General features: G+C 36.9%; 2 protein-coding genes across 3 annotated transcripts; both read right to left on the bottom strand.

Moving 5' to 3' along the window:
* Positions 1–21,791: 21,791 nt before the first annotated feature.
* Itga1 (integrin subunit alpha 1) lies at positions 21,792–166,035 on the bottom strand. Of its 2 annotated transcripts, none has more exons than XM_042690569.1 (29): positions 165,513–166,035; positions 106,897–107,017; positions 92,843–92,955; positions 89,941–90,029; positions 89,712–89,823; positions 88,410–88,537; positions 75,960–76,108; positions 71,539–71,689; positions 65,734–65,899; positions 61,483–61,556; positions 60,373–60,517; positions 56,962–57,104; positions 56,247–56,390; positions 54,428–54,685; positions 51,800–51,930; positions 50,102–50,268; positions 48,354–48,490; positions 46,514–46,624; positions 44,678–44,887; positions 41,988–42,068; positions 38,627–38,703; positions 36,617–36,706; positions 33,566–33,668; positions 31,119–31,232; positions 29,090–29,194; positions 28,836–28,940; positions 27,610–27,702; positions 24,591–24,707; positions 21,792–21,927 (listed from the first exon to the last, which is right to left on the bottom strand). In XM_042690569.1, the coding sequence occupies exons 1-29, from the start codon at positions 165,571–165,573 to the stop codon at positions 21,883–21,885; spliced, it is 3,540 nt and encodes a 1,179-aa protein (XP_042546503.1). In that variant the 5' UTR covers positions 165,574–166,035; the 3' UTR covers positions 21,792–21,882. The 2 variants fall into 2 exon arrangements, with proteins under 2 accessions (XP_042546503.1, XP_042546504.1); XM_042690570.1 differs by having other exon boundaries at positions 54,428–54,689; positions 56,251–56,390.
* Pelo (pelota mRNA surveillance and ribosome rescue factor) lies at positions 149,806–151,636 on the bottom strand. The gene is made up of 2 exons (XM_042690571.1): positions 150,700–151,636; positions 149,806–150,420 (listed from the first exon to the last, which is right to left on the bottom strand). The coding sequence occupies exons 1-2, from the start codon at positions 151,423–151,425 to the stop codon at positions 149,989–149,991; spliced, it is 1,158 nt and encodes a 385-aa protein (XP_042546505.1). The 5' UTR covers positions 151,426–151,636; the 3' UTR covers positions 149,806–149,988.
* Positions 166,036–233,254: the final 67,219 nt, after the last annotated feature.

The following is a 233,254-nucleotide window of genomic DNA, read 5'->3' as shown; positions in this document are numbered from 1 at the left end:
AGTCAGCCAGGTTTCAGGGAGATGACTCTCTGTCTGTTTCCTTCTGACTCACTGAAATGTGTGCTTGGAACATACATTTGTTTGGGAGGCAGAATGGTTCCCTTAATGTACTTTGTCTCTGAGGGTTGGACAAGAAAGGACACCCTTCTTTGTTTTTGTCCTCGGAACTAGACACTTTAACATTACATTGTTACGAGGTACAGAATAGATCAGGAGCTGTACTTTCCCAGGGAAGGCCTTTTTTATTTTATTTTATTTTTCTTAAGGAAAACAAAGAGCAAACTTTTCCCTTACAATAAGTTATAGCAGGAAAAGTTCCTGACTGAGAACCCTTGCCTAATTTTCCTTGGGGCAATCCTCCTTAGGTATCATAGGCAGAAAATAAGGAAATTAACCTTGCTTAATGTCAGGCTCTTCACCTCCGGCCTCAAACAGCTAAAGAACTTTGGGTTATGTGATTATTTCGTTCTAATATACCCTATAAGAAATTAAGACAGATCATTGCTCACATGTATATGTGTGTATTGATTACTTTTAAACAATCATAAACCCACTGCATATTAACCTAGAACACATTTCATGAAAAAGAATATTTCCCCCAAATAAAAGAATCGATGAAGAGTGCATTTATTATACATTATTTGTCATTTTCTTCCTAATAGCTGACTTAAAATAGTCACTGAGTCTCATCTGTTTTGGCATTCAATTGTGATACATAGTTTGGGTCAAGTAATAGTGATTAATGTGGTATCATGTGTGATCTGGAAAGATATCAGTGATCTTTCTTCTTGGTGGCATTAAAATTCAGTTACCAGTAGCCATCATTGTTCTGGCCCCATCCAAGTGAATAGTAACACAGTTGTTTTTTTTTTTAAATTAAAAAAGGTGAAGAATATGTCAATATTATTACCGAAATAATTTTTACATTAGTAAAGGGTTTGACCATACTCTGAAATCACTCATGGATAGAGCAAGGCCTTTCTGTTTAAGTCTCTTAGGTTTAGGCAGAAGTTCTACTCAGCCAATTGATGATGTTCTTCCAGCATTTTCTTCTAATCTTTTCTACCTTTATGTCAAGCTTTTTGCTTCTTTTATTCCCTATTTTACAGTTACTAAATAAGCAACTGCTTTCTTCCCTCACACCAGCACCAGGCCTCTCTCTATATACCAAGACTCTTTGTCCTCTACCATTTCTTCTTTTCAAATTCTTTCACACATAATCTCTATGTAAATTCTATAATCTTTCTGTTCTTCTTTTTCTCTCATATCTAATCTGTCTTCTCTATCTGTTATCAAGGTTTTTTTTCCCCTTTAATGCTGGGAATATGAGATGTTTATAGGATACATTCAAGCATCTTAGCATTTAGGTCTTAGTCTACCTCTACAGAGGTATTTTTCTCTCTAAAACATTGCTTACTATTGTTTTGTTTTTACTGAAACTAGCTTTCTTTCTCTCTTCTTTTTAAATCTTTCAGATACTATTTCAAGGCTCTAATCAGATTTTATATATGCAGCCTTTCCTATCCTCTTCATTCAGAATAATTTATTCCTTCCTCTCTCCTGGCTGGTGGCTCACCTATTATGTTTTTCTAAAATACAAATAATTTTCTTGTGAATGTAGTAGGTATGATGTGTTTGTTTGAGCGATTCAGTTAAATCCCATTATCTTGATTGTTTCTATTACAAATCTAGTCTATTCCCAGTAAATGTTAAAAGTCTTCTAAATAGTTACTATATTAAAATTAAATTCCTAAGAGTTTCATATTTTCTCTTTATAACTGCAAAGGATTGTAAATGTGAAACTCTGTGTCTTGGGAAATTTGAAAGGAAATGACTCCTGAACCCTCAATGTTACCAAGGGAATCTAAGACGCCAGTGAGTGAAGCTGAGTATACTGAAACTGAGTCACTCACCCTCCCTCAGACGCTCATTGAATTGCTTAATATCCAAAAATAAAATAAATCTTCCAACTTAAAAGTAAGCAACATAAAATGAATTGATGCTTTCCACTTCCCTCTTCCCTGAACCCATCAAAACACATATTTGATTCATACTTTCATTCTGGTCTAGCTCTATTTGGGTTCATGTTCTCTCTGTCTCTTTCTGTCTCTCTCTTTGGCTGACAATACAAGCGATTGGGTTCATCCAGCTCTGCCCATTGGACTTCCTATTTGGGTTCATGTTCTCTCTCTCTCTCTCTCTCTCTCTCTCTCTCTCTGGCTGACAATACAAGCTATTGAGTTCATCCAGCTCTGCCCATTGGACTTCCTTAAAGTCCCTCATGTGTCCTTATCCAGAAGTTGTTGAGTCATATAACCCATTTTCCTCATTACTCAGACAGACACCTGGGTGAGACTGAATTAATCAGATGCTTTTCTGGCAAGGATTTTTTTTTTGATTGTGAAAATACCATACAGAGGGGTTACAACTACATGGATAAGATAATAAGTACATTTCTTATCAAGTCTTGTTGCCTCCTCCTTTGTTTCCCCTTCCCATCCCTTCTGATCCCCCTCCCCAAGTTGTAAAGTTCATTTTCGACATAACGGCTGGTACATCTCATTGTTGCAATGGGTCCACCTGTATCCCTATCTAAACAATTTGTTTTTTTCCTTCCCCTCCACAAATTATACCAACATTAAATACAGTGAAAGCAGGGGTTATGCACGGGGGAGGGATGTACAAAGCAACAAAGAAATTATCTTATAAATATGTTAGAAACAATCGCATAAAAGAAAAAAAACATTTGAGTTCTTATCTTGGGGTTTATTTCCCTAACATCAACTTATCTGACCTTTTCTGCTTGTCTCAGATATATACTAGTTATTGCAAATAAGGGAAACCAGGGGACCCATGTTTCTTTGGGCCTGGCTTACTTCACTTAATATAATTTTTTCCAAGTCTTTCCATTTCCTAACAAATGGGGGCAATGTCATTCTTTCTGATGGAGGCATTGAATTCCATTGTGTATATATACCACATTTTCTTGATCCATTCATCTACTGAGAAGCATCTGGGTTGGTTCCATATCTTAGATATGGTAAATAATGCTGCAATAAACAGTTGTGCTGGTAGCTTTAATATGGTCTTGTTTGTGATCATTAGGGTAAATACCCAAAAGTGGGATTACTGGGTCATAGGGGAGCTTTATCTGGAGTCTTTTAAGGAACCTCCATACTGCTTTCCAAAGTGGTTGAACAAGTTTATACTCCCACCAACAATGCAGTAAGGTTCCCTTCTGTCCACATCCCCTCCAGCATCTGTTGTTACTAGAGTTCTTGATTATAGCCATTCTAACTGGGGTGAGGTGGTATCTCATGTTGTTTTGATTTGCATTTGTTTTATGGCTAGGGAGGTTGAGCATTTCTTCATGTGCCTATTGTCCATCCTTCTTTCCTCTTCAGAGAAGTTTATCTGTAATTCTTTAGCTCACTTATTTATTGGGCAGTTGTTTCTTTGAGGATTTGTTGTTGGGGGATTTAATGTTTTGAGTTCCAGGTATATTTTAAATATGAGACCCTTGTCCATTGTATGGCTAGTGAAGATCTTCTCCCAATCCGTGGGCTATCTATTAATCTTGCTAGCTATGTCCTTTACCATGCAGAAGCTCTGCAATTTCATGCAATTCCATTTGTCCAACCTTTCTTTGATTTGTTGTGTTTCTGGGTCTCTATTAAGAAAATTTCGGCCTGTGCCAGGAGACTTAGGGTTTCTTCTATTCCATCCTGTAATGTTTTCAGAGTGTCTGCTTTGACTCCGCGGTCTTTGATCCATTTGGAGTTGATTCTGGTGCAGTGTGATATATAAGGATCTAGCTTCAGTTTTCTACAAGTAGTTAACCAATTTTGCCAGCACCATTTACTGAAGAGGTTCTTCCATTCTATTTTTAAAGCTCCCTTATCAAAGATTAGGTGGGTATAGGTCTGTGGGTTCATTTCTGGGTTTTCAGTTCTATCCATTGGTCCTGAGGTCTGCTCTTGTGCCAGTACCAAGCTGTTTTGATTACTATGGCTTTGTAGTAGAGTTTGAAATTTGGTATTGATATTCCTCCAGCATTGTTCTTTCTGTTAAGGATCATTTTTTGCTATTTGGGGTCTTTTATTATTCCATATAAATTTTGGATTGCCTCTTCTATATCTTTGAAGAATGAGGTTGGAATATTGATAGGTATTGCATTGAATTTGTAGATAAACTTGGGAAATATTGCCATTTTCATGATGTTGATCCTTCCAATCCTGGAGCATGGGAGGTTTTTCCATTTTCTAAGTTCTGTTTTGATTTCCTGTGTCAGGTTTTTAACGCTTTCATCATAGAGGTCCTTCACTTCTTTGGTTAAGTTAATTCCTAGGTATTTTATTTTTTGTGGGGCTATTATGAATGGAGTTGGTTTCCTGATTTCAGCCATGATTTTCTCATTGTTGGCATACAGAAAAGCCATTGATTTTTGAGGGTTAATTTTATACCTTGCTACTTTGCCAAAGTTTTGAATCAGCTTGAGTAATATGGGAGTGGAGTCCGTGGGAGTCTTTAAATACAAGATCATTCTGGCAAGGATTTTTATTCAGGTTTCAGAGAATCGAGAATCTTTGCTGAATACAAGTACTAGGAATTTATGTTTGCTTGTGACAAACACTTTCTTTAAAGAGTATAGAAAAGCCAATCCACAAATGACACAAATGGCATTCTCTGTAATACAATAGAACTATATACTTAATGACATAACGACAAATGAAAAGGCCCTTCCAGTGATGAATAAAAATGACATTTTTGAATCAATGGATAAACAAATCAGATTTTCAGACTTTCTAGAAAATAAAGTGAGAATAAAATGTATCAGAATTTATGTGTAATGGAATGTAGGCTCTGATTTCCTGGCTCCCTTAGACACATATCATGGCTAAGAAAAAATTGAGAAATTGAGCTTGACAATATATTTTTTTTCCTTTCTAGAAAATGTTTCATCTAATTTTCCTTTATTTAACACGTGCTTTTCCTTTCAGATCATCTGAAATTAATTTCCTCATTGAACAACCCCTCTTGTTTTCCAGATCTTGTAGAGATAAGCTTTCTTATGTCATCTATTTTCTAGTCATTTGAAGACCTACTTGCCCTTAAGGCATGTGACTGTAAAATGTCCCTGTATCTTCTTTCTCTTAAGCTCATCTGAACATGTTTCTAGTTCTTGTACTAGTGTATTCCTTTTCTTATGAAAAACTCATAAAAGCACTAAATATGTCTCACCTGTTCATTCTTTGTCTACCATCCCTAAAACAGAGCATGGCAATTAGCTGATGCCCAATATATATTTCTTTTACTCATGAATAAATGTATTTCCTTAATGAATAATATCTCCACTTGAGTCTGAAAAAAAGAAGTTTATCTCTTAGAGCATAAAAAAGAACAATGAAGGGGAAACATTGTTCATACATACTAAGCCTTTTTTTTGTTTTTTTAATTAGGAAAATACTGTACAGAGGGGTTACAATTACATGGGCAAGATAATGAGTACATTTCTTATCAAGCATTGTAGCCTCCTCCTTTGTTTTCCCTTCCCACCCATCCTCCCCCCCTCCCCCGCCCCGTTCCCACCCAGTCCTCCCCTCCTCCCCCCCACCAAAGTTGTAAAGTTTGTTTTCGACATAACAACTTGTACATATCATTGTTGCAATGGTGCATTGTTGTTGTTGTTTTAATATATCCTGTGATGGTTCAAGGCTGCTTAAAGCTGTCTCTGGTACTTTTCAAGAAGAGAAACAAAATCAGTCTTATTTTAACTAGCCTAAACCAATGTGTTGTTAATTGAAAGGCTATGGAGAAATTTCAGAGAACCCCAAGGCATCAGTTATTGCCTGGCCTAAGTACCTAAGGTGAATATATAAATACAAAACCATGATTCATTTGGTGCAACTTTTAAGGATTATAAAAATTCTTAAAGTTTCTGTTCTGTGCACCTGCTCCCTTCTCTTTGTAAAATACTTTCCTCTTTCCTCATCGTTCCCATTGCCTCTAACTTCAGTTTGCAAGAGCTCTGAGTTTTCCATGGCCTATCTCTTCTCTGAATGCAAGAAGATCTGCCTTTTACTCATAAGGTTTCCTCTTCAGTTTGGCACACCCATAAAACCACTCAATATGACTGTTTTTCTTTAAGTCCTCTGCCAACAACATACTATCTTCAGGTAGTGTTAATGTTTCTCTGAAACCAAGACCCCCTCCTTTCTTATCCATTTTGCTTTTAGTGCATCTCAGGGGTGACATTAACATCTATTTCTTTTGAAGTAGTTTTGGTTCTACCATTTAGACTAGAGTCTGTCCTTTCAGATGGAAACATATTTCAAATGTTTAGCATCAAAAAAACATACCACAGAGCCAATATTACCATTAGCATTTATTTGACAGGCAGACCAGTGAGATTTGCCTATAAATAAACAGAATATGCTCAGTGAAACTAGTAGAAGAGTCTGAACTTCAGTTTTTCCCAGAATCTCAGTCTAAATTGCTATCGAAGTCTTTTCTGCTTCTATAATCTGCTATATTATACGGAAACGTACTAGCTTCACTTCCTAGCTCACAAATGTTGGCTGATTTTGTGATCTTCTCTCAGCTGTATCTAGGGTTTGTGTGTAATCCTTTTCTGGACTTCCATCTCTGTTTCTTGTAGATTTTCAGGAGATCTTTTTACTTGGATCTTTGTTAGGATTAAATCATGAATCTTGCAGTAACTATTCTGGTAACTTGCTCATGCACTTACATGTTTGTTTGGCATCTAGCATATACAAATTATTGGGATAAATAAGTGCTTCAGTGAGAATTAATATCTGTTATCTTCAACGGCTATTTTGGTTTCCTTAAAATTTCATTGCTGGATATCGGGTTTAGAGTCTTACTCTAGCTGGTCACACGCGCTAAGCAGAAAATACGTCATTCAGTCTCTCTGCCATATAGTGCAATGGAAGGGCACGTAAGTACATTTCTTTTTATTCATACTGAACTTTTATAAAAGTAGTTATATGAAAGTTGGTTTGTGCCATCTAAACACTTTATATCTGTAAGTAAAATGTAGAGTTATTAAGGCCTACATTAAAAAGAACTAATAATGTTAAAGTCCTTAAAACCACTGGTTTTTTACATGGTATGCTATGTAATACAGTTGATTTCTTTGTATTGTTGTGGCCTATGACATAAGGCCTTTTGTACCTTTTATTAATTGCCAGTCTTGGGGCTTGATCTCATGACCTGGGTGCTGTCACTGAGCCTCTCTATGATCAAGGCTAGTGCTCCACCGCTCCAGCCACAGTGCCACTTCTGGCTTTGTGTGTGTGTGTGTGTGTGTGTGTGTGTGTGTGTGTGTGTGTGTGTGTGTATAGTTTATTGGAGATAAGAGTCTCACAGACTTTTCCTGACCAGGCTGGATTTGAACCATGATCTTCAGATCTCAGTCTCCTGAGGGGTTAAGATTCTAGGCATGAGCCTCCAATGCTGGGCTTATATATGCTTTTTGAGTATAAGATTTTACTTAGCTATTTTGTTCAATGGCTATATATTATAACACATATTTTGTTTGTACAAGTTGGTAAATTTTATGTTTATGCTTTGAGTAAACTTTTAAAAAATATTAACATGCATAATGGTTTTAATATTAATTGCATGTGGTGTTAATATTAATTGCGTGTGTATGTGCAACCCTGTGTATTTGTTTGTGTAGTTGGAAGTGTTGCTTAAAGGAAGCTAACTAGAGGATTCAAACTGTGTCTAGTGAACTGTTTTAAGACATCACACATCTATTTGAATCATAAATATCCAGAGAAGAAAATTTTACCAGGATAAAGCTAAGGTATGAAATTGTGATTCAAAGAATAAGAAAAATTTGAGGGCCAAAATTTGTTTGAGTAAAGCATTGTGTCAGTCCTAAATCCCAGGTGAGAAAGAATCATAGTTAAAAGATAACAGCATAAACCTGGCAAAAATGGCAGGACCATACTAGTGATAGAGTAAATTGCAGCACTATGTTTTAGACTTACAGAAAGTGGAGAGATGGGCATTGTTATCATTTGAGAAGGCACAGTGCTATCAGAGGTCACCAGTCATGTTCAAGTGAGCATAGTAAGAGCCAGGGAAGACAGTTCTAAACTGGGAACCATGCCATACAATCTGTGTTGAAAGATAGAATTTTCACAGCAAAAGAAGCTAAGGAAATGGTGAGGTGAGGACAGCATCACATCTATTGATACATGTGATACATACTTTCGAGTGACCCTAGGGGATAAGAAGAGAAGCCTGGAAAGTGAAGAGTTTCTGCAAATGTCTAGCTACAGCTTGAGCCAAATGCCTCTGACTGAGAATTCAAAGGCTGCATAATTCTGTTGATATCATTGCATGCCAGTTGCTACATCTTTTTTTCTCACAGTATGTTTTCATGCCCACTTTCCAAATTAGGGCTTTCCTGTTATGGTTTTCTCATTAGTTGTTATCATTTGTAGCCAAACCAACCAAACTTTCTATTATATATAAAATCTCTGGCTACAAGATGAACACAGTGATGAAGGTAAGATTGGTAATGAGCACCACTGCCAGTCAGAAAAGTTAAACCAACTACTTCCCCTGGTCACTTTCTACATGCTGATATACCTGTTAATTTTAACTCAAATGCTAACTTTTACAGTTTCTACATGGTTAAAAATATAGAAACATTTCTATCAACTGTGATAAAATCCTATTTTCGAATTTAAATATTTGCTAATGCTCATTGCAATAGAACTTATAAAAGATAGCTACACAATTCAAATAAGTTACTGGTGTATGAAGGAAAAAAAAACATTCCTTTTCTTGCCTGAAATTCTTACCAAGTTAAAAACAAATACATGTATATCCAAGAGACTAGTCTGGATAGGGAACTGTGAATGAGACAGTGATAAAATGATTTGACTTCCAAGAATGCTGTATTTATAGAATTTTAAACTTATTTTACTCTGGATTATCATACCAACTTTTAATTACCATTATGTGAGTAAGGAAGCTAATGTTTAGAGAACCAAATTCAGGCAACATGTCTGAGAAAGAACAAACCTTAAATGGCAGGGCTGTACTGCAGATTCAATTCTCCCTATCTACATCTTCTTCCCAAATTATGCTTCAGAGACTAAATCCGTGATTACCCCCTTGCAAACTACCTTTCAGAGTAAAGAATACCATAAGGGAAGTTGGCCATTTATGTAGCCTAGGACTTGAATGCACTTCTGCTTGGGCTGCTTAGGGCATGCAAATAAGTTCAATTCTAGGCCTGAATCTTTCCCAAGAACCGTATCATCTTAGAGGAAATAGAACATGATAAAGTCCATCCATGATTGCACACAAGTATCAAAGACAAGAAAAGATAACTCACAAAATGTACAAATGAATATAATAAATATAACCATAGCATGCATGTGTACGATGAAATATTACTTAGTACCCAAAAGAATGAACAATTGAAATTTATGGCAACATGGATGGATTGTAAATACAATCTGATAGTACTAACAAAGCAATACTCTGTCAGGCACAAGAAGCTATTAATTTTATGAATTCACTGACATGACAACCATTGAAAAGGCAAAAATAAAGGGACAGAGATTCTATCAACTGCAGGTGCTGGAGATGAGAGGAAGTTGACTAAAGGGACATGAGAAAAATTTTAGGGGTGATAGAAATGGATTGTAATTGTAGTGCTGATGTCATGACTATGAACATTTATGCAAAACCCACAAAACTGTGATCTTGAAAAAGATACACTTGGCTGTGTGTAAATTAGACCTTAATAATCATAACTTCAGCATTTGAAAATTCTAAATAGAATGGAACACGTTCTGGGTCAGGCAATGCCATCTGGAAAATGAGCTGTGGTGGAAGTGGAGCCCTGGAGGCAATTTAAAGAAACAAACAGCCAATATTAATGCCTCGATGTCTCGGATGGGAGAGAGACTCATTCTTCATATTTAATCATTTATTTAAAAGGCATCTTCATCCAAGCATATTTTCCTGGCTTCAAAAGAAATTGATGAGAGAGAATGGATATCTCTTTTTACAAAAGCTGAGGAGGTAATATTCAAACATAAAACAAATACCTTATTAGAGATCTAGGTAGCTCCTGGGTGTCTGAAGCAGTTCCACTTCCTCTATTATTTTTCCATTCAAGGATGTCTCCCCAACAATGCCATTGAATAAAATCCAACCACTCTTCACTGGGAAGTCTGATGTTCTTCTTCATTTTTCCCTTTGACCAACCTCTCCATTCTGTGCAAGGAGGCATAATACCTTCTTTTCACCAAAGAGCTCTTTTTACATTCTACATACCATGTATTTATGGAACCTGTTATCATCTATTATAGCCCAGAAAGCTAAGTGAGGTAAAAACAGACTCTTCACAAATCCTGCCTTCAGAAAGCAGACTGTCAGATGAAGACTAAGAAATACTCATTCCACAAGGATGCCAGCCTGGACTTTCACTGTGCAGGTCTAAAAGATTGGTTGGAGAATGTGTTGATGTCAGTTTGCACTTGGAATTGAGGAGCTCATGAGTGAGCTCTATTATTTTACTAGAGAAGACAGCAATGATCCAGAATCTGAAACAATGGACTACTTTGGTTAGAGAAAAGCATCTGGACTGACTCCTGTTGGAAGACTCAAATGAAAAAAAAGGATGTTTGAGGAGCTGGGAAGGTGGTTCAGTGGTAGAGTGCTTGCCTTGCATGGATGAGGCCTTGGGTTCAATTCCTCACCACATAAGCAGAAAAAGCCAGAAGTGGCTGTGGCTCAAGTGGTAGAGCACTAACCTTGAGCTCAAGAGCTGAGGGACAGCACTCAGGCCTAGAGTTCAGGTCCCCAAACTGACAAAAAAAAATAAAAAATAATAAGGATGTTTGTTGGTGGTGGTTTTGTTTCATTTGCAAGGAATGAGAGTATCGGGCTGATGGAGGGGACCACAGGGCAGAAGGAAGGTTCCTTCACCTCCATTTCAGAAGAAGAATTCATGGCATCTTTATATTAAGGAGTAAGAGCAAAAATAGAGTGAAAATGGCAGATCTCATTTGATAATCAAGAAGGCTGTTCATGAGCATGGAAGGTCTTAGCACATTTTCAGAAAGAATTGGAGGGTGGTTATTTTTAAGGGCCAAGAAGACTGCAGGTTTGTAGACAGAATGTTAAAAGTATCCAAAGGTGCAATTTGTTAGGAAATGAAAAGACTTGCAAAAAATTATATTAAGTAAAATAAGCCAGTCCCAAAGAAACATAGGTTCCATGGTTTCCCTTATTTGCAACAACTAGTATATGTCTGAGACAAGCAGAAAAGGTCAGATAAGATGGTGTTAGACAAAATGAACCCTAAGATAAGGACATGTGGTTTTTTCTTTCTTGCTATTGTTTCTAACATATTTATAAGGTGATTGTTTTGTTGCTTTGTATGTCCCTCCCACACGGTATAACCCCTGTTTTCACTGTATTTGATGTTGGTATAATTTGTGGAGGAGAAGGGAAAAAACAAATTGTTTAACTAGGGATACAGGTGGACCCATTGCAACAATGAGATGTACAAGATGCTGTGTCGAAAAATGAACTTTACAACTCTGTCGGGGGCAGGGTGGAGGAGTGTACTCATGGAGATGAGAGGGCAGGGATGGTAGTGGAAAAACAGAGGAGGAGGCAACAATGCTTGATAAGAAATGTACTCGTTACCTTGCTCACGTAACTGTAACCCCTCTGTACGGTATTTTCACAATATAAAACCTTATTTTAAAAAAGTATCCAAAGGTATTTGTAACTGTTAACAAGTCAGTTTTACCTTAAAATGGTCTGAAATACTATTCATAGTAAGTGTGTATGTATAAAAAATACCAGGTAAGGTGATGAGGATGGAGACTGACAACCATTATCCTTAGAATTCAGGGGAGGGAGCGAAGACAGTGCAATGGACTTCCTTGACGGGGACACTGAGCTTAGGATTTGACATCTCTAAGAGAACATATTCTCCCAAAAATTGTCAGTACATCATTTTCAGATGTAACTTGGTGTGTTAGTCAGTTTTCTGCCACTGTGACAAAATAGCTGAGATAATGACTTTAAAGAGAGGTCAAGTTTCAAAAATCCCAGTCCATTAGCACTTGTTCCTCCTGTTGGCAGCATTGTACACCATGGAAAGATCATGTAGGCAGAAAGCAGTCAGCTAGAGAAAGCATGGCTGTAGAGAGGACAGCGGGGTATGGCCCCAGTATCCCTTTGATCATCCAATTGGGAGCATCCCCAATGGCCTGACTTCTATCTAGTCTCTATTTCTTAAAGGTTCTATCATCTCCCAATGATGCTACCGACTGGGGACCAAAACTTTAACATATTAACCTGTGGGGAATATTTTGGACCCAAACTATAGCATATGACTTGCATATACTACATAACGAATGTGCATTGAATTAGATTTAACTAATGACTAATATACTAAATATTTAAATCAGTGTTTAACTTTTAGGGTTTCCAATGTGTTTAGAAAGTTACTAGGTAGATTCATGATGTAGATTGTGTTCAGTCATCTTAGAAAAGTACAAGCTCCTTTAAACGTTTACAGAGTTCTGGAGTTGCACAAGCTTCCAGAGATTATTTATGGCTTGAAGTTCTGCCCATATAAGTTTGAGGAGAGCTAAAAATCATGTTGATTATATTTGAAATCCTGTTTGAGGGGATGTGAGCAGATCAACTTTAACTGATTCTCACTCAACTTCTTTCTCACTATAATGTCTGGAATTTAAATTAAATATTCTATTTCTCTTCTATTTGAAAATGATTGTGTAATACAGGTATAATCAAATCATTGCAAATAGAAGTCTACTGGAAAGAAGGATTTCTGGGTAATCTTTTTATGATGCTGATTTTTAAAAGAAAAGTTCAAACTAAACTTCTATATGCTTTCTTCTATATGCTTTCTTCAATTTGGCAAATAGGTAGAAGTCCAAGGGACAAAGAAGTGGCTGTGACCAAAACCAGGAAAAAAATCTAAGAGACCAAAGAGTTCCTGAGAACTGACCACAGTAACTCTGATCAACTCTAGTAGTCCAGCCTATTATTAATTTCACATCAAAAAATTAAATCCACTCTGATTTAACTTGTCAATAGTTAATAATTTTAATTAAATACTTTTACTATAGGCTCTCTCTCTTATTCCAGTAATATCTGGTTTACACATTTTTCTGGGTAAGTATTAAATATTTCAGGAGTGATTCCTTTATTATCACTTTATTTTTGTTTGATGAGCTAATGAATTAATTAATTTGTGTAGAGGATTTGCACCTGCCAAATATACATTCACCACTGAACTACATGTACCTCAGCCCTTAAATTGTCAACTTAACATTTTTATTTGACTGGGTAATTTTAATTTTTTTTCTGGAGAATGTGAGGCTTTTGAGATTATTTCTGTGCTTCATACTTGTACATAAATGGAGGAAGAGCTGGGATTCCAAGTTCATTTTCATTTTAACTCAAATCTCTGTTTTCTAGAAAAAGGAATAACAGATTTACTTTAGTAAAATAAAATTAAAAATATGAGAGTAAAACAAGGGAGAAAACAAAATAGAAGAGAATTAACATGAAAAACTAAAGAGCTCTGGCATTTTATCAAAGGCAGTTAGGGTTCCTAACATGGTGACTACCAGATTTATTGATTCTTCATATTATAGTCAATTCTGATACTGTGTTGAGGCCTTTCCATTCTTGCCTGTGGAATCCCATTTTGAGCTCTGTTATTTAAGTAAATGTACTCCATGCACACTGAAAGGTATTACTAAAAAAGAAGGTAATAACAAACAAAATGGAAATTAAAGGCCAAGTCTTTAGATTTTCAGTGCTGCTTTTGTCAATTTAAGTACATAAAATTTAAGTACTAGCCACATTTTTATTGTCATTGGAATAGGAAATGGATCATTACAACTAGACTCTGTGCAAATGCCAGGTCTTTATGCACATAATTGTTAAGATTTGAATTTTAGATAGTTGGCTCCACAGATTCAGCCCAAATCCTCAGTTTCATTTCTGGTGCCAATAAATCCTTGAAAATTATTCACTCAATTCCATTCTTTGTCTTTGTGTCAACAATGGCAGTGTCTTTCTCTTTCTCCATATATTTGTTCTATATCTGTATATATATAGATATGCATATTAGATATGAACCTTATTTTACCCTTATAAATCACACAATTGTATTTCTTTAAGGCCTAGATTGAATAAAAAAAGAAAATAATTATTTTTAGTTTCTTGGTATTTTTGTGCCTCACACTGTACAGTAATACTTTTGGAATATGAAGAAGTTCTGATTTTTGTCCATATTACTTGACTTGAAACTCCCTTCCCACAGAGGCCAGAGAACATATCTCTTCCCTAGGGCAGCTCATAGAAACTCTCTCTTTCCCTACCTTTCTGTATTGAAGCTGGCCATCAGGAAATTTTCCAAACCATTTTATCTGATTACAGGTTATAAAACCTTCCTCACTTTTCAGGAACCCTTCCTCATACTTGGGAGGAAAGGAAGGAATGCTACATTTCTGAACATACAAGTCTTGTTAGGTTGCTCCACCTACTCTATTGGCCATCATACTACGCAATGAAGTTTCCACAGACACTCTGAAGGACAAAGTTCAAGAGTTTGAGGTTAATTGAACATGTGGAGGTTCCTGGCATTTCCCCCATATTTTGTCCTGTGAATCTCTTCATTAGTATGCCTTGTAATTTCACTTATAATAAGCCAATAAATGTTACTCTTGAGTTCTCTGAGCCATTATAGCAGATTATTAGAACCAAAAAGGGGCTATGGGGTTATGATATCAGAACAGATACCCAGATACCCAGAATTAGGAGTCCACTCCTGCAGAACTGCTTGTTTGATTTTCTGTGACCTCTCAAAGTCACAGAAGTGATTGTTGTTATGAGTGCAGAGTAGGAGAAACTGAGTTTTGAGTTGGCTTTTCCTTCTACATCTTCAGAAGTTCAACTATTATTATAGAGTAGATAATTTATTATTAAAACATCTCATTAGGGGAAGATATGTAGTGATATAGATTGTGGTTTTTGTCTCAAGTTTGCAAGAGACTAATCACACTGCTGTTTCTGTACAGGAAGCGCCACAGACAGACTTAATTTGCTTTTTATTTTTTTTCCTTTTACAGCACTAAAGTGAAATCTGCTAAGTAGGTAAAGTTGGGACTCTGGAAGAAGTCATGTTAATTTTGGACAAAATTTATATACTGAAAAGCGCAGTAATCACATTTTTTCTGAGTCATATTTTTTATTTAACGTGTAAAACAGGATGCTCTTGACGTAAACTACACAGCTGATGCCTAAGATAAGGTAGAATTATACAAAAATATCAAACCTCTGATCTCAATTCAGTGTACAGGATATGTCAACATAGGATATAAGTGCTCTTTTACCCTTTTAGCTATTTCTAATTATATAAGCTCAAGTGGTGATTAGCTCATAGCTAATTTTATTTGAAATGAGTTTAAGGATAGGGATGTAGCTCAGTGGAGAGTGTTTGACTAGCATGGATAAGGCCCAGGTATTGATTCCCAGCATAACACACACACACACACACACACACACACACACACACACGCACGCACGCACGCACCACAAGCTGAAATTAGGCATGTAATAAATTATTACTCCCAGCAAAGATGTATACCATCATACACTTACTTCTAACAAATTTGTCCTAGTCTTATGGAAATACACATGCTCTTGGTAAGCTATTCATTTTAATGGTTCAGTGCAAGATAAGTAAAAATAATGGGTAATGCAATATAGTTTATGATAAATCATAAGGAAAAATGTATTGGAAATGAGTACTACAGATGCTTCTGGACAGTTGCTATTAAATGTAATGAATACAATGGATACAAATGGCTTTGCCATCCATTAACCATTTTGCAACCTCACAGTAATAACACACAGGGCACCATTTCTACAGGCTGATGCTGGCAAATCAGGAAGTGGAGCCTCTGTTACATCATGAATAAAAGCATCAAGTGTCCCAGACATACCACATTATCAGTATATTCTTTATGAAATGGTTCTAGAAAGAAGCAGCTCTGAGCCTCTTCCTCAACTGACAATTTTACTTGAGTCTAAAGTATACTAAGTTTTAGGAAATTAGCCCTGGTTAATGTGCAGATAAGAATATACTTTAGCTCTCACTTAATAATTTATATCTGCAAGTACATATTCTAGTATTGTGGGTAGGGACCATGGGGTCTCAGAGGCTTAGGGTAGTCTGAAGAATAAGGCTATAGAAAAGTTAAATAGTTTCATGTTCTCCTTCATCCCTATTTCTTGTCTGATGCATAAGATAGGATTATACAAAAATATCAAACCTTGATCTCAATTCATTGTACAGGATATGTCAACATAGGATATAAGTGCTCTTTTACCCTTTCAGAGACTCCTAATTATATAAGCTCAAAATGTTACCTTGGCATAGGATCTCTCTGTGTTGGTTCCCTTGTGTTTGTCATCTCCATGGAGGAAAGAGGAAACTGAGTTTACTCTTTTTGTACCCCAACCTGTCTCTACCTCTTTAAAAGTAAAGGTGAGGGACAGGTAATGTCAAGAGGAACCAGCTCAACAGCCCAATCAGGGATCATTTGGATGGTAACCAGAGGATTTTTTAAAAATGTTTTTGTCCCCAGCTTAGCTGTATAGACTACACTATAGTACATCATTAGGTATCAAGTCTCAGATTGTGGGAGAGGTGCCTCTAAAATGTTGTACTTTTTCTCACAAGAATGTTATGTGAAATATGCAACAAGCCAAACGTAATCATAGTAATGAGTTGAGTATCACTTGGTCCCTAGTTAATTGACACGATTTGCACAAGGTGACAGATAAAAGACTTCTTCGTCTTAGCTCACCAACAAAGGTAATATCCCAGCATCAAAGATGCTACATAAGGGCACAAGGCATAGAAGGAATGTCCTGCCACATTAACCCCAGACCAGAACAAAACATGCCCATAGTGGTTGAGAGAAAAGCAACCTGCTGACAGAAGGGGGTGAATCCTGCCAATAGGCTCTGGCTTCTCTGTCCCATCTTCCTAGCACCACAGTGCTCCAACTTTGCAAGAAGAAGATGCAAGAACGTCTTGTGTTAAGGACTAGAGAAAGGTCTTGCTATATATCAAACAAAAACCAAATGAGCTGATCTTAAAATAGTGTCCAAGAGATGCGACTGACCCTTGCACACTTTTTGGTGGAGTGAACTTTAGCAAGGAGTGCTGCTTCTGTGTGTCTGATGGAAGAAGCTAGCTTCAGGCCTGAGAACAGTTAACCAGGCTTCTTACCATAGCAGAAAGGGCCACTCCCATCACTCAGCAACTAAACTTCTGGAGTGCCAGATGTTTGGGGGACAACCGAGCTGGGGTTCATGAGCCTATACACTACTTTATTTCTCCTTAATTTTGATGGTTAAAAGCCGTTATTCTGAATTTCTAAAATCAAGATTAAGTCATGAGGCAAAAAGACACCGATTTGTTCACTAGATTACGAAGGGTCAGTTTCTCAATGTTTTTATTTTCTACACATCGGTGTATTGCAACCGTGCCCCCATTTGGGAAATAGTGTCATGTCATATGCTTCCCCTCCCCCAAATGCTGCCATGCTGGGAACCAAACCCCAGGGTTTCACACATGCCAGACAGCACTCAGTCACTGAGCTAGACACCTGGCCGCACATGTTAGCCTTCTGTAACACGCGTTGGCCTTCCTTCCACTGCAGAGCTGACATGATAAACATCCAGTGGTGCTTTAGAGATTTCTCTGTAGGAGGAATTTAGAGACAAGAGCCTGGTTAAAAGGCAGAGAGTTCTCACCTTGAAGCTGTTTGCATTTAAATGTTTGGGGTTGGGAATTAACTTGTACGTTTAAGTTAAAATTATTAGCATCAGTTTGGGGATAAAGCCCTGCTTTCAGCTTTTAGACTATTTCTCTGGGTGAGGAAGTAATTCTGCTCTGACGTGATCCTGCATGGCTGTAAATCTCTCTGTGCAGCTATATCTCTGAAATCCATTTCACGTTGTCTCTGCTACACTATGCCATGTCAACCCTTGGGGGAACAACAGGGAAACGAGGTTGGAAACTCTGTTTCAATGTCATTTCACTGAAGCTGCTATTTACAGCAAATAGACTTGTTCTATTAACAGACTTTTCCTTCAGTAGTCTCTCTAAAACAACTGCCCTTTGGGGAAAGGACTGGAGGGGCATGAGAGGTTTTGAAAACAAATAAGGAGTGCAAAAGGAACCATTTTCTTTTTAACACTTTACTTGCCAAAAGCCATTTTGAGACAGGTTCTGAGCCTGGATCTTCTCTCATTTAGTTCCTGTGCAGACAAGAAGGCAATGCACGCGGAGATGTAACATTCAGTGAAGACGTTGCCTGTGGAAAGCACACTTCACAGAAGCCAATGAACTGCCATGCACAGGGCATAGGCTTGGGACCTAGGGAAAATTGTGGGCATGGCTTCTCCGAACCACTACCACAATGCAGCAATGCTCTATTACAAGCCAAGCAGTTTTTCTCTGAGTGCAAGTATTTCTGTTTTCTAATTGATAGAAGGAAGAGAGAAAAACGGCAATTGCTTATGTAAATACACCCGTGCAGCTATAGATAATATGATGATGGTCCAACCGTGGAACTTGGCTAAAGTATCTCTCCTCCACGCCTCTTTTCAAGCACACCTTACACAGAATGTATTTGAGGTCCAAATTGCTCAGAGAAAAGTAGCTTAACAATTTGGACCACTGAAGTTTAAATTGGTTCTTAAAAGTTAAAAATATTTATAAAGGAAGACCTTTTGCTCTAGTGCCTGAAAGGCAATGGATTCCTCCAGAAAAAGCAACAGGTTTTTTTGTGCCTATTGAATGGCTCTGATTTTCACTGTGAGCCAATCTTCATATCTCTTTTTCTCCCCTCAGGAATTAGTTTTAAGAATTTAAGTCTCTTCCTTCCTTTGTAAACTTCTATCATTTCACTAATGTTAAAGGAAGGTTAGACTTTTACAAATGATAAAGAATAGGCAATTTAATAGCATTATACTTTGCTGAGATTGATACAATTCATAGGTGTGTTTAGGTATGTATGTATAAGCACAACACATTTGTGTATCAGCCATGTGATCTACTTTAATGGTGTGCTAAAATGAACTCATGGTTCATGAGAGCAGACACACATTTCCAGGAATTTGGTAAGATCTTTAGGGTCATGTTCATAGTCTGAAAATAGTTAAGAAGTAACTTGGAAAATAATAAGGATGGGTATGGTTTTATTTCTCCTGGAGAAAAAACTGTTAAGTAATTTACCAATATATTCTCAAAAGTTTGGTCATGAAAAGGATGGCATATACAGTTTTGGCTAGATTCCATTAAAAAAATAGTGAAGTTAAAAAGCAAGTTTTTGGAAATTTACCTTAGCTTTTAAGTTCAAAAAAGTCTGAAACATCACCTACTTGTCTTATTAATTGTTTGAAAATACAATTATAGGCCCTAGAATATTAAAACATTCACATGAAGTTGATTGGGAACATTAAAAGATTATAATCTCTGCATTTATGTTTTTAGACAGTCATTAAAATATTAGCTAAACCTAAATTTAATGAAAATGAATATTATATGAAAAGCAGAGAAACTCAACTTTTGTTGTTGGTGTAGCTTTTGTGTTTTCACAACTCTGTCAGTTAGTGTGATTTGGATATATGGTCTTTAATACATATGTACATGTATGTAAGTGCATAAGTCACATAACAGTATAAGTCGTAACAGTAGGGAAATGAGATCACTGGTTCATTAAATAGTCTACTAATAACTAAGATGACTTATGCTAAAATTGTGATAGACAAATGGCGGGATAGCTATTTGATCTAGCTAAATAGCTCTTCCTCTATTTTCTTAAAAGACCAGAATTCCTTATTGTTTTCTCTTTGGCTAAACAATGTATTTAGGTTAAATATATACACACTCATACTTCAGTGCATGCTTTCCCTAGAAGTCACAGATTCCAAGAATGAACCTAAATTTATGTTTCTGATTTGCTTCTTAGATGATGCTGAGAGAGAAGCAGTTCTGCTAAGCAGGTAAGCGCTGGCAGTGGACACTTGGGAACTGAAAAAGAGAAACCCTGAGTTTTATTTGGCAAAGAAATAGCCAGTGGGAAGAATGGTTTCTGAACTCAGAACAAATATGGAGGATAGAGGAAATATCTTCTTTCTTCCAGCTACTGATATCCTTGGCATCCCTCTGGTTTATCCCTTTAGTTTTCAGGGTCTTAGTTGTAAAGGTGGAGAGCCAAGAGGTAGGCGGAATCTGAGTCTTCAGGTAATTCTTCAGAAACTAGGCTGCTTTTTTTTTGTTATTGTTGTTTTGTTTTTTTTTTTTTTTTTTGCATTAAGCCTCTGATATCCAGTTTCTCTGTTGCTTTGCTGTCTGGTGTTGTGATGGTAAGTCAAATGGAGTAGCAGGTATTGCAGAAGTACCGGCAAATTGTACAGCAGTATTTCACACATGCAGCTACTATACATTCAATTTTTGTTATTTTTTTAAAATCAGGAGCGACTTGGAAGCTTATGCCACAGCAGAGTCAGAGAAACTATACTAAAAAAATACATAAAGGTGTGATATCTTTTGGTTGCTTTGAGCTTTTTCAAGCCAGAAATTCTTCAAAATACATTTTCTGGGGTTCTACTTAAATATTAATATGCCACAATCAAAAGCAATGAGCTATTGGTAGAATGCAATACAGATATGGCATACTGCCTTTTTATAAAAGAAATAAGAAATGTGTTTGGAAAGTTAAATGCCTTTAAAAAATTAAAAACAAATGTATTCTCACAGCTTGGGGAAGGGGCATTGAATGAACTCTGTACCAATGAGCTGATGACGATCCTGCTTTATAACTGGCACCCTGGAGGTGCCCACTCGCATTCATGGGCTCCTCCGCAAAGACTTCAGTACTTCAGGAGGCCTTTATTTCTGCTGCCATGTATCCTCCATCCAGAATCCTCCGTGGCACGATCCATGCATAATATGCTTTTCATGACAGCTCACTGTGATACTCCACAAAACTACTTATCGTGCTTTAAATTCTATATAGACTTTTGCATTTTAGAGCTATGTTTTAAAAATTAAGCACATTCTGTAAAAGATTAATCTATTTCATTCAGTGCACTTGTTTTTAAACAACTCTATCTGGTATATTCATTCTACTATTTTCCAGTCACATGGGAACTAAAGAACACAATACAAAGATGCTGAATGAATTTGTTGTGATTTAGTTCTGTTTTCAGCCAATATTGTATATGGATTCTATTAAGGGACCTTTATTAGTTTTACATTTATGCTTGGAGAAGTGCTTTTTTTCAGGCAATCATTTTTCTGGGCCATACAAGTGTGAACTATCATGCTAAAGGTGAATATCTGTCCACAATCAGGGAAACAAAGAATAATTTGAAAAATAAATGCTTCTGTGATGATAAAGTTATTTGTGTATTTTCTTAAATACTTTGGGTGATCGTGATTTAACAAATAAACATATTCATATTGATTCTTCTTAAAAACACTGTTATTTACTACTCAACAAAAATGAGTAGTCTTTTAAGATAAGTTTTCATCACTTAAAAAATATACATATTTTTTGGTACTGTTTTTGGATCCAGCTTGATCTGTTATTTCCTAGGTGATGAATCTTTGTTGGATTGCATAGTTATGTGACTCTGTCTTTGGTGTTTTTTTCTTTTTGTAGATTTCTTGTCACATGTTTGAGGCTAACCTGAGGAACATGGATCATTGAGTAATTGTTTTTCATTTTCTCTTGAAAAACATTTTCATTTCTCCATTTTCTTCTTTAGTGGTCTTTTGAAGAAACCAATCTGTGGAAAAAATACAAAACACAACACAGTTATTTTAACTGAAGTAATCATTAGTCTCTATGTAGAATCTAATTTAATAATATATTTGCAAATATGGGCATACAACTAATTCAGATCATGGAGAAAATATTTTCATTGGTCTATTCATATTTAATGTCAATAAATGATATTTATTCAGATTGCTTTTTTACTTTTGGCTTTTCATTTACTAAATCATGTCTTCTAGCAAAAAAATCCTACAAATATTTAACTTACTTACAGAGTTCTGGGAAATGTTTTGGGAGGCATGCAAACTGAAGCTGCTGGTACTTTGTTATTTATTTATTTACTTATTTATTTCCTCATGGATGTGGCAGAAAAATTTTCACCAAGTTACTGATAGTCAGATGTAGAAGCTGTTAGAGTTGGTGAATGTGGCAAGTGCACATTGGATAGGAAATGTCAGGGAGATTTCTGACATCTCTGTAGGCTCCCTTTTGGAGCTTACAGCCTAGTGGGGCAAAATACTAACAGACACAAGATGATGTACTATGTAAAGTCTTGTAGGTTATGGCAGGTACTTTGGCTTTTACTGTAAATCAGTGGAAAATCACTATAAAGTTTCAAACAAGAAAAAAAATACAAGGACAGCGCAAAGTTTGTTAAGTAACTTTCTTTGGGGCTTAAAAAGTTTACTGGATGGAAACATGTGCTTATCTTTGTAGGTATGCATTTCCAGAGTAGAGACCACAAAACAGGTGGATGCAAATTCCTCTTTTATTTGTTTGTCTAAAACAACGGTATGAGGCCAGAGAGAATCTATGAAAATGTCCACTCTGCCTTTTCTCTTTTCTTGACAATGATTTCCTAAAAGTATTCCAGCAAAAGGAATGCTCCCACCAAAAACCAGACCAAAAGAAATCATCAGCTTGGTCTATTGGAGAGGCGCTCATAAAGGAAGAAAGTACTTCCTGTCAGATGAATAGGCCTTGAGTGCCACGGTGTGGCAAAGCCAGGCATTACAGAACACCGGTGTCTGACTTCAGAGGAACTGAGTATTGAATGTTTGAGGGTTCTGTTTTGGGGACTTTGCTAGAGAAAGACCAGGGAGACTACCAACTGAATTAAATGTCAACTGAAATGAATGTCATTTGTCTCTATCTTCAGCATAGGCTTGCTGGCATTTTCCTCTAGTAGTCACACCCCAAAGATAACGTTAGTCATTGTAGAAGAATAACAAAAGACTGAAGAAACCACGTGTAATCTGTTGGGAGAGAAAGCTGCCATTTTATTTTTTTTAAGTGATTGGTTGGTCATGTATTAGAAAAACACATGTGTAGCTATAATCTCTATTTCAACATTGTTCAACCATTTAACAAGGAGTAAAACACAGGAATGTATTATGCTAGAATATGTGATGATTTTATATTTAATTCGAAGAAGCATTAAGTTCAACTTTTCTTTTTTTTTTTTTTTTTTTTTTTTCTTTTTGGGTCCGGTTGTGGGGCCTGAACTCTGGGCCTGGGCACTGTCCCTCAGCTCTTCAGCTCAAGGCTAGCGCTCTACCACTTGAGCCACAGCGCCACTTCCGGCTTTTTTCATTTTGCTTATGTGGTGCTGAGGAATCAAACCCAGGGCCTCAGGCATGCAAGGCAAGCACTCTACCACTGAGCCATCTTCCCAGCCCTAAGTTCAACTTTTCTACGGGATTTTATTCTTCACTAAATGGATTGCCAAAGCTACTATCCCAGATTGTTTGAAAAAATGTTGGTGTTAGTGTTGTTGGTGTTAGTGTTGGTGTTGGTGTTGGTGGTGTTGGTGGTCCTGGAGCTTGAACTCTGGACCTGGGCACTGACCCTGAGCTCTTCAGCTCAAGGCAAGGGCTCTCCCACTTGAGCCACAGTCTCGCTTCTGGTTTTCTGGTGGTTAATTGGAGATAAGAGACTCAGGACTTTCCTGCCTGGGCTGGCTTTGAACCTCGGTCCTAAGATCTCAGTTTCCCAAGTAGGTAGGATTACAGGCATGAGCCACTGGCACCTGGCTGTTTGAAAAGTTTTATACAGCTGTTTGTAAAGTTTTAAACTTCTCAGCTTAAACAAAATACCTATGTAAATGTCCAGACTAACTGGACAGAAAACAGAATCACTTAATTTCATGAAAGGATTTGAAACAGGAGTCTTAGAAACTTTAAGAGCATTCTTACATCAATGAATCAGTAAATCAACCATCACGTATACAAGTATTGCATAAAATGTGGTATGCTTGCTTATATATTAGAAGTATTTAGTATTTAAGATACAGAGTCCTGTGATTTAGTTAAGCTTGATGCTTTTATGTTCTTAAAGTTATATAAGAGTTCAAATTTTATTTTTTATAAAAGGGGGTTTCCATTATTCTCTGCTTAAAAAGTAATATAGATGTTAAAAATTATTAAACATTCATTGATAATCTTAACCTCCAGAGAGATCCCCCATTGATTTATTGCATATGTCTATCTCAAAATAGGTTCTATATTTTTCTTTTTAAAAGTAAAATGAAGTTGTACACTCTGTATGAAATATTATTTTAAAATTTTATCTTGGTTATTTCAAAGTTCGTTTTATTATGACATACATCTCACAACCTAGGTAAGTTCCTCAGCTTGCTGGTGACAAGAATAGAGGTAAAGGGACTTTGGGGCTTACCTTCCAGAGAAGAAGTATCAGCAAGAGCAGCAGCAACAGCCCGGCAAATGCACTCAAGAGAATAACCCACAGTGGCACTCTGCCTGGGAGTCCATCTTTGGATATTTGAATAGCAAGCTGAAAATTATTCAACAAGACCATTAACATGATAAACACTCATTCAAACTAGAACTCTGAGTTCTTGCAGGCTATATTTTTCTACTAACAACATATTTAACCTCACTATTGCTTACAGAGGAAACATTGGGTTTGCATTTGAATATGCCCTTCAATATCTTCTAAATCTCCTCAAATGTATTCCTATCACTGAAAATTACTTAATATTTTATTTTCCAGGATCTCATACATAGAATTGTCCATCCAGTATAGTGGCTTGTGCCTATAATCCAACCTACGTGGAAGGCAGAAATAAGAGGATTGCAGTTCTAGCCAGCCACATCAGAAGTTAATGAGAATGTATTTTAAAGAACAAGCCAGGCCGAGCACCCGTGGCTCATGCCTGTAATCCTAGCTACTCAGGAGGCTGAGATCTGAGGATCACCATTCAAAGCCAGCCTGGGCAGGAAAGTCTGTGAAACTCTTTTTTTTTTTTGGGGGGTCCAGTCATGGGGCCTGAACTCTGGGCTTGAGCGCTGTCCCTCAGCTCTTCAGCTCAAGGCTAGCGCTCTACCACTTGAGCCACAGTGCCACTTTTATGGCCTTTTCTGCTTATGTGGTGCTGAGGAATCGAACCCAGGGCCTCAGGCATGCAAGGCAAGCGCTCTACGACTGAGCTACCTTCCCAGCCCAAGTCTTATCTCCAATAAACACTCAGAAAACCGGAAGTGGTGTTGTAGCTCAAGTGGTAGAGCGCTCGCCTTGAGCTGAAGAGCTGAGGGACAGCGTCCAAACCCAGAGTTCAAGCCCCATACCCCACAACAACAACAACAACGACAACAAAAATTTAAAAAAACCAACAAGCCAGGTGCAGTGATGCCTGTGTGGAATCCTAGGTAACTGGGAAGCATGTACAGCAGGATTGTGATCCAAAACTTGCCCAGGAAACAATGCTAGACCCTACTTAGAAAATGACTAAAGCAAAAGGGACAAGAAGTGTGGCTCAAGTCATAATACTTGCCTGGCAAGCACAAAGCCCCAAGTTCAGACCTTTAGTTCTACCCTCTCCTTTTCGAAGAAGGGATTTTTAATGCTCTGAGGCAGGAGATTTCCTTTTAACTCAGAAAAACCACAGTACTATATTCCAAAGGTTGTCTTGTTCATTATCACAGTAGCTTCAATTTAGGCTGGAATGTCACAGATTGTTAAACTCAAAACCTCTCTATTCTAATTCAAATGGGCTATGATGCAAATGATAAGAAAATACAATCTTCATGCAATAAAATGCACACATTTCCAGCACATATATGCATAGCTATCAAAATGTGCTTTTAGGGGCTGGGAAGGTGGCTCAGTGGTAGTGCGCTTGCCTTGCATGCATGAGGCCCTGGGTTCGATTCCTCAGCACCACATAAGCAAAAAGAAAAATACCAGAAGTGGCGCTGTGGCTCTAATGGTAGAGCGCTAACCTTGAGCTGAAGAGCTGAGGGACAGCGTCCAGGCCCAGAGTTCAGGTCCCACGACCGGACAAAAAAATTAAAAAAAAAAAATGTGCTTTTAATGGTACTATACTGTCTCTTCTAATTGACTCATCACTCAGTCACTTATAATTTAGGACTTAAGTGGACTTCAGTGTGAAACAGGCAGCTGCCAGTAGCTTTTAGCTTCTTCTGACCTCTCAGTGTGGTGTCCTAACCTTATGGGAGTTTGTCTGTTCTGAGTCCTATGCCACAGGAATCTGAAGAAGGTAATAATAGTACAGATTCAGACTATTGAGGTAGACTTTAACCATGTCTGTAACATTGTCCTGAAATTAAGATGTGGATATGGAGTCTAGATAAAGGCAAGATCTACAGAGATCTTGATTAGAAAATGAGCACTTTTGGTAATTTTATCAATATAGGTTGAAATTTCCATTAGTGTGTAATAAATGTCTACAGGGGCATTTGTAATTAACATTCAGGAAAAACCACATTGTTAAAATACATTATAAAAATTATAACATTTTAAAGACAACATTTTCAGGACTCAAAAATGCTTCTCCTCTAATAAAATCCATACATATATTATTTAAAAAGATGTTTGTGAATTGTTGACTTTTCTATTGACTTTTCATTTTGCATTGATGGGCCAAGAGCTCTTTATGATAAGCATTTTGTGTATGTATCTTCTTTGTGTCTAGAACTGTGTAGTGATCAGCGATCACTGACATCGAAATGGTTGGCAACAGGTAATTGTACAATAGCATCGGAATCATAGACAGCTTCCAAATTGAATTTTGGAAGCTTTTTATCCACATGAGATCATTAAATTCTCCAGGACTAGAGGGGAAATCACACTTACATACCTTGATCTATAACTACTACTTGGGCTTTATTTCATAAAAGGACAAGAGTGGGGAAACACTCAAACTTGAATTCAGGACTCAGCCTGAATCTCTAACATTTCTTGTTGTTAGTTTCAAATTTACCAGTGACCAAATACAGGAAACATTAAAAAGTTCACACATTTTCCTGTACAGTATAAAAGGCACTGCAAAAGGAAATTATTTTTCCATATCTGTTCTTCAGACATCAGTTGCATTTTATACTATCAGTTTTTAAAGAAGGTAAAAGCATAAATGCAGCATTTTCTATCAAGCTGAAAATGAAAACAACCTGCAATAGTTACTATGACAGTTGGAAGCAATAAATTCAAACGTGGCAGGTTACTTGTAAATACTATCATTTCCTCACTTTCTTACAACGAAGAATAAGACTGAAACCATATTTGAAGCTAATGAAGTGGAAAGCAAATGGTAGCTGTCACTTGCACAAAGATGAACCAGACAGTGCAGTGAGACTACGTACAATTATAAAACATTGTGTCACAAATGCACATGGGTGAAATGCATCAGGGTTTCAAATCAGGCAGTGGGACTTACCTCTCTTTTTTGGTTGCTACTACTTAAAACCAGAGATGCATTTTGACTCCAAAGTTCTCCCCTGATTGTCAGATTTAAGCTGGAAAAATGTGCCTGAAAAGCAGATTAGAGTTATTGTTTTTAACAAATTAGGTGAATCAAAATGAGAGTTGGCTGTATCTGAGGAGTGGTTATTAAATTGGTCATTTTTCCCCCTGAGAGTCACGAACACTGTCATTGTCCACTGATATGTGGAAACCGATGCCTGGGCATTCATCATCCTTTCTTAGCATTTCTTACTAGTCCACACTGAGATCCTTGTTAAGAATAGGCTTTATAGAATAGGAAAAAAAAATTAAACAATTTCCACTCAGATTTTTTCTTTGAAAAACAAACCTCCACCTCTGCCTACTTGTAATACAGTTAGGCATAAAATAGCTAAATGCTGGTAACAAAGTTGGCACTTATCTATGTTAAGTATAAAATTGCCACTATCCAACATTTGATGACTTACAAAAAACAGCAACCATATGATTAAAAAATGGTGTCTTCATTTCTTTAGAGAAAAATAAAAATACTAAATAAAATATTTTTTTTGTCAGTCGTGGGGCTTGAACTCTGGGCCTGGATGCTGTCCCTCAGCTCTTTAGCTCAAGGCTAGGGCTCTACTACTTGAGCCATGGTACTACTCTGGCTTTTCCTGCTTATGTGATGCTGAGGAATTGAACCAAGGGCCTCATCCATGCAAGGCAAGCATCTTACCACTGAGCTACCTCCCCAGCCCTATAAATAAAATATAAATTTTAAAGTAGTTTGTTGTTAGATAGGTTTGGCTTCATCAGGAATGAGTCAATTATCTTTTAAAGTATGTTTGCATACAGTCAAACTCCAGTTCTTACGGTGTCTTACAGATCCGTAATAGATGCTAGCTCTGCCCTTTGCTAATGATGTCAAGGATTGTCATAGGGATAAAGAGAGGGATAAACAATGAATGATACAAGGTTAGTGGTGGACAGGTATTTTTCTCCTATGGTATGGTTGAGACAATAGCTCTATATCTGCAAGAGGATGTTGGAGCTAACTTATCTATTAATGCACAGAGAAGATGAAATGCAGAGCTTTGGCTTAGATCATATTCTCTGGCATAGCCAGCCTCATCTGGGCAGTGCAACACATACGAAGTAACGTGATACATGAATATTTGTTTTTTTGATTTGGTAATTGCATAGAACAACAGAACTACTTACTTTTACAAAAGTTGGTTTCCACAAGATGAGTGAAATGTTCACTTGGCTCAAGTCAGAAGGGATAAGATTGCATGTGATGGTAGCAAGCTTACACGTACTGCAGTCCTGTGTCAATGTGTAGAGGTACATATTAGTATTGCTAACATTGAATCCAACATTCTATATTAAAATACTTCAAATGGTTGTTCCTAAGTTGATGATCAACACATTCCACTTGGAAAGAACACATAAGGTAAAAATCACACTCAGTTTACCAGCAGTGTGCCTCGTTTGAGATCTTCCGACTTTGATATGATCATTTTCTTTCCAGAGTTGATTCCAAGAGGATCCTCAAGACTCTGGGGTCTGCAGTTTGCATTCTAAGAAATGAAAACATTTCTCTTATCAGCCATTGCCAAATGTCAAAGGAAAACAAATGAATTCAGTAACACGAAGAAGCTGATATTGACAAGCAGTGCCATATGTTAAAGATGCATCTTTGTGCTGTGCAGGATGGAAGAAATTGTGAGGCAGAGGCCATAGTTTTCCATCTTACACCCTCCAAAAATAATAACTGTTACCACAGCATTTTGAGTTGTGTTGGAGTGTCTTATGGAAAAGAGAGGATGCAAATAGGATTCACTGTTTTATGAGTAGAATCCTCCTTAATTTATTGTTTTCTTCAAAGATTAGCTTGTAAATTCTCATCATACCAAGAGAAAAAAAATTTGAAACTCAACTGAAAAGTTAGTTTTTTTCATCAGATGGATTCTTTGAGGGAATTATAGGGAAATTCCAGAGGTTTATTTTTCTCTTGCTCTTAGGAAAACATAAATGATTACAAAATAAGTTTTACTGTAGCTATTTAATGTTTCCAAGAATAATTTTTAAACGATTCTTGTTAGTATGATTTCAGTGTGCAAAATAATAGGTTTTATTATGACAGTTTCATGCATGCATATAATACATTAATCGTAGAGAATACTTATTGTTTAAAACTGTAGAAAAGAGACATAGTTAAATGCCAAAATTGTGCATGCATTAATTGGATACTTACTGTTTTAGCACTAGATAATAATTAACTGGCATAAAATCTTACTGAACAAATACAGGGGGTACAATATTGCTATTGTTTACAGTAATTAACCAGCATTCTATTATTTTATATGCAGCTATATGTATCTAGGAGTAACGGGAAAGTATACAGAATTACTTGACTACCTCAAACAAATTAAAAGTGTATCAAACAGCTGGGCACCAATGGGCTTATGCCTATAACCCTAACTACTCAGAAGGCTGAGATCTGGGGCTAGTAGTTTGAAACCAGGCTGGGCGGAAAGTCCATGAGACTCTTATCTCCAATTAACCAGCAAAAAGCCTAAAGTGGAATTGTGACTCAAGTGGTTGATTTCAGGTAAAAACTGGTAATTAATAATTTTAATATCTACTCTGATGGGTTGAATATTGATTTCAAAAAGATTTACCCAAGTTGGAACACCCAGAACCTGTGAAATTAATCTCATTTGGAAACAGAATCATTGCAGGGGTAATTCAATTAAAGATCATTAGATGAAAGGATCTTGGATTTCAAGGGCCCTAAATCCCATGATGAGTGTGCAAAAATGCACAGAGACAGAAGAGGTGAGCACATGGAAATTCAGAGAAGGAGGCCACCTGAAGACAGAGGCAGAGACTGAAATTAGGCTGCTGGAAGTCAGGGAGCACTGAGTTGCCAGCAGCCGCCAGAAACTAGGAAAGAAGGCATGGAACAAATTCTCCTTAGATTTCTATGGGAACCAACTGAGTTGACACCTCATTCTGGACCTTTGGCCTTCAGAACTGTGAAGAATGAAGTTCCATGAATTATTTATTTTTTGGGGGGTCCGGTTGTGGGGCATGAACTCTGGGCCTGGGAGCTGTCCCTCAGCTCTTCAGCTCAAGGCTAGCGCTCTACCACTTGAGCCACAGCACCACTTCTGGCTTTTTTCTTTGTGCTTATGTGGTGCTGAGGAATCAAACCCAGGGCCTTAGGCAAGCAAGGCAAGCGCTCTACCACTGAGCCACCTTCCCAGCCCCCAGTTCCATGAATTTTAACCACCAATGTTTGGTAATTTGTTATAGCAGTCCTAGAGAATTATTTTACCTACTAAATAACCAGTGGAAGTTATTACTGTTTTAAAATTTCCAAATGACCCTCCATGTTACTTAGATCAACCCACCACAAGGGAAGTGCAGAATAAAAGGCTGAATTGTAAAGGAGGAGGTCAACAGAAATGCCATGATTACAATGTGCTCGTGACTCACATCGGAAGAGGACCATCCAGTTGGATACAAGACAGGATAACCATCAGACGTCAAATTGGGGAATGAAACCGACAGCTGAAGCTCTGGCATTGGAAAATGTCCCCTTTTTCTAATCTACAGAGATTTTTAAAAAAAGATGAAGAAAAATCATAAACCATTATCCTTCAACAGCTTCCTGTCCACTTTATGAAAGATGTTGGCTTTTAATTCATTAAGTTGTATAAAATTTTGATTTCCCTAAATGAACACAGTTTATGACCCTGCCTAGGGAATTGGCTTAATTTAACCAGCAAGAAAATAATCTATTGTTGGCAACGTGTATTACCTATAAATCACATTGTTTTTCCATTCTCCACTCGAATATAGAATAAATGAAAAATCAGAATAAAATCAGAATAAACAGAAAATCAGAATTGAAAAGTTGTCCTGACTCCTTATTTTCTTGACATGCCCAACATCTTTTCTAACATAAGAGGGTTTGTGGGAATCAGAAAGTCCACTTACCTAATCGACATGGAACAATTTAACTTATTTTTGCTTACCTTAGTTCAGTTAGTCATAATTCCCCAAAGCCCTCAATCATTTCTAACCTTGGCTAGATGGGACCTCCTTCTACTGCTCAGGGAAATCACATAGTGTCTTTTTCCCTTCACAATTTTGTCCTCAAGCAAAGGCTGCTGTCAATGGCTGTTTGATAATTTGATCTGAAGAGTCAGGTTAGTTTACAGCTCAATCTCCTTTTGTTTTACCTACTAACAGAGCATCCTCAATATCATAGTCTTCTATCAGTGATGAATGTAAGTTTGTAGGGAACAGTGGACAGGATGAAATCCAGAGAAAACAGAACTCACTATCCACAAGTCCTTGCCTGCTTGGAAAGAGCAATTGAGTTGGGGTACTGGGTACAGCGGGCTACCCTTATGCCACACAATCATCATCTGCAGGCTCCCAATCCTTTCTAAAGCACATTTGAAAATTTGTATTAGCTGAGTTGGAAGTCTGATTTTGAGGAAATCCACTACATACCTAACTAAGCTTGCTAGACTAAAAACTGCTTTGTCTGGAGAAATTCCCTGTGATTGTTGAACATTGAATACATATCTCTTAATCTCACGATTCTGGGGACTCCTGACAAGCTGGTTCTAACGTTAAATATAAACATGTTTCTTGACTATCTTATAGTAATATGCCCTGGGCTTGCCTAGAATGGCTTTCCAGATAAACCCCACCTGTTTCCTGATAGTCAGACATTATATATTTGCTATGATCATTTTTTCCCTAGTAAAATGGGTTCCAGTCAAAACCATTGTAAACTACTAAAAAAACCAGAAAATATAATGGAGTATAATGAAAGTTTCCATATTCATTTTATAACATTGTATAAAAACAAAAATTTATGTACTGTGTATAAAATTGATTATGATATAAACCATGCAGATTCATTAAAAATATGACTGTTAATAGCTAAATAACAACCACCATATAAAAACATTTGTTGTTAACTATATGCTACAAGTCACTAATCATTTTAGTAACATTATTTTCTTGACCTTGTCAATAATCCAAAAAGATAGATTCCCTTGTCTCTGGTTTATCTATAAGGTAACAATGTCAAAGGAGAGTAAAAACCTTCTAAGATCATACGGCTAGAAAAGCACTGAATCAGGATTTCTCATTCCAAAATATACCCTCTATAATATTGCCATACATTGTCTTTGCATTCACTATATGATACTGTCTTCACAGAATATAGAAGTTAAGTAGGTTCACTTTGTTAAGTTTCTATTTCATGCTTACGTTCAGTTTTTAAACTATTGCAAACAACATTACCAGGAAGGTCACTGAAATCTGAAAGTTACTGGGTTTCACCTAAAGGAAAATTCTTCTAAGTACCGCACGCTAGCCAGGTGCAATATTGGAGCTCTGGAAAATTCTTTAATTTATATTATATCACTCCACAGAGAAGGGGGAATGAGATATTTAATGGTCGAATAAAGAAAATACTAATAAGAGAATTTTTAAATCATCTGTTTTTGAAATAGTAATAATTATATTTTTAGTGACATGGTAGTTGTAACCTAGAGCCTTGTATATGGTAGTCAAGCTCTCTACCATTTGAACTATACCCTTAGTGGTCTTAATTACTTAAAATATGTCTTTCTTAATTATATTAAAAGTAATATAAAGTCTATATCTAGCATTATTAATTACTTGGTTATATAGATTTTTTTCTAGAAAATCATCTTAATTGTTAAGTCTTTTTATAGGGAAATTAGAGACTTGGGTTTTTAAAGTTGATTCAAAGTATAATAATCCTTAAGTAAAATATTTTTAAATAGTGATATAGGGATTAAATATTGAAGTATATTTCTTAGTGTCAGTTAATGCCTTAATTTAAGAATTTACATATAACTTGTCAGAATATTAATATGAAGGAACTTCCTTACCATGTAGAAAATATTAATTTCACTTCCAATGTCTTCAGTGGAATTAATAACTTCAGGGATTGTCTCATTGGCCGAAATTGAAATATGATACTCACTTGCAGAGCTTAAGAAAATTAATTAGAAAATTAAAAGTAAAATGAAAAAAGTGTAACTTTTACTCAATCTCGTTCTTTCTTTCTACATACCAGGTATACTTAATAGAGTTCAAATCAGAGAATTATTTTAACTGCATCACGCAAAATTAAATCTTTGAGGAAGAAGAGGATAATTATAAAATTTAGTTCAATAGTAATTGATACTATTTTGATCCTAAAACACTAGGCTATATGAGTTTTTTTTCTTTTTTATCATCAAGGTGAGATACAGTGGGGTTTCAGTTACATAAGTAATGAGCACATTTTTTGTCAACCTTGTTACCCCTTCCCTCAATTTCCTCCTACTTCCCCCCCTACAAGCCCCCTAAGTTGTGCAGATCATTTCCAACATATTGTCTTGTGTATGTCGCTGTTGCATTGGTCCCCCCTTGTCCTGTGTCTCACTATTCTTTTGTTCCCTTTTCCTTCCTCAATTCAAATAAACCTATATACAATACCAGGGTACCAAAATCAACTACAGTAACAATAGAGCATATGCCATAGGGGGAAGAACATACAAAAGAAACAAAAAAAATCACATAGTGCACCACCACCAATAACAAAGACAAACTTCTTGTCTCCATGTCTTGGAGTTCATTTCCCTTAGGACCATCTTATATGGTCATATGTATGCATAGTGATTGAGCTATTCTGCTCATCTGCTAAAATTATCCTAGACATATACTAATTATTGCAAATAAGGGAAACCATGTGACCTATGTTTCTTTGGGTCTGGCTTACTTCACTTAATATGAATTTTTCCAGGTCTTTCCATTTCCTTATGAATGGAGCAGTGTCATTCTTTCTGATGAAAGCATAGAATTCCTATATATATATGTATATATACACATAAATGTGTATATGTAGATAGATATAATCACATTTTTCTTGATCCACTCATCTCCTGAGGGGCATCTGGGTTGGTTCCATATCTTAGCTATGGCGAACAATGCTGCAATAAACATAGTTGTATTGGTGGCTTTAATATTATTAACAAGTGAAAAGTTTCTGTAAATTCACTACCACTTATATTCAATGGTAAATCAAACTAAATTTTGACATTTCTGATAGGACTGAATTTTAACAAGGTGTTAAATATGTTTATTTTTAAAAATTAAAAATCCTGTATTTATTGCTAAACTTAAAAAGTTCAATCTTCTCTGTATAGGAACTTAGTATAACTTAAGCACATAAGTTAAAGGAGCACTTTGGTCAAGAAAAAAAGGATTTTAAAATTTTAGCTAGAATTTGATTTCAGGAAGTGGAAAACTAAGAAAATAAACTTTGTACTGATAGAAGTAGATATAGGAAAATATAAAACTGACAACACTTGTTAAATGCTAAGGAATAGAAGCAATATATATGTTTACAGCCTGTAATCCTCAGTTTTCAGTCTCTTATTAGTAAAGATAGGGGTCACAGAAAATAAATGATGGGTCTGGGTGCTGGTGGCTTATGTCTATATTCTTTGCTATATAGGAGGCTTGGTGCCAGCCAAGGCAAATTCTTATCTTCAAATAATCAGCCCAAGTGGTACAATACTCACCATGAGTGAAAAAGAAAATAAGTGATGATATGTAGACTAAGTGGAAATATTCAATAATTCTGTACATTTTTGTATACATTATGCATACCTATCAAAAGCTTACAGTTGTGATGAAGCAATGGCATTTATATAAAGTTTCAACATTATTTGTATTTGGGTAGGTCCATGTAAATAAGAAGTTCTTAAGACCATACTAAAGCTACCAGCACAACTATGTTTATTGCAGCATTATTTACCATAGCTAAGCTATGGAACCAACCCAGATGCCCCTTAGTAGATGAATGGATCAAGAAAATGTGGTAGATATACACAATGAAATTCTATGCCTCCATCAGAAAGAATGACATTGCCCCATTTGTTATGAAATGGAAAAATTATAATAAATGAAGTAACCCAGGCTCAAAGAAACATAGGTCCCATGGTTTCCCTTATTTGCAATAACTAGTATATGTCTGAGACAAGTGGAATAGGTCAGATAAGATGATGTTAGGCAAAATGAACCCCAAGATAAGGACTCAAGTGGTTTTTCTTTCTTGCTATTATTTCTAACTTATTTATAAGATGATTTTTTTGTTGCTTTGTATGTCCTTCCTCCATGATATAACCTCTGTTATTTACTGTATTTGATGTTGGTATAATTTGGGGAGGGGAATGGAAAAAAACAACTTGTTTAAATAGGGATACAGATTGACCCATTGCAACAATGAGATGTACAAGATGCTGTGTCAAAAAACGAACTTTACTATTTAGGAGGGGATGGGGGGTGAGGTGGGTATAGCTGAGGAGGTGGGAGGGAAGGGTTGGTAGGGGAAAAACAAAGGAGGAGGCAACAATGTTGGAAAAGAAATGTACTTATTACCTTGCTCATGTAACTGTAACCCCTTTGTACAGTATTTTCACAATAAAAACTTAATTAAAAAAGAAGCTCTTAAGAGAAAGAATGGTTTATGGATAGTGAAAGAAATAAATAGATCATGAATAAGAAATGTTTTAATCGGTGTATTCTGTATAGTCAGGCTAATAAGATCCCATGATTGGCAACCAGTGGCCAAGAAATACAGTGTGATCTCTTGGATAGCTTTGTGTTTTGTAAAGGACTCCTAGGTCTTTGATTTTGCATTCGGGTGTGAAGACTAGCTGCTAATGCAATCCAGTATCACTAGCCCCTCATATTTTGAGTCATGTAGTGTATATGTGAGAATTAACCTGGAAGATATATTCCTCAAGGATGGTGGGCATCATTCCCAGAGGTTCTGGCTCAGCTGGCCTGGGGTGGGCTGGAAAACTTGCCTCTAATCTATTCTCAGGTGATGGCCACAGACCACTCATTGGGAAGCATCTGATTAACAGAAAGGCATCGTTTCCTCCTACCTGTAAAACTGTAGTCCAACTTCATATTTTACTGGGATAGAAATATTAACTCCATTATCAGAAAGAGATTCAGCAGGCTCTTCACTGTCACTGAAAACCAGACAATGCATTCAAACAATCATTCACCTTGTCTGGTTAGAGACAATTCTAAGCATTCAAAAGAGGTTATATTCACAATTCTTGAATTTTTATTTATTTTTAATTAGGGCGAGTAAGGAAGCAAGAGATAAGCATTACTGAAAATTCCCATGTTGATTCTGATGTGTAGCTACAGTTGAAATCACACTGACCTAACCTCACATTTCTCAGAAGTCTGTGACTGAAATGGTGAGCCCCACTACATCATTCAGCTTACTGTGCTTATGTATATTTACTTGGTTCAAGTTGAGCACCAAGAATTTGTGTTTGGAACACAAACCATCACAGGCTTTTGCATAGGCTTTGTAATAAATGATGACTAAATGGCCAATCAGTGTAAAGCACTTAATATTGTATTTAGGATGTACGATAACAATAAGAAAGGGTTAGATTTTATTATTGTTGTTGTTGTCATACAGATCTCTAGCAACTAATTAAATACCTAGCATACAGTGTTACAGAATGGGCACTGAGTACTCTTGATGGCTCTGCTTCTTCCCAAGTACATACAGTAGCCTGCCTGGTGTGAACAGGGCAGGGAATGAAGCATGCTGACTGCCATGGGCATAGCTGTGACTGAACTCTAAGTATGAATGATGGGTACCATTCTCATTCAGCTATCCCACAGTGTACTGTAGTGTGTGAAATTAACCTTCATAACGTGATTTTATTCTTCAAAAACTTTCTAATATGTCCAGTCCTGCTCCATCAAGACCAATTTTCTTTATATTGATGTCCAGTATGTAGTATTATATGGTAGAATGCATACTTCTTGTTTACTTCCCATTAGTATCTTCTCTATTCCTTGTTTCAGCTAAAACTGATTACTCCAGATAGGTCAAGATACACAATCGTGTATCTTTTGAGTATCTGCTCAATCTATTTATTTTTCCTGAAAATATTCTACCAAATCCTAAAATCCAACCTTTCTGTGTAACACTATTCATGTTTTAAGGTTATTTTTGATTACATTTTCTTATTAAAGCTTTATGTGTTTCATTGACCAATAAGTACAATTTCATTCTCCACTAATTGAACCTCTGACACATGATTTATATATCTCCAATGGATTTTCCTTACTTTCTTACATATTATAATAATTTGTATGTTAGTCTAAATCTCCTACTGTAATATTCACCTGTGAGAATTTTTGTGTCTTTAATTATTTTTATATTTCTTATAGTGACTAACACAATACCTTGCCCACAATAGATATCAAATAAATACTTGCTGAGTTAGATTAAACTGAATATGCAGAAATAATTATCTATGAATTCATTTCTCCCATTTGTTCATTTATTCTCCACTGACTTAATGAGTATAATACGTAGGCACTATGCTAGTTACTGGAAATAAAACAACCAAGATAAGATTTGACCTTTCCTGATGATGGTGCAGTGGATCCTTCTACTTAGAAGAAAGTTAATCTATATCTCTATTTCCTTATGAGCCACCTGCTGTTTTTAGTCCACGTGTTCTAGGATAACTTTAAGAAGCTTTGGCTGATATGGGTAAAATCTACTAAACTACAAAAGATGTCACAAGATTTTAAGTTCATCATCAATTGATCTTGTTGGCTGCCAGTCAAAGTTGTAAGATGAGCTGATTCTGTTGAAATAAATGGACTTTGGTACATGTAAGTTTTGTGTGATTATATTATGTTCTATACTTTATATAATCAATGTTTTAATACAACTGATTATTTCTATTTAATGAGAATTTCCTTATTTTTGTCCATGACTTATAAGGACGTTTGTTTGAAGTAAAGTGGTACATGGAATTTTTCTGCCAGTAACTTCATAAGGTAACATATCTTAGTTACACGGGAGAAATTCACACAAGGCATATATGTCTTCACACACATAAACCAACCTTGTTGCACTTAAATGAATGGTCACATTTTCCATGAGATATGATGTATTAAACTGAAATAATATTTTGAAAGTTACCTATGAAATAAAAATATATATCATTAGTAACAGATAAAATGTTAAACTCTGATTCAAACATTCAGCTTATTTAAATGACTGGCACAAGTTATAAAGTTATTTCAGAAAGATTATCTTACAAAATGCATCCTCAAGTCAGGAACACAAAGAATTAGATACGACACACAATGGTGTTTTGACCGGTGAATATGGGATATGCTTTGTCTATTACTATGGTCTGAATGTTCCAAGTCCCTTCAGAACTCATGTGCTGAAACTGAATGGCTAATGTTAAGAGGATAAGAGGTTGGGCTTTTCTATAGGAGATTAAATCATGAGGGCCATGTGATAGGACTCATCAAAGAAACCCTAAAATTCTCCTTTTCCCTTCCGCCATTTAGGATGCAGCCAGAAGCAAAGTGATGCTTCCAACCACATACTGCATCTGCTATGGTCTTGATCTTGGACTTCTCAGCTCCATAGCTGTGAGAAGTAAATTCCTCACTTACACACCGTTGTGTGATCATGTCACATGATGGTATAAAATGTAAGCACTTTATCAAATAGCATTAGCAAATGTTATATGCCACAGTCCATCATCACAAAAGTACAGCTCATTTATTTTATTATATTACCACAGCTTACCAAATCATCATAGTAAACATAATTGTCACATGGTCACAAATGAAGCCTCTTTAATATAGAAAGTTTAAGTACCAACGAACATTGACATGTATTTATTATAAAATAGAGAAAAATATATTTAGATCCATTAATCTATACTTTAAAAAAAGTGCACGGACCACTGAAGAATAACAATAAGAAAATGATACCGAAGTCTTAGCTATTTAGAAAAAGTTCAAATTATAATTTTAAAAAGGGAATTTTGCTTTTGAAATTTGTATAGTTAAGATAATACTTAGAAAATTAAAAATGTCATGCAATCTCTGTGATATAGGGAGCAGCTTTTTGATAAACCAAATCTGAACATGATCCTAGACTCTTGACAAACAACAGGCAGACCATATCTAAATTATTTACTGAAAGAAGCTTGTCATCTGCAATATTCTAGATCCAGAGAATTACATTTCTTTGGTCTCAGAATTAAGTCTTACTTTGTGCAAACCAAAGAATTTTGGAATTTGGACCAGCAAAAACAGAGAGTAAAAAAATGTAAAATGAATGACAAATATCTAAAATTTTATCTTTGTAATTAAGTGCTACACAGAGAAGGTTTGATAACCATAGCTCTTGAAATCAATCTAGGCACCATTCTGAGAAGGAATGACTAGTCACAAAGAATTGCCTTTTGCATTTTCTTCTCTTTCAAAAGAAAAAATATATTTTAAGAATTGCAAACTCTTCAGTTTTTCCCCTTGCTTTGGGATAGTAATCACCATTCTAGTAAAAGCTTTACTTGATGGCTTGAACTATAATATACAAAAGGTGAAATTGTCTCGGTGGCTCAGTGGGCTCCCCTGTCCTGGTCTTTGTTTAACTCCCATGACTAGCATGGCAGTGCAAGTCTTTGAATTCTTGATGAGATTTTGCCTATAGGGAAAGATAATTAGCAGAGAAGTGGGCCTGAAGAAGTTGCTTATTTATATTCACCTGATTCTAAAATGCTTACATTGAAAATCTCCATCCACCAAAAATATTTGTTATTTATCCTATGGATAACATAAGAGATTCTTTGACTTAAACTTTTACAAGTAGCAAAAATTTACTGAAGAGAAGAAGAAAGTTAAGAAATGTAGTGAAGGACTAGCCTTTTCTCAAATGGTGTGGGAGGGCTGGATACCCATATGCAAAGCATGAGCTGTACTGTGTTTATACCATATACACACAGTTCCTCAAAATGGATCGGAACTCAAATCACAAAACTCTTTGGAGAAAACATTAAAAAAATTGTGTCCTTGGATCAGGCAAAAAAAATATTCTTAGATACAAAACCAAAAGCACAATGGCAAAAGGATTAAGTATATGAATTGACAACATCAAAGTTAAATACTTTTGCCCTTCAGAGGAAGATAATTGACAGAATTTATAGGTCATATACTTGAAAAGAGACTTTAATGTAAAATAACAGGAAACTCTAAAATATAATGATAAACAAAGAAAACCTAATTTAAAATGGGTAAAGGATGGTCACAGACAGTTAATTATTAGGGAGTAAAAAAAAAAAACCATGATTAGGGCTGGGAAGGTGGCTCAGTGGTAGAGCGCTTGCCTTGTATGCCTGAGGCCCTGGGTTCGATTCCTCAGCACCACATAAGCAAAAAAAAAAAAAAAAAAGAAAAGAAAAAAGCCGGAAGTGGTGCTGTGGCTCAAGTGGTAGAGTGCTAGCCTTGAGCTGAAGAGCTGAGGGACAGCGCCCAGGCCCAGAGTCCAGGCCCCACGACCGGACCCAAAAAAAAAAAAAAAAATTAAAAAAAAAAAAAAACATGATTAGACATCACTTCAAATATACCAGAATAGATGTAATAAAAAAGACTTCAATAATGTGGAGAAACTGGAACCCTAACCATTGCTGGTGGAAATGTAAAGTGGTTTATCCATTTGTCCACTATAAATTTTGTCTTGACTCATGCAGTACTTGGCTTCTGATTGTGTATAAGTTTGTTTGAACTGCTATACCCAAATACCTTATGTTGACTAATTTATAAACAACTGAAATTTATTGCTCCAAATTTTAGAGACTGAGAAGTCTAAGATCAAAGGACCAGTAGATTTTGCATCTGATCAAGGTTCTCCTCTACAGATCATGTCTGTTGTGTGACCTCATTTGGGAGAAAAGTCAAAGAACCTTCCTTGGTCCTCCTAACCCCAAAGGTCCCATTTCAAAGGACTATCACTTTGGGGATTAAGTTTCAACATATGGATTTTAGGGAGACACAAACATTCAGATTATAGCACATTTCAAGTTGCTTTCTTTTTGTTGTTGTTGGTCATGGGACTTGAACTCTGGGCCTGGATGCTGTCCCTGAGCTCTTCATCTCATGGTGAGTACTCTGCCACTTGGGCCACAGCACCACTTCCAGTTTTCTGGTGGTTTATTGGAGATTAGAGTCTCACGGATGTTCTTGCCAGGGCTGGCTTTGAACTGCGATCCTCAGATCTCAGCCTCCTGAGTAGCTAGGATTATAGGTGTGAGCTACCAGTATCTGGCTCAAGTTGCAATTTTTAAAAATGAAACTTTTTCATCTATGTGACCCTAAATTATCATCCAAAGGATTTACTATTAGGCCTTGAATGTGTTACATTTTGTAACTATTTGCTCCATGGATTTTATATAATCTGCTCACCATTTCTCCTGTTCTCAGAAAAGGATAGCCAACTTTACATGTGAGATTATGATTGGATTCACAACTGTCTTTTTGGATCCCCTAGAGAGAGAGAAAGTAAACAATTAGAGCAGAGAAATGAGAAACATTTGAACTTATTTTAGAATTTCCCCAGCTGTGCTTTAGGGAATGGCTTTGCCAAGATTTCTCGCTCAGTTTAGAGGAAGGAGTCATAACACTCTGGGGACCACCTGTTCCACAGCTTCTGGAAATCTGGAAACATCACTTGAGGGTGCCAAGAAGATGAAGCACACCTCACCGGCTTGCCTAAATACTTGGTTGGAAAAAATGAGACCATTAACGTCACCTACCTCCCAGGCTCACATAGGCTATATGACACAAAGCAGTGCTCGGAGAGTCTAGAGCTTAGAGGAGTTTAGTGTAGTGGGTGAGATCAGGGGCTCTCATCTATCACCACCTCACTGCTCTAGGCCTCGTTTTCTATGTCATCAATCTTAAACATGTCATTGGACATGAGATACACCATTACTCCATATACCAGTAAGAAGGAAAAACAATGTTGCCACTTAAATAAGTAGGCTATCAACTGGAAAATTCAATTGCAGGAATGTTAACATGTGGAAAAATAGTTTTTCAGGCTTTTGACACACGGTAATATCTAATTTTTAAAAGAACTAGTGAAAATTAAATAGAGGAAATCTTTAAAATAATACCTCACATGTAACGTAGCTCAAGAAAGTGTACAGTGGCTCTCAACTGTAATCCTAGCTATTTGGAGGCAAACATTCAACCAACTAAAAGTTTCATGTGGTGATATGCATGTGTTTTCTTAACTATGTGGGAAGTCTAAATAGGAGGGCTGTGGACCAGTCAAACTGGTTTATACCCAGAGACTCTATTTGAAATAACAGGCCAAAATTATAGATGCCATAGCTTAAGTGGTAGAATCCCTGCCTAGCAAATACAAGGCAATGATTTCAAACCATCACAATTTTCTGTGTAATTATTGTTGTTATTGTTTTTAAAAGTAGAGGAGGTACACTGTTGGTTTTATTGTACTGCCTCTCTTCTGAAGTCCTTAGTCAGTCAGAGAGGACATAAGCAATGATTTTGAACATAGTACTTTTTTTTTTTTACAAATACTTCAACATTACTTTGCACTTATATTTTGCATGGATATAACTACTTCACATTCATAATTAAGATTCTGAGTCTAAAATATGCTATACTATATAAAATAAAATCTATATACTATATAAAATATGTCTCAGTTTCATGTCTCAAGTGATATCCTGAAAAATGAAAAAATACCAGTGAAAATCTGAATTTATGAGTACTAGATGACAATGTCTTAATACTATGTACACATGCATTCTTTTGCTGTTCTGAGGATTAAGCGAAGGCCTCATGCAAGCTAGAACATCACTCTATCATTGACCTACACCACCCAGCCAGAACTGCTTTTAAAATACAAATCATAGCCAGGCGCTGGTGGCTCACGCCTGTAATCCTAGCTACTCAGGAGGCTGAGATCTGAGGATCGCGGTTCAAAGCCAGCCCGGGCAGGAGAGACCGTGAGACTCTTATCTCCAATAAACCACCAGAAAACCGGAAGTGGCGCTGTAGCTCAAGTGGTAGAGCGCTCGCCTTGAGCTGAAGAGCTGAGGGACAGCGCTCAGGCCCAGAGTTCAAGCCCCACGGCCGAACAAAAAAAAAAAATACAAATCATATATTAGTAGCTCATATCTCCTATATCTATTTATCTATATCTATCTATACCTGTGTATTTACAATTTTAACTTAAGGAGGTTCTTCTAGTGATAAGAATTAGATGCATACTTCAAATTTAGACATACTACTGACTCTAATATAGCAACTTTTACAGATGCATGCTCTTGCCAAATTAAACATTTTAGAGACTTACATTTTTGACAAAATATTTTTAAAAAACCCTTCTGCTATGAATCAGTAAAATATAGTCACTTAGAAATATTCTGCCAAAGTAAAAAGTTTGAACTCAGCGGGAAAAAATATCTTGATTTTTCTGCGTGTAATTTATTTTTTCCAGCACACAAGTCTCTGCTCCTGTGTTGAATGTGTTTTATTTTAGTTGTTATATTTTTATTTTCTTAACTCCAGTGTCAATGACTGAATAACTCTGTGAAGCATTCAATTTTGACATATTAGCTATCCTTTGCTATCCAGAATCTAAGTAAAGACATATATCTCCAAAGAAAGTAAAAAAGCTCTCTCTCTCTCTTCTCTCTCTCTCTCTCTCTCTCTCTTTTGTCCATTGTGGGGCTTGAACTGTGGGCCTTGGTGCTGTCCCTCAGCAACTCAGCTCAAGGCTAGTGCTTTACCTCTTGAGCCACAATGCCACTTCCAGTTTTCTAGTGGTTAATTGGAGATAAGAGTGTCATGAACTTTCCTGCCCGGGCTGGCTTTGAACTGTGATCCTCAGATCTCAACCTCCTGAGTAGGTAGGATTACTAGGATTACAGGTGTGAGCCACCAGCACCGAGCTTAAATTTTTTTTTAAGCAATAGCTTCATTGTCACTAAACTAATTTTGTACAAAATTCATTTTCTTACTCTAAATAAATTCTAAAATAAAAGCAAGTACTTCTGCAATATGACAAGTAGGTTCAATGCTTGTTAGGAGAATAAATAAATGGAAAAGTGCAGGTTTACCTCAATTCCTGAGAAAATGAGATTCGGAGAATACTGCACAATTGTTCTGGTGTTATAGGCACTGTCCCTTTTGTTCCTGACAGTGAGGCTGACATTGAACTTGTCGCTCTGGGACCTGACAACAAGCAGGTCTTTCTCTGTGGTGGTTACAGCCAGGGTGAGGTCTGTGATACATTTTTCCTTGTTTCCACAATCTTTGGCGAAGGGAATCTGAAATGATCGTGTAAAATGTATCTCAAAATGGAGTTAAGCCTTGTAGAAAATTACCTCTCAATTTGTGTAACGGAAATGGCATAGTATCAAAAAGTCAGTTAAGCAACCTTCAAGAGAATTGATTATACTGCAGTCTGAAGGACTTATGTATTATTCCTGTACTTTGTGGAGGGAAAAGGATGCACTTTCACTTGTAGATACTGATTTTTTTCTATTCCTTTTAAGAATATAGTTTTCAAGGACATTTTACATTGGCATTATCCTGTGAGAGAATACCAGTTTTTTAAAAAAAAAATCCAGGTCAAGTTCTACTTAACTCTCACTATGAGATTTTCAACTGAAAAGAATCAAATACTTGAGAATGTCATGAAGGTCCTTCAGTGAGGTGGGAAGTAGTCAAACTGCATTTGGAAACTTCACTTGTTTCTTCTTGTTAAGCCCCATTATGTAGTTCATCCTAAGCACTATTTCTTTCCTACCTCATTCACTAAATATGTCCCAAGTCCTTTCGCACTTCTCTGTGTGTTACCTGAGTTAAAGCAACAGCTTACTAGCTGTTTTCCTGTATCCAGTCTTCCTTCCCTTCCATCATTCTCCATATTCTAGCTGAAATAATCCTCCAAAAATATACATTTGGGTCCATCACTGAACCAAATGCATACCTTCAGCAGCACTGCACTGCTCTTTAATTTGTTTAGGTCATGTGGTGGCAGCAAGACCTGAAAGACTTCACTCCTGCGTCACCTCCAGTCCCACCCTACATCACTCTAACGAGTGTAGTTCAACTTCGCCAGTGCCTAGGAGGGCCTTCGTCTCCCCTCACCCTTGTTCAATTCCAATGTCACAACTACAGAGAGTTCTTCCTGAGTCCTGAGCCTGGGAAACTGACTCCTGACTCTTCCTGACTCCGGAGCTTGAAACTCTGAAATTCTCCTCCATAGCACAGGACTTACTTGGTGGTTAATACCTAATTGCTAGCTTAATTCCTAGTTCTCTGTCTGGTATGTATAAGACAATAAAGACATTTGGAAGGTTGAAAGGGAGAGTGAAAGATGGATCCAGAATACGAATTTGTCACTTCTAAGGTTTTCTCTCTTGCTGCCCCACTGTGGCATGGGGCATTAGACTCTGACTTTGAAGCAAGGCTGGGGAAATAAGTTCAGTTCCTTTTCACTCCTCTGTTCTTGGGCTGCGATGTACTCAGAGGAAGAAGACCTGATGCTTCGCTCTTTCACTCTTTGAGTTTTATGAAACAAGCTCCCACAAAGGAGGCTGGAGATGGATCTTCCCTGCTGACAACCGGTTGGTTGTTTATGGTCCAAATCCAAGGTTAGCATGAGGACACCTTTCACCCCTAGATAGCCCCACAATCTAGTGCTTATTATACAAAGGGGTGGGGTTCATTTCAATTGACCCTGAATTTAGATGAACTAAAGATTGATACCATTTACTATTCCTGTAAGCTTCTACAATAGAAGTTAAAAGGATTAAAAGAACAGAAGAGTCTAATTCCTTATACACACATACATAATTGATATAAGGATATATGCTTATGATTTTAGGCATTTTTCCCCTAATATAGTCACAGGTCAGCACTGTGAATTTAAACAAAATCTGACTTACATGTTCATGTACCGAGTTTGGTAGAGAATCATCAAGAACAGGCCCATTTTCTGGATCAGTGAGATTAAAATCCAAAGTTATCCTCACAGAATCCTGGAAGTCATGCTTGTCCTAGAAGTTGAAAGATGAAGTATACCATTGGCATTGCCTTCACCCAATATTCGGATCTTACTGTGGCTTCGTTGTGCCTCTGTGAGTCACTGGGACAGTCTCATGTGTCTAATGTGATAAGCTGGTGTGGGATGGCCTTCCTGCTTGACAGAGGACACCGCTGGAAAGCAGAGGGTTCAGGGTATGATCCATTGTCTCACCTCTACCTCCTCAGGGGGGTCTGATGGAATGACAGGACACCCTGAGCTGCTGGCATACACGGTTGTTTCTATCAAGAGCTCAAGCTAAAATTCACTTTTGAAATTTATGTCTCTCAAATTCCGCAGGGAAAATGTTTTTAAGTGAATTGTATTTCAATATAGGATAAATCCAGAACTATAATAATTTCAGAATATCAACTGATACACAAATGGTTTGAATATGATTAATAATGTCAGTATTCCAGCAATGATCAGCATTCATCATGATCAAATTTGTGAAGGTTAAATACTTTATTGTGCATTATTTTGATAGTCCTGTACGATGAGTAACTATTATGGTTCTTATTTTACAGATGATTAATTCAGCCTCTAAGAAAAAAAAAATGACCTTACTGAAGTCATTTAGAATGGAAGCTAGAATACAAACACCACCCCTGTTGCTGGACACATACGAACATTTCCATTACAATCAAAAGGAATTTTTTTAACATCAGTCACCAGACACAGTGTAGACACTGACATTGTTTCACATATGTTTGGTGCCCATTAAGTTTTAAACAAGTTCTAACTCTTAAATGCTCTCTTCTAATGAACTAAGAAGGGATAACTGGTTTTGCTTCTTCCTATTATAAATTGACCTGACTGTGATAGAGTAAACTGAGATGTTTCATGTGGAATACTGACGTGAAAATTACTGAGTAAGAATATACCAGATAGGAGCATCTCAGGGTGGTCATTTTCTGTCATTCTTCTGTCCCTAACTTTAAATTTCAAAACATAGAATATAAACACATCAAGAATCCAGAAGTCAGTCAGAGACAGGAATCTCAACATCATGTTCAAGTCTTTTAAGTTTTAGTCTTGGTTACTAAAACCAGCACCCAATTTGGATACATTTTTGGTTATAATTAATATTATACATAGTTAAAAGAAAATATTTTAAGAAATTCCTGCCTTTGGTTGGGCATACAACCTTCTCTACAAAGAAATCATTAGAGATGAATAATTTGCTTTCTAAACCTCAGTACCCACTAATTTAAAAAGTTGAAGTAGCACAAAGCCCGAGAGGGTAAAAAATAGCAGCTTTTTCTCCCTTAATCTAAAGTCAGAGTACAAGACATGTAGTTCAATGGGCCTCAGAAAGAAGATAAGAACATTTGTCCTCTGGACCATGAATCATTTATCATATTCACTGCTGCTTGAGACCCACAGAATTGCACCAATATATTTAGGTTAAAAGCATACATGAATGAAGAAATGCATAAGCAATAAGACCTCTTGTCAAGTGGTGCACTAGGTCTTTCACTGTTCTATGACAAATGAATATCTGATACATACAGGGGAAATTAAAGGTGGTTTCATGGAAATGAAAAATCGGACCTGCAATTTTCTGATAAGAGCGAAAAAAGTCTGTTTTATGGTGTGCACTTTTGAAATCCAAAAAGAAAGAACTTGATAGACTTGAAATAAGACCTTTATACCATACACTTGATTTGGAATGAGGCAGCTACAATATATGATTTACTTGCCAACATGTAGAAGGAGTGCTTAGTACATTCTGAGTCTTGGACTGTGATGTTTCTTAGGATCCTTCTGTCTTGGGTTCCGGAGAAAAAACTTCGTGATATCTGTCTTAATGAATCTAAAGTGACACGGTACTGCATATCTTCAGAGGTATACAAACAAAATATGGAACAAAAATAAAATGAAAGAAACATTAACAGAAATGTTTACTGGGGAGTGATTTTCATATGGTTTAATTTATTAAATTAGCACTGTCGGATAGACAAAGTGATATTATTTTGTATATCGCCATCACTGTAAGGAAGGTATTATTAGCAGCCACAAAAATAACTTTGAAGAACTCTGGAGAACTCATCTGTGAATTCACTAAATACTCAATGTTTAATTATAGTAACTTTCAACATGTACTCATACACAGATAGTGACGTGCACATGTGCATACACATAACTAATTTAGTGGCCATGTCTGTGGCTTCCAACATATTTCCTAGTTTAGAAATATTGGAACATTATAAAAATATTGGTTACATATTTCCTTAATTTCAAATATATTTGAATAGAGTTAAAAATAGACTTTCATAGATATTTTTCTATTTTTAAAAGAAAAAGGCAACACCATAGATTATGTTCAAGGCACTATTAACTTCAATAAAGTGAGTATACCACAATAAAAAATAGTCTTGTTTTCATATGAAGGTCACAATCCTTATTTCATTGCTTTTTTTTTAAAATAAAAATTAAATACAACTGAGATAGTGAAGCATATGAAAACCTAAATCATTAGTTGACATCTCTATGTTTCACTTATCTTCTGGTCAGAGAATTATGTCAGAGAGTATCTATATGCACATATATAATTTAAGAAAGCAAGATTTTAAGAATTAATGTTTTTTCCCTCTCTACTTATATTTAGTTGACAGAGGAAATTACTCCTCTCAGTCAAAGCTATGAAGAGCTTTGACTCCAGTGTATTTCAGTGTCATTTAAAAACACTGCCTTACATGGGCTGGGAAGGTGGCTCAGTGGTAGAGCGCTTGCCTTGCATGCATGAGGCCCTGGGTTCAATTCCCCAGCACCACATAAGCAAAAAGGAAAAAAGCCAGAAGTTGCGCTGTGGCTCAAGTGGTAGAGCGCTAGCCTTGAGCAGAAGAGCTGAGGGACAGAGCCCAGGCCCAGAGTTCAGGCCCATGACCGGACCCCAAAAAAAAAAAAAAAACTGCCTTACAATGAGAAATACTGAATATAGGATAGGAGGGGAACACACAGGCTGACACATGCACCTGACAGCTCCACACCAAGGAAGTCCAACTCTCAAAGAGGAACCTAGCCTTCTCAAGGAAAATTAACTGGAGACAGCAAAGTATTCAGATCTTACACAGTACCAGTGTTCCCCAGGAGGGGGCAGGAGATGGAAGAAGATTTTTGTGAAAATCTACTAGAAGGAAAAATGACACATTGTGATTCTATTTCAAATTGCTATCCCTGAATTACCATACGTACGTATGTATATATAATTTATAATATATATATACACAAATAGGATGTTGCATATAATTCCTGCAATAGAATTTACTAGGTTTTATAACCTGTTCCTTTATAACAGAACTGTTTTTAATCTTCAGTATTACAAGACAAACATATTTCAATCCCTGTGGCTGAGGAAAATGTAATATCCCACTAGATTTTATCATGTCAGCCAGAGCAAATATATTATCCTTATCACCAAAGTACTTGCTGTAATTATTATGCTTACCAGCTTTGTAAACAGAGTCTTCTTTAGACTTTAGTTTCACATCAAAACATATTGTAGCATTTATACACACAGTTTCCTTTCCCTCCATATGGCAGTTTTTCTTTTGAATATTCACTTTATTAGGTTCAAAGTTCATGGTCACTTTAACCACAGCCACATCTCGAGACCTAGTACCACATAAAAATAGGGATTGCTCACACCTTTTTGCACTGGATGCATGCCATCAGCTTGTGAGGACTATGTTATCTTCTGGAAATGATTTTCCTTTATTTACCATTTTTGGCACAGAGAGAGACTGTATCTTATGTTCTGAAAACACTCAGGTTATTTTCGAAACTTCATTGGGTTAGAAGGCCAAAGATTTAGTTTTGCTTTTAATGGAAAAGAGATGGAACTGAGTTCCCAGAAGCAAGCCCAGAATCAAAACTATCTTTTACAGACCTCTGCATTTCCCCCCAATTTTGAAACACCTAGAAAAGTAGTGGAACCTAGCTAGTTTTCAACTAGAGTGTAATAGTTGTTTGTCTTTGTGAGTTCAATTCTGTCCCTGTTTCTAGAAAGAAGAAGCAGTATAATATTTGAGGGTGCATGTTTGTTATTTCATTTGCATATTATCTTAAATAATAAGTACAGTAGTCACCTTTTATCCATAATTTTGATTTTCTCAGTTTCAGTGAGATTTATGCTGTCCTTTTAACTCTATAAGAAACTGCTTATGAATATTCTGAGAACATTGTCTTTAATGGCAGTCTGCTATAGTAGCACATAAATATACCAGAACATAAGAATTCCATCACCTCTCATTCTTTACATTAAAAAACTAGTTGTTAAATACAGAGCTGTGATGTCTGTAAACATTTTATATCTTTATAGTCAATAATTATAACTTTAAATTTTTACAAAGTAAATTCCTTGTGAATAAACAGAACATTTTAAGGTTTGAAATACTTACTGACAAAGACCGTCTGCATTCTGACTAGTTTATATCTCATCATCAATGAATAAGCATGGCTAATTTGCTATCTAGTAAAACAGATTCTTCACTCATCAGATTGCCTTGATCAATGTTCACTTACATAGCCTCTCATGACCCAAGTGGATCTTTATTAGAACTGTGGTTCAATCTAGTATATGTGGCTAAGCTCTCATTATCTCCTCTTGGATCTTTTTTTATGGTCTCTGTTCATTACCTGTCATCTGTATGCTGTTTCTATCCCTGCTTAAGTACTGCAAAATTTCATCTTTAAATCCCAGAATCCTTGTTGAATTCTCCTGCCAATAGAACCTGGGTTATAAGAGAGACAATTTCTATTGCTATGAATCAAGTCAAGGAACCAAGTCAATTAACACTGAAAGCTGTGTGCAACTCAAAGTTAGAGATGTTTGCTTGTTTGTATACTTATTTTTTTTGAAAAGAAGCCTTCTCTTTCAGTACAATTTCCCCCAAACAATATTTATTTTATTATTAAGTATATAATAGATGACCAAATTAAGAGTCATTCTACTCATCCTTTCCATATAACTTCTGGGTTCTTAAGACTCTGATTTCTCCCACTTGGTGAAATGAGAAACTTGTATCTCCATGAAGAAGTGAAATAGAAATAGACATATAGTATGGCCAAAGCTCCAATCATACTGTGAGCACTGAAACTATCTGTGAAATGGCATCAAATCAATCACATATTATAAAGTACATACCAGAAGAGGGCAGCACCGCCAAGGCCTCCAATAGTCACATCAGTCAGACCATCGTCATTCAAATCCATTTCTCCATGTATAGACTGGCCAAAAAATTTTAGTGTCTTGCCATCCCCACCTGAAGGAATACGCTGTGAGAAAGGCCAACAGAGAGAGTTTTATGTCAGAATGTCTGTTCAGAATGAATATGATATGAAACTAGATTGGCTAACAACAACAAAAAAAAGATCTTTTAGGAGCAAAGAGGCTCTCCATGTAGAGACAAGAGGAAATAGTCAGATATTCCCAGAGGACATTGTTCTGTTAATAGTACAAGGACACCAGAGAAAGGGGAAATAATTGTATAATATCATCCTGTGTAACATCCGAGGGAACTATTATGAGTAACTGTCTTTGATTTCTAGTTACTTCTCAATTCCATGACATAGAGCTATTTAAACATTCTGCAAACTTTGGGACCAGATCATGTAAGCAAGCAATTGGGGAAATGGAAGAGTGGATAGGAGTTCATTTGCTAGGTGAAAGGAGTCAACATGGATTCATTGAACTTTGTGACTAGGTATAATCACTCTATCAAATACACTGCATTAAATACATTTTCCAATATGCAATCTTCTTCACTGTGGGTCAAAAGTGTCTTGAAAGTTACAGTCAAAATAGCTCTAGCTTTACTCATACCTCTTACCCACTCATATCTATACACATGTAGGGGAGACAGGGGAATATGGAGCTCTTGGGGGTTACTCTGAGCATATAACCTTGCATGGTATGTGTGATGTCTGCACCTCTTGACTCAGTGTTGGTGCCAGTTGATATTGTTTTGATAGAACCTGATGTCAAGAAGAACAGACTGACAGAAACTCCTACATCTGGAGTACTCTCATCATCTTGATTTTCTCTTAAATAACATAAAATAAAACACCAAATCAGACAGGCCAAATGGAAATAATTCTCATGTTTTAAATTTTGTGTCTCTTTGGGAATTATGGCCACTTTTTTTCAGTGGGAGACAGAGAGAGAGAGAGAGAGAGAGAGAGAGAGAGAGAGAGAGAGAGAGAGAGAGAGAGAGAGATCTGTCTTGTTAGTCTTGAAGGAATGATTCAATTTGATTCAAGTTGTACACCAGCAACATATCTGGTTCCTATGGAAACAATTAAGCATATCTTCATCTATTCCTTTAGAAAATATTTTTGCTAATAAGTAAACAAATCTAATATTTGGTTGTGGTATTCTTGTTTAAAGCTGCACCTCGATTTACCACTATTTCATTAAAACTTGCTTGTGACACATATTCCTAAGTGATTAAAAACATTCTCTATGTAAAATGCTATTGCTATTTTACTAATGTTGAAGGATTAATACAGAGGAATAAAGCAATGGAACACAAGAGAGAAGTCTCTAGATGCATTTCCTGGTTCCATCATGCCTAACCACTGATACTGCATGCCTTTCATTAAATACATAATGCTATGACTATCACTAACAGAAACAAACCATTTATCAAGTGGATGAAAGTATTGTTAGTGACATTGGCTCTTTATTTTATTCTCTATTAATGCTGCTATGGCATTATGAAAGTTAAACACAACTTTACAATATATGAATAGAGCTTGAACCAAAGAGACTACTTGGATGTAAAAAGAAAGAGCTAATGTTCTGAATTCTTTTCATGGCTAATAAGCTAAGTGTTGAGATATATTTTATTCATAAGTAGTTGTTTAATGCCTAACCATTATTATATAAAACATATAATCACAGTAGAACTCTTTTAAGCATTTTTGTTTTTTAATACTGCATGAGCCATTTCTGTGAATTAATATTTTTCTTATGTATGAGGAAATTAAATTTATAGATTAGAGTTATTAGCTGAAAAGAAATTTAAAACATGAATATCAGAACACCCTGCAGGTTAGGTTTAATTATTCATTCTCCCCCCAAGGGCTATTTGTGAGAAAATTATAGACCTTCAGAAATCTCAATTCATTTGTTGAAAATATACCAATTTAACCCATAAATACAAATTTAATAAAATTTTATTATAAGAACACAGGCATTGAATATAAACACAATAATCACATCTCCTTTATTGGTAAACTAATGTAATTAGTGTTCTCTTTAGAATAAAACCCACTACAGATGTTAAACGTCACTCCTTCAAGGAGTCTTTCTTTGTTTTGATTTTTACCATTTAAAAGATCAGATCTTGGAGGTATGACAAATCACATCAGAAAAGATATATTAGAGTACTGTATAAAATATAGAGTAATTCCCCTATAAATAACATTTAGGAGGGCTGAGAAAGTAGCTCAGTGTTAGAGTGCTTGCCTTGTATGGATGAGGCCCTGGGTTTGATTCCTCAGCACCACATAAGCAGAAAAAGCCAGAGGTGGCACTGTGGCTCAAGTGGTAGAGCGCTAGCCTTGAGCTGAAGAGCTGAGGGACAGCGCCCAGGCCCAGAGTTCAGGCCCCATGACCGATATAAAAAGGACACTTAGGAGAGGATTACATCTTGTTTCTCACTGTAGTCATAAGTAAGAAATTAAATAAATCAAGAAGTCAGATAGATAATGGCTGGCATTGGACCTGCTTGGTGCTGAAGGGCAAGAACCCATAGACTGGACATCTTACTTGTGCATACTCTTTCCTTATGGTCTTGCCACTGCCATGATAAATGTACACAGCTCCAGCGTGGTCGTCTTCTAGGGGGGCTCCTATCACCACGTCATTAAACCCATCAACATTAAGGTCTTTGACTGCAGCAATCGCTGTTCCAAAGCGAGCCCCGCATGGTTCATTTGTGTTCTCTTTTGTGCATGAATTGTGCTTCAGAGATGAACAGCAAGCCTGTTTAATTGGTTCCAGGCTCATCTGATATGCAAACCTTGTCTGGAAGAAAGATAAAAAGCATATTTAAACATTTCTATCACTGCAGCTAAGTAAGGTTCTAAAAGCACACATGAAATCAGCCCTTTTAAAAACCATTTGTAAGTTGTATGCCCATGGCTCAGGCCTATAATCCTAGCTAGTAAGGAGGCTGAGATCTGAGGATCGCAGTTCAAAGCTAACTGGGGCAGAAAAGTCCTTGTGAGACTCCCCAGTGAACTACTCAAAAACCACCATGGAGCTGTGGCTCAAAGTGGTAGAGCTAGACTAACCTTGAGCAAAAGGGCTCAGGGATAGCACCCAACCCCTGAGTTCAAGCCTCACAACTGGAAAAACAAACCAATTGTACACAAATGGAAAAATTTATAAAATTAAAAAGTGTGCTGATTTGAGAGTCAGGTTAAGAATTTCAAAGCTTATACTAGAAACTTGAGAAAGGAGGAATATTGAGAGTTTCAATAGAGTCTCTCCTTGAGTTGAGCGTGTAATTAAAATCGTCTTTTTCAAGTCAAAGAACAGATTTCAAATCCACAATTTGTGTGTGTATATTGTCCTATGTTAAGCCTTTCTCTCATTTCTTTAAAACAAAGAGAAAAAAATGGTTCAAAACACCAATTTGTTACTTGGTGTGAATTGCATACTGGAAATTCCCAAACAAAAGAGGCTGAAGCAAGAAGATCATGAGTTTGAGGACAACTTGGGTTACATAGTACCTGATTCAACCTCTCCTCATCACCATCACCACCAAAAAGGAAAACAACAACAACTACCACAACAAAAGAAAGTAAACATTTATGCGTGAGTATGCCTGCACCTCCAGCATTTAGAAGGCAGATGTAGGAGAGACCAAGTTCTAGGCCACTGGGTTCCAGAGTATATTCTAGGCTTTATCTCACAAAACAAGACAAAACAAGTCCTCAAATGAGCAACCTAGTTAAACATAGAAAGTACTAGCAAAGAATGAACAAGAACGTACTTCTTGAAGGTTGGAAGATAAAAATGGCACATGATGAAAAGCAAACAAACTGACAGTAGAAAATAAATCTAGAAAAAGAGGGCAAGAATGACACACAATTTATGATGTTAAATAATTAATAGAAGAGGCAATAAAATAATTTAAAACCTAAATTAAAAACTGGCCTTTGTATAAACTGTGAAATATTCATGTTAAATATTCCACCAGATAAACAATGTCTAAAGTCAAGAATGGAAAAGAAAACCTCAGTGGAGCCCAGTGAACTATTCTGAAACACTCTGAAGACCACAGGATCTGGGTTCCTTCTTGCTTTGAAGCTCCAAATCATTTTATCTGCTAATATCAGTTCCAGTCCAGAACTCCAGAATGACTCATGGCTAGGGTTATGCAGCAGATGACTGAGATTTAGGTTTGTCTTCTTATCATATGTATTTGGGTTAAAAAAAACACTGAAGGGTTTCTGGGTAAATGACTCTCAAGTCTTTACTCATATTTTTCAAGGCACATAAGACATTAAAATTGCCTTAATCAAAACTGAAGGAAAGGATGAGTTTTTTCTGCATTTAGGCCACACTCAGATAGCATTACCTTATTCAGGGTGTACACGTATACTTTTCCTTGTTCTTCTTTCTCTGTTCCCATGTACATTGGAGCCCCGACAAGAAGAATGTCAGTATTAGAATCTTTATCAATGTCGACTGTTGTTAAAACACTGCCAAAGTAGGAACCAATCTAATACATAAGACAGAACAAAACAGCTTAATGAATGGCAGAGATTCTCTAAGAAGGTGAAATGTACATTTTTCTTCTGTCAATCTAGAAGACGATGAAAGATTGGTTTACAAAAAAAATGGAATATAAAGACAAGTGCTAGATGAACAGGCTCTAGGATAAAGAATATTAGTCAATCTCATCTTTGAGGATTTAATAGCTTGAGAATAACAGAAGTGATCCTCTTTAGCTTTTACCCTGAAACTGTTCTTTCTTCTCCACACATCAAATCAGCAGATGTCTACATGACTTCTAAGGAACTAAAATGAGATCTAGAGGAGAATGCATCATGGAATGGTTTCGAACATATTCCAACCCAGCAACATGGGAAAAAATGGATGCAGATCTGCTATAGGTATTGAATGAATTTGTCTGGGTTTATTTAGCAGGTTAGTGAATTTTACATTTGAGTTCTTGATCACATATATTCTAGTTAAAAGAAAATACATGTTCTTGCTTTTGGAAAAGTTTAGGACAATGGACTATTATATAGAATTCACAGACAAATTTAGGACAATGTTATCAAGTTTACCTGATCTCCATTGAGTGTCTGGAGAATCTTGACATCTGCATCCTCCATCTTGTAGATGATGACCTGGCCTGTGTGATTGTACCGAGGCTGTCCAGCGATATAAAGCACATCTCCAGAGACTGTGGCAGAGTTCACGGTGTAACCTAACCAAAGAGAGATTTCATATATACATCTGGTCCCTTAAGAGCGACATGCAATATATGATGAATCATTTTACAGGGTTGAGATAATAATTTTTATATTTTATGTGGGCATCTCATTTTCAGGTATAATTAGCAAGAGGAGTCATAGAGGTACTGAGGTCAGGAATGAAGTTTGTTAATGTTTACTTACTGTGATATCTTTAAATTTTTAATTTTGAACATTTGTTTTTATCAACTATAAACTGAAGCTTTTGGAGATATAAGGTTTGGGAATCTAAGAGTTGGTCTTTAAGGAATTTAATCATGTAATTATAATGCAGGACACCCACACTTCAGCATCATATTCATAATTAAAATATATGAATTTTATAGAAATTGTGATGATATCACAGATTTATGGACTTCATATGATACATTTAAAGTTTCTAAACATTTAACACTTAGTACAATTGTTAATATCATGCACAATTCACCTGTATTCATTTTCTCTCGCTGCTGCAACACAATACAACCAAACAGTGGTTTTCGATGTCAATAAATGTCTGTAAATGAAAAGTCTGGCACAGTTCTCCCTAGGCCAAAATCATGTAAAGCCCATGGAGAATAAGCTACTCCATCTTTTATGCATCCACAGATCATGCATAGTAAACAGACTGGTCCTTTTTCGATTTTCAAAGCAAATGGCATTTTATTTCTAACTATTGTCACATAGTTATATCTCCTTTGGAAAAGCTCTCTGGGACTTTTTAAGGATGCTTGATCATACTGGGCCATGATAAATAGTCCAGGGCAATCTATCGATCTCAAGACCTTTATCACAGCTACATGGTTAATATGTCGGGGTATTAGGAAATGGAAATTGTTGGGTGTTGTTATTCTACAGTGCCAAAAGGAATAATTAGTGAACAATAGAACATAACAAGAAAACAATAGGCTATAACTATTGATTAATTTTCAGGAATAATGCTACGTACCCTATTGTCATTAATTTAATAGTTGTAACAATCCAAATTATATGCAATGTAATTATTGCATTTTGAGAAATAAGCAAATTGGAGTTTTGTCAGATATAGTAACTTGTCTTAAGCCACAGGAGCAATCAGAAAATCAACAAAAATCTCTGTAACCCACAGCCATCTTTCATTATACAGAGGGAACTGTAAACAATTAAAGACTTACAGGGGCTGGGAAGGTGGCTCAGTGGTAGAGCACTTGCCTTGAGCTGAAGAGCTGAGGGACAGCGCCCAGGCCCAGAGTTCAGGCCCCACGACCAGACCCCCTCCCCCCACCAAAAAAGAACAATGAAAGACTTATAGCATGAATAGCTTTATCACTTTTACTCTGATAGGTGAATTATGTTTCATTAAGTGGATTTACTTCCTTGTCCTTTGGATATTTGGGTTAATGGTATTTCCTTCAATATCATAGATATCATTGGCATTCTTCAATATTGTATTTGTTTTATTAGATTCTCAGGAGTAGAGTTTCTGAGTCAATGTGGTCTACAGTCTTTTTTTTGGCATGGCCAAACACAGTATCAGGTAACCTCCATATACAGTTATACCAATTTACATAGCATCATTTATATTTGAACAAAAGTGTTACATAATTCCTTTATCTGTGATAGAAAGACGGCTCAGGTTAAACTAGCTCTTGATTCCAAGGTATTTTACATAAAACAGTCTCACAGAATCTAATCTTCCCTCCTTCCCTCCCTGTCAGTTTCTTTGTAAGCACATAGCATACCAAGAGTAATTGCTTATTTCATCATTGTTTCTCACCCAAAGCAATTTGCAGGTACTGATCTGCCTTGCTCATCTTGTCATTCTTGATTAGTAACTCAATGTGGGGCACACTGTAGACACTCAGTATTTGTGGAATGCTTTCCTGATCAACCCAGAATTGGGTATTTTGGTGACAAAGTGAACACTGGCATAAAAATCAGTAGAACTAGACTGACCTCAGACCTATGACATGATTGTTCTATACTTTGCTTTCTTAGCTTAGAAATTAAATGTTTGATTGTTCCCTCTAATAGCTTTCTTAATGCTAAAACTTCATATGAATTTTACATCCTATCTTTTTTAATCACAATGTTCCAAATATTTCATAGATATGCAATGTTCACTTTGCTTTCTAAACTCCGGTTTCTTCAGGCTTCGGCAGAAGAGGGATTTGTAGCAGCAAACAAACTGTTTCCAGATATGATTTCCTAAAGAATCTGTGGCTGGCATAGCCTGGTTACCATTTTGTCTTTGGAATGTGTGATGGTTTAGACAATGGAATATTCTAGCTCTTTACAGATAACATCAGAATATAATAAACTTCTATAAGAAAGAGAACTAGACTTTTATTAATGTGGTTGAATATCTTAAGGGATTTTTAGCAGCCACAGTGTCCTTGCTGTTTACTATATTTTCAGTCATCCAAAATCAAAGTCCCTTTTCTCTTCTTAAGTCCTGCTGTCTCTATTGCTCTGTTAGGTGTCCTTGTGTAGAAAATACATGATGATACCAGTGAAAATGTGACACTTTCCCATTGAAATAGAAAGAAATTAGGAAATAGAGAGCAACAGACAGAGGATACAACCAAGAAATGCCAACATGCTATAATGTGAATACTTGAAGCTTAGGTATTTATTTTCTTTACTACTACAGCCCCAAAACCAAGAATAATGCTCAAGCCAAAGAGGAGTTAAAAATATTGTTGAGTGGTAGCTGAGAAATGATGTCCTGAAATCTTCCAGAGATGAGAGAGCCTTGTAATATGCCTCACGAACTCCTGGTATAGATACTGAATTACCTGGCATCAGACACATACAGCCTAGTTCCTGGCAAGATTTTAGAAAACATGATGGCATTATATTACTGAGTTTAAGAACAGCATTTGCCTGGTCGTGAATATAAGATAAAAATTATCTTTTTTTCAAAATTAGGACCCACAGAGAGAAACTTTAAAGATAAACATTATCTAAGAGGATATAGGAGTGTAGTCTTCAGGTAAAAGTAAGTATCAGACACAGTGACACCGGGTAAAGGTCATGAATCCAGCAAAAACATTTCTGCATTGGCTATCCCAACTGAGAAAGGATAGTCTTTAAGTTAGTGTGAGTCTTTCACTCCCTGGGACTGTTAAACTCTTTCATGAGTCCTTTAAAAAATTCTAAATCTTCACAGTGATCTTGCTATTTGGTATATACCTATCAAATTATAATCAGGAGTTTTAAAGATAATTTTTTAAAGTATCATTATATACACCCAAACCTTACCTAAATAGGAAGCAAGAGGCTCATTCTCTTTGGCAGACTCGACTTGAAAGGTTGTGTTTTGAGGGATTATGATTTGATTGGCCTTCTGCATGACAACTGTTCCATTCCAGTCATAGGCTCCTACTGCTCCCAGCATGACCCAGTCCTTACATGCAAATATACATAAAAACAATCTTTAATTAAAATAGGGTCAAGCTTACTCTGCATTAATATTACAGATACTATTCTAAAATTAACTTACATAATCCTTCCAAGAACATTATGGGCTAAATGCCATTTTATTGAAGAGGAAACATGTATACTAATTAACTTGTCCAAAGTTACATGGTATACATATATATTGAAAGGTCAATATTCCTTTATATACTGCATGATGGCTTTTTCAACCAATTATAAATGAAACAGTTTCTATTCTTTATTTTTACAATATTTTAAGGAGTTTTTTTTTCTTTTTTTATTGTGAAAATACTGTACAGAGGGGTTACAATTACATGGGCAAGATAATGAGTACATTTCTTATCAAGCATTGTTGCCTCCTCCTATGTTTCCCCTTCCTACCCCTTCCCATCTCTCCCCCTTCACACCCCCTCCCTGCGCCAAAGTTGTAAAGTTCATTTTTCGACATAACGACCTGTACATCTCATTGTTGCAATGGATCCACCGTATCCCTATTTAAACAATTTGTTTTTTCCCTTCCCCTCCACAAATTATACCAACATCAAATACAGTTTCTATTCTTGTCTTTTTTATTTCTTCTCAGTGCTAATAATTCTTCTTGTAGATGTCAAAGGATTTTAGCAAGAACCTTGTATTTTTTGACATGGAGAAGGACATAGATTCCATATCTTTAGCAAATAAATTGTTTCATGTAGCCAGATACACAACTATGGAAAACAGACCTCTGATTGTCCAATTCACAGTTATTTATAAAATACAGTGAGTGGTGTGAGATAATGTTTGCTAGTATAAAGCTTATGTAATGCCAATTTTCCTATTTGTTGGAAACATCATCATGACTTACATAACTGCTCACACCAGGAACTGAAAATTACATTTGTTACAGCAATGACTGTAAAAGACACTTCATCTTCTACCAGGTGATCCTCATACCTGTGAATAATGAGCACTGAAACCGGTCTGAGACATTTCCATTTCGAATGACGCTGCTGACTGGTCAGCTGTAGCTACAAACAGGAAAAATATCACTGTAAACAACTAACAAGGTCTTTTAGTGCACTGCTAACCTGCAGGGTAACAGATAATTGGTAGAGCTTGAGTTCTTATCAACCAGATCTTGGAACTATCTCAGAGAACTCTCAGTATAGCTCTCTAAGTCCTGAATTCCTAGGAGGTGAGTAGAGGAAAAAGAAAAGCAGTGAAAAGACTCCTTCCTGTCTCAGAGTTTTGCTCCTGCGTTCCTAGTCTTACTGAAGAAATGGAGGTATCCTTTGTCATGTCTTCTGTATTCTAGTGTGCTGTGGATCCTATGGTGCCCTGGGTGCACGTGGCTAAAGTTACCATAGTAGAAAACATTTGTCTTATCTTTATATCTAGGAATCGTGTCTAGGCTAAAACTGGCTTAAACTTTAGCAGACTGAAAAGAAAATTCATTAATACATTCAAAGAGAATTCCCACCCTATCTCAGCCACAGATTCTCTTGGAATCCCCTTGCCTGAGAAAAGATTTAAGGATGGCATGCAGCTTGTTTTTGCTGGGTATCTACTCCAGATCTGGAGGACAGTTTTTCAAGCCACACTCTAACCAATCACAATTTTTTAAGACTCTTAGACTCATTTTAAAACTCTTTACCAAGATGTAGAGACACTCCAGAACATTCTGTGGAAGTAATCACAATTGTTCTCAAAATAGTCACAGACCTGAAGCCACAAAGTCATAAGGGAGCTGAGGTTATGTTGGTTTACAAGTTTCCCAGTATGGAGGTACTGATTTATTTGGCCTTAAATTAAAATCAACACCCAACTTTAAAAACAAAAGCCAGCCTGCTCTTCTATTGAAGCATGAGAAACATCACGTTCATGAAATTAAACAAATTTAAATACATTAGCACCGGCCTTTTCATAGAACTTGATTAAATGAGGCAATCAAAACAGAAGTGAATATATAATGTCAATCTCATATATGAATTGCTCTCTATGTACTTCAACACATATTTGACATACATCATGCTCTAAGGTGTTTTTTCATTTATCTTTTAGGCCAATGGTATGAATGCAGCAGCATAAACCTGAGTGTTTGTAGCACCTGATGTTTGCCATTGTGTTCAGCTGAGGAAGATGCTATTTGACTTTTCCTGTCATAATGGCCTCATGGTAAGGCTTACCTGCCGTACACCTCTCAGTGCCATACCCTAGGCCCTGCAGGAGGGTAAGCTTGCCACTCTTACCCCTGTACAACTTTTGGTTAGGCATGTCAGCGATTTCCCAGCACAGGATAGGAACGGGACACAGAATCATTTTCTGATTTCGTGAACTAAGTTCTTGCTGTACTTGGCTCACTAGGTGGCACTGTCCTTGGCAAGCAGGACTGTCTTAATTGCAGCTATCTACCATCTTGGGATAAATGTTGACAGGAAAAGGAGTTTTCCCCAAGTAACAAGAATAGAAGCACTTTATGATCTCATTATAAAAACAATAAAGAAAAAAATCTGCTCAAAGCACTGCTTTTTGATCAGTCTTAGTAAGTGCCTCAGCAAAAGCAAGAAGAGGGCTGGGAAGGTGGCTCAGTGGTAGAGTGCTTGCCTTGCATGCCTGAGGCCCTGGGTTCAATTCCTCAGCACCACATAAGCAGAAAAAAGCTGGAAGTGGTGCTATGACTCAAGTGGTAGAGCACTAGCCTTGAGCTGAAGAGCTGAGGGACAGCGCCCAGGCTCAGGAAAAAAAAAAAGCAAGAAGAGACATCTTCCATCTGTAGAGTTCCTCAGAAAACTCAGGGCCTCAGGTTCTTGCTTAGCTTCTTGTCACTTAAGGCTGGCCCTCTGCTACTTGTAACACACTTCTAGTTCTGACTAGGTGGTTAATTAGATATGAGTGTTACTGATTTGTCTGTGCAGGTTGGCTTTGAACTGTGGTTCTCAGATCTAAGCCTCCTGTGTAGCTAAGGTTGCAGACAGGTGTGACTAGCACAGGAAGTAATTTCAATTTGAAACATAAAAACTTCTTAAAGTACTTGGGTACTCCAATGGGGTACCTCCGACCTGTGCTCTAGTTAGTTAAATTGTCACGGACACAAGAGATTTTTCTTTGTTGTTGTTGTTTTTAATGTACTGCGTGATTTTCTTTTGTTTCTTTTGTATGTTCTTCCCCCTATGGTATACCCCTGTTGTCATTGCATTTGATGGTACCCTGTGCCTTGTATAAACAATTGCTTAATTTGGGGAGGGGAAGGGGAATAACAAAATGATGAAATAAGAACACAGGATGACCCACTGTAACAATGAGACTGATAAGACATTATGTTGGAAATGAACTTTACAACTTGTGGCGAGCAGAGAGCAGAGGAAATAGGGGAAGGAAGGGATAGTAGGAGAAAGACAAAGGAGGGGGTAACAATGCTTTATAGGAAATGTACTCATTACCTTATTCATGTAACTGTAGCCCCTCTCTACAGCATCTTTACAATAAAATTAAAAGAGAGAGAGAGAAAAGAAAGAAAATAACAAACAAAATTTGCTTTTGTAAAGAAAAAAAAGAAAAAAATTCAGTCTCCTCCACTTCGTGCCCCAGGGTGATGTGGATTTAATCTCTCTAATTTTAGGCCATATTTATTTGCTTGCTTAGAAGGATATTTCAAAATAATATTTACTATACAACTAATGCACCTGAGTAAAATTGTTGAAATTATCCTTACAGATTGTTTCTTAACCTATGCTATCAAAAATTAAAAGCTCAGAATAACTTGCAAGACTTTGTATGTTTTTCTTCAGGCTAGGAAAGCCATGACCCGGCTGTTTATTGGTTTAAAACACCACAATGGGTGTTACAAGACCAAAGCCATGTGAAAATGACTGCACCCAGAACACAAGACAGATGCACTCTTCAGAATGAGCTGCAACTTCAGACTGACAAAAAGTTGAAGTGCTTTGTTTCTGAAGGCAAAGGGAGAACTGAGACCTGATCATAGCAAACTGAAGGGAAACTGGAAATGAAAGGTAACTGGAAAAAGGTAGAACACAATGGCTTTCAATCCTGTTTTGATTGATTCATATAATAAGTTATGATTTCTTTTGTGAAACTTGATTTTAGTTTTATATGCACATGTGTCTGTGCATAAGGTTGTAAGCAAAACACTTATTATCATGAGCTACTCAAAATAGGATTGAAAGCCATTGTGTGAAATAATTTTCTTTGTATATATTTTAGTATTGTTACTCTCTTTCCTATATTTTGCCTAGACTCCTCAATCTCAATCGGAATGTTCTATCTTTTTCCAGTTACCTCTCATTTCCAGTTTCTCTTTCCTTTGCTATTATCAGGTCCTGTAAAGGAGACTGATGGATTTTTTGAAATGCTTATTTATATGATGCAGAATCAATACTTTTTTCAGGGAATCCTTATAAGGAGAGTGAATTGGACTTGGAGACATAATAAAAGGGAAAGAGGTCCATGTTGGTTTCTCTTAAAGAGAATCCAAAGAAGGAATGGCCAGTATGCCTGGTAGTACAATTATAGTACATTTTTTTACTTTTGTCAAGAAATATCTAGCTACAAAACAATTTGTTACTTGACATCCCTGACCTAAGGCAGAAGAGGGAATAGCAGACTCAACATCTTTCACAGCCAGCACCACCGGGAAAAAAAAATCAAAGAAAAATCCATACTGAAGCACATGATTTAGACAAGACAGACAAATACAGACCATAATATATAGGAGTTTCATTGCCAGGAGACTCAAGGCAAAGCTCCAGAAAGATCCCCAAAATGTGCAAAGGGCAAAATCCAGAGGAAATAAATGAACAAAGAAGTTATTGTATTACAATAGTTTCAGAGCAATCCCAGTGGAACCCAGAAACAAATGGAAAGACTAAACTACAGCTGGTGGTTCCATATTCTAGAACTGTGTCACCGCAAAAGCACATGGAGACATTTTTCTCCTTGTGTATCTACTTTGACCACTGTCTTTGTTGGTAGGTTTTCTCATTGACACTGTCAGCTTTGTACAAAGAAAGCATCTAGCAGCTCTCTTTGTAAACTGCAGGCTCATTGGCAGATTTATATAAAGCCTTGCTGGCTATTGTGCGCAGTAAAAAAGTGTTTGTGATGTACTGGGAATAGATAGCAAAAATCCATTGTATTGAGTTTGAATATAAAGAAAGCTTCCAAGATGAAGAGAAATAGTCATACCTTCCAGGGCAAATATTCTTTCTCCCAAAGCTTTGACAATAGTGACAAGGGCCAATTCATCTGAGACATTGAAGAAATGCTTTTCGGTGGGTTCACTTGCAATTGATTTTATTTCTGCCACAAATTTTTCAGTGCTTAAATTCCCTCGGTTATAGTGGCCAAGAATCTAAGATACAACAGAAACAGCAAGTATATATTTTAAATGATGTGTGTGAACAAATAAAGGATAAAAATTAAGGATATCAAACATACTGTCGGCAAACCATAGTGTGCAGAGTACCTTAGCACAAAGAAATTTTATATACTTTAAGAATACACTGTTTCCTCAATATTTACATAAATAAATCCTGTAACTGGTGTAGGATATTTTAAAATCCTGTGTGTGTGTTTGTGTGAAAATGTGCTCTTTTGCATTTCCATGTCTCTATTATCAACTCTATCCTTGAAATCTGATAGCTCAAAAGTAATTGTGTGAATGCCGCTGACATTATTCCAGTGGAACATCACATCTGTTACATATGTCTGATGCCAAATGAAATCAGAAAATGAGTTATATGCATTATATAAATATATATGTCAAATACATGCAAGTGTATATACATATACTCATATTATATATATGTATATCATATGCATAAATACATTTCCATATCTGTGGCTCTTGTTATATATTTATAAATAAATTGTATATATATATGTAAATATGTGTGTAATGCATACAAATTCATCTAATGTTTGCATACATATTCTGAATTACTACTTATAATTTAACTTGGAAATCTAGAAGAAACACAATGGAGCACCATTGTTTGCAGCCAAATACTGGGTTAACAATAATTATTTGTATTTCCAAGTAGATTTTTAAACTTTATTGATGTAATTTTATTTTTTAGTGTTGGAAAGTAGGATATTTTGTTATTTTACATTATAACACTTTCCTTTTATCATCTATATACAGTGTAGAAAATTTCTATGGGTTTCTACTGTATTTTTTAAGATTAAAGAATGCCAGATATTTTTTAAAATATAATTTTATTATTATTTTTAAGGTGTGATATTGAGGGGTTACCATTTCATAAGTAATAACACATAATTTATGTTCATTTTCTAAGGCCTGTAATTGTAAGAATATGATGCAGCTGAGGTACAGAATACATCCACTAACACCCAAAGTTCCTTTTTATCCGTCATAGTTGATTCCTTCTTTTTTTGCCCCACCATGGAATCCAGCTATGTGTTCTGAGTTCCCATAGCTTTGCTTTTCCCACAAGGTCACATTTAAGGAATGGTAGGCTTCCTCCTCGGCTTCTTTCTTTTTTGAGAATGTATTTGAGAACTAGCTACACTGCTTGCCTTGATCTATTGATGATTAAGACTTGCTACATGACAATTTGTTCACTAAGAACATTTGAGTTGCAAAAATTGATTAATTAAGCTGCTGTAAATATTTGCTTCTATGTCTATGTAGGCATAGTGTTTTGTTTTGTTAAGTGAATTCTGGGTGGCATAGTAATCATAACTTCCTAAGAAGGGCCCAGGCTGGGTGCCAGCTTATGCCTGTAATTCTAGCTACTCAGGTCGCTGAGATCTGAGGATTACAATTCAAAGCTAGCTCAGGTAGGAAAGTCCATGAGATTGTTTTCCCCGTTTAACAATCAAAGAAACAAAAACAAAAATCAAGAAACCCAGAAGTGGAGCAGAGCACTAGCCTTAAGTACAAAAGCTCAGAGATAGCACCCAGTCCCTGTCAAGCCAAACAATTTCCAAGGGTAAGTATTCCATTTTTCAACATTACTCCCACCAATTTCACTACATCCCTGTCAGCACCTATTACTATCAGTTTTCCCTTGTTCACTTGTGTTGTTGTAGTATCTTATTTACTATATATTTCCCTGACTAGTGATGTTGAGAGATTTTCATGCAATTGTTTGTCATAATATTTTCTTTCTTTGCTTGGGTCTGTTCAATTATCTACTCGTTTAAATAAATACAGGTTGATTTTTTTTCTTTTGAGAGTTTTGTCCAGACTGAGGGTTATGCTTTCACTTTTTTTTTTTTTTACTATATCATCTAAAATTAGGCATTTATTTAAAAAAATCTAAAAATAATTTCCAAGTTTAAAATACAAAAAGTTTAATATGAAGATTTGACCTAACTCTACATTTGAAGTTGAAAAACTTAGTGGACATTAAGAAAAACACAAATAAGCGTTTGATAGCAATCTTTTGGATTGTGTTGATGTTATTGTTATTTCTATTAAGAGATTGCATAGTTTCACTTTTTATTTACCTAAAAATATTTTTAATTAATCTCCTAGTAGTGAAAGCATCATTTTTCTAATAAGAAGTAAGTTTAGGTTTTACTTGTGTCCAAGTGTTACTTGCAGATTATTACTTTGGTTTTCACTTTAAGTAGCTATGAAACTTTTATTATAATAACTTATCTGAAAGGTCCAAATGGAATTGAGTGAAAAGGAAAACACAAAAGACCATCCTATGTGTGATTTCATTTATATGACAACATTCAATAGAGGACAAAACTGCCACCGGAGTGGCTGCAATGGAGGCCGTGTACTGAAAACAGAGGAAAGTGTGGAGAAGTTTCTAGAGTGACAGAGCTGCTACAGTCTTGATTGGGATATGATCTTGATTGAAACGTTATATGGACATTCCATGCTATGGTATGTGGACATACGCTATTTCCAAGTTATTATTTCCTTCCCAGTTTCCAAATTGAAATACCACATCTCACTACATAGAAACATTGCCTCAATTTTTAAACAATGAAGGAAGTATATGGTCGTAACTGAAAAACCATAAATTATTAAGTTTTAAAGTTTCTAAAATATTTATACAGCATAGCCATCTTTTTATAAAGTTAAAAGCAGTAAAACATATTAAACTTAAGTTTTCAGATTTGTATATGTAGATGCCAAAAATATTACTAAAAAGAGGGCAAGGTATGATGAGTACAGACTTTGGGTAGTTTCTTAGGAATGTACATGCATTTTCTTAAGTTAGATTTAGAATGCTATGAAAAAAATAATATTTTGGTAAAGAAATGTACAGTTTTTCAATTATAGAAAGTTAGAAAAGAACATTACTATTTAAGTGCTACCTTTTATGATCTACAACAGACATGTATTTATTTGATCATAAAATAGGTAACAGTTGAGAGCCCCAACTAAGCACTATGTGCATTTAGCACATTAAATGCTAATGTGAGAATATGAGTTGTCATCCATCTAGTCAGGCAGGTTTCAAAGTGGTTTCTAAATATTGCTTTCTGGGGAAAAGTTGGTGGATTTATTCTTGATTATTTCCCCCTTTGCTTGACTAACAACTTTGCTCCCATTCTCTGGGGAGCAGCAGTGACTGGCCCAGAGGAAACACATGTCTCTCATGATTACAGGACTTTCTTTTCCTGTCTATAAGACTCCAGGACATCACCTTTTCTTAGCTTCCTCCCCTGTTACGTGGTTATAAGGAGAATACTAATGTCTGTGAAAAGTCTGTGGTACCTTGAAGAGGCACGCTATTAAGGAAGGCTGGAGCTGTTTATAAGGTAACTTGCTGGCCATCTGGGTAGCTTTGGATATTTTAAACTTCATCTCTACTCAAATATCCAGACATTGAGCAGGAAGGTATAAACTAGAAACTTCTAAATGACATTAGGAAAGAAGAAGTCAATTTCTGTGTACTTTGCTAAAAGTGCCAAATATGGGAGGTTAGTAACATCTGAACAGAGACTACTAGTGCTTTCTCCCACCTCAGCTGTGCAGTGGGGGAAGAAAATGAAGGAGAAGGTTATAGGCAGCAGCTTGGATAGGGAAGGAAAATTCAAATAGATACGGCCACAATTCCTCTTCCCTTTCCCTTTCCCTTTCCCTTTACCCCCTTCCCTTCCTTTCCCTTCCCTTCTTCCCCTCCTCCTTTCTTTTCCTTTCTCCTTTCCTTTGTTCTTTCCTTTTGTGGCAGTATTAAGGTTTGAACTCAGGGCCATGTACGTGCTAAACAGCTCTAATATTTAATTCATGCCCCAGTCCCTTTGAAATAAGGATACTGGATCTAAGTAATATCATCTTGGCATCTCAATAGAAGATGGGGACTTTGTGAGAACTATTGGGGTGACAGAGGACATTCTTTGGATTGTTAATGTGTCATGAGTGGTTGAGCTTCTGGAAAGTCATGCTTTCCCTACATAATTGGGTCCTGATGGTCCCTGGTTGTTCACCTGGGTAGTTGGTTGTGCCTATGTATAATACTCTTGTTGGGCTTGGGTGCCACAGTCAAACATGAGGCATTGTCTTTGACAGCTTTGCTCAAGCGCTGTTCTGGGTTGTGGGTCTTTGAGACAGGAATCTACCTTCAGACACAGGCTCTCCAATAAAGGCCTCCAATTTGACCTCTAAAAATGTGTCTTCTCTGTTTTCTTGTGACTGAATTCCAATACAATACCTTTGGTTGTTTTTAAATAGGTTCTCACTATTTATCTTGTCATCCTTGACTATTATCTTCCTACTTATACATTTCCTCTATAGATGGGAACTCAAACATAGGCCACCTTACCTTTTGTTTATTAGTTCATTTGTTTCTCTCTTTTTTTTTTTTTTTTGGTTGAAATTAGATCTTGTAAATTTTTGGCTCAGCCCAGCTTCAAACCACATTCCTCAGCCTAGGATTACAGGTGGGAGCCATGGGCCCAGAATCCCATCTCTCATTAAGAAAACAGTTCTCAAGATACTTTCTTGATGTGGCCAGCTCACCACATCTAGGCAGTGCACAACCCAAAATATGCATAGAAAAGACAGGAGAGTCTCCAGAGAAATATTATACAATGTTTTCCCTCTCTGAGCACACAGTAGAACTACCTTTTCTGTCAGCAGTTTTGTTACCTATGTATTCCTTTGGGATTCATACAGATTCTGAATTATATGAATCCCAGTTACCTAAATTAATCTACAGATAATGTAACATCCTAGAATAATAAATCTTCATCTTTCTTCTTTGGTTCCAATTAAGCATATTCTAGATTAACTGTTGGGTTGACATAGAAACTCAATTTTATTTAGAACTTGATGTAGCTGGAAATAGACATAAAACAAATCTAATGACTGTGTTTTAGGCCATGAATGACTAAATTCTTATATGTGATGTCAGTATTCTCAAGTATTTAGCAGTCTATGTGATAGAAAATAGACAAGTGGATAAAGTTCAACAGGAAAAGAAAAACATGTCCAAGTGATATGCTTAAGGAATAAAAACAAAAGTTATAAATACAAAGTAGAAGTATGAATTTAGATGAAATATAAGGGATTTTAAAAAACCTGTATTTACCATGATTTGCATACCTATAATTTTGAAATATTTAACATCACAGGTGAAAATAAAGAAAATGCATTTTGGTCCTTCATCTAAGGGACTGATAGCTTGTGTAAACATTATTTTCTATGAAGGAGAAAAGATTTTTTTGTTTTTAAATAACCCTTCTAAATTTCTTCCATTTCACTCAATTCAAATATGTTAAGCCCAAACATTTGAAATTCTGCTATGATTTACCTGAAAAAGACATTCAGAACAGAGGCAGGTGTCAGTGAATAGTATGTGGAAGCCATTTACATGCCATACAGTTGTCTTTTATTTGAAACACAAATGAAATCATAAGCTCTGTTCTGATGTCTCATTTTCATCTGAGTGCAGTAAGTGGCACACAGACATTATCTTCTAAGATTAGGGTCTGAATATAAATGCACCCCTGACAACAACATTTAATGCCTTCAAGTGTGAGAAGTAGCAAGATACTTACAGCTATGGAAAATCGCTGAATGTTTTCATCTTCACAGTCTTGGATGACCTTTTTCAGATCATAGGAGTCATGAGACTCTCCATCAGTCACAATAACCATCACTTTTTTAACTCCCCTTCGAGCACCTCGGGCTTCAGTGAATGCCTCCTTCCTGAAAAGAGTGCATACAAAAGATAGGCTGATCAAACTACCTCAAAACTAGGCAAAGTGAAAACCTAAACCAAAACCTAGCAATTCTAGGTGCCTGCTGGTATCCTCTGAGCTCAGCTTCAATATGCTTTGTTTCAGCCAGTAGGCTAATGATTCACGTTTGTAAATTTCAGATGCATTTCAAGGACTGTAGAGATCACCATGTTGCTAAGGACATATACAAGAGGCCACACTATTTTCTTCTTGGAAACTTCATGAAGGGAGAGTATGACTGGAATACCCATCAGCTTCATTGAAGGTCAGGTCTGTAAATATTCTCCCGACCTCTCCTTCCTCTACAACCACTCCTTCCCTGGCCTCTTCTACTTCCTGCCAAAGTTTTTGCTGGAGACCTCATTTCCCAGCATCAAGGACATTCACTGAGCGGTGCTGAAGTACTCTGTTTTAAAAGAACATAGTGTAGGAAAGTGTCCTGTGTCTGGGGAAGGGTGAGATATATGGGTTAGGGCTGCAGATGGTGCTGGTCTAAATCCGTCAGGTTTGTGGGGTAAGGAAGGACTGGTCCTGAGCTAGGTTTTAGGACATAGATTGCTGAAGGAGCCATTGGAAGAGATGGCATGAAGAGAGAGGAAAAACGCTATCACCAAATTGCAAACAAGAATTTAAGGAAAATGTCAATAGGAGAAATAGACAACGTTTATTTGTTCTACATATCCTATACAGAAAAACACAGACAGGCATATAGGCACAAACTCTTTGTGTTTGTTTAGCCAACTCATTTCCTCTCTGAGTTCTTGGAAGAGAGAAATACATTTTAATCAGGACTGCAATGATGAGTAGGCTTCTAAGTTAGGCTCTGATCTGAGGCCTTGGCCTACTTAGTCTAGTTTTAGCTCATTTTGCTAAAGCAGTGATCTCTGTTCTCTTCTGACTCTGAATGCTGCCTAATCCATAGCTTATTCTTTGTTAAATAAATTCTATTAAATTTCATTTGCCCAAAGGTTTGTTAATTAAAGACAAATATCTAGTTTCTGCCCTTTGTTCTTGACACACAGCTTCCAATCCTTTGGAATTCCCTGAGTGCCATAAACATCTTTTCATTCTAGTCAGATGACGCTTGCTGAGGTACTAGATAGGGGCTGATCACCAGAAAGATAAGCTCTACCATGAGCGTTTGGAACTTGTAGTCCCTACTCCCATTCTGCAGGAAGTGGAGAGGTCATAGAGTCTGAGTTAATAATCAGTTAGGCTTATATAATGAAGCCTCTATTAAAAAAATCCCTGAAATATAAGGTTCGGAGAATGTCCAGGTTACAGAAGGGGGGAATAGACTTATGGGACAGAATTCTCAGTTTTTAGAGTCTACGTGAACTATGGTTGGTGCCTGAATAAAATAAATTGGAGGAGACCCAAGATGATATCATAAAACTGGTCAAGATGAGCCAGGACTAACATATGTGATATCAGAAGTGGAGCATTTAGTTTTGAGAGTATAACAAGAGTTTTCTACTATTTACCTGCCTTCAACAAGAATTATGTTCAACCAATCTAGCAAGCAGCCCCCTCATCTCCATTTCCCTTTAGTAATCGTCCACTGACTCCCCATCCTTTCCTGCATTTGTAAATCTCCACATTACCTTGTTGTATTAAAAGTGGAGACAATCTCTCTTCCCCAGTGCAACACTCCCAGTTGCAACAGTTCTTCGTGAATGCTAGCTTTCCTACAATTTTCACCAAGTATATGAATACATTTCCTTTAGCATACTATACAAGTAGAATTTCTTACTTCTTTAAGTCATAAACAAAGGTGAAAATAGAAGCCATAGGCTAGGTTTTCAAAGAAGTTTGGACATGGGTATCACATGAGGTTCAATCTTTTTGCAATTCTAATTCTTTAGAGGATCACCCAAAGTTCTTATTTTTCTTAAAGATTAAGGTCATAACTGAACTAAATGAGTATCAGCTGAAGAAGATGATTAAAAGACTTTTCTTAAAAAAAATCTGGTTGCTCAGAAACCAGGGCTGACTTTATGTAATAGAAGAATAGCCAATGGCAGAACTTCCAAGTGAACCCTTTCTGTTTCAAATATATTCCTTAATGAATTGTTTTTGCTTCTAAAGCACCAGTATTCAATGTCCTTTCCTGGAATTATTATCCTCTTCTATTGCTTTTAAAAATTAAAATATTCCAGGAGGATCTTTTTCTTTGTGACCAGAGAATCCAGGCCTTAGGGGAAAATCCTGGAAGCATATTGGTAGGAATGAAGTTTGGGATTAAAAAAAAGAGAACATGAAAAAATTGAACTGAAATGAGGTGAACTAGTTGCAAATAGAGATAATGGTATGTTTTCTACCATTATTTTCTTCCTTCCTTCCTTCCTTTCTCCCTCCCTCTCTTCCTCCCTCTTTCCTTCTTCCTTCTTTCCTTCCTTCCTTTTTCCCTCCTTCCCTCCTCCCTCCTTCCTTCCTTCTTTCCTCTCTCTCTCTCTCTAGAGCTCTAGATTGGGCACTGCACTTGAGTTATGGCTTACAGCTTTATGGTAGTTATTGGATATTATTATTATTATTATTATTATTGATTGGATATTTTTGACAAAGTTAGTGTTGAACTGATCTTCAGATCCCATCCTCCTGAGTAACTAGGGTTACAGGCATGAGCCATTGACATCTGGCTGAGATAGTGGTTTCTAAGCAATGAAAACTGTTGTTTGAAATTAGTTCTACCTAAAAGGAATAAAAAATAATTTAAAATAGGCTTAGTCATGAAAATCTAATGTATGATAAAAATACTCATACTACAATATGACCACATTGTATGTGTATTCAACACTCAGTAAAGGTTGCCTTACTGTTAACCCTTTTTGGGAGCATGTAACAAAATCCATTTAGGGATATACTTCTTACAGGCAGTTTTACAGGTGCAAAGGGAGGCAGAATATTTCTTCAATTAGATTTCAAAGGCAAATGCTCATTTGTAAGTGGTATACAACTCAAAACTCTTATAGGCTTAGGGCTTTCAAAGAACATTTTGATTTATTTGGAATTGTTGTCACAATCAATTATGGAATGCATTCAGTACACTACATATATGTGTTCTCTGTACATGCAATTTGGTGATCCTACAGATACGTAAATGTAAAATTATCCCATCTGTTTTGTGTTTATTACCTCTTGATCTCTGTATCCAGAACCATATGCTTTTCAAACATTAATGAGTCTACAGCTGCCTATGAAATTTTACACATTTGAATATCCAACCTTATGATATTCATGTGAACCATTTTATCCTCTTTACAACACTGATTTTGTTAGTCAGGTCAAATAAGAGCCTGGGTAATTCAAAACCAACTGAGAGTCCAGAAGTTAAAGACACTTAATAGAATGATTCTTAACCTGAGACAAACTACTTTTTAGATTTTTGTGTGAAATGGGTTTGCCTGTAGTTTTCTATATTTAATAACATGGAAAGAAGTAGGCCAGAGATAAGAACTGGATGAGATTGGAGAAAATACAGAAAATAAGATGTTCTGCATTTTTAACAGAGAACAGTTTGTGGGTTCTCATGAAACAAAATGAAATCACAGAGCAGGTTATGCTTCTCCATGAAGAAATCACCAGAGAGGATGAAGGAAGGGTTGTAAACAGAAGGGAAATGAAAAAAAAAGTAAAGAAGGAAACAAAGCATGAAAAATGAAGAAGTTCTTTGTATTTCTTTCATGCTTCACATTGAAAAGGTTTTAAATTATCATATCTGTTTTAAATTAACATATGTTTAAATGATCATGTTTAAATTAACATAGCTTCAATGATGCTAATTCAAGTACTAAAATATATGGTCATATTAATATATATGTATACATGTATATTATATAGACATACATATTGAGTAGATATGACTAAATTTTATTTTAATCCATTACTTTAGATTGAGACTCCTAGAAGCTGAACATAAAGAATAAATGCGAAACAATAAAAAAGAACAAATGTAATAAATATAACTAATATTAGGTCTTTATACCCCTAATAACACAACAAAGTATACTATAGTTAACTTTAAAATTGTTTCACTGTAAGTTAGACCTTTGTAATCACAGGGAAACAGAAGAAGGGCGGTGAGTTTTCATTGCAGGCTAACTTGATTTTCTGAATCTAATTTTAAACAAGCCAATATGAAATATTTCCAAAGCAAACACTGAATCAAGTTCCAGTGGACAAGACTATGTGTAGTTCTTTCACATGGTCTTTTACTTTTGTTTGCTTTGTTTCTGTACCTTGCTGTGTCTATTCCCAGAGCTGTCATAGTCTGGAGGCCACCTCTCCTGCTGATCTTTTTTGCTGCAACAAGTACTTCTTCTGTAGATGAATACTTATTGAGGTTGAACTCATGGGTTACGTTTGCTCCATACTGTACAATTCCAACCTGAAATACCAAACCATGGTGAGTTAAGCATCTAACAAAATTCCTTGTTCAAGGAGGAGGCAACAATGCTTGATAAGAAATATATTCATTATCTTGCCCATGTAATTGTAACCGCTCTGTACTGTATTTTCACAATAAAAAAATCAAAAAATTAATCCTACATGTAAAAAAATTCCTTGTTCAATTTTTCTGGAGTTTAAATATGTAGATCTGGTATGATTCACATTAATCTTTTAGGTGACTTTATAAATCTATCAGTACACCAATCTTTCTACCTTAATAAGGACAATGATGACAATTTTGTGGGTATTAGAGGTCTAAAGAACAAAAATAAAATTGATATTGTTAAACTTCTTAATGATTGGATTATCTAGTCAATAATTTTTACAGATGAATTCTGGTAGCCTTAAAATATTTTATGATTGGAAATTTGGTAACCAAATGATCACATTTTGTAGATAAGGAACCTGAGTTTAAAAAGCTCAGTTCATAGAGTAAATTTGGAAAGAAGTATAAGACATGTGATATACAAGGGCTAATTCAATTACTTACTGCTTCTCAACAAAAATGTGCCCCTTACAATTCTTCCATACTTTAGTCATTTTCCCACTAACTTCTGCTAATAAAAAGAGACACTGTGATACATTGAATTATGTAATAAAACACACAAATAAATAGGTACCATTGTAAAAAGGAAATTGAATATTTGAATTCACCCTTGAAATTGTTTAGTTAACAAAGAAAGAATTAGAAAATATATGTAACTAATTCTAAGATGTGGTATATAGTATAATATGAATGAACAGGAAAATCGATTATTCTATTACTGTTTAGTTCTGCTTCTCTAAGGACATTATCTGTTTCTTACTATCATTCACTATCTGTCCTGAGACTAGGTTTTACTATATTTGTGACAGAGATGATCAGAATTCCCTTTGGTAGCAAGGTAGGATATAACCACCTAATTACAAGAAACATTTTTAAAAACAGATGAGGATATATCCATGACTTCAAATCATTTCTTTGACTTATAATTAATTGAATGTGATACACATTTTTTAATCTTTGCATAGGTTTAATTTTCTTCTCCAGGCACACTACAACTTTTGACTGGTGATCCTAGGAATCACTAATTACTGAAAGGAACTCAAGTAGGTTTCACATTGTCTTTGTGAATATAAATGTTCCCTATAAAAAAGAGTGAACCGACTTAGTTCAGTAGTCATTCTGCTTAATTCTAGGTACCGAAGTGAATAAATATGGGCATGGAAGTTAATTGTTCATCCATTCAGAATAACTTACAGAGTTTACTTTGTTTTTATTTCTCCATGTTTTCATTTGATTGGTCTGGAGTCTAAAGAATTTTAAAAATTTTCACTTCTACTTTGGTCATTATCTGTGGGAATTTCAGCACCTCCTTGGATAAGCTACTGAGTAGCCTCACCTTTCATTCCTCTATCAATCTCACCTGCAGTATCCTTCCCTCTAATTCTATGCCACCCATTCCAAAAATCTTGTCCTTGACCTTTTCATTTGAAGAGCTTCACTCAATTGCAGTTTCAATTGTTTTCCTCGCTGATTTGATCACTTTTGTTCATTTACCTATTAAATCTGATTCATGAATTTCTTGACTACACTGATACCTCAAGACCTCCAATAAATTCATTAATATTATGCTTTTGTTGGCTCTTAGCCTACATTCCACGGCCCAATCACTATAATCATTTACTTGCAAAAACTTAACTCCTTTAACCACTTTTTCACTCCATTAACTCCCTTGGCTCACTTCCAACCTTGGTTAAATGCAACTACCTCTGTGATGTGTTTTGGGACACAGTATTGCTGAACAAAAAATGCATAATTTATAGACTGCTATCCCTTTAAAATTTGGTCAGGAGTTTTCAAGCGGGGGTGCACATTTGAGTATTGCTCAAGAGTTCTACCACTTCTTATTAAAGAGTGTTCTCTGTTCCTTTTTATTTATGTCAATAAAATTCTTGCTGTTAATTCCCTAGGAGAGAGTATTTCACTTGTACACAAAGGATATAAAAAGTGAACCAAACAACAGTTTTGTGCCAAATGTGGACTAATGCTTTATATATCTATCTGATAGAACCTTCTAAAAACTACTAGATTATCTGGACAAATTATTTTTCACACTAGGAAGAATAAAAATCGCAAAAACCTTGTTAAGTCAGACTCTCTCTCTCTCTCTCTCTCTCTCTCTCTCTCTCTCTCTCTATCTCTCCTTACTATGGGTCACTCATAAGCTTATTTTTATAAATGTTAAGGTACTACGTAACTTACAGCTTTTGCTTCCTTCATTTCTTGTCTTTCATTTGCTTCTAATTATTCTACCTGAGACTTCAGATGTCTGCCCTTAGTCTTCTATATTGTTTTGCACTAAAGGTTTCAAGTCAGCTCCCAGGATCTTTTCTTCCTCCCTGTCCCTCAACCTCTCCTTAAGCATTGCCTGAGTGCAGGAAATGAAAAGCCTACCAGGAACAATTCTTTTTCTACATGCTATCCAAACTCCCACTCCCCTCAGTCACCAATGTAACCCATACTGACATTGACCTTTCTCAGAGCTTAGAAGCAAACATATCTGAGTGCTGCATTCTTCTCAACTGATCTTCATGCTTTATCTCTGCAACTGCACTTCAAGTTCTAAAGGGGCAGGCAGGGACTATGTCATGGCATATGACATTCTTTTATCCCTACTACTGTCTTGCTTTGCTCACAGTTGACCCTTATACATTCCCACTAGATGACTGTACCATTTCACACAGCGGAAAGCTGAGATAGCAGGAAAATGATGATAAGCAGAAAAAGAATCATACAAAGAAGTGTGGGAAATGAGAGAAGTGGGGAGTGGAAACTCAAATCTCAGGGAAATGACATTCAGTGTAGGTCTCTGGCTGAGGCTGGTTGCTTGTTTCCTTAGAAACCAGACAGAATGAGATTTGTCATGAATCCTTCCCAGAAATGGATATGATTTATTAAATTTTAGTATAAGAAAAGAGTTAAATAACAGCAGCACTACCACAATACACATGCACATATACATACATGTGTTATCCTGTAATAAGAATCAGGGAGAATAAGTTCAATAGACATAGTTTAAATTCCCTCTTATAATTTAAGCAAATGAAACTGATTTTAAAGGATTAATGTAGAATCAAATAAGTATGAGAATTAAAGATACAAAGTGAGCCAAGTGATGAAGACGTATTACAAGGGGACATGCGAAGAGACAATCATAAGTACATTCAGGATCTCACATTGAAACACCTCATAGAAGAAGGAACATGTAGATCTAGATTTCTCAATGAGACATCCAGAAAAAGAATAGGTGACAGTTTATGAAAATACTTTGGGAGGGAATCAAAGTCATTTTGTAACTGCAACATGTCTTGATGATAAAGAATAGAATAAAAAGCAACCAATTGCAATAGTCAGTTAAATTGGAATGTTACAAAACCCAGAGTGTTGAAGTTAGAGAGGTGGTGATAAGTAATATACATAGAAAGACTCTGGCAATTCTTCTAAATGGAAAAAGAAAACAGAAACTAGAGTAGCTCAAGGAAAAAACTAGGTTCAGTGTATATCTTCTGTAAGGGAGAATGGCAAAAGAATACCTGTCATCACCATTCTGTCATCAAAAAATGCACAGTCTACCAGGATAGTAGGCTAGACCTACAAAACAAAGAAGATATATTGGAGTGATAAGATCTGGATGTGTAGCCTGGCGCCAGGGGCTCAGGCCTGTAATCCTAGCTACTGACGAAGCTGAGATCTGAGGAACATAGTTCAAAGCCAGCCTAGGCAGGAAAGTCCCGAGAGACTCTTATTTACAATTAATCGCCAGAAAACTGGAAGTGGTGCAGTGGCTCAAGAGGTAGAACACTTGCCTTGAGCTGAAGAGCTGATGGATAATGCCCAGGCCCAGAGTTCAAGCCCCACCACCAACCAAAAACAAAAAAAGACCTGGACATGTGAAACTTATGGGGATATGAGAGGGGAAGACATTTTTCTTGGGAAGGGTTGGGGAGATAGATCATCGTAAAAAATTACAGAAAAGTGACATTTGAACTGATGTGAATATATCAGCTCACACAAAGGGATGGGTGGATAAAAGCATTCCAGCCTCAGGGAGTCCTACATAATGTGTACTGGATAGGGCGGGATGAGGGCCTAGAGCTGAAGGGCAAGAGTTAGAACAAGCACCGAAGAAGCAGGGTGCCCTGGGAATGCTGGGGGCCAGGTTGTCATATGCCTTTAAGTCTGCTGGAAAGTTTGAGTACTATTCAGCGGGAAATAGGGTACTATTTGATTCTAGAGAAGGAGTGATTAGTCAGGTGCCTATTGGGTAGAGATGGGGTAGTGTAAGGCTAGAACAAGAGAAGATTTATTTCAATGACTGTATCACATCCACAACCCCTAGCCTGATTGTCAAGGGGCTTGCTAAAGGACTCAATCAAGCTTCTTTTTGGACTTAAAAGCAATGAATCAGGCCCCATGTTTAAGTCTTCTAGAGAAATAGCTATAAAATGTGCAGTAAAAAGAAAGATAAATAATATTCCTAACATTCAATTAATTTCTCTTTTTTATTTTGCCCAGTTTAGTGCTATGCTACACTCCTGATGTGAACAATCTAGACATTGTTCCATTAGTATATTTCACTTTTATATCAAGCCTCACAATTTACTGGTTTTATTTAGGGTAATGCACTCGTATCTGACATATTTACATCATTCCCATTTATTATTAAAAACAATGTTATGCTTAGGTATTGAGGATCAATAAGACCTCCATAATGTTTATACCATCATATCTTTTATGGCAAGCTAAGAGTGTTTCAGGTTTGTTTTTATAGGTGGTTTTTAAAAAGGCAATTTTATAGCCTTTACTTTATCTTGAGTGAAAGACTGGCTGGCAAAATTCCTTGAGTATCTTTGTAAAAGTCTTCATGGGTCAATGGATATATGTATATCTATGTATATATGTATATATATACATAGATATACATATATCTATGTAAATATGTATATATATACATAGCTATACATAGAGAGAGTAACTATTTAAAATGGATTCTTCCACCATTTTTCTTGCATTTCCTTAATGTATCTAAATTACCATGTGATTTGTACAAGCATTCTTGTTATCATTTTTCTTTTCCCTCTCTCCTTTTTCACTTCTCTCATCTCTCCCTTCCTTCCTTCCTTCCTTCCTTCCTTCCTTCCTTCCTTCCTTCCTTCCTTCCTTCCTCCCTCCCTCCCTCCCTCCCTCCCTCCCTCCCTTATTACTTCCTTCCTTCCTTCCTTCCTTCCTTCCTTCCTTCCTTCCTTCCTTCCTTCCTTCCTTCCTTCCTTCCTTCCTCCTTTCCTTCCTTCCTTCCTTCCTTCTGTCCTGGCTTCTGTTCTTCCTTCTTTGTTGAGATAATAATTATTTCGAGGAATGTTTTTCATATTAATATTACCTTTCATTTCATTGATTGCAAATACTAATGATAAATCTGTGACTAAAACCAATCTTTCTGTTGTACCAAATATATAATTGCAATCAATACAGCAAACAAAATCTCAGGATGTATAATCAGCAAGCAATTGCTTTTGGTGTATATGTGTGTGTGTGTGGGTAGGGCCTACAATACCTTAAAACTTATATGAAGCTAAGTTTCTGTTATTCCTGGGTAGGAAGAATATCTTAGGACTTTTGATTATTCTTTTGAAGGTGTCTATCTCACTGTATTTTATTATAGATTATGCCACATTAAATTGTGTAAAATTTGTTCTTTAACTTTTTTTAATTAATTAATTAATTTGTTTATTTTTGTTTGTTGTGAGGTCTGAACTCTGGGCCTGGGTGCTGTCCCTCAGCTCTTCAGCTCAAGGCTAATGCTCTACCACTTGAACCACAGCGCCACTTCTGGCTTTTTCTCCTTATGTGGTGCTAAAGAATCAAACCGTGGGCCTCATGCATGCAAGGCCACTGAGCCACCTTCCCAGCACCTCTTTAATTTTTAATATTTTTTGTCCTGGGGCTTGAACTCAGGGTGTAGGTGGTATCCCTGAGCCTCTTTGTGCTCTACCACTTGAACCACAGCTCCACTTCTAGCTTTTACTGAGTGGTTCATTGGAGATAAGTGTCTCAAGAACTTTTCTGCATGAGCTAGCTTCAAACCATGATACTGAGATCTCAGCTTCCTGAGTAGCTAGGATTGCATGCATGAGACACTAGTGCCTGGCTAAATTGTATAATTTAATGTGGCATTCAATTGTGCATATTAAATTTGTAGGTCCAAAGAAATCCAAATATTTATATGGTTCTATCCAAATAAAAATAAAAGAAAGAAGACAAAACATCCAAGTTAATTAAAAGTTTCATATTCTCTCCTGCTCCTACTGAGGATTTATGGGAGGTAAAGGACCTATATTTGAGAATGTAGTGTGACAGGCATTTTCTTCATGAGTTCTCCTACTTGTTTTCCTTTGATTATTAACTGTAACTTCTGACCTGACCTATCTAGAGATAGGGGTAGAAAGATAAATGAAGGGCACAGAAATACTTAGTTTCCTAGGATGAATCAGGTCCAAATACGTGGTCCTTCAGCAAACCACTTCACTGAGATAACTCACCTGCACTTTTGTCCTTAGTGAATGAATTATATGACCTCAGTTTCTTGGAATTACAGATGTTTTCTGCTTTTCTCAACATATGTAGCCACTCACCACCAGGAGACTCTATGGATAGGATCTAACATGACCTAATGCTGGCTCTTGGTTTGAGTGACCCATGCTGATCCATGGGAAACACACAGGATAGCTACCTTTATTCTGGTTGTCAGCAGACAGACAGCGCTGCTGTCAGCCCTACAGTTGTTCCAGGCTCTAGTCAGGCCCTAGTCAACTATGTGTCCCAACTTAGAAGATACACATAAAGGTCATTTTATGATCCTATTGAAGCCATCCTCAGTAGGATTCTTCTAGAAAGAAATCTTCTCCACAGACCTTTTCAACTCGGTTCTTAACACCACTGATATGCATGAGGCATGTTAAACACTCCATTCCACTGACTCTTAGCTTTCTATCTGCAACTTCTCGAAAATCTTTCTCACAATTTAATTTTATGTTTCTTCCATTCATGAACAGGACTAGAAAGGGTGAGTGAAGAAGAGGAAAAATACTAGAAGATAATTTTTGCAATCAAGAATTGAATGCTTTAATTAAAACAGACAAGCAAACTAAAGAACCCTCCAAAAAACAAAAGAATACATTAAGCATGCTTAAATTATGTTAGCCACCTATTAGGGAAAAAAAATGACTGTCAAAACAAATAGTCTGTTTTGAGACAGAATAATTCCGTGAGGCCAATGAAAAGTAGCATGTTATTCTATGCAGATTTCTTTGAAGTGAGAGTATCATTCCAATAATGAATTAATTTCTTTTTTGAGTCTACTGAAAGAATGCTGAACTTTAAAGTGTTGAAGTACCTAGTTAAAAATCTCATTAAAAAATGTTTAACAAATGTAATCGCTTAGTTACTAGGCCTTTCCCAATTTCTTAGAAAATTATTCATAAAATGCCATGGATGTAGCTTAAGCCAAACAAAAATGAGAAAATAAAATATAAATAATAAAGACTAAAAACTATCTTAACAAACATAAAAGAACATTTTAATGCGAGTCAATAGGAAAAATATCATATTAAATTTCTACCACTAGAGAAAATTATGGCACTGCACAAATTATGACATATACCTTTAGTGATTACTGAGGGCTCAATATTACCCAGAGTACAGGGTTGGTCACGGTAAAAAGATAGCGCAGACTTGTATGATCTAGAGTATGTGACACAACAAAATTCATTAGTCTGGAGTTTCCCAAACTTTAATCTGCTTTCACATGACATGTTTTTCTTATTTTAAAACACAGATTCCATAAGAACACCTATACCCTTCACCTAAAGATGCTGATTCTAAAAGGCTGGCACGTAGTCCAAAGCATGTCTATACTGGAAAGCAGAAATTTGAGGAGCCACAAGTTGAGTAACTATATCAGTCAGAAGTGTCATTAAGTAACAGCCATGTCTTCATCAGTAACAGCCATGTCTTCCTCATTTTTACCTTTAACCAATTCGTAGCATAGAGCTGGTACATAGTGCACCTTCAGTACACACATCTGAATAATTGAATGCGTGTAGTTAAGCTTCACAATAAGTGAAACAAGGGAAATGTCCCATAAAAATTGATATTTGATTTTTTATGGCCAGAGATGTTGAACATTTCTTCATGTGCATATGATCATATAAAGTAATATTTTATGAAATTAACTTCAAATGCTGGAAAGAAGAAACTTCGTTGTTGCCTTTCCCATTTTTCTTGTTTGTTAGCTTATTTGTCTTTAGGAAGGTAAAGTGGGGCACAGAAAAAAGTGAGACATATATAGCAGTGGAAAAACTGGGAGTGAGGGAGGGAAGGGGAGACATGGTTCAAAAAGAAATGTACTTATTACCTGAGTTACATAACTGTCACATGTCTGTATATCACCTCCACCATAACAATAAAATGCAATTATTAAAAATCATAAATAAGCCAGGTGCTGGTGGCTCATGCCTGTAATCCTCGCTACACACGAGGCTGAGATCTGAGGATTGCGGTTCAAAGCCAGCCTGGGCAGGAAAGTCTGTGACACTCTTATCTCCAATTAGCCACCAGAAAACTGGGAGTGGTACTGTGGCTCAAATGGTAGAGCACTCACTTTGAGCCAAAGAGCTCAGGGACAGCTCCCAGGGCCAGACAAAACAAACAAAAACCCCATAAATGCAGCCATTTTTCTTTTCAGGTAGCAGGTTCTCTTGGGCAAAGTTAGAAAATATTACAAATGACCATGCTCACAGTGTTACACAGTGGAATGGAGTTCTTTTTTTTATTGTGAAAATACTGTACAGAGGGGTTACGATTACATGGGCAAGATAATGAGTACATTTCTTATCAAGCATTGTAGCCTCCTCCTTTGTTTCCCCTTCCCATCCTTTCCCTTCCTCCCCCCGCCCCCCCAATCCTCCCCGCCCCCCCCCACATGAAAGTTGTAAAGTTCATTTTCGACATCACGCCTTGTACATCTCATTGTTGCAATGGGTCCACCTGTATCCCTATTTAAACGATTTGTTTTTCCCCTTCCCCTCCACAAATTATACCATCAAATACAGTGAAAGCAGGGCTTATATTGTGGGGGAGGGACAAACAAAGCAAAAAAGAAATAATCTTATAAATGTGTTAGAAACAATCGCATGAAAGAAAAAAAAAGCATTTGAATACATATCTTAGGGTTCATTTCCCTAACATCAACTTATCTGACCTTTTCTGCTTGACTCAGACATATACTAGATATTGCAAATGGAATGGAGTTCTGGAACTAAGTGACACTGACTCTATGCTTCATCCTCAGGGTAAGTTCATTCTCTCTATTCACTGTGGTAACTGGGCTCTAAGGACTGGCCCCCATGCCTCTGAATAGAGTCATTGTTATCTCTAAAAAAGACACAGAACTCTGTGAAGCCCATTCTAGCATGGAATTCCGCTGATAGACAAGTAAAATAGCTCTTCTTAGAACTCTTAGTAAGACAAATTAATTCATGGCTCTGATAATGAAAAACATAAAAATTTCTACAGAATCAATCAGGCACATAAACAAGTAACTATTCTTTTCTTCCAGAAACTAAATCATTGATGCTAATCTTCATTGAAGCAGTAGTTATTATTTTTAAATTATTTTTGAGATTTTTCTTTTAGGAGTTGTGAGGCAACTTCAAACATGCCACAGCCACAAGTAGTTACATACCACTTGTACAGTAAAATAAGAAAGCAAATTGAATGATAAAACTAAACAAGTAGTTAGCCATGCAATATTAGAAAATTCAAAACAACAAGAATGTTATTAGGTTTGGAAGGAGAAGATTGGCTAAAAAGATACAATAGATGTAACAGATGTAACAAACAGGTGGAAGGAAAGAAAACACTTGTTAGCAAAACCATCTTGAGGCAGGGGTAATAAAAATGATAACATTTGAGCTCTGACAGTGATGAGATTGGAACCTGGAAAATCTGGGAAACCTGGTGTGATTGAGGTGGAGGGGAGTCTCAGGAAGGAGGACAGTCAGGTGGTAGAAGGGAACGCAAAACTACTATTAGGAAGTTGAGTGAGACCAGTCTGGAAACTTAGAAAGTAGAGCTCTTAGAAAGAAAAATCTTGGGGACTACAATTCAAGAACTTGTGTGCTGATGTGTCATCAGCAAGCAAAGTGACCTTGAACACGCCATCTACCTTCTCTTGAACCCTTCACACATTGATGTGGGAAGCTCAATGACTTTCAAGATTCCTCCTAGTTTTCGGTGAAATCTTATTGATCAAGCTGAGGATGACAGAAAAATAAGAAAAGGAGGAATGAAAAGAGACAGAGAGAGAGAGGTCTTGAGAAGTACAGAAAGAAAAGAAACAGGGTCCAGAGGGAACAGGTGCTAGAAGAAAGAGCAAATGAAAGTTCTTGGATGGATATTAGAATCAGGCTGCTTTACCTCATGTTAAGAAGAGATACAATATTCTCTCAAAATCTCTAGTGATTTACTTAAGAAGGTCAACTGTGCTTGAGAAATTGAATTTACTGAAAAATTTGCAATTTGTGATACATAAAAGCACACTTCCTTTAATGATTTTATGCTGCTTTCAAGAAATTCTGTATTGTCCAATGGGATGGATAGATAGATAGATAGATAGATAGATAGATAGATAGATAGATAGATAGATAGATGGATAGATAGATGGATAGATAGATGGATAGATAGATAGATAGATAGATAGATAGATAGATAGATAGACAGACAGACAGATAGACAGATAAATAGATAACCTTACTCTTCCACCTACTCTATGCAATTTAGGATCTTAAGAAAATGACATTTCACTTTGAACTTTGAGTTCCAAAGTGAAACCTTCAACTACCATCACTTTTTAAAATTATATATATATATATATATATATATGTATATATATATATATATATATATATGTACCTGTATACACATATGTGTGTGTGTGTGCAGAGAAAGACAGAAATAAGTGAGATTTCTACAAAGATACACCTGGATGCATAGCTGTGTGTGTGTGTGTGTGTGTGTGTGTGTGTGTGTGTGTGTGTATACTTTGTCTCAATCCTTGTGTGGGTGTGACAATAATTGGTGCCACTCCCAAAACAGTCTCAGATGGAAAGGGAAGAACATCAGACAGTACACACTATCTTACAGTCCCCCTATGCTGTCCTACCACTCCCGATCCACACAGCAGCCTTTTAGACTGATGCCATTGCTAATTCCTTCCCTCTAGGCATTGATTACTTGTTATCCATTTTTCCTGTTATCTACTCTTTTGGGTTTGTCACTGTATGATTTTAATCAATATTAAATTAATTAGAAACTTAGTGTTTAATATGGAAGAACGGTGGGAGGTGTTCCACTTTGTTAAAGACAATAAAGGGGCTGGGTTTAAAATATGTACTTATTTGTAGAATAGCAAGAATAGCTATTCAGCTTTCTTTCCCCCAGAACCTGGAGCCGTATTTTTTATTTAAGGCAAAAAGCAGGTATTAGCTGGATGCTGGTGGCTCACTCCTATAATCCTCCTATTCAGGAGGCTGAGATCTGAGGATCGTGGTTTGAAGCCAGCCTGGGCAAGCAAGTCTATGAGACTCTTATCTCCAGTTAACCAACTGAAACCAGAAGTAGAGCTGTGGCTCAAAGTGGTAGAGGGTTAGCTTTGAGCCAAAAAAGTCAGGGACAGTGCTCAGGCCCTGAGTTCAAGCTCTATGACTATACCACCACCAACAACAAAAGCAAGTATTAATACAGAGAAAAATATACTTTAATAAATATCCAGTAGTCAATTACTAATTTGTTTATCTAGAATGAGAAAAGAGATTATAGGTAATTTTAGACTTTCTCTACAAACTCTGAAACTCTTCTCTGATATCACTGAAGGTAAGTTCATTTGTTACATAATTGAGAATTAAATTATGACTTTATAGAGATATATTGAGGATAGTTTCTGAGAACACTGAGAATGGCAACTTTCACATTTCCTCTTTAGGAAATAATATGATCTTAAATAAAATCATGGCTATAGAATATAAAATTCATCCTTAGTTTACCTTTATGAGTTAGACTATTTTTCAAATATTCATATTCAATAAAAGCCTTTAAAATTTTTTGTTTAGAGCAAGAGAAATATAAACCCAGAGCTATGTACCTGTGTCTGTTTCGGACCAATGTCCATTCTTTTAAGAAGGTCATTCAAAAAAGCTGTGACACTTTCCCAGGGGTAAATGCTGTTGGAGCCATCCAGCACGATGACTATGTCCAGCTGTGTACTGCACTCTGAAATAGGAAGAGGTGATTATGCAAACTCAGAACCTTCTTTTGAGAGGAGTGAGAAACTTTTCATGGTGGGAAGAAATTCATTTTATTTATTTTTAATTTTTTATTGTGAAAATACTGAGAGGGGTTACAATTACACGGGCAAGATAATGAGTACATTTCTTATCAAGCATTGTAGCCTCCTCCTTTGTTTCCCCTTCCCGTCGCTTTCCCATCCAACCCTCCCCCCCCCCCCACTGCCTGCCAAAGTTGTAAAGTTCGTTTTTCAACATAACGACTTGTACATTTCATTGTTGCAATGGGTCCACCTGTATCTCTAGTTAAACAGTTGTTTTTGCCCTTTCCCTCCACAAACTATACCAACATCAAATACAATGAAAGCAGGGGTTATACTGTGGGGGAAGGACATACAAAGCAACAAAGAAATCATTTTATAAATATGTTAGACACATCGCAAGAAAGAAAAACACATTTGAATTCTTATCTTGGGGTTCATTTCACCTAACATCAACTTATCTGACCGTTTCTGCTTGTCTCAGACATACACTAGTTAATGCAAATAAGGGAAATCATGGGACCTATGTTTCTTTGGGCGTGGCTTACTTCATTTAATATAATTTTTTCCAAGTCTTTCCATTTCCTAACAAATGGGGCAAAGAAATTCATTTTAATTGGTAAGCTAATATGCTATAGACTGGACCTACTGCTCTTATGATTAGAAAAAAATAATGGATTTAGAAAAAGCAAAGGAGGTAAGAAATGCTCAGTGCATTCATCTAAAGTTGGTTTGGGTTTACAACAAACAGAACTATTTCTAATTTTCATTAATTTTGTATCTGGAAAAGTTCTCAATAGGAATTTGGGATGACATTTTCATTCTAAGCATACTTCAGATGAAGTTACTTTCCTCAAACAGGCTCAACTTTAAATACATAATAACATGGTTAGAAGTTCAAACCTGACTCTGTGGAGGTTATTTGCACTAATATCAATTCCAATAATAGCATTGCAGCTTTATTATATACTGGCAAAGCAAACATTTACCTAAATTGGTAATGGTGACAGATGGAAATAAAAAATGCTTGTAGCTTTTTGGTATGCTTCTGTGTATACTTATGCCTCACTCATTGCTTATGCTTTTCAAACATGCAAGAATATTGCATAAAATATGTACCTTGTACAGGGGCAAAGGAGTTCACCACTTGGAATGTGGGGCTGATGTCAGAACAGATTCCAGTTGTGTAATGCAAATGTCCACATCTATAAGCATATAAGGGCCCACACGCCTTTTAAAAAATTAAAAAAAACAAAAAGTATAAGATAAAAGAACAGATTTTTAATAACAAGATGCATAATGATGTATTCCTGTTGTTACAAAGTGTTATTATTTTCTTCTTTCTTACCAGAAACCCTCCTTTTGGGTTGGTGACTAAAGTTGATCCAAAAGTCATATTCTCTTTTACATCTGTGACATTGGGAATTGATGTATTCACTGCAAAGAAGTAAGTGTAAGTGTGAAAACATGTTCCGCCAAGTGAAAGTGCCCTCTCCCTAAAAGATTCTATTTGTTTTGTTGATATCATAGCACATTCTTCTTTTGGTTCCACTCAGTAGACTTGCAAGTGTTACTAAGGAATACAATGAACTAGTGAGGGCTGAGGGGCTGGCTTCAATCCCAGAAACAGTCTGTATCACTGTTTCAAGTAGTTGGGCTGAACTGTGAAAGAATGCAGAACTAGCAGGACACTGAGAATGTGAGACTGCTTTTCACACATCTTTGCTAATTAAAATGAATAAAATACATAGTTTTATGAGATTGTAAATGCAAAGCAACCCTACATTCTTCATTATAAACAACCAGTGATGAAATGTGATTTCTGAGATGGAAAGAGAAGATGTGTAAAACAGAAAAGTCAAACATAAAATTTTTTCAGCATGATTCTTCCAAACAATGAAGATTACAAAGAAAACTGGAGCAAGCCTAGAGAAGTGGCCAGGAAGTTTGGGTGAAGGGGATTCAATGAAAGGGGTACACTTGACATTCCACGCTAGAATGGTGGGGCCTCCAGTGATCTAACCTGACAAAATTAGCAATCTGTTTCACCTGTAAGACTGGACAGGCAAAACAACAGCTCCTAAACCCTGATTAGTAGACTGCATAAATACTTCAAGTTGGAGATAGATGTGCCTACTGGTCATAGCTAGAAGGAGCCCTACCTGAAGATCTCTGTCTTTGTATCTATAGACTTTATATTGACAACAGGCATACACCTGTATACCCAGCTACATGGGAGGTAATCAGGGGGATCAAGATTTGAGACTGGCTGGGCAAAAAGTAATTGAGACCACATCCAAACTATGCGGGAGTGTATAGGTAGCAGAATTATGGTGCTAAGCTAGCCTTAGACCCCAAACAAACAAAACCAAACAACAACAAAGCAAATCCCAAGAAACTCTACCTGAAAAATAACTAAAGCAAAAGGGAATGGAGTGTAAATGAGGTGGTAGAATGCCTGCCTAGCAAGAATATCCTGAATTCAAAACTCAGCACTGTAGTAGAAATAAAAAAATAGTAACATTAAGAAGAAGTTGGGGGCTGGGAAGGTGGCTCAGTGGTAGAGCGCTTGTCTTGCATGCCTGAGGCCCTGGGTTCGATTCCTCGGCACCACATAAGCAAAAAGAAAAAAGCCGGAAATGGCTCTGTGGCTCAAGTGGTAGAGCGCTAGCCTTGAGCTGAAGAGTTGAGGGACAGCGCCCAGGCCCAGAGTTCAGGACCCACCCCCCTCCAAAAAAAAGAAGAAGTTGGTAATGAAGCTGTGATTCAGGGTCAGTCTAACACAGTAATCTTAGCATTGGTTTATATCCAATAATTTTATGTGCTCTATACCTGGAACTGGGCTTTGCTATACACTGGCCTCAATAATCTGGATATGAGTTTTTCTTACAAAAATGTTGAGCTAGGATAAGCATGCTGGAACCATTACAGGCCACTGTAGAAACGTCTTACTATTCTTGATGTTTAAATATCTGTGCTGATTTTAGAAAACAAAAATGTAGCTTCCATTAGTGGAAGAGTAGCTCCTCTGTGAACAACTGTTTTGCTGATGATTTTTGCTGATGATTATTGTAAATTCTAGTGAGAAGAAGAAAATAGTTATGAAAAAAAAACATGAAGGCAAAGAGACAAAAAGAAGCTAGAGAGGAACCTGGAACAGGAGATTGGCACTGGTTAAGTGACTTTTTTGTTATGTAGAAGATGTAGCAAAAACTGAAGAGAGATTTTAAATTACTTTTCACTGCAAAAAGATCAGAATTCAATAATTATGTTCAGCCAAATGAAATAGTTTAAACAAAAAGTTGATACAAAATATATAGTAGGATCTAGACCTTCCATTCTTCTGTTAAAAGATATAATCCTGATTATGTTCCAGATATATAACACAAAAGAAGCAAGAAAATGTGACTCAATCTCAAGGAAAAGCAATAAGTGGAAAATGATGCTGAGATATTCCTGAAGTTGGAATTCTCAGGTAGAGGAACAAAAACAGAATAATATTCACAGAATAATGTTCACAATGAAAATCAGAAATCTTAAAAGGCAACTAGAGTCATGTGACTTGAACTCAGGGCCTGGGCACTGTCTCTGGGATTTTTTTCTCAAGGCTAGAGCTCTACCAGTTTGAGCCACAGTGGGGCACTTCCAGTTTTTGAGTGGTTAGAGGTAAGAATCTCCAGAAAAAAGAAAGAAATTGTTTTCATGATATTCAATGTTCTACAGAACACTGAATTCTATAGAACATAGAATTAATTCTTCTAATTCCTGAATAATTCTAAAGGAATTTTCTGGTCATGTTCTAACTGCAGTGATATTTCTATCACATGCATCTGTTTTAATATAAATGTATCTCCTTGTTCTTTTATGGGAATAGCTCTTATTCTTTTAACAAACTCTATCATTCTTTTTCTTGTTCTAGTTCTGTGTGAGAAGCAAGCACTAAATTAAATTTTGTGGGAGAATTGTGATGAACAAGTTTATTTGGCAAATTTCTTTCATGTTACCAAAGGATTTTGAGCTGGGGGTGCCAAAGGTGGTAAAATTAGTAAAAATAATTCTAAATCTAAAGATGTTTCTTGATAGTTACTAAAGCAAGCTAAAAGAAGAGGAAATCATGATGTAATTCTATGTGAATTCGGATTTTTACTGAAGAATGCTTTTGGATTACATCTAATAATGTCTTTTTAGTCACTTGAAAACTTTTCACTGAGAATAGTGAGATTTAATATATTGTTTTTAATTTTACTTACCTGGTAGATCCAACTTTATACAAGGTAATGATCCACCTCTCCCAACTGGACATTTATAAACATCTCCAGTTCTGGTTTGGGGCTGGCCAACTAAAGGAGAACCAATAAGCACCCTGAAAGTTAAAATAAAATCAATTCACATTTCTGAGCAAAAAGAATTGCTTTTGTCTTAATTATTTTATGACAAATTTCTAGAGAGTTGACAGTAATCCGATAGGCACAATAAAATAGTTATCTTGTTGGTAATTTAGTTTTATTCAAATAGGCAAATCTGCAAATTTGCAGATTGATTTGAACTAGTGTATACTTTTTTAGGATATACTTTCGTTGTTGTTGTTGTTGGTTGTGGAGCCTAAACTCTAGGTCTGGGCACTGTCTCTCAGCTCTTTGGCTCAAGACTAGTGCTCTACCACTTGAACCACAGCACCACTTCCAGCTTTTTCTGCTTATGTGGTACTGAGGAATCGAACCCAGAGCCTCATGCATACAAGGCAAGCACTCTACCATTGAGCCACCTTCCCAGCCAGGATATACTTTTAAGAATAAGAAAGACCTCAAAAATTTTTGCCTTCTATTTTTTTATTGTGAAAATATCGTACAGAGGGATTACAATTACATGGGCAAGGTAATGAGTACATTTCTTATCAAGCATTGTTGCCTCCTCCTCCTTTGATTCCCCTTCCCATCCCTTCCCATCTCCTACCCACCCACCCCATCCCCAGCCAAACTTGTAAAGTTCGTTTTTCGACATAACGACTTGTACATCTCATTGTTGCAATGGGTCCCCTACCCAAATTATACCAACATCAAATACAATGAAAGCAGAGGTTATACTGTGGGGGAGGGACATACAAACCACTTTTTAGCATTGTTTTAAAATTTGAACTAATATTTATTAGCTAAGTCTGCCACTGTGCTTTTTTTTTTTTACAAAAGACCCATAAGCATTAAGAGATTTTTCCAATGAGAAATTCATCATTTCAGAGAGGATTCAGGAAATATAAACATGAAATCATTATGAGTTTAATATAAACATGTACTAGTTTATAAGAACTTAGATATGTAGTAGGTTAGAAATGACTTACTGAGTTCTTAGGCAGAAGTCTGAAACCACTGTAATAGTGACTAATGGAAAAATGCAGTGATTTATGTCTGACAAGACATTTAACAGTCTCCTAGCTATCTTTAGGAATAAGATGGATGCATGTGGTTGAATGTTGAGGTATTTGGTGGATTCAAGTTGCTGGTTGATTGATGGCTAAACAGCTATATCCAAAGACTGATTTCTTGCAATCAAAGGTTGCAACCAAAGGTTGAGCATCTGATTGTCTTAAGATATGCCTTTATTAATGAATTGAATAAAGACAGATACAGCATTAGAATACTTAAAAGTATATATCTTTTTTTTGTCAGCTGTGGTTAAAAGTATATATCTTCCTAGGGAGCTTGTCATTTCAATTTAGCTGTACATTAGACAAAAAGAATCATAAAGTTAATAGAAACCTAAGTAAGCAACATTACTAAACTGTATACTGCTCTGTATTAGCACAGGATGTGGGCAACCTCATTTAATGGGAGTTCATGTGAAAAAGTCATGGTGGATTTCGTCAATAGCATGTAAACATGAGCCAATGGTGTATGTTAGTGCCAAAAATGCTAATGTGACCTTAGGCTGCCTTGCTGGAAATAGATGCCCTGGTCAAGGAAAGTGATAGTCCCTCTGTGCTCTGCACTGGTTAGGCCATGTCTGGAAGCTTCAGAGTTAGAGAGACATAGACAACAATGGAGTGTATTTAGGAGTAGGACTCAGATGGTTAAAGAGCCTGGAAGCTTTGTCAGGCAAGTGATTTTCATGGGAAAGTTAGAAATGTTTATCATGAAGTGAAATGTCTAAAAAGAATTGAGAGATTGTACATGGTACAAGTGGATCAAGTGAATTTTTATTCTTATTTTTAGCTTTACATAGTGTGCAAAGTTGCGGTGTGCATTTTAAGATATTTGAAAGTCTATTGTATTGAAAATGATGGGATTCGTTTTGTACTGTTTCTTTGGGCAAGCTCATATTCATGTAAATAAGCTCTATGACAGTTGTAAATACTGAGCTACTGAGCAAATGGTGCAAGTAGTTTCAGATACGAATTTTTTTTAAAGAGTAGTTTCAGATGTGAATAAAAAAAACACAAAAATGTTTAAATTCATTAAGGTTTAAACCCTATTTTTATCCTACTTTTACTCTTAGGAAATTGTCATTTTAAAATGACCTAAATATAGGAGGGGAAAGCTACTAGAAACATAGCTCAAGTAGTAGAATACCAGCCTAGCAAGAGTGAGGCCCTGAGTTCAAACCCCAGTAACCAAACATAAATAAATAAAAGTAGAGAAAAAAATCTAAATATAAGAAAAAACTAAAAGCAATATAGTCACCAATAAGAATTAAATAATAATTGCTGAGTCATTTTATAGATAATGTGCTGTCATTTAAAAAGTGGTTCACAAGATTGCATGATAGGATAAACATTTTTATGACTTAATTTTGATATCAGATTATTAAACTCTATATAATACTAATAATATTAGCCAGCATCTATTGAATTTATAGCATGTGTCACACATTGTTCTGCATATTTTCCATATACTAAGGAATTTACTTCTTTCTGTTAAAGGCAGCACAAAGTTTGTGAACTCAAGTTGTGAATTTATCATTAATTAGCACTCTAGTTGAAACAGCTACTGGTTTCTTAATTTCTATGTTGATAGAATGGAGAAAGCATATTAAAAGCCTTAATGATAAATTTCTTCCTGAAATGTTTGTGGATACAAATATGCTTTACCCACTTTAAACCTTATATTGTACTGCAGATATCAAATTATTATGTGATATCTTATTACTGTGTATAGCATTATATGTAGATGTAAGTTTTAGGTTTTTTGTGTCACATAAAAATAAAGTTTGACAATACTGAAATTGAACCTCACCCCAGTTAGAAAGCGCATCATCAGAAAATAAACAACAACAAATTGTGACAAGGATGTGGCCAAAAGGGAACTCTAATAGACTGTTGGTGGGAATGTAAGCTTGTTCAACCACTCTGGAAAGCAGTGTGGAATGCAATGTAAAAAATGTAATATAAACTACCCTATGACTCAGGAATCCTACTCCTGGGCATTCACCCATTGGAACACAATCCAAGATTATAGTAATGCTACCAGCACAATCATGGTCATTGCAGCTCTATTTACCATACCAAGATATGGAATCAGCTCAGATAAAACTCAATAGATGAATGGATCAAGAAAATGTTCTATGGAATTTTATGGAATTTTATTCATCTATTAGAAAGAATGATATTGTGCCATTTATAAGGAAATAGAAAGAGTTGGAAAAAATTATATTAAGTGAAGTAAGCCAGACCCCAGAGAAACAAAGGTTGCATGGTTTCCTTCATTTGTGGTAGACTGTACCTATAAATCTAGAAGTAACCACGTGGGATGGGCCCTATGCAAGTGGTTACAAATGAAAGAACTGAAATATAATCAACTCAATGAGGACTCAAATAGATAGGAAATAGATACATCCAAGAGAGAGTGTGGGAACAAAGAGAGAGTATACATGAATGAAGGGGGAAAAGGGGAATTCAGTCAAGAATTCATTGTATATACCCCCAAATTAAAACAAATAAGGGAAGGAGTGAACCAGTTGAAGGGGGGTGAGAATGTTGAAGGTGGTGATAATGATTAAAGGGCATTATATTCATAAACTTTGTTAAACAGCACATTCTTTCTACAATTACTTTAAAATGATAAATAAATAATGTCAGAAAAAGAAAAAAAAACTAGCCAGGTGCCAGTGGCTCATGCCTGTAATCCTTGTAACTCAAGAAGCTAAGATCTGAGGATCATGGTTTGAAGCCAGCCCGGGCAGAAAAGTCCCCATGAGACTCTTATCTATAATTAACCACTCAAAAACCAGAAGTGGAGCTGTAGCTCAAAGTAGTAGAGCACTAGCCTTGAGTAAAAGAGCTAATGGACAGGGCCCAGACCACTAGTTCAAGCCTCATGACTGACAAAAACAAACACACACAAAAAAACTGATAAAGGAATAAATAAATAAAGTTTGCAAACCTTTAAGGAATTTCAGAAGTATCCATTTCATTGGGTCATCATGAAAATTAAGTGGGTTAATGTATGTAAAATGCTTAGAAAATTATTTGGTGCATACTAGGCCAATCTAAATTTTAGTTATTATTGTTGTAACTTCATTTCAGATTATTAAACAATTAACATCTAAGTAACATATTGATTGAAAAAGAATGCACCAGAATGTAACTATGTTGTGATTATGACAAGTTTTTCTAATATTTCCACTTTTATATAAATGACCGGATAAACCGGCTTTATACTTAAAAACAATTTAGAGAATATAAGTGAGCCTATTCTCTTTCTACATTGATTTGTTATTCCGATATTTTGCCAAAAGTGTTTAACATACATATGAGATTTTAGGTGAGTCATTAGGATCTTTTAAATATAGAATCATATCAGCTACAAATAGTTTCACTTCTTCTATTCCTACTTGTATCCCTTTAATTTCTTTCTCTTCCCTTATTGCTTTGGCTAGGAATTCTAGCACAATATTGAATGAGAGGAGAAACTGCAGTTTCTTTGATGAGATGGAAACTCACAAACTTTTTACCAGGACTGAACTTGTATTATTTTTTTTTTTCAGAATTCTTTTTTTTTTTTTTTTTTTTTTTTTTTGGGTCCAGTCGTGGGGCCTGAACTCTGGGCCTGGGCGCTGTCCCTCAGCTCTTCAGCTCAAGGCTAGCGCTCTACCACTTGAGCCACAACGCCACTTCCGGCTTTTTTCTTTTTGCTTATGTGGTGCTGAGGAATCGAACTCAGGGCCTCAGGCATGCAAGGCAAGCGCTCTACCACTGAGCCATCTTCCCAGCCTTGAACTTGTATTATTTTTAAAAAATTGAAACAAGGTCTTAATATTTAGTCCACTCTGGCTGGTCTGAAAATTTTTATGTAGCCAAGACCATTTTTAAACCACAATACTTTTGCCTCAGTCTCAGAAGCATTGTGATTAAAGCCATGTGTCATCATACCTGGTTTCTGCTGAAGCTTTTCTAAAGGAATGTGCCATGGTCATTAATTATAAAGCTTACTTGCCTGCAATGACATGTATAAATTTCAAGAGAACAAAATCAGTTAGAGGGAGAAGGTAACAATTACTAAACAATCCAGATGAGACTATGACTTAAGTACAAAGGGAGGAAAGAAACACTGGTTCCATAAACATTTGCGTTATATGCTAAGTTTGGAATTTCCCCAAAGCATATTTGAGTCAAAGCCTTTGGTAGAGACATGCTTTTTTTGAAGTGACTATGCTGAAAATGTTAAGAGGAGAGGAAGCAAGGGCAATAAGTAAGGGGTTATATTTGTAGAAAACTGAGGTCAGTCTTGTTAGGGAACATCTTAGAAAGCAAGGAGAACATGTGTGAGCATGATTGGAGCTTGGCTGGGACCCTAACAGTAAACATTACCATGTTGAAAGAAAACAGAGTAAGAAGAAAGCTGAAAGATGACATGTGGGAAAAATAGGGGAAGGAAGAAACTTGCAAAGAAGAAGAAAATTAGATGTGAGAAGTGATCAAAGAGAGGGGCTGGAAAACAGAATCAGAAATAAGGGTGTCATAGAAGGCAGAGAAGAAAGGAGAATCAAACTGTAGGAGAAAGCCAGGAGCAGGTGGCTCATGTCTATAATCCTACTACTCAGGAGGCTGAGATCTGAGGATCGCAGCCGGCCCAGGCAAGGAAGTCCCCATGAGACTCTTAGCTCCAAATAATCACTCAAAAATGGAAGTGGTGTTGTGGCTCAAGTTGTAGAGCACTAGCCTTGAGCACAAAGAGGCTCAAGGACAGCGCCCAGGCCCTGAGTTAAAGCCCTATGACTGATAAGGGGGAAAAATGGAGGTAAAAATGGCCCCATGAATTTGCAGCTGACTTCAAGTCCTTGGCTATGCTAATAAATGTAGATTTATGTCTCCCCTCCCCAGGAGAATAGCAAGCTAATGAGTGAAGAAAGCTTAAACTTATTATCAAAGAAACCTCTATGGTTAAATGATGCTTCAAAAATTAGGAATGACAAGAAAAATGCTGTAGCTGCAGGAGAGAGATGAGTCCCATGGCAGGCAGGTAGGGTGTGTGTGGATCCAGAATAACAGGTTTGTTTTTAAAATAAAGAAGGTCTCATACTCTTTTATTTTTTTTGGGGGGGGGGGGGTCGGGTCGTGGGGCCTGAACTCTGGGCCTGGGTGCTGTCCATCAGCTCTTCAGCTCAAGGCTAGCTCTCTACCACTTGAGCCACAGCCTATTTCCCGCTATTTTTTCTGTTTATGTGGTGCTGAGGAATCGAACCCAGGGCCTCATGCATGCAAGGCAAGCGCTCTACCACTGAGCCACCTTAAAGAAGGTCTCTACAGGTGGACCCATTGCAACAATGAGATGTACAAGTCGTTCTGTCGAAAACGAACTTTACAACTTTGGGGGGGGGAGGGTTGGGGGAGGGTTGGGGGGAAGTGGAGGGAGGAAGGGATGGGAAGGGGAAACAAAGGAGGAGGCTACAATGCTTGATAAGAAATGTACTCACTATCTTGCCCATGTAATTGTAACCCCTCTGTACAGTATTTTCACAATAAAAAAAAGGAGGAAGCTACATTGCTTGATAAGAAATGTAATCATTATCTAGCCCATGTAATTATAACCCCTCTGTACAGTATCTTCACAATAAAAAAAAAAAAACTTTTTCCCTTTCTGGATACTAGAAAGAAAGAAAGAAAGAAAGAAAGAAAGAAAGAAAGAAAGAAAGAAAGAAAGAAAGAAAGAAAGAAAGAAAGAAAGAAAGAAAGAAAGAAAGAAAGAAATGTACTCATTATCTTGCCCATGTAACTGTAACCCCTCTGTACAGTATTTTCACAATAAAAAAAAAAGAAGGTCTCCATCCTCCAGACAGGGCTCCAGGTAACCCAGTCAAGAGGTCGGCAAGTGTTATTGATGATAAGGAATTCTGTACATCTTTGTAACATGACTTTGTGTCCTTCATTGCTTTGGGAAAAGAGAACTCTAGTTTACCCCTGTTGAATCTGGGATTTGGTTTAATAAACTGAACGCAGTACAAATGACATTCTGACTTCTGAGGATGGGAATTGAAAGGACTTGTGGATTCCATTTTACCTTTTTTGGACATCTGAAAACACCATGCTGTGAGGACTAGTGTAGCCTAAGAGAGGATGAGAGGCCACACAGAGATCAGAAGCTTTGCTTGTGGATTCCCACGAACTGTCTGGCATGTGAGATAAGCCATTTTGACCCATCCAGTCCGTACCAGATGACTAAAATCATTGTTTCCCAGGCAACAGGGGAAGACTACAAATCTCATAACCCTGAGGAACTGTAAATCAGTGTTATGACTTATAGCTGATATATATGTACATTTTATGCATATTGATAGATGTTATACAGCAACAAGAAGGAAACAGGAAGGAGAGATAACATTTTAGCATTGTAGATTCTCTCTCTTTGCATGTCTCTTATTTCATCTTTGAAATGGTATCATTTAGTCTGATTTAGGAGAGAGACACTATGGTTCTGGTCATGGGCTGAGTCATGTAAATTGACACATGCTATTGAGGCCAGGAGGAGGTGGGTCATATCTGGTCTATGAAGCTCAAATCTGTATTTGTTTAAATAAAAACTAAAAGACCTTGCAAATCCCTTCCAATTCTGAGATTTCATTGCCGGAATAGAATAAATATAAGTGTGTAGAGGGCCACTGACAAATTCCTGAACACCACGGTAGTAATAGAGTGACTGTGAATGATAAGGCAAAATGCAAGGGAGATTGTGGACAGCCTAGAGAATGTGAGGACACAGAAGAGTAAGGGCGAAAACCAGAGTATGACGAAGTAAAGATGAGCAGAACACAACATAAAGCTTCCATACACACTGGGGCAGGGGGGTTGGGATTGCGGTTCATCTCTAGGATGATAGAAAGCATCTAGAAAACGGAGATAATTGGAAGCTGCCCTCAGATGGCAAGTAGAACCATGGCCTACTCCGTATTCTGAGATAAACAAAGACTGAGGCATGAGAGTTAAGGAAGTGGTAGAGTGTGGTACTGGGGATTAAGACAGGAAGTCTGGGGGTTGGGACCAAGAGTAGAAATGGATTATCTGGATACAAAACAATTTTGTTTATTTTTCTAGGCTCTCTTTACTCTGACAGCAAGTATGTGGCTCTTCAAATTACATGTATCTTACTACTTTAATCCTGAGGAAGCTTCACTCTTTCCCAAGCTGCATAAAAATAACTAGATCCAAGAAAAGCATCAGCAGAGGGTTTATGGAATTTCAGAAATCTCCACTATTCCCAATCTCATTATCTTGCTCTACTTTTTCCATACCGAAGTGATCAGTCTGTCCTATGATATAACCTACCTGTTTTTAAAGCTTATCATTTATTGTGTGTTCTTTCTTCCCCAGGGAAATAAAAGCTCCATGAACAGCAGGATTTTGTTTTTTTTCATTGTTATTCACTCATAGAGACTAGATAGCAGATAGTAAATAACATTCCAAATACAAAACACAGTATTTTGTAAATACTCTTTGAATGAATAAATGAGTGTGTCAAATAGTCCATGATGCTGAATAAAGCTGATCTGAAAATTTTATACCAGCAAGAAAGTCTGAATTGTGAAGTTTTTCTTTGCTTTTTTTTTAGTGGTTGGATATTTTGCCTGCCCAGAATGTCATACATGCCTTTGGCTGATATAGAAAGCATTTCCCTAGCTTGAGGTTCTAAAGAATCCTTATTGTTGGAAGAAAAGAATTGGCTGCAAGTCAGAAGACCAGTTTCTCCATGTCCTGGTCTGTCACACGATTGTTATATAAAACCTGTGGCAATTCACTCTCTGAATCCTAGTTTCCTGTCTAGAAAATGGAGACAATGACAATAATATCCACTGAAACCTACAGTGTCAGTGTGAAACCATGAGACATACTGCTTTATGAATTAGGAGTGATCGTACCTTAAAACTTGCTTCAGGTTGGCTTTATTACATTTTATTTCTAACAGAAATATTTGGGCATTTTGCAACTATTTGTCGGTAGTTTAAGGGAATTAAAGAATAATGTGGATTATCATTATTGATCTCTAGAGAAATACCTGATGAACTCAAGAGATCATTGAAGTCTCTAAAGTGAGAGAAATATCTTTTCTCCATGAGAAGTTCAAAGTAAAATAAAATAGATTAAGCTGGGTTTTTTTGCAATTCATAATAGACATTCTTGACTTTGGGTGTGGTAACCCAGGCCTGCAATCCTAGCTACATGGGAGGCCTTAAAGAAGAAGCACAGTTCAAGGCCAACCCAAGCAAAAAGTTCGTGAGACCCTAGCTGAACAATTAATCTAGGTGTGGTAGTACATTCTTGTGGTCCCAGCAATGTGGGAGGTCATAGGTTGGGGGGGAGTATAGCGCAGGAGGTGTGGCTCAGCTGCTTGTCTAGTAAGCACAAGGCACTGAGTTCAAACCCCAGTACTATCAGCACCTCAAAGTAGTTATTATGACCATTATTTTATTTATTTGAATAGCTACTGATTTCTGATGTCCTTACTTCATATCATGCTATTTTCGCTTTACCAGATAGCTTCCTGGGAAAAAAAGGTCTTTCATATCTAATGATTTTAATAATATGCTTTTTACTTAACTTGTTCTTGACATCTAATAAAAGAGCCAACCAAAGTCACTCTCAGAGTGCCACACACCCCATCAGTCAATTTTTTCCAAAAATAAATAGAGTAGGTGTTCGGTCATCTTAGAGAATGAAACTAGAACAGTAACTACTCTCTGGTCCCTGCTGGTTCCCATTAGCTGAAGTGATTTTGGTCACAAAAGGCAGAAAGGTAAAAATGGGGTGAACCCAAATTATGAACTGAAAGCTTAATTTACAAAGAGTAATTCCAATTTAACGAGACATTAAAATCAACATTATATTAAAAATCTATAAGACACAGTTTCTTAAGTCTTAGTTCCTTAAACTTGAAGTTGTTTTATTTAAAAGACACAGGTGTTGGAAACAGGACATCAGTCAATGAGCCATGGGTCCCCTTGTGTGGCAGAACCCAGGTTGCTCCAGGGGAAAGACATGAGGAAAACATATGTGGATGTACATTAGGTGGATTACGTATGGTGGGCTCTACAACCTGAAAAGCTAGCTTGAGAGGACAAGCCCACTGAAGCCCTAAAGAAGGCTGCATGACAGCAGTTAAAATCAGACACAAAAGGAGAAGGGCCAACAAGAAGTGGAAAGTCCCCAACCACATCTTACATTTCCCCATTTGCCTGACATTCCCATGACTTTGCCATGCTGATGACTACCCTGAGTCTGGAAATCTGGAAGACTCTATGCCATGCTGAGGACATTTAAGTTTCTTCTCTTCAAAGCAAAATTATTAAACCAATTATGCTCTGAATTCTTCTGAACCACTTTGCTATTACTTGGATGCTACAGCTCATGCTAACCATAAATGAACAAAGGCTGATCTTAATCAGAAGTAGGAAGTGTGCTGCTACTAAGAAAATGTGTGGTTTCTGAGAAAAAAAAAAAGTAAATTACATTTCACAATAAACTCCTGGAAGGGAAAAGGGATAAGGATAGCTTTGGTATTCCTTGTTTGAATTCTTCCAAAAGAAGTAAAGCAATTTTTTTTTTTTAAACACAGAGACAAAACTTGTAATGGGCCAACGGTTGCTCCTTCCTTAGACATACTACAGCCATGAGGTAAGATGTGTCAGGCTGATATTTAAAAACTACCTTGGATAAACTTCTAAAACATAGCAGTAAATATGATTTATGAAGATGTTCACCCTTAAAGAAAATTAAATAACCAACTCCATGTTTCCCAAAGTACGTCAGTTATTCCGTAGTGTGTGTCTCAATGTAAGTCTGTGTTTAATCTGGTTGTATAAACAATTACAAGATATCCAAACACCTCTTTACAATTTATTTTACATCACCAGTGCCTGGGTGTCTTTAGGTTAGGCTTGTATCAAGTCATTCTCAAAAGGCTTGGAAATTTAGCTACTAAAGTCCACTTACTTTATAATTCAGTTGGTTACATCCATTAGATTGGCCTGATTTTTCACATCTTGTCCACAAAATCATTGTAGATATGCAACATCCAAATGAAACTAGATGGCTGACATCATATACATTGAATATGCTCACAAACCCTCACATACATATGAATATGTGAAATCTTGTACAAACAACTATTATCAGAATGATTATCAACACTGCCTTTAAAAAATTAGTCCTAATAAATGAAAAGATCTTAAATTGGGGTGGGAAGAGGTATTAAAAAACTTGAGACCAGGGCTGGGAAGGTGGCTCAGTGGTTAAAAGCGCTTGCTTTGCATGCCTGAGGCCCTGGGTTCGATTCCTCAGCACCACATAAGCAAAAAGAAAAAAAAAAAAAAACTTGAGACCTATTTTTAATTCTAAGTAATGGCCTTTCTCCAGGAAAGTATCTTTTTAATAATTTTAAACTATTTAATATTTAATTATTTAAATACTTTTTACTGATAATAACAAAGTATTCAACTAGATTCACTTACTTAGCCAATATTGAGTATATATACTGCTTGTTGCCAAAGGTTAGATAAACTGTTCTGTGAAGTGGCAACTCCTTTGCAAATCTATTCAAAGATAATAAAAAGATACTGTCTCACAAATGTGTATAGAATTCCAAAGGGTTTAATACATTATGGCTTCATTCAGACACACCATCAGAACCACTTTTCACTATCTTATTTTCATTTCCTAATACTTGTCTTTTCCCCACCTACCCACCCATCATCTATCCCTTCACCTCTGTAAAGATAACATGATTTGGGGAGGAAATATATCATGACATCAAAGCCTCCCTAGGAGCTGAATTCTCACTTCTCATTCCTTGGCCTTCTGTGTCTTGAGAGAAAAGCACTGGAGAAGTCTGAGGGTGGAAATCTCACATGAGACTGGGAACAAAAATTAGACAGAGACTGAAGAGATCAAATGTTTGCACTATAGTTGCTGGGAGGAAATATGAAGCTTCTGCGCTACTAAGTTCCATTCAGATAATCAAGTGCTTTACTAAGATCAGAGAGAGAGAGGACATAAGCAGGAGAAATTGTGTAGAGGTGTTATACTAAAAATATAATGATAAAAGAAAATGAAATTTCATTGTCAACATTTGATTATTTAAAAAAGACATTGAAGTAGGTGGTTTAGATCTAAAGCTTGCTATTTACTATATTTCTCATTGAAGTTTATATATATATATGTATATGTAATTGGTGGAAGTGAATGCTTAGATGTATTAATATATTAAGCTTTTTTTTTTGTTGGTCATGGGGCCTGAATTCTGGGCATGGGAGCTGTCCCTCAGCTCTTCAGCTCAAGGCGAGCGCTCTACCATTTGAGCCACAGAGCCACTTCCGGCTATTTTTGCTTATGTGGTACTGAGGAATTAAACTCAGGGCCTCATGCATGCAAGGCAAGCACTCTACCACTGAGCCACCATCCAAGCCCATGCATTAAACTTTTTGAAAAGAGCATGTGATGTGTTTCAACAATGACAAAGCAAAGCCCAGCAAGAAATCCATGCAGTATTCCCCATAAGCAGATCTCTGTGTATGGCAGGTGTAATTCCCATTGGTGTCTACTGTTTACAAGAATGACTTTCATGAAAAACTAGACTATCAATGAAGGGAAGTGGTAAAGGATAAATGGAGAGAGGTGAGATTTTTTTTTCACATAAATTCTAGTATAAACCTAGCATTCAATATTCATACTCAAAAATGTAAGCATTCAAATCCTTCCTTTTGATAGTCTTTAAGGGATTATTATCAAATAACCGTCTAAAACATAAAATATTATATAATTCATGAAATTATGCTTACTAGGCTGATAGGTCCCTGTTATCTGGTACATTTAAGTGCCTATCTCTTTCTTTGTCTCTTTCTTTAGTATTTTAACCAACGAGAAAATAGTTTTTTAGTTTTTTTTTTTTGTTTTGTTTTTGTTTGTTTGGTTTTTTTTTGCTGGTCCTGGGGCTTGAACTAAGGGCCTGGGCACTGTCCCTGAGCTGCTTTTGCTCAAGGCTAGCACTCTACCACTTGAGCCACAGCACCCTTTCTGGCTTTTCTTCTGTTTATGTGGTACTCAGAAATCAAACCCAGGACTTCATGCATGCACTTTACCATTGAGCCACCTTCCCAACCCAGAAAATGGCTTTTCTTAGTTTATGTTATTAAACTGAGGTAAGGTTTAACTAACTGCTGCTTATTTTGCTTTATGCTATCCAACTTTAGAAAGGCATATTTACTATAGGTTAAATGCAACATCAAAGGTCTATTTACTATTTTAATTTAAATTTTCAGATTCCTTAAAAAATCTGCCTAATGAATTTAACCAAATATTAGCAGGTTTATAACTGTATCACAGAAATTAAGAAAGCCATTATAAACATTAGATCAAATTTAGTAGATCAAAAAAGTCCCCCCCCCAAAAAAAATCCTTCTAATTATTGAAGAGATACTAACTCCTTCAAGGAGTGCCTTCAAGGAACTATTTTGTCTGCCTCCAAGTCCTTCCTGTCAAATTTTAGCCAAGTATTGAAGCAACCCTAAAATAATAACATTTTACAAACTCTTGCCAAAATAAAACAATTACTGAATAGTGACTATTTTGGATAAGAACCTTCATTAAGGCCAATCCAGGCTTCAATGGAATTATTAACTACTTCCTGTAAATCCCAGAAAAGCTTTTTTTCCTTTTCTTTTTTTTTTAACTTTAGGTCAATTTCTATTAGCAAATGACTAGACTGCATTTTCTAGCAAATATGATTCATCCTGTCAAAGTTTCATTCATAAAAATCAATCTGTAGCCACATAATATTTCCATTTACTTTGTAAAATATCAAACCAGCAATAAAACCCAATGGCTTACCATTTTCCTTCTTCATTTTCATATTGTTGAACTGTATATCCAAACATGTCCTCCACTGAGCCCTTGAAACTCATTGAATTCTTCACATCAACATTGAATGATTCACAGACGCCTAGAACAACTTGAAGGAGAAACAAAAGCCAGTTACACAAAGTATATTAAGATCCCACCATGCTTTGAATTATGGCATTTTGAATTAAGGCATTCTTGAGAATACAACTGAAAACTGATTTTATTAAAAATAAGGGCACTGAAACTCAAAGGATGGGCATCTTAAAACTCCTGACATTAACTGTGTTGTTGATTTCTAAAAAAAAAAAAAAAGTGCTAATAGTGACATGAAACCCCTCAGCAATTTGATGTCTGTACAATTTCCAGAAGTAAAAACCTCAAGATGGTGTGGGAAAGTCACAGAAACTCATGACTAATAGAATTACAAGTTTCCTAGCAGTTACCCTTTCAGTAAATCATGGCCATCCGAAATTATAAACAGCTTCATTTTCTTGTTTTAACTACAAAGGATGCAAGTAGTTGCTTTTAGGGCACAATGGGGAAAATCTTTTTCCTTGTTCCTTTCTTTTTTTATTGTAAAGATGCTGTACATAGGGGATATAGTTACATGAATAAGATAATGAGTACATTTCTTGTCATACATTGTTACCCCTCCTTTGCTCTTTTTAAAGAGCAAGGCAAACTGGCCTTCTCTACCTACATGGCTTCCTGTGTCTACATGAGTTATATTCTCCTTCCTTCCCTGATCACGCAGGGGTGGAAGTTTTTACTAAGACATTGAAGCCCCTTTATAATGTGGAAGATAGTGATCACCATGCAGGTTGCTTCTGAGATCAAAGTAGATGATGCATCTGGAAGTTTGCCCAGTGCTTGTCACAATCTATAGACTCAAGGAGAGCTAAAGGCTTCATTGCAGTACAGCTAGTAGAAACCCTTTTGTAAATGAGATTCTCACTTTAAGGTGTTATGATATGAGGACTCAAATCCTCAGATAGATGGTGCCAAATTCTTCATTTTGTCCTGATTTTTAAAGTGTACTGTCGAAGTTCCAAAATGCTACCTCTTAAGTATAACAATTTTTTCCTAAAGAGCATTTTTATAAAATTATAGCACATCTTATTCAGAAGTGATTAATGTCAGTCTCCTTTGTCAAAACCAGCCACACAGATTCTGAAAAATGTTATTTCCTGGTTGTGTAGAATTGAAGTAGATTTTATTATTTATATTATATTATTTCATATTATTATATATTTATGATATAATATAATATTATTTGTTATTTATTTTATTCTCTTGGCCCTTTCTGTATTTTTCCCCAAATATAGTATAATTTCAGATTATTTTCATTCATAATCTTCAAGTTTTGGTATAGTAGTCAGTATTTGGTATAAAAATAAGTCTTACTGGATACATGTTTGTAGTTTAATTTAGAGAAAATGTATTCTTCAAGGAAACAAACAAGAAAATATCAATTACATTGTGTTGATTGATTTATAAAGCTTTCCTTAATCTCCCCTGTTTAGAAATCATCTAATTACTGAAATCTTTCATTTTGTGAGAAATTTTTTTATAAAGATAACTATCAAGTACTATTTGTAGTGTAGCTATCCATAGGGTATTGTTTTCCTAGGTCAGAAAAATTTTAAAAGCAGAGACTATCTTATTCATCATTTTATCCCTTATCAAAATGTAGCCCAGTTCCTGACACTGATGGGCAGTAACACATTTACAGTCTGGAAGACCACATGCTGATGAGGGAGTGTGCCAGCTGTGGATGAGGACCAACAGACCACGTTTCCATCTTAGCTAAGGAAGACTTTTCTAGTTAGATTTTTTCAAAACAGAGAAAGATGAGGTTTGACAGCATGAAGAGAATGTGTACACAGAACTTGGAAAGATCTCTGTATGTAGCAAGACAGAAGACAAGACAAATACAGTTACAAGATTATGAAGAGATCTGCCTTGCTGGCGTGACCAAAGTAAAAGAAAGGATGGATGGATGGGTTTTTTTTAAGGACATTTCCATTATGGGTGGTAAAGAACAGCTGGGTACCATCTCCTATTTAATAGTCTTTCAGACATTCAAAGATACTTTTAAACATGCCACATTCTCTAATCTAAATAGAACATTCTCTTACTCTTTATGCATGGGTATTATTTACTAACTTTTGAATAATTTCAATGGACTCTTTTTGAGTGAGAAATGCACAAAACAGTACTTTGTACAGTAGGATTTCTCAACTTTGGCACTACTACCATTTTGGGTCAGAAGGTTCTCTGCCATGAAGGGCTATCTCTGGTTGAATGGTTAGCAATATCCTTGGCTCTCACCCACGCGTGATGCCAGTAACATTATAAGGATTTTGAAGATCGATAATATCTCCAGATAATTCCAAACTGTTCTAGAATTGGTCTCTATCTAAAAAACAGTTGTTCAATGATAAGAACCAGAACAAAACTGACAACCAAAAGGAGGCTGGGCACCAACTATGGCCTGGAGACCAGGGGCTTCTGAAAACTCAGGTCCTACTGAAACTTCCCATGTCAGCATCTCTAGCCCAGTGAGATGCTCAGAGGATCTGAGGAGCATGGGTCTGTAATATGCACAGGATCCATGCAGGATGTGGAATTTACCTCATTTAAAAGTACTCACCAGGGCTGGGAATGTGGCTTAGTGGTAGAGTGCTTGCCTAGTATGCATGAAGCCTTGGGTTTGATTCCTCAGAAAAAGCCAGAAATGGTTCTGTGCTCAGTGGTAGAGTGCTGGCCTAGAGCATAGAAAGGGACAGAGCCCAGGCCCTAAGTTTAAGCCCTAGGACCAGCACCAAAAAAAGAGAATAATAATAATAATAATAAAGTACTCACCAGACTTCAGACATAAGGGATCAAATAACTTTCTTTTGTTGAGGTCAATTTTACTGTCTGGATTGATGTTTCCAGCACATCATCTTACATCATCTTTAGTAACTGCTCTGTTAATGGCAATTCTTCATACCCCTTCCACATCAGACTAAAAACTTTTGAGTTCCTTTTTAGGCCTATTTATTTTACATATTGTATGGAATGTCTGGGGTGTGTTGCTTTATTTTAAAATTTCCTGTCCTTAGAATTCTACAGGCAATTTGCCCTAAGTAATTGTAAATCAGTTTCTTTCATGTTTTCTGAGGCACCAAGAAGCACAAAGAGATGACATTTAAGAAATAGTTCACATCTTGTTCTTTTGATTTAAAGGAATGAGTAAACTGTAAAAGCAGCTTCTCATAACTTTTGGTTCAATGTGCATTCTGTTATACTATTTCCTTGGAACTTTATGTACCAGAAGAAAAGCAAAATCATGCTTACTCTCAACCAAAGCAAAAAAGTAAAAAAAAAAAACAAAAAAAACCCAAAATTATAAAACAAAGCTAATGGGAATGGCTTAAGGAGTAACATAAAAAAAAGATTGACAAAATAACGAGGAATAAAGCCTAGACTATCATCTTCTATGTCAAAAGAAAATATTCATTTTACGTGTACCAGCAAGAGAGACACATTCTCTTATTAATAACTAAATCATATACTTTTTGTCATTCCTCATATGTTTTACCCCATTAAACTTGCTTATACCCTAGAATTAAATTCCATTATGTGATTAGAAGAGAGGAGCTTAGAAAGACCAAGAACAGGATTCCACAATACAAAGCATTAATCATCATTTCCATTGATTCAGCATTTATATATCCTGGCTCTAAAACTGGAAAGAGCTAATAAAAGGTAACACAGAAATGGTGTTAGAAGGAAGGCCCATTTAATGAATTAGAATTAGGTTATGTCATTCAATCTCCTCAGAGGCAAATCTGAGGAGGAAGATGATCTTCACTAACAATGGACTGAAAAGCATGTTGAAAAGGAGAGAAAAGTTGCTTAAGGAGAGAATTATGGTTACAGATATCAGATCAAGCTTGAGAGACTTCAGTTGAAGCATACATTTAGATGGTAAAGACTTAAAAATGCTTGTTCCATTTCAAAATAGTCACATATGCCACATATATTAGTCAAAAATAGAAAAATAAAATGAGATCTTTGATGTTGAGAGGTACCTGCTGCAAAATAAGTCATTTTGTGTGAGTGATTTCACCAGGATGAAATGTATGTATAAGACAACCAAATGAGAGAAACAGAGATGTAATATATACTCTGGAGTATTTTCTGCTTTGTGGACAAAAAAAGAACTCAATACTGTTAGTGGGAATGTAAACTTGTTTAACTGCTCTGGAAAGCAGTATGAAGGTTTCTCAAAAGGATAAGCATAGAACCACCCTATGACTCAACAATTCCACTCCTGGGCATCTATCCAACAGAAAACAAAGTTCAAGTAAAGCTACTAGTACAACCATGTTTATTGCAGCACTATTCACCATAGCCAAGACATGGAATCAGCTCATTTGATGAATGGATCAAGAAAATGTGTTAGATATACACAGTGAAATTTTATTCACCCATTAAAAAGAATGATATTGTATCATTCATAAGGAAATGGAAAGATTTGGAAAAAAAATATTGTAAGAAAAGTAAGCCAGACCTAGAGAAACAAAGGTTGCAGGGTTTCCCTCACCTGTGGTAGATAGAATGTGACTATAAATCTATAAGTAAATACATTGGGTGGTATGCAAGTGATTATAAATCAATTTACTCAAGTATAATAGACTCTATGGAAAGCTTAAATGGTATAATTTTCTAGAAAGACTATTCAAAACCCAACAAAATCAAGGAAATGGGTACATGCAAGACAGGATTATACCAAAGGGAGAGGGAGAATGAAGGGAGGAAAAGGAAAGAATGCAGTCATAAATTTACTGTATATTCCATAAAATTAAGAAAAGTGAGGGAAAGAGTGGGCCAAAGGGAGGTGAGAATGTTGAAGGGGTTGACATTGATCAAAAGGCATTATATTCATTTTGCTTTTATTTTATTAAATGGCACCTCCTTTATACAACTACTTATAGATAGTAAAAATTTTATTAAAAATGGTCAGGTAATAATAGTACTGAGTTTTTCAGTAGCCTGCAGAGATTAAGCAGAACAGCAGTTGTATCTGTGCTGTGTGTGTATGTGTGTGTGCATGCACACACAGGTCTTAATAAAAAAAAAGCTCAGAGAGGTTGGGTGTTTGTCTAAGGCCAGATTGCATTAATGACAGAAGGAGTTCTGAGGTCAAGTCATTGACTTTCTGTAATGGAAGCACTATTCAGTTGGTCAGATTAATAACAAAAGTAATAAACCACCCCAATCTAACCCCCTAAAAACCCCTAGCAGCTGTTAATTCTGATAGGGGAAGAATTACAAATTCTGAGCCTCTAGCCAGAGAGAGTCAAATAAAAAAATGGTGACAAAGGAGAAATACTAAAATGCCATTGCCTTCTTTAATAACTTCCTACAAAAAAATCAAATAATTATCATTATGTTTGATTCAACAAATGAAAGATACAAGATTAAGTGAAAGTGACAATAACTGCATTTTGTATAGTGAGTGAATGCATTTAGAATAAATGTCTTGATAGTACAAAAAGAAAGTGATCTTGGGAGATAATGTGAACCAGCCAAGTCTACAAATATAATCTGATTTTTTACCCCTGACATGTACTATACTATGGAAGTATAGTCACAATGCAATGATGTTCTGGCTCCCAAAGAGCTTGCAGCCTTGTTAGAAAATACCAGAGGAGCTGGTGGCTCATGCCTATAAGCCTAGCTACTCAGGAGATTGAGACCCTGAGGATCACAGTGCGAAGCCAGCCTGGGCAGGAAAGACCATGAGACTCTTATCTCCAACTAACCACCAGAAAAAACCAGAACTGGTGCTGTGGCAAGTGGTAGAGTGCTAGCCTTGAGCAAAAAGAAGCTCAGTGACAATGTCTGGGCTCAGATTTCAAGTCCCAGGACTGGCAAAATAAAAATACAAAATAAGGTGCCAGAGGTGTTCTTACCTTCATGAGCCTCTGTTCATCCTGTCTAAAATGAGCTCACCTATGCTATGCAGGATGCTGGTACAAATACAAATCATTCATTAAAAAATAGGAACTATTAATGAATGATTTAATGCAATCCATAGGTAAAACCCAGAGTTAATTCACCATCTTGTAGTTGAGAAGAGGATGTTTATCTTATTCTGATGAGTATGTAATCTTAGAAACTGATACAGATGTGACACAGATGTGGTTTATCAGTACAAAATTTCCTATTTCTAAACATGGCTATAATGAAGCGTATAAAAAAATTAAAGACATAAATGTTAAGCCTTCCAAGTAGAGAAGTTCGTCAGGGAAGAGGACTGCATATAACACCCACTTTTGTACTTAGATCCCTTGGATTTTGTACTTATATCCCTTGGATTTTCAGCTCACTTTGTATCTGATCCAGTAACCAGTACAGACTTCTTTCACTCCTGTGATGTTTTGCTCTGTGTGGCTTGTTGCAAGAATCGCAAATCTATTTCAAGGCCGAGGTAAGTGTGCAGTGACCCTTTTTAGTGTCCTATTCAGACTACACTACTTAACCCACAGCTGAGCCACCTGAGAATCTGAGAGCACAGCTGTGATGTGCAGCGGCAGAGCCCCTTCATTTCCCATGCTTGAGCACAGGTGTCTCCTCGCTCACTCTTTCTGGTGTTCATGCTGGCTCAAGTGTCAGCATACATATTTATATATATATATATATATATATATTACATACATATATATAGAGAGAGAGTATACATATAGTATATATATGCTATATAGTATATATAGTATGCATATATGTATAAATAGTATACATAGTGCGTATATATGTATATATACATTATATATACATATATATATATATATATATATATATATAGTTGAGGTTTGAAATCAGGATCTAATATTTGAGCCACACCTCTTCCATCCCTTATTGCCTTTAGTTATTTTTCTGTAGGATTTTGTGCTTTTGTTCAGGTTGGCCTTGGACCATGATCTTCCTACCTATGCTTCCTGTTTAGTTGAGATTACAGATATGTAACTTTATGTCCAATTTATTTGATGAGATGGGATCTCCTTTTTGATTGGACTTCCCTTGAGCTTCAGTCTTCCTAATTTTTGCCTCCTGAGTGGCTAGGATTACAGGTGTGCACCATCATGACCAGCTTAAGAAAAATAACTTAATAATAAGTCAATAATAGTTGAAAGCTCTTTTCCCTACCTTGCAATAGATAACAAAACACCTTTATTATAGCAGGGTCTATGTTATATGTGGGTCTTAAGTACTAATTAGTTTATTCTTAACAGATTAAGTAAATGGACCTCAATTTTTATATGAATGGTTACTAAAAAAGATAAATTTGGCTGAAAGTATAACTGGATTTGACCAAAAATATTATAGTACTATATAACTCAGATTTAAAATCTGATATGACTGTTTTTTATAGCTTTAAATCTTGAGAAAGAGAACTCAAAATGCTTCAGTGGTAGAGGTATAGGAAATAAAGGAAATAATGCCATAATAGAGCCAAGACCAAACAGAATAGAATAAACATAAGACACCATAACTTCAAATATAGGAAATCCATATTTGCTGCAAGAAATAATATATCTGTTTCAGTGTTTCCTACAGAGACAACTGACATTTCCCTTTACAGTGACATAAAAGAGAAATCTGGCTCAATAAATACCTCCATTCAGAGTGCTTTCATCAGAAATGATGTAATATGTCAGCATGATATTTGCCTCCTTGGGCAAGGCCAGGAAAGCCAAGTGAAATAAACATTTTCAGTTCATCCTGTGAAGCTACTTTGTAACTTCAGCTTGTTGTAGGGAATGAACAGTTTTGGCTTTACTTTGAGAGTCCTATTGTGTCTCCAGTTGTAACTGTGTTTAAGCTTCAAAGTGAGTGTGTATACATGCATGCATTTGCAGTTTGATGGGAAGGGAGCATGGAAGCAAAATTCTTGGCACATAGTAAGTGTTTCACACAAGCTTGTTCAGTGGAACAAGTTGGAATAGATAGAAAAATAAGGATTGTTGGTATAGCAGCCATCCTGGCTAGAGCTGTCCCCTTTCCTATGTGCACATGTATAATATTAAATTCCATCAGAATGTTTACTAATCATCCTTTGTTTAAAAAAATCCCCCTTGAAAATTTTTCTACCTGAGTTTTTTTTTCTTCCACAGTGATTATTTTTCCTCATAGTATCTACAGATAAAATTATAAGATGAACAGCTGTTTCCTGATAGATGTGCGTTTGGGTTCTTATACATTGTCAGAGATTGTACCAGACTTTATTATGTTAGTTAGAATCAAGGAATTAAAGTTAATTTATTAGTGCTAATAATGACAATCCAAGCATTAAACCAGTGTTTAATTAAGTGTATTATTAATAATCTTTAAAAGTCTATTAGTAAATAAAATAAGTAAAATGTATACCATTAATAAATAAAAATGGCCCTTTCCTGAAAGGTTTGTTTCAATAATTTTTATTAACTCCCACTGCACATGATTTCTGCTTTGCCAGTGCCATTCACACTGTCCTCACTCTTGTCAGACATTCTTCATCAGCCTCAGAACCCACCTCCCTCCACCCTGTCAGCGTTGTCTTCAGGGTCTGTGTTTTAGGGAATATAAAAGCTGCCGAACCTCAGGAGTCCCTGCGTCCCACTGTGGAAGCACAACTCATGTGTTTATGCACACAACACGAGCGTAGGACTCTGTTCTGCAGCTGCCTTGGCATCCTCAGTGCTGAACTCATTATTTCTGCACTGCACAGCATGAGCGCTGCATATGGAAACGCACACTATACTTCAAAACAAAGCATGGTGGCATCCTAGCCAAGTGTTTATTCAGAAATAGGAAAAATGCAGTCTCAAGATATAGAAGAACTCGAATAACCCTTGTTGCTGAAATGCCTCCAATTGATTTTTATTAATTTACATATAATCTTTTCTCAGTGATATATAGTATAGTTACTTTTATTACTATGAACCATGGGTACTTCTGAAGGTCAGAACAGGAAAGAGGTAATAAACACAAACTGCAATTATTTTTAATTCACTTAGAAGCCTTGACTGGTAATTTCAAGTTCCAGAAGCGAAGAGATTCCATTATTGATTCTCTTCCTCATGTTTTTTTGTGTGACTTGGGTGTAGGTTTTGCAAGTCATACATACATATGTCCAAGTGAGTAGGTTAATGGAAGGCACAGCTTCAAAACTGTTCCATTGTTTGTTTATGGAAATCAGGAAATGGAGTCTCCTTTCTTCAACCTTTGCTGTCACAAAACTACCTGTCATGCTTATTAATAAAAATATGGACAGAACCAGCAATGTTGATGGCTTACACGTTTCATTGAGAAAAATCCTATGTAAGTTAATAAAAACAAACCTGCCAATAAAGGGCTATTTTTATTTATTAATAGTATGCATTTTACTTTATTTATTATTAGACTTTTAAAAATTATTAATAGTACACTTATCTAAACACTGGCTTAATGCTTGGATTGTCATTATTAGCACTAATAAATTAACTTTAATTCCTTGAATCTAACTAACATAATAAAGTCTGGTACAATCTCTGACAATGTATAAGAACCCAAATGCACATCTATCAGGAAACAACTTTTAATTAGGAATTTCATATTCCAAATACTAAGAAGTATCATTATTGATTCATTTATACCCTCAACCAGGTGGCTTTTTTTTTTGTCGGTCATGGGGCTTAAACTCTGGGCTTGGGCGTTGTCCCTCAGCTCTTCAGCTCAAGGCTAGCTCTCTACCACTTGAGTCACAGAGCTACTTCCCATTTTCTGGTGGTTTATTGGAGATAAGAGTCTCACAGACTTTCCTGCCAGGGCTAGCTTTGAACCGTGATCCTAAGATCTCAGCCTCCTGAGTAGCTAGGATTACAGGCATGAGCCACTGGCACTCAGCAACCAGGCTATTTTTTGTCTGCGTGGCTCAATACTCTCCCTTAATACACACTGACACTTAGTCTAATATGACTCTGTATGATTTTTCTTCCATCCTAGCTGCTTATTATAGCAATTTTCCATTATATCATTGACTACCAAACATTTTCTTCATTCAAAATCTTTTTGGTACTTCTGCTCAACTTCAAAGTTGTCCGGAGTATCAAGAGGAAATAACATAAGCCAAATGAGTATGATTTGTTGTTCACCTGGAAACATTTGGGAAATAAATCAGAAAGTATTTAAAGGACTCTGGGGTCTGTTTATGGGAAATGAAGCAAAGTCTCAATAGCCTGGAATGTTGAAATATTTCAGAAGGCAAGGGTCATTAGAATGCTTGTTTTCTTTCTAGAGGAAAGAGATAACTTTATGATGCTTTCTTTTCTGTTTTGAGATAACTCTAAACTTTGTTTCCTTAGTGATGCTTGTTGCTAAGACCATGATCATTTTTTTCGCACTTAAAAACATTAGTTGAGCAGTAACATCCTTGGATCCGAACTCTATTCCTATCTGGTAGCATCATCTTTTACATTCTTTCCATTAGTTCACTAGAGGTCTTGAAGTGGAAGTAAATACAGATGTTACAGTCAGTATCTTCAAGAATGTCAGCCAATATTCCTTAAAAGGAAGCATTCTGATGCTCAGAATTAAGCACTAATTACTAAGCACTTGTATATATATATATATATATATATGTATATATATATATATATAAATTCAAGGTACACCCTACCTCTGACCTTGGAAAAGGAGGAGAATGAAGTCCAAAAGGAGACAAAATGTGGCTCATATTTGTATGTTTAGATTTGATAGCAAGGGAAGGAAAAGCAGCTGAAGTCTGAAAAGGCATAGTCAGGAAAAGGATGAGCCACAGGAAGGCAAAATGAAAACAGACTGGTGGAAATCTAAACAAGAGTAGATTATATACAATAGAATTCTATGCTTCCATGAGAAAGAATGGCATTGCCCTAATCGTAAGGAAATGGAAAGACGGGAAAAATTATACTAAGTGAAATAAGCCAGACACAAAGAAACATAGGCTGCGCTGCAGGGTTCCTCTCATTTGTAATAACTAGAATGTGGCTATAAATTGGTTTGCCTAGAAAGCAAACCAATGGACAGTAAAAGACAAATAATTACACCTGGACATGATTAATTAAACAGCAATGTAAACATTCACACAATGAGAACCAAGAAGGGTTTTCTTAGGAGAGGATGGCAAGAACTCAATAGCTATATGCATAAGATCATATAAAATGATGCTTATCAACACGAACTCCAAGAAATGGAAGGAAGAGGTCTTCTATTAAACTATTTGTGGTTCTTTTTTCTTTTCCTCTTTCCTTTTTTCTTTGATAAACTCCCTTCTGTCACTGTTTTTTATTTCTGTACTCTTTGTCTTATTTTTAAGTTTATCTAATTTGAGGAGGGGGAAGAGAAGCGCAGAAATTTTGGGGCAAAAGGTGAACCAATTCAGCAATGAAACCCACTAGACACTATGTTGGAAATGATCTACACAACTTTTGGGGCAGGGAAGTTGGAAGAGGAAAAACTGGGAGAGAATGAGGGAGGAGGGGGACACTCTTCAATAGGAAATGCACTCATTACCTGAATCAGGTAACTGCAACCCTTCTGTACATCACCTTTACAATGATTTCTTTTGAAAAAAGGAATAGATTTTCAGTGGAGCTGTTACTTTACAGGCACATTTGGATATGCATCACCAAGTGTCAAACATCCAGGGCAAAAATAGCCAAAGTTGAAATTGGTGCTATAATTACCTAAATTTCAGTCTTCTTAAACCAATGTACTATCTCCAAATTCTTACCATAATTCCACCAGTTCTTTCTATGGTTTCTTATGTCAAATCCTAGTTCCATGCTTGTTAGTCTGGATAGAACAGTGCTTGTTCAGAGACCAGTAGACAATCCTTACTACGGAGCTAGAATGTACATTAAGAAAGAAATTTTAAAGTCAGACACCCATAATCCTTCAGTCTGAGAGAAGTTTAAGAAATAAGAAAATAAGCCAGCACTTGCTAATACTTAACAATGTTGTGCTGGCCATTGCCATTTCTTGAACACTAAGCATTCAGGGAACCGGCAAAAGAAATATGTCATCACTCAATTTAGAATTTCTCAACTTGTTCCAAGTCAATTAAACATCTATTTCTAAGATTATAGAGAAAACATAAACATACAAAGATAAAAGGAATGAATGGCAAGGAGCTGTTACAATTATTAGAAAAGATCATTAGTACATGTAAGTTTTATGCAGATAAATGAGAATGTATAATGGACAATTTTCCTCAAAAAATTGCAGTTTTACAAAACTTTTGGATTGACTTCAATAATTTCCCACCATTCCATGTACTACTGAACATCTGCCTTCGTTTTTCATCTTTGTGTGTGTGTGTATGCGCGTGTGTGCACACACACACACACATGCACACACGCACTTTCTCTCCAGTCCTGGGGCATGAACTCAAAACTTGGGCACTGTCTCTGAACTTTTTCCCTCAAGACCAGTACACTACCACTTGATCCACAAGTCCACTTACAGCTTTTTTTTTTTTTTTTTTTTTGGGGTCTGGTCATGGGGCCTGAACTCTGGGCCTGGACGCTGTCCCTCAGCTCTTCAGCTCAAGGCTAGCACTCTACCACTTGAGCCACAGTGCCACTTCCAGCTTTTTTCTTTTTGCTTATGTGGTGCTGAGGAATCGAACCCAGGGCCTCTGGCAGGCAAGGCATTCGCTCTACCACTGAGCCACCTTCCCAGCCCCACTTACAGCTTTTTTGATTGGAGATAAGAGTCTCACAGGTTTTCCTGTCTGGGTTAGCTGTGTACAAAGATCCTCAGATCTTAACCATCTGAGTAGCTAGGATTACAGGCACAAGCCACCAATACCCAGCTATTTGCATCTTCTAAATGGACATAAATTAGCAGAATGGAACCAATAATACCTTGTGACCATGGAAACTAAATGAAGTTCCTGTATTAAAACAAACAAACACACACACACACACACACACACACACACATACTTCACTATCTATGAATTCCTTCCTATTGCCAGATGGGTATTTTTAAAAACACATATCTGGTTATAATACTGTCTTGTCCATGGATAATTCTTCAGAGTCCAATAAATGCTGTTTGCCTCTTCAAAGAGCAATGTTAGTCCTATTAAAATGAAGCTTCATTCCCTATTTCCAGTCTCATCACCACTACTGGCTAAGACTGTCAAGTTATGGACACTTTTTATTTTTTTTTGAACTGTGCTTTTTAAAAATCAACTAAATTCCTTTCCTTTAAGACTCCTTTTTTTTGTATACTTTTATTGTAAAAATACCATACAGGGCGGTTACAGTTACATGAGTAAGGTAATGAGTACATTTCCTATCGAGCATTGTTACTTCCTCCTTTATTTTTCCCCTACCATCCCTTCCCTCCCCACCTTACCTCCCCAACTCCTCCCTCCCTCCCCAAGTTGTAAAGTTCATTTTCAACATAGTGTCTTGTACATTTCATTGTTATAATGGGTCAACCTCTATCCTTATTTCAGCATTTTGTTATTTCCCTTCCTCTCCCCAAATTAGAAAAATGTATATACAAAATGCAGGGCACCAGAATCAAATACAGTGAAAACAGGGGTTATACCATGGGGGAAGAGCATACAAAAGAAACAATAAAATCACATGGTACATTATAAGTACATTAAAACAACAGCAAGAAAGATAAGACCACTTGTGTCTCTATCTTGGGGTTCAATTTGCTTAGTGTCATCTTATATGGTCATATGTACATAGCTTTTGAGCTTTTCTGCTTGTCCTAGACATATACTAGTTATTGCAAATAAGGGAAACCATGGGACCTACGTTTCTTTGGGCCTCGCTTACTTCACTTAACATAATTTTTTCCAAATCTTTCCATTTCCTAACCAATGGGACAGTGTGTATGTGTGTGTGTGTGTGTGTGTGTGTGTGTGTGTGTGTGTATCACATTTTCTTGATCCATTCATCTACTGAGGGACATCTGGGTTGGTTCCATATCTTAGCTGTGGTAAATAATGCTGTGATAAACATAGTTGTGCTGGTAGCTTTAGTATAATGGCCACTTTTTAATACCAGCAGTTCCCCTAACCATCATGAAGCTTGTCGGAAGTTTTCCTCAAATACTTTTCTTCACATTTTAGTCTGGCTAAATATCTATTTTTAAAGGCTTTTCATCCTCCCTAATGCCCTCTATTGGATAGTCATTTTTTTCTCTGTGTTCCCATAGAACTTTTACACAGCTTTCATCTCATGCAATATATAATATTGTATTCCAGACAGCTAGTTGTACAGTTGTTCTATAGCTATGCAAATTTAGGAACTAGTATTTCATCCTCAATGCCTAGCAGAATGCCTAGCATATACCAAGGTAGTTTAACTCATACCATTTCTTCCTTCTCATTGCTCTTAAATATTTATATTATTTTGAGAGGTAATACATATGGCTGGAAAACTACTTGTCAATATGTATAACCTTATGACTTAATTATTTTGCCAATGAAAAGGAAAAGAAAATGTATGGGAATTCAAGAAGCTCCTTAAGACAGATGATTTATCTGAGCAGTTTGCCGTTTTGACCTCTTCTTTCATTTATCTTGCCAACTTTGCCATTCCTTCAATTATGAACTCCTAAATAATACCTGGAGCTCACTGTAGATTGTATTATATCTCTTTCAAATTAATGTGTTTTAGCTTTCACACCCCAAGTGATGACATTTTTCAAATATAGCTGTTAGGTGGTCAAGTTAAATAAATTTACAAGGTTGATTCTAACCCTACAAAACTGATGTCCTTGTCTCTCCCTTTTCCCCTGTTCCTGCTACTCTTCTGTAGAGAAGAGATCACATGATGTCAAGAAGGTGCCATCTGGGTGGGGAAGGTGGCTCAGTGGTAGAGTACTTGCCTTGCATGCATGAGGCCCGGGTTCGATTCCTCAGCACCACATAAGCAGAAAAAGCCAGAAGTGGCACTGTGGCTCAAGTGGTAGAGTGCTCCCCTTGAACTGAAGAGCTGAAGATCAGCACCCAGGCCCAGAGTTCAAGCCCCATGACCAACAACAACAAAAAAAAAGGTGCCATCTACAAGCCAGGGGAGAAGCCTTGCCCGAAAACAGCCTCAGGACACCTTCATCTTGTATTTTTAGTTTCCAGAACAGAGAAAAACTTTGTTATTTAATTACCTAGTCTATGGTATTCTTCCATTAAAACCTAAGAAGAAATAACATGAGTAACAATTGGACAGAAGTGATAGGTTGCGTGGTGGCAGAGAAAGACACAGTAGCTTGGGCTCATGGTGATAGCAGAGTTGCCATACTGGCCTTCAACTACCCTTATTGGTACTTCTTTCCTGGTAACTTATGCTTTATTGGTTATATTGCTTAAATGCTACACAAAGTAATAGATTTGTTGGATTCAGTGAAACCTAATCTTAATGTACTCACTAGAATATAAATGTTCAATATACTTTGTTGAAGGAATGGCTGAATGTATAATATAAATATTACTTTTCTTTTTCAGTCCTGAGGTTTTGAACTCAGAGAAATTCTACTCTTTTAAAAGTCTATAATTCTATCTACTTTCCCAAATATTCTCTCTTTGTTTTCTTTTTGTCTCCAATGGGACATTTCAACTAAACTTAAAACTCTCTTTCAGGTAGCTAGAGCACAGATACAAGCCACATTTTAATTCAGACACACATTTCTCAGAACTAGTTAAACTTTATCTTTAAAAATGATACTCCTAAATAGACTCTTGAAGCAAATTCACCTCGGATCAAACTATCAATTTATGATTATATAAAGGTAAAGCCCTTAGTATGAATAAAAAATAACCAAGATGATATCTAGCATTAGTTAACGCAGAATAAGCTTTCAAGAAACTCTTTAACTCTAGTAAGAGCAGAACAGTAAAAGAAAATGGAGTAATTTAAGAGAAAAGTAAAATGCCTAGGATATGTGTTTATAGGAAACATTTTTTGAGAAACATTTTGTCACATGCTTTATATGGAGCTCATACTGCATCACATAATATTATGAGGGTGTTACAAGAGCTGTAGGTTGTAGAAAGAATGTATCTTATCAAAATATGTGGATAATTAAGTGGCATTGGGCCTGGATATACTTATTTATGAGGTAACCATTTGGATCTTAAGAGTTCTGCCATTTTACTGTCTTTTCAAAGGGGACAACTGCTATTTATTTTTTTTGCACACAGGTAACCAATTTCACAGCTTTTTCTTTTTTTTTCCCCCCTCTTGTGTCAGTCTTGGGGCCTGAACTCAGAGCCTTAGTACTGTACCTCAGCATTTTGGCTGAAGGCTAGTGCTCTACAAGTTGAGCCATAGCTGCACTTTTAACTTTTGGAAGTTGATTGGAGATAAGAGTCTCATGGAGGGGCTGGGAAGGTGGCTCAGTGGTAGAGCGAATGCCTTGCATGCCAGAGGCCCTGGGTTCGATTCCTCAGCACCACATAAGCAAAAAGAAAAAAGCCGGAAGTGGTGCTGTGGCTCAAGTGGTAGAGTGCTAGCCTTGAGCTGAAGAGCTGAGGGACAGCGTCCAGGCCCAGAGTTCAGGCCCCATGACCGGACCCAAAAAAAAAAAAAAAAAGAGTCTCATGGACTTTCCTGCCTGGGCTGGTGTCAAAACTTGATCCTCAGATATCAGCCTCCTGAGTAGCTAGGTTTACAGTCATGAGCCACTGGAAGTCATAGCTTTTTAAGGCTTAACAAAAAGAAACACCAATCTTTTGCTTCAACAATAAGAAAAACAAAAAAATCACATGTATTATTTAGATATTTCTGTAAGGATTAAAAGGGTATTCCCAATACCTAGAATACTTGTCAGCATTCCATTTTCTATCCTAACATAGTACATAGAAAACTTGTTTAGATATTATAATTCCTGCAAGCGAAATATATTTGACTATAGGTATAATAAACTACTGGCTTTAGAAGAATTTACCTAAACTGCATCATAACTTCTAACATTTGATTCTTGATCAGTCATAGAATGTTATATTTGGAAGTTATAAGACACCACACTTATTATTTAATGATATTAAATAATTACATTTCATTACAGCTAGCATCTACCTTCTTGTATTTTACTCCAACCAAGAGTGTTAGGAGGTATAGCCATGTTTTTATGTGACACCACTAGCAGGGCAAGGATGAGCATAAGATATCAAAAGAACCATCTAGTTTCCCAGTCTTTTTTTTTGTGGGGGGGGTGTCCGGTCATGGGGTCTGAACTCTGGGCCTGGGCACTGTCCCTCAGCTCTTCAGCTCAAGGTTAGGGCTCTACCGCTTGAGCCACAGTGCCACTTCTAGCTTTTTTCTTTTTGCTTATGTGGTGCTGAGGAACCGAACCCAGGGCCTCATGCATGCAAGGCAAGCACTCTACCACTGAGCCACCTTCCCAGCCCCAGTTTCCCAGTCTTCATGCCATTTTTTTATTCATTTCAGGGTACCAGTCAGAATACTCAACTCTGTAACCCCCTGGTTGGTACATTAACCTGGGATCCTGTCCTTTTAGAGAAATCTTCCCAGGAGGTTTGTGGACTGAGAGGACTGTGATTCTTGCACAGAAGCAGGCTTGTCATATGAAAGAATGAAATCAAGAAGAGAGGGAGAGACAATACTAACAAAACAGAAGGAAACTGAGGATGTCTTAGCCCAATGATAAGATTCTACACAACTGTAGAAAGCTAATATGGCCGAAGGGAGGACAGGGAAAAAGAATGGGCAGAGAGGCTAAGAAAACAGACACTACAAGTAGACTCAAAAGTTCCTTATTACTCATATTCTTCAAACTATTCAAAAGTGTAAACACACACAGGGTGTGTGTGAGAGAGAAAAACTGTCTGCTCTAGATGTAGGTAGTATTTAGTAAATGTACATATATGACTAAAGTAGAAATATATCACATTCAGTTAGTAAACATCAACAATCTCCCACAATAAAAAGAAAAAATAAAGAGCTACCAGAGATTTTACAAAATGAGATAAATACCAATCCTGCCTTCTAAAAATGTATAATTACTTTTGAGACATACTACACATCAAATAACTATACATGATTTAAAGTAAAGAAAAATATTGCCATATTACATTAGTTGTGACTCTTGCCATTGGGATGACAAGAGTATGAATCCAAACCATTCTACTATTTTTCTTTTACTTATTGCTATCTCATAGCAAATTAGGAATAGATATAGTTCAGGCGATCTCCTAGTATTATGAAAAAGTATGATCTCTTGTAGTTGAGTAGGCAGATGATTAAATAAGTAAAATGTTCCCTAGGCAACTTTACATTTCAGGCTGCAAACTGCTTTTGTGATTTAACGCCTATGTTGAGTACTACCAGAGAGTACCACATAGAGCAAGCAGAAAGAACACATGACAGAGAACTCACACTGGCTTTCATAGGCAAGTCAGATTTAATGCTGGAGTTTTCCATTATGCACTTAAGAATAATTCAGTTATATACAAGCCAAGGAACAAGACCAAGGTAATGTCACCAGAGGACACCAGATCTCTGTGATAGGATGGACTTATTAAGAGGGCAGAGCTGGAGGAGGCAACAGATGAACTATCCACCATTGACACCCTTGCCCAAAATTAGGATGGAGATGCAGTCTTGTGTTATTGATTTTACAGCCAAACCCTTTGCATTTCCCCCTCATATTTTGTGCATGTACTGAGTGCTACTCCTTTTACATGGTATGATCAAAGACAAGCAGCACAAGCCAGATAGACGCTTTATAAATACTTGGCCCTTTCCTATTTAAAAAGGATAAAAGATCTTTGTAAACATTAAAAAATGAATTCCCTTAATTTTTAACCTTATATCAACACGTAATGCCTGGATGAATTCCAATTAGTATATAAATGACTATTTTAAACAAAATATCTGTCAAGTATAGCAAGGGAAATTTTCCTAAAATATATACTCTATGGTGAAATAATTAGGATGTATTCAAACCCTTCACACACTCTCACATGTCAGAGTCCAAAGTTTGTATCTAAAACCATGTATTGTAGTGGGGAAAATCTGAGAGCGTGGCAAATGAAAACCTGTCAGCTATTTCTCAACAGCAATGTCCAAGAAGACAAGGAAGAAGAAAGATTCCAGAATAGCAGTAAGATGTAGAAAGTGGAACCTAAGCTTTGGGTCTTCTGAATAAGGCCATTAGACATATTCTTGAATTCTGTTCTTTTACTGAAACCCCTTCTCCCAGAGCTACTTTACTGCATCCTGCCAGATATTTTATATTTAGTGATTCAGATAATGTCTGACATACAGAGTCACAATTCTTGGGAAGAAAGTATTACTTTATTTACATATTTATGTAACTATGAAATGAGATTCACAACAAGGTTAATTAATCAAAAGCTGCCTGTTATATTAAACTAACAGAGATGATAAAGTTAAGGGTTAGGTGTAATGTTCTTTTTATGACTTGCATACTCAAATCTTATGGCTTGAATCCTCAGTTAAAAATAAGATCATTTGGAAAACAAACTTTACAACTTTGGCCGGGGGGGTGAGGGGGGACAGTGGGAGATGAGAAGGGATGGGAAGGGGAAACAAAGGAGGAGGCAACAATGCTTGATAAGAAATGCACTCATTACCTTGCTCATGTACTTGTAACCCCTCTGTACAGTATTTTCACAATAAAAAAAAATAAGATCACTTGTTGGGAATCACATTGGTCAAAATGCCCAAACCTTAATATTTTTTTGCAGATTTAAGCTCAAATGTTAGAAAGAATATGCCATTCATATCAATGTATATATGTTTAAATACATAGATATATATAGATATTTACATATATCTGTATAACTATAGATATATGTAGATATGATTTATACATATATATGGATGTTTATCATATGTATATATACATATATATCATATGTATTTTTTCTTTTCTTCTAGACATTTAGAGTCCCCTGTCTGTAACCCCTCTGTACATCGCCTTTACAATAACACTTAAAATAAATAAATAAATTTTAAAAAATGAAAACAAAAACAAAAAAGGAAAGCCATCTTCATTTGTGACATAAGATCATTCATTGAGACATAAATGATCAGGAAGTGAGTCCCCTACCACAAGGACATACAGAAAAGACATTTCTAATATGAATGGAGGTCTTTTGGCTTTGTTTCCATATATAATAAGAAACAACTCAACAAGACAAAGAATTTTAAAAGACACCCCAAGTCATTAGGTGGCAAAAATAAAATAATGTAAAATAAAACATGGAATAATGTTTGACAGCCTTAATCATCAGGGGAAAGCAGATCAAAATTACAATGATATACTAGGAGTTGCTCATCAGGAAAACAAATGAACAACCATCAAAAACAAACAATATAGAGTACCAGAAAATAAATCTTGGCAAGGTGGTGTGTAATTGCAAATCTCATACATTGCTGATGGGTGTGTACAACAGCAAAGCTGACATTGAATCCAGTTTGTCACTCCACATTTAAAACAGACATAAAACTGACATATGACCAAACACCTCCACTGCTAGGTATGTGACCCTAAGAACTGAAATTGTATTCACAGAAAAGCTTGTTCACGGTTGTTCACAGAACTCCTTTTCTACTTTTCACAACAGCCAATTATTGCAAACAAGGTAAATGATCATCTACTGAAGACTGAATAAACACACACACATACATAGGCACACAAATACACACACACACACACACACACACACACACAAATACTACAACTACAGAAAGGAATGAAGTATTACTAATTGCTACAGCATGGATGAACTTTGAAATCATTGCACAGAATCCAGGCACAGCAGGCACTGTATGATTCTATTTATACAAACTATCAAGAGTTGGCATAGTCATAGGAAAAGAAAGCAGATTTGCAGTTACTGGGAGCTGCAGTGGGAGGAATGGAGTGATGGCTTAATGTATGAGATTTCCATTTAGGGTAGTGAGAAACTTTTGGACCTCTACAGTGCTGAACAAAATTGCACAACGTTGCATATTATTGAATGATACTGGGTTGAAATTTTTAATGGTTAAAATGATCATTTTTATTTTATGTCTATTTTATAACAATATTACAACCCTGATCATGTGGGCTTTTTAAAAAATAATTAAATTTTTTATTTGGAGAAAATATGGATTCAGAGGCAATTGTAACAAACAATACAGTCTTCATATAGTTTTTGCTATTTTTTCAATAATCTCTGTCTTTCTTGAAGTAATCAAATAAGAAGCACTTTCTCTTTGATAGCTAATATAAGATTGTGTAATTGGAACTTCTGTACCCTGGGCTTCCTGCCACTAACACTGGGCAAAAGTCCAATATGTTTTGCCTGGTTACTTATCAGCCAATTTAGAGAGAGAAATCTTTAGTTATTAAAATTTGTATTGGAAACAAAAGTAGTAAATACAAGTAAGGATAGTTACTAAAGTATAAATGATTTGTGTAGAAATTCAAATGCATTTTCCATATTGTGTATAGATTATATAAATGATGATTATAAACCTTTATCAAATAATTCAGTATGGAAATACATTTGAATAGGTGTATATTAAAATATGAAATTAAGTATTGAACTCTGGGGTTAGGCATTGTCCCTGAGATCCTACTAGCTCAAGTTTAGCCTCTACCACTTCCTGCTTTTTCTGTTATTAATTGGAGATAAGAGTCTCATCGACAGCCAGGTGTCAGTGCCTCATGCCTGTAATCCTAGCTACTCAGGAGGCTGAGATCTGAGGATTTTGGTTCAAAGCCAGCCTGGGCAGGGAAGTTCATGAGACTCTTATCTCCAATTAACCACCAAAAAACTGGAAGTGGTGGTTCAAGTGGTAGAGCACTCACCTTGAGCTGAGGAGCTGAGGACAGCACCCAGGCCCAGAGTTCAAGCCCCATGACCTACTAAATACATACATACATACATACATAAATACTCATGGACTTTCCTTCCCAGTCTGGCTTCAAATGTGATTTTCAGATCTCAGCCTCCATGATTAGCTAGGATTACATGCTTGAGCTACTGGCACCTGGATATATATTTTTTTTATTTGGGTTTTTTAAACTGTATTATTTTGTCATTGCTTTTTGGTACTGGGGATCAAACCCAGGACGTTGCATTTACTAAGTATGTGCTTTGCCACTGAACTACATCCCAGCCCTATATATTTCTTTTAAACCATAAGGCCAAGCACAGTCAGGATGGAAGCAACTAGTTCACAGCTCTTTAAGTCTGAGAACATAAAACACATGCAACATTGTTGAAGTACCTCTTCAAAGATCTGACACACTTTTTTTGTTGTTGTTGTTGGGCTTGAACTCTGGGCTTGGGGGCTGTCCCCCAGCTCTTCAATTCAAGGTGAGCACTCTGCCACTTGAGCCACAGTGCCACTTCCAGTTTTCTGGTGGTTAATTGGACATAAGAGTCTCATGGATTTTCCTGCCTGGGCTGGCTTTGAACCACAATCCTCAGATCTCAGCCTCCTGAGTAGCTAGGATTACAGAGCCAAGGGTGCCCAATGTACCATCTATCTTGAGCGCAGAACTTGCTAACTATATCTTGTGTGTTTGTAAAATAAATTAGCAGGTGATAATAATGTATCCAATGTCCTTATAAGACTGCCATTTAAATAATTTTTTATCTTTTAAGCATGTGGGGAGATTTTTTTTTAATGGCAAAAGCACTTTCCTCCATTTCTTTGTCTTTGTTTTCAATGGTTTCCAATTACTTCTTTCGTCTGTCTGAATTTCACTACTTTACTGTTCTTTCTCCGTCTACTGGGATATATGAAAGCCCAACCACAGGCTGAACATTGACCAAGAAAATAAGCATTTAACTGGTTGTGGATTCTGCCTTAAGTAGGGTCATAGGATCAAAATTCAAACTAGAAAAGATCTCAGGCATTAAGTGGCCTCCTTTTCCTAAGGCAGAAATGCATTGGAGGATCAGAGATCAGTGCCATTCAGAAAAAATACATAGATTAGAATATTTGTGACTTAAATGTCTCTACTCAAATAATGAAATTGATAGTAAGATTGGTATGACATAGACTTACATATGAATTTTAGAAATGTTTTATGTGCGTATGTGCATTTTGATCATACAAAATGTCTAAATACCTCATTCAATATCTTGGTCATCTAGCACTGGGATTCATCTAGAAGTTGGAAGGATGTCAGGACAGTTAGAGTACCACTGAGCGTCCTCATTTATCATGAAACTTGGTGGACTTGGTTCCTTGGAATACTCCTTTGAATCAACACTAAACAAACCTAAGTATGTTCCTGAGGAAACTAAATAGGCTTTGGCTAGTAATGTCTTCATTAGACTGCCTACTTAGCCACCAAGATCTAAGCAGTTAAAATAAGTTAACTAAGATACTATCACTTGTTTACTCATGTTCCAAACCAGAAAATAGATACCTTGCACAGAAAATAGCTACCTTGCACTTTTCAAATTTCCCATATGAATCTATGAAACACAGGAGGCAGTGAGGAGCATTTTCACTGGGCATCCCAGTAGTGAAATTGTAGCTCATACAAGATAGAAAGATGAGGTGACAGTCCTCTGAAGCCATGTTTTTACTGGATAGGACAGAATCAGAGGTGGAGACTAGAATACAGACTGATGAGGTAGCCAAGTCAAGTGACAGTATCTGGCAGGGGCTACTAGCCAGAAGCCAACTAAGTGTCCCACAACTCTATGCATAACACCCAGTCCAGTAAATCCCTAGCTGTTTATTTGTCTCTCAGTTGTAGGTCCTGTGCACTATCCCTGAGCTCATTTTGCTCAAAGCTAGTGTTGTACCACTTTGAGCCACAGCACCACTTCCAGTTTTCTGGTGGTTCATTGGAGATAAGAATATCATGGACTTTCCTCCTCTGGCTGGCTTCAAACCATCACAGACACCTAGTTAGCTAGGATTACTGGCATGAACCACCAGTGCCCAGCTTCCACCAGCTCTTTTATGAAAAGAGCAATGTTGGTGTCTCTCTGGGTTTGAGATTCTCTAGCTCTGCCCTGGTCAAATTGAAAAAAATAAAACAAAACAAAATCTCTACACCAGTGGGATGATTAGCAGAGAAAGCCAGCTGGAAGAGGGCTGAATAGCATCTTAGACTCAATGCCAATTTTGTTACTGACATTCTGTTCCACAAAATACATGCGATTTAAGTTGTAAGAACTCAGGCATTTGTGCCTGTATGATATATTTATTACTAAAAGCAACTCTTATTTTCTAGAAAGTCACATGAAAAATTAATAGAGATTACAGTAAAAAAATAGATTTGGGGCAGCCAATTTAACTTTGCACCTTTTTAGCCAAAGCACAAACAAAGCCAAAAACAACTCAAAGAAAAATACTAGCATGATTTTAATGGCATGTTAAATCCTGAATAAACAAATGCTAGATAAAAATAGGACTTCAGTGGACAGGAGTAAGAAAGTGAGAAAGTTTTAAGGCTACAGAGTTCTTGGGACAAGGACAAATAAAATGTTTTAAGCCAATCATATAAATCCTTCTAAGAAACTACCCTCATAAAAAAAAAAAAAAAGAAGCCATGGGCTGGAATGTAGCTCAGTGGCAAAGCACTTGCCTAGCAAGTGCAACATCTTGGGTTCGATTCCCAGTAGCAAAAAAGAAAAGACAAACACGCACACATACTCACACAACAACAACAACAACAACAACAACAAAATACCTAAGCGAAGCCACGAAGAATAATGCAGGAGAATGGGTACTGTGCACACTGTATTGCTATCTTCTTTGCAGCAGAACTGGAAGTACAGTAATACTCCAGCCCTTTTAGAAAATTAGCAAGGCTGGTGTCTCTCTTGATTTGAGATTTTCAGTGTTTTCCTAGTACTCTGTACTTTGCATTCAATAGTTGGTGCTTGGTAGCAAAAACATTAAAGTGTGATGAGCGCCGGTGGCTCCTGCCTGTAATCCTAGCTACTCAGGAGGTTGAGATATGAGGATTGTGGTTCAAAGCCAGCCCAGGCAGAAATGTCAGTGATACTCTTAACTCCAATTAATCATACCAAGTGGCACTGTGGCTCAATAGGTAGAATGCTCACTTTTGCTGAAGAGCTCAGGTACTGTGCCCAGGCCCAGAGTTCAAGCCCCATGACTGACCAAAAAAAAAAAAAAGGTGTTGGGGAAAAACTGCAGCATGGTGATATATGTTATAGTCACATGGCCACATAATTGCTCCTTTTACCAATTGTTCATGAGCTAATTTTCTGATAGCAAATGTACCAGAACAGATTTTTTTTTTACATGTTTTGATAATGACCTTTTTTTTATTGAATGGGGAGAGCTGTCTAAAAAATATAAATTTTGACTAATTTAGGCTCCTAAAATCCAAACAGGCTTTCCGGTTCAATCCTAAAACAATCAACAAATACAAACTAATGATGGTGAGTCATCTTTTATTCACATTATTATTAAGTGTGACCAAAATTACTGAATCCCAGTCTCTCCATTTGGTAATTTACAGAGCTTTATTAATTAGCCCAATGTATTGAATCCATAGAAAACTGCTACTTATTAGGATACATAATTATTTTTCTTCAATGATTGTTACTGGAGGAAGATATACACATACATAAACACACACACAGTAACTAGGCTAGTAATAGAAAAGAATATATAACACATATCAGTTTAATGATGTTGTTACAGATTATACAGTTATATAAGAAATGTATCTGTCTGCTGTTAGCGGGTACAGAGATTTTTGCTATTTGGTTTTGTTTTTATTTTTGCATTCAATATGGAGTAGAGTTTTATATGTAACAACCTTAAAATAAAAATAAAATACAAAAAAACTCAACCAGAGGGTTTGAAAATCAAATAAATGAAAACAGTGTTTTATTTTTTTTTAGCCATTCTTGATTGATTTCAGGACCCAGCATGTCAACGGATTGCCTTCAATGATCTGTGCCTTTTAGACTCCCAGCTGACAACAAACATCATGTTCTCGTCTCCTATTTCCCAACCTACCTTGTAGTTTGGGGGGGGGGCATGTGGAATCATTTCCCTCAATAAATAATAATTTTACAAAAGCTAATATTTTATGGCTTCCACCTGTGGCTCGAGTAGTTGAAAGTAGGGGTGGTGTTTACCAGCTGTCCCGCTTCCTAGGGCTGTTATCCTGGAGCTATGTAGCTGTCTGTTTCAAATGGCATCCTACACAGGGGAATAAAGTTTATCCAACTCACTCTAGAAGGAGAAAATAAAACTGCTGTAGTGTTCAAGCATGGGCATTTGGGGGTCTTTTGAAATAGTGAATTGTTTTTATCCTGTTCTTTCTCTTTTATGAAGCCCCTTTTAGGTACTCTCAAAATTGAAGTAAATCCAAAATAGAATGAAAATGTTAAAATGGTGAGATTGAATACCCTTCCACTGTGTATGTTGGTTTTGGGTATGCTTTGCCAATGTGCTGATGATTGACCAGGAGTATTATAATATTGTAGGGGGGAAAAAGAAATGTACTAAGTTTTTCTAATTTTCCCAATTCTCTAATGATCTAAGCAAATTATTTTCAATCTCTCTCTCAAGAAAGGGATTACATAAGAAAGTTCCTAAAAGATAAGTGGGGGAAAGTTATCAACTGTTCAGTGCTATGCCTAACTAGTTTAATCCTTGCAGGAAATTCTTCACATACAATGGCTCTGATGCTCTCAGGTAAGCTGTGCCTGAATATATTTCCAGGAAATTCACAGAACATTCTTGTACAACAAAAGGAAATCCTGTCCTGTACCCTTCCTCAGACAATGAGTCTGCGTCAAAGATCAATAAAGCCTAATGTATAAGTAAGTGTGACTTAATTTTAGAAAAAAACTATTGGAGTAGTGCAAGCCAATTACAGTGTGATTGACAAACTGTCATCTCATCTGAATGTATTTTTGTACTCAATAAGCAATTACACTGAAAAAAAATGTATATATATAATTTTAATGGGACATGCAGTTAATATTTCCCCTTTAAGTGAGTTATCTTGGTTATGCTAAATTTATAATTATATGCACTGTTATGGTCTAAGCCAGGGATCAGTAAACTATGGGCCACATTCTATCCATGACTTGTCTTTGTAAATCAAGTTTTATGGTAATATACCCATGTCCCATTGTTACTATTGTTACTTTTGACCTATACAAGAGCCAAATTATAGACACACTACAGATAGCCTGTAGCCTACAAAGCTTTAAAAAATCACCTTTACAAAAAAATCCTATCTAAATTAAACTGAAACAACCTTTAAAGACAGGAGTATTACAATTTTTGTAATTTGCATGTGCAAAGATACATGTCTGTATATCTATTAGATCTTCATAGATCTAATGTCTTCCCAAATCTATACCATCTTACTTTTCCTATACTTAAATTACTCTGGTGTTATTTCTTTTTGTTTTTATCTTTGAACAGGGTCTCATAGGTAGCTCAGGCTGGCTTGAACTGATTCTCATGCTTCTGCTGATGGAGTGCTGGAGATCATAGGAATGTACAACCACTACTGGCTTCCTACACTTTGTCAACGGAAAACAATAAGGGTAAGATTATGGCAGATGAAATAAATGTATCTTACATTGTTGTAAGTCTTTGGCATACCAAAGAATAATTATATAATTTTGTAGATTTCTTATCCTTTCTTATCTTTCCAAGTATATTAGTCTCACCAAAAGAGGAGAGTCCTCATAATCAGTATGGGGATTAAATGTAACATCCATTTTATATCTTATACCAGTAGCTCTAATACAGCTAAAGTAAAATCTTTCTACAGCCACAGGCTTTGCGTTTATTGAACACATAATTTGTGTACCAAGTGCTTCTGTAAAAGTTTATGAGTTAGTCATTTCCAGGTGCTGTTATTCCCTCTTTAAGGGTATGGCTCACAGTGGCTTATCCTACCAGCCCAAGGTCACAAAGTCACTCAGTGACAGGATCCAGGTAGGGACCTGGTTCTCCTGGAATCAAACCTAGAGCACATTCAACCCTACCATTTCTGGGTACTCAGTCAGTTTAGTATATTCAACTCGAACTGGCATTTTACAAAAGCCAGAAAGCCAAATTAGGAAAAGGAAATTTTGGAAAGATTACCATCTTATTAGGTTTAAACCAGACTAAATGTTTAATGGAAAAATTCCTCAGATATGATTTGTCTGTGGATAGCATTTAAAGCTTTAGAATGTATCACATTTGAGAGGTTTTAAACTGCTTTAAACTGAGTACAACCCAAATGCCGTTTATCACCCCAAGTGTTCCATCTCCCTTTGCTTTTAGGGGGCCAAGTCGGCCGAGGAAACAGAATCCAGCTGCTGGATGCCACTGCTTGAAAAACATCTCCGCAAAGAAAATCTCTACCTGCTGAATCTGTCACAATACAGCTTTTCACTACTGTTTTTTGCCATCACTGAACAAAAGTGAAAAGAACTGGATGGAATAATCATAATATTTTCCAAAAAATGTGAGTAGTGGAAAAAAACATGGCTAGGTCTCTTGGAGGGTAACACCTGAGGTATTCTGGGAGAAGCTGTAAAAGGTAACCAGCTCAGAAACCTACTCTGACACTCCCTGCCCCCAACATGGTTACATCCAGCCCTTAGTGGGTTACCAGAACCCAGGCCTCCAGATACTATGAAGCTCATAAATGAAGGCCTGCATCCCCAGCCCTTCTGAAGAAAATAGTGTGTTTATGTGTAAGAAGGGACAAAATGAAGTCATGCCACAGCTTGGAAAAATTCCTTTGGATTAATTGAAATAAACACTAATTTCATGGTTTACGCTCCTAGGAGTGACTTGCATGTTCCACTGACTGTAAGGCATCATTAAGTTTTACCTTTCTCTTAAGAAAATAGCTTTAATTTAAAAATAGGAAAATATATTTAATTTGAAAATAAGAAAATTGACATTGGTTTCCTTTTATCATTGAAAGATGAGCTCCAATTTCATGGATATTTATAGGGCTTCAGGCAGATAAATTCTAAATATCACATATAAGAGAGCCAAATGCTTTTAGTATATGCTCTGGATCAGGCATTTCAATAACATTAATAAATCTCATTTTTCTTTTACAAATAAACCTAGTAGGTTGCACATATTTTGTAAGTGAGGAAATTGAATTTAGTCACCAAAATCAATTAGAGACACTGAATATAGATCTTCTAATTACAGAGGCTTTACCTTTAGCCACAGCTCCATATTCTTCTAATTATACACTGTTCTCAAGTTTAAGCTTTGGATTTAGTTCTTATTTAGTGATATATTTTAAATTATGGTTCTATAATTTATCAAGATTATAAACTTATAATTACTATTTTTGTTTTGTAAGAAAATCTCATATGATCTTATGGCATCATAAACACAACACCTATTGTAAAAATATCTTATGTTTAGGTACCTTTGTAGAATAACATTAAAATAAGGAGACATTCATATATAGTCAAGGTTACTTTTGAAAAGCTCAGAGCACTGTTTCACTGACAAAGGGAAGATCAGCCCTTCTCCATTCTTCCAACAAAGATCCCCATACTATAGCCAAGGCCAATTCTGGGCAGGAATACATCCACAAAAAAATAAAAATTAAAAAAAAAATCAGACCGGGAACCAGTGGCTCATGCCTTTAATCCTAGCTACTCAGGAGGCTGAGATCTGAGGATCGCAGTTCAAAGCCAGCCCGGGCAAGGAAGTCTATGAGACTATTAACTTGAATTAACCACCAGAAAATAAGAAGTGGCACTGTGGCTCAAGTGATAGAGTGCTAGCCTTGAGCTGAAGAGATGAGAAACAGCACCCAGGCCCAGAGTTCAAGCCCCAAGACTGACCAAAAAAAAAAAAATCATTCTTGGCCAGCCAAGTCAAAGAGATGAAAAGGAGAAGGTAAGGGTTCTAGACACATAGATTATTATTACTACTATTATTGTTGTTATTATTATTAGTCATGGGGCCTGAACTCAGGGCCTGGGCACTGTCCCACAGCTCTTCAGCTCAAGGCTAGTACTCTACCCCTTGAGCCACAGCACCACTTCTGGCTTTTTCTGCTTATGTGGTGCTGAGGAATTGAACCCAGGACCTCATGCATGTAAGGCAAGCACTCTACCACTGAGCCACTTTCCCAGCCTCAACACAAAGATTTTTAATTGAATATATACAATGAATAAATTTTTAGAATAAACATGCCTCATTTAATTGTCCATCTATCGTGGGACTATAAGAAACTGGAAGAAAATTGTTATTGGCTAAAAAATAATTTTTATTGTGCTAGTCCTGGGGTGTGAACTCAGGGCTTGGGTACCATTGCTGGGCTTCTCTACTCAAGGTTAATACTCTACCTCTTAAGCCACTGTTCCATTGCCAGCTCAATTGGAGATTGAGAGTTGACAGACTTTTCTGTCTAGGATGGCTCCAAATAGCAATCCTCAGCTCTCAGCCTCCTGAGTAGCCAGTATTACAAGCACAAGACACCAGCACCTGGCAGGGTTTAACTTTTTAATTTGGGATCTCCTCAAAATATATATTTAAATTTGAGAGAGTAAATTATTCTTTTATCTCAATTGTTTTTGGTGGCCTGACAAGCTTAGCATTTGGGTTCCAAAAGGAAATCTGGTATATTTTCTGATCAATTCTTTTCCTCTTAATGCTTATAATTAGACAGCTGGATCGGGAAAAAAAAACAATGTCAAGGCTAAGGACAAGTGCATACTTTGGAAGTGGGGTGGTATAGCATCACCTTCCTCTCTTTGGGCTTCCATTTCCTCCCAGCCCAAATGTCAGCTGGAGTAAAACAGAGGAAAGAGATACTATGTCCTGCTTTGACCCCAAGAAGCCCTCAGACTGTGGAAGCATTTCCTGAGATTCCTGTACTTCCTGATGATTCAGAAGTAATGTCAAATTCCTTGCTGAGCTCTCCCAGGCTGAGGATTTTTTTAATGCTATTTTATTGTAAAGATGCTGTACAGAGGGTTTACAGTTACATGAGTAAGGCAATGAGTACATTTCTTGTGGAGCATTGTTACCCCTTTCCTTCCTTGTTGTCCCACTATCCCTTCCCCCCCCAACCTCCCTCACTCCTCCCCCCTCCCCCGCCCTGCAAGTTGTAAAGTTCATTTCCAATATAGTGTCTTGTGAGCATCATTGTTGCAATGGGTCATCCTGTGTCCTTATTTAAGCATTTTGCTATCCCCCTTACCCTCCTCAAATTAGACAAACATATATACAAGATGCAGGGTACCAAAATCAAATATAGTGACAACAAGGGATATACCATAGGGGAAAGAATGTACAAAAGAAACAAAAACAATCACATAGTACTTTAAAAACAACAACAAAGACAGACCTCTTGTGTCCATATCTTGGGGTTCATTTCACTTAGCATCATCTTATACAGTCATATGTACATAGCTTTTGAGTTTTTCTGTTCATCTGATAAAATTATCCTAGATGTATACTAATTTATTGCAAATGAGGGAAACCATGGGACCTGTATTTCTTTGGGTCTGGTTTACTTCACTTAATATGATTTTTTTTCCAAGTCTTTCCATTTCCTAACAAATGGGGCAATGTCATTCTTTCTGATGGAGGCATAGAATTCCATTTTATATACATACCACATTTTCTTGATCCATTCATCTCCTGAGCAGCATCTGGGTTGGTTCCATGTCTTAGCTATGGTGAATAATGCTGTGATAAACATAGTTGTGCTGGTAGCTTTAGTATGGCCTTATATGTGATCACTTGGGTAAATGCCCAGAAATGGGATTGCTGGGTCATAGGGGAGCTCTATGTGTAGTCTTTTGAGGAACCTCCATATGTCTTTCCAGAGTTGTTGAACAAATTTACTCTCCTACCAACAATGCAGTAGGGTTCCTTTTTGGCCACATCCCCTCCAGCATCTGCTGTTATTAGATTTCTTGAGCTAGCATTTGAAATCCACCAATAGGTTGGGTACCTGTGACTCACACTAGCCATCCTAGCTAATTAAGGAGGCTGAAATTGGGAGGATTTCAGTTTGTATTTCAGTCAGACTGGAAGCCTGCCTCTAATGGTGGCTTTGGTTTATACACCATGGGCAGCCCAAGCCTCTATGGTTCACTTTCGTGGTTCCTGGCAGGGTGAGGGTCTCCCAGTGGAGGCTAGCACTATGTGTGGCCCCAGTGGCACCTGTGAAGGGATAATCCTCCCTGGTGTGAACTTCACATCTGAAACATGTCATCCTGTGTTCCTCCTTACTTGCTGTATCAGTGCCAAATGTTAGCGCTTTTTTTGTTTTTGCCCCAGGACCCTTTGTGTTCTGAGGTGAGACATGCTTTAGACAAAAAGTCAGGAAAACAGGGGAAAGACGGAATGATGGACTTGTCGACTGAGAGCTCCTGTAGGGATATAGGACAAAAAGAGGCCTGAGGCACAGTTTTCACATCACACTCCCATGGCTGCTCGGGTGGTAAAAGGATGCAATAAAAAGGACTAAAAGTAAGTTCAATTGGGCTCCTATGAATCTGGGTCCAGGAATTTGCTGAAATCATTTTTCATACTCCTTGTACCTCTGGAAGGGAAGTTTTATGTTTCCCATTTTTTAGATTAAAATGTTGTATATCATAATGGTATTATGACTGGCAATGTCATGAAGTCCATTAGTAGTATTCTTACCAAATTAGATCATTGAAAAACATTCAAAACTAGCTCAGATTCAAGAACCATCTCTTCCAGTGATCTCAGACAACTGTGCTGTCTCCCTGTTCTGAGTAATAGTGGCTTACACTTGCTACCCCATCCAGGAGTTTGTATTTTCACTCTGTCCTACACAACTTGTGCATCCTCAAAATAGTCTAATCTCCATTCTTCAAGGAGTGGGAACTTGATTTTCAACTTTTGTTATCCTCACTCCACTATATCTAGTAACATATGAATATAAAAAGCATCCAAGCTGGGCGCTGGTGGCTCACGCCTGTAATCCTAGCTACTCAGGAGGCTGAGATCTGAGGATCGCGGTTCAAAGCCAGCCCGGGCAGGAGAGACCGTGAGACTCCTATCTCCAATAAACCACCAGAAAACCGGAAGTGGCGCTGTAGCTGAAGTGGTAGAGTGCTCGCCTTGAGCTGAAGAGTTGAGGGACAGCGCCCAGGCCCAGAGTTCAAGCCCCACAACCGACAAAAAAAAAAAAAAAAAAAGCATCCATAAACATGATCAGTCCTGCTCCAAATTTTTATCAAAGCAATTCACAAATAAAGAGATCCTAAGTATCTTAATATCGCACAAGCTACTAAGCCTAAGGAAGTACATTCCTCTCATGAGCTTTTAAACATTCTTTAGTACCTCTGTCACTTCTCTATTTTTAACCAAGCTTTTGAGCATTGTCACAGAAGCCATTATAGCCAACTGACCTACTCAGTGATGACAACCCATGATGTACCCTGGCCACAGATAAGAAACACTTGGGGAACTTCGAAAATGTACAGATGCCTGGGGATCATTTTCCAAATATTCTAACTTGTTAGAGGGTAAGGCTTGGGCGTGGGTGTGATTTAAAAACTCACCAGGTGATTGGTGCTGCCCAGTTTGAGAAATCACTGGCCAAATGGGAAGCACATTCCAAGTAAAAAGTAAAGACCTGTATTTTTCTTATTGCCTCTTTCTTTGGGAGAGCAGGCTAAGTTGACAGGGGAGGAAAATAACAAGTAGAAAAGTGGCAGATAATAAGCAACTGGGTATGCCATTGGAATGTGACAAACTATTCAAAAATAGCTGCAAACCTCAAGATTTTAGTGTATCTATTGACAAAGTTGCTGAAAAAAAAAATGTTCTCTTCCCTAATGCTCAAGTTTAAAGGCCCCCGACCATTTTTGAAAATATGGGAGTGTTTGGCAACGCATTCCAAATAAATGACCCTCAGCTCTGGAATTTGCTCCTTCTATCAGGCTGCTTTCATTAGCAGTTGCCAAACCCAAAGTTTGGCAGCTTTTGAAATATGGTGCAAAATAGACTTAAAAATAAGAAACCCTGAGAGTCACTAAAGATGTATTTAATACAGCTTATAAAAATAGAAGTAAGTGTTGTCGTTGCAGCAAGAGACTAAGAAATAAAAATATTTCCTTCTTTGCTCACTGTATAGCCTCAGGATATAATGATTTCTTCAACACACACAATCTAATGGCAGCACTGGTACGTACCTCTTGATCTCAAGATTCAAAGCACAGATCTCATCCCAACATCCTCTCACAATGGCAGAGATGAATTCTTCTTTGTATCATACATAACTATTCACAAATTCCATGTTCTTATACATGGTCTATATTATAGTCTTTGGCAACTGTAGCAGGCAATGTTTGTTTTTGTAATTTTTGGTGTGTAATTCTTTCTGCAGACCCAGTTTAATGAAATCTTATTGGACTACTATTGTCTTATTTTCTTGATCCTTACAATTAAACCTTCTAATGTACTTTGAAGAACATAGGTGAAACTATGAAATTCAAATATAAGAGCTTTAAATTTACCACAAACCATTATAGAAAGGTCTTAAAGGCCTCAGGGCCTGGCTCAAATGGTAGAACACCTGCTTAGCAAACACAAGGCCTCACGTTTAAACTCTAGTACTCCAAAATAAAAAGAAATAGGGCCTTGAGTATCCATATTTCTGCCAACTCACCCTATTTTCCATTATATGTTACTGCAACTTAGACAAACTACAGCAGTGAGAGATAGCGTAAAAATGATTCCAGAAAGATATGGAAAAGTTTAATAGTAAAATCTATTTAGTTGCAGAAAGGAGGTAGGTCTGAGTGATGATAACCATGATCATATTTTATAAACAAATATATTCATATATATTTATAATCTATTTTCTCAACAATACATACATACGTACATTTGATGAGGCAGATAGTCAATTTTTCTCAGTTCTTCCTACCTTCACAAATTCTGCAATTCATTCTTTCACTTCAAGTTGAGAAAGCACAATGCAAAAGACAAAAAAAATGAAATAAAGCTGTGAGGACTTAGAAGGATGCTCCCAGCATCCTCTGCCTTATAGCTCAAAAGAGCTATAAGAGCTTCTGGAATTTACCATTCCAGCTCAGATAGCACCTTCATTCTGAAGCCAGGCTGTTAGGAGCTCCCCTTGAAAGTTCCCATGCTCCTGGGATGATTGTATTGATATAGCTAATTTATCTCCCTCCCCGTCCTGTGTGCACTTATTTTGGAGAAGGGACTGTGGTCTTCACTCTTTCATTTAGATGTCTGGAGGAATGGGGAGTAGCAACACTTAATGTTGTTGATATTTTTTTCAGAAAAATGTCTCATAGAATAAGCTAAATGATATCCTAGGAAATGGAGAACAGAGAGCTGTGTCTGAGTATCAGTGATACTACTCAGAGAGAAAACTGCCCTGCCAGAAGACAGAAAAGAATTCAATATATATGAGGGACTAAAACATTTTAAAATCTTACATTGTTCCTTATCCTTTTATCCAATCAACTCTTACTATGCATTAATGACAAGAAAATAGGGAAGAAATGGGAATGTGATAAATCAAATGCAAATGTAGTTTCCTGTTTGTTAGACTTTAAGCATTATTAGGAACTTCAGCTGTGTCGTGCAGTAAGTAGTTCAGATGATATGAAAGTTCCTTTCTATTTTAACCTTCTAAGGTTCTAAGTGATTAGAGCCACCTTCTGAAGTGTATTTCAGTTTCCCTCTTCATTAAAACACAGAGGCACACATACAATTCAGAAGGGAAAAATAAACAATAAATTATAGTGAAAGAATTAAATGAGCTGAAATACAAGATTAAAATGTTTCAGGAATTTTTTTATCTACAGAGCAATTTTTCACAATGGTGTCAAACAAAAAGTTCTAGTCAGTGTTTACTCTAGGACTTGATGAAAAATTCCAGACATAAAACTTCTGGAACTTAGACTTGAACTCAGAAGGACCTCCCACCTCTGAATAAATTTTACAACTAAAAATCTGTCGGAATTTTTTCTTTAGAAAGAAATTCCTCCTTTAGCAAATATGTGAGTTTTCTTACTGAGGTTATTATTTTAAAAACTCTGGCTGGGATTCTAAATATAGGATGGCTAACGACTTCTAAAACTACCATTAACTTTGAACAGTTTGAGATGAATAGCTTGGTAGAGTATTTGACAAGCAGGCAGGAGGCCCTGGTTTCCATGCACAGAACAATAATTGTGCTAGTAATGATTATGATGGTTTTGAATGAAAGTCATTTTATAGGACGTTATACTTCCCTGACTTAAAAGCATATGCTGATTATCATTCAATGTGATGCCAGTTACTCAGTAGGCTGGATTATCATAGGAATCATAGGCAAAATGTCCAAGCACTCTTCTCCCTTTAGATGCTGGGTTGCAGTGGTCACTTCTGACAGCTATTACTTCCCTGACTGCCAGGAAGTAATTTAATTTGCTGATTAAAGAGGAAAAGTTTCCTAATCATCCCTCTACAATTAAAAGTATCATAGATGCAGCTTCTTAGGGAGCTTAGTAAATAGTTATTGAAGTAATACATGTATTAATATAGTAGGATTAGAAAGTAAAGGGAAAAAATGAACTTGCTAAAATAGGTATAAAATAATAAAGAGCTGGGTAAAGTCTGAAGGGGCTTGCTTTCACACACCCTTTTCTCTATAATTCTTTTTGTCTGTGTGTGTTAGTACTGGAGCTTGAACTCAGGGCCTCTTGCTCAGGTTTTTCACTCATGGCTAGCACTTGAGCCACACATTAAGTGGCTTTGAACCTTGATCCTCAGCTCCCAGCCTCCTGAGTAGATACAATTCCAGGTATGAGCTTCTGGTGCCTTTTCTATACTTTCTAAAACTCGATTATGTTTTTAGTGGCACAGGATTGAATTTGCTTTCTCACATAATTAAATAATAGTGGTACACAAAAACATTAAAAATTGACTAAACCTTGGCCGATTATAAAAATAAATAGGTTATCAAATATATATTTTTTATTTCTAGGGTTTGACCTATTTCCAACAGAAACTTAAGGGATAGAGCTAGTATTCTTCTGTTTTCTTATGCTTGATAAGCACCTTATCACTTGTACTAGCCACCTGACTTCGGACAAGAGATGCATGTTGAAACCCTCCCAAAATGACCTAGCCCTTAAGCAGTTACTGTTATGATACATTGTCCATTTTCAGACTAGAAGCAACTAAGTAATGGTGTCAATGTTGGGTACAGCCAGGCCCTGGGGCTGCTGAGACAAACATTTTTCCCTTATGTTTTCTGCCTGGCAGATGCTGTCCCTGCCTCAGTATTAAGTGTTTATAACCAAATATGCCACCTAAATCAAAATTAGCTCTAAGTCCCTGAGTGTATAACATAAAACAAAAACAAAAACAAACAAACCAGGATTTTCCTGGAACTGACATCCTAAAGAAAGAGATTTTAATTCAGGCAATCTTAAGGTATAATAAAAAGGGACATTAAAAGAACTATAGCCCATGACCTCCAAATATATCCATAATACTGTTTTAATCATTTCAAACTAGCCCAAGGAAATGTAAGAATTCCCTGTATCAATACCAATTATAAAATTAAAACATGTATTATAAAATACACAAAATGGGACTGGGAATATGGCTTAGTGGCAGAGTGTTTGCCTTACATGCTTGAGGCCCTGGGTTCTATTCCTTGGTACCACATAAAAAAAATAAAATTAATAAAAAATACACAAAATAATAAACCTCACACTTTAGATAAAGTATCACACACAAAGGTGTGCAATTAACAAAATTCACAATATTATTTCTTTCCCAGTGCTATGTTTCACAACAGACTGTACTAAATGAATTTTTGTCTAACACTTACACTCATTGGCTGGCGCTGTACAAACTGAATCACACCTCTAATCCCAAGAAATTATTCTAGAAAACAAATAGGCCATCTTGCAAAGTATATACTTGTAAATCTATACAGATCATTGCCTTAAGAATAAATATTGTTAAATAAAGAAAAACAATAAAGTTTAGCATTTTCACTTTAATATCTCTTGCTCATGTTTTTTTCATGGTCTTTCACATTTAAATTTATCACCCACACTATTGCTCTTAGACAAATTTACCTGCTATTTGATGACTATGCTAAGGAATGTCTCAGATTATTCTCCTTATTTGTTCCCAAAACTATTACTTTAGATCTTATTTTCTAATAATTAGTTGCAAAAATGATTTGAATCTTTTCCCTCTCTCTCTTCCTTCCCTCCCTCCCTTCCTTCCTTCCTTCATTCTTTCCTTCCTTCGTTCCTTCCATCCATCTCTCCCTCCCACCCCTTCTCCTTCCCTCTTGTCAGTTAGGGGGCTTGAACTCATACCTGGGCACTGTCCCTGAGCTCTTTTGCTCAAGGCTAGTGCTCTACCACTTTGAGCTATAGTCCCACTTCTGGTTTTTGAGTGGTTAATTGGAGATAAATGTCTCATGGGAACTGTTTTGCCCTGTCTGGCTTCAAACTGTGATCCTCAGATCTCAGACTCCTGAGTATCTAGGATTACAGGTGTGAGCCACCAGCACCCAGTTAACTTTTGAATCTTTTCTAAATAAGGTATGCTCAAAACTCAACATTATACTTGCAGTTAAGTTCTTTAAAATTTATCTTGGCATTTTGATAATATTTCTACAATAAACTTTTACCAAATTGACAATCAACAATACAAACATATCAATATTGAATACCTACTTTCTGAAATACATCTAGAATATATAAACTTAATTACAATGACATTAATATAAAAACTATTTTTTGAGGTTTTGTCTTTTGTTTTGTTCTGGTTTTTGTCTGTCATAGGGCTTGAATTCAGGGCTTGAGCACTATCCCTGAGCTTTTCTGAAGATTAGCAGTCTATTATTTTGAGCCACAGCTCCACTTCTGATTTTCTAGTGGAGACAAGCGTCATGGCCTTTCCTACCCTGGTTGGCTTTGAAACGCAATCCACAGATCTCAGCCTCCTCAGTAGCTAGGATTACAGACATGAGGTGCCAATGGCCAGCTACTCAGTTTTATAAATCTTATCTGATTTTCCCCCCTAAAACAGAGTATCTCATGAAGCCCAGACTGTCCTGGAACAGGACTAACCTTAAGTGCCAGCATTTATAGACATTCACTCCCACACTCAAGAGAGTGGTTGTTTATGTGTGCTCTGGGCTTGAACTCAGGGCCTTAAGCTCTTGGTCAGCTGTTTTTTCCCCAGCTGACATAGAAATGATCATCTGAGCCATGCCTCCAGATTGGCTTTTTCTGCTGGCTAATAGCAGATAGTACCTTACAGATTTTTATTCCTATTCCTGGCCTTTTTCCATTTCAGACAGGTCACTGGGTTGCCCAAACTAATCTGGAAGTTGTGATTTTTCTGTTGCAGCAAGGTATCTAGCACGAAAGTGGAGATTAGGAATAGTGATATGTAATTTAATAAATTCATATTCACAGCAACCTGAATCAATCTACATGCTTCAGTTTTGTTGAGACTAGTGGGAAAACGTAAATCCTTATTTACCCCAAGGGAAATTTCATTAGTTGAACATTAGTTAAGATTTCACCATATTTCATCACATGTTCACTAGCTGCTACTAATCAACAGCAGCTGAAACTACATTATGATTCCCAAAGATTCATTTTGTTTAGACAAGTTAAAAGTTATTACAAGGCTAGGCAGCAGGGTTCACAACTGTAATCCTAGCTACTCAGGAGGCTGAAATCTGGGACCTTGGTTCAAAGCCAGCTTGGGCAAGAAAGTCTGTGAGACCCTTTACATCCAAATAACCACCAAAAAGCCAAAAATGGAGCTATGGCCCAAGTGGCAGAGGAGTAGCCTTGAGCAAAGAGGATCAGGTATAGCCGCTGGACCTTAGTTCAAGTACCAGGACTGGCAAGCACGTGCCCACACAAGCACGCATGCATGCACGCACAGGCACACACAGACACATGCACACACACAGTTACTGTTTTTCATTTTATTCACATTATTTTGTTATTTCCCCCTATGGTATTGAATAAATTTATTTTTAGTAATAATCCAAAGTGGTTTTTAAACTAGGAAGTTTAAGACTTTTTCTTATAGATGGTTGAGTAGACAAGAATACTCAGCTCTTGAAAGACCTTAAAACTATAAATCTATTATAGCTGATGACCCAGACAGAGATTTCTGAGCCCTGCTAGAAAACGCTATTGTCAATGCTCATAAGAGATTTTATGTAGAGCAATCACCTGGAGATGGTGGACTAAGCTGAAGCTGACTCAGTATGTCAACAGTAGAACCTTAGACTCTATTTTCTAACAAATTTTCATGGATACTGAGGGTCAGGGTCTTCATTTTCCTGAAGCAAGGTCTGAAATACTGGTTTTCAGCCTTGATCCTTATTGGAATCACTAAACAAAAAATAACTCCAGTATTTCTAGGGTATAAATATTTATTTAATTAGTCTAGGGACAGTCTGGTCACTAAGTTTTAGGAGCTTCCAATGTGGGGCTAATAGGCAATTTAAATTTGCGAAACTGCATCATGAAATGTCTTTAATGGGTTTGTCAGATTTTATTTTAGTGGTGCAGAAATTATGAGTTAGAGATCCAAAATTCTTTAAATTCTGAGGTTATGATTATTAATTATGTGGTAACTTCCTTTCCATAGTCTTACTAAAATCATCTAACAATATCTCTGGTTCATGCCTGTAAGCTTGTAATCTCAGGAGGCTGAGATCAGAGGATTTTGGTTCCATGCCAGCCCAGACAGGAAAATCAGGAACAGTCTTATCTTCAATGAACTACTCCCACAAAGCCAGAAATAGAGCTGTGGTTTCAATAGCACCTCACTATTCTTGACCAATAAAGCTCTGGGACAGTTCTCAGGCCTTGACTTCAAGCCCCAGAACAGACATACACACGCACACTAACATTTTAAAACATTCATGAAATAATAATGACAATTTGGATTATGTTTAGGTTAGGAGGCTGATACATTAAAAAAATGATTTGGAACAGGGACGAGGAATGTGGCTTAGTGGTAGAATCCTTGCCTAGCATGCATGAAGCCTTGGGTTCAAGTCCTCAGTACCACATAAACAAAAACAAATTTAAAACAGTTAAAGAAAAAAATTTAAATGAAATAGAATATATGAAACAATCACTTCCCATCAACAGATGAAGAGGTGGAAACGAGTTAGGAAGTTAAAAAAAAAAAAATCCCAAACCTTTTACACTATGAGGAAAGACCACAGACACAGAAAACACAAGCAAAAGTTTACTTAAGGTAGGCATCACTGAACCAGGACTTTTATAAGATAAATTGTTGTTCCATGACCTGTCCTAACTTTTATGTTGAGGTTTATAAAAGATCAAAATCTAGTTTAACGGGGCTTGGGATGTGGCTTAGTGGTAGAGTGCTTGCCTAGCATGCATGAAGCCCTGGGTTCAATTCCTCAGCACTACATAAACAGAATAAACCGGAAGTGGGGCTGTGGCTCAAGTAAATGCTAGCCTTGAGCACAAAAAGGCTTAGGGACGAAGCCCAGGCCTTGAGTTCAAGCCCCAGGACTGGCCCCCACCCCAAAAAAATCCAATTTAATTTCCAAAGTTCTGTTAGGAATGCAAACCAAAAATACTTCAGACAAAGAATACTTTAAATTAAGGTGTTCACAGATAATTCCTGATTACACTAAGAAGTGTTGGAGTACAACTGCCATGTATTAATGACAGGATTACTCAAACTTTCAGGCTATGCTGGTTCCATACTTAAAACAATCCATTAAGAATGATCTGTACAACTTGGGGGTGGGGGGTTTGATAAAGTAGGAGGAAAATGAGGGAAAGGGTAACAAGTTTGACAAGAAATGTACTTATTACCCTACTTATGTAACTGTAACCCCTCTGTACATCTCCTTGACAATAATAAATAAGAAACATCTGAAATTAAAAATAAAATATGGTGGGGCTGGGAAGGTGGCTCAGTGGTAGAGTGCATGCCTTGCATGCATGAGGCCCTGGGTTTGATTCCTCAGCACCACATAAGCAAAAAGAAAAAAGCTGGAAGTGGCACTGTGGCTCAAGTGCTAGCCTTGAGCTGAAGAGCTGAGGGACAGCGCCCAGGTCCAGAGTTCAGGCCCCACGACCAGACCCCCAAAAAATAAAAATAAAGTATGTTCAAGCACTTAGGATGGTTAAAAAAAATGTAAAAGCAGAGTACCAAATATAAATACAAGATAGCATTAAGTATAACTTTGACAAGACAAAAATAAAATGTAGTAGTGTTTCAGGGGAAACACTGCCTAGGCAGGGAAGTCCATGAGACTCATCTCCAATTTATCACTCCAAATCCAAAAGTTCAAGTGGTAGAGTGTTAGCCTTGAGAGAAAAAGCTTAGGGACAGCACCCAAACTCTGAGTTTAAGCCCTGGGACCAACACCACTCCACCCCCTCAAACAGAACAGAAGCGTTAAAAGAAATTATCATTATCTCGAGAATCTTGAGTAGATAAACTCTATCATCTGAAAATATCTGATTAGGTGATTCTCAACAGAAAATATTAATTCTAGCATCAAAAAAAACACCCAGAGTCTATTATTAACTGTGCTAATAAACCTAAGAAAAATACTATTTCTATTTTAAATTTACCTTGTGAATTTACTAATTATCTGGCTACTATTTAAAATAGGAAATAACAGTTAAATCTAAGAAGAAAAGAAAAGAAATAGAGACAGATGGAGAGAAAAAAGGTCTTCAAATGTACTGGAAGAAAACCATGCAGAATCAAAACACACTGTAAACTTAAAAAAAGAAAAAGTGTGTCAAATGAAGTCATGATCTATCCCGAGCAATATGAAAGTATTCTCATCAGATATGTTATCCTAGTTAACAAAAAATAGTTGTAATAAAGATTATTCTCTTTTATTGTTTAGTCTGAACACTTCTTGTAACCATAAAATAGCTAGTGTGACCAAATACATAAGAAATCCTAGTATGAGTCAGAAAGTGACACTCTTTGCAGCTTCCTGTCAAGGGATGCTGAGAAAATGTGAAGGGCTGAGGACAGGTTGTCTCAATTGTTTCTGTCATTAATCCTCTTCAGAACTGGAATCATCCTCTTGGTCAGAAAGGTCAGGAACAGGGAATCGGAGAATGGCAGCTACTCCAGTCAACTGGCTCAGCTGTTCCCCAGATACATGAAGACTGGAGAATATCCTAACTGTGCCTGCGTTCTCTTTCACACTGTCCACCAGCCTCACATACCGGCTCCTGGCGGCTACATCCTGGTGCCTGAAGAGCTCATCACTGATGAGTAATGTGTCAATTGCCAAAGCTTCATTGGCCTTCTCCACCTGCTTGAGTCCATAGAAAGCACGGTCAGGTTCATGCTGTAACATTTTATAGAAGTCATCCAAGGCTTTCACTTCCCCAGCAGCTTTCGTGTCTGAAAGTCGGCTAGCTACAGAAGGGTCACAAAGAGCCTCTTTCAGGGAGTACTTGTGTCCAGAGGAGGCATGGACCTAGAATCACAATTATAGGAGACAAAATAATCTGAGACCATTCATTCATCAACCCACAGGGACAACGCCAAAAGCAAAAGGCAGCTAAGTTTGCTACATAAATATGCTAGAAACTGAACAAGTCTCTATTTCATTATCTCATTTACAGTTCTAGATAAGTAAAGACTTTCTCCTCTTTTACTTTTCCCAGATCTAAAACTTTTAGAGTCGTTTCTATACATCCTCTGGGCTCATTCTTCACTACCTCTAAGTAAGCAATGCTTTTTTTTTTTTTTTTACCTGCAGAAATTTGGATCGGTTTTCCAGAAGCACTTTGTTGTCGGTCTTCACTGCCTGCTGAAACATGTAGTCACAGAACTGCTCCCGAACAAATCCCGGGCTAGCCACCAGGATGCACTTCACCACGTCGAAGTTGATGTGGCGCTGGATGGCCTGGACCACCTGTTCGTAGAACCTCTCCAACGCCCGGTCGTGCTGGGAGCAGTTGCCTTTCCGTTTCCTGGGGATGTTCACCTCTACCTTGGCCCGCGTGAGGGTCATGCTGGGCGTGACCAAGCAGACGTGGGCCAGGCCTTCCTGCATGACCACGGCGGCCACGTCGGCGCTCCAGGCCGGGTCGCAGGCCTGCTCGATGCGCTCCAGCACCACACTGTCCCACTGTTTCTTGGCCAGGGTGAACTGGCGGTTGGGCTCCAGCTCGATGGTGTGGTACGCTCCCATCTTGACGTACTCGTTCTCCTGGATGTTGGTCCCCTTGACCCGCAGCTGGCAGGCCTGGGAGTCAAAGTCGATGGCCTCCACGCAGAGGGTGAGGGTGGTGCGCACGCGGTTGCTGCCCACGCTGCCCGTGGAGGACTCGGTCTGCACCTTGCGGATGGTGGAGGCCCGCAGGCTGTCGCCCACCTGCACCAGGTTGTAGGTGTGCCACATGTCCTCCGGCTCCTCGGGGACCAGCGTCACCTGGCCCGCGTTGTCCTTCTCGATGTCCTTCCTCACCAGCTTCATGGCTCCGGAGAGGAAGGGAGGGGTCCCCAAAGACCCGGGCCGGGGGGGGGGGGCCGGGAGGAAGGGCGGCCGGGTCCGAGCCGGCAGGGAGGAAACGCTCTAGGGCTGACTCCTGCGGCAGCGGAGCGCACTCACGCCAGCCCTTCTTTCCTCAGTTCACCCGCGCAGCGCGCCCACCTGAGGCTAGAGACACCGCGGCGACCAACACCGACGCGCAGAGACTCGCAGTTCCGGCATCCAAGGCGGCTGACGCAAGCAGCGCGCATGCGCCTGCCTCCCTTTTTCCCCTCCCCCCTCCGCGCGCTCACGCTCACGTTGCGCGCGCGCGCTCTCTCCTCCCCCCCCCTCTCTCCACACACACACACACACACACACACACACACACACACACACACACACACACACACACTCACTCACTCACTGATGGCGCACGCATGCGCACTGAGAGGGTTTAGACCGTGTCTGTTATTTGGACAGTGCAGAGAAGAAGCTGCGCGTAGCAAGTGCTTTATTGTAACGCTGAGCTTGGACTTTCCTGAGTTTTCCCTTCTTGTATCCCTGTGTGCGCAGAACACACACACACACTCATCTATATAAATAAATATATATATATATATATATATGATATATATAATACCTAATATATGCACATATAGTAAATACTCCCTTCTGGATAGAAATCCATCCAGTTTCGGAACTTACATAAAATTGAAAAGAATTCTCCCAAGTGCAGACTTGACCCCCAAGGTCCAGCCTATGCTCGGCTTGGCTCATTGCTGATCTGCACGCCTGTTGGCGCTGGTATTTCCACAGGCAGTGTCTAAGATCTACTGGTCACTTCGGTCCAGTCTCCGAGCAAAGTACCCAGCTGTTCTTGTGCTTGGTGACCCAAGCTGCAGGATCCAATTAACCCAGATGTTAGAGCCCTGAACCCAGAGACTGAAGAAACTATGTACGGAATTTACCCTGGGGTGGACTTCTCACGGGCTTGGCCTGGCTTCCCGGGAATCCCAGATCCTAAAGTAGTCAGTCCACTCTGTAACCTCTGAAATGCTTAGTTAGGGTGGGAGCTGGGTCGCCAGCGTTTAGCACCTTTACCTTCACTGCCAAAGACAGGCTAAAAACGGGCTATGGGAAGTGGGGGTAAACTGAACTGTTAATTCTGACTGAAACCCAATCAATAAGTAGCTACAGTTACTTTGAAAGAGAATCTTTAAATTACATTTTTTTTTAATTTGCAGTGTGTGTGTGGTGGGCACTTGGGTATGAGGAAGAGTAGGGTGGAGAAATAGAATTGTGTGTGTGTGTGTGTGTGTGTGTGTGTGTGTGTGTGTGTGTGTGTCTGTGTCTGTGCTGGGTCCTGGGGCTTGAACTTGGCTCTGAGCATTTTTTTGCCCAAGGCTAATACTCAGCCACAGCTCCATTTCCCCCTTTTTGGTGGTTAATTTAGAGATAAGAGTTTCCTGTCTGAGTTGCCTTCAAAGCTCAATCTTCAGTTACCAGCCTCAGGAGTAGGCGTGAGCCACCAGCCTCAGGCTAGGATTGCTTCTTGTTTAAGAGACCAGAGAACAGAAAAAAGCCCAACATTTGTCTTGAGAATTAATATACAAGGGAGAACAGAGGAGTCCTGAGCACATCTTATTATCTTCCCTACTTTCCATGCATGGAAGTTTCCTTGTCCAAAGATTGTCGGGTGACAAGAACATTCCCATCCACAATTGTAGTACAAAGCTAGAATCTCAACTTGTCTCTCCAGAGCCCTTTCCCTTTCTTTCCCTACTTCCCCTTTCTCTACACTGAGGGCCCTCCCAAAGTATTTAACTCGTTGTCTTCCTCCAGTTCCCAGAGAACCCAGAAAAGCTTCTTTAAAGAATGGATTAGACACACTGTCCACAACATGAAAGGCTTGCTGCTTCAAAGAAACTACAGGATCACACTGGTGGCACATAGTACAAGCTTAATAAAAGATTTTTATTCACCCAGTATCTTATGCCCTTTCTTATTCTTTCCTGTACGCACTATCCTAATTTTAATAGAATAAGAGAATAGACTATGAAGAGATGGTTTCAAGATCGTCTAGCTTTCAAATTCAGCCAGTTTAACCCCATGGCCTCTCCATTACCTACCCCTCTGCTATGAGTATTTGCCATCATCTCTACAAATGCAGGCTGCGCTGCTCAAACGCAGCCACTTCCCTTATCTCTCACCTTTCTAAGCTAAACACTTATAATTGGAAAATGAACTTAGAAGATTAGAAGGGCAGTGTACCTACCCTACTTTTAGTTCCTCCCACAGTTGTTAGATTCGCCTTTTGCTTTCCTTCTCCAAATCTTCCAGGTCATCACTGTAATTTTTGAGAGTCATTTTACTTTAGAAAAAGTCACATTTATGTCGACATTTGAAATCTATAGGCAGCCCACACTGATTCTTAGTCCATAGAATTTTGTTTTTGTGGTAACTCAGAACCTCCTCCAGGCTAAGTGGGAGCGCTGCCATTTGCATGCTTGCATGCAGCCCTGCTTTTTGCTGGTTATTTTCGAGATGGAGCCCAGGTAATTTTTCTGATCTAGCCTTCCTGGAACTGTGATCCTCCAAATCTCATGATTATTTTCTTAAATGATAAGGCAAACCTCTTTGGAATATCTTTTTTTTCTAATCTGATATTTTTTTAAATTTAATTTTATTGTCAAGCTGTTCAGAGGGGTTACAGTTACATACTTATTTCTTGTCAAACATTTTTACCCCCTCCCCCATTTTTCTCCCATTTTACCTCTCCTCCCCAACTCCCCCGCAAGTTGTAAAGTTCATTTCTAACATAGTGTCTTGTGAGTATCGTTGTTAGACTGGTTCACTCTGTCCTTCGTCTCACCATTTGGAGTATCTTTTTCAATATCAATATTCTTCAATGACTGAACATAACATTTTTCACAAGATTAATGTTTGGATCTGGAATACCTAAGGTTTAAAACCTACTTTTAATAACTTGAGCTTATTGCTAATCAGGTATTTACTCCTAAATTTTATGGCTTAGTATTTCTCTACTAATCGTTGCTTTTTTATTTTGTATTGCTAACTAATTTAAAGAAAACGGTGACATCTAAGCCTCAAATTTCTGGCCTTTTTAAAAGTTTTATTTCCAATCTATCACTTCATGACACCCCAAGGTCCACCTTCACAATGATTTCATTTCTCATACTTCCTGCTGCCTCAGCTTATACTGGTCTCCATATTTTCCATGTCACTTTGTTACTTCCATTTCTGTGAGGGCCAGCTTAATTATTATGTTGACTTGAAACCGTGCATCATATCAACTGGAATACATTTGTATTTCTTATTGAACTCTGAATGAATTCATCTTGTATCCCTCTATGGTTCCCTCCTTTGATATCATGAATGAATGGACACTTAGATGGATCAGACCTAAAATGTGACAGCTACATTGACATTGTTACAGAAGCTTTTAAGACACTGGTACTATTAACGACAGTAGTTCGCTTAAGTAATTGTAAGTAATTGTAGTTTAAAAAGTGCTATCGTTATAGATGAATTTGTTTTTTCTTCCTTCCCCAAATAAGCAAAATCTTAAGAAAAAATACTGTGGCTTAATTCTATCATTTTAAGTTAGTATTTTACAGTTTTTTTAATTGGTTGTCTGAAAAAGAATCTTTATATCTATAATGGTTCACATATTTTTTGTAGAGTGTCTTATTTATATTAGTCTATCTTGAAGGGAAGGAAACCAGTATTGTTACTTTCAAATTTTTTAATTTGTTGCTTGTGTTGCGCCTGAAAATTAGAAATCAAGAAAATTGTAGTTCTTACCCTTCATTTGATTTATTATAACTTTGCTAGCAAGCAGTCTATGAAAATTTCTTATACTGAGAATTAGAGGAATTGAATGCAAGGATTAAAATCAGTACAATAAAAAAATACTTTGTGAATATATATATATATATATATATTTAGAAATGAAGTCACTAACATGTTGTCCTAACACATTTCTTTTGTTTTGTTTGCTGTGTTTTGAACTTGATTTTTTTTCTCAGTCTATTGTAGTAGTGAATGGCTGATCTCAATTTTAATTCTTATATAGCAAGAATCAGCAAGCTTGGCCTACAGTCATTTTAACTTGGATTACTCAACTTTAGATACATCCTTTGTCATTTATAAACCTTAACTCTCCAATCTCTATGATATATTTCTTTGTTTTGTCCTTTCATCTGACAGTTGTTCAGATTATGATACATTGTAAATTGTAAAACTAGCAAAACAGGCAAAATACTATGGCAAATCTCATAAGAATCCTGGCTTGAAGTTTGGAATCTGGATGTGACAAAGAGAATAGTGAGAATTTACTGTAATATGATCCCTTGGCCTTGATTTGGTAGAATAGATTGGTGGATAGTCTGTTGGAAACATTTATTGGCTTTAGCATGCACTTCACAAAATTTAGGTCAATTCCAGCTGTTGGAAATGGCTCATGGAACTCATTGGGGAGTTGGATAACAGTCCTTCCTGCTACAATTCTATGCCAGGACTGGTTTGTGTGTCAATGGTAAGAGGGAATGGGGTCCAGAATGATGAAAATCCTGTTTGCATACCTTGTTAATAGTGCAGTGACCCTTGAAAAGGGGAGGAGGTAGAGACAGCTGTGTGATTTTTCTGGTGGATATTGTGTCTGTGGCTTACTTTTTTTGTAACACAAATATGAGGGTTTTTCTTTTTTTCATTCTTCTTTTTAAAACATTTTGGGAACCCCTTCAAATATTGCTCCTTTGTATGTCTCTTGGCTCTTTCAGACCATGTGCCACTAGAGAACGTGAATGACCTTCTATTTGTCTTTCTATGCCTAGAACTGTGCACCAATAATATGTAATCTTGGGAAAAGAATCATTTGGGTTCTTTATTTCAGAGTTTTAAGCTTAATGATTAGTGGCTTCTGAAACTTGAAAAATAATATCCTATTTTATAATGTTTCTAAAAATTTAAGGGAGGTTTCTCCAAACCTATTTCAGGGTTTTGTTGTTGCTTTTCTTGTTGTTTTGTCAGTCGTGGGGCTTGAACTGTGGGCCTGGGCGCTGTCCCTCAGCTCTTTAGCTCAAGGCTAGCAATATACCTCTTGAGCCACAGCGACTTCCAGTTCCAGTGTTCTGGTGGTTAACTGGAGATAAGGGTGTCACGGCTTTTCTTGCTCAGGCTGGCTTTGAACCGCGATCCTTACATCTCAGCTTCCTGAGTAGCTAGGATTATAGGCGTGAGCTACCAGCGCCCAGCTCAAACCTATTTCAGTTTTTGAGATATGCATTCTTGAATACAGGAATAGTGATTTTAAATAATTTTTGCAAAGGAAAACTGTTAAAATATTTTGTTAATGTACATGATTTGGAAACTATCTTTACAGAATGTATGTGTAGCTAGATGTCTAATTGTGAATATCTAAGTGCAGCAGTTTCTTTAGAGAAAATCAACGTGCATACCCTAGACTGCAGATGTCCAGTGAGATTACCACAAGCAGAAGAGCTACATGAGTGACTGCAAAGATTGTTCAGCTAATATAGGCAAAAGGGAAAAAGGGCAAAGGGGAAAAGGGAAAAGGGATTTTTCTTTTTAAGGAACTTCTTGTGCTCACTATCTACATTTCCTTGGAGTGAAAAAGCTTACTTGCAATTGTCACAAAATAATACCAAACATACCAATAAATAAACAAAATCCTAGCAACAAAAATGTGTGTGTTTCTATTTATGTGTCCTCATTCAGTATAACATCATGTTTTTGTTGAAAATATTATAAGAAATATTTTTAAAGGCTGATCAGTGTCCATGTGTTTTCAGACATCAATACTTGGTAAACTAAAAGTCTAGTTGGTGAGATTATATTAAAGAATTTTTACTTTGTATTATTATTTTGTATTGATAAAGTGCTTTGTTATAATGGTAACTTCTTTATACAACTACTTAAAGATAATAACACACATACATACACATATATATACAAAAATGTTTTGTAATAAAATTATGAAAAAATTTTAATAATTTACTTTCTTAGATCAATTAGCTGTTCTAGTCAGATTTAAATATTTGCATTTATGAAAGCAGATCTCATATGACTCACACAAAGAGTATGTTCTACATTCAAGTTGATATTTGAATCATAATGCTTTTTCTATTCATGGTCTTGTTTATAAAGATTCATTGTTTGAATAAAGCAGTAATTATAGTTTGGGGATATAATGTGAACTCTTAACAATAGCTAGTGTGTGTATTTTTTATTTCTCTTTGAATCTTAGTTGACATTTAGATTTTCCTTTAAGGTCATAGAAATCATTTGATTGAAATTAGGCCCTTCTGTATACATACAGCCTTAAACACTCATCACTGTGACAGAAAGCTCAGAGTTTGCCAGAGTTAGTCATTGATCCTGCACAGCTGGCATGTTCTTGGATTACTGTATTGTCATCATTCTCTTGAGCTGCCTTCTAAAGGTAGATACTGAGAAAGTTAATGTTTGGGGTCAATAGTGAGGCTGCTGATGCCAAGGGAGCAATTATTCCCCAAGTCAAGAGTACTGGAAGAGTACTGAAAAGAGGAGCATCCTTTATTTCTTCATATCTAGGAGGAATGTTATATATTAGCCTCTTAGAAATCTTTTCTTTAAATCTATAAAGAAATGTGCCATAACATTACCATGTAGATATACTAGTTTTAAATGTACATTTTCTCACATTTCAATATCCCTGTAACAAGTGTGCATTTAATAACTTAATTCTATATTGAATCGTGGGTGCTGGTCTTTTTTTTTTGTTTTTGGTACATGAAGAACATAGTGCCCTTCTCATTTTATGGTACCTTCCCTTTAATTACATATAAACATGGATGAGGAGTTATAAATAAAGCGAGTAATCTGAGCTTTTAATTGTTTTCCAGGTTTGTAGCCTATTCATGATTAATTCAGGGGGAAAAAAAGCTTGCTTCTTCCAAGTGTTAAAGAACAAAATATCATGTTGTGTATTGTAATATAGAATAAAAGCACTAGTGAGCCACATATCCCTAGAAAAGTGGGTACAAGCTTCTCCAAGGGGTCTTCTGAGAATCACATTTCCGTGGGGACTTAAGATCAGTGGCAGTGGGAGTAACTGCTTATATAAAGACCCAGAGGCAACTCACAGTGGAGGGCCCGAGAGAGCTTCCAAACTCTTGAGGACAGGAATATATTCCACTCATTAGCATCTCTTGATATTTTTCTGTACTTTCTTTGAGACCAAATACAATTCTCCAGTCACAGCCTATCCTGAATAGACTATCTATTCGGACTTCAGCACTGTGGCAACAACTCCAAAAGACCTTTCATTTCAGTTTTATAACATGAATTTAAGTATACCACTTGCATTTCATATGACAGAAGACCATAGAAGAGCAGTAGAGGTAAAGAACAGTATTTGGACCCTAATTTGCAGAAAATATTTTAAACATGAGCTAATATATTAAAATCCTTAAAGGAACTTATAAAAATTGAAGAAGTTCTAAATTTCAGTGGGCAGTTTTATGAGCTGCAGGCTTTGGAATAAAAACAGAGGAGCATCCACCAGAGGAAGTAAGATCATCAATGATAACCTGTGCCACAAGAGCTCAGGCATCAAAAGAGCTAGATTAATGTATTATTTGGTTTGGTTGATGAAGTGACTGGTAGAATCAATTCAAAAGAGTAATTATGTGCTCTGGTTCACAGTATCATAAGTTTTTGTCTATCATGGTACAAAGGGAATGGTGGAGCAGAGTAGTTCACTTCAGGGCAGCCAAGAAGCAGATAAATACAAGAATGGGCCAGGTCAAAATTCAGTAGACCCTTGGTATCTATGACTATATTGGTCCAAGGGAACCACTGTTGAAAAACACACAAGAATACGCAAGAGACATAAATGTATCCTGCCTATATCATATGTACAATAGGTCTGAACATCTATGACTTGAAACCACCTGAATTAGATGACATTACTCTTACAAATTATTGTCACCAGGTGCCAGTGGCTCATGCCCATAATCCTGATTATTTAGGAAGCTGAGACTTGTAGGGTCATGTTCAAGGCCAGTCTAATCAGAAAAGTCCATGAAACTCCATCTCCAAAATAACCAGCAAAAAGCACAGCTAGAAGCAAGGCTCAAGTAGTAGAATACCATGGCACTAGCCAAGAAAGCAAGCTGAGTGAATGCAAGGCTCTCAGTTCAAAGCCCAGTACCACCATAAAAGAAAAAACAACAACAACAACAGAAAAACCACCTTACTATTGTAAACTTTAATAATGTTTACTAAAATCTAGATCTTATTTCATGATCTTCATTTCAAGCACTATGGATGCTTGTTTCATTTTTTCCCCTCATCATGCAGCCCAAAATCCTACCTTTCAGCGAATATAAAATTTTCAACTCATCACTTAGTTAAGCACATCATGTACCATTTTTGGCTTAGTAAGATTACCAAGTCTTTTATCTTGTTTTTAAGGCAACCATTTTCAGAGAGATGCAAGGAAGGGCACAGGAAACATAAGTAAGTGATAATTCAGAACTGACTGAGAGGATCTCCAAATCATCTGAGATTCATAATGAATGTAGGGGGAAGAAACATTTTCATTTTTGAATTTTCTTTTGATTTAAAAGTATCATGTGTTTGTGACCTTAAGTATCACTCCTCCATTATAATGTGAAATATGTGAAATTTATGTAATCACCTAATCTCAATTAAAAAGAAGAAGAAGAAAAGAAAAGTGAGAGAAGAGATGCATTAGGAGACATCGGTGACAATGGTATCAGACACTTTGCATTCATACACTGTTTTGTAGAATGGGAACTTCTTTGCACAACTACTTAAAGATAATAAAAAATTAAAAAATATATCATTCTTAAGCCGGGCTCCAGTGGCTCATGCCTGTAATCTTAGCTACTCAGGAGACTGAGATCTGAGTATCATGGTTCAAAGCCAGCCTGGGCAGGAAAGGTTGTGAGACTTTTATCTCCAATAAACCACTCAGAAACCAGAAGTGATGCTACAGCTCAAGTGGTAGAGTGCTAGCCTTGAGCTGAAGAGCTGAGGGACAGTGACCAGGCCCAGAGTTCAAGCCCTATGACTGACAAAAAGAAAATCATTCTTTTTAAAATGACATATAATAAATCCTTCAGGAAGGCAAGGTTACTATTTAGCCTTCAACAAATATCCTGTGACCTACTTCCTACAACCATGCAGGAAGTCGTCCCAACTTTCAGTAATTTTAAATTCCTCAATGGATTAAACCATTCATTAGATCATTTTCCTGTAGAAAACTCTGGCACACACACACAGAAGTATGCTTCATTAATTTTTCCGGCATTTCTTAATTCAATCAGGTGACAATGAAGATTGACAATTAGTATTATAATAACAGAAGAAAAGCAGGCAAACAAGTTTGCAAGCATATTCCATTGTTATTCTCATTTTCTATCTAGTAAACAAAGAACAGAAAATAAATCCCATTGTTGCTTTTTACAAACATGATGATGACTTAGAGCTAAGTTTCACCATCCTCAGCCTTCCCTAACAATACAGCTTGCTCTTGGAGATCATTTCTTGAGTGACTTCTTCCCCTTCTTTAGCTTTGTCTCAATGGACTTTATTCCAGATAGGAAATCCTACCTGTGAAAAAGTCTTGGAAGAACATTGGGTTTCGAGGTGTATAAGAATGCTTCTACAGAAGATAAACTGATAACTTAATAGCAGACTAAATATAGATTTATATTGTTAATAACCAAAGATATGAATAGATGAAAGTTAGCCAGAAAGAAAAAGGAACAATAAAACAAAGGAGCCAGAGGACAGGTGTAACACCCCATCCGGGTACATTTTGACAAACATCCTGTTTCACCATTTATCTGGGAGTTATGGCTGATCACAGTTGAAGCTACTTCTTGGTACAGTAGCCAACAGTTCCCCAACAGTAATTTCCCTTCTTTGGCGATTAGCCAGAGACCTTTCCATATCTAATGTCTGCGGTTTCAAAGACACATTAAGTAATCCACTCGCTATTCCTCTGTTTTTGAAATGTTCCTCTATTTCTTTTACCCCAGTCCTACCCATAAAAGTGCCTACAACTTAGGGCATTTGACTGGTTAAGCTGCCAGCATTCAATTTCCTTTGAGGGAGTATTATTTCTTTGAATTTGCTTTTACTCACAATAAACCTTGCTGCGCTAGAACTAATTTCATGGAAATCATGGAAATAACAAACGCATGTGCATCATTAATTACAACTTTATCTAAGTCTTTTAGACAATATCTTTGGATTACACTGGAGAGGTATAAATAAGAGGAGACTGCACTGACAGATAGCAATATTCTAGAGCATGAAATTTGAATCAAAAAGCTGAGTTTTTGGTAAATTTATCCTAATACAACTTTGAAAAAATGATATTAGCCCTTATTCTTTTGTTTTTTTCATCTCTAAAATATAGATAAGAGTTGCAAACTTTTACACTTCCTTAGCTTACAATGAAATTGTAAGCCAGGTACCGGTGGCTCATGTTTGCAATCTCCTCTAGGTAGGAAGTTGAGATCTGAGGATTGCTGTTTGAATCCAGCCTAGTCAGGAGACTGAGAGACTCATATCAAATTAACCACCAAAACGCCAAAAGTGGAGGAAGCACCAGCCTCGAGGGAAAATGCTAAAGGACAATACCTAGACACTGAGTTCAAGCTCTAGTACTGGTTCAAATAAACAAGCAAAAACAAATAAACAAATAAATATTGTATACATTAAGTTTCTTGCATGTAATAAGTTACAGCATTAGGCTGTGTCAATGTCTCTTCTGTCTGGACCTTCGTGCTCTGGAAGGCTAATCCTACTATATGACTATTGTTGATGGGAGTTTTGGCCAAGGTATTACAGTAGAGGGAAAGGGGGGGGTATTGATTTTTCCTCTCCTTCCTTGATGGGCTTCAGCGTAGTCACTAACTGCATTCTTCTACATGTGACCAGTATACTGCTCTGTCCAGTTCAAACTGCGTCCCCCTACATAGCTCATATTTACAGTTAAGCTCTTCAGGCTTAGGAGTAATCATGGCTTTTCTCCCCACTGTGGCTTTACCTAGGTGCTAATTTTACTCTTTCTTGTTTCCCTTAAGGCCACCATGAATTCTGTCTTTAAGAAACTTGTGTTAGTTAGATCTTTTGTATGTGCCACTAGTTTATGCTGGACTTGGACTTCCATAAAATAACAATGAAGACTTTATTTGGAGAGAGGGCGGGGGAATCTTCCTTGACAAATGAAGATGGTGTAACAAGCTAATGCAAGAAATTTTAAATGCAGTGGGAAACTTATTGGGGCAGTGTTCATTTGTTACTCTGATCTAAGTGCCACTTTGAAGGCTGGATTTTATTTAGATGGCAGGGGATAGTGGGAAGGAAGGGTGGAGTTCTCTTCTACATGCATAAAATAACAAGATCATATGTACAATGTCAAGATGAACAGACGAATTGTGAAAGAAGTCAAACAACATGGATGTATATAAAGAGGATTTTGTCTTTGAGAAAGTTTTCATATCAGTAGGCGCCCACAGATGTCTTTGCTATGTTGCCTGAAAACTGTCAGCATGTTACCTTAGATGGCCAAAGGGACTTGGCAGTTATGCTTAAATTAAGGTTGTTGAGAGAAAGTGCAGCCTAGTGAGAATGGAGAGATCTTGAGGGAGGCACTAGTGTCAGAGATAGAGAAGGGGATATAACAAAGAACCAGTGCCAGCAGGAAAGATTTGAAGACATTACCTAAATGGCTTTGAAGATGAAGAAAGGGAACATAAGTCAAAGAATGCAGGAGTCTCTCCATTCCCTCCTAGAGCCTCCAGAAGAAATGTCTGCACAGCTCCTTGATTTTAGCCCAGTGAGATTTAGGACTATAGAACTGGAAACTAGCAAGTCTATGTTGATCTAAATCAGCGAACATATGATATTCTATAACTCTACCCAGAGGAAACTGAGGCAAGAGTAGTAAAGTAGATTAAGTGAGTAGTAAATTGAGAACTAGAGTTTATCTGAGAGGCAGCAAAAAAACAGCCAACTCAGTTTCAAAGCCAAGTATTCATAATCCCAACTCCTCAGGAGTCTGATCCCTGAGGATCACAGTTTGAAGCCAGCCTAGGCAGAGAAGTCTGAAAGACTCTATCTCCAATGAACCAAGTTAGCCAAAAAGCTAGACTGGAGGTATAACTCAAGTGGTAGAACACCAAGAGAAAAGAGAAGTAGAGCTCAAGGCCTCATGTTAAAGCCCAATACTGGCAGGGAAAGAACAAAATAAAAACAAAAAACAATAACAACAAACAAACAAACAATCCCCCTCAGATTCAATGCAAGTGACAGGAGAGAGTGAATTAAAGGTTGGATTCAGAGTGGAAATAAGTTCTTAGAGCAGTAGCAAGCATGGATGGATATGTTGATGAGACTCCAGATTAACTGTGGATTCTATGACTTGGTAAGCGATTTCTAAAGAGGAGCAACTGATCAAGAAGAGCTCACTGAAATGTCAACATTGAATTATATGTATATTCATATTGTAAGTAAATGTTATTACTTGGAAATATCTGTGGCTTATTTTTATTTCCCATATTACATTAATGTGTACATGAAATCGTGACTTGTTCCTCTTTCTTCCCTCTTTTTTATTTTTTGATTTATTATGTCATTCTTTTCTTTTTAGAGGTTATGAAAACCTCAAAGAACCTTTTTTTTTTTTAACTATAAACAGTGCTGGTTTGGTAAAATTAAAAAAAAAACGAGTCATTAGTAAACTATTCAGATTTTGCAAAACAACAAAAACAACAATTTGGGTTGGAAAGGAATCCCAGGTCAAGTATGCATAAAAGCCAGTGGCAGTCCCTGGTCAATTAAGCCACTCTGTTCTTCTGAAGTCACCAATGTTTGGACTGCACACTTCCTGAGAAGTGGAGGATGTTTGTATGACAAACCAGTGGCTCATTATTAACTCTCTTAATACCACCTAGCTATATGGAAACAAAACAAAACAGTTCTGCTCATTAATAACACATTTTAAGGAAATCTTCATAAAAACTAGCAATGCTTGGCTACCCGAAGCAGGGCTAAACTGGTGGTTTCTCCCAATTTTTATAGTAAAATGCAAAAATAACTAGTACTACTAGTACTAAGCGTGCCAACAGTAAAAACACCAAATAATTGAACAACAACAATATATTAAATCCAACCACCAATGAAGATTGGCCTTTTGTCTGCACTTACATGCTTGACCACTTTCTCTCACAAGTCTCTTTCCCTCTTCAACCATGTGCAACATTAAAGGCGTAGATAGCGAATGCTCTATTTAACTTTCTTCTAAATTGGACACAACTTTGTATTTCTACTGTGGTTTTTAAAATCCCATTCATAAAAAATACATATTTATACCCAACAATAGTATATTTTGTAATTTAAAGAACAGTTTTCTTTTTTCTTACTAAATATTCACCGAGTCCAGACTCACTATTCCTTTCTCTAAGTTAAAATGTTCTTCCTTTTGGCTTTCTGACCCTGAAACAGCATGTTGAGACAACAAAGAGATTTGCTCCCCTCTCCTCTTCCCTTGTCTGTAACAGGAAAAGGAAAATTCTAAACACTAGACAGCGAGAAAATAGGTCTTCCACGCCTGAGCAACCTGAAGACAGGAACTCTGCATATCAACCAGACGCCCTCTAGCCACCCCTTGCCACCCCAAAGAGACAGAGCGGTTCAGCCGATTCCTAAAATACAGTGTATCCTGTCAAGCCAACTCTAGTTAGAAAGTTTTCAGTGCCGCCCTCCTGTTTTACTAGTGGGCGCGAGGGGGTTGAAGCAACCCCAGAAGTAACTGATCTCAGTACTGAACGGTCTCAACTTCCTTCCAGGCTCTCTGGCCAGTCTACCTGGGGTGGCCAATGTGGATGGGCGCCCCTGCTCCCCTTCTCCTCCTCCCTGGCCCACCACGCGGTGTACCTTCCCCCTGTCTCCCAAGCCCCGAGCCGCACCCCCCCCCCCCCCCCACCCAGCGCAGGAGATGCTCAGAGAGCAGCAGAAGAGCTCACCCATGAGGAGCCAGCAGCAGGCGACAGCGACCCCTGGGCTGGCGAGGCGCGCGGGGGCCATGGCTGGAGCGTCGGGTCCCGGACGCGCTGGGTCCGCGGGCAGGACGGGGCGGGACGGGACTGGAGCTGGTAGCACCCACGCCGACGCTGTGTGCTCTAGGCCACTTGGATTGCCTCTGCCGGTCCTGGTCCTGGTCCCCAGCCAGCTGCAGCCCCAGGCGACACCGAGGAGCGATTCCCTGGGTTTCAGTAGAACGCTGCTAGGTTTTCACATCCCAGACGGATTGCCACATCGCCCGCCCCTTCGCGCTCTTGGTCTGAAACTGGCAGCCTCCCAGGCTCTGTCCGAGACATGGACAAATAAAGCCAACTTCGCGGGTCGGTGTTTAGGCTAAAGTCCACGGGCTGCAAAGCAAACCTTAAAGGGACATCTGCCCTTCATTGAGAGGGTAATCTCGCTCTCCGGGCCAAATCCCCTAGGTGCGAGGCAGGCAGGCAGGAGCTGGCCCTTCACTGGGTGTCGCCAGCCCCGTGGCTCCGCCTTCGCACCCCTTCTCCTAGATCTGGGTGGGAAGGACACATTAAAACAAAACAAAACAACACAAAACACCCAACCAACCAAGCAACAACAAAAAAACCACAAGTGATGCTCACAAGACACTATGTTAGAAATGAACTTTACAACTTGGGTGGGGAGGGAGTGGGGGGGAGGAAGTGGGAGAAAACGAGGGAGGGAGTGACAATGTTCGACAAGAACTGAACTCATTTCCTTACTTGTGTTACTGTAACCCCTCTGCACACCACCTTTACAATTAAACAAACAGAAAACTGCTGGAGTACTTTAGCTCTTAAAGGGAGGCTGCTTTACCAAGGTCAAGCTGCTCTGCCGGGGGCGGAGGGTAAAAGATCAGCGATGGAAATGACAGGAGACACCCCTTCCTTGGCAGGTGGACACTTGAACTTCTCCTTGAAGTCTTCCTGTCCTGACGCGAGGAGGGAGTGGGAGGGGAAGTCCTCACGATGCCACTATCCCGTTTATGAAGAGCTTACTACTTTTTTTATTTTATGTTACTTTATTTCTTCTTTAAGGTTTCTGGTTAAGGATGGTTACTGATAGGATTTTCTTTGGGAAGACTAAGGGGGAGAAGAGAAACAAACTTTGGAGGGAAAAGAAAAGGAGGGAGAAGAAGGAAAGAGGAAGAGGGAGGGAAGGAGCGAGGGAGGAAAGCAGTTCCCTTAGAAATGGAATGTGTGTGGGCTATTTTGTTTAAGCTCAATTGGGATGTTTGTACACTGGGAAGTGAATCTTAGAAGAGCCCAGGGTACTGTTTTATTTTATTTTATTTTTCTTGCTACAGACTTTTATGAGTAAGTCGGCTTGTAAGTCCTGTTCACAGTACTGCTCTCTGGGAGGGTCCAGGTGCAGAGCATAGAGCTCTCAGGACTTACTTAGGAGTTTGCTTCCCTTAATGGTCGGTTACCAACCCCCTTCAATCCAGTTTCTTTCATGCATTGGCTTCCACAATTATTTGCTATTTTTAAAGCTGTTAATGCCTTAGTGGCACAGCCAGAGAATTTCACAAAAGAGAAAAAAGGGATGGATGAGTGAGTTTGGGTGCAACTGAGTTCCCTCCCTTCAGTTCAGCAAGTAACTGAGTATCTCTCTCTAACAAAAGCAGGACTGAGCAGGGCAAGAGTGCCACCCAAAGGAGGCCTCAGTGCCCAGAACTGAAGAAAGGGAGAGAGAAGCCCAAGGGTGGCGGAATAGATTGCTGAACAGATTGCTGAACAGAGGAGTGCACAACTGAAAGATGGGAAAGAAACATGAAAGTTTAATGAAGGCCAAAAAAACAAAAAATAGGGTGAACAAGCCAAGAGCGGTAGATAATGCCTATAAACCCAGTATTTTGGAGGTTGAGGAGGGAAACTTGTCTGGGCTACAGTGAAACTATCCCAAAACAATAAATAAATAAATAAATAAATAAATAAATATAACATGCAGAACTGAAAAAGTTGAAAGCTATCTTCCATAGTACCCTTACCCATAGCAAGTATTTATTTTTCTAAATTACATTCTTGGACTGATTTATTTGTTTGTTTGTTTGTTTGTTTTGGGGGGGGTCCGGTCATGGGTCTTGAACTCTGGGCCTGGGCACTGTCCCTCAGCTCTTCAGCTCAAGGCTAGCGCTCTACCACTTGAGCCACAGCACCACTTCCGGCTTTTTTCTTTTTGCTTATGTGGTGCTGAGGAATCGAACCCAGGGCCTCAGGCATGCAAGGCAAGCGCTCTACCACTAAGCCACCTTCCCAGCCCCTTGGACTGATTTATTACTCAGTAATTTTATTAAAATCTTATTTTCCCCCATTTTTAGCTTTCATAATGTGTTCTTTTAGTTAAAGCTTTGAAATTACCCCCAAAGAAACAAGCAAACAAACAACCTCCCCCCACAAAAAAACCCCACAAAACTCTCGAAAAACAATCTTGTGTTGTATCACAGATCAGTCTCTTTAAAAAATACTTGGGTTCTCTTACTTGATTTATTTTTTTTTTCATATTTTCTAATGAGACTTTCCTGTGTACATCGTCTCTCTCCATATATAATCTAAGTATATCTTCTGCTTCTCAATATGATCCAGTGTATCTTGACAATAATAATTGCTGTATTCAACAATGTGTGGGCATTTAAAATCACAGCATAAAATTTCCCGACAATATCTTATAAAGTCACTTTTCAAACGATTTAGTACTATTCATCTATATATGTATTTATGCACAGATTTGCATATATGTGGTATTCCAATTTAGTAGTATGCATTTCACTAAAAAAATTATGAAATTATGAAATGTCATTGAAATACTGTAATTGATAACTTTTCTTTTCTTTATGATCAAAACTATTTCTATCAGTAAATTGTTTAAATTGTCATGTGTGTTATAAATCTGATGGCAATATTCATTGTCTTTCATGTCAAACCAGTTCAAATGTAAGATTGAAAAAATAGCTATTACTAGAGAAGTAATTTTAGAATAGGTGCTCATTTTCGGAATTGTAATATACCTAAATACAGATCCATGTCATGCAAGTTAGTTTTCCTTGTTTTACTCTGACTGATAGGAAGACATCATTGAGTAAACAGAGTTATAGTAAAGACAAAAACTCCCTTAGTATCACAACAAGTAGTGATACTCACAAGATATTATATTGGAAATGAACTTTACAACCTGGGGGTAAAATAACTAAAATTCCGGAATTAAATAAAATTCTGAACTCAGGTTCTAGAACCACAATGTGGAAGCTATGGTATGGGGAAAACAATCCAGCTTCTTTAGTACTCAGATTTCTCAAGTTTAAATGAGGGTGTGGGGGTGAAAATTGTGTTCTTATCTGAAGATCACTGTGAAGACTGAGTGGATCAGATTACAGTCATTTCGCATAATACCCAAGCTGCAGTTAGTGGTCTATAGGGACAAGGTATTCTTCTAGTCTAGAAAAATTGCTATTTGATAGTAGACACATCCACTTGTGTGTAATGGTCATGTAAGAACCATTGTAGTTTGAAGGTCATTATAAGAGGAATTTTAATCTAAAAACATCCAAATCAACTCTTACTATTATGTTTAGAGTGCTCACCTTTGGAATGCATATTTCAAAGGGCAACATTATGTTGAAGTAATACCTATACAGACATCAGAACCTAGCATAACATAAATTTACTGTTAATGTGAATTTACTCTTCAAATTAATCAGCTATCAAAGGGACTTGTTAAAACAAAAGTGAATCAGAAGTGAGTCTAGAACTTTGCTCTTGGTATATTTTACTGTTCTTGGTGTTGGATAATGAATCTTAAAACCACAGAAAGAAAGTACTTACACCTAGAAGATGGCACCAATTTTTATTCAATAGTAAATTAAAAATTGTTTGAAGTTGAAAAACCAGTCTTTTACATAAAAATTCAGAAAATGATAGTTTTTTTAAAGTTCAGCATGAAATTTCAAATAAATTTTAAGGTAGTAACAGAGTGCCAGCTCCAGCTTGCTCTTCAACTACGATGAAGACTTTCAATATGCAGAATTGTCTACAACTGCTGCTGTTTGTACAGAGATTTCATAAAGTTAAAAAAGTTTTAAATTTTAATCTGTAAATCCTCAGGGTGGTATACGCCATAATAAATATGTTTACTTGTAGGGTTAATCAAGATAGGTAACCCAAACGATTGACCTCGTTAACTTAGTTTCTTCTATATGGTGGATACCAGACTATGATCTTCAGTGACAAAAATGGGTAGAACTGTTGTTATTTTACTGAAAAATCTGCTGTCCATTACTTTCTTTCACTGGTAACTGGAAACAGAAAATAAGTAGCTTTGTCCTCAATTCTAACACTGGCGTGTTTCATTTTAAGCCAATTAAATCAAGCAGTCTAAATGAGTTTTTGCTGTTATACCTTGAAACCTCATGAACAAAATAAAGTCACAAATGTTGTGGGCTTGAAGTTCTCCACTAGCCAACCATTTGTTTTCTGTTATTGCATAATGTTCTTATGTGCGTGTTTTTTCACTTAAAATATTAAATAGGTGTTCCTCCCACCCTATTTCCTGAACAAATCTGTGCCAGAAACCTCGTCCAAAGACATTTGGGCAACTGGTACTGAAAAAGAAAAAAAAAACAACATTTGATTTCAGAGGCCTGGTGAGGTTTGGATCTTAACATTGCAGGAAACTTCCTTTAGCTTTATTGGCAGACTTCAGTATGAGTGACACATCAGGGCTGCAGCAAGGAGGCAGTGCTAGGGTGGTACTCTGGCAGGAATATTCCATTCGTGGCACTTTCTGACTCAGAATAACAACCACTGATGAGCAGAAGTACTTCTGCTGCATGGTGGGTCTCTTAATATAAAATATGAGTTTATGCTGTCTTATTGCATTATGTATTCAAGTAATTCTAATTTTTAGAGAAGGATGATTTCGTTATTTTCCCTCAACCAATTTCTAAAATAAATAAATAAATAATGTAACTTGGCTCTAAAATCCCAAGGTTGCAACAACTAATTCATTAGGAAATGAATCCAAGAGGGTATGCATTTCTTGTATCAAGATTAAGTCACTAAACACATATGTGATCAAATACCCTTTGTCTTTAACAAAAAATAGTCTTATTTGGCTCAGAAGTAACTCTTCAACTGCTTGTTTCATAATTAGACGTTCACTTTCATAGTTTAAATCTGAATCAAGGTAATCACTCATTTTTATATTTTGGCATCTATTACTTGTGAAGTGACCAGATTTGATATTACTATTGTTGTAGAAAAAAGTGAAATATAGTCATGAAGCACTTTGTGAGCTATTCTAAGGAGTACTAACATGATGCTTTTTAAAAAATTATTTTTATTTTCAATAAAATTATATGTATTACCCAAATAAAGCTGGGAAAGTGTACATTTGTCTTCAGCAAGATAGCACCAATAATCAAAAAGATTAATTTGGTGAATCTTTTAAAAATTAAAAAGGTATATATGAAGCCACTCAACAGGGTGTCTAAAGTTTTGATACTATAATTGGACAACATATAATAAACATTAAATATTATTAAATTATGTTGCCAATATTGACCTTTAGAGTTTTGGGGGCATTTGTTTTGTGGGAAGTAGAATGCTTTTAAAGGCCCTGCACTTTGGAAGAGAGCTTTAGGATGTCTCCTCAAGAAATTCAACCATTACTAGTTAATCCATGCTCAGAAAAGGAAAGCAGGAGGAACTCCCAGCAGAGTCTGGGAGTTAAAAATCCACTGAAGTTTCTAGAGTAAAGCAAGAGTGCAAAGTCAAATGTGAGTATATAATGAAGAATGGATGCTGCATCACTGTGAGACCTACACGTATTTTTTTCTCTATTATGAGTCCAGATAGGCCCCAGTGGAGACAGGGAAACCTTTTAATGCACTGCCATGGAGTTGATATTACATATATCTGAGATATAAATCCTAACAGATCAGGTGACTTAAAATTAAGTTTAGGATGGTAAGGGGAAACAAAGGAGGAGGCAACAATGCTTGATAAGAAATGAGCTCATTATATTGCTCATGTAATTTTAACCCCTCTGTACGGTATTTTCACAATTAAAAAAAAAGAACCAAAAATTAAGTACAATTTAATAAGGACAAGCTAGATAGAAGAATTGCATAGTGTGAAAGTATTTTGATGAGACCAAATTTCTTGTTCAAGCTCCCAATAGTAAAAGGTAATTCAATGTTCCAATTTTTTTGGTGGGGGGAGGGGGTGATCTTTTCTTTTATGTAAGTCTTACTGAGAAAAAAGAAAATAGAGAAGACTATCTAACCAAAAGACTTGATTTTGTTTTCAATAAGAGTCACAGAAAGTTATGATTTTTTTAAATTAAAAAATAACCAAAGTTTTAAGAAAGATATGAGGATAGAAGAAAGAGGTAGATCCTGGGGGTGAATGATCTGTTTACCTATCAAAATATGGGTGAAAATGTCCATTCATTTCTCTGTCCATACTTACAGCATTACAATTACTGGATACTACCTAAAAGCTATTTATCTAACTCAATCTAAGGTGATTAAAAACCTATTCACTCTGCACAGTATTCATGCACATTATGCTGCTACATGAGTAAGTAAAATATACCAGTTGTATCAGGACTCAGCCATTTAAACTATTCTACATCTCATAGCTAGCTGTCAAGTTGACCCAGCTATGAACTGAGTCAGTGTACATGTGATTACCCATGAAGTCAACATAATGTTCAATCACCTAATTTGTAAGGTCTCGATATCTGCAGGGGTATTGATGGAATAGAGAATTAAATTACTTTCTCTATTACTCTTAACGTGTTTAGATGACTGAAGAACCAATACTTCAATGACTATCTAAGTTGAGTCAGAGCAAAGACAATTAACTGAGCAGTAAAGTGCCTAGAAATGAAGGCTGAAAACACATTGTTTAAAACACATAGTTAAACACATGATTCTTTGCTTTGGGTCCTCCAGTGGACAAGACTCTTCTACTTGTCCCAACGTGCCAAAGAAAGAAATGAGCAGTAGTAAGGGAGAGGAAAGGAGTTTTAGCTAATGTTATCACTCTGGAAAGAACATATAAGAGGACTTAAAGACCATCAATTTATATTTAAGGAGCTAACAGGAAGCAACCTCATCAAAAGAAGGGAACTGCAAAGGCAGAAGAGAGAAACGAAAGCAAAGGTTGAAAATTTGTACAGCTAGGGGTTTTCATAGCTGACAGAGTATGTAATCTTTGTCAGACCATGAAGACAGACCATGGGCTGTCTGATCATTATCTCATACTATTTCTACAATCCTCTGAGAAAATCATGTCTCAAAGGCAAAATTTGGTTCTCATTATGGGGTAATTGTTCCTGCTTAAGGGGTTGATTTCATAATGGGGTAATGGGTTCCCTGAGGCTACTGTTGCTCAGAGCATTACACCTCAGTTCTTTGTTTCAAAGTTGTTTACTAAGCAAATATATTCTTCCTGGATATAAGTACTGCAGAAGAGCGTGACTCAGAAAGAAAATTAGTTAAAGAGGCAAAATGGAGTCAGAGAGGGACAAAATGGTGTTAATCAGAATAGTGACTAGGTCCTGCTTCAACAACCGGGCATTTATTTAATCTCTTGAGATCCTACTACTCATTTTTATCCTATTCTCTCCATAACAAAAGCAATGAAAGTAGAAAAAATACTTCAGCATAAATTCAGTTTAACCAAGGTAGCATTTTTGTCACCTTTACAATGCTTATTTTTGAAATTGTTTTATATTCTATATCACTAGAGATTAGGAGAAGCAAATTAAAATTTTCTTGTCTCAAAGTTATTTCTTGATAAACATTATCCATTCCTCCATGAAGCAATGAGAACATTGGCAAAAATTATCAAAATGTGAAACGACAGAACTTTGAAATAAACCAAAGTCTTGCATAAACTCAAACTATGAGGTTCAAAAAAAAGAAGATTTTCTATAAAAAGTATATAACTGTGTGCCATTGTATTTCTTTATTCCTATCCCCTCCTCACTCTCAGCTCTGTGGAGATCTTGATGGCAATTAGCTTTACAATTTGGGTGACTATGAAAACAGAAGTCTGTTAGCCTCTGGAGGTGGTAAAGAGGGCTAAGAAAACTATTACTATTTGATCTGTATGTCAGAAACATTCAGAAAAAGCCTAATTTTTAAGATTCATCTTTATTTTTTCTGACTAGGAGATAGTTCTGAGAAAGCAACAATCCCAGGAATTTTTTTTTTTTGAGGAAAATGGCAATGCCAATTGTTTAATACCATAGTCGTGGTGTTACTGATGTCAAAACATAAAAAGAGAAATCAAGGACTAAAATGTCCACAGGGAACATGTAAAAGATTTTACCTATTCCCAGAAATGCAGGGGAACATGTGCATTTTCAGGGATGGAAAGGATGGAAGGATATGACAATACCCTAGTCTCACCTCTTTCTGACCTCAAAGTCCTGAGCAATTACGAGGTGAATGCAGCTCTTATGCTGAAGATGCATATCCAATGAGAGCAAGAGAAAGAGAGAGCGAGAGACAGAGACAAAGAGACAGACAGAAAGATAGAGAGACAGAGAACTCATCAGCCAAGACTGGAAGAAATTGTCCCAAGTTATTTACATGAATTTCTATTTAATCATTTAGTTATTATTGACTTGATCAAGCAAAGATTTGTTAGTCAAATAGAATAGACTGGACCCTGGTGGTTCATGATTATAAGCCTAGGTATTCAGGAGACTAAGATCTGAAAATCATGATTCAAAGTCAGCCTAGGCAAGAAAGTCCATGAGACTCATTTCCAATCAATCACTAAAAAGACAAATAGAGCTTTGGCTCAATGGTAGAGCACTAGTTTTCAGCAAAAAAGCTAATGTAAACAACCGGATCTTGAGTTCAAGTCCCAGTACCAGCATACACAAGCACACACAAATAGAAAAAGTTAGGGGCTCCCTGAGATTGAGGCAGGAGGATGGGATTACTGTACAAGGCCAACATGGGCAAAGGGAATAAGACCCTAGCTCACTTATAAACAACAACAAAAAAAGAGCTATTGTCATGACTTTAGGAGTAGAGGACTTGAATTTCTGGAAAGCAAAAAATGTAAAGTAAAACCTTTATAGAATTAATACAGAAAAATCACTAAACACTGCCATCATTATTACCAACAGCAGCATGGCCAAAGACAGCAGAAAAACTAAATTATATTGCCATATTACAATATTTTAAAATGTTCAGATCAAATAAAATGTATGAAAAGGAATAAGAAAGTACGAATAAAATTTAGAAAAGAAAATACATCTGCAAACAAATAACTCTTACAATTCCAAATTTTTGGGTTTATTAGGAAAAAAAAATTTAAACTAACTTCATAATGTCTAAATCTATTTATAAGAAAAAACTTTCCAAGAACTAAGATTTGAAAGAATGTATATAGGATAATGATAGTTTACTTAGTACAGAGCATAAACAAAAAGATGAAAAGAGTTATGAAGTTGAAAAGCATAATAACTGAAACAAAAATTTCATGATATATTCACAACAGATATGATTTAGTGAACCTCAGATTACGTAATGTGGGGAATATAGTAAAAAACAAGAAAAAAGAAAAGAGAAATAAGCCAGGTATAACAGTATATGCATAATGGAAACTCCAGGAGAGGAGAGTGAAAACAAGAGAAAACAAAACTAAAAACAAAGCAACACATCTGAGGAAATAATAGCTGTAAACTCTTCAGTTTGATGAAAGATATTAATATCCATATCTAGAAAGCTCAATGACTTCCAATTAGGATAGAATTAAAGAGAGCTTTGGATCATAGCAAAGTTATCAAAAGCCAAAGAAAAAGAAAGAGCAATGAAAGTACCAAAGATATTCATCCTATACAAGGGTATCTTATAAGATTGACAGCTGACTTCTCATGAAGTAACATGATGGTCAGAATCTAGTAGAATGTTATATTCAAATAGCAAAATTAAAAAAAAAGACATACATAACTTATCCAGATCTTTCCATATTTGTACAAATGATGAAATGTCATTCTTTCTAATGGTGAGTAAAATTCCATTGTGTATACATACCATATTTTCTTGATCCATTTGTCCATGGAGGGGAATCTGGGTCAATTCGATACCATCGCTAGGGTAAATAGTAGTAGTACAATGAACATGGCTATGCTAGTGGCTTTGTTGTATGCATCCTGGTTTTTAATCTTTTGGGTAAATGCCCAGGAGTAGGATTGCTAGAGTTCTATATTTATTTATTTTGAAGAACCTCCATAATACTTTTTACAGTGGTTAAAGAAGTTTACATTCTCACAATGTATTAGTTTTCCCTTTTGGCCACATCCTTGCCAGCATCTGTTATTAAATTTTGTATTTCAAAGACTGATCTAAAAAATGCAAGACAACCTACATAAATATGAGAAATATTTGCAAGCCATAAATGTCATGAGTCTAGTATCAAGAATATATTAATAGTTCTAACAACTCAACAATTAAAAACTCCACAAATAGGGAAGGTGGCTCAGTGGTAGAGTGCTTGCCTGGCATGCATGAGGCTCTGGGTTCAATTCCTCAGTACCACATAACCAGAAAAAACCAGAAGTGGTGCTATGGCTCAAGTGGTAGAATGCTCACCTTGAGCTGAAGAACTCAGGGACAGTGCCCTGGCCCAGAGTTTAAGCCCCATGACTGACAAAAATAACTAAATAATAAAAACCCAACAAACATAAAAAAAACTCCACAAATAACCAAATTTAAAATAATAAAATTTATAAATACTTATTTTATTCTACAAAGAAGAAACAGAGTGACAAGCACATGACATCATATCAGCATCACTAGTTATTTTGCAAATCAAATAAGATCTACAATGAGATACCACTCTAATCCTATCAGGCATGGCTATAAGATAGTAACACATGTTGCTGAGAATGTAGAAAAAAATTAACCAATTTAGAAAATTTGCAAGTTCTTAAAATTAAACATAGTCATTGTGCACTCAATATATAGGAACTAAAAATAAATCACTACACAAAAATTTGTCCACAAATATTCAGAGCCACATTATTTACAGCGAGACACTAGAAACAGCAGATGGATGGACAAAATGTGATACATCCATATAATATTATTCAGCTATAAAAAGAATTAAGTATCAATATATGTTTCAATATGACCAAATTTTAATGATATTAAAATAAAGCCACATATTATATGAAACCATTTACATGACCTGTCCAGAATAGGCAAATCCAAGAAGATAGAAATTAGAATGATCATATCCAGGAACTACAGAGAGAGGAGAAGTAAAATGATTGCTAATAAATCTACCATTTTATATAATTGGTGATCAAAAGTGTTTTAGAATTAGCAGGATGGTTGCACAATTTCAACAATATACTAGACAAAACCAGAACTGAGTGGTTCTCCTTTCTGGGATACATTTACACTATCCTAATTCAACTACTGTAAACCACCCCCCCCCCCCCAAAAAAAAAAAAACCCAAAAAACCTTTGTTAATGAATTCCCAGTGGCAGATGGGATTTTAGAAACGTAGTCTATATACATGAAAGAATCAATGAAGAATAGATTACTATTTTTGAGCTTTTAGCAAAAATCTATTAACTCATACACTCCCATTGGCCTATCAAAGATGTTTCAGTGATTTACAATTACCACCTGCCTTAATTTCTAGTAATGTACATAGATTTTATTGCTGAGTTGCTTGATAATAAACTGCAACAGTATAGTGGCTGCACATTTGCATACATAAAAATTTCAACTTTCAACTTGAAGTATATAAAAATTCTAGAGAACAGGGACTGGGAAGGTGGCTCAGTGGTAGATTGCTTGCCTTGCATGCTTGAGGCCCTGAGTTCGATCCCTTAGTACCACATAAGCAGAAAAAGTCAGAAATGGTGCTGTGGCTTAAGTGGTAGAGCGATAGTCTTCAGCTGAAGAGCTGAAGGACAGCGCCCAGGCCCAGAGTTCAGAACTGGAAAAAAAAAATATTCTAGAGAACTACATGAAGCACTGTATTGACACTGATTATAAAGGAGAAAAACTAACTACTAGAGTTCTTTAAAATATGATACTATTGATTGTTTAAAATGATAACAGTTTACTTTTTATTTTAGCTAGGAACTGGCTCATTAATATCCACTAATTAGAAGAAAGTCTTAGATAATACAACATTCCAGAATATCTCTGATAATCACAAAATTTTAAGACACATGAAAAAAAGTATACAAAGGATATTTAATAGAAAAGAATTATAAATAGCAAAATAACTTTGGGAAAAGTAGACCACACAGATAACTACATGTTCATTTTTTTCTCAGCACTGTTGTCAAATTTGTCATTTTAAATATCCCAAAGAAGTCAGATGCTTAAAATTTGAAAAGAAGAAAAAAATGATGCAACTACCATCCCAACAAGTCCCCAACTTCTAGTGGAATGTAAGGAACTTCAGTTTCTAAAGTAAGAACTGAACTCCACAACCTTATCAGTAAACAATTAAATGGAATTCAAAGTTGGAGAAACAAAACAGTGAATTCAGATAAGTAGATTCTAGAAGTAGGAGGTAATGTTAAGATTTTCTGAAATTATTTTTTAAAAAAGAGACAGAAATTGACCATTCCAATGTCAAAAACTAAAAGTAATCAAGTTAACAAATTTAAAAATGAGGCTGGTTGTATCTTAACTTTTTTTTTTTGAGGGGGGTCCAGTTGTGGGGCTTGAACTCTGGACCTGGGCGCTGTCCCTCAGCTCTTCAGCTCAAGGCTAGCGCTCTACCACTTGAGCCACAGTGCCACTGCTGGCTTTTTTCTTTTTTTGCTTATGTGGTGCTGAGGAATCGAACCCAGGGCCTGAGGCATGCAAAGCAAGCGCTCTAACACCAAGCCACCTTCCCAGCCCTGTATCTTAACTTTTAACCTTACACACACACACACACACACACACACACACACACACACACACACACACATACACACACACTCACTCACTCACTCACTTAGAACATAATATATAATAGGAAAACACCTATTTAGTCAGATGGCTATTTCTAATATTTATCATTTTCTTCCATTCTTGGTACTACGTTACGGCTTCATAAACTTTTAGGTGATGTTATTTTTACCATTATTAAAACAAATTTCAAAATTTAAGAAGATTTATAACATTTCATAAAAATTTCACAGATGAAAGTCAAGTCATTACTTATATGGTATTTTATACTTAATTTAGAATTATTCTATGTATTAAGTTTTAGTTCCATGGTTTCTTAATTAGGAAATTAGTTGGGTGCATACTTCTAATGGAGTTAAAAAAAACAACAACCCAGAGCCACATAACAAATGAAATTCCTGAGATTGAAACTTTGGAACTTTACATATTTTGTTTTTCTAAATTGTATACTCACAATCTGAAAACATTTTTAAGAGAATATTTGTTAGATAAAATACATTATGTTAAGCTGGTATTTTGTTTCTTGTCTGTTTGTTGTAAACACACACCAAATACTAGAATAAATCTCTAGGACACATCTGTTTCCTGTTCATTGTGCACATCAGGTCATAAGCATTTGGAATGAATAGTAGCATTCGAATACCTCAAGAAATGACAATAGCAGCCTCAGGGACATTTTGCAGAAAGTACTGCTAATGTGGGAACTCAAAAGCTTATCTCAAAAGCTTTAGAAAATAAGGCAAGCCTCTGAGCATATTCACTTAGAAGATAGTCATTGAAATGATACTGTTTTAAAGATCAATAAACAAAAAGTATCAAGAAAGAACACTGATTTGTTTTAACAAAACGTGCTCACATTTCTTAACACTAGTGTAGGTTATTTTTGTTTTATAATATTATCAAAGTCAATGCCTGGATGTTTGCAATATCTTTTATTCTTTCTTTCAAGTAAGTGCAACTTTTAAAGAATACCATTCTGTGGGCATAGGGCTGTTAATTTTGGAATAAAGTTTACTGAAATTTGCCTTTTGATATTAATTATCCAAAAAAGTAATTTCTATATTAAAATCTAAGTTGGAAACTTGAGAATTGTATTTCAATGATTAACAAAGAGGAACTACACATTATTTGAAATGAAAACTACTTAATATGTAAACACATATTAGATATCGAGGTTTAAAAAAGACCATAATAAGGCAAAGAAAAAAGAAAGCCTCTGTTTTTTCCCTCCTCCCCCCCAAATTATATCAACATCAAATACAGTGAAAACAGGGGTTATACCGTGGGGGAGGGACATAAAGAAACCATCTTATAAATATGTTAGAAACAATAGCAAGAAAGAAAAAAACCATTTGTTCCTTATCTTTGGATTCATTTTGCCTAACATCAACTTATCTGACAGTTTCTGCTTGTGTCAGACATATACTAGTTATTGCAAATTGTTTAAATAGGGATACAGGAGGACCCATTGCAACAATGAAATGTACAAGATGTTATGTCGAAAAATGAACTTTGCAACTTTGGCACAGGGAGGGGCGGGGGGGATTGGAAGGGATGGGAAGGAGAAACAAAGGAGGAGGCAACAATGCTTGATAAGAAATGTACTCAATATCTTGTCCATGTAATTGTAACCCCTCTGTACGGTATTTTCACAATAAAAATTTTTTTGATCCAAAAAAATAAATAAGTAATATACACAAAATACATACTTACTCAAGATGTCCTAGGTAAAGAATCTCTTTAAAGGAAAAGAGCATGATAGTGCCAGCTTTCATTGCAGTTTGAAACAAAGAATAAACAGAATATTTTTGAAGTTACAAAAAAAAGAGGCCTCTGTTTACTATCCAGTCTTTCTCACTTCCTTTACCAGAAGGTTCCTGAAGTTGGTTGGGTTGTGGTTGTTTTCTGTAAAGTCCACAGTTCTCTTATCAAGAAGAAGAGCCCTGTCTGGTGATGTACACAAACACACATGTGTGCATATGCATGCATGCTTTTACTTACTTTCCACTGTAGCCTTCTTCCTACAGGTACCAGAAGCTACAAACAGCTTGGTGTTGGCATACTATTCAACTAAAGAGCTGTTGACAAAGGTGACACAGAGAAGATGAAATCAGACAAGCACCTTGAGATGGTCCCACACTAAGCTTCAAGGTGCAAACAAGAGAGACAGCATTAGCAGTGAGACTTGGAGCCTTGAGATGGAGCTGGCATCCCATAGAAGCTAGCCTTGTAAAAGCAGACCACTTGTAGGGTCTAGTGAGGCTAGAGTCAAGCCAAGAATGAAAGCGAGTTTAAAGGCGATAAGAAAAGATCCAGTTTCTCTCTCCCCTTTCTATTTTCTGTTATCCTGCAAATGACTCCCATGGTCCTAACATTCTAGAAGGCAAAGGCACCTGTGACACAATTCATAGGGATTAGTCTTCCAGGCACCTGCATGATAGGGAGAAAAGGGATGAGACTGGACATGCAGAGGCAGAAGATGAAGGAATGAAGGGTAACCCCCATTTCCAGGGCTTCATTTTCTTATTTTTTCTGCCAACTTACTAGGTGAATGGCCTCTCCCAGCTTTGCTGTTTATGTCTGTTAGTGAGCATTCTTTCTTAGAGACTGGGAACAAACCACAATTGTACCAGACTAAAGCAGGTGAGGCTTCCTTCTGCCCCTGTCTCTGAAGTGGTTGGTAACAGTGGTTTGGAGTGTTGCTTAAATAAATCCTCTGAATTCAAGTTCTCATGACTCAAGAACTGAGCATAATGAGTCAAAGTCAGGGCAGTAATCAATATAGAAAAAGGATCCTCAGGGATCTCGTGCAGAACTCCATATGGATTCACATTTGTGAAACTACTCTGTTCCCTACAATGACTTCTAATTCTAGAGGACCACAGACCTCTCAATGGACTTCAGCTAGCACAGGACTTTAGTTATCATATTGGCCCACACCTTGAGGCTGTTATATGTGTATATAACTATTATATATATTATGCATGTGTATATATATAAAAACATTGCTTCTATAAAACTTATTCATAAAATGAGAATTTTTCAAAAACTGAATTTAATATTTGGTCTTGATGAAAACTGGAAGTTCAGACCATATACATGTCAAGATACATGTAAAACAAACTATCATGTGTTACATTTGTGTACAGGTCTTGTTCTCATTTTAAGAAAGATTCCCCTTTGCTAAGGAGAGTCCTTGAATAGTCCCTAAAAACACATCTGTTTACTATCATGTAAGCAGAGATTAACATGAGGATAAATTGATATTATAAACGTTAATGAATTAGCTTTTTCCATCTTTTAAAGGTTGTTTAAATTCACCTTTGTAGGAGGTTTAAACAAAGGCTGAGTGGTAGCCTGGATCCAATGTTACTCCACCTAGCAGAATTAGACACTTTCAAAATATGGAGGAATATTCAAGACTAGAACTGAGATCATGATTATCACAGTATATCCTTCTGCAATTCTTTTCATTTCTGTCAAAAACATACTGATAAAATTGAAGAAGAAAAATGTTTCAGCAAGGAAATGATTAAAGGTACTTGAAAATTATAAACTGAGGAAATAAAGCCATGAGACTGCTTTGCTATTAGAAGAGCAGTTCTTTAGCTCCTGCTATTTTATAGACTTGTGTTGCCAGAATGATTTTATCAGTCAAAAGTTACCCGGGAAAGTATCCTGAAAGCTTAACTGAAATCCTCTTGTCCTTAAATATGAACATTATGGCTCATTAATCAATACATAAATACATATTATGAAAACCTCTTTCAGTTGCTGGAGCAGAGATAAGGTGGACATAGAAACATAGAAATGGGACATGTTCAAGAAAGTGTGCCTATTAATTAATAAATTAATTTTTTTTGCAGGTTCCAGGACTTGAACTCAGGGCTTGGGCAATGTCTCTGAGCTATTTTGGCCCAAGACCAGCATTCTACCACTTGAGTCACAGCACCACTTCCAGCTTTTTGAGTAGTTAAGAGATAAAACGGTGGGATAAAGGGTGAACTAATACACCAGTGATACTCACTAGACAGTACGTTACAAGTTGGGGGAGGACAGAAGGGGAAGAGGGAAACAGGAGAAAATGAAAGAGAAGGTAACACTAGTCAAAAAAAAAGTACTCATTACCTTACATATCTAATAAAATTTAAAAAAAGAAAGAAAACACACACACACACTAATCTCATGTATTCCCCCCCCCCCCCCCCCCACCTCCCCACCATGGCTTCAAACTTCAGTCTTCAGATCTTACCCTCTTGAGTAGCTAGGATTACAGATGTGAGCCACAGGCACCAGGCTAACTCTTCCTATTTAAAGAGATAAATCAATAGAGGAAGATAAGAGATTGATTCCACCTAAAGGCACCATGACCTGCTAAGACAACATGGAGGAAAGGGTGTTGGAAACTTGTTCAATGTAGCTGAATCTGAGGGATTATGAAATGCTCACATGCAGGAATAGGACTCTGGGACTTTCGTTTTACTTGTGAAAGACCTACGGTCAAGGACAACACAAATCAATTAATGCTTTCTCTTTAGTTGGATGTGGCTGATAAGGAACTGAGAAGCAAGGAGAGGTCACAATGACAGAGATCACAAGAGGGTCAGGGGCCAAAGCTTTCTCATGACAGAGAGGCTGGAAGTGAACGTCTTCAGCTTAAATGCAGTTTGCAAATGCAACTGTAACTTAAAATGACTAAAGTGTCTATCTATCTATCTATCTATCTATCTATCTATCTATCTATCTATCTATCTATCTATCTACCTATCTATCTATCATCTAGCATCTTTCCTATCTATTGATATTTTATAAATCCCCTAAATCTTCTGATCATTAGTATTTTTCACTTCTGTAATCCAGGAACTTACAAAAAGTCTTCAGAAATTAGAAAAGAAATTAGTAAAGAATATAATAAAGCTTGCACTTTAATTTATTGGTTCAGTAGAGTAATAAATACACAGCACTTACTATATGCAGAGCCTTCCTATATAGAGCTGTTAAAAACTATTTAATATCAAATTTTTCCTTTAATATATTAAGGTTCACTCATAACGGTATGTGTTAGATGTTTTGTTATATACAAAAAGGAAGAATTATTAAGGTGTTTTAGGAAGATAACATTCCTGGGGCGGGGGAGGGGGGAAGCTATGACCTGTTCAAATACTTTGGATGTCCACATTATGACACGAAGCCTCAGCCTTGTAAACAAGAATTTCTGGAAGCTCAATATACAAGGCCCTCCACCCATTTTCCTGTCACACAGGATGAAATGGCTTTTGTTGAAATGCACTGTGACACAAAGTAGCTGGCTACCACTGAATGTGTTGCTTGTTATTGGAATCAGTTCTGTAAAGTTACACTTACAGGAAATCAAATGACCTTCAATAGATAGAATGTACTGGAACTCGAGGTGTGGCTCAAGTGGTAGAGTGCCAGTCTTGAATGAAATAGCTGAGACCGTGCCCTGGCTCTGTATTCAAGCTTCCTTATCAGCATGCACATGCACACACACACACACACACACACACACACACACACACACTCACACACACAGAATGTACTGATATTAAAAATAAAAGAGAATTGAAGAAAACTGTTACAAAAATCTTGATATACAGGCTCTGAGCTCAAGTTCCATGACAAACAAAAAAATGAAATTTTGAAGCATAGAAATTAATGTTTTATATGTGCCAAGGAAAGCTTTTGCTTTTAAGATCTCATATTCATAGTTTACATATGTATTTAGTAATTTTCTGTGACTCAGAATTAAGACCTGTGATATTACCTCATTTAAATCCATGCCTTGTAAAATAACTTCTGCTGGACTGAACTATAATGTAATGGTGGAACTTGATTCTGTGTCAGTACTAGGGGCTTGAACTCAGGGCCCCACACTTGGTAGGCTTTTGTAATGCTGCTGACCTATGCTGCCAGCTTTGTTTTTCTGTAGTTATTTTTAGGATAGTTTCTTACTTCCTGTCTGGACACATTCCTAAGCCATGACCTGTCTAGGTTTAAGCTTTCCATCATGTCATCTGAGATATATGTCTCTGTGTTTTGCTTCCCTCATTGGAGACAGATTCTTGTCCACTCCCTTTATTGGCCTGGCACTATGATCCTCCCAATCTCAGCTTTCTTTGCAGTTTGGGATGACAGGTACATGCCATATCACTGCATCTAGCTAGGGATTGAGGAAGAGTCTGCCCAAACTGGCCTCAAAGCACAATCCTATTCTCAGACTCTCATGTAGCTAGGATTACAACCATGAACCATGGTTGCTGGCTAACAGTGGGATTTTTTAATGCTAATTAATTAAGGGAAGACAATACAAATATTTCAATGCAACAGCTTATAAAGTCATTATTATATGGTCATTTATTTACAATAAATATTTTACATGCCAATGGTGATTATACTGTTCATATACTGTTATACATGGTTGCTTTTGGACATTTGGTTACAAACAATGATTAATTCATGTTTATTCTTCTGCTATCTTTGACTGAATCTGAAGCACATTGAGGGCTTGTGTAGAAAGAGAGGTGAGTTGAGCTAATATGCTGTATCTGTTGAACATTGTCCTGCCATTTAAGTGACTGCTGTTCTCAGAAGACTTGGTATACATATTCATCCATTCATTCTGGACAATTTATTGAGCATCCATTATGTCATGAGACATTTACCAAAGAATGAAATAAATAATTACAGATTGTCTGGTAGTATCAGTTGGATACTCAAAGAAAACTTATCTGAGATAGGATACCATAATCTAATTTACAAATGATGGAATCATTCTTGTGGATATCATATAAGGATCACCAAGATAACATAAAAAATAAGGCAAAAATAAACTTTACACAGACAACAGCTCTGAGGGTCACCCATTTCCCTTTACTTATTGTAAGTAAAAATGTCATTATTTGCACAAATCTTGTTTTTGTAATAAATTTGCATGAATTGTCCATAAAATTTGTTCTCCTTTTGTACCTGGATATAACTGAACATCCTGATTATGTAAGTGGTTTGGTTGAATTTTCTGGAGCATCATATTTGATACTAGTCACATTCAATCAGGTATAATCAGTGCGTCACTGATAAATATGTGTTGTACTTCATAAACATAATCAGTACCGAGAAGCTCTACCAAGAAATGAGTTCAGGATTTGTTCTATGGATTACAAAGTGAGTCTTACTGATCATGAATGAGGCCATTTCTTAGCAGAACAGAAACTCTGAGTCTTTGGAGGATCTTGAAAAGAGAAGAGTCTCCCTAATTTGATTGTGATCTTGTTTATTGAAGTAATATAATCTGTTAAGGCTCATCTCTGATGCTGTTTTTTCTACATAACCTCAATGAGTGATCATGGACTGCAGAAATTCTACTCCTTGACCCCAAATCCCATAATTAGGAGAACACAAGGAACTGCAATAACTAGAAAAAGAGAGACTGTCTGCTCTTACCTCAAGATCTTGGATCCATTTGGAGTTGATTCTGATGCAGAGTGATATAGAAGGATCTACCTTTAGTTTTCTATAGGTGTTTAACCAAGTTTGCCAGCACCATTGACTAAAGAGGATGTCTTTCTTCCAGTCTATTTTTTAGCTCCCTTATCAAAGATTAGATGGCTATAGGTCTGTGGGTTCATTTCTGGCTCTTCAGTTCTATTCCATTGGTCTTCACGTCTTTTGTTACGCTGTGTTGATTATTATGGCTGTGTAGTAGAGTTTGAAATTTGGTAATGCTATTCCTCCAGCACTGTTCTTTCTGCCAAGTATTGTTTTGGCGATTCAGGATCTTTTATTGTTTCATATGAATTTTTGGATTTCTTCTTCCATTTCATGAAGAATGAAGTTGGGGTATTGATGAGTATTCCTTGAATTTGGAGGAGATAGCCTTCGGCAGTATTGCCATTTTCACAATGTCAATCCTCCTAACCCAGGAGCATGGGAGGTTTTTTCGACTTCCTTAGTTCCGCTTTAGTTTCCTTTTTCAGGTTCTGGAGGGGATGTGGCCAAAAGGGAACACTACTGCATTGTTGGTGCGAGTGTAAACGCGTTTAACCACTCTAGAAAGCAGTACAGAGGTTCCTGAAAAGACTCCACATAGAGCTCCCCTATGACCCAGCAATCCCACTTCTGGGCATTTACCCAAATTATCACAAACAAGGCCATATTAAAGCTACCAGCACAACTATGTTTATTGCAGCATTATTCACCATAGATAAGATATAGAACCAACCCAGATGCCCCTCAGTAGATGAATGGATCAAGAAAATGTGGTATATATACACAATGGAATTCTATGCCTCCATCAGAAAGGATGACATTGCCCCATTTGTTAGGAAATGGAAAGACATGGAAAAAATTATAAGTGAAGTAAGCCAGGCCCAAAGAAACATAGGCCCCGTGATTTCCCGTATTTGCAATAACTAGTATATGTCTGAGACAAGCAGAAACGGTCAGAAAAGTTGCTGTTAGGCGAAATGAACCCCAAGATAAGGACTCAAATGGTGTTCTTTCTTGCTATTGTTTCTAACAGATTTGTAAGACATTTATTTGTTGCTTTGTATGTCCTCCCCCACAGTATAAGCCCTGTTTTCACTGTATTTGATGTTGGTATAATTTGTGGAGGGGAAGGGAAAAAACAATTTGTTTAAATAGGGATACAGGTGGACCCATTGCAACAATGAGATGTACAAGATGTTATGTCGAAAAACGAACTTTACAACTTTGGCGGGGTGGGGGGAGTGGTGGTGGAGGAAAGGGATAGTAGGGGAAAAAACAAAGGAGAGGCACTCATTACCTTGCTCATATAACTGTAACACTTCTGTACAGTATCTTCACAATCAAAAACAAGAAGAAAGAGAGAGAAGAAAGCACACAAAAGGAGAACAAAATCAAATAATTTGAGCTATAGAAACTTTTTTTTAATTTTTTTGTCGGTCATGGGGCTTGAACTCTGGGTCTGGGCACTGTCCCTCAGCTCTTCAGCTCAAGGCTAGTGCTCTACCACTTGAACCACAGCACCACTTCTGGCTTATTTTTTGCTTCTGTGGTGCTGAGGAATCAAATCCAGGGCCTCATGCATGTGAGGCGAGCAGTCTACCACTGAGCCACCTTCCCAGCCTAGAAACAAAAAAAAAACTTTTAAAAAGATTAAGACCCAACAAGGAAAAATAAAATTTCACAATACTACCAAGTTGTAGATAAGTCCTAAATGATAAGACAAAGAATGTACAAGTGAGAGGTTGAAATTCTATGGTTAGAACACACTGTAGAACTGGCTTACAAATAGTATTTCTGCCAATTTTTACTTCAGTCACAAGTTATAATTTTGTGGGCAATAGAATACTAACATTTGTCCAGATCCTGGAAAATTATTGATATATTTTCTGTTGCTTTTACCTGGGCCTGAGGCTAGTAGGTACTGACAAAGGAAATTATCAGATTTGTAAGTATTTTCCTACTCATGATAATATCTTTCCACTTCATGCAAGAATTTCAAGCAAAGTGTGAACAAATTTGTGCTTTTATTTGGATAGGAGGTGAATATATATTGAAAAGATTTTTTTTAATTTTGAAAATACCATACAGAGGGGTTACAATTACATAGGCAAGGTAATGACTATATTTCTTATCAAGCATTGTTGCCTTCTCCTTTGTTTCTTTCCCACCCCCCGCCCCCAAGTTGTAAAATTCTGTTTTCGACATAACAATTTAAACAATTTGTTTTTTCCCTTCCCCTTCACAAATTATACCAACATCAAATACGGTAAAAACAGGGGTTATATCGTGGGAGAGGGACATACAAAGCAACAAGAAAAATCACCTTATAAACCTGTTAGAAACAATTGCAAGAAAGAAAAACCATTTGAATCCTTATTGTGGGGTTTATTTCACTAACATCAACTTATCTGAACTTTTCTGCTTGACTCAGACATATACTAGTTATTTCAAATAAGGCAAACCTGGGAACTATCTTTCTTTGGCCCTGGCTTACTTCACTTAATATAATTTTTTCCAAGTCTTTCCGTTTCCTAACAAATGGGGCAATGTCATTCTTTCTGATGGAGGCATAGAATTCCATTTTCTTTTTTTTGGGGGGGGTCCAGTCGTGGGGCCTGAACCCTGGGCTTTGGCACTGTCCCTCAGCTCTTCAGCTCAAGGCTAGTACTCTGCCACTTTTGCCACAGCACCACTTCCGGCTTTTTTCTTTTTGCTTATGTGGTGCTGAGGAATCGAACCCAGCGTCTCATGCATGCAAGGCAAGCATTCTCCCACTGAGTCATCTTCCCAGCCCCATATATCACATTTTCTTGATCCATTCATCTCCTGAGGGGCATCTGGATTTGTTCCATATGCTAGCTATGGTAAATAATGCTGCAACAAACATAGTTGTGCTGGTAGCTTTAGTATAGTCTTGTTTGTGATCATTTGGGTAAATGCCCAAAAGTGGGATTGCTGGGTCATGGGGGAGCTCTATGTGGAGTCTTTTGAGGAACCTCTATACTGGTTTCCAAAGTGGTTGAACAAGTTTACACTCCCACCAACAATACAGTAAGGTTCCCTTCTGTCCACATCCCTTCCAGCATCTGTTGTTATTAGAGTTCTTGATTATAGCCATTCTAACTGGGGTGAGGTGGTATCTCAATGTTGTTTTGACTTGCATTTCTTTTATGGCTAGAGAGGTTGAGCATTTCTTCATATGTCGATTGGCCATGCTTCTTTCCTCTTCAGAGAAGTTTCTCTTTAAGTCTTTAGCCCACTTATTTGTTGGGCAGTTGTTTCTTTGAGAATTTGTTGTGAGGGGATTTCCTTTTTTGAGTTCCAGGTATATTTTAGATATGAGACCCTTTTCCATTGTATGGCTAGTGAAGATCTTTTCCCAATCTGTGGGCTTTCTATTGAAAAGATTTATCTATCAAGGACATTCTGTAGTTCAGAAAATCTGTAAGAACCATTTGCTAGATCTACCAGGAATAGTGTAATTGTTACTTGTTACTAATATAAGAAAATAGTGGTACAAATTTAATTTAAAATTAAATAAAAGCAAACTAGATAAGGATAGCTCAGTTGTCTTGTAGGAAGTTAGGCACTGAGATTTATACTAGATTTGTGAATGGAGTAAATAGGAATTTGCTTTCTGCTTCTGATCCACTCTAAATTAAGCAGAATCATAGGTTGACTAGATCTGCAGATATGTGGGTGTAAATGAAGGTCTAGTTTCAGAGGAAGTTCTTAAGTTACAAGAAATATAAAACACACAGGATGTTTTGACAGAAATCCTTGGGGGAGGGCTCAAGATCTTTCTAGATTAGCACCAACATTGCACCAACATCTCCTATAGGAACCTGGTAGTCCTGGAATTTTGGAGATAGCTATATCAGTTTTAAAATGAATGAAATGTTAAGTTCTGTAGTGGAACACCTAACAGAACAAAATTATTCTGAAAGTCATTTTCAGTACTGTTTCTTAGATTTAGATTTGGGATGAGGATTAAAAAAAATCTTCAGGAGTATTTAACTCCCATTTCCCAGATGGGGAACAGAAAATGTTTCTTTCTCTCTTAACCTTATTTTAGAGTCCTTCAAGTTCAAGTTAACCATTTCCCTAAATAGGGTTTCTTTCTTTCTTTGTCATTCTTTTGTTTTTCTTTCTCTCTCACTTTCTTTCTTTCCTTCCTTCCTTCCTTCTGTATCTCCTTCCTTCCTTCCTTTCTTTCCTTCTTCCTTTCTTCCTGCCTTCCTTTCTTTCTTTTTTTCCTTTCTTTCTTTCTCTTTGTGTTAAAATCTTTACATTGCCACTTTAAATTTTCTTTAGCCTTTCTTTAAGTGCAAATAATTCATTGCTTGAACAAAATACTTCACTTAGTAGCACTGGGTAGGTAATAAAAAAATCTTTTGTGTTAAGAAACGGGCCCAACCATATGTGGATTACTTTGACACATCTGCCAATTTATTAGGTTTCATTTGACTAATTTTGTGAATAAAATACTCATGTAGCCTACACTGTGGATCGTTAGCCACATGATTATTCTTAAAACATGTGAGGGTGAGCCACATGTGAATAATCCAGCACAGACAAATCCCTGAGATAGGAAAGCACAAGTATTTTTTCAATTATAATAATATAAACTTAGATAATATACATAGTTTATAAGAGAATAATACTGGGTCATGGAGGCAGGTTTAGGAATCATTAATACATTAGTAATTTTTAAGTTATCAAGTTGTCTCATTTTACTCTTTTTTGTAATTCTCTAGCTATGTCTTACATAATACTGTCATCATTATTATTTGAGATTCACATAAAATGAAAAATGAAAAGATAAAATCTCATTACATCAGAAGTTCAAAATGAAGCAATTGTGTTTGTCTTAGACAAGAAGATAGGTCCTAACTCCTGACTCACAGCTCCCAAGCTTCATTCCTCTGGCACAAGTGGTCACAATGTCACCATGAAATATCAGCATGTCTACGCAGGAGTAGCTTACAGCTGCTCTGTAGAATATGTAGCTAATGAGAGTGTGACCTGTGTCACAACCTGGAGACGGGTAGAAAGGAAGTTTCAGAGACATTAGGCATGACATGCATGTCTACTATAGGTTAAGAGCCTTAGTAACAACTATTCTTCACAAGGTCAAGCAAACAGGAAGCCTGTAGCTCTTAGTTACAGTGAGTTTGTTATGACTCTCAGACAGGAATCAACCCATGACTCTCCGGCCATGGATTCATGCCTGAATAAAAAGCTGTCTTGACTGTTTCCACACAGAAGTATTCTGTATGCACATAAAAATGTACATGCAGATTCTTCGTTTTCAAAGCTAAAATATAAAAGAAAGTGAGTTTTCTCATTTTTCTTTAAATTAGTTATCATCTTCACTCAGGAATTTTCCTTCAATCTTGATGCTGATATGGGAACAGAAAATATGTTATGGTAATAACATAAAAATGAAGATCAAACTAAATAGTAATTAGAAGCTAACACCTGCTAGTGAAAGAGGTAAAGAGACTTGAATTAAGAATCTCAGACTTTTATGATGGAAACAGTGACTATTCAATCAAGCGGACTAGTAATCAGCTCTAAGTACTGAGCCTATAGTTATACAGTCTTCCAATGTTTTAGAAAGAAATCAGAAGTTAATAATTAAAAATTTAAATCTCTCTAAAAACAGCTCTTCTGAGAAAATTCTTCCAGTAAAAATCTGTTAAGGGGTTTGTGGATAATTTGTGTCTATGTGGAGAAAGTGGAACAAAACATATATACATATTGCCACAAAATACACACACACACACACACACACACATTCACAGTGGTATTGAGGTTTAAACTTGGGGCCTTACACTTGCTAGGTAAACACTCTATCATTTGAAACAAACCTCCAACTATTTTACTTGTTATTTTTTTCAGATAGGCTTTCACTCCCGCCCCCCCCCCACCCCAGGTTTGGCTTGGACCATGATCCTCTTCCTTTATATGCTTTCCATGTAGCTGAAATTATAAGCATGAACCACCAAGCATCACTTGTTAAGATGAGTCTTGATAAAAATTTTGCCCAGGCTAACCTCAAACAGCAATCCTTCTAATCTCTACCTAACCCTTCCTAGTTTTACAAATTTTTGTCAAAAATTTTCTTGGTTGTACACTCGTGCGATGATTCCTTTTATGTATCAACATGATTAGGTCACAGTAGATAGTTGGCCAAGCATCCTCCTGCCTGTGTCTGTCAAGGTAATTGTGGATCAGAGGAACAGAAATAGATTGGCAGGATGAGCAGAGATGCCTTGGTCCAATGTTTGTGGACCTCACCCATCAGTTAAAGGCCTGACAGAACAAAAAGGGCAAGGAGTAAGTAAAGTGGGTGAGATAAATTAAAAAAAAAAGATTTGTTGTCAAATTACCCATTTTTGTCAATAACAATGTGGTTTTGGAGAAGTCATTTTCTGGGTATAAGTTGCTGCAGCTAAAAGGGTTAGAATTTAGAGAAACTGTAATTAGAGTTTTATTTTCCAAGTATCACATCTTTGTAGTGAAATACAATATAAACATTATCTTGAATTTGTCAGAAGAAGTAAGAAAAACTGTACTAAGTAGAAAATATAATACAAGAGAAAAATCATAATTCTTGCTATACACATACATATGTTAAGTCCAGTGCTACAATAAATATTTCTGAGTTTTCTTACATCCATCTCTTTTTACTTTTTATATATGGAGTTTTGATGTCCCTTTGTGTTTATTAATTGATATCGATTGCAATGTCAAAGTCCTAGTAGAAACTCATGGGGGACAAATTTAATTGAAAATCCTTTCTCTAGATTTTCTGAAAAGTACAAAAATATTACATCACTCAACTTTATGGAGGGAAATGTGGTCTAGCTAATGTGGGAAAGCATAGTCTGAGAAGCAGTGTGATATATATTTCCTAAGGCACCTTCCAACTGTAACAGTCCTGGCATCTATACTTGTGAAGTGTGGCCAAGCAAGATCTTTGTGCTTTTATTTGGAGAGAAATTCTACTAGAAACAGAAATAGCTCTGGGCTCTTAATTAAAGTTGAAGACTCAAACAGAGACAAACCAAATTGTTCAAATGCATGTAAGCTTTATTCCCACAGTAAACTTTTAGGAATTTATGAAACTTCACTTTAACCAAATCTCCACATACAAACTTTCACATTTGTTTAGTTAACTTATTTTAGTGTTTATTACATACTGAGAGTTTATCTATATTGTAGATGAATTACTGAAAAAACTTCTCATTTTATAAAGTTTATATTTGAAGGGACTGAAAGAGAAAATCAGAAAAACAAATATGTGTATTTCCCACAGGCTACCTTTTACTTTATGTACTTTGCTATTCTTATCTTACTTGGAAATATGTGGGGATATTCTGTATCAATCACCAATCACTTATGGTCTCTAAGGCCTTCCAAATTAACTTCAGTTTTTAATATATGGCTTCCGGGGAACTTAGATACAAATACAATATTGTGTGCATATGTGCACTTGGGAACTCACGAGCTTCTCTTCTCATTGCAGTCTCATGAGGTACACATTTTTGATTTGATCCAACTCTTAGAATTTTTTCAAATGACCTTTGTCCAAACTTAAAAAGAAATGGCTGTACCTTTCTATAGGAAAATGAAACCACATGTTTTGGCATATGTATGCTGTTCTTCCAGCTTGTGACTTGAAGAAGAGTTGTGGTATCTGAAAAATCTTTGGGGATTTTCAAATGTTTAATTTTTAGTTTTCTCTTCCCAAAGAGGAAGTGAGGCTTGAATATGGGTAAATGATGTCAGAATTCAAAATGTTTATCTTGCCTTCAGATCTCAGATTTGTCTATTTAGCTGTCAAGCTTCACAAGATATGTTCTTTCATTCATGATAGCCCACTAAGCTTCAGTTTTTAAAATTGACAGAGATGCTGGAAATGTAGCTCATCATAGCCTACACAAAACTCTTGGTTCAAATTCTAGGTGGGGGTGGGGGGAGAGAAGAGAAAAAAAACAAATGACAGTGTTGACTGATTCACATTTCATAAACTAACTGTTTAATTTACTACTTAGGAGTTAAGAGATCCAGGAACCATAATGTGAGGCCAGCCCAGTTCAATAACAAAATGGAATAACCATCTCAACCAATGGCTGGGATTGCTGACACATACGTGATCCCTTCTACTCACAGAAGCACAAATGGGAGGATCACTGTCCAGGCTAGCCAGGGCATAAAGTAAAATTTTATCTCAAAATAAACTAACACCAAAAAGACAGGTGGGGTGGCTCAAGTGGTAGAGTACCTGCCTAGCAATCTTGGGGCTCTGACTTCAGTTTTTGGTGATATCAAAGAAGAAAAAAATATGCCTAAGTAAAGTTTGTATGTAAATTGTAAACTTTGGACTACTTTGTTTCAGTCTTCAAAAAGACATAGTTGGAGCTGGGAAAACCTGCCACTAACTGTGCCTTTTAGAGATAATACAATGAATTTGCAAAAGAGTGAGGTGGTATAAGCAGATGTAGGATATCTAAAACTGTCTAGAACTCGGATTAGCCCAAGTGGGTAGTTTTTAACTAGTCAAGTGTTTCCCATGACTCAAATACTCAAGCTAGTACTATAGTCCTATATTAGCTCAGTAGGGGGTAAATAATTTATGGGGTATCCAAAATCATAACACATGTTCTTTATGCTGGAAATGAACTGGCCAAGAATACAACATCAAAGCCTTGTAATAAAAATAGATGCTATTAGCCACTGTGAATTTGCTTTAAGCCAATTATTAATCACGAGTCTACGCATACAAGTACTCTTGCCTGTGTGTATTTTATAGCTGAGTTTCTACTCAACAAATCATAGCTGGCATTTCTGACTCCAATATTGGTCTTATTTTAATATATTATACACAACATGTTACTTGCCCCCCTGAACTTGAATTGAAGACCTATAAAAGTAAGGGAGATATAGAAACAGAAATAATCTTTCTGACTGATCATAATTGGAAGCAAATGTTACCTATGACAAAAGTGGGCAAGCTGACAGGATAACTGGTAGGATTTCAATTATCCTTGAGATTGGATTTTGCATATATATCCTGAACCATGTTACAGCCCTTTAGCATATTGGACCATCAGGCTGTTGGAAGTAGTTGTGATTCTATGTCCTTACACCCCTTTTTGATAAATCCATTCACTGGGAAACACTGTTACTGTGTTTTTAAGTCTGAAATCTCCAACTTGCTTAAGGAACCTTCTTAGTCATACTATTTTGGGTCCTAAATTCAATGTTAAAGGTAAAAATGTCTAATACATTTTCTGATTTATAGTAATCGCTCAAAATGATTGCTCTCTTTTCTCTCTTCTTTGAATTTATTTCAACTTGAAAGTAAGTTGAAGCTTTGTGCTTTTCTTTCTAGTTTAGCACTCAGTTTTAGATTCCTCCTTTAATTATAAAATCCATTTCATAACAATTGCAAATTCCAGAGAATGAATTTTAGGAAATTTATTACAGTTCATTTGAGGATAAAACCATTGGCATTTGACCTTTGTTGTAATATGCTACAAGTTCTTAAAAATATGTTGCCTTGTCAAGCCTTTTTACTTAATTACATCTTCTTGTAAATTTCTTGATAGGCAAAGTAATTAAACAGCAGGCATTGGTGTGATCATACTTACTTTGTATTCAGTAGTGACTTAGACACAAGTACTGAGATATTCATCATTCTGTGATGATACAAAATAAGATCAATGCATTGTTACGCCTACATTAATTCCTGTTTTTCTCTCAAGAACTCTTGTTCTTTTTTATATCTTGGAGCCTCTCAGTCTGGTTCCTTACTGATTTCCTATTTAACTTTGTTTTGTCATTCAGGATTTCTTTCAGTTCTATGTTTCAGCTCATTAATTTTCCCTTGGGCTGTTTTGTCCAGAAATTATGTCATTTTTGCATTTTTGAACTTACTAACAGTTTTGTACATTTCCAGGACTTTTATTAACACACCCATACACCTATATATCTATTTCTAGGATCTCTCTGTCATCTATTATCTACTATCTATTGTCTGTTCATTCATCTATTATCTGTCTCTGTAACATTTGCCTTTGGTTTTGCTCAATAATTTTTCTATTCTATTTCAATGAATATTATGACTTCAGCAATCACTTTGATATACTCACTACTTTTAAGTCTAGTCAGATTGCTGTATAAAATAAATTACCAAATATCAAAGCTCCATTAGCTGATTGTTAGTTTTGTTGGGCTTTTTGTAATCACATTTCCTTCATATGTTTTGGAATTTTATGTAATGGTTTATTTTGAATAATGGGATGTTTCTTCTGTTTTTCTTTCTCCCTCTGTCTTGATCTGTCTGTGTGTGTCTCTTACACCTTGGCACCCACATAACTACATATATGGATATCCTTCCTCTCTAAGTTTAGACACACTGCTAATCGTCTAGGTCTACAGAATTTTATGTTGTCCTTTACATACTTCGTCTCCAAGAGAAGACTAGGTTTTATAATCGCAATTTTAAGTTATTGCCTCTGTAGAATAATTGAGAGTATGAGGATTCTAGCTCAGAGGCAACTGGACTCAGTTTTGGAGAATGATATTCTCTCAACTCTGGTTTTCTTGGACTCACAAGTTCTAATACCTGCACTTCTGTTAATCAGGTTGATGTATCTTATTTTCCTCTGCTTCCTTTTGCATGTGGGAGAGGTTCACTCAATCCATGGCTCCATAAAGTAAGAGAAACTTAAATCCTCCTCCATTATGGGAGGTCTGCCTTTTCTCCATCTTGATCCATCACTGCTGAGTGATTTGCCACAACTCAAATGCTAGAAAACGATGTTTCCACTTGCCACTCAGTTCATGTTTTGTTTCTCATCTATATGATGATCATTTTGTGTGTGAGCCCAGCTGTAGGGTGTGCATGTTTATTTTTTTATTTTTATTTTTTGGGTCTGGTCGTGGGGCCTGAACTCTGGGCCTGGGCACTGTCCTTCAGCTCTTCAGCTCAAGGCTAGTGCTCTACCATTGAGCCACAATGTCACTTCCGGCTTTTTTTCTTTTTGCTTATGTGGTGCTGGGGAATCGAACCCAGGGCTTCATGCATGCAAGGCAAGTGCTCTACCACTGAGCCACTTTCCCAGCCCCCTGGTGTGCATGTTTAATCCTTTACTCATCATTGCTTTGTGTTAAGAGAATTTGTTTTTCTAAAGCTCAGATTCTCAATGTCTTGTTGGCTTAGAAGCTTCTTTATCTTTTCTAGCTTTTGAAAATATAGACCATTATCATTACCTCCATTTCTATCCCACCAATTTAGTCTTCTGCTTATCTGCAGCTGTCTGCTACAATCACATCAGTGAACATGCTTTTATCAAAGTCTTGAAAGATACCCAGCTTGTCTCTGTATTATCTGATTGACTATTGACAACAACATCTTTCTAGCTCTTATGCTTATTATTACTTTTTAAAAATTGCTATTGTAAAGGTGATGTACAGAAGGGTTACAGTTACATGTCAGATCAAGAGTACATTTCCTTTTGGACAGAATCATTCCCCTTCCCTAGCTCTGCCTTTTCCCAGTTTTACCTTCTCCTTCTCACTGATTAATTATATATTTCACTTTCAACAGAATGTCTAGTACTCTTTACCCCTGATGCATTTGCTCACCCTTTGTGTCTCCATTTCTGTTTCCCCATATCCTCCCAAAGAGAGATAAGCTAACAAACAGCATAAAAGGAAAAGAAAACTAAAACAGCAACAAATAAAAAAAACTCTCTTGTATCTATTGCTTGGAGTTCATTTTGATAAATATTATTTCATATGATCAGATGCAGTTTCCCTCATTAAGTTTACATTTAAACACACTGAGTGGTTTAAAAAAAGCTACACGAGGACATGATACATTATACAGGTCTCTAGGCATTCACACAGAGTGAGACCAAAAGAGGATATTCTTAGGAGAGGATCACAAAAAAGCTCTGTGCATCTGATCATATAACATAGTAGTTTTCAAAATGAACTCTCATGCTTATTCTTAGAGTGAACTTTGAACTAACTTGATTCTATCCTTACATGTACTTAATAACATTCAAGAAATATTGACCCTTTGCTGCACATTATGTTTGGTGTTGGAAATTAAATGGGGGTGAAAATGTTCTGAGTCCAAATAGAACTTACATGCTACTGGAAGAGACACAAATGAATCAATCACTATTGGATAAATGATAGTCAGTTGTATTTGTGACCTGTATTTTCAAGGATGTTGCTATGTGTATTGTAATTAGGAAATTTGATCTTGTGAGATTTATTGGACATTCCCACAGAATTAAACACTCTTTTCTCCCACAGTGGGTTCATGGTTATGTTGTTACAATCATCAAAATGAACTTAAATTTATGTATTTGTATATGTATCATCATTCAAGTTGTGTGGCATTCAGTCATTTTGGATTATAGTCTCAGATTTTTGAGTGCTTCACAGGCATAAATTAAGTATGTTCAAAGAGATATTTGATTTAAATCACAATTTAATCCATGACTATAACAGAAGTGCATAAAGAGATTTTTTTATTCTTTATTTTCTCTAGAACAAAAAGTTCAGTGTCTGGTAGCTTTGTAGAAATGAACACTAGTCTCTAATATAAGCTTTTAGCATTCTATTTCATAGATCAGAGACTATTCTAGCAGTTATTTTCTAGCTTTGAGGTTGGAAAGTAAGGAAACAGCAATCACTAGTTTAATTATGAATTATTTCAAAGGTCAGAGCACAAACAACACTAGCACTTTTCAGAAAATGGGAAGTAATAAACATGTATTTGATGAAAAAATAAAATAAGGAGAGAAAAGAAAAGAATAGCCAAATAATTATATCCAACATTCTGAAATAAGCCAGAGAATGGTATATGACAATATTTAATAAGTCTTTGATTTCTGATATTATATATTTTAAATGGCTGTATTAAAAATGATCAGAGAATGAACTCTATACAGACATTAGTGCCTGTCTTTACAAGAAATTAAGTTCATCCAACACATCTCATACTGCAATAAGATATATCCATACATTCCCTATCCTACTCTCTTCCTTTTTAACTAAGTCAAAGATAAAAATAGCACTTTCGGTTTTAACTAATGTTCTTTTCTCAGGCATCTTGGAACCAGAGAACAACCTTCATCAGCTACTGACACCTTGAACTGGGACTTTGCAGCCTTCAGAGTTGTGAGAAATAATATTCCACTATTTATAAACTGCTTAGTCTCTGATATTTTGCTATAGCAATACAAATGCCAGATGCTATATGTAAGAACACTTGAATGACATTGGAATTAGACCTGGTTGGAATCATAGCTTTGTGATGTACTGAAATATTTTTTTTTTCTGAGAGTGTTCTGATGTTTAGCCCAGCCTGGCCTCCAACTTGTGATTCTGCTGCCTCAGCCTCCTGAGTGCTGGGATTACAAGTGTTTTCCTCCATGTCTGATGCTTACTGGCTAGACATAAGGCAAGTTTTGTAAAGTCGTCATCTTTTGAATATGTAAGGATCCTATGTTTTGCAAACAGACATAGTGGGCATGAACACAACAAGTATGCATTAGACACATGTGAAGTATATGGTGAGAGTTGGGACCATCTTTAGTATTTTGAATGTGATTGTCTGATTCTAACAACATTTTATGTGAAAATACCTTCCTTTCTCTACTTAATGATTTTGAGACTTGTCAAACTCTGTTGATCATAGACGTGTGGTTATATTTCAGAATATTCAATTTATTGTTTTAATCCATACGCTTATTCTTTTACCAGTGTGATGTCTTGATTTACGTAACTTTATAATACATTTGCAAAGCAAAAAATTTCTCAAAATTTTTTTACTTGTTGTTTTTTTCTTTTGCAAAATTATTTTGGCTGAGCCAAGAGTGATGGTTCATACTTGTAGTCTCAGTTATTTAGGAGTCAGAAATCAAGAGGATGTAATTTTAGGCAAACCCTAGCCAAAGGTTAGAGATTATATATAAACAAAGCTGTGAGTGGTGATGCATGCCTAGCTGTAATCCTATAAGCTGTAAAACTATGAGACTTTATTTGAAAATAACTAAAAGCAAAACAGGATAGGAATGTGGATCAAATGGGAGAGCACTTGGGTAGCATTCACATGGCCCATAGTTCAAACTCTAGTGTCACAAAAAAAAAAAAAAGAAAAAGAGAAAGAAACCCTTTCTCCCTCAACACACACACACACACACACACACACACACACACACACGCACGCACGCACGCACGCGCACACACACACACACACACACACCCCAAAACATTTAGGTTTGCTTGAGAGTTGGAATCCATAATCATTTCTTAAAGATGTTCTCCAAGTTGACCAAAATTTCCCCCAAAGGAAAAGGAAAACTGGGGGCTGACTTGAGTGTCCCTCGGCCTCAGTTACGATGTCTGTATGCAGTGAAAAAGATATTGGATAATATGAACCTCGTGAACTTGGAGAAACAAGGTGTTCACGGCTGCTAGAATTTCCATCAATATTTGTTCTATGTAAGATTTCTGTGTCTGACTGAAGTGGGACCAAGGGAATGATTCCAGAGAACTATCCAGGGACTAATGAGATCCATATCAGTTCACGAAGGTGAGTAGACTTAATTAAACTAATAACGTTACATTTACTTTAAAACATTCTTTTTGAAGCAGGGTCTTGCTATGTAGCTTATAACTGTACATCTTCCTTGCTTACTTTCTGAAGCGCTGGGATTACAGACAGACTCTACCAGGTACAGTGAGATTTAAGTAAAAATTTAAAAGCAATGTAACATTTCAGAAGTATACGAGGACTTCACAGGATGGAATTTACACATAGAACATGGTTCTAGGATAAATTCTAATGTAAGAATGGTGAATTCTTGTGAAATAAAGTATCTTCTTAGTAGGTATGAGTTTGAAGTCCAGCATTCATTTAAATGTGCCTTTTTATCTGTACTAAGTAAGTCTCTAGCTAGAGAGAAACCTGGTGTTCCATGGGGCTGGGATTTCACACAGAAATTTAAAGTTGGAGACAGGGTCACGACTCTTTAGGTCTGTTTTTCCTCACCTCAAGTGGTTTCTGCTACTTACATCTGTACTTGTCTGGGATTTGGAATATGAATTTTTATTCCCTTATTCTTTTGTCATTCAAGTCAAAAATTAACTTGAGATACTGTTTTATATTGTTACTCATATAGCACATTATTTTGAAAATCATAAATCTCATAGTTGATTAGAAAAATGATGATGATCTTGATCTTGACTTTGAAAGTCTACTAATCTATAAACATCTCATAACATGGGAAGCATAATACGGATGATACTAGGTAAAAGTCTGGCTGTTGGGTAGAAGAGCCTGAGAAATGTTTCTTTTTATTGCATCAGTTCCATAACTTTTAGAGTTTTATCTTACCTACCAAGTTTATGTTCTCTTTTTGGATTTGGGGATCTCTAGTTATAGTCTATTGATACCTCTTCCTTTCCTAATTCTCTTGATTTCAAATTTCACATTTCCCTGTTAGCTTTTACTGCTTTTATCCAGGTTAGATAAACTTACTCTAGTAGTTCGCTTCTCAGAAACCTAGATTATATTCTGCACTGACCCAATTTAACAATCATCTGTCATACCCATGAATCCAATTGTCAACCTTTTCTGCACAGTCTGTCTGTGCAGGGAGGGACAATTTTGAAGCGATTTATAATAAAATAGATCAAAGTTATAGAATTAAAGAACTCATACTGAGGAGCAAATATAGCCACATTATAGAAGATTTTTACTTTAGAGAACATAGACTAAGATATTGTTCGGTTACAGATTGAATTGTGTCTCTCAAAAAAAATTTATATGTAGACATCCTTACCCCAGTATTTGGAATGGGACCTTACTTAGACATTTTGATATTGTAGATGTAATTAGGATGAGGTTATACAAAAACATGGAAGACTCCTGATCCAATATAATTAGAAGCTTAAAAATGAAAGGAAGTCTGGACATAAACTTGCAGACAGGGAGAGGTCATGTAAAATTTCAAGGCAGATATTGGAGTTATTTATCTACCAGCCAAGAAAGGCCAAAGATTGCCAGCAAACCACTAGAAAATGGGGCAAGGCACAGAGCAGATTTTTCCTCCAGAGCACAGAAGGAAACAACTCTGCAGCACTTCGATATTGGATTTTTAGCCTTCAGATATTACATTTGTGTTGTTTAAAACACAAAGTTTGCAGGGCTGTTAACCCCTGAAAACAAGTAAGTGTTCTTAAACATGACATTGTATTGCCCGAGACAGCTATGTGATTTAGGACAGAGTCTCATATTTTCTTGATGATCCAAATAAGGTAGATAATGAAAACTTTTTATAACTCAACATGAATAACATCTGTGGATTATGGAATTCCCTCTCAGATCACATGCTCCATTCTTTCTATACAGAAATGCTTACCAAGTGAATTAACAACACAGATACACCACCTTGAAGTTATTTTATTCCCATTTTCTTTTATTAGTAGCTTGACCCTGACTTACTCTGGTTTTGATTCTTTAAAGTGGAGAAAATTTGGCCTAGTTCCCAGTTATATTTGGCTGTTTGCAAGTTGAGTGTTCCTTAGAACTTCCTTCCTCCCCACCCATGCCAATTAACTCAGCAATACTTTATCAAATAACATTTCTGTAATCTCTGAACATGTTCTTCAATAGCTACTTCTCAGGCACTCAAGCTAATCAGGCATTATGCTGAGCATTAAAAATAACAGCAGTTTAAGAAGATAGCCCAGAGAAAAGTACTGCTCAGTTCTCCTAAAGAACCCTCCATCACTATGTTGTGATTAGAAAACAGTCAAACTACAATATTAGGTACTCTAGATTTTATGTAATTAAGATTTCTTCAGGGCTAGGAAGTTGGCTCAGTGGTACAGTGCTTGCCTTGCATGCATGAGGCCCTGGGTTCAATTCCTCAGTAGCACATAAGCAGAAAAAGCCTGAAGTAGTGCTGTGGCTCAAGTGGTGGAGCACTAGCCTTGAGCTGAAGAGCTGAGGGACAGCGCCCAGACCCAGAGTTCAGGCCTATGACAGACAAAAAAAAAAAAATTCTTCAGGTCAAAAACTGTTCAGCAGCCCAAACTGATTACCTCTCTTTTTTCATTTATTAAATTTTATTTTATTGTAAAAATGCTGTACAGAGGGGTTACAGTTGTATGACTAAGGTAATGAGTACACTTCTTATCGAATATTGTCACCCCCTCCTTTGTTGTTTGCCCACCATCCCTTCCCTTCCCACCTCCCTCACTCCCGTGCCCCACCCCCCCAAAGTCACGAAGTTCATTTCCAATATAGTGTCCTGTGGTATCATTGTTGCAATGGTCATTCTATGTCCTTGTTTTAGCATTTTATTCCCCTTCCCTTACCCTAAAAAGACAAATGTATATCCAAGATGAAGAATACCAAAATCAAGTACAGTGACAACAGGGGGAAGAACATACATAGGAAACAAAAAAAATCACATAGTACATTAAAAGCAAATTATTAAGAAACTGGAAGAGCTAGTGATGTCTTGTTTAAGCTTTGGCTTCCTCTGCCCTATCCCACATTCCAATCTGACTCTCCAGAAGAGAGTCTTTTCCATTACTTCCTCCATATTTATAAGCAATATTCCTTATTGATATTTCTGTTGATGTTTATTTATAAATGAACATAAATTAGTTGTAAACATTAATGGGGGTGGTTTGTGGCCTATTCATACATGCATATTGAACACAGAGAAAAATGTCAATCAACTCTTTCTCACCATCCATACCCTTCCCAATCTCTAGAGATCACAATTCCACTTTTGAATTGATTTTTTTGTTTCCATATATTTCAGAAAGCATGCAATACAAATACTTTCCGTTTCTTGCTTATTTGATTTATGATAACATCTTCCAGTTCTACATAAAATACTGGAAGTGGCACCGTGGCTCAAGTGGTAGAGTCCTAGTCTTGAGCGAAAGAAGCTCAGAGATAGTGCCCAGCCTCTGAGTTCAAGCCCCAGGACTGGGAAAAATAATCTGTTCATCGGGATGAGATGGCATATCATTATAGTTTTAATTTTCATTTTCTTGCTGGCCAGTGATAGCAATTTTCATGTTTGTTATCATGTTTGTTTATTCCTTCTTTCCAGAATTGGTGAACCAGATTATTTTTCCTTATTAATTTGGATTACTGGCTTTTTTTTTTTATGACATCCTTATATATTCTGGAAACCATCTGTCAAGTGAATAATGGTAACTATTTTCTCCCATGCTGTCGGCTATAACATCACTCTGTTGATGGGTTTCTTTTCTGTGCAGAAGCTTTTCAGTTTGATGCCATCCTATTTGTTAGTTTCTGCTTTTGTTTCCAGAATTTGGGGATTCTATCCAGAAAGTCACTTCCGATGACAATGTCTTGGAGGAATATATAATTTTTATAACAAGTTCCTGTCCTTTTCTTCTTGTAGAGTCAAAGTCTCAGATCTTACATTTGGGTCTTCAGATATTTCTTTATATATATATGATTCATTGGTTTTATGAATGAAAATGGAAAATGTTATCCTCTCCAGATTCCTCTAACATCACTACCACAGCACATGCCTCCTCTTCAGCCTCTATATTTCTACCACACATTTTAGTTAAACAGCATGTGAACACTGCTATGATTAAGTAAAGACAGCCACTGTAGTGCTATTCTGAGTTCCTTTCTCAAATAACTTTTGGCTTTTCCCATAGTTAATGAACACCGTTTGAAAGGACTCCCATCAAGTGCCTGAATTTTAGATGTCTCTCCTATTTTTTTAATAAGTTTTTTTTATTGTGAAAATACTATACAGAGGGGTTACAATTACATGGGCAAGGTAATGAGTACATTTCTTTTTTATTTTATTTTATTTTTTTGGGTCCGGCCTGAACTCTGGGCCTGGGCGCTGTCCCTCAGCTCTTCAGCTCAAGGCTAGCGCGCTCTACCACTTGAGCCACAGCGCCACTTCCGGCTTTTTTCTTTTTTCTTATGTGGTTCTGAGGAATAGAACCCAGGGACTCATGGCAAGCGCTCTACCACTGAGCCAGCTTCCCAGCCCCTTTCCAGCCCCATGAGTACATTTCTTAGCAAGCATTGTTGCCTCCTTTCTTTCCCCTTCCTATCCCCCCCCAAAGTTGTAAAGTTCATTTTTCTCCATAACATCTTGTACATCTCATTGTTGCAATGGGTCCCCCTGTATCCCTATTTAAACAATTCATATTTTTCCTTCCCCTCCACAAATTATACCAACATCAAATACAATACAAACAGGGGTTATACCGTGGGGGACAGACATACAAAGCAACAAAGAAATATCTTATAAATATGTTAGAAACAATAGCAAGAAAGAACAAACATTTAAGTCCTTATTGTGGGGTTCATTTTGCCTAACATCAACTTATCCGACCATTTCTGCTTGTCTCAGACATATTCTAGTTATTGCAAATAAGGCAAACCATGGGACCTATGTTCCTTTGGCCCTGGCTTACTTCACGTAATATAATTTTTTCCAAGTCTTTCCATTTCCTAACAAATGGGCAATGTCATTCTTTCTGATGGAGGCATAGAATTCTATTGTGTATGTATACCACATTTTCTTGATCCATACACCTACTGAGGAGCATTTTAGTTGGTTCCATATGTTAGCAATGGTAAATAATGCTGCAATAAACATAGTTGTGCTGGTAGCTTTAGTATGGTCTTGTTTGTGATCATTTGGGTAAATGCCCAAAAGTGGAATTGCTGTGTCGTAGGGGAGCTCTATGTGGAGTCTTTTGAGGAACAAGTTTACACTCCCACCAACAATGCAGTAAGGTTCCCTTCTGTCCACATCCCCTCCAGCATCTGTTGTATTAGAGTTCTTGATTATAGCCATTCTAACTGGGGTGAGGTGGTATCTCAATGTTATTTTGATTTGCATTTATTTTATGGCTAGGGAGGTTGAACATTTCTTCATGTGTCTATTGGCCATCCTTCTTTCCTGTAAGTCTTTAGCTCACTTATTCATTGGGCAGTTGTTTCTTTGAAGATTTGTTGTTGGGGGATTTAATTTTTTGAGTTCCAGATATGAGAACCTTGCCCGTTGTATGGCTAGTGAAGATCTTTTCCCAATCTGTGGGTTTTCTATTGATCTTGCTATCTATGTCCTTTGCCATGCAGAAGTTCTGTAATTTCATGCAATCCCATTTGTCCAACCTTTCTTTTATTTGTTGTGCTTATGGGTCTCTATTAAGAAAATTTCGGCCTGTGCCAAGGAGACCTAGGGTTTCTCCTATTCCATCCTGTAATGTTTTCAGAGTGTCTGCTTTGACTCTGAGGTCTTTGATCCATTTGGAGTTGATTCTGGTGCAGGGTGATATATAAGGATCTAGCTTTAGTTTTCTACAAGTAGTTAACCAATTTTGCCAGCACCATTTACTGAATAGGCTGTCTGTCTTCCATTGTATTTTTTAGCTCCCTTATCAAAGATTAGATGCCTATAGGTCTGTGGGTTCATTTCTGGGTTTTCAGTTCTATTCCATTGGTCCTGAGGTCTGTTCTTGTGCCAGTACCAAGTTGTTTTGGTTACTATTTCTTGTAGTAGAGTTTGATATTTGGTGTTGATATTACTCCAGCACTGTTTTTTCTGTTAAGGATCGTTTTTGCTATTCGGAGTCTTTTATTGTTCCATACGAATTTTTGGATTACTTCTTCTATTTCTTTGAAGAATGAGATTGGAATATTGTTATGCATCACATTGAATTTGTAGATAGCCTTGGGAAGTATTGCCATTTTTACGATGTTGGTCCTTCCAATCCAGGAGCATGGGAGGTTTTTCCACTTTCTAAGTTCTGTTTTGATTTCCTTTTTCAGGTTTTTAAAGTTTTCATTATAGAGGTCCTTCACTTCTTTGGTTAAGTTAATTCCTAGGTATTTTATTTTTTTGTGGGGCTATTATGAATGGAGTTGCTTTCCTGATTTCAGCTATGCTTTTCTCATTGTTGGCATACAGAAAAGCCATTGATTTTTGAAGGTTAATTTTATACCCTGCTACTTTGCCAAAGTTAATAAGTACATTTCTTATCAAGCATTGTTCCCTCCTCCTTTGTCTTTCTCCTACCATCCCTGCCCTCCCATCTCCATGACTACACTACTCCTCCCATCCTCCCCGCCAAAGTTGTAAAGTTCGTTTTTCCACATAGCATCTTGTACATGTCATTGTTGTAATGGGTCTACCTGTATCCCTATTTAAACAATTTGTTTTTTCCTTCCCCACTCCACACTATACCAACATCAAATACAGTGAAAACAGAGGTTATACTGTAGGGGAGACACATATAAAGCAACAAAACAATCACCTTATAAATACGTTAGAAACAATAGCAAGAGGGATAAAACCACTTGTGTCCTTATCTTAGGGTACTAATTTTAGCTTGGTGTTTCCCTGTGTTCTTGCCTGTACCATGTCTGATGTCTGATGGCTCTAAGCTCTGAGCTCCTTAAGGATTCTGCTGGGTGGGATGACTGTTGGGATGACCGCTGGTGTTTGCAGCTGCTCCCCTGCTGAGAGGTACAGGGTCCCTTCCTTTCCTCTGTTCCCTCAGTCACAGTCCTAACTCTGTTTTGGAGTTTCAAAACCATTTTCCTACATTCTAATTTTAAAAAGCTTTTGGAAAAATTGAAGTGTGCAGGTACATTCAGAAGTGTGAAATTCCTCATAAAACATTATAGATTGCGCTCTTGTAGACTCTAGCCAAATAGGCTTATCTCACCAATCTTTTACAAAGCTAGGTTCATTCATTCTAATCTCAAATGCCTGGAATAGTATTCTGTTCTCTTTCTTTACCTTCTCTCTGCCCGCTGATCCCATTGTTCCTCCCATCCTCTTTCATTTGATCATTGATCCTGAAGTTAAGGGAAACATAGACAATCCTTAATGTATATGAATTGCAATTACTGTACAAGATAATTGAAGAGGCAATCAGGTAGATGGCAATGCCTTCCTTTCCCTCAGTTCCTCCATGGGAAATGAAAGATTTTCTGAATTGATAGGGCAGCACAAATCATACCAAAAAGAGAGAGGGCTTTCAAAGTTCAGACTGCTGAGGGATTAATTTATCCTATCATTCCTTTCTCACTGATGGTCTGAATTTGCATGCCAACATATCTACATAATTAAATGAAGTGTTAATTTTAGTTCAAGGGTTATTAGGCTGGAGACATAGGGTTTTAAACAAAATTTAAAATTTGGGGGAAGAAATGGCAGGTTCCATCATGTTTAAGGTCATTGACTGCTGGACTATATGTCATTAGTGAGGAGCTCTGTTCAGTAAATTAGCTCTTCTACAGGGGATTAATTTTATGATAAGTTACTTTTGGCAAAAGATGTCACTGTTCATGAAAGAAGTACTATCTAGACTGCCAGGACTCATGCTCACAATTTTCTAATGCATGGTGTCTTCAGGAAGTCAAGAGCAATTTTAGGTGCTAACAATGGCTTGGCATCAAGTGAGTTTTCAAAGATGTTCTAAAATATTCCACCAGTGGCCCTGTCAAATCTAATTCCCAATCATCATCTTTTTGATAATTTTAATTCTACTTTTTAGGAGAACAGGATTCAATTGCCTATAAATTTCCCTATTTCTTATACATACTTACAGTGAAAAGATCCAAATTATCTCTATACAACCATCTTACCATAAATACAACCTCATCAGAGTGGAAAAGCATGTGTTAAGATGCAATATTGGTACAGCATTTTAGTCTCTAGTTTACCACAGTATCACCAATACTTAACAGAGTGGCCATTTGATGAATACTTGCTGGTTGTCAGCCTATCTTTACCATTATAGATCTCCCAGTCTGATGAGCAAAAGACATGCTATAATAAGTAATTATAATAAACTGCAAAGTAGGGAGGGAGTGAAGGCTTCAGGGAGAAAAACTTAAACACTTATTAGAGGAGACAGGGAAGAGGTTCTACTGAAACTTGTCCTGAGTGATAAGTAGAGGATGGGAAGAACTGAGCCAATCTAAGGTGATTGAAGAATGGAGTGACTAAAACTAAAGAAAAGGTAATAAGGAAGTGTATCCTAAAGTTTGCGATGAAATGTTCTAAGCATACAGTGACAGACAGAGCACATCAGCATCATGGTGTTCTCAAAGACACTTGAATTCTTGAAGTTCAGTGAGCAGGCTGTATTCCAGGTATATTTTGAGTATTGGCAAAATGAAATTCATTACTCTTACCCTAACCAAAATAGCTCCTTGGATCTGATACAGCCTGTTCTTCATTAGTTTTCAGATTTTGTATAAAATAGACACCTGGTATTTATTATGGTTGAATCTATTCCTTAAGTTCTCTGGAAGTCTGGGTTTGTCAAAGAGTTGCTCAAGCTCAAAATATGACTGTTTTTCAACTGTTCATAACCTCTCCTCACCTTTTAGGGTTTTGGAATTTGAAACAAATATCATACTAGCCTCGATTTAATATCAAAATTAGGGCATGCCATTTCAGTAATACAGTATCTCAAATTAATATAAAATATTTTCCAGAATCATTTGAAAATATCTGGATGTTTCCTTCTACTTATCCAGTCTATGTATATTGTGGTAAAAACTGGTCCTAATGACTCACTTGAGAATCTTTGTTGGAGTGTTTACTCATCTTTTCTTTCCACAGCAAACATGTGTTTATTAGTGTTGGAGCGACATTTCCTATCATTCTCCTGAGAACAGCCATGAAGTAGTGCCAGCCTGAATCTAACAGTGGTTCCTTCAGTTCAATGTGAGGACAATTGTAAGGGTTCTTTCACTATCTTTCTTATTTCAATGTTGTTTAACTGTCTCCCCTCTTTTACCATTACACTTAAGTAACAGAATCCAGTGAAAGGAGAAGCACAGAAAAGGTTTATTAATCAGATAGACTTGGAGCTACATCTGGATTTTTATCACTTACTTGTTATATTATTTGAGACACATTATCTGTTTTGTTATTTGTAGAATAAGGATAAAACACTACTACAAAGATGAAATGTGATGCTATCAATCAAGTGTCTAGTATAAGGTTTAATACATTTAGTGCTGAATAAATGGCAGATTCTACTGTCCCCATGAGGAAAATGTAAGATTTTGGCATTTTGCCATTATGGAAATCAAGTCTGACTGTAAAAGTAGCTAACAGTCCAGGCCAGAGCAGCATATGCAAATCATATGCAAATATGGCCTTCACTCTGGTGAAAGTCACAAAAGATAACTGCTTTCTATCATCCAGAAGAGAATGTCACAAAGACTGAGGAAGTTCTAGTCTGTCAGAGTTTAGATCTTGTTGTTTGTTTCTTATATTACAGATTCACTAAGGGGTTAAGGCCATTAAGATCTATGTTGAGCTAAGAACACAATTGTACAGCTATATGTGTAAGTATGTGTGTGTGTGTGTGTGTACCCGTGCGTGTGCACATGTGTATGAATGTATATGTGTGTTTGGTTAGCACTTAGCACACAGAAAGATCTAAAAAAATCAGGAGAATTTGTTTTTAGTTTTTATGCCTTTCAAAAAATTCCATCATGAAGGTTGGACAAATGGGATTGTATAAGGTTGCAGAGCTTCTGCAGGGCAAATGACATAGCTAGCAAGATCAATAGAAAGCCCACGGATTGGGAGAAGATCTTTACTAGCCATACAACGGACAAGGGTCTCATATCTAAAATATACTTGGAACTCAAAAAATTAAACCACCCAACAACAAATCCTCAAAGAAACAACTGCCCAATAAGTAAGTGGGCGAAAGACCTAAAGAGAAGCTTCTCTGAAGAAGAAAGAAGGATGGCCAATAGACACATGAAGAAATGTTCAACATCCCTAGCCATAAAAGAAATGCAAATCAAAACAACATTGAGATATCACCTCACTCCAGTTAGAACAGCAAAAATCAAGAACTCTAACAACAACAGGTGCTGGAGGGGATGTGGACAGAAAGGAACCTTACTTCATTGTTGGTGGGAATGTAAACTTGTTCAACCACTTTGGAAAGCAGTATGGAGGTTCCTCAAAAGACTCCATATAGAGCTCCCCAATGACCCAGCAATCCCACTTTTGGGCATTTACCCAAATGACCACAAACAAGGCCACACTAAAGCTACCAGCACAACTATGTTTATTGCAGCATTATTTACCATAGCTAAGATATGGAACCAACCCAGATGCCCCTCAGTAGATGAATGGATCAAGAAGATGTGGTATATATACACAATGGAATTCTATGCCTCCATCAGAAAGAATGACATTGCCCCATTTGTTAGGAAATGGAAAGGCTTGGAAAAAATTATATTAAGTGAAGTAAGCCAGGCCCAAAGAAACATAGGTCCCATGGTTTCCCTTATTTGCAATATCTAGTATAGGTATGAGTCAAGCGGAAAAAGTCAGAGAATGTGATGTTAGGAAAACGAACCCTCAAATATGTATTTTAATGTTTTTGTTTCTTTCATGCATGTGTTTCTAACACATTTATAATATTATTTCTTTGTTGCTTTGTATGTCCCTCCCCCACAGTGTAACCCCTGCTTTCTCTATATTTGATGTCAGTATAACATGTGGAGGAGACGGGGACAAACAAGTCGTTTAAGGATTCAGGTGGACCTGTTGCAACAATGAGAAGTACAAAATGTCATGTCAAAACCAGCTTTACAATGTCGGTGGGGGGGGGGGGAGGAGGGGTATGATTGGGTGGGGGGGAGGGGGGAGGCTAGGAAGGGAGGTGAAGGGTAAACAAAGGAGGAGGCTGCAATGCTTGGTAAGAAATGTATGCATTTTCCTGCCCATGTAATTGTAACCCCTCTGTACAGTATGTTCTCAATTAAAATAAAATAAAATTAAAAAAAAAAAAGAAAAAAAAATTCCATCATGGGGCTGGGAAGGTGCCTCAGTTGTAGAGCGCTTGCCTTGCATGCATGAGGCCCTGGGTTCAATTCCTCAGCACCACATAAGCAAAAGAAAAAAGCCGGAAGTGGTGCTGTGGCTCAAGTGGTAGAGTGCTAGCCTTGAGCTGAAGAGCTGAGGGACAGCGCCCAAGCTCAGAGTTCAGGCCCCACAACCGGGCTCCCTGCCCCCCAAAAAATTCCATCATGTTCACCAAGGAATTAAAAAATGTTTATACTTGACTATACCCATATTTATTATGGCTTCCTTTTCTCCTCAACAGTCTTATATAAATCTACTGAACCTATTTTTTTCTCAACTTAGAATTCACTTACAGTGAAGGGTGTTTTGTGTAAAAGACTCCATAGATATGTATAATGGATTTGAACAAACTCCCTTCCTCTATTATATTCCTTAACCTAGCATCTTCCTCCTTTTTAAAAGCAGTATTTCATGGTTTCTTCATATCTCTCTACATATACATGTAACCTACATCTTCAACCTTTGGTAACCTCTCCTTTTCCCTGTATGTTGAAGACCCCCCCCCATACACACACAGTATGTATGATGATCCTCATCATAATCATAATCATCATCATCATTTTAGACTTAGATTCTTCCTATTAGCATTTTGGTATTTAGCATTTTGGTTTGGCTCACTCCTTAGCATGATCTTCAGTTCCACCTATTTTCCTGCAAATGACATAATTTCATTCATCTTTAAAATCTACCACACTTTAAAAAGTCTACCACACATTTAAATGTGTAATTCAAATGGTTGATATAGTGTTTGTGTGTGTGTGTGTGTTGTAGAGATAGACATTTTAGCTTCAAAAATTGGCTTAAGGAAGACTGTAAAAGTCTCTCTCTGTTTAATCTAACTTTATGAACCCAATATTGACCTTTACTTTTAATGTCACATAGAAAATGTCTCATGTAAATATCATCTGATGCGTACTTTTGACTACTACTTGTTTCATTGTAACTCCTCAAATTAGGTCTCCCTGACTTTAGGGAGCATTGTGGTTAAAAATAAAATACGTATTGCATATGAAATCAATATATTCTGAAGATTACTCAAGGGCAAGGTGTCTGACTCCATTTTGCTACAATAAATAAATGTAAACAAACGAATTTGAGCACAATTTGTTTACTTGTGGCTGAGTAATTTATCTAATTGTAACTGGCATCTTTGTTTCTGCAGTCCTCTCATGTTTTGGCACATAGTAATTGTTAAAGTAAGTTAAACTGTGAAATAATGGGGCTTTACAGTATTTTTGGCATAAACTACAGTCAGGCTAGATGTTGCTGGAGAGTGAAAAAGCAATAAAATAAGCAGTTTGTGCTCACAATCTATAATTAGGAAACTTGAAAAGTACCTGTCTTATTACTGTTGGCTAATGATTTTGTGTAATATTTAACAGTTTAAAAACACATCAGACTCGATTATGCTACTTGTAGTTTTTGACATTGGGCTGTATGTTAAAACAAGTTTAGTGCTCTAATCAAACTGCCTGCAAAAATTAGCTAAGAAAACATCTCAACGTTATTATTGTTTAAAACTCATTTGATATTTCTTTTTATTGCTTGATGATTGATTGTCATGAAAGGGAATCAAACTCATGACCTTGTACATGCTAGGTAAGCACTTTATCACTAAGCTCCCTCCTCCAAGCTGAAACTTCTTGTTGCTGAAAACAAACTGGTTGGTGTAAAGCTAACATATTGATGTGTGGGAGCCATTGTTGAAGTTGAACTCTCAACGTTCTTTGTTATTATTTCTACAAAAATTGCGTGTATATATCATATAGTTATGGTTTCTTGTTTCAGCTGCCGTAGCTTCAGTGATCAGAAATACATCAGAGAAATACTGGGCAGGTGAGAAGGAAGAGAAGCTCAAAAGTCAGAAGACTGTGTATTGCGGATCTAGAAAAAGAGAACATGAAGAAATTTTATGGGATTTAGGATGGAGAAGAATTTGAACTGGGAGAAAACAAGGTAAGGGGTGACACTGTTCAAAAAGAAATGTACTTATTACCTCTGTACATCGCCTTTACAATAACAATAAAAAAAGAATTTGAAAGCAGGTGGTGGGGGTTGGGTTGAGCCTCAGAGGATACAATTGGCATTTAAGGTTAAAAGCTTGGACCAGAAGAGCCAGAATAATAAGGGCAGAAAAATACTGATGATCAAACTTTAAAATCATAGCCCAGTAAGAGAAGCAAGTGAATGTGTGACTAAAGAAGTTACCTGGAAGCTGGGCTCCAGTGCCGCAAGCTTGTAATCTTAGCTATTAAGGAGGCTAAGATGTGAGAATGACAGTTTGAAGCCAGTCCAGGAAGGAATGTCTGGGAGACTTTTATTTCCAGTTAACCACCAGAATGCTGAAGTGGAGTTATGGCTCAAATGATGGAGTATTAACCTTAAAAAAAAAAAAAAAAAAGGCAATGGGACAGCACCCAGGCTCTTAGTTTGAGCCCAGGATGGACTCTGTCTGTTTGTCTCTGTCTGTCTGTCTGTCTGCCTGTTTGTCTGTCTTTTTCACACACACACACACACAAATACACATGTTAACAGGAGAAGAGGCACAGACACATGTCAAAGAGATGAGACAACCCTGAACCTGAGGCATAGTCTATTCAGCTCAAATCTCTTTTTGGCTGATGCAGGAAACTGATTATGTGATATATAGATTGAGAGCACCTTAAGGCTTAGAGGGTTAAGATCAATGGCATCTCCCACATCACCAACATATGGGTTCCAATTGCCAGAGAAGTGCAGAAGATTCCCTAAAGGTATTCCAATTAGGGCATTCATTTTTAAGGCATTGTAGTTACATTTTGCAAAGAAGAAAAAAATGTGATACAGAGTCTCATCCTAGGAGAAAAATAAACTATATTGCTCAGAAGATCTAAGCTAAACACTTGAAACCATTACTATGTTTTAGACATAATAATGTGAAGGTTGATTTTACACAGCATGAGTAATTATCATATAAACATAAATCTGACTCCCTCAGAGGTGATTAATGTGATCCAGGGCTCCAATAACAACATAAGAAATGTGTTAACACATATTAAATTAGGGCAGAAATGCTTGGGGTAGGTCATCATGGCCATAAAAAGGAAAGACCTTATTAGTCTAGCGATACTTTATGTTTTATTTTATAAAAGTAGCTGTCACTGAGGACTCAGTGAAACATGGAAAGCCAAAATAAAAAGTACTTAGATTCTACAATTGAGAAGACATGGAAGAGTGAAAATAAGAATATATATATATATATATATATATATATATATATACATATATATGTATATTAACCTGATAGTTTAATCTGAGGCCAAAAGTAGCTTGTGTTGAAAGGTGTCAATATGCTTACAGGTGGGAGGGGGTTTTGAAAAGGAACTTTGATTTCAAATTTAAAACTAGACTGACACTTGTGAGGAAAGATAATCAGAAATCAATCATGAAATGGAATTCACACAACAGAGAAGAAAGACAGGTGTCCATTATGCTTCATTGGAGTTGATTAGAAAGATTTGGCACATTGAATCATAAGAAATGTGGAAAGGTGGATGTTACAAGAGATACCAGAGACGATAGTTGCAAACAGTCATTGTCAACTTTATTGCCCAACTTTATTCTCTGTCCAACTTTATTCTCCATGATCCTAAATATTTAGAAGGCACTTGTTTTTTCTTTTGCCAGGACAGAGCTTGAATATGGTCTTTGTGCTCACTTGGTTGCCAAGACTAGTGCACTACTATTTGAGTCACACTTTCAGCTGGATTTTTGATAGGTAATTGGGGGTAAAGTCTCATGGATTTTTCTGCCTGGGCTGGCTTTGAACTGAGATTTTCTAAATCTAAGCTTTTTCAGCAAGTTAAGATTATAGGAGTGAACCGCTGATGCCCACTTGAGAAATACTTTTGAAAATGCTATTTCTAGCTCAGTGTTGTGGATTATACTTGTAATCTCAGATAATAAAGACATGGAGATGGAGATCTGGAAGATTTCTATCCAGTGTTGTTCTGGGCAAAATAGGAGACTCTATCAGAAAAACAAAACAAAACAAACTAAAGGAAAAAAAGAGGAGAGGGAAACATGGCTCAAATGAGAGAGCATCTATCTAGCAAATATGAGATCCTGAGTTTAAACCTCAACCTTGTTCTTCTCCCCAAAATAGCTGTTTTATTTAAAACATTATTCAAATAAAGTCCATAATTGTACTTAAGGCCTCATCTGGTGATCTATTCAAGTATTTATCCATGAAGACATCATATCTAAGAATATTCCCACATCAATTTTTTTTGACTCAATAAATGATCAAAGTGGCTTTCAAAGCACAGTGTTCCTTTGAAACAAGGAAGAAAATGAAGACAGAAGTCTGGTAAATTTAGTAAAGTTTCTGGGTTTATCAAGGAGAGGGTCTGCAGCTTGGAAAACTTAAATTGACAAATTAACTTAACGATGTGAGCAATCAGTCTGTGTCATTTTTTGGGGGGGGGGGTGTAGCAAACAGACTAAAGTACTTCATCCACAGAGGAGCATACGAATGTAATGACGATACTGACTTCTGACCCAGAGCTTCATGAGGTGAGTTTCCCAATCATCTGGATGAGAATTGAAATGGGTTCCTGGGCTGCTTCTCACATGATAGATAGTCAGAATTCCTAGCAAGCTCCCTTGATGATCTGAATGAAGTCTGGGTTAGAAAACTGCTGTTTAGTGACTCAGTCTTTTGATAAAACCTCAAAGGAGTAGTTTGATCTTGACTAACATTGTGTGTGTGTGTGTGTGTGTGTGTGTGTGTGTGTGTGTGTGTGCACGCGTGCGCGCACGGGTGCACACGCAGGACAAAAATAGATGGGATTCTTATGGGTCTCTGAGCTTGGAGCAATGGCACAGGACATCCTTCAACTGTTGTCATGAAGTTTTTGCAGCTGCAAGTTGAAGATCGTTTTTTGTAGTTTGATTGCATCAAGATTCCATTTTCCTGGGAAGAGAAGACTTTATGATATAGTCCTACATTTTTTCTTTTCTCTTTAATCTCATAGCTCTTTAGAACTTCACCACTAATTCATTTAGCTGAGGAGTAACTTTGTTTAATTTTTATAACTTTCTGTCTGTGGTGTTTCTTCTGGGTTACTACGCTTTTCTCTTCCCCTTGCTTTCCTTGATACATTAGAGACTTCATTTTTAAGGTGTAAATTGCGAGTGCGCAGATCACCAGTAACCTTTTTGTTTTAATCCAGCATCATGTGAATCATCTTCCTCTAGGGTAGTGTGTCCTTTTCGTTTATAGCTCGCTTTCTGGTGGTTGTTTCTGTTTTCTTTCATATTTACAGATAAGGTAATATATGTAGACATCTCTGTTCCCAGTGGGCTCTGGCTTATGATCTTGAAAATAGTGGATTTTTCATACTTTCTTTCTGAACAAACATATAATATCTTAAACACACAACTCCTGCTTTTTCTTACCTTATTCTACTTTCTTTCATGTCCATTTAACAAATCATTTTAATATTAATATACTCAAAAAGAAAATGATTATTTTACTATATTATTCCAAATGTTCATGACTTAAGGAAGTCAGCAAAAAACTAGGAATAAGGTCATTCAAAAGGAATTCTGGGTTTTAAAGTACTTGGTCACACAAAAACTCCTCCCTCCTAATATGCAGTTAATAATTTTACAATCCAAATTCTGAGCACTACTGTGAAAGACATTTCCTTGGGAAAAATAATTAAATTCTGCACATAACACTTGGCTTTTTCTTAAATTGAGGACGTACAACAACTTACTGATAAGAAAAGAGGATAAACATAAAAGAAATATTTAAAATCAACAAATGCTTTATCAAACTTTAGTATCGGTAGTTTCCAGTTTTACCATATTATTTTTATTGCAATATTTTTTAATTTCCATTTTTTTCTACCCCGACATGATCATCCAAGTTTGCAATGTATAAATACTTAAGACTATGTAAGGGCAATATTGTTCTAAGAAAGAGCTGCTTTAAATAGAATAAGAATATATACTCAGGCTTGGTGGTGGTAGCTCATGCCTACACGCTTACTCATGAGACTGAGAACTAAGGATCATAGTTTGAAGCTAGCCCAGGGATAAAAACCTGAGAGATGGCACAACCTCCAAACCCGCGGGAAGGTCTGGGCCCCTCACTCTTCCTCAATAAACACTCCTTGCCTGTTTTTTTTAAAAAAATATATCTGAGAGACACTTATCTCCAGTTAACTGACAACAATCTGGAAGTAGAGATGTGGCTCAAGAGTAGACTGCTAGTCTTGAATGGAAAAAGCAAAGTGAGATCTGTAGCTCTGAGTTCAAGCCCTAGTACTGGGGTGTGGTGTTGTGTGGTGTGGTGTGGTAGGGGGCAAGGGAGAACATATACTCAGTCTTGCTCCCCCAGGCCTGAGCAACAGGGAAGTATGTATAAGGATAGGAAAGCGGTCTGCCAACTTGGACAATTCTGCATTGGATAATCCAAGATACTTGTTTTCCCATTTTCTTAACTCAAAATATTTTTAATAATTTCACGATTTACTAGTTTAATAGAAATTTAAACTATTTAGTTTTTAATTTTTGTGTACAGTGCTAATGCCTACAGTGTTTGTACCCGTCTCTTATAGTCTCTCTCTTTCTCTCTCTCTCTCTCTTTCTCTCTCTCTCTGTCTTCAGGAATTTCAGTGGTTAAGTATTCAGACATTCATTTCTTTTATCCAATTCTCTCATATTTTGGTTGTCTTCAACTAACAATGGAGAAGCCAACTATTTAAAAAATGTAGCTGGTAAAGCAAGACAGAAACCTTTTACTCTTCCTTGTCCTTACTTCGGACTTCATAATAAATATATTATACAGGAAGAATGAGGATTGCTAAACATTATCCTAATGTTAAACATTGTCCTAATATCAGATAATTTTTCTTCTCTTTTCATTTGGCAAGCATTGCCAGGAACTAGATTTCTGTTAGCTTCTTTCCTTTCTTCAGGAAGCTGCTCTAGTTACTTATTATAATATTTCTTCTATCATAGCCCAATCTCTTCGAAGACTTTCTTTTAGAAATAGAAAAGGCATCTTAGCTGGAGTCTGGTGGCAGTCTCCTCGACACACAGTGTATTCAATCTTTGTAATGGGGGAGGGGCCAGAGTAGCCCTTAGCATATGACAAAACTTGCATGTACAAGCAACAGTTTCCTCACAAATCCAAAGAAATTATTGCTGTTATGGGCAAGTAATAGGCAAGAATCAACTAGATAACATACTTCACATTAAATTTCAGAAATAAATTTGAAATAGTTTCATTATATCAATTTAGTTTATAAGAGTAAATTCTATTTGTTCTAGCGATTTTTAATGTCCCACATTTTGTACAGTAAACCTCTGCAGAGGTTTTTTTTTTTTAAGAATTTGTCATGCGCAGTGTTTGAAAAGTAGATACAGGATATCATAGGATACCTGCTGTGCTGAAGAGATGATAAACACTGCATTTTATGATGAAATACAGAAGTCACACAACGAACAGCTATTCTACACTTTCACCAACTCCAAGTTTATACGGGGCATGTATTTTTAAAGGCTTTGCTTTCCATTGGGCCCCCTGCTTTCTTGTTTCAGCAATTATTTAGGAAGTCTGACTCTTTTATATTGAATTCAGTCTTATCTGTTTAGTTGTTACCTCATTAAAGAAGCATTTGGAATTTTGTAGGCTCTGATAAATTTCAAATCATGTAACTTAAGGAGAAATACAACAGAATTGTGCCTTAAACTGAAATTAAATCTGTTTGCATTCACAGGCAGTTTACAGGATGCAGGAAATACTGCACGTTTGTCCCATTGCCTGGGTTTCATCATGTGGTAAATGCCAGGTAAGTAACAGCTGTCAGAGATAAGCAAGATTAATACTACTAGATTAGCACTGCTTATTACAGTGTGCATGCACATATTCTCTGCTAGCTAAATCAGTGAAGTTGTAAATTAATGTATCATGGTTACAGCACATGAAATTGCCATGGGTATTGTTCTAACTCAGAACTATTTGACATTTTTACTTGGTTCAACCCCCAAAGACCTTGGAAATAACCTGATCCAGGTATTCTTAAACTAGGGTGAGAAGATTTGGACTTCATGAAGCCCAGGGGTCTTGTCAATTTATTCATTCAGTTGATGGCTTTTGAGAGGCTACAATGTGCCAAGTATTGCTCTAGCAACTAAGGATATAGAGAAAGAATCTCTTATAAGCATGGAGGAAGTATGATAATATATATGTGATATGATGCCACTCTTGAACTGAATACAGAGCTTTATGTCTTACATTCATGTACATTTTTATGGAGGGAAAATTCGTTCAATTTTTTAAAGATTAAGTAGTTGTATGAAGAGATTTCAATTTAACCCAGTTTATTAATTTTGTGAATCTTGAGTTTTGTGTAGATCCTTGAGCTCCAGTAGCCCTGTCTGTCGTAGGACAAGTGCAAGCTGCAATTGATCGGCAATCATGAATAAAGAATGAGATCCTTTACACATAAACTTGCACATGGAATAAGCAAGCAGACATTCCACGGTATAATGCCTTTTATCTGCTAAGCAAGTTAGCTTATCATTATTGTTAATCTGCTTATCTTAAGACTTCACAGGAAGTGCAAATCAAAACAGCACTGAGATTCCACCTCACTCTGTTTAAAGGGCCTTTATCAAGAAAACAAATGATCACTGATGTTGGTAAAAGGGAACCTAATACACTGCTGGGGGGAATGCAAATTTGTTCAACTAATCTGGAAAGCACTAGTGTGGCTCCTAATAAAAATGAAACATAGAATTACCCTATGATTATTATTGCAGCACTATTCACCATAGCCAAGACATGGAATCATCCCAGATGCCCCTCAATGGACGGATGGATCAAGAAAAGGTTGTATACATACACAATGGAATATTGCCCATCTATCAGAAAGAATGATGTGTCATTTGTAAAGAAAAAGGAAAACCTGGAAAAAAATGTTACGTGAAGTAAATTAGGTTCAAAGAGACAAAGGATATGTGTTTTCTCTTATATGTGCAAGCTATATTTAGCATATACACTTAGAAGTAAATATGTTGGTGTTATGCAAGCATATACAAATGTATTAACTAAAATATGGTAAGTTCAAAGGAGAACTCAAATAATGTAGTTCCTTAGAAGGACAAAATCATGGTTCAACAAAATAAACACCAGGAAGTGAGTGCTTGAAAAGGTGGGAAGGGGTCAAGGAAAAGACATAGAGGAATGAAGAAGAGATGGGGAGAATGTAGTCAATAAATCAATGTATATCCTACACAATAAAGAAGAAATTAGGGCAGGGGTAAGTAGAAGGGTGATGGGTGAGTGTTGTAAGGGGTGATGCTGATCAAGATGCATTGTGTCACAAACCGTTTTGTTAAATGGCAATTCCTTTGTACAACTACTTTAAAATATATGTTAAGACTCTACCAAGTGCGTAGACTTTGATCTTGGGGCTATAAGAAATCATTGCAGATAGCAGTTACTGTTCTCATTACATTCTACGATGCTGGGGGAATAGTGTTTACCTACTTCAGAGTATAGATCATGCTCTAGAATTTGGATGGCTGGGTTCTAATTCTAGTTTCACTACTTGAGATTTTCATTTGTTATCTGAATTTTGCATAATAAGCATGCTGCAGTTTTCAACATAAAAGCAAACAAACTTGCAGATTGTTGGTGACTTGCCAAATCTATCTCTTTGAAATTCATCATGTGTTGTTGGAGGGCTTTGGTATGTGGTGGTCCCTGCCCCAAGGGATGCTGATTGATTTTCTCTGGTGGCTTCAGGCCTCAATGCTCTCCTTCCAGGGGGATGAAGGGACATCTTGGAGGGGCAGTCAGATGCAGTGCTCCCAGGTCCAATCTTTCTTCCACAGTCTCTGCTCAGAGTGAAGCGGGCTCTATTCTATGATTTCCTTTCTTCTTTTCACATGTCACCTGCTTCATAGGGTCTTCAATTAACAGGCTACAGGAGATATGTGATGGAAACTTTATTGACAGAGATATAGCAAAGAGAATCTAGATCTTCTCTGGTGTTCTGTAAAAAAAATACTTTTAGAGATACCTTGTATACCATTTTTAGAGAAATTTCTTTGCACCACAGAAGGTAGACAGTGAGGAAGAGGGTTATGTTCCTAATGACATTTACTTTCCCATTTTATACTTCTCAGAAAATGCCTCCCTGCCCAAGGATCATTTTGCTCTTCTTCTAAGAATTATTTTGTGTGTGAAAATGCATGTTGAAACTGTGTGTATATACAAAGATGCATCATTTTAATTTTTACTGTTACAACTAGAGAAAGTTTGAAACCTTGTCTTGTTTGAGTTTAAAAAGTTGTGGTTTTGGGGCTGGGAAGTTGGCTCAGTGGTAGAGCGCTTGCCTTGCATGCCAGAGGCCCTGGGTTCAATTCCTCAGCACCACGTAAGCAAAAAAAAAAAAAGTTGTGGTTTTTATAAATCCATTTAAATAGTGCTTTTGCTGATAGCTAATAACAAAATCTTGGGAAACATTCTACATGAAATAATGATGATTTACCTCTATAAAAGAAATATACTGCATGCAGGGGCGGGGGGGGAGGAGTAGTTGTAGAGGTGGGATGGAAGGTAGGGGTAAAACAAAGGAGGAGGTAACAATGCTCAATAGCAAATGTACTCATTACCTTCCTCATGTAACTGTAACCCCTCTGAACATCATTTTTACAATAAAAAACATATAAAAAAGAAACATATTGTATAAGAGATGGTTAACATCTTTTTAGAGTGCTACCTTTGTCAGACTCTGAAATGGTAAATGGGGCTGTATGAAAGAGGTAGTGACAGTGCACCTAGCAGGCAGGAAAAGTGTGGTGAGAGAAATCTCCAAGAATGTCAAAATGCATACTCAGGAATTTTATTGTTGAACAATAGGTATAAGTCTATTTTCTTTTTACAAAATTTTTAATGATTTTTTTATGTTATTCTTTTAATTGTGAAAATACTGTACAGAGGGGTTACAATTACATGGGCAAGGTAATGAGTGCATTTCTTATCAAGCATTGCTGCCTCCTCCTTTGTTTCCCTTACTATCCCTTTTCCTCTCCCCCCCCACCCCCCCATTCCCCTCCCTGCTGTGCCAAAGTTGTAAAGTTTATTTTCCACATAACATGTTGTACATCTCATTGTTGCAATGGGTCCACCTGCATCCCTATTTAAACAATTCATATTTTCCCTTCCCCTCCACAAATTATACCAACATCAAATACAGTGAAAACAGGGGTTATACCATGGGGGACAGACATACAAAGCAACAAAAAAATATCTTATAAATATGTTAGAAACAATAGCAAGAATGAAAAAAAAAACATTTGAGTCTTTATCTTGGGGTTCATTTCGCCTAACATCAACTTATCTGACCATTTCTGCTTGTTTCAGACATATACTAGTAATTGCAAATAAGGGAAACCATGGGACCTATGTATGTTTCTTTGGGCCTGGCTTACTTCACTTAATAGAATTTTTTCCAAGTCTTTCTATTTCCTAAAAAATGGGATAATGTCATTCTTTCTGATGAAGGTATAGAATTCCACTGTGTATATATAACACATTTTCTTGATCCATTCATCTACTGAGGGGCATCTGGGTTGGTTCTATAGTTTAGCTTTGGTAAATAATGCTGAGATAAACATAGTTGTGCTGGTAGCTTTAGTATGGTCTTGTTTGTGATCATTTGGGTAAATGCCCAAAAGTGGGATTGCTGGGTCATAGGGAAGCTCTATGTAGAGTCTTTTGAGGAAGCTCCATACTACTTTCCAAAGTGGTTGAACAAGTTTACACTCCCACCAACAATGCAGTAAGGTTCCCTTCTGTCCACATCCCCTCCAGCATCCATTGTTATAAGAGTTCTTGATTAGAGCCATTCTAACTGGGGTAAGGTGGTATCTCAGTGTTGTTTTGATTTGCATTTCTTTTATGGCTAGGGAGGTTGAGCATTTCTTCATGTGTCTATTGGCCATCTTTCTTTCCTCTCCAGAGAAGTCTCTCTGAAAGTCTTTAGCCCACTTATTTATTGGGAAGTTGTTTCTTTGAGGATTTGTTGTTGGGGGATTTAATTTTTTGAGTTCCAGGTATATTTTAGATATTAGAACCTTGTCTGTTGTGTGGCTAGGGAAGATCTTCTCCCAATTCGTGGGCTTTCTATTGATCTTGCTAGCTTTGTCCTTTGCCATGCAGAAGCTCTGTGATTTCATGCAATCCCATTTGCCCAATCTTTCTTTGATTTTTGTATTACTGGGTCTCTATTAAGAAAATTTCTTTCTGTGCCAAGGAGACCTAGGGTTTCTCCTATTCCATCCTGTAATTTTTCTATTATAGAAGTCTTCTCATACTTAACAGAAAGATACCCTGAGATGTCCTTAGACTAATTTCGTAAATGTAACCCCATGAAGTAGGCATAAATGACAGAAGACTTGGAATCTTTAGCAGAGTTGGATTTAGAAGTACATTTGTAAGCAGCAGATAGGAGATCTTAGAATTATTTTATTTCTCCTGTTTTATTTTAGAAAATCATATAACCTCTCTGTTTCCTTGTAAAATTTAGATTAGATACTCCGGACATCTACATCTGGCTAATTTTATCAGACCACTCTTCATTTGAAAAAAAAAAAGGTTTATTTGTGCATTGCTGTGTAAGCAACAAAAACACAGAGAATGGAGGTTTTCTTTCTTCTTAAACAGTAATCAGAGACACAAAGAACCACAGAAACTTATTTGTGCATCCTCTAGGTCTCTACGTTATAGGATCCTGTTATTAACTATGGAAATTTTTTAAAAGAGGAAATCCTTTTCAGTCACTCTGCTGAAAGGGGCTATGCACTGCAAATATTTTACAGGATTTTTCATGTGCTCAATTACAAACTATTAGTGTTCAATGTGAAATATTTACATTGTATCTAATAGCATCTGCCACATCATTAAAAATGGACTATCACAAACATACTTAACGTGTTTGAAATATTCTCCAAATAATATAAATGACCATGCAAATGCAATGACAATGAGTGGTGAATTTTGTAGTTATTTTTTGTTAGTTGTGGTTGAACTGAGGGCATAGGTGCTGTTCCTGAGTCTCCTTATACTCAAGGCTAGTGCTCTACCACTTGAGCCACAATGCCACTTCCAATTTTTGAGTGGTTAATTGGAGATAAGAGTCTTACGGGGAGTGGGGTGTGTGGGGGGGAGGGGAAAGGGGGGAAGGAGAAGGACTGGGATTGGGGGGGCGGAGGGGGGAGGCTGGGAAGGGAGGTGAAGGGTAAACAAAGGAGGAGGCTGCAATGCTTGGTAAGAAATGTACGCATTATCCTGCCCATGTAATTGTAACCCCTCTGTACAGTATGTTCACAAATAAAATAAAATAAAATTAAAAAAAAAAAAAGAGTCTTACAGTTCAGGATCTCCTGAACTGAGATCCTCAGATCTCAGCCTCCTGATAGGATTATAGCGTGAGCACCTTGCTGAAATTTGTAATTAGAAGAGATTGATATCACAATAAGGTCTATGGCCAGGGAAAAAGAAACCACAGAGGATTTTCTCACTCAGCTGCAGTAATGAGAGGGGAAGGAAATCTTAGGAAGAAATACAAGGCCTATCCCAGGGAAATTCCACCAAATTGAGGGCCATGTTAGAGGTCCCCATTTGACTTTTAAACAACCTAAAAGTATAACCCTTTCCAGAAACGTGAAAGTATCGTTTTGAGAGCTACAATGAACTGAAGCAATGTAGCCTCTTTATATTGTGCCCACATTCATGTGACTGAGAGTGGCGTAATGGGCATGGTTACCTAGGATTTCTGCATCCTGGTACAAAATTCTTCCAGTTTACTCTCTGGAGCTCTCCCATAAGTCACATGGTTTTAGTGTGGCAAGTGTCCTCTGCTTGGTCTTTCAATCGTTTTTCTTTTAAAAGATATAAAATATTAAATATAAGTAAAGTTGGCAATGTAAGTGAAGGACACAAGCATCATTAAGTCGCCATGCCTGGCAACCACCATTTAACTCTCTTGGCCTTCAATTTGGACAGGCTAGTACTTCAAGGAAATGCATCATCCAGGTTCTAATTTAATGAAAACGTTATAGTCCCAGAGAATATTCTTATGTGGGATTGAAATGTTAAACAGCTGGAACTCATTTGAGTCTATTCCACTTTCTGAAAAGAATGATATGTGGGTGCCTTGGACTTTATATGTTTCCAAGCTGAAGTGGAACTTTCTGGGAAGTCTGCACACATCCTCCTCCTTGAATTTTCAGTATAGCAGCTGCTTGGGGATTCTGCTGGGCAGCTTGAATCTTTTGTCTTCCACCTTGGCTCAGCTATTACCCGTATCCGGTGGTAAGCATGGATTCAAGGCTGAGGATCTGGCTGCTTTCCAGGTCACCATTGTTTATGTCTCTTCCTTTCGTGTTCTTTTTCTGTAATTATGGATGCTGTTGAATTGGATCAAGAACCCCATGTGTGCGACTTTTATCAGGTCCCTGTCACACCAAAGTCTCCAGGGTGGTAGGCACAAAAGAGTAGAAGAAAAAAGAAGGCATCTTTTCTGACTCCAATATGTTGATAGAATTTTGTAAATTATAGTAGAGTAGAAACTCGTGGCAACCCCATGTCGGTTTCATTGTGGTTCAATTTACATACTACTGCATGCCATTTATCAGAAATGGGAAACAAAGACATGCTCCTCTCTGAACAAACCCTCCCCCCTCCAACTTTTACCAGATTGCATCTGTAAAATGAAGCAACAAGAAGTTTTACTGGAAGCTGCTAATGGCTGATGGCTTTGGCTCAAAGCAATCAGTGACTGGGATATAAATGTTATAATAGTAAGCATTGACCTGGCCCCTGCCCTTGTGTGTTGGGTTGCAGAGTAAAAATAGGACAAGTATTTATCAAAAGTCAACCCTTAGGTTTGAGTTCTCACCTGCTGTGCTCTCTGGGAAGTATCTCTTGCCTGACATTATTCACAGTGCTCCAGTTTATAAAGTCAGTCTGGCCAGTTATACAGCAAAGCTTCTCTACAGAGAGAGATAACACTGAGGTGTCATGGTTTCATATAAGCAAAGTGCCACATGATTACATTTTTAATCAGACGATAGAGTTCAGCTCATTGTTCTTTGCTGGTCGCTTTTTGTTGAGATGCTGACTTCTAGTATGTGGGTCAGAATTACCAGCCCTTAGTTACACAAGTCCTTATTAAATGCAAATTTGGTAACCATAACTTCTGATGATCTTGTACCACAATTATTAAATCTCAACTTGATCCGAAACAGCCTCAGTGACACTTTCCTTGTCATCAGCAATGTGAAGCAGTGAATTGAGCATTTACCTATCTGAGGTTTCACTCTGATAAAATAAAATTAGACTATGAAAACCCTACCATTATGTGCCTGGTTACAAGATCCCAGATTTCAGACTCAGTTGAGAGAAATGATAAAAAAGGAAGAGCTTGTGTTGACTTGCCCAGCAATCAGGAAACAAGTATTTAGTATTTTTCTAACATCATCACCCTTAGGTTGCAAAATGTACATCACCATGAACAAATGCTAATATAAGCACTATGATGCGCTATTACTTGAGTCACTCCCCACACTGACCATCGGGCACTTTTGTTGGTACATATGATTTTAAAAGCAGGAAGCAGAAACATGGATCTATATTGTAAATACATTGGTAAAAACCCCAATGAACCAGAGAATAAAATTAGAAAATAAAATGTTTCCAAATCATTGGCTGGCATTTGTCAACTATTAAGTAACAGATGTTACAGGACCCTTATTTATTCTTCCCAGTGAGAAAAAGCCCCAGCCTTAGAACAAGGCACTTTGCCTTCCAAGGGTTCTCAGTACTGCATATCATATAGGAAAATAAAACCAAGTCTACTATTTAGAAATATTCTTGCATGCATGCCTTTGATCTTGGAAGCAGAAATTTTACTTTGAAGTTTACAATATTCGAGCCCTCAGATATAGAGCACAAAGAAGGCTATTTCATAACATCGATGAGATGTTTTTCCTGCCCTGTGTCACTTGCATATTTTTAGTTGTGTCTGTGATCAACTAGCAATGTCTAAGACCCATTTTTTTCAGTAAGAAATTTGAATATGCTAATCAAAATTGACTAGTGTAACTTTATAGTGTGATAGATATGCAAATGTTGCAATATGTTTTATTTTTTAAATGCGTATTTATTTGCACATATCTTGATTTTTCTTCATTAATTTGGCAATGCTTTCTCCCAAATCACCTGTAGCCTTGGAGGGAGTTCAGGCTGAACCTTAGAGAGGTTTGGTCGTAGTTCACACTCAATTATCTACTAGCTGTATGAACTTGAATAATTTTCCTAGCATCTAAGAGGTTATTATTCTATAAAATAAAGAGGTTAATAATGACTCTTTCCTTCCTTCCTTCTTTCCTTCCTTCTTCTCCCTCCCTCCCTCCTTTCCTTCTTTCCCCCACTCTCTCTCCCTGCCTCCCTCCCTCCCTCCTTTTCTTCTTTCCCCCACTCTCTCTCCCTGTGTCCCTCCCTCCCTTCCTCCCCTCTCTCTTTATATCTCTATCTCTATGTCTATCTCTCAACAGTACCTTTGAAGTCAGGACTTCTCACTCCTCACTCTGAACTTTTTCTCACAACTGGTGTTCTACATATGAGCCATGTTCCAGTCCAGCTTTTTGGGTGGCTAACTGGAGATGGAAGCTCACAGATTTTTGTGCTCAGTCTGACCTTGAACCATAACACCTCAGGTCTCAGCTTCCTTGAGTATCTAGTCTTTATAGATGTGAGCCACTAGCACCCCAGCCTTAATAACTATTCTTAATCTGTCTTTTGGTTATGGGACAGATGATTAAGTAAAACTGGAAATGACAATGAGACGTGAGACATTCAGCCTAGTTGCCTGTGCCTTAGGAGCCGGGCTGCTGGCTGCTGGACCATTGCAGAGGGATGGCGTACAGGACACCGGATCTGCTTCCAGCTTTTCCAGGGAGGAAAGAAGCTTTTCAGTCCAGGCTTTTGGTGTCTCTCAGGGAAACACCAGAGATCTCTCAAACAAACAGCGTGCATTGTTCTCTGGTCTGTTGTGAAGTCTGCCAACAAGGAAGGATGTCTAGTGTTTTTCTAACTACCTCCATTTGTCATTTTTGCTGCTAGGTCAAGCAGCGTGGGTTTTGTGGGAAACCACTAAAACTTTGAAGAGTCCTGGGCTCGTTTGTTCTTTTTCTTTACATATATGTGTCTTTATCTTCTGTGCCTTTCAGTACATTGTTACTACTGAGCTGTTCATGATAAGGCACTGGAACCACTGGAGGGTAAGACCTCTAGCCTGGGTTGTAAATCCTGGAGCTCTATGAAGTTGGGAATTACAATCTACTCATAGTTTGATCTAGCTTGAAAGTTGGAACTACTACTTGCATCCTATAGGTTTGCAGTATCTGTTATGCAAGTTGAATCAACATACATTTTCTAAATGGCAGTTTTAGGAATAATGGGCACACAAAAATGATAGCAAGAATTTTATCCCAAATTAGTGTATGAATCAAAAAGAACTGTTAGAAATTTTTTAAACATTTTAATTATTTTTTATTGTGAAAATACCGTACAAAGGGGTTACAATTATATGAGCAAGGTAATGAGTACAGTTCTTATCAAGCATTGTTGCCTCCTCCTTTGTTTCCCCTTACCATCCCTGCCCTCCCATCACAACCCCTCCCCAAGCTGTAAAGTTAGTTTTTTCAACATAACGTCTTGTACATCTCATTGTTGCAATGGGTCCACCTGTATCCCTATTTAAACAATGTGTTTTTTCCCTTTCCCTCCACAAATTATACCAACATCAAATACAGTGAAAACAGGGCTTATACCATGGGGGACGGACATACAAAGCAACAAAAAAATCATCTTATAAATCTGTTAGAAACAATAGCAAGAAAGGAAAACCATTTGAGTCCTTAATCTTGGGGTTCATTTCGCTTAACATCATTCTATTTGACCTTTTCCACTTGTCTCAGACATATACTAGTTATTACAAATAAGGAAAACCATGGGACCTATGTTTCTTTGGGCCTGGCTTACTTCACTTAATATAATTTTTTTTCCAAGTTTTCCATTTCCTAACAAATGGGGCAATGACATTCTTTCTGATGGAGGCATAGAATTCCATTGTGTATATACACCACATTTTCTTGATCCATTCATCTACTGAGGGGCATCTGGATTGGTTCCATAGCTTAACTTTGGTAAATAATGCTGAGATAAACATAGTTGTGCTGGTAGCCTTAGTATGGTCTTATTCGTGATCATTTGGGTAAATGCCCAAAAGTGGGATTGCTGGGTCATAGGGAAGCTCTATGTGGAGTCTTTTGAGGAGCTCTATACTGGTTTCCAAAGTGGTTGAACAAGTTTACACTCCCACCAACAATGCAGTAAGGTTCCCTTCTGTCCACATCCCCTCAAGCATCTGTTGTTATTAGAGTTCTTGATTATAGCCATTCTAACTGGGGTGAGGTGGTATCTCAATGTTGTTTTGACTTGCATTTCTTTTATGGCTAGAGAGGTTGAGCATTTCTTCATGTGTCGATTGGCCATGCTTCTTTTCTCTTCAGAGAAGTTTCTCTTTAAGTCTTTAGCCCACTTACTTATTGGGCAGTTGTTTCTTTGAGGATTTGTTGTAGGGGGGATTTCATTTTTTGAATTCCAGGTATATTTTAGATATGAGAGCCTTGTCCGTTGTGTGGCTAGTGAAGATCTTCTCCCAATCCGTGGGCTTTCTGTTGATCTTGCTAGCTTTGTCCTTTGCCATGCAGAAGCTCTGCAATTTCATGCAATCCCATTTGTCGAAACTTTCTTTGATTTGTTGTATTTCTGGGTCTCTATTAAGAAAATTTCTGCCTGTGCCAAAGAGACCTAGGGTTTCTCCTATTCTGTCCTGTAATGTTTTCAGGGTGTCTGCTTTGACTCTGAGCTCTTCGATCCATTTGGAGTGATACGTAAGAATCTAGCTTTAGTTTTCTACAGGTGATTGACCAATTTTGCCAGCACCATTTTCTGAAGAGCTGTCTTTCTTCCATTCTATTTTTTTTTAGCTCCCTTATCGAGGATTAGATGGCTATAGGTCTATGGGTTCATTTCTTGGTTTTCAATTCTATACCATTGGTCCTCAGGTCTCTTCTTGTGCCAGTACTAAGCTGTTTTGATTACTATGGTTTTGTAGTAGAGTTTGAAATTTGGTATTGATATTCCTCCATCACTGTTCTTTCTGTTAAAGATTGTTTTTTGCTATTTGGGGTCTTTTATTGTTCTATATGAATTTTTGGATTGCCTCTTGTATTTCATTGAAGAATGAGGTTGGAATATTGATAGGCATCACATTGAATTTGTAGCTAGCCTTGGGAAGTATTGCCATTTTTACGATGTTGATCCTTCCAATCCAGGAGCATGGGAGGTTTTTCCACTTTCTAAGTTCTGTTTTGATTTCGTTCTTCAGGTTTTTAAAGTTTTCATCATAGAGGTCCTTCACTTCTTTGGTTAAGTTAATTCCTAGGTATGAAGCGAAGGACCTCTATGATGAAAAATATTACTCAAGACAAACAACATACAGGGAAAATAACACCAGCAAACCCAAACTATAAACCTGCCATGGACTTTATAAATAAGTAATTTTATTCAGTTCTCTTAGTAAGCTGTTTACCTCCATATTTTGCAGGTTTATGTTATTTATGTATTTGTTAGTCTTGTGGTTTGAACTTAAGGCCTTGGCCTTGGACCCTGCTAGGCAAATGCTTTACCTCTTGAACTACACCTTTAACTATTTATTTCATTAGTTATTTCTATATAATAAGTCTCTTGGTCTACAACTATCCTACCTATACCTTTTATGTTGCTGTATTCACAGGAATGGTCCACCATGCCAGGCTTATTTATTGAGATCTGATCTTGGATTGGTAACTTTTTTTACTCAAACTGCCCTCACACTCTCATGTTCCTTATTACTGCTTCTTGAATAGCTGAAATCACACATATGTGCCAGTGACCAAACCTGGTTTTTCATTTTTTTCCCCTTGATGTGCAAAAGATGATAGATGTAGGAAAGTAAAGCAAAATGTTCCACTAGGCTTTTTTTAAAAACAAAATATGAGAATGGAAAGCAAAAATTAAAGTGCAATGAGTGTCATTCTGTCTCTGGTGTTCCTCTGAAGCTTCTCATAATTTCAGTTTTTCTCAACACTCAAAGAAGAGTTAAGTCTGACACTTTGGAAAAATGTTTCTTGTATATAGTGACATTGAAATATCAGACCAACAATTTTTCTTGTATATTTATATATTTATAGGTTTTTAAAAGTAGAACCTGGCACTCACTCACCTAAGTTTGTGTCAAAAGCATTACTGTTTGGGGGGAAAAAGTGACTTTTCTTAAATGTCATGTTTTCTTTGCCTTCAGAAGACTGAATATCTTCCTCATTGCTGCTAATAAAATTAGGTTGTGACATTTCCCCACTTTCTCATAGAAATAGCCACTCTCTCCTTCTCTAACCAATTCTAAATGCCTTCTCTGTGTCCCATGTATTTTCAGCCTTGGGGTTAAGGCAGGCCTAGAGAAGACAAGAAAAACGTTATTTCATTCAATACAAAATAAAGTTTTAGGTCTACAAACATCTAAAAAGGAGGACGGTCAGTCCTTCAATCACCATCTGACACCATGTGACACCTGCCTCACCTGCTGTTTTCAGTGGGAAACTTGTCTACTGGACAGAGCTATTTGAAGTATTGAGGGCATGAGGCAGGAATGAGGTTCGAATGGGGCCTAAGAGGCAGGAGGAGAGGTTATTACAGATCTCAGGTAGCTGCTCTCAGGATGTCAGGAAATTGTATGGGTTTCAGAAGTTTCTGACAGCAATCACAAATGCCTCCAGCACCTTTCCCCAAAAGATGATTTTTACAGTACTTAGTAAAAGCTGGTTATCACCTCCCTATCTGCCAAAGTCCTGGAGCCTTCGCCTCCAGTCTCTTCCTGAAGACTAATATTGTGGCAGCTCCTCCTCCTCCTCCTTCTCCCTTCTGAATTTTAAACAAGGATCTCATCTATCTAAGTATAAGGATGCTGCTAGAGATTCTGGGAAATACAGTTTCGAGATTTATAGGCCTTCTGGTCAAGTGGAGAGAAAAGAGAGGAATTAGTGTTGAAATAGCTGTAGGTAATCTGCCAGTGG

Source organism: Dipodomys spectabilis, unplaced genomic scaffold (assembly GCF_019054845.1).
Source record: "Dipodomys spectabilis isolate Male_0828 unplaced genomic scaffold, ASM1905484v1 ptg000138l, whole genome shotgun sequence".
Classification (NCBI taxonomy): domain Eukaryota; kingdom Metazoa; phylum Chordata; class Mammalia; order Rodentia; family Heteromyidae; genus Dipodomys; species Dipodomys spectabilis.
Note: the sequence above shows the minus strand (reverse complement) of the source record. Positions and strands in the feature narration are given on the sequence as shown.

What these genes read in the sequence shown, in the direction of transcription:
- Pelo (XM_042690571.1), bottom strand. Translation starts at nt 151,425, where the DNA reads ATGAAGCTGGTGAGGAAGGACATCGAGAAGGACAACGCGGGCCAGGTG. An exon ending in ACCGATCCAAATTTCTGCAG is followed by an intron (nt 150,421 to 150,699) that starts GTAAAAAAAAAA and finishes TTGTGATTCTAG; the next exon opens with GTCCATGCCTCCTCTGGACA.
- Itga1 (XM_042690569.1), bottom strand. Translation starts at nt 165,573, where the DNA reads ATGGCCCCCGCGCGCCTCGCCAGCCCAGGGGTCGCTGTCGCCTGCTGC. An exon ending in TCATTTTCTCAGGAATTGAG is followed by an intron (nt 42,069 to 44,677) that starts GTAAACCTGCAC and finishes CTCTCTCTCTAG; the next exon opens with GGGATCCAAAAAGACAGTTG. An exon ending in AAATTAATATTTTCTACATG is followed by an intron (nt 31,233 to 33,565) that starts GTAAGGAAGTTC and finishes AAATCTCTGTAG; the next exon opens with ATTAGAAAAAGGGGACATTT.